This window comes from Falco rusticolus, chromosome 6 (genome assembly GCF_015220075.1).
Source record: "Falco rusticolus isolate bFalRus1 chromosome 6, bFalRus1.pri, whole genome shotgun sequence".
NCBI lineage: Eukaryota > Metazoa > Chordata > Aves > Falconiformes > Falconidae > Falco > Falco rusticolus.
The window spans coordinates 18,374,621-18,612,912 of record NC_051192.1 but is presented as its reverse complement, the minus strand read 5'-3'; the positions used below and the strand labels follow the sequence as shown (position 1 = coordinate 18,612,912).

At 48.9% G+C, this 238,292-nt stretch overlaps 3 protein-coding genes and 1 long non-coding RNA gene across 12 annotated transcripts in view; 2 read left to right on the top strand and 2 right to left on the bottom strand.

Annotated features, from left to right (window-relative positions):
- Positions 1–44,016: 44,016 nt before the first annotated feature.
- LOC119150198 lies at positions 44,017–50,374 on the bottom strand. Its single transcript, XR_005104961.1, has 4 exons — positions 50,230–50,374; positions 46,094–46,133; positions 45,523–45,562; positions 44,017–44,996 (listed from the first exon to the last, which is right to left on the bottom strand). It is a non-coding gene; the product is annotated as an uncharacterized LOC119150198 (long non-coding RNA).
- Positions 50,375–51,831: 1,457 nt separating this feature from the next.
- On the top strand, positions 51,832–231,461 carry NCOA1 (nuclear receptor coactivator 1). Of its 9 annotated transcripts, none has more exons than XM_037390793.1 (23): positions 51,832–52,126; positions 104,141–104,309; positions 169,927–170,033; positions 173,953–174,119; positions 195,578–195,672; positions 199,225–199,402; positions 201,176–201,355; positions 202,424–202,519; positions 203,380–203,520; positions 204,388–204,535; positions 205,253–206,597; positions 211,439–211,643; positions 214,487–214,672; positions 216,967–217,093; positions 221,498–221,666; positions 224,630–224,944; positions 225,109–225,210; positions 226,291–226,690; positions 227,525–227,699; positions 228,815–228,998; positions 229,861–229,950; positions 230,943–230,999; positions 231,090–231,279. In XM_037390793.1, the coding sequence occupies exons 3-22, from the start codon at positions 169,948–169,950 to the stop codon at positions 230,985–230,987; spliced, it is 4,434 nt and encodes a 1,477-aa protein (XP_037246690.1). In that variant the 5' UTR covers positions 51,832–52,126; positions 104,141–104,309; positions 169,927–169,947; the 3' UTR covers positions 230,988–230,999; positions 231,090–231,279. The 9 variants fall into 9 exon arrangements, with proteins under 9 accessions (XP_037246690.1, XP_037246686.1, XP_037246691.1 ...); XM_037390789.1 differs by lacking the exon at positions 230,943–230,999 and adding an exon at positions 118,593–118,761 and having other exon boundaries at positions 231,090–231,275; XM_037390794.1 differs by having other exon boundaries at positions 231,093–231,210.
- A 2,476-nt stretch (positions 231,462–233,937) lies between these two features.
- Positions 233,938–235,176, bottom strand: PTRHD1 (peptidyl-tRNA hydrolase domain containing 1). Its single transcript, XM_037391744.1, has 2 exons — positions 234,958–235,176; positions 233,938–234,296 (listed from the first exon to the last, which is right to left on the bottom strand). Exons 1-2 carry the CDS (start codon positions 235,174–235,176, stop codon positions 234,126–234,128), a joined length of 390 nt encoding a protein of 129 aa, XP_037247641.1. The 3' UTR covers positions 233,938–234,125.
- Positions 235,177–235,266: 90 nt separating this feature from the next.
- The window catches only part of CENPO (centromere protein O), a 7,467-nt gene continuing 4,441 nt past the window's right edge, over positions 235,267–238,292 (top strand). The window contains exons 1-4 of the mRNA XM_037390798.1: positions 235,267–235,355; positions 235,695–235,925; positions 237,427–237,596; positions 237,963–238,074. Coding sequence (XP_037246695.1) covers positions 235,895–235,925; positions 237,427–237,596; positions 237,963–238,074 — 313 coding nt within the window. The 5' untranslated portion in view covers positions 235,267–235,355; positions 235,695–235,894. The remainder of the gene's footprint in view (positions 235,356–235,694; positions 235,926–237,426; positions 237,597–237,962; positions 238,075–238,292) is intronic.

The window sequence follows — 238,292 nt, the reverse complement described above, 5'->3', positions numbered from 1 at the left end:
TCCCCATGACAAAAATTCCCACTCTTGCTGCTTGTCCCTTTACAGCATGTTATGGCAAAGCTGATGTACAAATGCTGCGGCCAACCTGGGCTTTAATTGGGACCCCCCCAAATACCAAACACCAATTCATGCCCCTCAGGATAAAAAACACTGATACCCTTTCCCTCTGTCAGAAGGGTCACTCACTACCAGCCTCCTTGGGCAATCCCCTTTCCAAGAGGCAAGGCGATTTGTTTTAATGTGCGTCAGCCAGTCTAGACAAACACTGAACCTATAGCCAGCTTAAAAAAATGTGTATTTTTACCACCTAATACACATGATACATCCAGGATTTTACTACGGTTGTCCAAGGTAAATTGTTGGAACAGGAAAGGGTTATCATCCACTCATATAAAAATGAAACCTGCCTTGTCTGTATGAAGACTCTAGTATTGCTCAACAACACGTATCTATGTATTTTGTCCAGTAAAAATAAGGTATCTTCTCCAAAGCACCAAAGTACCCAAACAGGAGCCAACATCTACTTCCAGCAACACTCCTAAATTTCCTCCCAGGCCCCTCAGATTTGGATTTCTAAGTCACCTCAATACCTGTTAAAATGAAAAGGGCGTTATTACACATGCAGATCAGGGCAGGTGCCTACTAAATCCCTCACCAGGCGATCTCACGCATGTTAGGAGGTAGCTTGCTGTGCAGAGACATGCTGCTGCAACACATGAGCAGAGGCCTTTCAAAGCAGCCAGGAGTGGGGTCCGGGAGGGCACTGCACACCTCACCAGCCCTGGCAGAGGCCTCCCTGGGCAGCTGGGCAGCCTAGTGATGCAGAGCCCCATGTGAGGCCTGCCACCCCTCCAGGCCTGGGTGGCAGCCAGGGGAGAAGACTGGCGCTGGTGATGAGCAGGACCCCCACAGCCAGCTGCTCTGGGGGGAGTCAGTGGGTCATGTCTGGGGCACCTCAGCCCTGTTCCTGAGAGGGAGGCAATGTCAGTCACCTTCCCCTGGCCTTATTAGCAGCCATGGCTGTCTCTCACACCCCACAACCACCCCTCATGGCCACTCCTCATCTCCCCACAGGCTGGCCCCTCACACTGCATGGCTGCTGCCCCTCATCTCCCCAGGGCCACCCTTCATTTCTCCTCACGGCTGCTACCCCTCACAGCCACCCCTTATCTCCATCTTCCCCCATAGCAGCCCCTTGCACCCCACGGCCATCATGCCTCACCCCTCACAGTCACCTTTCATCTCTCCACACATCTGCCCCTCATGTCCCCATAGCCACGGCTCATAGCCACCGCCCCTCAACCCTCTTTGCCACTCCTCACCTCCCCTCATAATCTCCCCACATAGTGGCTCCTTATACTGCATGGCAGTCATGCCTCAACCCTCATGGCTGCCCTTCATCTCTCCATATGGCCACCCCTCACATCCCATGGCCACCTGTCATTTCCCCTCATAACCTCCCCTCGTGGCTGCCCCTCACACCCCATGGCCACCCCTCATCTCCGCTCATGGCCACCTCTCATCTCTCCTTACAATCTCCCCTCATGGCTGCCCCTCCCACCTCATGGCCATCCCTCATCTCCCCTCATGGCCACCCCTCACACCCCATGGCCACCCTTCATGGCCACCCCTCATCTCTCCTTATGATCTCCCCTCATGGCTGCCCCTCACACCTCATGGCCACCCCTTACCTCCCCTCATGATCTCCCCTCATGGCTGCCACTCACACCCCATGTCCACCCCCCACCTCCCCCATGATCTCCCCTCATGCCACCTCTCATCTCTCCTTACGATCTTCCCTCATGGTTGCCCCCCACATCTCATGGCAACCCCTCGTCTCCCCCTATGGCCACCCCTCATATCCCCTTACAGTTGCCCCACACCCCATAGCCACCTGGCCACCTCTCATCTCCCCCATGACCACTCCTCACGGGCCGGCCCCTCACCCTTACGGCCGCCCCTCCCCCCCCCCCCCCGCCTGACGTCCCTGCCGCGTCCCCCGCCCTGGCGCTGGCGGGAACGGCGCGTGCCCTCCCCGCACCCCCGCCCGCCCTGACTACGTGCAGTTCCCCACGAGGCGGCCGCGCGCGCCCCCCGGCCAGGGAACAGCCCGCCCGGCACGTTCGCGCCCCCGTCCGCCAGCCGGGGGCGCGCCGCCAATCGGCGGACGGCAGGCGAGCCGGAAGGGTCCAATGACGCGAGGCGGCGCCGTGCGGCGGCCAATAGCGACGGGCGGCGAGGGAGGTCCCGCCCCCCCGCCCCCGCCCGGCTCCCCTAGCGGCGCTGTGGCCGAGCTGAGGCGCCAGCTCGGAGCGGCCGCGGCGGGCGGGCAGCGCTTCCCGCCTTCCCCCGGCCCTGGGGCCCCGGCCGCGGCCCCGCGGGGTGTGCCAGGAGCTGGCCCCTTTCCCGGCTGACGGGGGGGTTGTGGCCGGGCGCCGGCGAACCCTCCCTCCGCCGGTCAGCCAGGTCCACGCGTCAGCTGTGGGCCGGGCCTGGGCCGGGGCCGTGAGGCGTGGCGGAGGGCCCAGCCTCCGGGCCGGGGGGCGTCTCGGCCCTGCTCCCTCTACCGCCTTCCCTGCCCCGGCGGGGCGGCGTGAGCGCTCGCTGCGGGAGCGGGGGACTCTGCCTCGGCCCCCGGGCTGGCCGCAGCGCGGGCGCGTCCCTCGGAGCCGGACAGCCCGGCAAGCGGAGCGATGCAGGCGGCGGCTCAGCCGCATTGGCCTGCGGGGCCCGCGGGTAGCAGTATTTTATTGAAAGAGGGAAAAGTTCGGTTAAAGTTTAGGGAAAATGATACTGTGTTTTCACTTCGTTGGTTTCAGTGCAAGAAGCGAAGAGCAGCCGGTGCTTGTCTGCGTTGGACGTTAGCCCTGGCATATCTAGGCTGGATACCCAGGCCAGGCACACAGTATAGCCACAGTGTAGTGCACAGATGCTTCCCAAGACATTTCTTCTCCCCCATGTTTTTAGAAGTTGTTTCGAGCCCATTAAAAAAGATGCCATAAATGCATATGAGTGAATAATTGCATCGGTCAACTGTCTTTCCTAAATCTTGCAAAGTTCATAGTATCAGACTGGTTTGGGCTGGAAGGGACCCAAGACCTTCCAGTTCCCACCCCCCACCACAGGCAGGGACCCCTCCCCCCAGCCCAGGCTGCCCCCAGCCCCGTCCAGCCTGGCCTTGAACCCTGCCAGGGATGGGGCACCCACAGCTGCTCTGGGCAGCCTGTGCTTGTGCCCCACCACTCTCACAGTAAAGAATGTCTTCCTAATATCTAATTTAAATCTGCCCTCTTTCAGTTATAACACCATTCCCCCTTGTTGCATCACCACACTGCCCTTTAAAAAGTTCCTTGTGGCTTTCTTCCAAGCTTTTCTTCAAAATTCCTCCAAGCCCATGGAAAACTCTCACATTAGGATGTTATTTGACTTCTTCCCAGCTTTACTGATTGTTGTTGCACTAGCTCTACATTTGTTGTCAGAGTTTGGAGTTGGTGTAAGCTAAAAAGACTAAATCTGAGAAGAATAAGTACTAATAGTGCCTGTATATAGTCCAGATTTAGAGACTTGGTATAGGTGTAGTATACATAGAGTGGTTTAATAATACACTGAAAGCAGGATGCATGCACGATCCCCTGCTTTGATATTGCAGATACCCAGTCCTGAGCAGCTAATTCCTTTACATACCACTAAAATGCAACATGATCAATACTGGTGTGTAAGGTATGTCAATGCGTTGGTGTACCTGACCCCAAAACGAGAAGGTCCGTGGCTGGATTTGGAGTTGACACCCTGTGGCATTTCTGCTGAGGTTGTGAGCCAGTGTGGTGGCACCGATGATGATGACATGTGTTGTGGCCTTTGAAATCTTGCAATAAGATCATTTCATGTAGGCTAGAAAGCTTTTCTGTGGTTAATAGTCCATTTTTAATCTGAAAAGCATCCACCCATCATGTTTAATAGCACTAATGACCCTCTAATCCATTAATTTCTTTAGTCCCTTTTTGAACCCTTTTAATTCTCTTGTTCTCTGCAACATCCTGCCCCTGCAGCTTCATCAGGGGCCAATGTGTTACATGAAAAACTTCCTTGCTTTTTTTTGCCTGGGAATTTCTTTCGTGTCTCCTGCTTTTGTCATGGGTGTTTACTGCCTAATTATTCCTTCATTGTCCCTGCAGCATTTGTGACTCAGGAGCTCTATCATGTTCTCCCTCCCTGCCTCACCAGTCGTGTCCTTTGCAGACTTTTGGTCTTCCCTTATGCAGAAGCTGACTTCTCCCTCTGATTAACCATGTTCTCTGTAACTTCAGTAGTTTTACATATGCTTTTGGAAATGGTGTGGCTGGACCGGCATCAGTCATCAAAATGTGGTATTTTATACACCAGCCTAATGATGTTTACTATTTTGGTCTCTATTTCTTTTCTAACAGCTGCCAACAGTTGCTTTGACTACTGCTGAGCGTTAAGCTGATCTTCTCAGACAACTATCAACAATCACTCCTAAATTTCTTTATTCCTGACAGGTAATAGCTGATTTAGAGCCTGTGACTCTATACGTATGGTTAGCATAATTTTTCCAAGATGTGTTTCTTACTGACATTAAATCACATCTGCCGTTGTATCTCCTCATCGCATCGTGCTGTGAGATCTTTCCCTGGTTTCAGGGACGTCTGTTTGGGATAATATTGCCTGTAAACGTTGTCACCTCACTACTCACTCCCTGGTTAGGTTTTATAATGATGTGTTGAACAACAGATCGCCCGGTCCAGATCTGTGAGGGATTCCATCTTTTATCCTCTTGCCTTGGGGAATGGACATGAAACTGTTTTTTCCTCATACCATTGGTTTCTTTAATTTTTTAAACCAGTTATCTATAACAGAAGTTTCCTTTCCTGTCCCCTGAAGCCTCCATCTCTCAGAATTTGACAGGGAATCTTGGTGAATCTCCACAAACTCCCAAGTGAAAAATCCCAATTAAAAATATTTAGCAATGGTTTAGCCTGTTTTACGTAAGTAGAACTAAGATATGCTTGGTTCTAGGGTTTGGGGTTTTTTACTCTTTCTCTTTGTAGTGTTCCCAATATTGCTATGTATGTCATGTCTGCAACACACCTGATTTTTTAATTGTGCACCATTTTAAAATGGGGGAAAAAAACCACAATGGAAAAAAAAATGCCATACATAAACCCCCCATGTCCACAGGATGATCATTACTCACAGATTTAATTTAAATTAATACTAAACGTTAGTTTGAGTTCAACAACACTGAGCAGTTGAGTAAGTTTGGCTTAGTTTTACCCACCCACTGCTCTGCATGGCATTTAGCTTTGGCCTCTGTCCCTCGTCCTCAAGAGATTATTCATTTCTGTATACACAAGCTCAGGATAAACTGCTTAACTGACATTTTGAATCTATTAATACCATTCATTTTGTTTTGATAGGAGATGAATCAGAGCCAAGCCACTGATACCAAATTAACCAAATAAACTGGAGTTTTTTCACTAGATTTTCCTGCATGTCATTGCTGTTACAAAGGACTGACACGTACTGTGACCTAACCAACTCCAGACTGGGAAAATGCAGTCTCAATCTTAAAGTTGCTAATTCTTGCAGTCTTTGGAATGTGATGCTGTTAAAATTGTCAGCTCATGGGATCAAGACACTTGAGGAAGAAATGTGGGGAGGAGAAAATTAAGTAAATATTTATCGACCATGTAGTTGAAGAAAAGTATGAAAATTTCCTAAAAAGCATCCTCTGTGAGTTTGAACTGCCCTTCAGGTTTCCTGAGACACAGAAGCTCATCTTCTACACAGCTGCAATTGTTCTGACGTATGCAAGTCAACCGACCTGCCTTTGCTCATCACCCTCCTTCCCAAATTGAGGATTGACAGCCAAGACCAGCAGAAGAGTTACAAGCTCTTCCAGACTCAAGGCGCGGGCAGTCATTGAAGTTGCATCTTGTCAGGGCCATCTAGTTGGGAAATCAGACTTCTGCCCCCGTCTGGGGGCTGTTCCATCCTGTAGGACCTCAGAGCTTGTCAGCACGGTTAGGTTGGTCATTGGAAGAGAGGCCCCTCTTCTGTGGGACATAGTGTCCATCTAATATAGAGGCTACATCATCTAAGATGATTTCCTTCAACCCCTCGTTCTTGTGCCATGCCTGAACACCTGCTGTATTGGTGCACCTGTGGAGAATATTTCCCTAAAATCCTGGACTTAACAAAAGCCAGCTGGATTTGGGGGAGTTTCCCTTATTCTTCCCAATTTTGACCTCAATGGCAGCAATGGCACTGGTGAATTCACCAACGTTAAGGCCCTGAGGACCACTGACGAAGTCTGGCCACATCCCTGCTACTGAACTCTCTTAGCCCCAGGAGAGGAGTTGCTTTATCCCACCCGCCTCCTGGAGATCACCCACAGCCCATGCTAACCCTTCCCCATACCTGGGAGTCACCTGGAGGCGTGCAAGTTGACATACAGCAAAATTATGCCAAGGACCATGCTAACAGCGTGAGGGATTCCGTCGATTTGAAGTTAATCACGTCTCAACGGGACTCTTTGCTTACTTCACACACTGCAAGCAATTGATTACCTTCTTGAAGCAAGGCTTGCAAAACTACTTCTCGCGGGGCAGGAGGGCTTTTGTGGCAACTGCATAAAACCGTTCATCTCCTCCCCGGCAGTTTCTGACAAGGCGGGAACTGTGAGGGGAAGCCGTGACCGAGCATCATCTCATGCAAGCAGCCGACTGCTGGGACTCAGGGCACCTGCCTCACTCCTCTTTGTTTTGCAGAATGTAATTTCTTCCAACATGCAGGAAAAGCTTGAACTGGGCTGTCAGGAGGAGATGAAATTCTTGCATGCGGTGGTGAGCAGCAGGTCGGTGGGCTGGTGGGTGTGCCTCTGCGCAGCCTCTGGTTGGGAGCAGATTACGTGACCTTTCCAGGCTGATGCTCTCAACAAGCTGGAGGGGGAAAAGCCTCCTGGAGTTACAAGCAGCTACAAACCCTCATCTGATCCAGAGCTGCCACGGTAAACGTGTGGTCAGGGGCTGGTTTGGGGAGAAGGGAAGTAGGTATCCGTGAAGAATAATTTATGTGGTTATTGTTTTTAAGCAACATAAACCCAGCTTTTTTTATTTTATTTTATTTTATTTTTTTTTTCAGTGAGCCAGTTATTGCAATGTGCTTGTTCCAGCCACTGACATGAAAGCTGGTGGTCTGATCCTAATGGCCTTTTCATGCAATTTTGCCAGTTCTCCCATGCGGAAGCGTACTGGATGCTGAGCAGGACATTGGGAGGTGCTTGAAAAGATTATCCACAAAGCCGCGTACAGTGAAGTGAAACGTGACGTCAGGAAAGCTTTCTGCAACACAGTTACTCACAGCACCATGCACGAGCAGGGGGACCCAGGAAAGCTCCGTGGAGGCAGTGATGTTCCTCACGTCAGCATCCATGGAGGAAGCTCTGACCTACGCACATCCTGCAGCTTTCGGCTGCTGCTGCGTCGTTTCTAAGTTGCAAGGAAGACAGCAGCTGTGACTCCTGGTTATGCAATTCAGTCATTTGCAATTTTGCTTCCATCCAGATGCCCTCTGGGCTCTCTTCCACATTATAAACAAAACAGCCTGCAATATTTCATGCAGAAACCAGTGCCCTGGACACTCGCTCTGTGCTGCACTTCTGCTTTTTGTTTGTAGGGAATGCTTTTCAGCGGAGCTATCTCAGATGAAAAAAACTGCAAGCAGTAAGCACATTTGGAAAAGAAAGCGTGTGCTTTTTCTTTGGGTTTCCTTTCAAAATTAAAAAGAGAGTCTGGCTCCTTGTCCATATTTAGTGCAGTAAAGGGCTCCCTGGCTGTTTATGCTTCATGGCACGGCTGTGAGGAGTGTTCAATGGCAGCCTGGCTGCGCTTGGGATTTCCAATTGTAATACAAAAAAGGAAACAGGAAAGAACGATGTAAACACCGGGTAACGAAGCCCATGCTTGTGGTGGACTCCAAACAGTGCTGCTGGCGCCCCAGGCCTGCTCCTCCTCCCGCCCTGCTTTTTGGAGGGGGCCTGGAAGGAGGAGAGGCAGGCACTGGCAGAGGTTTGCAGAGCCCTTGGCCGGGTTGCATACCTCGCAATTGCCTCCACTGCCTCTTTCTTGCCTCCAGCTGTTGGCCCTCATCCCCTACTTGATGCAACAGGCTTTTACAGGGGGAAAAAAGGGGGGGAAGTTATCGTCTTTTGCATCATGCATCACAGTTAGCTGAAAAATCACTGTCAGGGTGCTTTTTTCAGGTACTGTGTGACTAAGGCCCATGGAAACACCCCACTCACACGTTAAAAATTTGCTTTTTCTAACATAAGTAGGAAGACATTTGGAAATGTGATGTGAGTGCTCTCTGATAGTCTGAAAAAACAGTGTTTGACAGGCACCAGATGGGTCACATAAAGGCAGAACACCCAAAGCCACCACCTGCTCTGGCAAGGGGGCTCTTTTCTTGCAGGTCACCAACAAAGCCCAACTGGCAAATGCTCATTTGGGGAGCAATTACCTTAAAGTCATCCAGGGACCTCTGGGCTCCCCCTTCTCTTTCCTTCCAGTTTTCGGTAACCATATAATTATTTTCTGATATGATATCATGGGAATGTTGGTTGATGAGAAGCTCAACATGACCCAGCACTGTGTGCTCACAGCCCAGACAGCCAGCTGTACCCTGGGCTATAGCCAGAGCAGCGCGGCCAGCAGGTCAGGGGAGGGGGCTCTGCCCCTCTGCTCCGCTCTGGTGAGACCCCCCTGCAGCGCTGCGTCCGGCTCTGGGGTCCCCAGCACAGGAGAGACACGGAGCTGCTGGAGCGGGGCCAGAGGAGGCCAGGGAGATGCTCAGGGGCTGGAGCAGCTCTGCTGTGGGGACAGGCTGGGAGAGCTGGGGTGGCTCAGCCTGGGGAGGAGAAGGCTGCGGGGAGACCTTAGAGCACCTGCCAGTGCCTAAAGGGGCCGGCAAGAAAGCTGGGGAGGGGCTTTGGGCAAGGGCAGGTGGCGATGGGACACGGGGGAATGGCTTTACATGAGAGAGGGGAGATGGAGATGAGAGATGAGGCAGAAATTCTTCCCTGTGAGGGCGGCGAGGCGCTGGCCCAGGCTGCCCAGAGCAGCTGTGGGTGCCCCATCCCTGGCAGTGCTCAAGGCCAGGCTGGACGGGGCTGGGGGCAGCCTGGGCTGGGGGCAGGGGTCCCTGCCTGTGGCAGGGGGTGGGAATAGATGACCTTTGAAGGTCCCTTTCCACCCAAACCATTCTGTGATTTTGATTCTGTGATTCTGTGACAATGGGATCGTGCCTCGTTATCCTTCATCCCCCAAGGGGCTGCGAATTGGCTGTGCCCACACCCTGTGTCGGTGTACCTGTGCCACTGCAGCACTTCCTTGTTCTCCAGATTACAACCAGACAACATATTTAGCATATTTTATTCCAAATCCACCGTGTTTGACCTGGGGAACTCTCCCAGGCAAACCTGGGCAAGGCTCCTTGCTCCCTCATGGCCAAGCGTGTAGCAGCCAGTGCTGGCTCGTCTCAACAAGCTGCTGATGGAGCTGGGAAGGGGAAAGGGACCAAAGTGGCTTGGGTCCCAGCTCCCAGCTCCCAGCTCCCAGCTCCTGCTCCAGCGGCTGCTGGGATGCCCATGGGGAAGTAGAGCCCACTCGTGCAGCGAAGAGCTCATTCCCAACCCTGCATTTCCAAATTTTCCAAATCCCCAACCCTGCATTTCCAAATTTTCCAAATCATGGGCTGCCGGGCAATGCTAAGCGCCCCAGCAGTGTTCCACTGGAGGAAGCTGTGCTTTTAGCCGCTCACTGCAGCTCCTGGCTTTGGTGGAAGTGTTGAAACTCAGCGATCGCCAGCTTTTTTGCAGTGCTTACAGCTCTTAAGAGTATTCAGAAAACACACAGATGCTAAACAGCTCACAGCCCCTCTCCTGCTCTTGCCAGGGAAGAGGTTTGCTCAGTGCTGGAGTTGCAGTGACTTCTCCAGGACCCAAGGGCTCCAGCCTCCCCTCCTCCTGAAGCCTGGAAGGGAAGAGAGGCTTGCTGCCTTCAGCTTTTTTTTTTTTTAAAAAAAAAAACCTCTGGCCTGTTTGCTTTCCCCCCACCCTCCCCTTGCCTTTGGCTTGCTTGTTTTTTAACTCTTTGCTTTCACTCCCAGCACAGCTCTTGCCTTGCAGTCCACATGGTTTCAGCAATCTCCAGGTCTGTACAAAGTACGCAGTCAAGTGCACCGGGTACATGGGCTCTGTTTTGCATCTGAGCTTCGTTGATTTTGGAAGCTGAGTGGATTCAAGCCAGTGAGACATGGAGCTCCTAGGACAAAAGGCAAGGCACTCACACTAAGGAGCCTGACTCTTCACCATGGGTCAGACCACTGGGCGCAAGCTGGAGCTTCTCAGCGGGCAGTGCAGCACGGCAGTCTGGGGGAAAATTGTCATGTTTGGAGAAGGCGATGAAGATGATGAGACGTGTGGAGGAGCTTCTCTACAAGAAAAAGCTGTTTCAGCTCTGCTCTAAAGGGGGAAACAGTGATCCACACAGACTGTGTCACTGGTGAGGAAGGAGACCAAGGAGGGGTGTGACAGAGGTCTTTAAGATGGCAAGTGGCTCAGAGTCAGTGAATTTTCCTTTATTAGATAATGAGTGAAACCAGTTTGCAACAAGTCCAAACCCATGCAGAGCTTTTCATCTCAGTCCCGCGCAGCACTGTGAGGCTGCCATAGGATGCTCCGGCTGCTAAGGGTTTGCATGGCTCCAGAAACTCATGGGACAGAGAGATAGAAGTCCACCAGGGGCTCTTAAATACAAAGACACATCGCTTCTGGCTCACAAAGTTACCAGCTTGCAGCTGCTGAAGGCTTCAAGACCCTCCATGGGGGATGTCAGCAAAGGCTTGTCCTGTCCTGGATCTCCTCTTTCCACAAGGTCCCAGGGCTGGGAGTGCCCAGCGATCTTCCATCTGAGCTAGGGAAAAGGGGTTGGAGGCCTCTGCCTGGACGCAGAGAGCATGGGCAGGATTCATCATGGGGTTTGCAGACAGCACATGAGATCTCGGTGCTATGCCCCGAGCAGGTTTTTAGGATCACAGACATTTCTTGTTGGGCTTGCCTGTGTCATTCTCAGCCTGCCCTTCCCCACAGTCCCAAGCTTCTCACCCAGCCAACCCTCCTTCTTTCACTCTGCTTCATTTAAAATAGAAAATAATTAACTGGCCTATCCTTTGAGTGGCACGTAGAGAAAATCCCTAACACCTGCTTTATGGGTTGTCTGTCACCCTGGCGTCTATTTGTTTTTCCAGTGAGCTGCTCTCCCTCAGCAGGATGCTGGTGTTTCAGGGTGGCCTCATGACCGCCCCAGGCCTTTCCTCCACCAGCCAGAGCCACCTCTCTCTGCAACCAGCCTGTCTACAGCAATGCATCTCTTGGCCACAGCATTTGTGAAATATTGTGGATATTTCGGAATCTGCCTGCCCTTTTTGCATCTGCAGCGTCTTCCCTCTGAGCCCAGGTGTGCCAGGGGGTCACCAACCCCCTGCAGCATCTCACCACCTTCTCTGACCTCCATCCTCTTGTTCCCATCTTGCAGCGCACGTCAAAAAACTCCAGCCGCTGAAGGTGGAATGGGAGGCAACTTCAACCTAGTCTGGGGATTTGGGGATACAGAAAGATGATAGAAAGGGGGGTAGGAGTTGATTGGTTTGAGCTCTTTCTGCTTGTTTTTCACTTAATTTGTGTATTACCCTTTTTTAATGAAAGATGGAGGGAAAAGGTTGGACTTCTTTTCCAGTAGAGAGGGAAAGTTCTGTATTACTTCTCAGCCCCGTTCAACTACAGACCAGGAACATCACCGCCCTGGAACATCACTGCCCCCTTCTCTGGGGCTACAAGGACAACTCCAACAGTGTCCAGAGAAGCAAAGACGCTTCTTTTAGATATATCAAATCTAACCCTTCTTCTGGCAGAACTGGATGAAAGGAATCGTCTTTCATAAAGATTTATCCTTCTAACTGACAGGCAAACTTGCAAATGCTCTAACCCCACTCCCTTATTCTTATGACATCCATCAAGATGTCATTAGTGTTAAATCTCCATCCCAGTGCAAATCAACTGATGGGTTAATATTTATTAAAGGACAGGGAACGCGCCAACACACGCCTCCTGAGATAGTCAGGGCAACCCACGCTCAAACCAAGAAAATCTTCGGTCTTTTCAAATCTTCATGCATCACCCTCCCAAAAATTTAGCGTTTTCCTTTATGCCGCTAAAATTACTTGCAGCAGCGCAGGTGCAAGGGGTTTGGAGTCAGACCAGACCCAAGGCTGGGGCAGCATCTCTTTGGCCCCCTGTTTTTTTATTGCAGCTTATTCAAATGGTGTTTTCCATCAGACCTCCTCTCCTTTAGGGGCATTTCAAGAAATTCCAGCCCCTACGCATTCCTTGTGGGACAGCGAACTGTTACTTCTCTCCTTCCTGGCATTGCTGGCACACAGCTGGGGACCTTCATCCTCACAGCAGAGGAGCAGGGTGGGTGCTGCAGGTGACAGCAAAGCTGTAAGAAGGGAAACCTGCTGGGGAAGGCACTATTTTTTCCTTTAATCTCAATTTTTAATGTTTCTATATAGGGTTGTGGAGGGTGTGGAGTGGTATGTGGCCAGACACCTGCCCTGCTGCCTGCCCACAGAGATGCTGCTCCAGCTCGGGTGGGATGCTACCAACAGCACCTATGGATAGGAAGGCAGAGGACTGTATAGGAAGGCAGGTGAGTGTGTGGGGAGGCAGGTGAGCATATAGAAAGGCAGTTGAGTGTATCGGAAGGCAGGTGGGTGTGTAGGAAGGCGGGTAAGTTATAGTGAGGCAGGTGAGTGTATAGGAAGGCAGGTGAGCATATAGGAAGGTAGATGAGCATATAGAAAGGTGGAAGAGTATACAGGAAGGCAGGTGAGTTGTATAGGTCAGGTGAACACCTAGGAAAGCAGATGAGCATATAGAAAGGCAGTTGAGCATATGAGTGTATAGGAAGGCAGATGAGTGCGGAAGAGGGCAGGTGAGTGTATAGCAAGGCAAATGAGCATATAGAAAAGCAGCTGAGCATATGGGAAGACAGGTGAGCGTGTAGGAAGGTGGATGAGTCTACAGTGAGGCAGGTGGGTGTACAGGAAGGCAGGTCAGCATATAGGTGCCGCCAGCCTGCCCACCCTGGGGTCAGTTGTCTGTAGCCCACGAGTGGCAGCACCTCCTTGTGTCGGTGACAGCCGGTCCTTACAAGGGGTGCTGGGTCTGTGCGGCAGGGCTGAGGCCCCGGTGAGGAGGAGCCTCTAACTGTCCATGGCTCCAAACTACCCCAGCCTTGCCTCACCGAGCCCCAGCCTCACCGAGCCCCAGCCTTGCCTCACCCAACGTGGTGGTGCCGGCACAGCTGTGCCGGGGCTGTGCAAAGATGACTCACCCTGCCGCTTGCAGCAGCACACTTCCAGCTAGCAACAAGTGAAAATAGAAATGTCCCCAGCTCCCGAGCCAGGAATAACGTTGCAGGCTAATTTTTTTTTTTTTGGGTGTTTTTTTTTCCCTTTAAAGTGAAATCCCCTCTTTTTTTACCATCTCTGACTCAGCCCCAATAAAGCCACCACATAGCAGCAAAGTCCCCTCCCTGGCATCTCCGCTGTGGCCCATGGCACGTCGGCCACCAAGATCGGTGCTGGTGGAGGCAGATGCAGGAGGGGAGAAGCAAAGCATGGCTAGGCAGGTATGGTGGCATTGTGCCTGGTGTGACGTCACTTGGTGTTTTGCTGGGATGCAGAGCTCAGAAGCAAAAAGGGAAAAAGCAAAAAGGGTTTATATAATGAGAGAAGGAGGGAGGAGAGGATGGATGATTGCTGGGATGGAGAGCTGGGAGGTGGTAGCAGTCAGACCCTCCTGCCTTGGTGGTAGGACAGGGATGATGGGTCTCCTTGGCTCTGCCCGCTTTGAGATGAGCATCTGCTGGTGGCTGCCATCAAATGGCAAAGGAGAGGTGACGGAAAGCAGGGAAGAGGGGGAGATTGGCCGTGCTAGTCCCCATGGAGCTGCCTGGGCTGGTGGGTGGTTGCAGCTGTAGCAGAGGTACAGGGGCATCCCAGGAGCAGCCACAACAGTATCATCTCAGTCACCCCACATAACCACTGCTCCCATTATATGCTGGCCTCCAGGCCTCCCTGGGGCCCTGCCAGCCTTTTGTGGGGGAGATAAGCCAAGTCCCACCATTCTATCAGGCCAGCCCATACCTAGGATCCAGCAAAATGTGGCCACTGTCCCCACTCCTGCCCAAGCCCTGGCCGTAGGATGCTCATCCCTGCAGCAGAAACCATCCAAACTGGCCCAGGGGTGAAGCAGGCCCATTAAAAATTATTAAAATAGCAATTCAGGAGTATTTACACAGCTCCCCAGCCATAAGCTTTTGCTCAGGGGAAGGAAGATCTGCTACAGGTGATTTTTCCTAGGGGATCTGAGCTGGATAGAATCACAGAATCATAGAGTCATAGAATCAACTAAGTTGGGAAAGGCTTTTAAGATCATCAAGTTCAACCATTAACCACCATGTCCACTACTAAATTGTGTCCCTAAGTGCCACATCTACACGTCTTCTAAATCCCTCCAGGGACGGTGCCTCCCCCCCTCCCTGGGCAGCCTGTCCCAGTGCTGGACACCCTTTCGGGGAAGAAATGTTTCCCAATCTCCAACCTAAACCTGCCCTGGTGCAGCCTGAGGCCGTTCCCCCTTGTCCTGTCGCTTGTGATCTGGGAGCAGAGACCGACCCCCCTGGCTGCAGCCCCCTCCCAGGCAGCTGTAGGGAGCGGTCGGGTCCCCCCGAGCCCCCTCCTCTCCAGGCTGACCCCCCAGCCCCCCCATCAGACTGGTGCCCCAGCCCCTGCCCCAGCCCCCTGCCCGGCTCTGGACACGCTCCGGCCCCCCAAGCTCTGTCTGGGAGTGAGGGGCCAGAACGGACCCCAGGGCTCGAGGGGCGGCCGCACCGGTGCCCAGCGCAGGGGGACGGTCCCTGCCCCGGCCCTGCTGGCCACGCCATCGCTGACACCAGCCAGGGTGCTGCTGGCCTTCTTGGCCACCATGGGCACACTGCTGGCTCATTCAGCTGGCTGTTTACCAACAGCCCCAAACACGGAAATAGGTTTTGGATATTTTTTTAGAGCTTCTTCAAAAACGAATAACTCATTTTATTTCTGTGTTTTTTCTTTGGCCAACCCCACATGGTGGTCACCCCACTGCCCGCTCCCTATGGGCCCTTCAGCAATGGGGACATCCCGGGGATATCCCAGGGACCTCCGTGCTGGATGCCAGGGGATAACCTGGGCCACCTACATTTAATTTTAGAATTGGGAAGGGAGTGGGCAGCTCTCCATGGCCAGGCCCGTGCCTGCCTGCACTCCTGTGTACGCTGGGAGCACCCTCCAACAAGCTCACACAGACTGGCTGGGCTTGTGGCAGCTTTAAGGCGTCTCCAGGGCATCTTATGTCACACTGAAGTTTCTGGCAGTGATGGTGATACTTCTTTTTGGAGTTTGGGGTGGCCAGCAGGCTGCTGGAGCTGCGGCAGCCAGGGCAGCTTGCACACCCGGGCGTACACAGGGCTGGGGCGTCCCTCGCCACCTGGCTTCTCCTGGGCGATGACCTCCTGCGTGGGGATGCTCGACTTGTCCCCAGCAGGCAGGGATGGGGAGTCCGCCAGGGCACTGCCGGCATCCCAATGCTTTTTCAGCACCCCAGGTTTGTAACGGATGCTTTCGTAGATGGGTCCCTCGGCATCCAGCATAGGGTCCGGCACAGGGTCCACGGTGGGTGTGGTGACACCCCTGGGCACAGCTGGCAGTTGCCCGTGCCACAGAAATTCAGGGGTCCTCAGAGCTGGTTCGGAGAGCATGTGGGAATGGGGGGTCCAGAGTGGCACATGTAGCCCGTGGCCCCCCGCAGCGGGGTTCCCTGGCACTAGAGGACAATCCACCTGCTGCCAGGTTCACCAGGAGAGGGGGTCCCTGCAGGGAGGAAGAAGAGGGGATGCTGAGCCAGGGAGGGTACCCCCAGCACCACCATTCTGGGGGGTATCCCCGGCTAACACAAGGGTAGAGTAGCACTCAGTAAATGGGATTAAATGGGTCCCACTCCCACTTCTGTCCCCTCTTCCCACTTTTAACAAGAAAGATACTAAAAAGCAAAGCAGAAGCGGGGCGAGCATCCCCGGGTTGCTGGTGGGGGGCTGTGCTCCCCCCCGTGGGGCCAGTGCAGCGTTAGGACCTGCCACCCGCCCTCCTGAGCGAGCGGCGGCTCATGCCTTCGGTCAAATATTTATTTAAGAAGGAGGCTCTGCTCCGTGTGCAGGATCTGTCAACACGGGGAGCTGGTAGAGCAGGGCACCCAGCCGGCTTGTTTGCTCCAAAGGCGACGGAGATTCTGGAAAAGCCGCGTAACTGGGTGTTTCTCCTCCTGCTTTAAATATGCAGGGATACGGTGGTCCCATGGGATTTGGGGCACAGGACCCTGGGCGCTCCCTGCAAGCTGTGGTGCGAGGTGGGTGCGTGCAGGGGGTGGCTGCAGTGTTGGGCCAGCACAGCCCCCTCACCATCCTCCCACTCCATCCTGGCAGAAAGTAGCCCCCACCTCATGAGCACCCCAGTGTTGGCTCCCCAATGTGAGGACCCCAGTGTGACCATCCCACTGTGAGCACCCCCAAAGCGAGCACCCCAGTGTGAGCTCCAAAAAATGTGGTCACCCCAGCATGAGCATCCCAACATGAGCACTCTGTTAGCACCCCAGTGTGAGCACCCCAACATGAGCACCCCAGCATGAGCATCCCAACATGAGCACCCCAGCATGAGAACTCTGTTAGCATCCCAGCATGGGCATCCCAACATGAGCACCCCAGCATAAGCACCCTGTTAGTACCCCAATATGAGGACCCCAATATGAGGAACACACATGAGCACCCCAGCATGAGAATTCTGTTAGCACCCCAGTATGAGGACCACAACCTGAGCACCCCAACATGAGCCTTCTGTTAGCATCCCAACATGGGAACCCCAACATGAGCACCCCAACATGAACACCCCAGCATAAGCACTCTGTTAGCACCCCAATGTGAGCACCCCAACATGAGCACTCTGTTAGTACTCCAGTGTGAGCACCCCAACATGAGCACTCTGTTAGCACCCCAATGTGGTCACCCCAGCATGAACAGCTCAGTGTAGGACCACAACATGAGCACCCCAATGTGAGCACCCCAACATGAGCACTCTTAGCACCCCAATATGAGGACCCCAATATGAGGACCACAACATGAGCACCCCAGCATGAGCACCCCAACATGAGCACTCTGTTAGCACCCCAATGTGGTCACCCCAGCATGAACAGCTCAGTGTAGGACCACAACATGAGCACCCCAATGTGAGCACCCCAACATGAGCACTCTTAGCACCCCAATATGAGGACCCCAATATGAGGACCACAACATGAGCACCCCAGCATGAGCACCCCAACATGAGAACTCTGTTAGCACCCCAATGTGAGCACCCCAGCATGAGGACCACAACCTGAGCACCCCAACATGAGCCTTCTGTTAGCATCCCAGCAAGAGCATGCCAGCATGAGCATCCCAAAGCCTGAGCACCCCAACATAGGCCCCCCAATGCAAGCGCACCCCAGCATGGGGACCCCAACATGAGCACCCAGGGTGAGCCCCCCATCAGCAAGAGCACCGTGGTGCACCCCAGCACCCTGCCTGCGCACCCCAAGGGGCCAAGGCTTCGCATTTGACGCATCCCTTCCCTGTCCCACTGCAGAAAAGCAGGAAAGGCCGAGGGGTTCCTTACCGAGGGGGGGGGACACACAGCCAGGGGAGCCCCCGAAATGGGGTATGGGTGGGCACAGGCTGGTGGGGCCACCCCATAAAATACTCGGGAGCTCCCCATTGCAGTGCGAGGAGGAGCGGGAGTTCCGCTTGAGCGTATCGAAGCTCAGCCACAGTGGCATGGCGAAAAGGGGAAATTAGCACAAGGGGAAATTAGCACGTGGGGTTTAATCACCCTCATTACCCAGCGGTGCTAAATTAAGTCCTCCCAGCGTCAATGGGAAGAGACACTTGTTACTGGCCATGTGGAAAAGGGAATGGGTGCAGGCTTGATCCGACAGGAATCATCACAGCATCATTTGCAGCATCACAGCACCTTTTTTTAAGCTTTCCCCACGCAATTCCCTTTCTGCCGGCCCGTATTTTAAAACAGCTGACAAGGTCCCACTGGGGAAACTGGGACTTGTGGCCAGTTTTACTGGGATATTCTGCTGTAACTGGGAATTTTAGGAGCTGCCTTTGGAGGCAGCAGCCAGCCCATGCAGCGTCCTGCAAGCCCCTTTGCCATGGACATGGGACATCCCCATCTTCTCCGTGCCAGGAACTGACAGTAGCTGCTGGCTGCTAACGAGCTTCATTAATTTCCCCCACTTTGGCCACCAGGATGGCGGCCAGGGGGCTCAGGGGTGCAGCCCCCCACGTCTGGCCGAGGGCCGGCTCAAAGTCCCGCCGAGCCCCTGAGCTCCCCCAAGTTCATCAGCCGGGCAAATGATTAACGGGGGTGGCGGAGCGAGGCTGAGCCCCGGGGACCTTCGGCCTGCGGCACCTGGCTGGGTGACACCAGGGTGGCCCTTCCGGGGGCACGGCCAGCACCCCGCTCGGGGTCTCCCCATCCCGCTGCGCCCCGTGCCTGCAGCGGCAGCCAGGCAGGGCCAGGGGTGCAGGGAGCACCCGCAGCGGCAGGGCCAGGGGTGGCAGAGGGGCAGGGCCACTGTCCCTGTGCCGTGACCAGTGCCGCTCCCCTGGCGCTGCAGCCCAGCCTCGCCAGCTTCACCTGCCACGAGGAACAAGTGGGTGCTCAGGTATTAGCCCCCTGGCCCTGACGCATCCTCCCCGGGTACACGGGTGTCCCCGTCTCCCTGACACCCCTGTACCCTCCCCAGCAATCGTGCAGCCCCCCTGGGCACTTGTGCATCCCCACCACCAGTCATGCCACCCCCCTGACACTTGTGCATCCCCATCTGGCACTCGTGCGTTCACCCAGCTTGTGCATTCCCTGTGGCACTTGTGCACCCCACCAGACTTGTGCATGCCCCCTGGGACCCTGCACCTCACCCCACAGCATTCATGCATCCCCCAATCCCACTTGTGCATCCCCCTGGGACCCATGCGCCTCACCCCCCAGCACTCATGCGTCCCCCACCCCCACTTGTGCATCCCCCTGGGCCCTCCCTCATGCGTCTCCTTCCAGCGCTTGTGCCTCCTCTCCTGGCACCTGTGCATTTACCCAGCCCTATTTACCCAGCACTTGTGCACCCCTCCAGGGCACTCGTGCACCCCCCTGGCACTTGTGTACCGCCCCCCCCCCCCCCAGTGCTTGTGCATCCAACCCCTCCTGGCATTTGTGCATGCCTCCTGGGACTCATGCATCGCCCCTTCCCCCAGCACTCATGCATCCCCCTACCCCTGCACTTGTGCATCCCTTCTTGGCTCTTGTGAATCCCCGCCCCCTGCACCTCTGTACCCCAGCATTCACACATTCATTCCCCTACCACTTCTGCATCTCCCCCCAGCACTCATGCACCCCACCCCCCGCCCCCAGGGCACTCGTGCATCCCCCTGGCACTTGTGCACCACCCCCACCCACCCCCTGGGCAGTCATGCAGCCCTCCCTGCACTTATGTGCACGCACACATGCCCCAGCACTTGTGCATCCCCCCCAGCACTCATGCATTCTCCCTCAGGCACTCGTGCATCCCTCCTGGGCACTCGTGTACCCCCCCAGTACTTCTGCATCCCCCCTCCCCCTACTTGTGCATTCTGCCTGACACTTGTATGTGCCTCCTGGGACTTGTGCATCCTCCCCCTCCCCCAACTTTTGCATCCTCTCCTGGCACTTGTATATTCCCCAAGCACTCATGCACCACCACCCACCTCACCCCTGGCACTCATGCATCCCCCCTTGGGCACTTGTGCAACCCCCTGGCACTTGTGCATCCCCCCCCGCCCCCCAGCACTTGTGCATCCCCCTGGGACCCATGCACCTCACCCCCCAGCACTCATGCATCCCCCACCCCCACTTGTGCATTCCCCCTGAGCCCTCATGTGCCCCCCCACCCCCAGCCGTTTTACACCCTCCCCAGCACTCGTGCACCTGCCTTGGGCACTCGTGCACCCCCGTGGCACTTGTGCATCCCCCTTAGGCACTCATGCATCCCCTCCCCTGCATTTTTGCATCATGCCCCAGCACTCGTGCATCCCTCCTGGACACTTGGGCGTCCCCCTCAGCACTTGTGTACCCCACCACAGCATTCACACATCCCCCCCAGGCACTCATGCACCCCCCTGGGCAGTTGTGCAACCCTCTGGCACTTGTGCACACTCCCCCAGCACCTGTGAATTCCCAACCCAGCAGTTGTGCTTCCCCCCCCAGCACTCATACATCCCCCACTGCACACCTGTGCAAACCCCTTGCACTTGTGCATCCCCCTTAGGCACTCATGCATCCCCCCCCCCCCCCCCCCCCCCGCCCCCAGCATTTTTGTATCGCCTCCCAGCACTCCTGCACCCCCCGGCACTTGTGCATTGTCACCCCAACACTCAAGCCCCCCCGGGTGCTCATGCACCCCCAGCCCTTCTGCCGGCAGCCGGGGGGTTCAGGGGGACCCAGGATTTGGGGGGGGGGGAGGCAGTCAGCGTGGAAATGGGGGGGGCGGCTGCCCTCTGCCGGCACCGACCGGCACTGACCGGTTCCAACCAGCCGCCACCAGCCCCGACTGACCCCAAGTGGCCCCACGGCAGGGAGGGGGCACCCGTGGGGTCACACCATGGCCAGGGCCACCCCTGTGCCCATCCCCCCCCCCCCATCCCCGGCCCTGGCCTTGATGCTCTTTTGGGGCCCAGTCAGCCCTCTGGGGTGAACTTGGGGAGGGGGGTTCCCCGTGCTGGTGCTGGAGGGCTGCCACAGCATGTGGGGACAGGGGATGTGTGGGGACAGGGGACCTATGGGATGAGGGGATGCATGGGACCAGGGGATGCTTGGGGCCAGGGGATCTGTGGGGACACTAGACACATGAGGCCAGGGGATGTGTGGGGCCAGGGGACACGTGGGGCCAGGGGATGCCTGGGACCAGGGGATGTGTGGGGCAAGGGGATGCCTTGGACCAGGGGATGCCTTGGACCAAGGGACATGTGGGGCCAGGGGATGCATGGGGCCTGGGGACGTGTGGGGACAGGGGATGCATTGGGCCAGAGGATGCATGGGGCCTGGGGACACGTGGGGCCAGGGACACTGGACATGTTGGGCTAGGGGACACGTGGGGCCAGGGGAAATGTAGGCACAGGGGACATGTGGGGAGAGGGGATGCTTTGGGTCAGGGGTTGCGTGGGGCCAGGGGATGCGTGGGGCCAGGGGACACATGGGACCAGGGGATGTGTGGGGCCAAGCCATGGTCCCCTCAGGCCCCTTCCCAGCACCCCACCCTTCAGCCGGGGTGGGCAGCCCTTAGTGGCCACCCAAGGACGCACTGGGAACCCCGGGGGACTCACCCCTCAGACGAGCCCAGCGTCGTCTCTCCTTTCCTGGGTGGGAAACCGCCGGGTCACCCTGCCAGAGAAGGGCGAGGTGCCCTGCCCCAGGGATGCTGGGCTCAGGGTGGGCTCAGGGGTGACAAGGGCCCCGCCCGTCCCTTCCTCTCGCTGCTTTTTCCTGTTCGTTCCCTGCCCTGTCCCCGTCCCCAGTGCTTGTCCCCTCTCCGCTTGGCCCTGCACAGCCTGGCTGCACCCAGAGCATCCGCCTGCATGGAGCTCCCCAGTCCCCATCCCACATGGGCATGGGTGCCACCCCTCCCCCTCTGTGTCATTCCCCCGGAGCCCACCACATCCCTGGCAAACCCTGGGGAACAAGGCAACCCCCCCTTCTTGCCCCCTCAAAGCCAAGGTACCTGTGGAAGAAGGGGCAGAAGAGGAGCAGAAGCAGCAGCGTGAGGCTGGTTGTGGCCAAGCCCCAGCTGACCGTGGTGCCTGGGGCCACTGAGCCCTCTGCCAGCGCCGAAGCCATCCCCCGCAGGGGGACAGAGCTGGGGGGGGAGACCAGCCCCAGGGCAGAGCGGTGGAGGGGGTTTGAGTTAATAACGGGGTGCACAGGGCCTGTTCGGGGGGGCTGGAGGGGCTCCCATTCTCCCGTTACTATCAGGAGCGATTTTTCCCGGGATCCCTCCCCACGGCTCCATCCCATGGGATGCCCAGCACCACCCCGCTGCGCTCCCTGCGGGGGGCAGAGCATCTGGGGCAATGGTGGGTGCAGGAAAGCTCCGTGAGCTGAACAAGCACATGGCGCAGGTACCCCGGCGGGGGGCTGCGTCCCACCCCACCCGCATCCCGGCCTCCTGCAGCCGAGGCTGCTCAGCCTCTGTGGTGGCGGGAGCCTGGCAACACCAGCTCAGGCATGGGGGGGTGATGCTGGGGTGTGTGGGGTGATTTTGGGGCATGGGAGGTGACACCAAGGTATGGGGGGTGACACCGAGGCATGGGGGGTGATACTGGGGCATGAGGGGTGGTGCTGGGGCATGGGGGGTGATGCTGGGGCATGGAGGTGTCACCAGGGCATAGAGGGGTGACAGTGGGGCATGGGCAGGGTGACGTTGGGGCATGGGGGGTGATGATGCTGGGGCATGGAGGGGTGACACTGAGGCATAGGGGGTGATGCTGGGGTATGAGGGGTGACACTGGGGCATTGGGGGTGATGTTAGGGCATGGAGGTGTCACCAGGACATGGGGAGGTGACAGTGGGACATGGGGGGGGGGGGTGATGCCAGGGTATGAGGGGTAACATCATGGCACGGGGGAGTGACGCTGGGGTATCAGGCGTGATGCTGGGGCATTGGGGGTGACGTTGGGGCATGGGGGTGTGATGCTGCGGTGTGGGGGGTGACACTGGGGCATTGGGGGTGACACTGGGGCATGGGGGTGATGCTGGGGCATGGGGGGGGGTGACAGTGTGGCGTAGGGGGGTGATGCTGGGGCATGGGGGGTGACGTTGGGGCATTGGGGGTGATGTTGGGGCATGTAGGGGAGACACCGGGGCATGGGAGGTTGATGCTGGGGAATGGGGAGTGACACTGGGGCACGGGGGGTGATGCTGGGGCATGGAGGGGTGACACCAGGGCATTGGCGGTGATGTTGGGGCATGGGAGGTTGACACCAGGGCATGGGAGGGTGACACCAGGGCATGGGGGGGTGACACCAGGGTATGGGGGGTGATGCTGTTGTGCGGGGCATCCCCATGGCACCCCTGCTGGGGTGCTCCCAAACCCGCACTGAGCACGGGGGAGCACCCCCTGGGGAAAACACGCTGCCAGCCCCCCCGAAGGCACCCAGCTCCCTCCAGTGCTGCCGCGGAGCCGGGGCAGGGGTCTGGCGAGGCCAAGTGCCACATGGGCTGGGCTGGCTGTGACAGCGCGCCCCACACAGCACCCAGCCCTCAGCACCCTGCCGGGCATAGGGACCCCTGCGGCAGCTGCGCAGCCAGGACCCCCAGGCCTGAAGGGTGACGGTGGGATTTATTCCTCAGGGATGCTCCAGCTGTCCTCCTCCAGCTGACCCAGCCTGGGGGCATGTGCTGTGTGCAGCCCCGGTGCCACCCCGCATGGCTGAGCCCCCCAGCCCGTGTCCGTGTCCCGCCCCCCTCCCCCCCCAGCTCTGCCTCGGTTTCCCCAGCTGCGCCCTGCGATGTGCCAGGGCAGACCCTGCTGGGGATGCTGCCCGCGCCCCGCCTTGCTCAGCACCCCAGCCCAGGCTGGGGACGGAGCCAGGGGGCACCCCATGGCCCAGCACCCCCCAGATTGCACCCCTGAGGCAGCCACTCACCCCGCGGTGGGGCCAGACCCCCTGGCCGGGCTGGGGTGGCCACCGCTGGCTCCTGTGGCCACTTGGCTTCGGATGGGAGCGGTGCCTGGGTGGCACCCTCTGCACCCCGGATTGCTGCTCCCACAGGACACCCACCACCCAACAGAGCACGTTTCCACAGGCATGTCAGGGGAAACCTGTACCCTGGGGGGGGGTCCCCCACCCCCAGCACCCCTGAAAGCTGCACCCTCTGGAGGGCCTCTGGGCCCCCAGGAGGGGTCCTGCACCCCCAAACCCAGCACCCCTGAGATGGGCACCCCCAGGATGGGTCCTGGTCCCCCCATTGGGGCTCCTGCACCCCACCCAGACTCAGCAGCCGAGATTTGCAACCCCTGGAGGGGTCCTGCACTCCCAAGAGGGGTCTTACACCCCAGACCCTGCAGCCTTGAAACCCACAGTTCCAGGAGGGGTCCTGCCCCCCCCAGACCCAGCACCTCAGAGACCTGCACCCCATGAAGGGCCCTGCACCCCCAGAGCCAGCCCCCTGAGACCCCTCTGGGGAGCAAAGTCCTGCCACAGAGAAGGCCCCCCCAGGACCAGCCCCCTCCCGCTCCCCCGAGCTGTCCCGGGCTCCTGCCTCCTGTCCAGCTGCTCCAGCCCCAGCGCCGGCCACCCCCTCCACCCTGGATCCTGGCCACTCTGGGTCATCCTCCATCCTGGATGCCATTCATCCTCAATCTCCAGCTGTGCTAGATCCCTGTCTGTCCTGGATCCCCATCCATCCTTGATCCCTCTTTGTCCTGGATCCCCCCTGTCCAGGATCCTTATCCGTCCTGGATCCTCTTGCCTTCTGTACCTCATCTGTCCTGGCTCCCTGTCTGTCCTGGATCCTTTTCCTCCTCAATCCCACTCCATCCTGGATGCCCTCCTGTCCAGGGCCCCTATCCAACCTGGATGCCCATCTGTCCGGATTCCTGCCTACCCTGGATCTCCATCTTTTCTGGATCCTCATCCATCCTTGGTCCCTGTCTGTTCTGGATTTGCATCTTTCCAGGATCTCCATCTGTCCTGGTTCCCTCTGCATTCTGGATCTGCCTCTGTCCAGGATCCCTCTCCATCCTGGATCCTCCACTGTCCTGAATCCCTCTCTGTCCTGGATCCCTCTCCATCATGGATCACCTGCCCTTCCACCAGGCCAGAAGAGGACCAGATTCCTGGTCCCTGTCCCTTCCCAGGGCTCCAGCATGACACCAGAGCTCACCTGCTTATTCCCCCTGTGTCAGCCGTGGGCCCAGCCCGGGAGGGGTGCGCAACTGCCCGGCACATCCCTGCCCACGGCCCAGGCCAGGATGGGACCCCGCAGGCTTCCCATCACCTGCTCTTGGCAGCAGCCACACTCCGTTGCAGTTGCTCACCGGGCACGTTGCTCCCCCCTCACCCACCCCCGCACCCCCTGGTGTGGGCAGGGGCACCCAAGAAGCCCCAGACCCCCCACAGTCCCCCCCACTTCCCCACCAGGCTGCTGCCCTCATGGCTCAGCGCCCCTGGCCAAGGGACATCGGTGGCTTCTGGAAAATGGGAAACATTTGCTCCGGTTGTGATGGGCACACGGGCAGAATCCTGGAGGAGGGGGGGGGAGCGGGGGGCAATAAGAGCATTTTTCAGTGGGTGTTTTGCTGTCCTGGTGCTGATGGGGCAGTGGGACAGCCCGGAGCATCCTGGCAGGGAGGAGAGGAGTGTGGGGCACAAAGTCCGGTGGGATTGGCATGGAAAGGCAGGAAGCTGCAGGAGTTTGTGCAGGGAAGGGGGGGTGGGGCGGGGAGGCGGGGGAAGAAGCAATTTAGGGGAATCTAAGAAAAGAAAGAAATTGTGGGCAATAATTTTGAGTATAAGTCCTTTGTCCTTCCCCTCATCCCTCTCTTCCCCCTTCCCCCTTCCCCCTTCCCCCTTCCCTTCCCTTCCCTTCCCTTCCCTTCCCTTCCCTTCCCTTCCCTTCCCTTCCCTTCCCTTCCCTTCCCTTCCCTTCCCTTCCCTTCCCTTCCCTTCCCTTCCCTTCCCTTCCCTCTCCTGATTAATCTTGTCTCTCTCCTCCCTCTGCCGGACTCCTCCAGGAGTTTTTCCCTGCCCCTGGAATTGCGCTGCCAGAGGAGGGGGCAGTTGGGGCGTGCTGATGCCTCCAGACGGAACAGGCTTATGGGGAAGAGGCTGAGGAGCAAAGAGGGGTGGGTGGCTGGGGCAAAGGGAAGGGGAAGGGAAGGGAAGGAGGAAGGGGAAGGGAAGGGGGAAGGGGGAAGGGAGAAAAGAATATTTCAGTTGGAAGGGACCTACAACAATCATCTGGTCCAACTACCAGTGGGTGGATGGGTGCTTTGCTGACACCCCCCCCTCAAATAATTAAATAATAATAAATAAATAAGAAACAACAATACATAACAATAAACAAACAAATGATGAAACTCTCCCCTTCCAGCCAACATTTGCAAGCCGACATATGCGCAAACCAGATGGGGTTGGCAACCCAAAGGGCAAGCGCCCGGAGACCAGTCTGAAAGCCAGTGGCAATTGGGAGGGCGACCACTGCCTCGCCCAGCCAAGGGAGAGGCACCGTTTTGGAGGAACAAAGCCTTTCCAGCTTTCCTTTTTACCTTTTTCCTTTCCTTTCCTTTCCTTTCCAGCTGTGGAGACGTGGGACTGCAGTGCCCCAGCCACACTGTGCGTCCCGGGAGGCAGGGATGGCACCCAGTGGGTCTGAGCCGGCCGAACCAGCACTTCATCATTGCTGGGATATTTTGGCTTATCCCACGCTCATCCAGAAAGGCATCGTGGCACCCATCAGGGCTTTCTGCAGAGGGCAGCACGACCTAGGAGATCGGATGCGTTTTTCCCTCCTGTTGCCGCTGAGAGATGGTGAAGATCCATCAAATCTGTATTTTTCAGTGAAACGCTCGATGTTGTTGGTGAACTTACCTCACCGCCAAAACGCTTTGGGACAAGGGCTTGCTGAAAGATCCTGGAGATTGGTAGAAGATCAAATTTTTGACAGTAAAAATTCAGAGGTTTTTTTCCTTTGTTATTTCCATGCTATAAATGTGCTGGAACCTGGCAGGCTTTGGGGAGCAACTGTAATCCCACGGAGCTTTGCCCTGTCCAGCCTCTGAGCTCCTGCTTTGGAAGACAGATCCATGCTCTGGAGCACCCATAGACCAAAAAACACAAGTTGTTTTTTTCTGTACAAATATTGATCTATCCCACATCACCGTCCATGAAGAGGCATTTCTGCTCCCATGGGGTCCAACCACACCATCACCAAAGAATGGTCCCGTGGGGTCCGACTGCACCGTCACCAAAGGACGGTCCAGTGGGGTCCAACTGCACCGTCACCAAAGGACGGTCCCGTGGGGTTCGACTGCACCATCACCAAAGAACGGTCCCATGGAAATTAAGGTTCGTTTGCACCAGGACAAAAGCAATGAGCCCTGGGACTGGCTACGAGGGGAGGATGCTCGGGCGTGAACATTGGCAGGATTTCAGGTGACTTGCACGGTGCTGGCTGGAGATTCGCCTCCTCTGCCAGCGTGAATTGATTCTTCGTCAGCTGAAGCCATGCGAGTGGAGCCCGATGCGAGGGTAAATAAAGGCGGGAGTGTTGCCTATCGATTAGATCTGTTTAAAGTTGAATTATAATTCCTACCTGAGCGATGTAGCTGTGGATGAGAAGGATAGGGGCAGCAGGCAGCAGCTGAGAGCTGGGCAGGAGCTGGCCTTTCCTGGGATGGCTCCTGTAAGGCATCTCAGGAGGTTCCCAGGTTTTACGGTGAATTAAACATAAAGCCGGTCTTTACTCCTCCAGGAGTGCGCTGAGCAGTTGCTGGGGGTATGAGCACAGCCCAGCTTATTCTCCACCCCCTCCACCTGCCCAAGTGCTATTACATTAATTTAAGTGATAAAGAAAGCAATTACATGAGATAGTTCAAGGGTACAAAAATGCTTACCAAAATACTGCACTTTGGAAACCCAAGCTGCAGAAAGTTGGGGCACTGGCTCTCCCTGCTCCTTTCCCCGGGACTTTGCACCCCACGGGGTCCCAGGAATGCTGCGAGGTCAGTTAGGATGTGGCTCATGGGATAAGCGCAGGTTTGGGACCTCGGTGGGGACCAGTCCCTGTGCCAGTAAGCCCTGGGCTCTGCTTGGATAGAAAATGGGATGGAGGGGGTGACCCAGTGGCTGGCACCAGCTCCAAGCTGGTGGTCCTTTTGCAAGTGTGTCGGGTGCAGGACAGGCTGTGTTGGCCCAAATTTTCCCATTTTTCTCGTACAAAATTCACCGTGCACCTCCCAGGGGTCCTGCAGCCTGACTGTGTACTACAGCATCCTCCAAAATTCCCATCACCCAGCCAAGAGGTTTCCTTGGGCTACAAATAACCCCTCAGGAGCATCTCCAGTTTGGCAAAGAAGCCAGAGGAGTCGCACCCTTGGCTTCGCATCCCGGGGGCACTGAGGTGCTGAGCACCCAGGGGCCAGGGCAAAACAGTGGCTGCCAAAGTTCGGGTGAGCCAGACCCGAGCTGGTGCCTTCCCAAAGCGGGAGCAACGGTGACATTTGACGGTCCTGGCCCGTTGCCTCTTGTAATTAAACCCTCTGTCTCCAGCAGTCATTTGTCGCCCTATTTTAAGCCAGCTGGAGCTGCTGTGCCATTCTGACGTGCTTCCTTCAAAATTTAATGACTTTTAAAATTTTCCAGCCGGCTGAGAAATGCAGCTCCGTGGCTTGCCTTCATCTCCTCCTTTCCATTTTCTTGTGACACCTCCAGGCTTTTGTGTATTGACCAAGTGATGGGCACCTGCAGCTGACACCGTCCCTGGGGAACTGGATTTTTGGAGGAGCCAGGGAGCAGAGGTTCTGGCAGCCCGGGGTGGCACTGCCCCCCGCAAAGTGGAGTTTATATCATTTTTATGCCTCATGATGCTGCCTGAGAGGAGCCTGGTGAAGACGAAGGGTTTCTGGCAAGCGAGCCAGAGCTGTCCCAGAGGGTTTTGAGGCAGGTGGCCACAGCGCTTGGCCAGGGTGACACGGCGGCACCCTTTCCCCACGGATTTCGCTACAATTTCCTACCTCCAAGGGATTCCAGAAGCTTTCTGGCTCACTCAGCTGAGCTGGGAGCGCGGGACCAGCTCCACAGGGATGTGCTGGAGGAAACCCCAATGTTCCTGGCACACTGCGGCTTGAAGCGCTCCCGCGCCGGTCACCGAGCGTAGGACGGGGGGGGCTGGGGGTGACATGCTCCCACCCCTCCCTCCTCGCCCCCCGAGACGGGCTGTCCCTTTTCACTAAACACTGTGTGTTACCAGGGGACTGGGGGGTTATAGCTCTTCTTTGGGCATTTCTGGATGTATTTCTGGCTTAATATAATATAATTAATATAATATAATAAAATTAATATAACATATTACAATACAATATAATATAATATAATTAATACAGTATAATACAATATAATTAATACAGTATAATTAATACAGTATAATATAGCATAATGTAATATAACATCACATCACATCACATAATATAATACATTACGACACAATATGATACTATATAATACAATACACTAGACTATAATCCAATCCATAATTATAAGAATAGAATAGAATACACACAATTATATAGTGTATATAATGATACAATGCACATATATATAATAATATATACCTATATATACTCTACCATATATAGAACAGTATATACTAGATCATACTATATATACTGCACAGCACATAATACGGTGTGCTATATATAGTACAGTATACTATCTATATGTAGTGTATATGCTATATATGTAAGTACATAGTATATACTGTAGTTTATATAATGTATGTATACTTTATGTGTGTATATACACACACTATATACACTATACACACATATAGTATAGCATATATATAGTATATGTAGTACATAATAAACAGGGTATATATCATATATACTGTATATATTTATATAATTATAATATAATATATGATATATGTATAATATATTACAATATATTATATTATATACTATTTATATCTACTATCCATGTAGATATAGTATAAATTCACCCACGGTAGATACGCTATGTGCTGTGGAGTACATAGCTCAGTATATATATGTATGTACATATTGATTATTATATGCATGTTTCCTTTGCCTTTACACAGACGTGCACATATGTACGGGCTGGCACATATGGATCATGGTGCCAGCGCAGGGCTCCTTCCCCTGCGGTGCCACAAGCCGCCCCGCTCCGGCTCGGAGGCGCGGGCAGGTTTGGGTCCCTCCGCCTGGAATGCCGAAGCTGGGAAGCGCCGCAGCACGGCCCGTCCCCTCCTGACCTCGGGGTGCCCCCCAGGTGGGCGCTGAGATACAGTGAGTTAAATCATGGAATAATGTAAAGTTGTTTAAACTGTACTTCGAGGGCCTGAACAGCCCCAGCGAGTTTCTGCTGCTCCTTCCCTGTCACTTGCTTTACCCCTTCTGCCCACGGAGCCTCCGCAGGATGGTGCCAAATGGCCACCAGGGATGGCAGCAGGGAAGCGGTGATGCCAGGGAAGTCCACCGGCTTTACCCAAGGTTTGCTCCTGACCCGCTCAACATCTAAGATCGCCACAAGGAGATACGTCAGGGCGCTGTGGGCTTGATGCACATCTCCACCTGTGCATGGCCAAGTGACTTCCACCAAGATCAGGCCACGGGAAAGGAGCAGGGCATGAAGACATCAGCGTCCAGCTGGTATCCACCATCCCATCAACTGCAGCAGCTGCCAGGAGCACATCCACCTCCCCCCTACCATCTTCCTGGTCAGGCTGTACATCACCGTGACGTTTCTGAGCTTTGGCCCAGGATATTTAAAAGACTGACGTAAAGCTACTGTGGTTGATGCTTCATTTATTTTGGGGAGCAAGCCACAGCTTTCTGCAGGACGCTGAAGCTCACTGCTGTAGCTATGACCATGGTTAGGTGTATTTTGGGGGCATTTAGGTGATGACCAGGCTCCAGCTGAGATGCTGAAGCTCAGTGCCAGAGTCAGTGGTTTTAGTGATTCATCTCACCAGCTTCCCAACCATCTCCTCTGGCTTTGGTAAGTCACCATAGTCACTGTCCAGAGGAGACCCTGTGCCTGCAGGCCCATCCTAGACCTCTCCACGACAGGGCACTGGTGCCAACCATGATGCCAGGTATCCTGCCGAGGGCTGCACTTTTGCACCTTTCCACAAATCCTGGGGTTTTGCAGCATTCTGCAGCTTCCTAGAGAAGACAGAAACCTCACTTTCTTCCAGCGAGGACAAGGGGAGGGAGGCAGCCAGCCAAAGGCGAGACAAGCTGAGGAACAGCATCCAGGCTAGAGTGGGAGACCAGCTGGAAATCATTATCCCCAGGATCCAAACGCAGCCGCAGCGTGCTGGTGAGCTCCATGTGTTGCACCACACCTCCCACACACGTTTAAGCAGCTCCCGGCACTGCAAAGGGCTTGCGGGAAGGGGGTTCGCTGTCTTCCACCCATGGGACTTGGGGGTCCCCAGGAAGGCATCAGCAGTGCTTGGTGTGCATGCACGGATGGACGTGGGTGCTGCAGAGCCAAAGCATTTCAAAACCAGGATCATGGAAGATGTGGTTGCACTATGGAGGTCCAGCTGCAGGTGTGCAGGGGCTCCTTGCTTCTCCTCTGGAGCCGTCATCTGCATCTCCCCCTTCCAGATGTGGGCCCTGGACCCTCCCATTTTGCTTTCCTCTGCCACACCCATCCCTGGTACATCTTTAAGCAGAAGGGATCCAGTACCTATCAACATCGCCAATCCCAAATTTCAGGCACAATGGGTAGGGAGACACGTTCCCAAGGTAAGCCCAGGTGTTGCGTTGAACCGTTTAGCCCCTTATGCAGCAGGAGAAGACGTGACCAAATGCTAGTCACAAGTGGAAGGACAGACTACTGAAAAAGATCATAAATAATTTTTTAAAAGTCTTTGAAAAAGACCAAGTATTAAAAATGCTGTACAACAGCCCAGTGTTTTTATATGAGGACTTCTCTAGTGGTGAAAAGTGGACAGCAAGATTGCACATCACTTGATGGCAGAATGGATTGAACCAGGTCAGAGATATCTCCAACATGTTTCGTGTCTGGTCTTGCTCCATGTAGGGAACCAGAACAAAACCCACTGGGCGTATCCCTACCTACAGAGAAACTGTCCTCTGGTTTTGAGGGTCATCAACCAGTCCCGGGGACCCCGGACCAAAGCCTTAGTTTATGATGGGAAGCCAGATTTGAGCTCAGTTTGAAGCAGCTCCTCCTGATCTGTCATTTTGACGGGTTTAGAGAAAATGTGATTAGTCCCTCGCCTTCAGCCAGGAACATACAAACATTGCAAACTTGAATACATTTATTGGTACGAGGATGCAAAGTTTTTCTTTGGGCAGCACGTGGAATTCATCAAAGGGCAAAAGATCCCAACTCTCCTCTCATTTCCACCGGCATAAATCACCTCTTACCTGGGAGGACCTTCTCCAAGGGCAGCACTGAGCCCAACCACCATAGCTGGTTTTCACAGCAGTTGCCTAAGTTTACGACTAACGGTCTCGTAGCAATATATGGAGTTCTAGAATCCTAGAATATCTTGAGCTGGAAGGGACCCATAGGGATCATCAAGTCCAGCTCCTCGCGCTCTCACAGGACTACCCAAAACTAAACCATATGACATTCTCCAGACACTCCTTGAGCTCTGACAGGGTTGGTGCCTTGACCATTTCCCTGCAAAGTCCGCGGCAATCACGTCTCCTCAAGGTCAGTTTACTCTTTGGGACCCAACACAAAATTAATATGGTGGCATTAATTGGTGTATGTGGGTATTTTTCTCTCTGTTGGTTTTTTGGGGTTTTTTTTTGGATCCCAAAGTGCAGAAATTGAATACGCAGCATGGTTAAACTGAGTTGGAGCTGGCAGAAAAAGGACTTAAAGTGAAAAAGAATGGTTGGAGATGGAAGAGGGTGCGTACGAGAGCCAAACAACAGCTCCAAAGGCAGATTTGACAAGAGAAGAGTGAATGAACGCATGAAACTCGAGCCTCCTAGTGAGACCAATAGCCCAGAACAATGCAGAATTGTTAAAGCAAAAAGAAAAAAAAAATACAACAAATAAGTTCAGAGCAGGCGGGTTTCTTGCCAAGAGCATTTTCATATGATTGAATATAATAAAATAAAGTGTTGGCAGAGCTCTGCCCAAAGATGATGGGATGGAGGAGAAGAAATGGCAGTGAGGGGGGTACGGCGATGAGGCTGGGGGAGCAAAATCGCTTCATGTTATTCCCCGAGTGATGCCTGGTGAAGCACCTGGGGGCCGCAGGATGCCGGCAGTGCTCTTCAAAGCCATCGGGACTGTGGGATTGATCTCAAGTGGAAAATATGCAGTGATGTATAGTATAACCAGCCACCGGCCAGCCAGCGGGATGAAGGGAATCTTTCTCACAAAAGAAAATTGAGTGTAACAGCGGGTCACAATGACTGCACTCACCCGCTGATTGCACGCAAGCTTCACTCCACTCGATCTGATCCCTGCTCACAGGAGGGGAATGAGGGACGCGGAGCTACTGCTGCAACAAGCTGAGTTTGGAGAGGGACGAGGCGTGTACGGCTCGATTAGGAACATCTGTCCCCCACTGCCTGCAGTGACGCCCAGGATCCCATCCCATCTCCAAAGCCTCCCGGAGAACATCGGAAGCCCAAAGATTTTCACCGTTTCAGTGTCACATCCCTATTTGCAACCAAAAAATAGGAAGAGGGAGGAGATTTTTGACTTGGCAGCAGAGGCCACAAAAGGCTGTTGTATCCCCAGTCTTTCATGCAGAATTTGTGGTGCAAAGTAGGAAAATGCAGGACTGACAGTGGCAGATGCCTGTGGCCCACTGATAACACAAACCAACCGCGACTTCCTGAAGGTGTACATTGGGGAAAGCTCCTCATCTTGTGCAGTGGCTTCTGGAGGTGAAATGGTGGGGAGTGAGCAGAGGGGCCAGGAGGAGAAGCAGCATCTCTGAGAGCATCCACTGCATTACAATCATAGACTCACAGAACAGTTTGGGTGGGAAGGGACCTTCAAAGGTCATCTAGTCCCACCCCCCACCACAGGCAGGGTCCCCTCCTCCTAGCCCAGGCTGCTCCCAGCCCCGTCCAGCCTGGCCTTGAGCCCTGCCAGGGATGGGGCACCCACAGCTGCTCTGGGCAGCCTGGGCCAGCGCCTCGCCGCCCTCACAGGGAAGAATTTCTGCCTCATCTCTCATCTCCATCTCCCCTCTCTCATGTAAAGCCATTCCCCCGTGTGCCATCGCCACCTGCCCTTGCCCAAAGCCCCTCCCCAGCTTTCTTGCCGGCCCCTTTAGGCACTGGCAGGTGCTCTAAGGTCTCCCCGCAGCCTTCTCCTCCCCAGGCTGAGCCACCCCAGCTCTCCCAGCCTGTCCCCACAGCAGAGCTGCTCCAGCCCCTGAGCATCTCCGTGGCCTGTCATGCCTGTTGGGACCCTTGAACACACCACGTTACAGCACAAAGGCATTAAAGGGTAGGGTTGCATGTGTTCAAGCGGGATGGGAGATGAGCAGCAGAGAAAACAGCACCTGGATGAGCACTGCGGGGTGGGACATGGCAGACACCACTGGTCAGCTCTTGGCTGACGGTAGGTGAAGCACAGGTTGACTTGCTTGAGTGCAAACACTCAGTTTACACCATGGAGTTGCACCCTCCCCATTGATTCCATCTGCTCAGGAGACAGTGCAGGTGTCAACACTGGGGTGGGTGCTCTTGATGGGTGCTGGTGAGACCTCCAGGGCAGTAGTCCCACCGCGGGGTAAGTTCAGCCTCTCCCAGCCCCTGAACAGCAGCTGCTAAATGAGATGAGCTGAAAAATAGCATCCTTCAGGCCAAGGAAATCAGAGCTGCGTAATAGTCTGCTTATCCCAGAGTCACCCTGTGCACTGTCTAGAGCGAGAGAAGAAGCCAACAGGAAACATAATTAAAGCAAAAAGAGAGGATTTAGATCAAAATTGCCAATTTGGCTCTGATTCCAAACTTTCCCAACTGGAGAAATACAAATCTGCAATTCTGATCTGTACCATTTATCAGGACGGCTTCTCCAAAGAGCGGGGCTCCCCGTCTCTGCCTCAGGTACCACCTTGACCAAAATAAAATGAGAGGTTATGGAAAGCACATCCCAGAGGTGCAGTGCCTGCCCTTCAAGCACACGAATTTCTCCAGACTCGTCGACAAGGTCATATTTTTAATTTTACTCAGAGTGATGCCTTGGATTGCTTTCAAGTCCTGGTCAATCAAAAGCATCTTGGGGCTGTGTGGGGTCAAGCACGTTCTCTAGCAAAAGAGAAAAGCTCCTCGAGCAATCCCAGAAATGCCAAGGGAGGGCACGTGGCAGAAAAGCTGGAGCAGGAGGCACAATGCAGCCGGTGAAGTTTGGGACTGACAGAATGACGGGGAATATTCAGTTCCAGAATGGAGAAAAAAAAAAGAAAGAAAAAAAACAAGAAAAAAAAAACCTGCAAAAACTTTACTAAAGATGATAATTGCTTTTATGAGAGCTGCCAAGGATCTGCTGGCAAGGGACTGAAAATGAGGCAGAATAAAAGAGGAAAGGGAACAGCACAGTGAAGAAATTAATAGTGGGAGTGATGCCTTTTCACATTTAATTCTCCTTTTAAATTTACTGTTAAAGGGGCTGTATTTCAGGGGAAGTCATTGATAGCTACACTTCCTAATTTGCTCTCCAAAGCAAGTTTCAAAACCACTCGACCTTGCCACATCCTTAGGAGAGAGGTAAATAAAATGATCCCCCTTTCAACACGAGGTGGGGAGAGCGAAGCCTCGGTCAGATCTGCAGGCTGAGGTAATCAGGGATCTTCAGGGATTTCACCAGTTTCCATCATCTGCCAATTTGCCCAGGAAAGTTTTGCCACCGCTCCCATGGCTCAGTGACAGGCGTGACAAAAAGCCAGGGGATGAATAAAAGAAATCTGAACTCCTGCTTCACGCTGTGAGTTGAACTCGCACTGATTTCAGTGGGAAATGGGGTCTCGTGCTTACACCAGTCATATGCTTGCAAGAAGCCCAGTCCAGCATCTTCTGTGAACTTGTCCCAGTCCTTCAGAGGGGTCTGCTGAGTAGGAAACGCTGGAGCCAGGAGCAAAAACTGCTGCATGGATGTGACCTGTGGGAAGGCAGGAGATCTGATTTCCCCTATTGCAGCAAGGTGCAAAAGGGGCTGGAGGTGATCTAGGCCCCCGGTGCAAACCGAGGGGAGGTCGGTGGCTTCTGCAGGAGTCAGGAAAACGGTGTACAGGCTCACTGGAGTGTGAAACCAATGTCTTTGGAACTCCCAAATAGGAGTTCCCAGAGTCTACAAGATCTCCTGAGCAGTGCCCTGGGCATGGCAGCAATCCCCTGTGCTCCCGGGTGGCTTTGCTTTTCTCGGGTCTGGCTCATGGGGGAAGGGGTTTGGCCCCATGGTCCAAAGCCCCTGGCTGCACCAGGAGAGCTACCACCACTGCCGCTCCCCACACTGGCACTGCAGAACCCACCTTTGCTGGGCAGCAGTGGATTAACAGGATTTTAACAGCAGAAGCCACAATATTATCCCCCCAAATGAGAAAACTCGATCTCTGACACAGTTCCATCTACATCGGCCTTCCCGAGTTCACTGGTGCCTGGTTTTTCACCAGCCCCGCCCGTAAAGCAGGTGCTCCAGCAAGTTTCTGTGATAGTTTCCTTGGGATAAAGTGTTTTCCCTCACATGTTTATGTTTCTAATTGCATAAACATAAAAACAAGCACAGTTTTTGTCATCCTGAATGTACTAGCACCCCCTAAACCACCAGCCAGGCTCCGGCAAGGGGGTTCATTAGCGGCACAAAGATTCATTCATAGCCAAGCCGATTTCCCTTTTAGAATAAAATTTCAGGATTTTCTTGTCATTCTCCCATAGGTCACATAACTCGGAATGCCACACGCCTGACGTCTTCAGCGATGACGACGGCTGCATCTTTCATCTGTTGTTTAACGGTGCCTGAGTCTGCTTATCTCGTCATTATACCCAGCACGATGGTATCTGAGGAGGCTGAAAGTAAAACTGCTCCATCCAAAAGGGAAAATCTGAAATCAGGAATTGTATAGACTGTTTCTAATCTGCAAGATGATCCTTTCCCATTCCACTAATGATTTTAAATAGATGAGTTTTCTGGCCCAAGCATTAGCCATTAATGAAACGGCCCCATTCATCTGCAAATGTGGCGATGCTGCGTTCAGCGTGGGGTTACTGGAGGGTGGTGCAAGCAGATTGTGCCGTTATCTTACATTTTGCTAATCCATGCCTAGATCCTAATATAAATAAGGGCATTTCTCCATTTGTTTTCTCCTCCTTAGGGCTCCAAGGGGTGGTTTAAGAGCTGGGGATAGCTCCTACAGAGTTCTGCTGACCCTGCTGGCTTCATTTTAACCATGAGATACATTTTTTAACCACAATATACACTTTTTAGCATGGTCCGTCGTGATATCAGAAGGAGGAATGGGTTTAAACTGGAAGAGGGGAGATGGAGATGAGAGATGAGGAAGAAATTCTTCCCTGTGAGGGCGGCGAGGCGCTGGCCCAGGCTGCCCAGAGCAGCTGTGGGTGCCCCATCCCTGGCAGGGCTCAAGGCCAGGCTGGACGGGGCTGGGGGCAGCCTGGGCTGGGGGGAGGGGTCCCTGCCCGTGGTGGGGGGTGGGACTGGGTGGTCTTGAAGGTCCCTTCCAACCAAACCATTCTGCGATTCTGCAATTCTGTGATTAGATGATGGGAAAAGGGCTGGCACAAGGCTGGGAGTCCTGCCTTGGCTCTCACCCTCCAACCTCCCCAGACTATTTTTACACCATCTAAAGAGCCAACACCCTCCAGTATCAGTGGAGAAGCCCTCCTGGGGTTGTGATGCCCATTCCCTGGCAGAGGCAACCTGAACCCTGAAGGTCTCCAAAGGGCAAATCCCTTGTCAGAGCTGCAAAACCCAAAGGCTTGGAGGTACCCGTGCTGCTGGTCTTAGTGAGACATCAAGGTGTCCGACTGGGGGAGGGTGAAGAACAGACTTGTGATTTGGAGTAAAATCTTGGAGATTTGGCTAATGTGGGCTGAATTATCAGCAGAAATCATGTCAATATGCAATTAGCTCAGCATCTCTACTTTTGAGCTTTGCACCAGTTTTTTCTCCACCAAGACAAAGCCCCTGTTTCCCTTGCCAGGGGACTTGGCACACCATGGGGTGCAGGCAGGGTGCTTCCTCGGGGGACTCCTCCTCCTCCACCCCCCTGTGGGTCACTGCATCCCCTCTCCCCTCCTCAGCACCCCTCCTCTCGCAGTGTGGCCACTGCCGGAGAGGGTGTGCAAGTGCCAGAGAGGGTGTGCAAGTGCACGTCTGCTCACTTGCTAACGCCTGAACTTCCTGCAGTTTTTACAGCAATGTATATATATATATATTTATGGCTAATCCGGGAAGATTTTCCCTGCTTTGTCTTCTCTGTAGTTACCTGCAGAGTGTCACCTCTCCTGTACATCAGTCCTGCAGAGAGGACCGGATGGAAATTGTCACATTTTTCCCCTCCTGCTTATGTTAAATCTGATGAGGCTGGCTATGAAATAAAGGGCTATCCATTGCCAGGCGGTGCCTGCATGTCACTTGCTCCCCCTCAGTCCCGGGGTGCAGTCTGGGGAGCACCCTGGGGGCTGCCAGCACCTGCCCTGCCTGTGGCTCAGCACCCAACACTGTCTCTGTGCGAGGCTGGGGTCCTCCTCCTTCTCAGCTTGCAGCTATGATTGATTACAGCCACTCTTTCATCTGAAGAAATCAGTGAAATTCATGGTTGCGTGGGCAAACTGCCTGCTGCAAAGTCCAGCTCTCCCCATGGAGCTGCAGAAACCGGAGCTTCATTTTGCACCTAAAGAATTGCATTTGTCATTACAGCTACCAAGAAAAGTAAGAAAAATAAGTAGGAAAGAAAGACTTTTTTTTACAGTGAGCACAATCAGTCACTGCAACAACCTCCCCAGGGTAGTTCTAGGTCCCCATTGCTGGAAGTTTTCAAGATGCGATTGGGACAGGGTGCTAGATAATCTCATCTAGGCTCCTTTTCGCTGGACCAGGTGATCTTTCCAGGTCCCTTCCAGCCCGGACTGTTCTATGTGCTATGGCCCTATGATCTCCTAGGCACAAATTTGTCTAAGCCAAGTTCTTGCCTCTTGTAATTGAGCCTCTAGCAGAGCTCCAGCTGAGCAGTCACAAACCGTACTCTTGGCAAGTCACGATTTACATCAATTCTATACTAATATGAGGTTTGCAGCAATTTAACTATATCAGCGTGGCTGCACTAATGCTAAAATCTTCAGCCCAGGCGAGATCTGCCCAGCAGTGCCGATGGCCTGAAACAGCGGCTTTGGAAAAACTTTGAATCATACCCGTTTAATTATGCAGCCCAACAGCTCTAAAACCGAGGACTCAAGTCAGTACTATTAGCTAATTTGGCAGGTAACACAGTATTAAATTCAGGAAAGGAGGGAAGATTAAGGAATTTCAGCAAAAGCAAGAAAGCCCCGTGAAAGCAGAGAAAGCGAAGAGCTGTGTTGGAAGGAGCACCCGAAGTGCCGTGTGTCTGCAGGGAAACAAAGCGGATTTGGGCATGAAAAGCTGAAAGTAGCTTTTATACACTAAGCCGCCTGCTGTCAAGATTTCTATCTCTCTTTTCACTTATCATCCATTGACTTGGATCTTGGGGATAATATTTTAGCTCCTGAACCAGTTCCCAGTGATTTTGTGTTTGACGAAGGTCCTACAGGCTTTGGTGGGAGAGAATCAGACCTTCCATGAGAAAACACTGTTGTTTTATGTTTTGCAAGGCACTGTGTCACCATACACCCACTAAACAAAGAAAATCAATCCAGAGGATCACCAAGAAAGGGAAAATTGAACGTCCTCTTCCTCTGACCTCCAGTTCCATCTTCAAGTTACCTGTATTTTTGGAAATATGGCTACAATCAGGTGGTAAAGACATTGGTGCAGTTTGCCTGTGTATGCTTACAGAGGAGGTTTGAGGCAAGCCAGGCTCTCTGCCTTCCTTGCTGGCTTGTTTCCACTCAGAATTCAGCAACTGGAGAACTATTATTGGATATTTCATACATAGCAGATGGCTCTGCATTTGCTGAATCCTAAATGAAAATCACTAAGCCAGCAAGAAAATAATATTCCATTTTTCACTGTCCTTGGACTTGCTGTGGTCTCTCTGGGAAGAAAGCAGAGCTTCCCCGGGGAGGCCAGCTGCACAATTCGAGAAGCACTGTGACTACGAGAACAAAAGGGATAGAAGAAATAGTAAGTATTTCTCCGACGTGAAATGTTAGATTAATTTGTCATCTGCATGGGCAGAGAGAGAGCTGCATGGCTGTAGCAGCAGTAGTTCTCTGATGTAGAAGATCAAGTACAAAGGTAAGAAATCAAACCTCTAAGGGAACAGGGAGGCAGAGTTAAAAAACCCAAGAAACCAACAAAAAAGAACCTGAGATGTACCAGGGAGAAATCCTGACACAGAGAAAAGTTTTTTTTTCCTGAGCTAAGCAGCCACATTTTGATGCCAGGATCTTAAAGCACTATACAAATACAAATTAAACCTTGTAATCTGGTACTTCAGTAAGTATTGTTATCCCCAGTTCTATCAGTGAGGAGATAGACACAGGCAAGTTCAGCAACTTTCTCACTCTTTCAAGTCACGTCTGCAATGTAGCTGTGTCCACAGCTCCCATCTCCAGCTCCCAGCTCTGTCCTTCCAACACAAAACCTGCCCGGCTTCCATGAGCAGATTCCTCAGCTCTTCACAGCACGAAAATACCACCACAAGGCTCTCCCAGGACAATCTCTGCCTCCTTTGCTGAGCAAATCATGAAGAACCTTTCCCCCTCCCTCCCGGCATATGCACATGTGTAAAGGGGTATGGCAAAGTCCTGGAGCCCCAAACCCTGTAATCTTAATTTAGGCGATATCCTCCGGCATAACTCTGTAGAACCAGAATTTCCCCAATTATCCCAAACTGTGTTAATCAAGATGGTTTCAGCAGTTGCGCAAAGCCTCGAGGCAAAGAAACATTCAATATACGGACATCTCCAACTGTACAGTGTTGGTTTTCAAATCTTTTATCTGTTATTTCATAGTCTATTTATAGACTCATTTAGGTTGGAAAAGACCTTTAAGATTATCAAGTCCAACTGTAATTAGTTTTTACTTTTTGGCCAATGTAAGACCAGTAGTGGAAGGCCATCAGTCTTTGCCTACAGTGTTTTCTCTGTCTTTTCAGCAAGGTAAACCCTGCGAAACTGGCTTGTACAGAGTAAAGTTATGCTTTCTAAGAAGCCAATCAACAATACCAGCATCCATAGCCCCTTGGCAGATCTTCCCAGCAGTGGGGTTAACCCAGCCAGCTTTTCAGAAGGAGAAAGAGGATGATGTGCCGCTTCCAAGAGCATCTCACCTCCTCCCAGTCTGCTGTTGGTAGCACTGCCTGATTTGTTTGCAAGGGCAGAGCCAAAGCCACTAATAAAACTTGCATTCAAAAAATTGAATAAAGAAGTGGAAAGTCTCCACATAAATAAGGAATCACTTTATGGTTCCTTTGGGCTTTCCATCTTTTTCTCTTCCTATTCTCCACTTTTTTCCTCATTTACTGTGTTTTCTTCAGACTTGTTTTCATCCCTCTGGTTCTTTTAAATGCTCTCCATGAGATGCAGCTCTTTTCTGACTGACCTTCAGTTCTTCTGAGTTCTCACTATTTCTTTTCTCTGCTCTCACTTCTGTCCCCTGTCCTGCCTCTACCAAAACAGTGCCCAAATGTCTCCCAATCCCGTCCGAACCCATCCTTACAACACCCCTATGAATGAGGAATTCTGTTGCCACCATTTTGCAGACTGAGGTGTGTGAATTCGAGGAACTAAGGCCGGGATTTATGTCCTCTGGTGATACCTGGTGGTGGGGTGGAAATTAAAGACCTGGCTGCACAGGGTTCCCCGGGAACCCATGGGAAGAGCCAAGACAGTTCCCAGATTGCCCAGGGGCTCTTGGTGTTGAAGGTGGATGGGGCAACTTGCTTGGGAAGCCTGGATGTCACAGTGAGTGCTAGAATGAGGTGGGATGGAGCTGCGCATGTGCAACGACCCCAGGTCACACAGAGTTTCTGCTTTTTAATGAAGGCGTGATCTCCGATTTCTCCTCGTGCTACTACTTCTCCTTATTCCCATGGTTCTTCCAATCTGACTTTATTTGTCCATCTTCCTCTCTGTTGTAGTCATTCCCCTTCAATACGGACATTGTGTGGTTTCTTCCTGCATCACTGAGGTCTCTTCTTTCCTCTTCCTGAGTTCACATTGCCTTGTCTTTCCCTTTCTCTCACCTGCCCGCCTGCATCACCGCACAGCACTGGCTCTCCCAAAGCCAGCAGGGAGGCAACAGCCAGGGAGCTGGTGTCCTGCATCAAAAAGCTGTTCGGAGACTAGAAACAAAAGTAAAAATAAATAGCTGGTTTTCATCTTGACTACAAGGCTAATGTTACTGCTGCTTAGGATTCTGCAGTGTGCCTAGTTTTTAATGCATTTATTAAAAGTCTGATTGGGAGAGGTGCAGTAATGATAGGATTTGCTGGCGAGGCTTGGTTTGGCCATGTCTAGAGAAAACACAGGTGTTTTTCGAAGGAATTGATGCAAATCAAATCAGCAGCAACATGGTGGCAGGTAACATCGGTGAGAACTGCAATGGAATATGCACTGGGAGGAAAACTACTCTTCAACTAGATCTTTCAAGAAAAGGACAAGCACACCATTGTAGACAGATCTGTGAAGAGCTCTGCTCAGTAAGCGATTTGATAGAAAGCAAGCAAGCAAATTCTTTGGTTACACAAAAGATAGTATGTAGAGGAATCGTATGTAGCATCTTTGTGGAAATTCACAGCTGCCTGTCTCTAATCCTGGCTCAAACAGGGTACTGCAGAACAGGAGAGGATTCAGAGCGGCTCACGGCAGTGAGCATGATCCTCCTAACAATATTAACTCATACGTCAGGGCAAACCGATGCTATTTCGTTACAAGACAAGGGGAACGAAAGCTGCCATTTAGGCCCAAATAGGACAATTGCGGGATGCTAACTGCAGTGCAGCTATGGCTGGGGGGGACCAACTCTCAAACTAACTTCACAGAAAGATTTCTTGTTGACTGTCAGTTTGCTAATGCTTTAGCTCCTCACTGCATTTGTTGCAACTCGGTAGTAAGTTGACTCAAGGGATCCCATACTAGACGGTCTTGACTGTACCAGAGGGTGAACACTGCATGTGTTTTACCTCTTGATCTACATTAGAGACATCACGCACAAATTTCACTCTGGGGTGGGGGCTCAGCTCTTTGATGTGACCCCTACCAAAGGGGACGCAGAGAAACAACATAAACAGAGCTCCCATCTCCTGTGTCATGTGTCCAAGAATCATTAACTACTAGCTGGTGCCACGGACAAGTAGTTATTCCTTCAGCAGGACCACAAGATCTTTCAGACTGTATTTAGTAAGACCTATTTAATTCCATTTTCACAGTGTATTTCTAAATCTGTCAGTACACCGTCACCAAACTATTGAGCTTTAATATTGACTAGCCATAGTGACTGGTAAATCATGTCAAATGTGTGCGCAGTTTGCCCAGACTTAATTTTTCTGGCAGTTGTTCTTTTTTTGTATGGGTAATACTTTAGCTCACGTCTCTTAATAATGTGGTCTCGTTTCATTCCCAGGATTGGAACTTATATCAACTTGGTTATCAGATTTTACATGATGTAAGTTTATGGTAGCGGGTATTTTTGTGGTAAGAGGTTGTTGCTGAGAGAGCCTACTAAGCTCTCAGTAGTCTCAACAGCAACCAGTTGCATCTGGGAACAAGCTGTAGCAATGCTAAAAATATTCTCTAGTTTTAGTCCTGTTTTTTGTAAAAAAACCCCCAAACACACACATTTCTGTTGGTTTTGGTCCATGTTTTATGATCCCAATATGACTTCATTAATTTTCATTTGATTTCTAAATTTGACATTCACTGTCATTGAACGTGATGCATGGTACCTCCAAATTTAGGCAGTTCTTCGTTAGTTTCTGTACTGAAGGAGTTAAAACCTTTCAGCTCATAAACCAGTACTACTTAGGTCTCCCACGATGTTGTATACCATTACACCCAACCCATTCGTGTGTACATGCTGTAAATACTTCCTTTATGGACTTTAGCTTTTGAAAAAAGCCCACAAAACATTTTTTGCCATGCAACAGTGGGGCACCCTGCTGCCTTGGTGCTATTGAGGGGAAGTCTTGTATTGTTAAACCTATGGGTTTCTTTTTCTCAGGAAGGATGCCCGATTTCAAAAGGAGAAAGCTGTGATCTAAACATGTCTCATTCCCGGTTTCAGTTACCATTGCATTCTGGGATTTTAAATTCAGTTTAACCTTAGGCTGCAGTATTCTCCATTCACATGTCTCAGGTCACTTAGATGTCCAAACTCCATTACAATTCGTTTACACTAATTTTCAACCAGTTGGAACAAGGATAACCTCTCCAAGTTGGGTTAATACCTTTTTTAACCCCCACATTTTACCTTCTGTGAAAATGTGTTTGCATCCTGAATGTGAAAAACTGTTGCATCCTGAAGCGTTAACAATGTCGGTGACCTGCTGCAACAACTTTCTGTCATCTTCAAAGCCGTGGAAGGGGTTACAAGTACCGATATGAGGAGGCACCTCCTGCACTGACAGAAACAGGGTTGCTCATGTTTGATGCCAGAATTGCTTTAAATTTTTCCCTGCCCTTGCTCTGCTCCAGTTCCTTTCTCGTTTCTGACTTCAGCCATAGCTGTTGACCAGCAAGGAAAGTTATTGAACACACACAAATGGTGAAAGAAAAGCAACCAAAGCAGAGAAAACCAACATTCAATATTCGGTGATTTTTCATTCTTCTGTGCTACCTGTGGAGGACAAAATGGAGACAATTTTGTTCATGATCTATAAATTTCCAGTTGTGACAAGGGTACCCATCTTCCCTTTGTACTTTGTTGATTTGAAATGATAAAGAACTCACCCTCTAACTACAAATACTGCTTCACGTTTATCCTGCATTTTGTACCGCTGCATTACCACCTTTACCTCTTTCTTCTCTCCTTGACTGCTTCTCCTGTTTTATTCTTGCATTTCTAATCACTTCTGGTGCATCTGTTATCCAGGTTAACGCACCTGCCTCTGCAGGGGTCTCTGGTACAACTAAGGACCTACATTTCGCAGAGGCCAGGAGCTTTGCAGACCCCAGGTAGGCTGAGGCATTTTTAAGGATAAGAAGATACCCAGGACCCCCGTAGCAAAGGCCAACAAGGTTTTTTGGAAAAAATGTTTTTTCTTCTACCTTGTGCTTCAAGCTGCAGCGCAGCTCCTAATGGTTAGGCAAGGGGAAAGATTTTGTGTTAAACCTCTACTGACAGGGACAGACACAACGCAAACCTGGTGATTGCTGTGGTGGGGTCAGCACCGGTGGTGGTACCTGTGGAAAGCCCAGATCCCCAGTTAGTGGGGAAGTTGTGGTAGCATCAGCTGCCTTCTCCTCTTCCTAGCGCATTGATGGGAAGGGAGGTGGAGATGAGGTGTAGGAGCAGGAATCTGGTGTTGTGCGCTGTCAGAAACAACGGAGTGAAGTAGATGGACTGACAGGTCTGTCTAACAGCAGCAGGTCTTCTGCACCTCACAGAACTACTCACGGGTTTAAAAGTAAGCACTTAAGTGCCTATTGGCTGCATGAGGGCTTTAGTGCTCTTCAAACTATTGAAGCAGATGATACTTCAAAGGCATTAAAAGTAGGTTAAGGAAAAGTATTTCACAGACGGACTAGATATCTGAATAAAACTGACAGTCTTTAAGTGCAGATGAGTAAATAGAGGGGGTTCTCAGTGGGATCATCTCTCTAGGGTTGGAGAATAGCTCTGCTTTATTCCCTATGCAGCACTCGTCTCTCCGGTGTGATTGCCAAAAAAGGACAAGTTATACCAACTCTGATGGGAGTTACCATTCCACTTACCAACAGACTGAAACAATCAATTCTTTTTTACATAGGCCACCTAAAAGGCAACAACAAAAAAATAGGGTCAGGAAAAAATGAGAAAATACTCCTTTCTTCTATATTCAGTATTATCGCATTAGCCAAGCACATTACCAGCAGGGGTGAATCGCAGATAGGGGCGAACACAGGCACTGATACCGACATGATCTGACCCAGCACAGCTGACCTGTGCAAGGGCTTGGTACTGGCTGAAAGGAGCTGTTTAACCCTTACCTCTTACCCCTTAATCATCTAGAACAACTCCTTTGCTTCTGATTTAACAAGTCCACTTTGAGGGGCTCTGAAGCATATTTAAATGCATTTAAAAATGTATTTTACTTCTGTGCTTAGATGACTAAAACTGAAAAAGTGTATTTCCCCACCCCCCTTTTTTTAGCATTTTGCTCAGATGAGATAAGGAAATGAGGTTACATGATCTCCCTTTAGAGTTTATAATCAGCCACACTATTTTAATAATCTACATTCAGTTCCGCTTTCTGTTTCTTAAATGCTAGGACAATGCAGCAGTGTTTTGGTTGCAGTCTCCACAGGAAGATATTTCAACAGCCAACAAACATGATCACCACAATTTTTAAAGTTGTTATTATTATTGCCTTTAAATGTCATGAAATATTTCTACCAACATGAAGTTTTGTAAACCTTTTTAGAAGTAATTTAATTTCGCACCTGAAGTGCTGTAATGTTGGGCATTAAAAATCAGCTTTTAAAAAACGCTCTGAATTAGCTTAAGCAACTTTTTCAACCCATAGGAGATCAGCAGATCCACATGATCTGCTCTAGGAATCCATCGGCAGTAAGTACCATGCATGGTAGTATATTTTGCAAAAACTGGTATCCCTTGTGGCAGTAAATATAAAGCTTGGCATCACCGATTTGAAAACAACAGGGGTTCTGGGTAAACATAAGTGTCATCCAAAATGTGTATACCTATGTGTAACAGGCAGTATTTCTTACCATTAGCACAATACCACAACCTCCTTTTTGCAACCAGCTGTGTCATTAACTCGTCCAGTGTTATAAGGAATGAAACATTTATCCTAGGAAAGACAGGCATTAATAACAGTAACAATAATAACTTAAGTACATAAATACAAACACATTATTAATCATTGACAGAAATCAGCCCACTAATAACGCTTCAAAGCTCTCGAGGAGAGGAACTGTAGGAAACTGAGATTTCCTCTGTATTTTAAATTTGGCCACTTGTCCTCTATCTGTATTAAACAAAAAACCCGATGGTTTAGGAAAAAAAGCTGTTGCTATTTTGTATGGCTGTCCCTCTTTTGACACCATCTGTGGTCAGATTAAATGCTGAGGTCTGAATCAACATCTCTGGGTTTAATCTCTTGTTGATACTTCTGCAGATTGAGAGGGGAAAAAAAAATATTACAGGGGGCTGGCCAGTTGTACAAGTCTGAGTTATACCAGTGCCATCTTAATGAATTTCTTCAGTCAAATGTAAATATGACCCTGGAACGTAGAAACATACATTTTTGTTCTCTGAGGTCTAATAAAAACACAAAAGCTTTCTGTGTGGTTCAACATGGCATCAGAACTGCTTTGTAACATACCCCCGGACCCTCTGCAGCTTCTGAAGCTGAACTTAAAGTATGCTGCGTTTCCTGCAGGACATTAAGTGTTTTCCTTTTAATTGTTTACAATTTGCTCTCTGCTCTGCCTGAGCTTGGAGCCGATACCATAAAAAGCCACTGACAAATCCGAAGTGTTTGCTCTGCAGCCAGGAAAGCAGAAGAAACGTGCGCAGGGGGCTTTTCTACTGACAGGCAATAACTCTGCCGTAAAAGACCCAGCGAAGTTACAAACCACATACTTTTACCCTTGCATCGAGCATAAAATAGGTCACGTTAGAAAGACGCTGTGGCTTTAAGTATTGCCCGGCCTGAGCCGGATTATCATTAGGTTACGTAACTGCTGATGAGCTGCTTTTCATTAAGGCTTCCCCGAGTGGTGCTGGGAGCAGGCGCTGCCTCCAACAACCATCCTGGGGAAGCATTTCCTCCCAGGCGTGCAGCCGCTCTCTTCCGAGCCCCGCAGTCTGCAGCGAGGCCAAGGTGCTCGCACAAACCGGTATGGGCTAAGTAGGTGTCTGAATGCGAAACAACTCGTTAACCTTAATGGGGTTGTGCATTAATTTCGGTCAAGGCGTGTTTGCAAAGTTGTAAATGTAAGAGGTTCGGAGGAGGTGTTCAACCTGCGTGTTAAACGCGTCCTGCTCTCAGCTTGGAATCTTTTTTTTTTTTTTTCTATAGTGAAATACACCCTCTGCTGCATAAAACCCCAAACCTCTGGTGGTCTTGAACACTAGTAAAAAGGCTGTCACACAGGAAACGATGGCACAACTTGGCAACAGCACAGCATGCCTGAGACTTGAGGAGGCAGAAGAAAATTAAAGCTGATCTCAGTCATATTTTCATTCGTGCTCAGAAGCCCCACATAGTGTCCAGGTAGTACCTTCAGGTGACGTAGTGCTTGTGTCCATTGCTCTGTCTCAAGATGAGGGGGAGGACAAGCGATGTTCATCCTCAGATCTTGATTCTTTCAGGTGCTGGCTTTTAGCTGTTGTAGCAGCTGATAGTGATGTTTCCCCCTCCAGAGGGACCTTCTTTCTCCAGTTCCCTGGCTGCTCACAGATAGACTGGCTCCATACAGGCAGACACATGCCACAATCCTAGCGACCTGCTAGTCCAGATGCCATCACCAAATGCCATTCTTGTACCCTTCTACCATTTGCTCCTCCCAGTGCTCCCACACCTGGCATTCCTATTCAATCCCCATTCAATCCCCTATTTAGATCAATCTTAATACTTCTCTCGCTTTTTTTAGAGGATAAACAAGTTGGTAGTAACAGAGGAACGCAGCCTGAAGCAGTCAAGCCTGTATTCAGCTTTAATTCATACTCATACTAAGTGGAGGCAATACTATAATCAAAGAAATTATTTCTTACTTATTTACAGTACTGAGTTTGGCCAAGAAGCTTTACAGAACTCCATACTATTAATTTTGCCTTCTTAGATTAACAACTGTACTGAGGCTACTTGTGGCTTGCAAGAAACCCTTACAATAGGCTGCTTCATAAAATGAAATAAAGCCTGAAAATGGCCTTTAGCCCAAGTAAGTTGTACGGGAAAATAGGCTACAAGTGACAGCATCAAGCAGAGGGCTTATGGCAGGGAACAGGACAACCATGATACCTCAGTGCTGTTTTGGTTGGCAATTCCATAGCTCGTTTGTTGCTTGACCTCTACTTAAACCTTTTAAACACTTCTTTGTATATATAAAATGAAGATAATCATATCCTCTTGTTTTACAAAGTGCTCAGGCTAAAAAGATCTAACAACAGTGAATTATCTGTCCCGTGAGGTACGTTGGAAAATAGAGCTGCCCCAGATAAAGTCTCACCCACCATGTTATCACTTACCTGGTGGGAGAGGCCTTTGTTTTGGATTTAATTCTGGGAAGTTTTGAAATAATTTAATTTTGCTGATGATTTCCTTTTTATTTCCTGTGTATTTCAATAAGACATTTAATCTTGTTCATAATATGTTTTGAAGTCTAATTCATTTAAACTGTCAAATCTTGACAGCTCTGTAATGTACTTAAAACTGGCATTGTTTATCTCTGCATTCCATTTAGACGTGAACTTGCAGACTAAACTAATAAAAATGGTTTATGCTTCTCAGTGCTAATATCACTGAAAACTTACAATGTCCCTGCTGCCTGAGATTAGCTCATATATTACTTTCTCGTGAGGAATTCACAGAGGGGAAATATTCTAACATCAAGCTCGGTACTAGTCGCGAAGGCTGAGCATTTTCTGCCTGAATGAAACCAAAGTGGGCATAGCCTGCAGAGGCAGTGGAGAGCTGGCAGCTCAGGAAGACTCAGGGACTTTTACACAGCTTCCTTCCCTAGCTGCTGTCATGAAGGGAACAGGACCAGAAGGTATCTATTAGCACTTCCACCTAGATGTGTTGCAACGAAGGGTCATGCAGCAGCATGCAGTGGCTGTTAATGTTGCCTCAGCCCCTACCAAGAATGCAATTAAAGGAGAATCAGAAGCATTCCTTCGTTACCTTGTGGACAGCGTGAGTTTTGCAGCAGAGGATTTGTTGCGGGTACATGATCTCAGGTTGCTGCTGTCCACCTCTTGTTTCTCCACCGCTTCCTGGCTCGTTTGGATGCTTTTGCTCACATGCACAGGCCTGAAATTCTCCTAAAAACCAGTTTACTAACTATTTGTCTAGTTCAAGATAGGCAAGACATGCAGCATTTTCTATACAAACGCACCTACAATTAGCCAGGTTGGGATGAGTATTACTGATTCCCAAAATGACAGAAAACAACTAATAAGCCTGCAATCGCAATTCCCTGGTCTTTTACCTGCCAAAGGGTTAACTCTGGCTTATCCTACCCATTCCCTCCACAGGTGCTCCAGAGATAAGGAGGCAGTTATGAAATGCAGCTTGCACAGGCTTTTTCTGGGAAGCAGAGGACCTCAGAGGGTAACCGCATGGACCCCTAAGCAAGGTGCAGGCTTCCGAGGAGGACAAAAATCCAGATTGGATGACAGCATGGGTGACCACACTGGATGGTTTTGCCATTTTTTGTGTGTTTGACTGGGCCTTTTAAGGACAACTTGTTTTGTTGTAGCACAGGCATTCTCAAGGCCCTGAGGAATAAAGAGCCCCCGTGGAGGAAAACAAGCCACCTGAAGCTCTGGTTTATTTTAACTGTTCAACCCATTGAGCTGTTTTGCCTCATGACACACGAGGTGTTTGGGGATTTCACAGTTCCACAGAGAGGACGAATATCGTAACCAGACACAACCTGAATGTGATAAAATAGTTGACGGAGCAATTATGACAGTTCCACGCACGGCAGCTTTGCGTGGAAGTAACCAAAAAATGACAGCAAGGAGACTGCACAGCAGGTCGAGATCTGCATGGGATCGTCTCTCACCCCATCCTGCTTACTGAACTTCGTTTTGGTCTTCCCAGCTGTTCCCAAAGCACATGGCTGCCCTTTTGATGCCCAGATGGAGAACAACGCTCCCGCAAGATGAAGGCCTCTAAGTCGTCTTTGAAGCCTCGCCAGGGAAGGCGAGTGGGAAACAAAACCTGACAGGTACCTCGAGCACAGGCAGCCTCCCCCCCCCCAGGGCAGCAGCTCCTGGGGGCTCCGGGAGCCCTGCCGCAGCCTCTTCACCCCGGGGCACTGGTTGCCGGGGCCTGCCCCGACGGCCGCGCCTGGCCCGCGGGGTGCCCGGGGAGGTTCGAGGCGTGGGGAGGGCAGGCCCGAGGCCGCCGTGGGGCCGGGGTGATGGCGCCGGGGCCCCCCCGGGGCTCCCCCCCGGGGTACGGCGCTGTCCCAGCCCCCCAGGCCGCGGCGGGCAGGCCCCGGCCGCCCCTTCTGCCTCCAAGATGGCGCCCGCCGGCCCCTGCCCGCGGGCCGGCGGCGGAGGGGCCGCGGCGGAGGGGCCACGGCCTCCCCTGCGCCTCTGCCCCGCGCTGCCGCCGCTCGGGCCGGGCCTCGGCGAGAGGCCGCCGGTGGGGGGTGGGGTGGGGGAGGGAAGATGGCGGCCGGCGGCGGCTGAGGGAGGAGGAGGGACCCGGGCCGGGCCGCGGCGGCCTCCTCCGACACCGCCCCCCTCGTCCTCCGTGCCCAGCTCCGCCCCGTCCCGCCGGGAGGGAGAGCGGCGAGCGAGCCGGAGCCCCGCAGCCGTGCCGCGCCGCCCAGGCAAGGGGCCCCGGGTGCCCGGGAGCCGCGCAGCGGGAACCGGGGCCCCCAGCAGCGCCCGCCGCCGCCACCGCTCCGGTCACCAGGATCGCGGCGGGGGCTGCTGCGAGCCGGCAGCACCCCCGGGGCCGCCCCCGCCGCCTGGCCGGGGGAGTCGCTGTCGCGTTGCCCGTTGAGCTGCGCGGCCTCAGCCCCGGCGGGGGGAGGCGGCTGTCACCCAGGCAGCGGCGGCAGGTGAGTGGCGCCCGGCCGCGCCGCAGCTGGCGGCGGGGCGGGCGGGCGGGCGGGCGCGGGGGGGAGGCCGGCCGGGGGCGCCCCGCTCCCCGCCGCGCAGGGCGGGGGTGTGTCTGGCGGGGCCGGCACGCCGCCCCCGGCCCCCGCCGCCCGCCGCAGCCCCCCGGCCTGCGGGGAGGCGCAGCTGTCACGGCGGGGGCGGAGGGGGACGGGGGCCGGGCCGGCCCCCCGCCCCGGGCTGCCATGGCGGCGGGCGGAGCGCGGAGGGGCGCCGCGGCCTCCCCCTCGCCCCTCGCCCGCCCTCCTTCCCTCACGGGGGGCTGAGGAGGGCCGCCCCGGGAGACCCTGCGCGGCGGAGCCCCTCCCGCCTCGGGGCGGCTGAATCCCAGTCCGCCCTCCCTCGGTACCCCCCACCCCTTCTTCTTATTAACCTAAAGTTGATTAAAAAAGTGAGAGAGCAGTTTCCCTCCTCGCCCCCCGCCCCAGCCCCTTCCCGGCTGGAAGATGGCTGAGGGGAGGCAGCGGCGCCGCGGCCGGGCCTGCGGGGGCCCGCGCACCCCCCGGGCCGGGAGGACGCTGCGTTCGGTGGCGTTTTAGGTGACAGCTCTTTGTCTGCCGGTGGCATCGCGCCTGTGTGTGCGTGTGTCCCCCGCCCCGCCGTGGGCGCCGGTGTGCCCCCCGAAGCAGCCCCCCCAAGCCCGGCGGGGCGGTCCCGGCTGTCAGCGCAGGCGGTGAAGTTCAGCGCCGAGGCAACGGCGGGAGCCGGTGGCCGCCGTGAGGTACCGGGGCTGGGGGGCTGCGGGGGCAGCGGGCCCGCCGGGGGTGCCTGGGCTTCCAGGCTGGGGCGGGGTGGGGTGCGGGCTCTGCGGGGGGCTGGTGTCCAGGCTGGCCGCTCCTAGCCGCGGGCTTGTCCTGAATTTGCTTGTTTCTCTCTGGGAGACATGGAGCAGCAGCAGGCTGCCAGTGATCCCGAGTACCTGGTGCCGATGCGAGCGGTAGCCCCGGTTTGTGCAGCTGGGGGGGGGGCTCCCGCCGCTGGAACATGACATTTCCTGGGAGAAAAATCTCTTGCAAAAAGGCTGTTTCCTTCCGATGTGGGTTGCTAGACGCTAGACACGCTCAAGCCCTCCAGTTTCCTAGGTGCGTTTTGACCTTTCGGTGGCTGAGAACTGGGTCGCGCGTTGGGTGATGATCTCCTGATTATTATTATTATTAATTTTTGCACCCAAAAGACTCTGTTTGCAAAGGTGAAAAGGTGTGGAGTGCCGTCTGGGGCTGCTGCCGGCTTCCACTGGAAGCTCGATCAGCATACGGTAGCTATCAATTTTACTACCCCAGTATGGCATAGCAAAAAAAAAAAAAAAAAAAAAAGAGTGACACAGCAAAGTATATTAAAACTGGAAATTTGGACTCGTGTGGGTGGTGCTTGTGTGTTCTTCACCCTGTCTCGTGGCTTGTAGTCTTCGTGTTGCAGGTTTAGACTGAGGGGAAAAAAAGAAAAAGACCGGGTTTATGTGGGCTGGCAGGATATACATACATATGTGTGTGTGCATAAAATTTGCATGTGTGTGTATATAGATATATATATGAAAATATATATATAAGGAATAATATTCCTGGTGAGTTCAAGTAGCAAGAGATGGTAAATCTATATGAACAAAAAAGATGCTTCGTTTACTTTTCTTGAAATGCGCTGTCCCGCTGCAGTTTAGAGGTTGCGATCTTCTGCCTGCAGAATCTTTCAGCAAAGATGTGTGGGTTCTGAACTCTTTATGCTGTGTCCATCAGCTTTCTAATACAAGAGAAAGTAAAAAATGCACCTCAAACACAGAAATTCACATGATATGTGTGCATCTGTAGCTGTATACCTAGGCCTCTGGCAGAGCAGCAGGGAGAGAAACCGGGAGAAGATGGATGCAAAGCCACAGATTTGCAGAGAGGCTTGGGAAGCAGCGTAGTATCCGCAGCTTTGCAGAGCTGTTTTGTGAAAATGATTAAAGTTCAAGTTGCCACTTAAGGGGACAAACAGCTCTTGATGGTAGATAATAAACAGTAGTAACTTTGGCAATACTGCACCTGGCTCAAAGCCGATGGGCATGATGAAATGTTAAATCTCAACTTATTTGCTCAAGATGGGTATCTGTTGTTTGAAACATGTTGCCAAACAATATGGCAGCGCAAATCCTTGCTTCCAAAACAAATAGGTTTCCTGAGAGGAGAGCGGGGGGTTTGGCTCTTCAGAAGGCAGGCCTTGCTTTCTTATTCACTGCGGGCTGACTTTGATTTTTAGCGTGCATGTTTTCCCGGAGCCTTGCCCTCTGATAATGCTACGACACATGCTCACAACTGCATGACTAATTCATACAATTAGTCATACACTTCCACTGTAGGTTTATTGGAGCAGTATCACTGTCATCCTCACGTTGTAAAAGTCTGCGTTGGGGAACATGTGCCCTCTGTTGACTTGGGTCTCTTGGCATGGTTGTTGGGGGGGCAGTTACAAATATTTGAAGCCTTCAGGATTATTAGGCTTAATTATATAAGCGTATTTTCAAGGAACAGAGCTGCTGGAGATCAGCACCTTGTTGCCTGCTAATCTGAGGGGGGTAATTTGCATGAGACTTTGCAGGAGTTGTCAGAAATGAAGGTGTGTGTACTACTACTAAAAATACCACGTCTCCTGCATAAATAGTTTGCCAGTTGAAAAACAGTGTATTTTGTATAAGGAAACTATTTATATGACGAGTTATTCTTGTTTTGCTTGGTTGACTGTGTTTCTTTGAAGCGTGGTTCTTATCTCCCTGATCAAAGAAGAGGAATAAAAAAAAAGTTCTTAAAGTTAGATTCTGCCTTTAAAGACAGAGTTTTAAGCAGGAAGGGCTTGGACAAACAGGTAAATATTTTAACCAGGTATTCCTGAAAGGCCAACACGGTGTGTAATACCCTGCAGCATGTGGCCACCGCCCCTGCATAGGAGCTTTAATTGTTGGCAGATAGAAAGAAGCAATTTTTATTGGCGGTTCTATGTTATTTGTATTATTGCAGCATCCAGGAACCCCAGGCATAGACCGGCTTTGCAGTGGGGTAGGAGTGATGCGAAAATGAAGCAAAAGTGGACTCTGCTTCCAAAAACTTCCAACATAAACCTAAAGAGGTAGAGAAGCAGAGTTGTGATGGGGTAGTGGCTGGATGGTGGTGGGCAGCAGGAGAGTTGATAGTTACAGCGTATTAGCAGCCTAAATATGGAGATTTTTTTGTTTGGTTCGTTGGTTTTTAATACCGTTACAGCGAGCCAGTGCTTTATGGTCTTTTGGGAGGTAACTGCCTGCTGTCATGCTGCTGATGCTGGGCTGAGCCCTCTGCCAGCCTCCCCGCTGTCAGGGCTGATCCAGCCCATTGGAGCCATGGTGGGCGAGGGAGGATTCGCAGGAGTAGCACTGCTGATTGGTCTGAGAACAGCCAGGAGCTTCACCCTCTTCCCCTGGTGCAGCAGGATCTGGAATAGGATGTTTGCCTGTAGCTGCAATATTGAAAATTATGGCTTGCTTGTAAACAGCTTCAACACTTCACATACCTAGCCCGGCACATGTGAGTCGGGGCAATGCAGAACAGGTTTTTACCACTACGGCAGCATCTCCATGTAAAGTTGACCAGTTGAAATGTTGTGGCTTTGCTGTGGGACAGATTTTAAAGCACTTGGAGGTCTGGTCTAGGTGTAAGGGAGGTATCGGCACCATGCTCTTTACCTGGGCTCCTGTCACTTAGGAAGGAAGAAACCGCTGAACTTGTTTGGAGGTTCTTTAAGCCCGAACTAATTTACCTGTCTGGCAATGTAGGTTAGAAACTAGGCTTCGCTTGGCTTTGGGCTAGTGCCAGTACACTCTGCAGGGAAAATGCAGGCTAAATAGCTTCTGCGCTGATAATCCTGCAATACTGTTCCTACTGTTTCCCCTGAAAAGATGGGTAGGTTCTTGTGTGGTTGACCCAGTTGACTGGGAAGCGACTCCGCGAGTCTTGGCACGAGGAGCAGCAGGACATTTCCCTTAGATGTCCTTGGGTGAGTGGGGAAAAAGCGAGGATGGGGTTTTGTGTGCAGACCTTGCGGCGAGAATCCTCACCCGAGTGCTCGGGTGCGAGGGAGAGGGTTGTGTGGCCTAAACTACATAGATTTGTTAACCAACTTAGGTAAATCTGCACATAGATATTCTGAAATCTGTTTAAACCTGCTTACTGATTTATTAAGTTCTGTAAGCTGAGGCAAGCTATCCTGGCCGTCGTGTTTAAACCAGCGTATGTCTGTGCAGAGATTTGCCCTGATTTAGTGAAGTTGATGCAAGTTGGTGAGTTGCAGGAAGGTGATCAAGGAAAGGAAAATAGCACAGTGAATATATAAGTCAATAGTTTGATGGCTTGCCTTGGTTAGCGAACTCTACAGTAGCCATATTTTGCTCTAAGGATCCACAAATTGTCAGCTTCTTAAAGCTCTTAGATGTGTTTGCATTTTTCTGCAGAGGGAAAGGATCCTTAAGCATTAGATTCTGTTTTAAACAGCCAAGGATGATCCCACAATTTCTGTTTTTAGCTATTTATGTTTATTTTGTGTTTATTTTTAATTATCTACCATGGAATATGCTATGAAACAAGATCAAAACAGTATTTCTTCAGCTTAATTTCCCCCCCCCCCCCCCTTTTTTTAACGTGACATCTGAAATCTCAAGGGTCTCATTTTTCTGGATTTTCAGAGTGTGAAGACTTCAAAAATAAGGCAATATGCCAGGCAAGGCAAGAAGTAGGCTTGTTTCTTGTATTCATATGCTGAAATTATGAATGGGGAACTGTTTAAAACCCAAACAAATCAGTAGCTTTCCCACATATGTGGAATTCAGATCCTGATTGTGAATGGGGGGATAAGTTTAGATCATAACACTACTGTGGGATCAAATGATGTTAAATGATATCACACATATCGGAATGGTTAGGTGTTAATAAAGTTATACACCTAATGTTAGTGTTTTCTCTTGTATGCAGCATATACTGTCTTTGGAAAGAATGGCCTCGGGAGGGGAGAGAGACTCCAACCACAGGCATGGTGATCCCCTGTCCAGAAGGTTTCAGATTAGTATTTGCTGTTTCAATAATTAAAAGAAAAAAATAATAATAAAAGGAGATATTCTAATCATTCAGTAAAACTGCACTGAGAGTTTAACAATGAAAACAAAATCTTTTTCTTTTTTATTTTTCCTTTTCTGTTAACATTGTATAATTCCCGGATTGAAGAAATAGGAAAGAAAAGCCCTGAACTTCTCAGACCATTAAATCATATTCATATGTAAATTGTACAAGAAATCTTGCAGCTTACACTGCTTAACTTCTATTTCTTCTTAGGTCTTGTGAATAGGGTGCTTGCTACCTATCCTCCCTCTCTTCTCCTCTCCCCCAGAGCCTGTATTTTGCTCTTTATCTGAGGCTTTCTATCCAGTTTCACCAACATACTTCAGGGATCTGGAGTAAGTTGGGAGATGAACTATTTAGTGGAAGTGCTAGTTAGCCTCTGTCTTTGAAGTTTTTGTTTGGGGTCTTTTTGTTTGTTTGTTTTTTACAGAAGTTTGGCTAACCTGAAAAGGATTTTGGTACTTGCTTGTGACCAGTTATTTTAAATCATACTGGAAAATCTGTGCACAAAAATAAACAATTAGCTAGACTTAAACCTGTTGTAGACAGTTTTACGCTAGATGAGTTCTGGGTCTTCCCGCTAGTTCTGTAAACAGCTGGCATTTGTGCTACCCATTTTCTTTTTTTTCCTGAGCACAGATTTCCAAGCAGAGTTTTAGCAGGGAAGCTTGGCAGGATGAGTTCACCAGACTTTCTTCCATGCTCCAGTTGCAAATGGTGCTCAGCTGAAAGGTGAATTCCTGATGAGTATTTTTTAATGATAGGAGATGCTGCGTTAGGATTGAAGGAATGGTAACTGGCCCTTCTGGAAACATTAGTAGTGGAAACATTTATAGCAGAACCCAACAGATTATGCTGTGTTCTTATATAACGTGTAAGTTCAAACTTAATAACAAAATATTGCATGCACAGTATCGTTAAGGATATGAAACTTCAGTGTTTACAATGTGCTTATATCTCAACTTACTGTAAAGTTGAGCACAACGTCCCTATGTGTATTGAAATGTAATTAGTGTGAAGCCTAATTTGCTATTGTATGAATAGTTAGAATTTCTTGGAATGGAACTGATGTGTAAAATACCTCCGTTCATGTCTCCAAATGTCATTTTAAGAATGTTGGTTTATGGAATAAGTGAGAGCTGCTGGTGAAGGATCAGGTAAAACACCACATTATGCGGGCCTCTGACTCACAGGATAGGAATAAGGACTGAAATCAGCTCTGCTTTTGGCAGCATGTAGCTCTATGCTTTCTTTTAAATTAAGGTGATGAAAATCCAGTGGTTTAGAATATGCTTTGTATTTCTACTGTTTGCAAGCTTTCTTGGTACTCTTTCAACTGTATCCTATTGTCCAAGCAAATATTTTTCTCTAGAGTTTGTTTTTAAGTGCTCTTTGTGAAAAAACTTTGATGTGAATTTTCCCTCGATGTCTGAAATTGCATTCCCAGATGCATATTTTAGTGTAATCAGATTGTCTTCAGTGTGGAGTAGCCACTGATGGCACAGTGGAAGTTGTGAGATCCCAGCACCTCTGACAGCTAGATTAATAGTTATGTCCTTAACCTTTAAAACAGTTTACTCACTCTTGACAGAGTTGGCATGAAGTTCTGTGTTGTTGAAGATGCAATAGTGATAATCCCTTTGAAGGTCCAAAATAAATGAAAGAAAAAAAGCTTTAATGAATTCAAAAATGCCATTGAAAATAGCATTTAGCCTGATTTTACGCTTTTGTTGTTGGAAACGGAATCAATATTGTATATACAAAGCTTGCTGTATGGAAAATATCTATCTGGTAAATACACTTAATCTATTTTTCAAGTGCAGTGAAAATGGAAAAATAAAGTACCTAAATTCTATGAATTAAGTCTGTTTCCATGTGACATAATGTGATCATTTAATATAGTTTTCTGATACTGTGGTGGATGAAATATATTTCAGTACAGCATATCAAAAAAAGTACAATTTGATATTGCCAATTAGAACCAAAACCTGGGAAGTTCCATTAAATCTAAAAGCTATTTAATTTGTAAGCTGAACATTCAAAAGTTAGGAAAAACAGATGCAACTGTAATTATAATTTTGTAGCCGGATGATATTTTTCCATAGATTCTCTGACTTATTCATTGTATGGGTTGGACTAACAAAGTGGAACGGATTAAGGTTGCACAGATGATCATAAATCTGTTACTCTATAATTTTTAGTGCTTGATTTTTGCAACCTAATTTTCTTCTAATGTTTTTAGGTGATAAGCTGCTTTCTGAAATTCGTTTTTGATATGAATGGAGCATCGCACATGTATTGGCTACTTTTTGTAATGCTCCTGCGAGACAAAGAAATATTATTCCGATTTTTGCGCTCATTTTTTCAGGTGAATAAAACTGAATCACAGCAATTGGATAATTTGCCCGAGTAACAGGGTGTTAGTGAAAGGTAAAAGGCACTTGACAGGTTATTCTCAAGTACCTGGTGCACTCGACTGCTCTAGTTGTATATGTGGATTTATTAAATTGGGTGCAACTTTCCTTGAATTTGCCAGCAAACCTCAAGAGGCTTGGCTCCAGCAGTCTCTGCGTCATTGACAAGTAGCTCTGATGACAGGCATCTGATGGCTTTTGTTCCTTAGAGCAGAGGTTCCCAAACTGTGGCATGCATACACCCCCTGTGGTATGCAGACCACTTCAAAATGAGGTATTTTGTGATGGGAAGGCAATTAAACTCCTGGTGCTGAACATGAATAAGTTATTGTGGGACCCTTGGTGTAGGTGGGTCCCTGTGGTGGCACTCGGGAGCTGTCAGCACCTGCAAAGAGCCGTAAAATTGGGGTTTGCAGGTGTGCTTGCGCTTCTGATCGAGGTTGTGGAGAAACAAGGACGGAGATGGTGGATGAGGATAGGCAGCGAGTCCCGCTTTGGGAAGCTAGGGTGAGCGCGGAAGCTGGGGGGTGAAGGTTTTGCCATGCAGCATTAGGGTGGTGGTGCAGTGACATAGGTTGCTCGAGCCAGGTCAGCGGGGCTGGGGTGTGTAGGAAGAGAATAAGCATCATTTCTGTGTCCTGGTTTGTGGAGAACGCAGTGTACTTTTTAGGTGGGGTGGGGACAGCACCAAGGTTTTCATTTCAGGGTGCAGAAAGGTTGGTGACCCAGTCCTGCTGGGGAGAAATGTCATCCAGTGGAAGGGCAGGAAGGGACAGTTTGGTTTGGGAGGTTGAGCGTGTGCGTACACCACTAAAAAAGCAGGAATGTCGCTGCTGATGGCCTCTGACAGAACTGTAGCCTTCGTTCCCAAACTTAGAACAGCCCTGCTTGTCACTGTGGTTGTTGACTTGCTTATAGGTGTGCGTGCGTGGTGCTACGTGCAAGGAGAGCTGGATTCCTGAATTCCTGCTCTTGCCACAGAATGTATGATTACAGAGATACCGCGGACTTCTTGAAAACAGTATTAAATAACTTCTGAAGGCTTTTTAAGGAGGTATTTTAAAAACAAGAAGCACGCTTTTACTCTCAGATTTCCTCCTGGATGCTGGAAAATACCTACATTTGGTAATTCATACATTTCATGTGCAACTGGCAAGCTGGCAATAAACTCTTTGGGGTTTGTAAAAACAGTTTAGACAAATCTAGTTAAACAAGATTTAAGTTTCATTGCAGAGGTTTAATGTGCAAGGAGAAAACTCACAGAACAGCTATTAACAATTTAAAAAAAAGCAACAAAACCCCCAAAGAATACCAGCCTGGAAGTATTTTCCTCCCTCTGTGCTGCCCATTAGTTTGCTGATGGGGGAAAGTTTGATACTAAACCTACCAGAGGTTGCTGCAGTTGGATGTTTGGCAGAGTAATGCTGTCAGGGCTATTGTACCACTCCATCTACCCCGCAGTCATGTCTCGCTGCAAATTTATGCACCTTTGAGAGCTCCTGCTTGTTGAAACAAAGCCCCTCACTGTCCAGAGACTGCTGGGGACTTTTTATGTGTAAGCACCATCTCTGGGGACTAGGAAAGTATTCCCGTTTCATGGATGGGCACAGGCTTGTCCAGCTTGCTGTGGGGAAATTTAGAGATCCAGTATTTGACTCTTGTATCTGCATTTACTCTTGGAACAGTTGGTCTACAGTGTTTAGATTTTGGTTTAAATTGTCTAAATCCAATACAGCAATATAATTTTAATTTGTTTACTAAGAGAGTTCTTCAGATAGGCCTCCTGAAGTGCGAGGAATAAGAAACAACTGCTACTTGAAGACAGAAGAGCTGAGTTTGTTTCAAGCTGTTTGAAAGCCTTCAGTTCAGAGATAAGTGCATCTTTTACATCCCGATCAGCAAGTTGTAGTAAGATTTAAAGCACTAAATGAGTTCTGTCCTAACCCACAGAATGATGCATGTGGCTCAGCGCAGAGCTATTGTTCGCATTAGCCCTTGCTGGTAAAATAATTTAGGAAACTGATATGCCACAAACTGGATTTAATCAGCAAGTAGTTTCCACCTTCAGAAGATGACTTAAGTAGGTATAAGGCATTTCTGAATGACCACAAAGGTTTCTGCAAACGGAGGATAGTGCTTGTGTTCCTAGTAGTGAAAAAAGGCTATCTGGAACTTCAAACACGTGAACAGGCTGTAGGATTAAGTGTCCTCTGTTATGATGAGTGGAAGTTATGTCTTCCAAGTGCTGGAAATTTCTAAAAGGCTGTTCTGTTTCTCCATCAATAGAAGATGATGAAAGAGTACAAGCGTGGATGGGTCATGGTAGAGAGTACGAAGGTGGAGAGCAGAATTTCCTGTTAAGCAGTGAAAAGGAGGTGGTCTTTGCAAAAATGCTAATAGGGTCCTTGTAGATAGATCCGGCCATGGCAGGATGGTCATTCACTGGTGGGGTGGAGCGGAAGTATAGGATCATTTTGACTCAAAAATTGAATTTTGCTTCAGGTGGTGGCAGAGGTTCCTCTCCTAATCCAGCAGCTGCATTCAGCTGGTCCTTGAAATTCTTAAAACGTCATCTTGAAAGCAGCGTGTGGTAGAGATGGAGTAAAACAGTATTGCACCAGTGGGAAGACAGTGTGATGCTTTGCAAGGGGATTAGATCGCTTGTGTAGAAAGGTCAAGCATCAGTGGCTGGAAATTTATGTTGTCAAGTCTCCTTGTCTGAGCCTTGAGCTCTTTCCATCCCCCTTTTCACAGCAGATTGTCAAAATTGGAGATGGTCTTTCTCCTCTTTCGCAGTTGATTGTGTTTCCAGAAATGTGTGGGTTTGGTTGGCATTTTTTTTTTCTCCTTTCCTTGAGTATCGAAATCAAACTTTGTTTATTCCAGGTTCATCTCCTGCTTTGCTGTATAGGGATACCACATAGTTGGTTCAAGGACCGTGGAAATGTTAAGAACAGTTTTATCTCAGCAAGCTCTTTGAACACATCACAGGGTTTGTGTACCTGTACCTGGCCATTTTGAACCTCATCTTCATCAAAAAAAAAAAAAGAAATAAAAGCCCTTATCTTTTTTTCTCTGAAATGACCTATGAGAGTTCTCATGTGGGAGAAAATCAGTATGCATGTACTCAGAGACATAGCTGGCTGATGCACAGGCACAGATTTGCTAAAGAAGCACAGAACTTGGAAACACAGAAGCTAGTTGGATTGAAATCGCTCGATATTGCCGTCTATAGAATAATTTATGTGGGTTTTGTCAGGTTTTTGGTGGTTTTATTTTTTTTGCTCACTGGTGGGTAGGGCTCTTGGGCCTCAGTTTTAGTACCTATTTCAGCCATTTATGCTGTGAAATGGTAAAAGAATTATCAAAACGCTATCTGTTAAGTCAGTATGGAGGGGTCTGAAAGAACTGGTGATTGCTTGCTTTTAGACTGAGGATGTGCTGCTGTGTGCTGAAGACCGTTTTATGTTTCATTGGTTTGAGATGGCCTGAAACCTGATTTTTTTGGCTTAAGTAATTTGCTTGTCGTCCTTCTTGATTTTACTGATCAAAAATTAACCACTATGTCACTTCCCTGTATCAAGGATTAATTAGCTGACGGCAGAGCACTTTGAACGTAACTGCAAAACATTACTAATGTATTTAAACCAAAGTCCTCACTTCTTAAAGGAAGAAGAGCTGAACTTGGCTCCCCCTTCTCCCCTGCTTAAGAGGTTTTGTCCTACCTGTGCTTCCCGAGAGTTATCCTCATCCTGCTGTGGGTGAAAACTGGGATGAATTACTTCTTAGGAAGACTGCATCCTTCTGAAGGTTTTTTGGCGTACCAAATAACGATTTCCCTAAAAATCTAGTGCTTGTTAAGAGAGGAGAAGGGAGTCTATATAAAATACTGTCTTCACACTCGCTTTGGAATCACAACTGCTCCCGCTGGGCTTCTGAGATAGACTTGAAAAGGCATCTTGGCTTGCATTATAGGTTCACCCAAATAAATGTTTAGTAAGTAATAGCAGTAATTAGTATTTATAATGAGGTAGTAACAGGCAACTTGAATTAGCCCAAGCTCCCATTGTGCCTGAAACTAAACAAACAAATAAGCTACTTAGGGAGGGACTGCCATGATTCAAGTATATTTGTCATTTCTTGCCTTACCTCTGAAATGTCTTGTAACGTGGTATTTAGTTCCCTTCTTTTAGTCATGTAAGCATAATATTTAATAATATATGTGGTCGGCATTTTGCTTACCTTGATTCCTGTGGGGCTGATACACCCAAGCTGTGTTCAAGTTCTCTATTCGACTGCCTTTAAATTCAAATAATCCTCGTTGAAAGTAGTTGCGTACTTACAAGATGTCACGTAAGAACTTACATGGACTGTAGCCTCTTTATTGCTGGCATGCTTGTGATTAAGGATTTTCAGACTAAAAGTTTATCAGCAGTTTTCATAGCCATGAATTGTTGAGATAAATATTTGGGTAACGATTTAGTGTATCTTTATGGTAAAAAAAAAAATCAGAAAAGATAGCTAAACCCCCTCCTTATTTCTCAACTGTAGTATTTTTTTACCCTCTCTTTTTCAGTTCTAGCTGCACTTTACTTTGTTGGACTACAGATCTTCCACAGCTACAACAGTTTACCAGAAATTTTGAGGAAATAATACTAAAATATTTAGACTTTTGTTATGAAAATCGCTTTGGGTGAGCTGTCTGTGTTCCACAACAGACCCTTAGTGAAGTCAACCATGAGCTGGGCAAATATAGCTGTCACTGTATCCACATAATTGTAAAATACAGCATTTGTATTTGTGTTTTAATGGGAATTTGTTCAGTTGCTACTAGCCGGTTCTTTAATATGTGCTGCATAAGTAGTGGGAAGTATTTAATAGCCAACTGGAGCATTATTAACTATTTTTTGTGTAAGCCTAATTTATTGAAGCTGGTGATATCTGTTAAACAACATTCACTTGCAGCCTGTCCCAGATGAGTAATTTATGTTCTTGGCATAGAGGTCTAAATATTTAAGAATGTACATAAAAGCTGTTGCCTAAATAGTGTTACTACCTTTTCAGTGCAGAAAAGCCGGAATTTTTGGCTCCACTCTGGCACTGCTTTGGTGCCTGTAAATACTGTTGTGCAACTCTATATTGTTTTTGTTGCATCAGGGCGCTTATCCTGGAGCAAAGGATGGATTTTGCTTGAGCAAAATTGGTCAGTGGCTCAATGTTTTTTTCCAGCCCTCATCGTTCGTTGTGTGGTCTGACACTCGAGTTGTTGCTCTGAATATGAAATTCTATGAATCGCTCCATTGTTTTTTCTGTAGTCCTTGCAGCTAGGGTAGTTGGGCTTCACCATCGCTAAATTAATTTGAATTTATCTTTAGTATTTCTCGTGAGATATGAGAGTACTACTGTTGCTGTTCAATAGATTAAAGGCTCCAGGAGTTCAAGAGCAGCTCCAGAAATTGAGCTGTAGATGCTTTTTTGGTTGTTAGCTTGACAGGCTCTCTGGGGCTGTTAGGTATTTGGTGTGGGGGTTTCCCCCCTCTAAGAACACTCCTTCAACCAGAAAGGAAGAAAAATCCAAATCAACTGCAGAGGCAGAAGTTTCAGCCATCAAATCTGAGAATATTTTTCTGAAAAAGCTGAATTATGGAAGAGTGATGAGGTGGTGTTAGAATGGAAATGCTTCACCCATGTAAATAGGAGTGTTGCCTAAAAATTGAGAAAAGTCAGGTTGTCTATGCAAGCGAAGACTAGGAATTAACCATTTCATACATTATTTGGGAGTAATTATCATGTATTTTCACGGTGTAAGTAGCACAGTTCACTCTTACCACAGAATTACCCTCAGATTCTTAGGGAAGAGTGGGGTTTTTTTCTGATTTGGCTTAACTGGACTCGCTCAGGGTCTTAGTGGATGTTTTTGGCAGAGCTGAAAACAGATCCAAGATTTTTCTGATGTGTAACCCTGTGTTTTAACCTCAAAAGGATCCTTTCTAGTCAGCACAGATACTGGACCTTTTAATCTAAAATTAAACCTGTGCAGCAAGTCGTCACAGAGTAGCAAAATGTCCTTACTTTTTTTTGTAATACTTCCCCCCAGAAAATGGATACTTACATATTGAAAAATCTCTGCTGCTTATTGAGGTGTGTATATTTCATAATGATACTATGAAAAATGCAACGCTGTAATTCTTGAGTTGTCCTCTCTGCTTTTATTGTGGCAGTACCTAAAGAAGAAACACCTTTTCTAATATAAGCCCCCAATGTTTATTTTCCTTGACGTACTGGCATGATCTCTGGCGTTGATGGAGAGCTCTAGTTTCTAATGAAACCATTAAGATGCTGTCGGTAATTAGCATCTTTTAAAAATCTGGTTTTGCGTTTGAATATCGCTTTATCAACAGGTGTACTGAGAGAGGAGGCTGCTGGGTGTGCTTTGACAACTGGGGTGGAGAGGAAGGAGTTTTCCTGAAGTGCAGCTTGAGTAAAGTTGGTCAGCTGAGCAATTCTTCAAGGAGGGTGGACTGACGGGCTCACTGGTGGTAGGGCACGTGAAGTAGTTGTTAATGGTTCCACCTTGCCCGTGGCAGACACTTTATGACTTAGAAATATTAGTTATGGGTGATCTAACTGTACCAGGGAACAAGACGGTGTTCTATTGCTCTGTCTTGTTTCAGACTGCAGACTTATTTTTAAATCTGTGACATTTGTGAAATATTCTTTCCAATTAGGCTGTATAACCAGTCTCCTCATGTAGCTTGCAACTGCATTTCAACTTAAATTCACTAACGGTGATGATGCTGGTGCTAGGGTACAGTGAGACCTAAGCGTCAAGATTGGTAGCATGGGCTTGTTGGTTTGTTTTCTTTTCTTTTTCTTTTTTTTTCTTTCTTTAATAGAATGACTGCATCTTAATGTGGGAGTCTGTAAGTGAAGTCTCACTGCAAGGCTTTATAGTACAATAGTTGTGGCGCTAGACCTTAATAGTCCCCTTATCTTTGGGACTTACTCCAAGCACTGTCCATGGGACTGTGGCATTGAGGAAATGAGCTTTGCTGGATGTGATAGCGCTGTTGTAACGCTGCTATGGCACCTTTTCCCTCCTGCCAGGCAAGTCCCGTGTCATGAGCGAAGCATCGTTTCTCTCTTGGTATTTGAAAGCAATTCCCGAAGGAATGGCTGTTACACGTATTGCAGTTACACGAGTGGGTATATTGCTACTGTATAGTTTGTTAATACTGGTGTAAATGTCTTCATAAACCCCTTGTGTAATCCTCTTAGTCAAGCAAAAAATATGTAGGGCTTTGCTTTATTGTTTATGAAGATTTTTATCCTGGGCAAGGTTGTATTTGCTTCCAACAGATGCACGTGGTATCCATCTGTTTTCTTATGTTTTGGCAATATTTGTTTAGGGTATTATACCCTATCAGGATCTCTGGAATTGACTGTAATTTCTGCTTGGAATGGTTTAAATGACGTTTCTGCTCCAAGTGTAGTGGATATCAATGTGCTGTGTAAAACCAGCGAATATTTATTTTTTTTGCAAATTGCAACTAAAAGAATGACGTAAATAATTGATTTTCTTGTATTTGATATTCTGCTGAGAACATGACCCTGATGTTTTGAGTGGGGGGGAAGAGTTGCTTTGAACTCCCAGCGCAGGCTGGGGAGAGCTCGGTTGTGCTGCCGGCTGATGAGTCATGCTGGTGAGCCGAGCTGGTCGTTTCTGGCACGGAGCTCTTGAGCGTTTCATGCCTTGCCTCACACTGCCCGTTTGCTTCAAGCAAAATGGTGAATTGCACGCAGCTGAAAGCACAGAGTAATAGAAAAGCTTCCCAGTGGAATTAAAAAAAAGATGCCGTTGCTGGCTCCTATGTAGTTCCCCCCTTTTGATGCTGAAACCATAACTTGAATTTGTAGGGGTTTCTGCAATAAAAATTGCAGCTGTTGTGTCTGATGTACAGGTTTCTGTAAGAAATGAGCCTTCTTTTTCTCATTTAACTTGGTGTTTGGGAGAAAGTCCCTTGGGATGCCTTTCTTTGGCACAACCTGGCAACACTACTGCTCTCAACTTCCTTGTGAAATGGTGAAGAATCTACTTTAAAAATTGGAGTAGCAAAATCCCAGAGAATGAACGGAACTGTATTTCTTGGGAAGCCTAGAACCATTTTGTTATACCTTTGTACTATAGATTGTGTTTTCAGATGGCAATAGTTTCTGTCTATTTCCCCGTGACCCAGTTTATGAATTTCCAGGATAATATCTTTTACTGATTTTGTTCTGACTCCTTGTCTTTCAAGGACATTTCAAAGACAAAAACCAATGGCTGCGATAGCCTTATCCACAGAAAAAAACCTTATTGGTGAGAGTTGCTGAAGCCAAAATGTGCATTAGGCAGGATTACGGATACAATGCACTTTCACAACTGGAAACTCAAGTGGTGGGGCTGAGCCGTAACGCCCTGTGGCATGCTCCATGAAATCGGTGTGTTTTACACCTGGGGTTTCTAAAAGGCATCACATGTATCAGCCTGCCAGACTTGTGCCTCTGCAATAGCTTATTAGAAGGCAGACTTCTAATATGCCTCATCTGTCAATGGGAGGTTGGGGTGGCTGATGTGTATGGTAGCTTTTAGAGATATTTTTAAAAGCTTTTAGAGCTTTAGTTAGCAACATCATCTGGAAGGATAAAATTTTGTGTGTAGTTACATAGCATCCTTTTTGCTTACAGTTTGTTAATGTCCACACTCTGCAGACTTCAGTAGAAAATGAGAAGGCAAAGGATGACTTGCTAGAAAAAAAAGGGAGGAAAAACCTGAAGATTTTCTCAAAAATAGCTCTTCACACCCTTTCTTCATAAAAGTTTCGTGAAATTAATGGAGCTTCAGAAGCAGATAAATTTAAAAATAATAACTAGTGCACTGGAATCTTATATGAAAGTACACCAGATTTCTCAATCTGCCAAGTGCATGTGCGATCCCAGGAGAATAAAAGTGCCTCGCACACTGACTTTGTCAGAGGAAAGGGGATCATGCTATGGGGTTTGCAACACCAGGAAGAGATACCTTCCAGCTCCGTTGCTTCCATTTTATGTCAGCTAGCTTAGCATCTGAGGGTCACAGCTGACATCTCAGCCGAGCCCGGCAGCACGCAGCAAGTGACTCCCTGCCTGCTAGGCTGAAACGCTGTTTTCCTTGTTAATACCCTACTTTGACCGATAGTGGCTTCTTCCTCTGGCTTGCTTGGGAGGCTCCTTGGGCAGCCAGGTGGAGCGTGCTGCTCTGCGGCTTCGGGGTTTGGTGTGGCAGAGGGAGAGAGGGCTCCTGCTGGTGACCTACTGGAGACAATATAGTTAGCGCATCCCTTCTGTGACTCTTAATAGGGTAATTAGATCCAAATGTGTGTTGTAGTGCAGCAGAACATCACCATCCAATAAAGAGCAGCTCAGCAGAGAGCATTTGCCTGTGCCAGGTTTTGTTTTCTTCGGTAATCTGTCCAAAAGGAAAAAAAGAAAAAGTCGTTCATTTGAAGGCCATGTGTATACCTTTGCTGCTGGGGCTCTATCTATCCGTGAAGTGTGCTGCGTGTTGATATGGTTTACACCGACACATCCTTCACCCTGAGTAAAGCAAGCCCTGCTCGCAGGACCAGCCTCTTCGCTGCGGTGAGCCACGTACGCTACCTGGCGCGACGTTGTCAAAGGCCCCAGGCTGAACCACGGTATCCGTACAGCCTCTTTGTTCCAAAGATCGCGGTTTGCACGCGTGCGCAGACGTGCTCGCGTGGTGTCACCGAACATTTCATTTTGCAGATGACTAAATGGAGTCACAAGCTTTCAGCAGCACGGCCAAGGACTTGCAGCTGCCTGATTTCAGAACCGGGGCTGGATTGCAGGTGGCCTGACTCAACAGTATTTTGCTTTTACTACGCGATTGACCTTTTTCCCTAAAGGAAGGGTGGTATAATGCATAACCTGGGTAAATGCTGCAAACATTTACTAGGTGCTCAGCGTTAACCTAAATCGTTCTCATTTTCTCCCTTGCTTTTAAGAAAATTAATTCACTCGCTAAGATGACAGTCTAAATGACTGCTTTTCAGTGCATGAAGAAATGGGTTGACTCTTTTATCAAAGCGTAATTAAAATGAGTTTCAAGCTTTCTCTCTGCTTATTTTTGAACACTTAAATGTTAATTGATGAGCAGTTTATTAAACAAAAACATATAGGAGGTATATATTTACAAAGGGATGCGATAAAGACCCTAAATTTAGGCAATTTCCCTCTTCTGAAAGTAAGACAAACTTGTTACCTCAAACAGATGTTTACATGGTTTAATGTCAGCCTTGGACGGGGCTGGGGGGGGGGGGGGCAGGGGTAAAGTAACTTATTTCAAGGCAGTGTCTTAAGTATACTGGAAAACATAACAAACAGGAAACCACAGCTCATAACATGAATTTGTGAGGAGCTGGGGGCTGTCAGAGCCTCGGTAGCTTAACCAGTTATTTCCAGAAACCAGTAACACATAATTTTGAGAAGCTTGCTGTAGTCGCCTTCCACTACCTTTGGAAAAATTAACGATATTTATAAAGTGTTTAGTATCCTTCTTCTCCAGTGATGCCAGTTGTGTCGTGTTTACTAGCTGGAGTTGGGCAGAGCAGCTTCACCTTCTCCATCCATCGCCTGCCTCCGGAGAGGAGCCGTTCTTTGTACCTGTCCTCGTGGGCTCAGGTGAAGAGACGCCCTCCAGCAGGGAAGGCAGACCTCAGCGGTGTCTTTTCCTAAGCTGTTTCAGTCCGTAGTAGAGAAATTGTTGTTGACATGGTGAATAGCTCATAGCCTGTGTAATTGCTTTAAGGACAAGTGCTGTACGCATCGTTGGAGAGAAGCCCTTGTCAGGAGAAGGCTTAGGCTTGTGCTAGTGAGGAAAAAGCGAGTGGGAAGTACTTTTGTGCAAGAAAGTGACGGCTGTTCCCTCTGTGATGACCCTCTTCACTTCGTCCCGGGGAAAAGCCATGGTAATCTTCAGTGGCAGTGTCCACTTGGCAGCCTGTGGATTCTGGATGTTGGGCTAAAAGGGTTATAGCTGTAAGCAGAGCTCCCGTGCTGGTCGTGGAAACCTGCTTTACACCTTGGTGGCTGCTGGGCAGGTCTGGGCAGTTAGTGGTGCTCATCCCTGCGAGAGCTGTCCTGCGTGACTACAGGCTGACGTGGGCATTCAAGTATCCTAAGTCTTAGCTTGCTTTCTTAATTTCCCTGTTTTCTCTTGATTTTTGTTTTGCTTTTGACTTTCTTTGCTCATAAGATTATTAATGTTTTTCAGTCTAAGAATTTTCTGCAGGAGGTTCTGAATCCATGATGCTTTTGGTTGCTCTGCTGTAGCAAGAGTAGAGGGTGCTCCTGGCAGTGTATTTTTGCACATGCTACGTATATTATGGGGTTAGAATGAAACATCGTATCAAAGGATCATCTGAGTGGATTTTTGGGGGTAAATTACAACTGAAACTGATTGAGGTTCTTTTCCTGCCACTGCTTTTCTTCTGTACCTTCATCACAGCTTGAGAGGTCTTGTCTTAATTTAAGCTACTTTGGAAGTTTAGGTTTGTTAAAATGTTGGCTGAAAACCAGTACGTCCAACAGGAATATACTGGGTAGCCATGCCAGCAAAGGCTGTTGCCCTTGCCATAGACCACTTTACTGCAGAAAATCGTAACAGGAGATGTTAGGTGATTTTGTGGCTGTAGAGGAGACCAGAATTCAGGCGCCTTGTACTATAGAAATGTACAAGTCTGAAACCACAGCATGCAGATTTTGCAACTGGTGCGTCAGGAATGCTTGTTATCTATACCCTGTCTCCAGCCAGATGCAAATTCTATTTATTTAAACTGATTTAGATAAAAAGACCATTGCAGTACATCTGCAGGCTTGGTGTTCCAGTTTCCCGTAGACTTGTATCTAGATTTGGTCTTGAACATAATCTTCAGCGCAGGAGCACAATGTACTGATACCGGACTGCTCGGAAACTTTTGCAAGCAAGGTTAAACCATTTAAGAAAAACTTTTAGAAAAGTTCAGAAGTATTTTTACTTTGAAAAGGATAGCTGTCGCTTTAAGTGGATGTATATTTAGGTTATACTCAATCTTTATTGCACATAAGTATGAAAGTGCTGTCTGTAATGTGATCCAGCAGGCCTTTGAATGCTTTGCTAAGCTTCTTGGCGCACCTCAGCTGCAGCAGAAACCTGTTAAATTAATAGTCTCGGTGGCTAATACTATTTGCAGTATATTCTCTCTGGTTTGAAATGCTCTTCGAGGATCTTTGCTCTGCTCTTCCAACTTTTCAACGTGTAGTGTCACGGTGAAGAAATTCCACGTGTCCTCATGGGCTGCCTTTGCTGCGGTCTACTTTCCTGGGCATGGGTGCAGGTTGGGTACATTTCTTTTGATCTGAGCCTGTTCTTTTTCTAAATAAAGTTTCATAGGCATTACTGAATTTTTAGAAATCATTTTTGTGCCCTGAGAGGTAAATTAGTAGACCACAGTGGCCTCTGTAATTAGGACCATTAGCAAGAGAAGTAAACAAGTACACAAATATTTTAACGTCGGTCCTCATTTATTCTGTGATTTGGCTGCATTCTTTTGGTATTAATAATGTTAAAAAAAAATTATAAACCTTCTCGAGTGTGTGTGTGTGTGGTGGGCACTCAGAGTTCCTTTGACGTGCCCCTGGGCAGGCAATGTTTCAAAAAAGCCTCTCGCCTTTAAAAGCCCCTGCTGAAGGGAGCACCTCGCCATCCTGGTTGTAGAAACAGTGAGTGAGCAAGAAGAAAAACGATAAAATCCATTAGAGGAATAGAAGGAGCAGTGTCTGTGGAGGGGAGGATGCTGCTTTGGTATTTCAAACCTTTCTTTCTGTGGAGGGGAAGTGAGGGACAGTGAAAAGAAAAGAGGGAGGAGGAAAACTGGATAAAGATATTAGAGAAGAGGAAGATGAGGACAGGCTGGAATGGAAGGCAGAAGGTTAAAACATAGATGTAAGTAGTTACGCATGCTAATGCTAATTAAGTTATTTAATTCTTCTAGAAGAATCTCTTGCTGTTCCTTTTCAGGTGAGAAGGGAGGCTTTGGTAGAACGGTGCAAATTTTGCCCATGCTTGGATGCGTTAGGCAGCTAAATAGGACAGGTTTCTTTTGTGTTTGATTGTGTTGCTAAGTCAGCATTGCATTAATTGCTCAGTTTAGAAAGAATATGGTAATAATACAAATGTCTGTCAGAATACCAGGGTACTTGGGGAAAGTTTCTAGGCTGCTGGAGTCCCATGCAGGTGGGAGGTAAAAGTGTCAATCTTCATGTAGTCTGCTGTCATGCAAGTCTTCTCCAGCTCTGGAAATGGGAGAAGGGACTGACACAACGTGCTGTAGCAGGCGATAACTTTGCACATTTTTGCCTCTAAAAATTTTAATCCCTGAGAAACCACCGATTTATTGGAAAATGGTGATTCTTGCCAGTGGTAGTGAGCTACTGTCTACTCATGTTTAATAATGGACATTGAGTCTTTGGATTTAGCAGCTCTATGCAAATATTTATCTTCCATTTTGATTTGTTTGAGGAATGAGAACATGGGAGGATGTCGGTGACCTTGACGATTCACCTGATAAGCCAGTCATCCTCGTTGGTGTCTGGGTGGGAAGAATCTTCTTGCTTGTGTGATAGTTTGGATGTGTCTGTAGTTAATGACAAGCCTCATTCAGACTTCTTCTTGGGTAGGAGGCATTATTCTCAAAGGCTGGAATTTCTGATGACCTATCTCTGATGTTGATGTAGGAATGGCATTTACCCAAGGCTTTCTCCATTTTTTGAATATTTTAGCAAGCATGTTTCCCCTGGAGGTTGTGTATGTTTTTTCTGCAGCCTGCTGTAGCCTTGCTTATAGAATTAGGGAATGTGAGAAGTCCACCTGTTTTAATTACCTTTCTGCCTTTCTGCGAGGTTTTGTTAGGACTATGTAAAAGACTAAGTAGTTGTGTAGTAAGTTACAGTGAATTAGATCCAAGTAAAAGCCTTACTTCATTCTAGGAGGATCAGAGTCTATTCTATGCTGCCTTTAGCAAATTGTAGACCTCTCCAGTTTGTCTTGTTCTTGGTAGCGTCAAATCATTTGCTCATTTTCTAGTAGTTTCAACCCTTGTTCATATACTTGATTTTTTTAAGGCCTTACTAGTGTTTGAAAATATACTTTAATATAGTTTCAGCACAGCAACTGCTTTGAGAATTCTGACAACCTTCCTTTTCCTGCTTTCAGGCTTGTTTTGTACTATTTTATGTAATCTTTTATTTGAGTGTTTCAGTTAATAGTGGTGGTAAAAGTCCTCTTGGATAAAGTGCATCTGTTTTAAGCAAAATAACCTGTGTTGAGGAAGAAATATGGAACTTGAGGAGTGGTAGAAAGAATGCAATTCTGACAGCATTGTTTTTCATTTTGTAATAGTTTCTTCTGACTTCACTAGAGACTACAGCAGTGATGTCAGCCAGGATACAGTTTATGTTCTGTCTGTCACCCGAGTGATAGATTGCACTGAGTCTTGCCAGAATCATAAATTGCCTGGGAGATTGTAGTAAGTTGTTGGTGGAATTCTACAGAGTAGGAGCCAAGACTTGAGAACTTCAGGAGAAGCCTCTTGAAGAGCAATCTAAGGATGAAAATTTTCCTGTCTCCTTTAAAAGTTATGTAAAGTCCCGTCCTTGGACATCAGAAGGATGAAACTACTTATTCACACTGTAATAATTAATTCATCATCAGCGCTTCCAGTTGTCATGCTTTCAAAATGTTGTCTCAACAGGTTGCATAATAAAATGATTTTGACCATTGTGACTATAATAAAGCCATAAAACTATTTAGAAGAAGCTCTAGAAGGGAGATCACAAAAAGGCGAAGCAGATGTGATGCCAGCAGCGAATGGGATTTGCTTTGATTTATTTATTTTTAATTGGTGTAAAAAAGTGTAAAGACACTGCAAAACAAATGTTTGATTTATACAGAGGGAGCTATGCTGCATCTGAGAACAGCTCAGAGCCCAGAACATGCCCTCACTATCGATGGCATCTTTTTTGGATTTAGTTAACAAGGTGTTATAGCCAGGAGTATTTTTTTCAGCATAAGGTATTTCATAATTGTCAAATCTGTAAGAGCCAACGTAAGCAGGTAGTAAATTGCAATGTGGAGCAGACAACACAAATTGCCCATGAAGAGGTGGATCAGCATGAAGAGGACTGTAAGTGGTCGAACTTTGTGGGGAATGAGAGCATCAGCATGGTAAAGAGATGAGATTTGAGCTATGCAGAGGTAGGAGTACAGGAGATGATCTCAGATGGTAAAAATATACCCATTGGATTTAGTGAAATGATGACTGTTTGTGCTGATGGAGGGTGTATCCTGAGGAACTGCTCCAGGTAGAAATGTGCACGGAGGAAACGTGTAGCTCACTGGGGAAAGCTGAAAGAGGTAGAAGAGACCTGATAAATAAAAGGTGCAGGGAAATGCTTATGGATCAGGAAGGAGCTGAACTTAGTAGACACTGTTAACGATTCGATTCTATTTGGCGAGCAGATAATTTAAAAGCTGAGGATGATGAAGACCTTTCATCATGATAAGATTGACGTCGAGGACAGACAGTCCGTCCCTTAGCCTGTGTGTTTGGAAGCTTGAGATTTCCACTCCCCAAAGAGGAGATGCAACAGCAAGTGTTTTCCAGGTTTTTATTGGATCTTAGGATCTGTTTTGGTAGGAGGTGCCATGAATTTTCCTTGCAAGCAAGAGAACTTAAGAAATGCATTTGTCAAAACTTGTGCTTTAAAGCCAAGTAAATCCTGTTGTCTCAAGTAGTGTTTTTAAAAAAGCAAGCCTGGCATTAAACCATAGGAGGTGTGAGCTGTAAAGAAAGTAATGCAGCGGGAAAACAAGACAAGGAAAACTAAGAATGTTAAAAGCAATTATCAGGTTTTGGGTAGTAAGGAATTTAAAAATAATTTTGGATGGTTTGGGCTATTTGTCTGCAAGATTTTGTGGATTTGAAAGAAAACAAATCAGCTTGCATGGAGTAACCTTCAAAAGTCTTTAATTCTAAATTTGCAGCATAGAAAGTAAGTGTTTCCAAAGAAAGGATTTCATTAATATGGTAGCGGGGGCTTTGTTGCCTCATTCAGCAAAGCACTTGAGAATGGACTATGGGACCCATCTGCTTTTGGGGTGTGCAAGACGAATTTGTAGAAATTTCCTCCTCTGACATACATCTGCTTCCTGTGAATTATATTTTTCTGCTGTATAAAGGGTCTATTAAAAAAAAAAGCTGTGAAGAAGGGGAAATGCCAAATCAAAGATATAATTCAAAAAAAGCTGCAGCTTTAGTGTCCATAACTGAGCAACCATCATGAAAAGTCCTGTTGATCCCTTTCATTAGCTTAACACCTCTGACTTGAAGCATGCAAAAAACCCTCTTCTTTTTTTGCTGCAAAAAAAATTTAGAACCATCCTATCTCCAGCCAATATATGTGTCCCAAAAAGGAAATTGGGATTTAATTTTGCACAGTCGACTTCCTGCAATGTGGCTGAACTTCTGCAGCTCTAGCCCGCTGCGTAACCCAGATCTTTTCAGCTTGTTTGTGCTGACCAGACAAAAGACAGCTCGGTTGCCTTCTTGCTTCCAGAATAGAGATGAGATGCACTGAAAAATTAGCGGCTAGCCAAGATTTTGAAAAAAATGACGGCTAGGAAGCCAGTAAAGGGAATAAATTCAGATGTTATGAATTCTTTTAATTACTACTACATTGAAATCTCTCTGTAACATTTCCTTTGACTGATTCAGCACTCCCTAAAAACTGATCTGGCTTTCAGCTAAAGGCTAAAAACTGTCTGCTGTGTTCAGACCTGAAGGATTCTGGAGTAGGAAAAAATCTCTAGAAAGTGAAATGGCTGTTTGGTGGTTTGCTGATATGACCAGCAAGCTGGGGGTTATGTAGCCCAGCCGTCTTGCAAGTCCCAAGAAGCACTAAGGCTGCTCACATCAGTGGGTGCCAGAGCTGATCCTGGATTTGTTGTCTTGGTTGTCCTGTGTGCTGCTGGGCACTAGACATGTAAATAGGGCATGCTTCAATGACAGGAGCACCTCACTATCGATATGATCAAGTGGCTTTACAAAAGCAGTTAAATTTTCAAGCTTTCCTACTCAAATCCTAAACAACTGTCAGATCTGTGCAGAGAGTACAGTATTTAGGACTGCTACTTGGACATTTTTTTTTTTTTTTTGCTTAAAAGTTCCTTAACAATATTGGCCGTGCACCCCCACAGCAATCTAAAGGCTGCCAAAGGTTTTTTTAAGGCCATGCTGGTTGCTAATCAAATATTGAAGACTTCTAATATAGCACTACTTCTGGTATATTGGAAGAAGGGGAGGGTTAATCCCAAACTGTTGCCTATCCCTTTCAAAATAAACTGAAATAAAGTTTGACTAAGAATACTGCATACAAGAAATGAATATTCCAACAGAAAGGTACCCTGTAAATAGGTAGCAAGATCATTTTGTGAAATAAATACCAGTCTTATGCCATTTTTTGAAAAAAAAGAACACCTAAATTGAGGAAAAGAGGGTTAAAAAGAGGCAGGGCAGGTTTGCAGAAGGTCATGTAACCTTACCAAACTTGTTTAACCTCTGTGAGAAAATAAGAAAACCATGGTAAAAGTCTGGAAATAATTGGCTTTACTCTTCAGAAGGCTTCAGATTGTAACCTAAGTTGTTCTTACATTGGTGTGATATGCTCAACTGGTTTAAAAAAACCCCTTTTCTAAGGGATCTGGATGACTGATAATAAGCAGCGAGTGGGGAAACCATTACCAGTGCTGCATTCACTACAAAAGGAGGAATTAAGAGATGTTTTAAGAGCCTGAAATGTGAAGTTGTAAGCAGAAGAAAGTTGCCACAACACCTCCCTTGATAAAAGACTTTAAATGAGGCTGAACGCAGGAGTGTGTAGAAAGGAGACAAAACGGCGTGGTGGCAAAGGTTGTGTAACTAGTGTCAGGGAATACCAGTGCTGGAGCTCCCAGCCCCCAGGTTAGTGCGAGCCCCAAGGCTGTGTGGGGAGTAAAATGATGCTGTTCCAGCATAAGAGTGAGGATAAGAAAAGGGGAGAAAAAAAAAATTAAATGAAAATATCGTGGTGAACTATGATGAGTAACAGCTCAGCATCCAGCATTTCTGCTCTCTAAATCTTGCAGAATTTCTGCTCCCCTGCTTCCACAATCTTGCTTGGTTTGCAGGACGGATCCCTCTTGGTGTTTAAAAGGTTCAGGATTGCTGAGCCCAGCTGGCTGGGGTGGAGTAGCAGAGCTCTGGAAGAGCAGGTACGGGTTGATGATGTGTAGTGTCTGAGCATGGACACAGCAGAGCTGCACCCCTGGGGTGCTGCAGCTTCCACCCAGCTCCCTGCCTTGCGCTGTGCTGGCTTAAAAGAAAACAAGCTTTTCTGTACATCTTTTTGACACTGCTTCAGCACATTCCTCTAGCCTGAGTGGTAGCATCTTTCCATGATGTCAGGCTTTCTCTGACCTCGTTGGAGGATGAGCATTTTCCTTCCTGGAGAGCTTTTGTTCCAGAATAGGAAGCTTGTGTTGCTAGGGAGTTGGCATTTGCATGGGGCTTGAACAGCCATGGTTTTCTGAGCTTGTGAAAATTTTACTCTGCAAAACCTACTCTTGTGCTTGAGGGATGAACCTGAGTGCTGACTGGCGTTTTACAAGACCCTTGATGAGTAGAAATGAACCTTTTGTCTTTTCCAGGAGACTGACTCTCCATTGATAGCAGCTCCATCTCCGCCTGATGTCTATACACGCACGCAAATGCCTGTGTTGAGTCAGAATGATGGAAATAATGGAGCCAGAAAATCCCCTCCTTCCAAACCGGGAAAAAGACTGTTTCTTGGGCTTTTGCAGCTTCTATTAATAGGGGTCTGGCTGCTCTGCTCCAAAGCAGGAATCGATTAGGAATGCCCGTGACTTCTGGAGCTGTGTCTTGAGGGATACCAGCCTTGTGAATTGGTTTGTAGCCTGGTCGCCTGGACCCATCAGAGGAGGAAGGTTGAACATGTGTTTGTGGTTCTTTCCAGTAATTATAACCCAGGGGAGCGTGAGGAGGGAGGAATGCTTCTGGAGACACGTGGAGCCTCGGCATCGCCTGCCACAGGGATGGTGCTATGGTCCACGCCTCATTTGAAAAAAAAAAAAAAAAAGTATAAATGACCTAGTTTATGAAGTGTATGGTCTCACCGCAGCTCTCTGGGGCTCTCTTGGTTCTCTATTCCTTGCCTGGACTGGGCTAGGAATCCATTAGGAAGAACATAACATAGGGTATAACCACCCAAAATCAACGCTTGACAGGTACGTGCTCCTCACCCTATGAATTTACAGGCTCATCCCATGACCGAAGGAGATGAAGAGGGTTGAGGTGAGGATTGGAAGAGGCACACTTTCTGTTTGGCTAGCTGCGTGCCTGGCCTCCCGCGCTGCTCGCCTTGTCTCAGCCCCTTTGGTTTCTTCTGATGGAGACCAGGAGACACCGAGTCTGGCACGCCTGGGGATTTTGGGGGTGGTGGGAGAGGGTTGGGTTGTGCCGGAGATGCTGCAAGGAACCTTAGCATCACTGTGAACTCTTCTGCTTTTGAACACGCTGAATCTCGCTCCTTTATTCCTTTAGCCCTGTTTCTCTACCAGCTTATACCAAAAATAGATGGTGCTGGGAATGTTGGAGCTGTGCACGTTTATCCTCTCCAAATCACCATATATGCCCTTATGAAGCTGACATTTACTTTTAGAATTTATTCTACTTTTCCTCATGCCAGTGACAAACCCTTAATTGTTTGGTGAGCTTGTGTTTTTAATTGTCTGTATGGGTGAGCAGCGTGTGGTAGAGCCTTGAAAGTATTGTTTCAAAACAGTGATCCCTTTGGGAAATGTCTGTTTTTCTCTGTTCTGCAATGGATCTTTCTCTTGCAAAGGCTTAGTTTACATAATATCTGAGTGCTAATGTAGAGGCCTTTTGTAAATACGCTAAGATGCTTACTAAGCTGGTTGCCTGCTTGTCTACATAACAAAGCCGAGAGTTATGTAGTGGGTGTAGAGAAAGGGTGTGACATGTACTTTAACCTATTAGGCTCGCTAAATCTGGGGAAAAGGGCTTTTGCTTTATTAATTGGGATGGTTATCTGCGTGCTGGGTTTGTCTCCATGTACAAAACACGGGGTGTTTTGCCGGAGCATGGGTCGTATTAGAGCAAGGGCTTCGTTTCCAAATAAATACAGGTCTAATGGTCTTTTTGGCTTCCAGAAAAGCTAGTGCCGAAGTCTTCAAGGGTTTGGGGTTTTTTTTTACATTGCACTGTGCCCGTTTGCGTTTTGCCACAGTATTTGATTTTTAAGACTGCTTTCTCAATGTTTTTTTCTTTTTTTAATTATTTTGAAACCTCAAATGAAAATCAGAGAAACTGAAAAATGCTGAAAACTTTATGGCGTATCCTTATAGAGACTAATGATGTGCGGCACTTGGTGAGCAAATTGTACAGGGAAAGGGACAACTAGAAAACTCGCATTTTGCTAATACTGACTCCAGATCTCATGGTCAGTTTTTACCTTTAGCTTCTGACTCATAGTACAAGGCTTTTTTTGCAGCATAATTTGTTGTAAATGACAACCTTTCAAATGTGACTGCTGACTTTCCTGTAAGTTATTTTTCAACTGTTTCTTGTGTTTTACCTGTATGAGTAATCTCATAGAGGCAAAGCTTGGGTAGAAGTAATTTATTGCTGAAGATTATGGGAAATTAAATCAAGGCTAACTGCAGAGATGAGGCTTCAGAAATTAAAATCTCCAGTTGCTGAGTCAATTAGGATGTCAGGGGGTAATTGCTGGAGGTCCTGGCATTTTGAAGAAAGAGCCAGTTTGTTTTGCTGGATGATAGCGGGCTAAAAAGCACTTGCTGACCAGATACAGTTGCTTGCTGTGCAGGATTTCTATGTAAGAACCATCGTCATGTGTTCACTTGGGTTTTTAAAGCATGGGCTGTCTCGTTTTACCTGCTAAACCACTTTCTTCTCCCTGTGGCCTTGGGGCTACACTTGGTATTTTTAAAATGGATTTGTTCAATGATTTTCAAGAAGAAATATGTATTGCGGTGTCCTGTACCCTAGTGCAGTTCTGCTGGTGTCTTTCCCTATAAATATCCTTGTTCTTTTAAGGGGTGTATAAGTAATAAGCTCACTTCTGGTTTACGTTAACACATGAGATCTCTTTTTAGGAGAACATAATTTTAAATATTTTATTTACTAGTAACACAAACCTTACAGGCATTCTGTAAGAAGAAACAAAACTACCAGTTAAAGTAAGTAAAACAACAAAAAAGAATAAGACATAAATGTGTTTAATGTACCCAGTACCATAATGAAATATCCTAATTGCAGAGGCTTTGTGCCAAAGCACAAGTTATATTGACATTTAGCTGCCAGGTGACTTTACAAGGCAGGCAGTTAAGAAAAAATAAAAATTACTTGCAAGCTGAGCAGATTTGACCTAAGTAGTTTCAAACATAAGGTTGCATATTAAATTTCTTTTTCCCTATATACTGGAAAGGGACTCTTAAGGATTTTTCTCAAGGAAACGTGGGGATCTTCTTTCCTATTGTTGCACTGAGGACTTGGCACAACGAGCATTCGTTGGTATTAACCACATAAAATGCTCCTGCCATGGAGAGGAAAGGATCTGTTACTACACATACAATGAGGCCAGAAATCATCTCTCGGCCGAAGTGGTTCCCATCAATCAGACGAGGAGGGAAAATGCGTACTAGCGTGCTGGGAGCTGCAGATGTGTTTGGGCTTCAGGATATCGTGGCGTTGTGGCGTACAATGGGAAAGTGTGGCTTCTAAAGGGAAGAATGAGAGCTGATTGTGTGACTTCGTAGCTGTGATAGCCTTCTGCTGCTGTGGTTTGTGCCGAAGCCCCACAGCTGCTGGCACAGCACTGCAGTTTTGCATGCGGCTTGCTCAGCCAAGATTTTTTTTTTTTTCTTCTCCTCTTTAAGTGAAATAATTTGAAACAGTATTTCATGCCCTTGAATATTTGTTCTGTCAGAAATGAGCTTATTTTTTATTAAGCTGTTTGATCTATTATGTATTAGAAAAACATACAATATTGCTCTGCAGAACTGGTCTGCTGTTGTACAAGCTTTTTCCTACTCCTAGTGTCATTCCTTTTCCATATGCTGATAAAGTGGCAAGTGTAACTTCTACTGTAGTTAAATTGGACCAAGATTTTTTTTATTTGCATGCTTTAGCTGTAATAATAAGATGGTATATGAGAAGTAGATGGGCATAGTGTTTTTGTTTTTGAATAGGCTTGGTGGTTATGTCCTTTGATTTTGTGGAATTGCTTTGCTGTGGGTTTCATTTTTCTTTTCTTTGTTCAACGGCTTGTTTTTTGGAGGGACCAGTACATGTTGTGATCCACTGTCCGAGAGGCTCTCCTGTGGCGTGCGGCACCAGCGGTGAGGCTGGTCCACGGAGACTTAACCTGAACCTTCCATTCATTTGAGGCAAGGTCAATATTTTGGATTTTAGCACTGTCCCTGATCTGGGAGTATCACCCTGATGTCTAGTTTTGAGGCAGGACCTCCCTATAAAAGGACTTGTTGAGTTTTCAGTGGCATAAAACGAGCAGCAGTGGGGATGAGGCTGTGACAGGTGAATGTACGTGATGCATCAGGATCAAAATATTCGATGGCTGGTTGTGAATGTGAGGGTGCTGTCCTGCAAAAATAGAAACTATGGGCAGGACAGCAGATTGTAACGGTGCGACTGGGAGAGCAGACATGGGTTTGTTAGCCCTTGGAGTTACATTACTTCCTCTGTGTGCGTTTTCTTTGTTTTAAGTGAAAAGTGTTGTTGATATTTTTCAGCATCTGTTTGGAGGGGTTGAAGCATTTTGAGGAGGAAGGATGGAAATACTGAATTAAGGTTGAGAGTTCTGGACTGTTTCTCCCTGCCCATTTAAAAGGCAATTGTTTGAGTGTATGATGTTGAGAGTTTAATATATAAGAATGACTGGAGGAAGTCCTGAGGAAAGGATGACCTCAAAAATTTAGGATGTGTGTGGAAGATTTCAGGGCGTATTCTTGTAGTTGGGAACCATATAATTTCTGACTTCACCCCTGAACTCCCGTGCTGCTTGTGACAGTGAGGATCTCGGCACAGGGGCTTCTGGTAGCAGCAGTCTCGGTTTCTCCCTTGCTGTAATTGGCAATAGCAACCTCAGAATGCTTCTCTTGCTTCACTGCAAGTAGTTGGCCATAGAATACAACTACACAGAATTAAATCAAAGGAGAATTTCAAGAATAATCTTTGTACAATGTTCCTGCTGCATACCCTGTTGTCTTGCCTTTTCAGTTTTTACAGTTTCATTATATCTGCATTATTACACATCCCTCTTAAACAGACCGGCTAGGTTGATTTCATATTCTTTCAGAGATACAAAGTCTTTGAACAAGCCTAGAATTGCTCATGATGTCAGGTTGCATTTTCATTATACTTAGTATACTTCCCCCCCTCCCCCCCCGCAAGAGAAAAAGGCAGAAAAGGGTAAAGAGGATATATTCTTGGCTGTTGAAGCATTCAGCAATCTGGAGTTATTTATATGTTTGGAATGCAGAAGAATGCCATCATAAAATATTAATACTGCTTTATAAAATTAAAAAAAACACCCCCTCTTCTTGCAGTGGCTGTAAAGCCCTGCTGCAGCATCCGCGGTGCTCGGGCAGCTCTGGTTCATTGGGAGCTGCTCTAGGCCAGAATCGTTTCTGCTCAGGTCTTTCTGCTTAGCACTAAACAAATATTTGTCCTAGCATTTATCTTTGTGTTAGAAAATTCACAGTGGTTCTGTATCATTGGTAATAGTGCTTTTAAGTAGATTATGTTATTAGTGTTTACATAGCGTATTTGTCCTAGAGAACTGGTTCTAGCTCGGCTAGCTTTCGGAGCAGCGTGCTGCTTGGCTTCTTGTCCTTCTGACTTTAAAGGCTCCAGCACGAGTGCCAAGCTTGTCATGGAAACGGGCGCTTGCTTAAGGTATGGGGCTTGCTGTTTTATTTGGAGGAGGAGGAGGAGGAGGAGGAAGAGAGGCTGAATAGGCTGTGAGCCCTTTCCTTCCAAGAAATGGTAACAAGTAAGCTTTGTTGATTTTCTTTACCCGCTTTTTCAAAGGAGAAGGCGGCACTTTCAGTAAGAAATCATGAAGGGACAGAGAATTTTCAGCATCTCCTGTGGATTTTTAAGGAGAGGACCTGTTAGGAGTGGAGATCCCAGGCATTTAGGAGTCCAGAATTCCCAGGTTCTGAATAAATGATGTAATTCCTTGCTTTGTGCCAGAACTATTAGAAGCGTAACATTTTTCAAAAATGTCATTTCCTTATAGTAATCTATACGTTTGCATCTAGTCCTTCTTTTCCCTTACCCAGCTTTCAGATGGAGTTGTTCCTCAGCTCTTCAATAGATCTGTTTAGGGACTAATCAGGGAAATGGAAGCACTTGTCAGGTAGGGAAGGGTCAAGGTCAGGCCGAGTTCCTCCATTGGAACCCTTATTTTATGTTTAGAAGATTCATAACCTGTTTCTTGTGCTCAGAAGCTAGGACAACAGGGATTCATACCTGCGCTTGTTTGAACAGAGAAAAAAAATCACAAGTTCTAGAACAAATAATGTGTTGCAAACAGCTTGGGATTCCCTTTTCTAGGGGTCAGTTTAGATGTTCTCGCAGGTTCGGAAGACTTAAGATTAGAAAGCTGGAGGCCACTGTTTGCAAGGTCATGACATTTAGTCATCCACTTACTTTTGTGGCCGTCCTGCAGCTGGAACCACAGCATGAGAATAGCTGAGAGGTCAGCCAGATCTCCTTGAAGGAACATCCTTAATATATTTGGGGTATATTTTTATATAATTTATATATTTATATATTAATAATATATCAATTCTAAGTTTTTAGCATGTTTTGCTTCATCTCTTGCACAGAATTAAGATGACACATGCAGATGCTTTATGTGAACGGGGAGGGAGATGCCTGTTTCACCAGCTTTGTGGGATAGTAGCACCTTTTGGGAAAAAATAAAAATGTTGAGCAGGGCAACAGCCTCCAGCAGCACTTCTTGTGCTTAGAAGTCAGCTCCTGGTGTTTGCTGCCTGGGCTGTGAGCTAACCAGGGCTGTGGAGGTCTTGGCCCGAGGCTTGCTCAGAACGCTGTGGTCTTGCATTTAGCATAGAGAAGAGCCAACCTTGCTAAATGAATTAAGCCAAACAATTAAGGGCAAGAAGCTGAATGAATGGTCACTGAAAATTGCACGCTAAATGGAAAATTAATTGGCTGAATTAAAGTTATCTGAGCCCTGAGCACCCCACAGCTAAGGAGAATGCAGTACACCAAGAGGAACTGAAGAATCACAGAATCATAGGACCACAGAATGGTTTGGGTGGGAAGGGACCTTAAAGACCACCCAGTCCCATCCCCTGCCATGGGCAGGGACCCCTCCCCCCAGCCCAGGCTGCCCCCAGCCCCATCCAGCCTGGCCTTGAGCCCTGCCAGGGATGGGGCACCCACAGCTGCTCTGGGCAGCCTGGGCCAGCGCCTCGCCGCCCTCCCAGGGAAGAATTTCTTCCTCATCTCTCATCTCCATCTCCCCTCTTCCAGTTCAAAAGCATTCCTGCTTGTCCTATGGCTACAAAGGGCATGGTGAGGCACAGCTTTCATCTTGGGTAGGTTCTTTGCTTGTCAAGCAGGGCAAGGTTGAGACGATCATCGCTGCATGATCCTGGGCAGGCGGTGGGTGCTCCCACATGTTCCTCACTCTCCAGTGGTGACACAGAAACATGTCCGTGGGCTTAGCTTCAGATCTGCTGGTCCAGCAAAATGGTCAGGTCAGGTCTTAACTCTTCATCTCACCCTGCCTGCAGAATCCCCAAGTGCTGCTGGAAACATACTTTACTCTGGTGGGGGGTCAGCACTTTCCAGTAAACTATAAATGTTATTACCCAAATTGAGTCCCAAATTACCCCTCTCTGTGGAGCAGGTTCGTAAACTGGGAAGCATTAGTGGGGTTGCTTCAGTGGTTCCAGTCTATACACAAATATTAGCATTACAAAATCTCAGGCCTGTGTTTAAGAGAGCATTTGTTAAGACGTTGTTTCTTATTGATGTCAGTTTGTTTTTATCCATGAAATTAAACAAATTCTTAGTTCTTGACCTCTGCTCCCGTAAGAGAGGTTTCTATCTTTGCTTAATCTTAGCTTAATTCTCACATAATTAATGGAATATCCATTTGAGCCTGGGGCAAATGTTCTTTATTTCATCCGTTGACTAAAGTTCTTGGCCACAGTCACCTCCGTCAGGAGAGTTGACAAGTTACAGGCATTTGTATTGGGTCCACCATTTGCAGGTTTTGCATTACTACCAGGTCATGTGTCCTTTATCCCATACATCCCTTATCCCATATGTACTTCTCTTATCCCGGTTTGCCTGATGCAGCTGCATAGTTTTTGGGAAATCGAATTTGTGTATATCCCTTTCCAAATCCCAAGCACATAAAGGCGAAGCCAGATTATGTTTTTTAAATGTTAAAAGTTTAGCCTTCTAATTTGGCAAACTGGAAAAGATAACATCATCTCCCAATCTCTTCTTTCCTGTGGTGGGAATAAAGAGAAGAAACTGCTGTTTCTCAAATCACATCCATAGGGACTAAAATCAGCACAGAAGAGATTTGTGAGCCGTTTCCCATCTCTTTTCCTTAGAGGATAAAGTCCTGCTCTTGCAGGGCCAAGAGAGCTTTAAATGTCTCGGACATTTGCCAGATGGACAAGATCTCAATCCTAATTTTTAGTAAATAGTATTTATTTGACAGAACTTAGCTTCTGGATTTTGATGTAGTTTGCCTGGCCCACCCTCCAGTTGCTTTTCAATTTGGATTCTTACTGATGATCTCCATGTAGCTCCACTCTTATGGGAGAAAATATGTCTGGTCCGTTACAGTGGGGTTTCTCTGGGATGAATTTTGCTTACTTCCCCAGCTTTGCCTTTCCACTTGGATAGCTTTCCAGAGATGGCACAGTCAGCTTGGAGATCACATTCCTATATAGAAACAAATAAAAAATATTTTCCTTTAATTTGCTCATTTTAGGAAATGAGTACATTTTATATATAGCCAAATCCTCTTAGAGAATACTTTTTTCTTCCTGTGAGCAGACATTTGTAAGCATATTAATGCTTATCAACATTTGATCAGCTTCTTTTTGTATTAAAAAATATGCTTTTTTATATTTGTATAAAAAAATACTTTTTAATACAAGAGCACTCTCAAGGCATATTAAGTCTTAATTTCTGTCTGCCAGGGCAGTCTTTGATCTCTGGTTCATTCTCCATTTTTTTTACCCTTTATATTGTGCATCCGTAAGGTCTGTGAAATAAAACTTAAGAGGGGAGTGACGAGTGCTTGGAGAACAAGACCTGATTAGGACCATGAAGATCTCTCCTAGGTGCCAGGACTTCATCACCAAGTTTGTGGAGGACTTTTTTGCTAATTTCTGTGCATTTTGGGATCTTCTGATGCGAGCTGAAGGGAACAGAAAGGCCAACTGCTGCTGCTAAGCCATACGGTGATGTTGGTTACTTTGCAAAGTGCAAAGACCACCCTAAAATATAAAAACACCCATCAGGTGGTGGCCTCGGAGACTTGTTTGTTTAAGGGAGTGAGACTTTTTAACAGGTAGACCTAGTGAAAATTTCAGAAGATGAGGGTGTGTATTGAGGGGAGAGAGGTGGATAACTGAGGGATGGAAAAGGGAGCAACGTGCAATGTATTTTTTCCAGTGCTTTGCATCTTTTTATATGTCTGAATCCTGGACTAACTTGCTGATAGTGGCCTGAAACCTTCTAGGAGAACCAAATTAAGCCAAAAAATCCTTTTGCTGGAGGTGCTGCTAATACAAGCTCGCTACCTGTGGGCTTGTACCTTCAGCAGCAAAGCTTTGCTGCCCGTGTGGATATTGTGCGTGGACCCACCCCGAGTGCTCGGCAAAGTGCTGAATGTCTCCAGGTGCTCGGAAGTCAAGTGCCTCCCTGAGAGACCTGTCTTTGTTCGGGCTTAATAAAAGCATCACGTTTTCAAATGATGTGCTGAATCACTGGGGAATTCTTCGCTTTCGGTCTGGCTTAACCGAGTAGGAAAAGCACGTATGCAAGATAATTTTATAGAGTTTGCTCTAAAAAGCAGTTTTGAAATGGTGTTTTTCAAAGGTTTTTTTTGTTTTGTTTTGGTTTTGGTTTTTTTGTTGGTTTTTTTTTCCCCCCAAAAGCTTCCATGGTGTTCTGCTAAACAAGCTCTTCTGGAGAGAGTTTTCTAAAGCAGGGGAGGAAACACAGTTCTTTAGACTTGTCTTCAGAAATGTAAACAGCCACGGCACTACGGCAGCACTCTGGAACATCGCCTCTGGAAGCAAGAGCGAGCTGGGCTGGCACAAGCAGCTACTTGTACAAGAACAGGAGGTAATTACCACGGAGCGAGTTCACTTCAGACTTCAAACACTGGGGAGTTAATTTGCTCTAACGTGATTGAAAACACAAAACGTTTGTAGATGGGCTGCTCCCGAGATGAAGAATTTCAGCAACTTGTTAACGTGCTTAAAAGCCATTTCTTTTAAAACACAGTGTCCCTGTGCAGGTGCAGATTTGCACAGATAATATTTGGATTGTCTTACCCATCAATAATGCTGAGGCTGGCTTTGAGAAGCTGAACAAAAACCCACCTGGAGGTAGCATGAGGACGCTCATTCAGCACCTTGTGGTGCCAATGGTCTGGATCTTCTTGGTGGTTTAGGTTCTGCTACCTGGCCCACCCTAAGCAGCACTTGGGAACCTCTAAAGAAAGGAAAAAAAGGGGGAATAAATCCCTTTAACAAATAATCTCAGGCTGTTTCACTGCTCGGTGTTTTCTCTGGCCAGATATTTTTAGATTCCTGTATGGTTTGTATCTCACTTTTGTTTAAGATTGATCTGAAAAAAAATCATCCTTTTTGAAGTGTATTTTACATACATTATTGCTTTGCAGCGTCTTGTCTTTGGGAATAAAATGGTTCCTTTTAATATGCATATACTACTGTTCAGTGGAGTATTTTTAAAAATCACTATTATATCTGTACCTCCTTCTCAAAGCCTACTGAGGTAAGAGAAATTACATTTTACAATGTCCAAATAAAAAGAAAGACACTTTGTAAAACTTCGTGGAAAGCTGTTTTAACTTAAGGGAATGGTTCAGGAGTTGAAACCCTCGACTCTACCAGGTCCTGGCAATCTGTTGAAGTTTCGCTTGAGCGAGTTGTAACACCGTGTAAAGAAACCATTTAGTGACAGGTATCTTCATATCATACCCTTGGATTCTGTGGCACAAGTCACAGAGCTGATGTCTTTATCATAATATCCCAGATCTGCAATTTTCCTACTGCTCCTCCAGAAATTAAATTGTCTTTACTGTTTCTTGGCGACATGCCTGGCAATGGCAGAGCTCAAATAGCAGATCTGAAGGGAGGATGGGGATGAATGGACTGGCTGATCCAGCAGAAAGTCATGCGTTCCCAACCAGATCTCCTCCCAGGGCTTGAGCATCACTCCCCAGCGACAGCTGTGGGGCACATCTGGCTGCCCCTGCGCTGTGGGCTTGTTACAGTGCCACATGAAGCTGATGGAAATCTGATGTGAAAAACTACCTCATCATTTTTGTTGCAGGAGGCAAAGGGCAGCCTGGCTTTGACCAGCACTGGGGGCAATGTTGGTCTGGTGAGCCAAATCCACGCTGCCAGCACGCCTGGCATCCAACCTCCTGCCAGGTGGGATGCCTTAGAAAATTGCTTTCCTTTCATTTTTAAGAAACGATTCTCTTGAAACTGGGGATAAGGATGCCTGGGCAGTTTGAGGAAGATAAGTAGGACTGCAAATAACAGGGGTGTGTAACTCATTTTCTGTATCTTAATTCCATTATAACACACCCGTAGTCCCAGTCAGATGGTACTGAGACCTTTTAAATGAATTATTTGTCTGCTCTGCCTTACATTTGTGGGGATATTTTAATGCCCAAGAAAGAAAGGACAGCGTGCGGGTATTTGAGGGGCAGTAGAATGGAGGCTGTTAAGATTTGGGTCATCTGGGTGTGTGATGCAAAGCAAGGCTGGCTGTTGGACAGAAATAAAATACTTTATGTAAATCTCGTTGTCATTTTGTCATATTCAGGCAGTGTAGGTCATGAAAGACAGGACCCATTTTGCTGAACTGAATGTCTTTTTCTGAGGGACCAGTTGGCTTTCCAGCTGGGATCTTCTGTCATGTGTTGGCATCCTGTGTGAAATAGTACTTATCTTTTTAGGTGTATCATTTAAAATAAATCTGAAGAGATGCTTATAATAGTCTTATTTCTCACAATTTTCAGGTGAAGAAAATGCTGGGGTAGGTAGGTTGTGTGTTTGGTGCTCAGCCAGCCAGGTGGCTGAGCTGGGTGTAGACTGTGATGTTCACATAGATCTGCAGCTCCTAGACTTGCTGCCATCGATTATTGTAGGTGACCTCCCTGAAGTAACATCCTACAGCCTCGAATATTTCATTAAAAGTACAAATCAAATTCTGTCCAGATAGAGTTTTTCTGTAAGTGATGCTGAGCAGAAAAAGCTCTAATTTTAGATAATCTTACAGATTTTATTGTTTGGACAGGAAACACCACCACTTTAGCTTGAACTCCTTTAGTCACAACAAGAATCATTAATATAATTGTTTAAACACAGTTGTGTAGGTGTTAGTCACGGTTATCAATGTGAGTATGGCCCCTAACTTCTCTTCTAACACCTGGAAAAATTTGGTGCAACAGCTGTTTCATCTGGTAGAATGATAAAATACTTTCTTGTAACCTTCATTTCACAGTAGGACTTTTCTAGCTGTCAAGATTAGCTTGACATTTATACAAACATATATCTTCTTATCATACCTCTCTCTAATGCGGTTCCTGTAAACTGTACAAGTATAAAATTAAGTTTTGGTTAAGGCTTAATACATAATGTATATGATCAGAAAAACAGTGGCTAATGGTATGAAATACTTTGAGGCAAGAATGGAAAAAAATATCTCTTAAATGCTTATAAATGGCTTTGGAAAAGTAAGTACTTAGTCCCACCTAATCCATGGTAACTTGCATGAAGGTAACCATGGAAATTTTATATATAAAACTCATCTCCAAAGAGCTCATTTTAACACCGTCTCTTGCTGCAGTCCAGTGCTTAACAGTGCTGTACTGGCACGTGTTGAGGCTTCGGTGCTACGTCTTCCAATTTTCTGTGTTGGGGAAGAAAAACCACCAAGAAAACAAACTCCCAAATGCTCCTTCAGCCCACACTTGGGTTTATGTGATAGTCCAGCAAATTTGGCTGCTGATAAATGAGAATCTTCCCACTGAAATGAAACACAGATGCCGTTCTTCGTACCCGTTTGCATTTTGGGAATGTGACCAGAATCCGTGCTGCTCAGCCGCTTGCCTGCATCACCCTGGGAGGTGGCTGCAGACGCAACGCAAGACCCTGTAGACCTATAATGACTGAAATGATTTTTAAAGCTCAACTACTGAAAGTCAGGAATGCTGAGATTAGCAGGGTGATGCTGAAGGTGTTAAGTCCAGATTGACCTAAATTATTATGTTGACTTAAATGACTCGTGTTTATGTTATTTATATGATTTATTTTTGCTAAAGAAAAGATCTATTTCCTCTGGCGGCAGAACCAGAAGCTAACCTTTTGATTAACCATCTGTTTGGATTCATGTAATTTCCTTTTCCAGATCTGTGACACTTTCAAAAATGCTTGTGCAGGAGACGCAGATGCTTTACAAGGTGCAGTAGGCAAAGCCTGTAGCACTAACAAAAGGCAACTGCACCGATAATTCCCATTTTACACCTGTAGAAACTGAAGCAGGGGGAGGTTTTCCAGATTTTCCTCCTCCTTTCTGCTTTATGCACGCGTTCGCCCTCTCACTGTTTTGCTGCTGCTGTTAGTGATAACCGCCTGGTGGCTTGGCTGAGGATGGGGTGCCTTTCCCAGCGCACACATGGCAGGAAGGGGAGCACACGGGCAACAAACTGCCTTGTAGAGCTCAGGGTGAGGTTGAAATGGGGAGGTCGTGCTAATTAATGGGTTAGGAGGTGGTTTTGGTACTGTGTATAGTGAAGGGATGGGTGGATTTTTGCTGGATTTGCAATGTTCTCTCCTTTCTGGTTGTGTTTCTATACAGCAAATTGCAGCTGGAGTGCTCTTGTGTTAGAGTGTAAACATCACTGGAGCAATCTGGGGATTCATTATGGTGGCTGCTTTAGCTGAGATCCACGTTTTCCTATACGTTCCCTTTCTAGTTACCTGAATGAAGTATAATTGGAGATGATCATAATTTGTGGGCTGAATGGAGGAATTACTGGGCGAAATTCAGGACCTGTGGACTACTGGAGACCTCAGGGTGCTCCTTCTCCACCCTGGTGTCTTCTGCCCAAACGTGCCTTGGTTCTCACTATGGTGATCCCCTCTGCTTTGGGACATGGGTCTGCAGCGAAGAAGACCCCGGCAGCCAAGGCCTGGTGATCCTGCGGTGTAGGTATGGCATCTGCCAGGAGGGTCCAGCGCTGTGGGATGGGGCAGAGGAGCATCCATCTGGGATGGACAGAGCTCAGCCTCACTGTCCTCATATTTTGGGCGCTGTGTACATGCCCACCTGAAGTGTCTACAGCCCCTGCTTTCTTTCAGGTGGCTTTACCCACAAGATGTGCTGCTCTGCGGTAGAGCAAAGCGATTTGGAGGGCGGCGTGTTGTACAGGTTTTGAACGGATATTGGAGGTGACACTTCTGAATCCTTCGCTTTGCTGCTAGCTTGTTTGTCAGAAAAGGGTATTTCAAATTCTCCCCTCAAATGGAGACACTGAGGAGTTAGTTCAGGAGATCTGATCGTCGCTGAAGTTTCTACAGTGGAGTGCATCTTTGTACCACCTCCAGTGTAGCTGTTTCTCATTTCCAGCCCCTTTTGGTTAACGATTCAAAGGAATATTGTCTTAAGAAATTGCCAAATGCACTGTGGTTACCAAGTTGCTATTGGAAAAGGAGGAGGAAATTCCCCACTATTGCAAACCAATAAACAGATCGGAGTTGGGAGTAGGAATGTGAAAACAATGTATTTCAGCTGGCTAATGAAGAGAGATGTTGAATCTCAGCAACTGTTTAGATAACTGTCCTTTGATTTGTTTACCATCTGCTCTTAATTCCGAAAAGGAAAGGCAGTGGTTTGGGACTGGTTTGAGGAGCTTCACAGAAAATGGCTTGTTTGCATTGCCACTAGCCACAGGTGGAAATTCTCAGCCAAATCCTCAGTTGCTGGAGCTGGTTCCCCTGGAAGGATCAGAGCAGCAGGGAGCTTGGTCTCTGGATGATGGATGGGAGAAACAGGAACGTTAACGGGTTGGTTTGCCTGTGGGATCTGAAGTTTTGCAAGAGATAAGTTTTGCAGAAAATACATCTCGATGGATTGACTTTAAGCAGTTTATAAACAGTTCCCCCCCTTGTTTTTTTAAATGTTATATTCAGCTTGCGTGGCTGCACTCATCTGCTTCTGAAAAGTGTTTTTCCGTCCCTGCCCATGCCCTCTTTGGATGGCCAATCGCACAGAAAACAAGCGTGATGCTGTATTTTTGAGGTGGCTCTGGAGCATTGGTAGGACATGATAGATGCAAGAGCAGAAGGGTGGGAGGACATATATTAGCACTGACACTTTGCAAGTCTGCATGTGCAGCTGGAATCCCTTTTCTCTAAAATTACTGGAAAATAGGCTTAGAGGAGTGTAGCTGGGTAGTAGGCGACTTCAGGAGCTATTTGAGGCTGCAGTGGAGAAAGGGAAAAGCTGCGGTTAACCCTTATCTGTTCGAGTTGCCTTGCAAAATGATGGTGATTGAATCTGGTCTGGCAGCAGGTGCTAGGAGCTGAGAAGATAAAGCAGTTGTCCTTGCTGTCTCAGTCCTGAACTGCTCGTGTGGCCATCACAGTTGTTTGCAGGAGTGGCAGGGGTGGGATGTCCACCTTCAGCATCCCCTTACTCACCTTCTGCAGTGTTGTCAGTAAAAATAATACATGAAGGTGGGGGGGGGGGGGGCTGTCGATTTTCAGCTTCCATTGGGAATCAAGTCAGACAAAGCATTCAAACAGCTGAAGTTATAAATATATATAAGATCATGGCATTTTGGATTTTTTTTAATATAAGCATAAATACATGACAAAGAGCTGTAAAGCTTTTAAGTTCACTACAGCTCTTCTGTATAAACACAGGCCCTCTACTCCCAGTAATCCTTTATTTCTAAAGCATTGGTTAAGCATTCAGGCTGATAAGCATGTCGTCTTAAAAGCTTCGACTATATATTCCCAGCTGCCTCTAATGGTCCTCAGCTGTGGTGGTACCTGTGCATTGCCAGCTGCAGTGGCAGCTTGCATGTCCGATGCTTTTGGGTGTGAAATTTCCCTCCCCCCACACTTCCCTTTCCCCCCTCAGGTGGAACAAGAAGAGACATAAGCCATTTCCCATCCTTGGTCCTGACATTGATGAAACCTTCCAGAAATGTTCTTACCACTTTAAGTAATCTGTTTTTTGATGTCAGTTATTTTTTTTGGAGTACCATACTGAAATAATGAAAATAGATAAACATGCATTTAAACCATTTGAACAGCATTGTATTTTAGTGTGCAGTAGCAGAGCAGTGATGAAAGTTTAGAGGTTTTTTTCACTCATTAGTCCTCAAAATTATCTTTTTAATACTGAATTTTCTTCCTGTAGCTATAGCTACATATTCTTATATTATGCATATATAGATTTATGCTATTCCATAATAAATGGAGTTATAACTCCAGTATAATTGTTTTCTTAGTATTAATATGCTTTGTGTTATTTAATTGTCAGCCAGGGATTACAGTAAACACAGTTCTTCTGTGTTCATATCCAGTCTTGTTTAGCTGAGCTATCTGCGTTGAATGAAAATCTCACGTACAATTATGTGAGTAACGAGGGCAGCAAGAGGAGAGCAGTTGTCAAATCTTGAAGTGGCAGTTGTTGCAGGAAGTTGTCTTCATTTCTTTATTACCCTTCATAGTCCCAATATAGTTAATCCTTAAGACATGACACTTAAGCATCAGAGAACATCCTAAAATTATTTCGTTGGCTTTACTTTTAAAGAAACCTATTGAGTCAGCTTCTCAGAAACTTCTGAATTGCTTCTGGATATAGCGAGCTTTGCCACAGTTTGGATTCAGTAAAGATGATGAGATACAAATCTGAAATCACAGGGCTGAGGACACCAATTTGTATTAGAGATGTGTACCCATGCTGGTGCAGAGTGCTTTGCATCTTGAGTTTACACTTATTCCCAAGCTTGACTCAGCATAACCAGGCCCTCATGAAACAATATTTAAGTTCTGATGTCATTGAAATTCCAGATTCACTGAAATAAAGAGAATTAGGATTTTGCAATGTCTAATGCCTCCCCCTGTCATTGTTTTGTCACCAGGATAATAAAACATCTTTGGTTAAAAATGTAAGACAAGGGTAATTAAGAGCTGGAAGTCCAGACATACGAATTAATAGCAAAGTTGTTGCTGTTGGACTCTAGTACACCTTCTCTGTGTTAATATATTAAGGAAAATTTTTTAACTCTGTAATTTTTTATACAATATCCTTTATATATTTTATTTATGATATCCCTCTTCATTCATTTTTTTAAAATTACTTCTTGTTGCAGAAGAAAAAAAGGCAAGAACATCTGTCCCAGGCTGCTGGTACTTGTTGTTAAGCACACTTTAATGATGGATAGTAAGAAAGTAAACAGTTTAAAGTACTGTACCATATACTTGTAATCCAGTGCACAGCTGTTCAAGTGATCGTGAAGGGTTGAGGCCACCACAGTGTCTGTGCATCGTTTGGTGCATCAGCGTATTTGTGCTTCACTTCAGGTTTACTTGGACAGCAGCCTGTTTCACGATGGTGCCCATACAAACCCATTTGTCATCATCTAACCATGGTCATTGGCTTTGAGTAGAGAGAAAGAAAGGTAGGAAAGAATTAAAAGTCAGTCTCATGTTCTTAAGATCAACATTGTTCTTTGCAGGAGATCTCAAATTAAGGATTTATTTGTAAATTGTGGTAGGAGCTGGTTTTGTTGGAACAGGGGACGACCTGTGACAGCCTAAATTCCACTTTCAAAGATGCATCTTCTTTCCAGCCTGAGGAATTAGCATTTGCGTAGCTCTTCAAACCAGTTACTCTTCTGCACAACGTCATCTCTTCTGGATTACTCAGAGATAACTTCAAGTATAGTCCTTTGGAAACATCCTGCAATTTCAGTCTTTCCAAGGACCTGACATCAAGCAAGCAAATGGTTATGACTTTTTGGCATCAGTCAGATAAAATAGTTTGCAAGTGACAGTAGACACTTTCTAAGTTAACTGTGAAGCTTTGGAAGAAAAGGAACCTGAGCACCACAGGAGTACTGAGCTGTGTAAATGATTATTTATATGTCATTTGGCTTGAAACCAAATTTGCCCTAATGAGAGAAACTGAATATTCTGAGAATGTGGATGCCGTTCCAGAAATTAGGGTGTTTGTAGAGTTCACATTCAGCCAGTGAGGGAGGAATAAAGTTGGATCTAATCTATATCAGGAAGTTATTAAAAACTAATACAAAGTGTGCAGTTAATGCCATTAGTGACTTGAGGTTTTGGACCTAAATCTAATGATTCCTTTGGCTAGGAGCAAGCTATAGGTTAATTTGGCAAAATGTAGTGAGTGGGCACCTGGGGTGCTGGGTTGTGTGTAGATAGAAAAACACTTAGAGTTGGGTTTGGGATTTTTGTTTCTCCACTTCAAGCACAGTTCTGCTTTCAGGGTGCAGAACAGGAGTACAGCTTGTGTGTGCTGCAGCAGGGGTGGCTGAAGCACCCTTGGAAAGTGTCATCTGCTAAAGAGCTTTCAGGTTTATTCTCTTTGCAGGATCCTGCAGCAGGCCTGGTGTTCCTCAGAGCTGGTGATAGTCAAGTTGGGGCAAGGGAGGAATTCTGACTTGTGTGCTTCCCACTGCCTGAAGGCTCCTGGAGTGGTCCAGCTGGGGACCTGTGCCAGAAAAGTGCTGTTACGGCTTCACAGCACTTGTGAAATCTTGAGCTGGTTCAAAATGACAACAATTTGCAGAAATTCCAAGATTGGGAATCTGGGCTTCATGCTGCGATGAGGCAGGTGAACGAAGAAGAACCAGCTATGGTGTAGGAGACCTGGGGCAGGTTGAGCATTCATGGACGTATGAGATTGTTGTGGGTTGCTGCTGAAAGAAGTTTTTTTTTGCTACTTGCTGTTATGTGCATAAATACAGCTTCTCCTTTCTGTTCACTCTTCTCTTCCTTTGTGCCACGTGGAGATAGTTGGGATTTAGGCACCCAACAGCCCTCCATCTCGGCTTGTCCTCCTTACTTGTCTTCCAGTGGGTCAAAACCCAAATTATGTGGCCATGAAACTCAGCTTGACCTCTTCAATCCTTCGGATATCCCCAAGGATGACTGATGGATAGTCTGTCAAGACAGGGAGAGTTGAACAGTGGTCCATAAAATGCTGTTGCTGCTGCTTTGCCCCAGCCTTGGAGCTACTTCTGCCTCTGCTCTCCCCGGATGGCCCCAGCAGCACTGGCTATGAAGCTCAATGTGTAAGCCCAAGTGTTTCCACCTGGAGCTGCCCTAGCCTCAGGTTAGGAAAGGTTTGGCAGGGCTTCTAGCTTGGGCTCTGTGATGTGCCCCTCCTGTCCTACAGGAGTATCTTGGGCTTCGGGAACCGGCAGGTTGATTCAGTGCTCTTGGTCTGTACCAGCAGGAGCAATCTGCAGATGTGACTTTAGCATTAGTGTTGTCTGTTACTGATTGCAAAATGAAAAACCCGATCCATTTCTCCTTCAGATTTTGTAAAAAATGTATTTTATGCTTTCTGCTTTTCAGTTAAAGCCCTGCAGTTTCATCTAGGACGAGTGAGATCCCTCTGAAACCTGGCACACGTTCAAAACCTTGGAAGTACAGAAAGCTGTTCATTAAACTTCCTCCTGGGTAGATAAGACAAGTCGCTTTACTGGAACAAAGTTTACTTTTTTTTTTTTTTTTTAAAAAAAGTCTTAGTTGTGTAAAATTATTCTTTCCAAATACAAGGATTGTTTTTCTGACCTTCTAATTTGCAACAGTTAACTGGCAAACAGATTGAGCTCTCTTGCAAAACGGCTTTTCTCTCTGTGTCTCCCGCAACACTTACTTGGTACTGGGTGTAAGTCAGGCAGCAGTACAGGAAAAAGTAGATAAGAAGGAAAAACAAGCTTTCCAGATGCCATAAGACGTATGTAGGTTCTTAAGCAAAATCAAATTTAAAGGGAACCTGAAAGAGTTACTTTCATGGGGGGGAGTGGAACGTAGTGAGAAGTAGTGTTGCCTGAAACTGCTGCCTGAACGTCCTTACTCTAGGGAGATTAAATATCCCTTTCAAAAATGCAGCATTTACACTGGGCCAACAGTCTTGGAGTTTGGAGGGGTCGCAAAAAAGTATTCGGTGCTGCATGTTACTTGTAAGCAGGCAGAGAAGAAAGATTCTTGCAGGACATTCCCTGCAACCTGCTGTAACGAGGTTGTTCATTTTTATTATTGCTTTGCAGTGTGCCCATTGAATATATAGCAAGTATATATTGTATATATATAGCAAGTATATATATAGCAAGCAATGAGAAACAAGTAAATTATGGATTTTGTCAACATACAATAAACATGAAATCCCTCCAAACTTCTTTCCACTTGCTTTTTATTATAATTTATTAGCTTTGATTACGGAGGCTACGTGGAACAAGCTGTTGCAGTGGAAAGGCAGGAGAGGATGCTCTGGTCACAGCATGAGCCACAGCTGGACAAACCTGGAGCCGGGTTGTCTCCATGTTACAGGTCTGGAGCCCACTCATCAAGTGCAGAGGGCTCTGCTGTTTCTCATCCTGCCTCCACGGACCCTTGTTCATGCATTTTAATATTCAGCCGTTACGGATAAAATATTGATAGCCTCAAGTAAAATGTAACAGGGGAGGTAATGAAAGATGTATGTTTCACTAAATGGTGGCTGCTTCCGAGGGGCCGTGGTGGCTTGGGACATCTTGCAGGGCTGTGTGAGAACTCACGTGCAAAGCGTTTATGCCCTGTGGGTCCGTGGGTGAAGATGCAGTAGAAAGCACATGACTTCGAGGGACTGGAAAATGTGCTAGTAAGCTAAAGGTGAAAGGTTTTGGGTGAGGTCTAGCCCAGATGAAGGATGACAGGAGGCTGTTTCTTCTGGTCACTGGAATGTCTGAAACGGTTTAGTGGATAGATTTGCTCAAAAATGTATTGGCAGTTGATCTTGAGCCTAACCACCATGCTGGGTCTTAGCTTCCTTATACTCTCAGCTGATGAGTAGAATTTCAAAGCAGACGTACGGCTCGAAAGGCTGATGGCTTCAGCAACACACCAGGCTGTCTTGTGTGTGTTTGAACACATTTTCCATGGGATAAAGAGAACTTTTGATATGCTGAATCCGCTATAGCTACTGCAGGATAGTTTAGGTGGAAAGGGTGTCAGCAGGTCATCAGGTCTGGACCTTGCTCAAAGCAGCTTCAGAGGATGTGCTTAACAAGATTGTGGATAACTCATTCCTTGCCCTCAGCTTCAACTGTTTAAAACCAGGGTCCAATCCATCGACTTGTATGGGATATTTCTTCTTTGTGCTTGGCTGGGTTGCAGGGAACAACCCAACTTTGATGCTTTGTTGGAGAGGAAAACCACGGATACACCTCAAGCAAATCACTTCAGACCATTCACTGAAAATTGTCAATAGTTTGAGCAAGAAATGCTGAATACAGGATTTGGGAAGAGCAAAGGACACCAGTCAGTGCAAGCTTTATTGAGAGGGCTTGGAGTTTTTAATGTTGGGAATTTCTAAGTGCATATTCCTAGTAGTTAAAAGGCTTTCTGATGAAAGGGGGAAATATCCTGGGCTGTTGATATATGTAATCTATGGGTACTTACTTCTTTTATCTGTCCTTCAGATCTCTTTATATCTTCAACTGAAAGCTTGTGCATAATAGCGCTTGTAAAGTGTCTTTTATTAGTGCCTCAAGGTATTGTATTTTGGAAAGAAAAGCCAAGATCCAGGTCCTTTAGCTCCTTACTGTGATTTATAGACTCTGAGTAGAGGTCTGCAGACAGGCTGTGTAGCAATGGCCTGGGAAAGCTTAGCAAAGGCTTCCTATGGTTAAGGACAAGGAAGCGTGTGGGACATGGGAGAGCTTGGAGGATGGAGCAATTCTGCCAGGGAACAACCTCTGGAAGATCTTTGGTACTCTAAATGAGGCACATGTTTCTGTCTGTCTCTCAAACCCAACTTCTTCTGCTAGTGTGGGCTCAAGTCATCTGACGACCCTGGGATGGCATCACCCCACTACTTGAGCAAGTGTGTTGCAGTCAGGGAGTAACTCGGGGGCTGCCTGCAGGTTTTACCATCTCTGGAAAAGGAGAGGTTGTTAATAGTATCTGGTGTGGTCACCTGCAGGAGAGGCTGTAGGATCTCCCTCAGTTCGGTTGTGTTGGAAGTAGTGGGTTGAGCTCCCATGTTCAGGAGTTTTTCACGCACATGGACATCGCAGCACTGTTGCCAAAGGAGGCTGCACTGTGGAGTCACGTGCGGTTGGTGGTCCACCATCACTCAGATCTTCTCCGAAGTACAGTTTCCTCTGCTCTTAAGTGAGAATGTAAGAATAGCACTGATGGATCTGCACCCTGTTTCTAAAAGTGGTGCCTCCAGAAGGATGTCAGAACTGGGCAGACCCTGTATGACACTCTTCCACCTCTCCAGCCTCTGATCTTTCAACATCTCCAGGACTTTCCTAGCCAGAGATGACATTCATCTTACTAGTAACCGTCACGGGTGTCTGCTCTATGACACAGCCAGTCTTTCCTTGAGCTCACGCAGATGTTTGATGTGCACAACATCCTGTGGCAAGGAGCTAAACTGCTTTGCTGGCTTGTGTGTGAAAAAAACCACTGTCTCTTGTTTGCTTTTTTAGACTTGCCACCTGCTACTTCCATTTCTTGCCCCCTTGTTCTTGCACTGAGCAGGCTGCTGCTGCCTTCACAAGCTGCTGGTGTGTCCCTTCTCTGGTACATCCCGTCTGGATTGGGAAGGGTCTCTGTGCCCAGACGCACGTTTGTGTTTGGTGATAACACTGTGCAAGGTCTTTGCTTGTAGTCATGTTGGTAAAAGACCTGTTATCTCATGTCCTCGGCTCTCTGTAGCTTTCAGAGTCGGTGTGAGTCTGAGTTGCAGTGGCTGTTGCTCATGGCTTGCAGGAGGATGAGTAATGTAGGGCGCAAGAACCGCTCCTTCTGGGATTTCAGTACGAGCACATGATTAATGATGGTCTAGTTATATTTTATGACATCGCTTGCCCAATTATTAATCTGTTCAATATAATCCACATTATGTAATGTAATTCCAGTTACTTGAGAAATCATACTTCACAAAGTTAAATGATTTACCAAGCTCTAAGTATGTTGTATCAGAGTTATTACAGTTTGCAGCCAATCTTGTAGTCTTAATAAAAACACATACAATTGATTTAAGACCTGCGCGTCGATAGACATCAGCTATTTACTTTCTGTAACTCCTAACTAGATTTTATACCAGCATTTTCCTTCTTTTCCTGGGATGGATAGCTTGTTAGCTGGACTGATAGCTTGTTATTAGCCTGGTCATCCTGCTCAGACATTTAAAATATTGACACGACAGCACGTCCATCAGTGCTGTCAAACCTCCCAAGTTTTTAACACTTGCAGGAAGCTACGATAAAAGGTCCAGACCTTTTCTTGTCCAGCTCTTTTAAAAGCCCCGGGATGCAGTTGAAGATCTCCTGACTTAAAAACGGCCAGCTCTGTTAGCTGTTGTTTCACATCTGCCTGCATTGCTGTTTGGAATAGAAAATGTTTCCTGTGGCATGACTATACCATCTGGTTTCTTTCTTAATTAATGATCAGAAATATTTGTTGCATTCTTCTGCCGTTCCTATAATATTGCTGGTGGTTGCTCTGTTTCTGGGCAGTAGCGATCCTCCGCCATTGTTGGAATTTGCTGTTCCTAGGTAATTTTTATAACCTGATATACTCAAACCTGTGAGTATTGTGGTTCCTCTCATTGCATTTCGCTTCTCTTGCTGCTTCGTATCACTTCATTTCTGATGTGTTCTCATATGCAAACAGTTTACTTTTTCATCTGTTAGATGTATTTTTTATTCTGATCGTTGCTTTCCGTATTACGAGCACCAGATTGAGAGGAGATACTATTTTTTTTTAAAACAGGAACATCTTCCCATTTTAGTTTTGGGAGCTTAAACCCCCCAGACACACACCCTGGGAATCTGGAAACGTGTTCTTAAACTTTCCATTATTATGTTCTTCTGTTTTTAACATTCCTTCCTTCATGTCATTTGATCTGTTTATTGTAGGGGTGAAAGCAGCTGGGACATACACGTTATTTAGAAATTCAGGGACCATTTCATACGGGTAAAATGCAAGTTTCAGACTGGGAGCCTGGGTGATAGAGCAGTTTGTGCATATTTCATGTACATTTATGTGCACGTGTATAAAAATGGATGCTAAATGAGGCAGGCATCCCACTTCCCATCGGGATGTGCTCTAGCCATACCTCTCTGTTTGGATGTGGATCCATAAGCTTCAGGAGTTGTTCTCTACCAGTGCCTGGGAGGTGATGCTGCCATCTGAATTTTCCTCCCTCCTTTTGCTTACTTGATTTTTCGTGAATGAATTACGAGTGACTTATAAGAGTCCTGTGTTGTTAATGACAGGTGCATTAGTAAGACAGCATTCTAACGACTGTGTCCGTGTAAGTAATTTCTTGTGTAATAGCAGGAGCAGCAGTGGGGACAGGCAGGTTCTGAACTAATAGCGGTACTCCCCTCATTTAACTTCAGATGCTCGGATTTAGAGGTATAAATTTAATCCAATAATCCTGGTAACCCTGTGAGAGAGAGAGAGAGAGAGAAAGAAAATAGACACATCCTGGCAGTAGTTTAACATGACCTCCTAACGGGGTGGCTCCTTGGGGACCAAACATGATCCGCTGGAGCAGCAGCCAGTCTTTGGGGACGGCTGGAATGCTGGGGACCTGCAGGCATCTCCATCCAGCATCTCCAAGGGGAGATTTGTGGGTCTGTTTATTGGCTGCAGAGGGACCCTGGAATTACCAGCTTTGGTTTCCAACCAGCTATTAGGTGTCTAAAGTTGATTAAGATGAATTGCATCCTGTAGCTACTACAGATAAAGGTTCAAAAGCAATATTGGGACTTCTGTCTCAGAGCATTTGCTGGGGAAGGTAGTGAGCTTGGCTATAGAAACAGCAGCTTGTGGAGTGGCTTGGAAGAAGGGTTATGAAGCTCATCTCAGTGTTTTCATGATTGTTCCTTTTTAAATTACTTACTTTTTCATTAGAATTCAGGCAGTGCATCACAATATGATGAACCCAATTTTATGAACTTCATTTTTTCAACCAAGCAAGGTATTTGCAAGCCACAGATTAGTTGATGTGCTAGCATTTGGCTCGAGAGGAACAAGGTTCAGACAGGTATGATTTACAGGAGAAGGGGATAGCTGAAGAAAATGGACATACTGCAGTGTCTTTTTTATGGTGTATGTGCTTTGGGAGAGAAATGGTTGTGCTCATCTCAGGTTCAGAGGCTACCTGGCTTATCGAAGGTGATACAGAAAGTCTGTGGAAGAGGAGGAACTGGAGAAATCCCCTTGATCTGCTTCTAGCTTAACGCTTAGTAACAACAGCTATTTGCTGTCCGTGCCTTTGTGAGGCAGGGAAGGATCTCATTATTTATTTATTAGGCAAAGAGGGAGGGGAGGATGTAAGGAAAAAAAAAAGTATTTGTTGGAGTATTAATCTTTCATTTACTTTATTTCCCCAAGTAGCTTAAAGCTTGAGGAACCTCGACGAGTTCTTTTCCAGTGAAGTAAAAATGATATCTTGCAATTGATAGTATTAAGAAGTTCAGCAAGCTATTAATGATGCTAGTGTGAATTAATAGTTGACCTCAACTTTGCTGTCTTTCTACTTAAAACACTGAAAATTGCATCGTGTGAATAATAACTCAGAAAGATAAATGAAAGATAATGCAAACAAACGTGTCTTTTCCTCCGCAGGACTCAGTAATTGATGCTGGTCCCCTATCAGAAGAGTTCATGTGAAGACTGCCCATGGAAGGTCGATGCCTGTGTTTGCTGAGGCTCTAGGATTCTGTTGTTTTGCCATTTAATTAACTGAAGAGTCCAGTTTTTCCCATGAACCATCTTTCACCTCAGGAAGATAGAGGTAAGCGTGCAGGTCTCTGTTGCTTCTTTCCTCTGGTGGAAAATGCTTAAACCTGTCATGGAGGTGGTTTTTGCTGAGCACCTCTTCATGTGGAATTAATTATTGAGACTGCTGAAAGCAAAAGCCCCTGTTTTTCTCTGTCCTTGGCATTCTTTGGGTTGTTTTCTGTATATGAGATGTGCAGTCAGCCTGCATTGTATTCGTAGCTATGAGAGTTGTTTTAAAAGCTCATAAAGATGAAATTACTGCCTGAATCAACTGTGCTTTCTCAATATGTTTTGCAAAATTGAATAGCTGTTTGCTGCAGTGGCAGAATGGTATGCAAAGGATTTGTGCTAAAGAATAATACGAGGTTTTGGTGAGTCAGTATTATGCTGTAGGCTGGCTTGTGGTGTTGATCAGGTGAATTGAGTTCATAACCAGAGCATTTTAAAAATCACAAACCTGGGAAATCAAAATATTTTATGGCAAGGGCTACTACAACTTCCAGAGCTAGAAGTGTGTACTCAGCATCCTTGAAGTTCTCACTAGCAGATGCACGTAACAACTTGAACACTTCTGTGGCTTGCCCACAGCCGGCAGTGTCTTAAAGGAAAGTTGTAATGGAGTGGTAACTTGGAAAGGCGGTAGAATATATTTAGAAATGAACAGAATACTAAAACAAGTAGTAGTTGGTGTTGGCTGCAGCTACTGTGTGGCTGTGGGATTTGCAGTCTCTCCACCAAAACTGAGAGTGCTTACTGCTGTGGACAAGGAGTAGGTAGGAGAGGGGAGGACCTGTATCCCTGCTAAGTTCCCTGGAAAACCAGCTTCTAGCTGCCATACTGTAAGGCAGAACTTACATATACAGCTGCTTTTGTCTGATGAAATTTTACATTGCTTGTATCACAATTCCCTGTCAGAGCATAGCTGGTGTCACAAGAAACTTCTGCAGTGGAGCTGGTTTTGACTGGAGTGCTGTGGAAAATGGGGTATTTCCTTCTGGACTGAGTGTGGCTTGGCCCCGTGCTCCTCTTCGGTGCACTGTAAATACATCACCAGTATCTTACTGGGACCAGTATCCCTCTAAGGCTGCTTTGGCCACTTGGTTTCTGTCCTTGAGTTGCCTGCTTCCCTGAACGGTGGTGGGATGATCACTGCAGCCAGTGCTGTGGTGGCTTGGAGACATTGGTGCACCTGTTCTAGATGTCCTCCCCTGGTCGGTTTGGTGGCCAGAGGGTGGATAATTGGGTGCCCAAGATGGTGGTAGATGGGGAGCCACACCCGGTTTCTGTGATCCTTCTGGCTTTTCTAGTGTTTGCCCAGTGTTTTTAGGCAAGGCTCTTTGCTTTTTGCCTTGGTGTCTTCCATTTGCACAAAGGGTGGTGGTAATTAGGCATAGTTGTAAAATTTGGAAACCTTACTGCTTCTGTATTGCTGTGTGTGGTCCCAGCTGTTAGCTCGGAGTCACCCAGGCGGAGAGGACCTGGGGTGCTGCCCATGAGTGGTAAGGAACCAGCAGAGTCCTAGTCCAGCGCTGGAAGTGCTGCTTAGAGTTAATTATTAAACTGTGCTTTGCCTGATAAATACAGTTGGAATCAGGATTTTTCACCACAAAAAGATCACCTTTCCTTCTGGCTGTAACAGCTACTTTTTGACTGGAAGCAGGTAAGCTGTATCACACACACACACAAAAAAACTTAGCTCCTGTGACTCTTCAGATGTATTTATTTTTCTCACTGCTATCTGAACCAGATTCAGCTTTTGAAGAGGTGACCTCCCAGGCTGGTGGTGGCTTCTCCTTGCTGCTGACCTCCTGCTTTCCAGGCACCGATTAATATCTGCCCAGACCGGGAGCTTAGAGACTGAGGGTCTTGGGCTGGAGTGTGCCGCAGGCTGGGCTGTATGCAGCTTTTCTTCTTTTATTTTCTCCCCCACCCCTCGCCAAAGCAGTCAGTATGAATCACGCATCCAGCAGTGGCTGGGCTTTACCTGAGACTTCTCTTTACATCAGGAAGCTTGACAGATGCAGCCCAGGCAAGCAAAGGGTTATATTCTTAACGATGAAATTGGATATCGTTGTGGGGAGGAAGAGTGAGTTCTAGTTTAATTTTAAGGGTGAGGTGCCTCCTCGGCTGCTCTGGATTTCCCCTAATTTAGGGGACTGACAGCCCCTGCAGTTGTGTGGGGGGAGCCGGGGGGGACGACCCTGCCTTCATCCCACCTGGCACCTCCCAGCCTTTCCTGATGTTTCTCCCCCCCTCTCCCCGGTCTTACTTAATTTCATTCTTTCCCCTAGCAAATGGACTTTTTGGCTTGGCATGAAATTCGGTTGCCTGTGATTGAGTTCCCATCCCCTTTATCCTGCGATGGGGCTTTGAGATGAAAAAATGTAAATGCAATCGCTGAGATGCTGCCTCTCCCACCCTAGCCCTAGGTCTTTGCTGAGCCAAAACTCCCTCTTTATTCCTTAGTGATCATATTCCTTCCACTTTAAATAGATTTCCTGCTGTTAACAGCATTTTCAAGTGTTGCAACACTTCATAAATGGTATCTTGTGAGAGGTATTTACTGTAGGTAAGTTTCCTTGAAGTTGTAACCTCTGCCTTGCCGTTCCCTTCTCCTGGGGGCTGCTGGTGGGGTAGGAAGGACACAAATGATGGGCTTGGCAGTCACCATACCTCTAAATCAGTTGTTCCTCTACCTCTTTTGTTAGTTTTATAGAGAGGGATGTTGTTTCAGCCACGTGTTTGCAGTAGAGCCCTGCTGATCAAGGCAAAGGTGCACACAGCACTTTTGGGGACTTGGGAAGAAGAAATCCCAGACTTCTCTCTCCACATATGAATTAAAGCCTTGCTTTTAAAAAGTAAAGAGCACAAAACCCCCAGGAACTCCCGCCATGCCCACTGGAAAAGGCTCCCTAGGCTGCCTGGTGGAGAATAGGCAGGACAGCTGCCATGGACTGCGTGCAGGGAGAGGTCTGAAGCTTCTGCCTCTTTGCAGAGGATGCTCACCAGCAATATTGCATCTTCAGGTTGGGCTTCTGGTACTTCTACTGGCCAGCCTGCAGCCACAGAAATGATCAGTTTCTCTCTTTAGGTTCCCAAATACAAGTGCTGAAGGGGTTGAGCCTTTTTTGGGTTTTCAGAGTTGTTTTTTTGTTTTTTAAAAGAAAAGCTAGAATGAGCACATGGAGGCCCCCAACATGTTTCTTTTCATATTTGTCATGAAGATGTTATAGCCGGCTGTCACTAGCAAAAAAGTTTATATTAAAAGCATTCACCCTGTGAAATTAAGGAAGAAGTGTTTTGATAGGGGAGCTGGTTGTATTTTCACATCTGAGAAGGTTTTCTGTTCCCTTTCTCTAAAAATGCCATGAGATGCTCTTGTTTTCATATGTAAATCCTATAGCTGGACGGTCAGTTTGGGTACTTTGTTTCTACAGAAAGTATTAGAGACACACACTTCTTCCATTAAGTGGAACTTCTGGTGCTTAGTTCCTTCAGAAAATAAAAATATCTAAGCAAGCATTTGGTCATCTTCCATTAAGCATTGCTTGCCCAGGAGCTTTGATTAAATCTATTTCGACTACTTTGGCCAGATTGCAGTTTTGCTTGTCTTTTGGAACAAACCACTTCATCCGTTTCCCTTACTACTCCTAGAAGTTTTAAGCAAATGCACCTTTTTTGTAGCTTTTCACATTTCTACACAAATCCAGCCTAATTCTTTGACCTTGACCAGATACCAGCTGCAGAAACCCTGCCAAGGTCTGAGATGTCATTGTCCCTCCACTGTCAGTCACCATCAGTGGTTTCCATGAGTTCATCCAGCAATCCCGTTCTTGTGAGCACTCCTCATCTGCAGCGCTGCCAAGTCCTCCAGGCTGGGCTGAGCCCTCTCCAGCAGCTGTTCAACCCAAGCTTCTTGTGCTGAAGCGAGTGAGAAATGTTCACGTGAACTTTTCAGCTGTGAGCATAGGATCCTCTTTACAGACAGTCTGGGAATGAGAACATCTTCATCTGCCGTAGACACTTCTGCAGTGATCAGTTTATCATCACCTTTAGTGTACAGCATTAGTGCAGGTTGTAACCCCTTCCTCCACAACTGTGGTGGTTCCTTGAACAGCAGAAACCTAATTCATCATTGTCTCCAGTCCCACCATGCAGATAGCTGTTGCTGTGCTGAGGAGACGAGGTGGAAACGTGTTTGTGTCTTGGCTGAGCAGGATTGTAATCAGCATCCAACGGGACAGTGAATGATGCTGGATATGTTAATGGCTTTTTAATCTGCTGGGTTCTCTGCTGCCCTCAAGGAATTTCGACTTCCTGGGCCACAAAGATCAAATATCATTTAATTGAAAACCGCACTCAAGTGAGTCCTTCAGTATTCAGGACTTAATGATTTAGTGTTCTTTGCCTAATGTAGTATTTGTTGTACAAGCCCTTCCTGTGGATGGAAGGTTATAAATCAGTACCTATTTACTTTCTTCCATTGTTTTAGCTATTTTGGTACCTCTTTGTCAGTTTGTGTTAGCTACTGCTCTGACCTTCTCAAGGGCACCTTCCAGTTGGCTGTCAGCTCTCCAGAGGTGAGATACCAGTGCTTGCTGATTCTCCTTGCAAGACAGGGCTGTGGTTGCTGCCTCAGTAAGCCAAAGAAGTATGAGCAATTTTGCCTTTTTTATTCCTAGAAGTTGATGCAGAGGTTGGCAGGATCAGAGTCATGGAATCACAGAATGGTTTAGGTCAGAAGGGACCTTTAAAATCATCTAGTTCAACCCTCCTGCCATGGACAAGAACACTTCTCACTAGATCAGGTCTCTCAGAGCCCTGTCCAACCTGACCTTGAACACTGCCAGTGATGTGTGGGTCATTCGCAGCTTCTCTGGGTGACCTGTTCCAGTGCCTCACCACTCTCAGCATAAACAATTTTTTCCTTGTATCTGGTCTGAATTTTTCTGAAACCTCTTTCAGTTTAAAACCATTCCGCCTTGTCCTGTTGCTACAGGCCATGGTAAAGTCTCTTTCTGTCTTTCTTATAAGCTCCCCTTCTTATAAAGAAGGCTGCTCTAAGGTCTCCCCAGAGCCTTCTCCTCCCCAGGCTGAGCCACCCCAGTTCTCCCAGCCTGTCCCCACAGCAGAGCTGCTCCAGCCCCTGAGCATCTCCCTGGCCTCCTCTGGCCCCACTCCAGCAGCTCGGTGTCTCTCCTGTGCTGGGGACCCCAGAGCCGGACGCAGCGCTGCAGGGGGGTCTCACCAGAGTGGAGCAGAGGGGCAGAGCCCCCTCCCCTGACCTGCTGGCCGTGCTGCTCTGGCTGCAGCCCAGGGTACAGCTGGCTGGCTGGGCTGTGAGTGCATGTTGCTTGGTCATGTCAACCTGTATCCCCAAGTCCTTCTTTGCAGGGCTGCTTTCCACCCATCCACCCACCCGTCCGTCCATCCATCCACCCGTCTGTCCACCCATCCACCCACCCACCCACCCACCCATCGAACCACCCACCCACCCATCCATCCATCCACCCACCCATCCATCCATCCACCCACCCACCCGCCCATCCATCCATCCACCCACCCACCCACCCACCCACCCACCCATCCATCCACCCATCCATCCATCCATCCATCCCCCAGTCTGCACTGATAGTGGGGATTGCCGCAACCCAGATGCAGGACCTTGCACTTGGCCTTGTGGAACTTAATGGGATTCCCATGGCCACTTGAGCCCATCAAGGTCCCCCTGGATGGCATCCCATCCCTCCAGCAAATCAACTGCACTGCTGAGCTTGGTGTCATCTGCAAACTCGCTGAGGGTGCCCTCAATCCCACCATCATGAAGATGTGGTATGGTACCAGTCCCCATATAGACACCTGAGGGACACCACTTGTGGCTGATTGCTGTTTGGACATTAAGCCCTTTCTATGAAGTACAGTTCCATTTACTCAGCGTGGAAGCATTTAAGGAAAAAATTATCATAAAATAATAAAAAAGTGGGTGAGCATTTGTCTCGCTGGGCAGTGGCACATCTTCATGGGCATCCCCCCCCCCCCCCCAGCTGTGTTTGTGGGGTGATCGCTGGCCATTCTGGAGGGGTTTCCTCCTCCTCCCATCAGGTTCTATCTTGTGTCTGAAGCCCCTGAGATGGGGTGAAGCCAGCAGAGGGTAGAGTTGGGGGTGGGGAGTGAGGTCAGCCCTGCAGGAGGCAGGTCCTGCTCCTGGGTGCTCACAGACATCGCTCCCCCTCGTTGCCTTGGGCAGACTTGCTCTTCACAGCACCTTCTGGGGAAGATGCAGCACAGCATGATATCTGAAAAGGAGGTCCTTTTATCTTCGAAAAATAACAAATAATCCTGCTTAGAACTGCCTTTTTGTTTGTTTCCCTCCTTTTGCTCTTGTCTTTTAAAGAGGAAAATTCTAGTCAGGTTAAACCCTTGGTAAGGACTATTGGTGGTTTTAGTTAGAGAAGTCTTTTTTTATCTTCGTTATCACTAAAAACATTTTTTTAGAGCTGATGGGAGCTGTGTAACCACTTGTCAATAACTCAGGAGAGTGGTAAGATCTGTTTCTGGTAAACTTTCAAGAGATAAACACAAAACTCCCAAGCTACTGCTTGGCTCACAAAAAGTGAGAAGAATTTGCTGGTGTTTTTTTTTACTTCTGTGCTGAGTTGTTGGTGAATACTTTTCACCGGCACCAGGGAGGTTTTACTAAGTACATGGATCTGCTTGCTCCTCAGAAAGAAAACTATTGGATACCTAGTTCCTGCCATTTGAAGGTGAAGGTATGCATGTTAAAACACATGTGCACACACCTGCTGCCATCAGGAAGGGACTGAAATTTAAAGTATTTCCTGGTAATTTTTCCCGAATTCTGATTTAAGTTATTATTTACTGTTGAGTCAGTCTTGTGAGCTGGAGACAGCAGCAGCGTCTACAACAGTACTTACCAAGAACCAGAAGTACTGGTAAAGAATTTTCATTATGGACAAGTTTTAGGAGCACAACGCTCATGAAATCCTGAAGATTTGGAATGTGAATCTTAATTTCGCTCATCCTTGATCAGCATTCCTCTATGGCATCCTGTCCTCATTTTCCCTGGCATGCCAGCATCTGAAAGCACCTCAAATGATGCTTAAAACTTCAGAGTATATTGCTGGTAGGAATTATTAACTTGGGGTGAAATTCAGCATCTGCAGAGAAATTGTCTGCATCATCTGATGCCCCGCTGGAATAGGATGGAGAGGCTGCAGGGAGGCGCTGTCTGGGTCTGTGGCTTTAGGGTAGCTAATACACAGGGAACTCCTGTCTCTCTGAGGTGAAAAGGTTAGTGATGTTTTTGCAGAAAATCAGTTTTTTTCCCATCTATTTGTAACACTTGCTTTCCTCCTTGAATTTACTTACCTCTTGGAGTTGCGAGTCAGGAGAGCACTAGCTGTTGCAAAGAGGATGAGGCAGTAGGAATATCTAGCAAAAAAATATGGAGTACCTATAGCAAACTCCTCATAGGTGCTTTTTTCTTTTATTTTTGTGAAGACCTTAGACTCCCCTTGCAGATTTCTGAGAAGCCTCATGAGGTTAATAAAGCCTTAGCTTTAATGTGCTTTCGCTCCCCACCTCTGCTTCTTCTACCTTGTTATCCTGAAGTTTCTTTATACAATGAAAGGCATACATTTGTTTAATGGAGCTGTCACAAATCCCAGCTACAGATGAACTGCAGAATGTGTATTAAAATATATTTGGCGAAGTTAAAATGAAATTCAAAATCAAAGGAAAATTGCCCTGTTGCTTGTTACAGTTCATATCAAAATGTCACCTGGGAGAAAGCATATTCCTTTTAGAAGCGTGAATGGGTTGTTAAGAAGGGACCAATTTTATCTGTAGGGAAATTCTCTACTGTCTTAAGCCCAAGTGTGAAGAAGGAAAGGCAAACTAATTAGCAAATTTTAATAACAAAGTAACGGAATATCAGATGGATGTTATGTCTTTTAGCATTGGATTTGTACAGCTGAGCAGTTTCTGCGTATCTCAATGTGTAGCAAATGAAGGGAAAATCTTTTATTAAGATATTGGAATAAAATTCTGATTTAAGCAGTCTTAAATTTACGGCAGCCATAATAGTAAATAGCCCAGAGATGGAAAGCAGGTGAAACTGCATACTTGAAGTTGAAGGTTTAATGAAAAAAACCCTTCAACAAATATTCCGAAAGAAACACAGTGAAAATCTAAACGGGCAATTCAAACCCCAGAATTGCACAAATGAAAGAACAATGAAGGAAATGAGTGTTCTTCTGCAAGGAAAGGTCATTCCACATCTTGACAAACATTAAAACAGAACCCAGAGGTGTTACCGACAGATTATTATAGAAGAGTTGTAAACTGGGAATTCTGCTCAATGGAGCTGGAACAAGGGCAGTTCAGGTGGATACAAGGGAAAACTTCACCGCAAGGACAGACCCCGTAACTGACCCAGAGCATGTTGGACCAGAGACCTCCCCAGGCTGAACCTCAATTTTCCTGCGATTTTACAAACTATTTAGCATTTAAATACATGGTGTTTGTAAAGCAGACCTGCAGCTCTTTGCAGTTGACAGACAAAGCAAATAGGAATTTGATAAAATTTATAGGAAATACAGTCCAGGTCTGTGAATGACTTGTCAAGGCATGGAGAAGGCCCTTAGGGAGCAGGGCAAGATATTACTGGTGGTCATGTAAGTGGTCAGCAGTTGAGTTTAATGACGTTAATTTCTAGTAGAAGTTCCTTCCTCTTTGCTGCACTGTAGACGAGCGTGCAGCTTCAGTCTGCATTTCTCACTGGCAGCCAATTTTAAGCAATTTGGAAATTTGAGGACGTTTAAAGTTGGTTGTGTCGCAGCTTCTGGCTTGTGCAGCGCCAAGTGAAGCTCTGCTCACGCATCTGCAGTGTAAAATGCTCGTTAGGATTTTCATACGTCTTTGTAACTTCGGAGCATTAATATTTCTCCCAGCTTTGATCCCTGCAGAAGAGAGGGAAGCGAAGCCGCTGAATGTTGCTGACTCTCATCTCGCTTGAACGGGAGACTCCTTCAAATTTCATGTATTTGTTGTCTCCCTGCGTTCTGCAGTCTCATCTTTAATCCCTCTCTCCTGTGTCTTTAATTCGTGAAAGTAAGTAATTAGAGACCCAAGCACATGTCACAGTGATGATATACAGATACAGCTGCAGCATTTTTTCCTTAAATATAATAGTATAAAGTCACAAATGAGCTCCCTTTGCTCTCTATTTCTCTGGACTCCGTCTATCTTTAGATGGAAAATACAGCTGCACAGCAGCCTCCTGACTGATGTAAAAATGGGGAGGAAGCTTTTCCACTTTGTGCAAGCATATTATTTATGAATATACCATGAAGAATGGTATTGTTGCACAACACAATGGTAATCCCATCACATCCTTAGTTCTCCAGCAGATGAAAATACTTCATTACAATTTTGCTTGTTGTTTCCTTAGAGGGTCTGCAGTTAAACTCTAGACCTTTTCCACCCTGCCATTATTAATGTGAGTGCTGATAGCGAAGTATTTCATCAGTCATCTGCTGTACACTGGGTCTTGGTTTGGGATGCTGCAGTAGTCTTTGAAAATGATGGAGTAATAATGAATGAATGACAGGGTAGAAGCAATCTCGCAACAATTTTGTGTGTTAAATATGAAGGACAGATAAATTTTACAGCTGTTAGCAATGACTGGAGCATTTTCAGACAAGTAGGTAAGTCATTAAAAAAAATAAAATCACTCTGTATACCACTTACCCATCTATTGTCAACACTGTGACTGTACATGGGGTAAATAATTCCAGTAAGTATTGAAATCTTATTAAAATTTTTAATTAACTCATCAGCAGACTAATAAATATTTCATGACAGATAACTAGATATCTGCTCTACTGTGTAAGGATGGCATTCTCCTCAACAGGAGACCTGGTGAAAGCCATTTGTCTTGCTCGTGAGTCTTGCAGGTGGTTGCAGTGAACTTCCCTCGCCAGTGTGGTGGGGCGTCCACCCCTGATGTGTTCTCATTTGAAAGTTGTGGGTTTAAAGAGAAGAATAAAAATCAGAAGTGTACATAACAGCCTAATTCTCTGTTGTTTCTAGGAGTGATTCTAATTCAGTAAAGGAAAGGACTGATTGCCTTGACAGAAGGATAAGAGGAGTGAGACTTGTCAAATTACTGGTTTTCTATTTGATACTTGGTTTTGCTGGTGCATTGTTTCTCAAAAATAGTTTGGTATTTCCCTCCTTCTGTCTGTAATCATAGAACCACAGAATGGTTTGGGTGGGAAGGGACCTTAAAGACCACCCAGTCCCACCCCCCACCACAGGCAGGGACCCCTGCCCCCAGCCCAGGCTGCCCCCAGCCCCGTCCAGCCTGGCCTTGAGCCCTGCCAGGGATGGGGCACCCACAGCTGCTCTGGGCAGCCTGGGCCAGCGCCTCGCCGCCCTCACAGGGAAGAATTTCTTCCTCATCTCTCATCTCCATCTCCCCTCTCTCATGTAAAGCCATTCCCCCGTGTGCCATCGCCACCTGCCCTTGCCCAAAGCCCCTCCCCAGCTTTCTTGCCGGCCCCTTTAGGCACTGGCAGGTGCTCTAAGGTCTCCCCGCAGCCTTCTCCTCCCCAGGCTGAGCCACCCCAGCTCTCCCAGCCTGTCCCCACAGCAGAGCTGCTCCAGCCCCTGAGCATCTCCCTGGCCTCCTCTGGCCCCGCTCCAGCAGCTCCGTGTCTCTCCTGTGCTGGGGACCCCAGAGCGGGACGCAGCGCTGCAGGGGGGTCTCACCAGAGCGGAGCAGAGGGGCAGAGCCCCCTCACTGACCTGCTGGCTGCGCTGCTCTGGCTGCAGCCCAAGGAACGGCTGCCTGGCTGGGCTGAGTGCACAGTGCCGGGTCATATTAAGAATCTCATCCACCAGCACCTCCCAAGTCTTTCTCCTGAGGGCTGCTCTCAGCCCGTTCCCTGCCCAGCCTGTATTGACACTGGGTGTTACCCTGATGGCAGTGCAGGACCTTGCCCTTGGCCTTGTTGAGTTTCATGAGGTTCACATGAGGTATATGACTTCATAGAACACATTTGATGCCTGGAAGAGATCTTTCTGCAGGTGCACACCCTCACTGCCATGCTCTCCATCAGAACGTGGATGTCACCTTCTAGGCTGACTGCCTAGGGTTGCTTTGCTCTTCGTTGTTGTTTCCTTCCCTGATGCCTTCAACACCATCCTCTAGAGCAAGGAGGGGAACAACCTCTATTTCTCATGAAAAGAGCCCCCAAGGTCAAACATTTTTAATATTAATACAATTCTGTGATTCAGCTGTGATTACCCAGGTGTCACATAGCTACCATCTCCCAAAGGCAGTGTCTCCAGCCCCAGCCTTCCCTGCGCTGCAGCAGCTAGCAAGTGCCGTGCCACAGCTGAGTCTTTTCATCGCTTTGTTTTCACAGGCTTTAATTATGGAGGGGAAAATAAAACTGTTACTTATATCATAGTGCGATGGCATGGGTATAAAATAAGCTGTATCCTTGCACCACTGTGAACTTCACACTGAAGTGCTGGAGCTGTCTTATTTGCCTGTATTGTTTGTGCAGCTGCAGGAATTGCACACACATCTGTTTTGCGGTCCTGAAATGTAGCCCCATGCACATTTACGGATCATTGTGAACTGGCATTTTTTTTCCTCTTTCTTAATAGTTTAATAAATACCAGTTACTTTTTTTTTTCTTTACTTTGAGTTTCATCTTCCCTTTTCAAACAAAATGCTGCTGGCAGCTTCAGCATGTTTCTGCAGAAATGTTTTTGCAATGCTGACTTTACAGTTGTACGGAGGATGTGTTTGTTACATGCACAAGTTTTGTTACATAAAATGGTCTTCAGTTTTTTCCAGTTTGTGCTGGGAGATACTTTATCTTCTACCAGACCCTCCCCTGCCCCCGCTCCCTGCCTCTTTATTTCCCAGCTGATGTTTTCTTTAAAAGATTGGGTCATCCGCTTGTCTTTCTTGCACTTTTGGGAGCTGTTGAATTCATTAGCGATGATTCCTGATTCATTGGACAAAGCAAGAAGTTATTTCTCTGGAGTATTTTTGCTGTGAAGAATTTTGGGGGAGAATTCAGCAGAAGAGACACTGGGTTACTTATAGCTTGCAGCCCTTTGTCACCTCGGTGGGATCCTGCGTCTTTCAAAGGATGTCCTATTTTTCAGAAACGTTATGTGGAGCAGCCCAGCCATTTTGCAGTATTTTCTCAGGCACTTGCCTATTTTTGTATTGTAGAAACAGTTTTAAGGAGTGCTGAGTAGCATCGGAAAAGGATTTTAATGTGGTTGCTTCTCTGCGGTGCTTTGTGAAATGGCTTGAGCATCTCTTACCCTCCATTTTAACAGACCAGATACTTGTAGATCTCTTCCGCTATTAATAACTGTGATTTAATAGCATTGGGTTGGACTTATTTCTGCAGTACTTTCCTCCCGAAACTCTCCAAGGGCTGTGCATTTTAATTAGTTTAGCCTCACGTTCCCTCCATGAGGGAGCTGGACTCTTCTGACCCCCTCCTGGTTTTCCCCTTTCCTCTGTGCATTTGCCTACATGCGCTTGTGCTCCTGCTTTTTACAACAGATGTTCATTTTTCCTTGATTGAGGGACTACACCCCTTTCTGTGGTATGAGATTGCCCTTTTTCCCCATTGAAATATACTTGATCACCACTGATATGTTTTTTTTAACACACCCACTATATTTAGGTCAGGAGAGGTACGCAGCACATAATTTTCCCACAGTTCCTTGAAGTAAGGATGCGGTTTGTGGTGCTGCCCTGTCCCATTTCTTCATTCTTAGGACTTAATTATTAATCTCTCCATTTATTTATTATTTTTTTAATGCCTTACCTCTTATTCTACTGTTTATTTTATTAACGCTTACTGGTTTTTTTGCAAACCTAAGGTTTAGCAGCCAGGGAGGTAGGTTGCAGGTTGCAACCCCAAGCGTTTACAGAAGGTGTGGGTCCAATCCTGCTGCCTGGCACTTGGCAAGGCGGGTGCAAAATGCTGTTAGTTCAGCCTTAGCTAAGCTTAGCTTTAGCTTGGTGGAGGGGACGCTCTGCCCTTCAGCCTGTGGCATTTTTATGACGTCAGTCCTTTCCACACCTGTGAAACAAAGCAGCTTGTGGTGTTTCCATGTAACTTGGAGGTGATGTGGAAGAAAGGTGGTACAAAATCAAACCCTATCGTATTTTTCTCTGCAAATGAATGTATTTTGGGAGAGTGTTTCCCAGGAGATGCTCCTGAACTTTTGTAAGCTTCCTATTGCAAATGCCTTTGTGGCAGGGCTCCTGCTCCTGAGCTCTCCACAGCCTGCTTCAAGGAGAAAGCCTAAAGGAGAATGTAAGGAGAAATTACATAATGAAGAAGCAGATGAGTCTTGCTGTGGTAAAACAAAACAAAAAAACCCAACGAACCCCCCCCCCCCCCCCCAAAACCCCCAGATAAATCATGTGTTGGCTAAATGTATTGCTAAAAGACTGCCCCGGCACCCTTACTGGGCTGCTTTCCTTCCCCAGGGAGTGGGATGCAGATGTAAAATGGTGTAAGCTTTTCCTTCAAAACCAGAAAGTGGTATTTAGATGTGTATGAGGTTATGGATCAGGGTTTGGAGCTGACTTTAGGGGCAGGTCTCTAAAGAAAATAAACACCCCTCCCTAGACCTGTAAAATCCTTATGTTCCTCAAAGGCATTGCTTGGTAAATCTGTCCAGAAGGAAATGCGGTGCACTGGATGAATCAAGAAGGGGATAAACAGTCAAGAAAATGTTAGCCATTTCTGTTTGTGTGAAGAGAACAGTCTTTGGAAAAAGCTGATTGTGAAGCAGGAGGCCGTTTGCCTCTATCATCGAAGCTACATTAAATTCAGGTTTTTAATTAGGTTTCAAATGGTCAGTGTCCCTTCTAAGCTCATCTGCTGCACCGTAAGCACAGTTGGGTTGCAGCACTTCCATGTGAAGTAAATGGCCAACTTAGCCTGGGCAGCCTGGACCAGCAGAGCATCCTGCTGGGTACCAGGAGTGCTCCGTGCCTGGCATCTGTCAGCAGTGGTGCCGTGCGAATGGCATCTCTTCATATAACCTCATAAAACTTGTTTCTTATAGCCACGCTTGAAAGTTCAGTAATTCAAAAAGATCGAAAATTAAAGCAATTGTTATTGAGCAATCTTGCTTTTTTTGTTGCGTTGCTTTGTTTTTACAAAGGAGGAAGTGTCTTTATTAAGAAGTCATGTGAGGCCCTTCTTTCCATTTTTAGGATCCCCCGCCTCATCAGCCTGGTGAGTTATGCTGCACCCAACAAGTAAACTTGGCGAGTGCACCGTGCATTTACCCCAAGTAACATCCAGCCGGTGCCACTGGAACGACAGCACTGGAGAGCCTGGCGAAAGGAGGAGCCCATCCTTACCCGTGCTGCACTTGCTGATGTAATATTTGCTCTGCGTACATGTGTTTCTATGTATAGTAGTAAAATAGTGTCGATAGTGGCAGGTCTTCCTACAGACAGTGGGTTAATAACCCGAGATGGTCATGCCTTGGATTTGCACTTCACTCTGAAGCTCCAGAACGCATTGCAAATGGTGGGAAAGACTTTTCTCTTTGTGGGGGTAGAAAGGGCCATGTTTTAGGGCCACGGAAATGATGAGAGGGCTGGAGCACCTCTCATGTGGGGACGGGCTGGGAGAGCTGGGATGGCTCAGCCTGGAGAGCAGAAGACTCTCTGGAGACCTTGTTTGCAGCCTCTTGGTACTTAAAGCGGCTTGTAAGAGAGATGGGGAGCGACACTGTAGTAGCAATAGGACAAGGGGGAATAGTTTTAAACTAAAAGAGGGGAAATTCAGATATAAGGAAGAAATTGTTTATACTGAGGGTGGTGAAACACTGGTACAGGTCACCCAGAGAGGTGGGAGATGCTCCATCCCTGGAAACTTTCAAGGTCGGGTTGGATGGGGCTCTGAGCAACCTGATCTAGTTGAAGAAGTTCTTGTCCATGGCAGGAGGGTTGGACTACATGGCCTCTAAAGGTCCCTTCCCACCCAAACCATTCTGCGATTCTGTGATTCTAAGGGTAAAATTGAGGCTGGAGTCTTGGCTTCTCATATGGGTGCCTAAGTGAGGATGCTTTCAAGTTGTTTCCGAAGGTGCAAGGTATGAATAGCTTCCCATGTAGCCCTTGGGAGGCTGGGAAGCTGAATGTCTTCATGTCTTGGGCTCAGGAGATGCAGGTGGTACTTGAAAATTACTCAATTGGGCATGTAACCCCAGCCTGCTCCTCCTCAGGGCAGCATCTGATAGAGCTGCCAAACGAGAGCAGTGCTGCTTCTTGCTGAAGTTCCTTCTTGGTCACAAGAAACAGTAATTAGTACTACATTAAGCTGCTAAGTTTTTCCTTCCTGCTGTGATTCATTTCCATTCTTTGAGCATTTGTATGATGCTTGAGTGTATGTCGGCAATTCTTGTTCCTGGCAGGCTGGCATTTAAAAGCAGGATATTGCTGTGTGCAGTCATACGGGGAGTCAGATGTTATCTAGAGATTAGATTGCAGTAATGTAGGGTCAGAAATTTGCTTTACTGCTGACAATATTGATCTTGAGCAAGGAACCTAAATTCTCTTCCTGTGTTTTCTGCTCTGGAAGTCCGTATTTTGTTGGAATAGCAGAGGTGTATTTGAATCAGAGAATGGGATTTCTGCTTCATTCATATTTTCCCAGGCCAGTGTGTTGGTGTGTGAGAATAGGCTGCTTTCCACCACAATCAGACTTTTTTTTCTTCTCCCATATTCCCTCTCTGGTCTCTCCACCCCAATTTTAAGTTGTCCTCTTGTTTCATGGTGAATGGGCATGAGCTAGAAGATGGCTTGCTTGGAGTTTTGCGTTACCAGGGTCTTTTTTCAGTCTGCAGAGCATGTTCAATAGCCCCATCAACTTACTTTGAGGTGTGCCCTTTGAGGTTGTGTCTTAGCACCTATTCCGGGTTCTAGGAAGCCGAATTCTCCCTGCCACCCCCAGCACAGGCAGAGCAATCCCCAGATTTCTCAGGAGAAGGATTTATCTTCCAGTTCCCTTCTGGAATCTGCAAAGGTTGGGTTGTTAGGAAGAGTCATCTTCACAGGGATGTCACCAGCACTCTTGGATTTAAGATTTCCATACTGAACAGCTCGGAAAGGAGGAGTTAGTTGTCTTCTCTGCTCGGGGAATTTCTGGGGAAGGAGTGAAGCTCCTTACCCCAAAAAAACCCCACTGGTCTGCAGTAATTTTTGACTTGCTTTGTTTTCTTTTGCTGTTGGAGAAGTAAAGGCATGGGTTGAGGTTTGCCAGCTTATCTGCCGTTAACCTGAAGACCATATTCTGCTTTTAAAATGCAGGTTGTTGATTAGGAGAGTATAATTGCTGTTCTTCCCTGCATTTCTCAGCGGCTGTTGGCAAGCTAGTCCCCTTTTAAAATTATTTTTTTAAATTTATTTTTTAAATATTTTTAAAATTTTTAAAATTAGTTTATTGCTACACCTTGCATTTTCATAGATTTGATGACCTTATCAGAGTGTTTTAGGAGTGTTCACCTTCACAGCACATCTATCTGGTAGATAGTACTTTAAGAAAGAGTACCAAAAAATAATTTTACAAAGGGACTAGCTTCCCAACAGCTGCTGAGAATGCAGGGAAGAACCCAAATTATACTGTCCTAATCAACAACCTGCATTATAAAAGCAGAGTATGGTCTTGAGGTTAATGGCAGATAAGCTGGCAGCATCAGTTGTGTGGCCAGCATATCTGCAATGCTGAGCCTTTTTTGTCGCTTAAACTGTGATCCAGGATATTTTCCATGGCCACGGGAATGCCAGGGGATTTTTGGTGTTTAGCAAAGGAACTTCACTAAATTCGCTGTAGTCTTTGCCTACTTGTGGAGCAGGAACATTTGGCACAGAAAACGGGTGAAATTCTGCTTATTTTTTTCTATTGCCAAGGTGCTGTTGAGCCTCTCGGGAAGAATTGTCATCTGCTGGGAGAGCAGGAGAAACCTGCTGATGCCCAGAAGAGTTTAGTTTGTGGCAGTGGAGGGAAACTGCTGTAGTTAATGGAACCTACCTTTGTTTCCACCCAATGATCTATGGCATTTTCCATCAACGAATGCTCTTTGTGCACTTTTTCTGAATGAATTTGACCTTTTCTTATCAAGTGGACTTTTTATCAGTTACTGTGGCCGAGTAGGAGCAAGTTTTCCTCCATGGAAGACATGCAGGGATTTCCAGAAGTGCTGAGTGTCAGTGCCAGAAGTAGGTTGTGAAACCCCTGTGGGCTTCAGCTGGGGCTTTGACATTTAACTCTGGAAACTGCTATGTTGGATTTTGGTGGCTGCACCTGATGGTGGTTGCCATCTCCTCCCACCGCTCATTGGAGGCAGAGGGTCCCGGTGGGAATGCAGCTGGGATGGGATGGGACGTTGGCTAGTGAGCTGCACAAGTTGTCTGTCATGTTAGGACAAGAGGAAACAACCTCAGGTTGCACTAGGGGAGGTTTAGGTTGGAGACTGGGAAACATTTCTTCACAAAAAGGGTGTCCAGCACTGGGACAGGCTGCCCAGGGAGGGGGGGAAGGCACCGTCCCTGGGGGTGTTTAAAAGACATGTAGATGTGGCACTTGGGGCCATGGGTTAGTGGTGGGCTTGGCAGTGCTGGGTTAACGGTTGGACTTGATGATCTTGAAGATCTTTTCCAACCTAAATGAGTCTGTGATTCTAGTTTTTCTTTGCAGCAAGACCTTTTTGAAAGTTATGGACCATATTTAGTTGACAACATGGAAGGGGAATTTTTTGCATATTCCAACACCTAAGGCAAAATATTTTTTTTTTAAATAGCGGCTTCTATAAAATGCTGCATATTTTACAATGTGAGTTGTAAATGGAGTATATGCAGCTCTCCTCTTGCCATTGTCTTTGAGTTGTCTTCTTCCCGGCATGCGGCAGAGGAGGCACATGGCCTGTGGAGGTTGAGTGAAACTCACCCTGGGCAAAATCTTCTCCTCTTTTGGCACAAGAAGGCGGCGCAAAATCAGATGTATTTTTGTCATGTCAGAGTACACTATTTTTACTCTAATTGTTTTACTGGGTGTGCTTTTTGAAGAAGTAGCACAAAGAGGGTCGTCTTGCTGTTTGTGTTTTGAAGGCAACACGGTGCTCCTGCAACCTCTAAGCTTTGTTCGGCTTTGAGGAATGGTGAACTTGTCCTGGGATTTCACAAGGCTTTGCTCTCTGGCACATCTGAAATGTCTTCGAGATTTAGCCCATCCCTCTTCAACTCAATTAAGTCAGCCTTTTAGCCTGAACACCCACTAGCTAATTATTCAAACATCAAAGGTGTTGGGTTGGCTTAGTTCATGGGAGTGGTGCCTTCTGCTTGTTCGTGTTGGATGGGGCTCTGCTCCATGAGGAACGCGTTTGGCAGTGCTCCGGCAGGAGCACGTCTCCACGTGGGTCCAGACCTGGTCCTGGCAGGAAGATCTTCTCCTCCTTGTAGTGTCCAGGAGAGCCGCAGTCGAGCACTTGAACACGGTGTCCAAGTCATGGTGGAGAGTTCTTCAAAAACTATTCAGTAGTATAATCCCAGTGCCAAGGTGAAATCCAGAGAATGGGAATTAAAAATGATCATGATCCTAAATTGCAGCTCCATCCCTGGCTTAAATAGATGGGCAGGACCAAAGGAGGCTTCATATTGTAAAGGTTACCCAGGCCCTTGAGTTAGAGGGTATTTTCCACCATCAAATGAAACGAAAACATCATTTTTAGTAAGTGATGGAAAAATGGCATTCCTGAAATTCCCATCAGATGGGGATTTTTTCCCTTTTTCTGTCCCTTTTTTCTTTCCCCTTTTTTATCCTTCTTTTTTCTTTTTCTTTCTTATTTTTCTTTTTTCTTCCACTCTTCCCCCCCTGCCCCCTTCCTCTCCCTTATTTTTTTTTTCCCTTTTTCCTTTCCTTTTCCTTCCTTTTTCCCCCTTTTACAGGACATCTTACAAGGACAGGCACTCTGATCTGCTCCACTACAGTTTTCAAATGCTCTTCCACTCACCTGCCGGTGCCTCGATGACTGACACAGCTGAGAGACCCTCACCCAGCGGATGGATGCCCAGCGAGTTTGATCCGCTCTCTCCTTGCCTTGCTCTGCTTTCCCTTTGCCTCTCCCTGCTGCTGGGTTGAGTCGACGAGTTAACGGCCATGTGGATAAGCGCGCTGCATTTTCTAGTGGCAGTTATTAGATCAGCAGATGCTCCGGGGAGTACTTATTAGAGAATGTCATGTTAGCGGTCCCAAGGTGTAATTACACTTTGCAGATTTGTCTTGCTTTAGCCGTGTTGATAACACGGTTGGATTAAGGAGAAGAGGAGGGCGAGGAGGGCTCTGTACAGCTCTTCGGCTGTGATTGAGGAATAAAACTTGATCAAATAACTACGTTTTTGTACAGATCTGTGCACGCTTTCCTCCTGATAGGTTTGGTGTAGGGTGTTCCTCCTTAACTGATACCAATATTTCTGATTTTTACTATGCTGCTAATTTTTCTTAATCAATCAAAATGTGTCTGTTGGTGGTGAATGTAGAAATTGTTGTGTGGACGGTGGACTTCATCGGGCAATCTCAAGAAATACTTAAAGCTATTGCTTTGGATAGGCTGGCTTTGGAAAAAAAACCCAAAACCTGGCTTGCGCTGTTGGGATTTTAATGTATGATATATAATAATAATAAAAAACCAACCCCAAACAGAGAAGAGTGGGAACCTTGCAAAATCTATATTTAGAGAGAAACCAGGGTTTTAGAAAAAGACCATTTATTGTTTGAAAACTCGGGCCCCTCTGAGAACTGTCTAGCAGTGTGTCCGTGAGGGGTTTAATTTCTGTGTAAGAACAAATACTCAATATGTATTTTATAGTATTTTGACAGATATTAGGGTAAATCACCATGAAAGTTAATAATTATCCTTTATTTCTATAATTTTTAATTTATTATGTAGCAGGACCACTGGTAGCTCCAAGGTAGGAATGCTTTTCTGGTACCTCTTAGATGTGCTTAGGTGCTTATCAAAGCTCAGAAGTAACAGTTACTAATTGGGATAGGACCATGGTTAAGATAAAATCAGGTGTAGCCTCTACTGCTGTATTTCCCCCTGACAAATGGCGTAGGAGCATACTAGAAATCAGCATCTGCTTTCTGCCATCTCCGTCCATCCGTCCATCCATCCATCCATCCGTCCGTCCGTCCATCCATCCATCCATCCATCCGTCCATCCGTGTTCACATGTGAGCTCTCAATCTCATTGGGTTTAGGTATGCTTCAAAAAGATTTATGTCATGGTGTCATGTTAGGTGCTGAAATCCACTGGTGTCTTCAAAAAATAAATTAGTAAATGTGCTTTACAATCTGTAAGGAAACTTTTCATTTTGCAGCATCAGCCCCACTGGGCTCATCTCCCACCATCAAACTCCCCTGTATTGGCCTCAATAATAGTAAACCTCTCCAATAAAAATAAAACCAAGAAGTGTACCTGGTGGGATATAATAATTTGTCATGACAATGAGGACCAGGAGGTGGCATTGGCATGCCTGGCCTGTGGGTTTTGCCCTTGGTGCTGATGCCATGTGTTGAATTCACATGCTTTGGATGTGCCAGATGTTTCAGTTGGTCAACTCCAAGCGTGGGCTGGTCAGCAGTGGGCAAGACCACGATCCTTCCAAAGGAGGGACCACCGTTCTGTGGTCTGACATTCCAATGGAATCTAAATGAATCCACCATGCTCTATTTGATGCTCCAATATATTATGTTTGCAGGAGAGGAATAGAGCCAGAGTCACTGTAGGTGATTCAAGCCCTACAACAAACACATAATAGAACCAAACCCACCATCCTTTAGGAAAAACACCCATTTTTCCCTTTATTCCCCCAAATCCTGAGCAGACCCAATAAATAAAGTACTTCTGTTTAGAAAAGGATAGAATATTTTCAGTTGGAAGGGACCTACAAGGATCATCTCACTGCAAACCCATAAAATGGGAACAGCTGCTCTGTGCAGAGGATGCTCAGTGTACCTCAGGTTAAGCGAGACCTCCTCTGCGCTCCCAAAAATAAAATAATTCTATGTCAGAAGGCTTTAGAAAGGTAATGGAAGCCATGGCGGAAAAGATGAGAAATAGGGAGGTAGAACAAAGCAAAATTGGGAGTCCAATCTACAAAAAGACTCAGCTAGGGATCTTTTTCTGGCGTTTCTGCCCCAAAATAAGAGGGGTGGCCTCAAGGGCTTGGTTTCTTTTATTCCCTTCTTTTTTCACTATTTAAAAAAAATATTTTTAAATAAGAGGCTTATGTTTATGGAGCCTCTCTGTGCACACATTGGATATATTGTGTATAACACTTCATGATTGTATGTAACGATGAAACAATGAATTATATACATGAGTTCATATAATTTTGATAGATGAGTCCATATGTTATGTGCATGAGTTTATGTATTTACATATGAGTTATATACATAAGTTTATATATTTCTATATTATTGTATATAACTCATTGTTACTTACAGTTATGAAGTGTTTGGGATGTGAGGTCCCCCCACTAACACCCAGCCTACAGAGATCGCTGCACTTCCCACACTAAACATAGCTGGAGCAATCTAAAGCTACTCAGAGGGATCTTCTCTACAACTTCCTTTACATAAAGGAAGATGCCACCTTCCCAGGATCCTTGCCTGGTGTGGTTTTGAATCTCTTCTGAAAAATGAACTCCATTATTAATTGTAAATCCCTCGCTCCAATGGGTGGTAACGTATTAGGCATTTACTCTATTGTGCCACAGCATCACTAGTTACCTAGCATTTAGGGATATCGACTACAGTGTGAAAATATTTAATTTTTTATGTAATTATCCGCTGTAATTTTAGTTTTTGCCTGAATAAACTGTTTAATTAGGACACGAGCTTGTAATATTTCAGGATGTACCGAATAACGCTGTAATTGATTATCTGCCTTGCTGGTGGAGCAGCCCTGAAGTTGCTCTGTACAGACACATCGCTGCATTTCACCAACCGTTGGCTAACACCAGCTGCGGGCTGCCGAGGTTCTTCGGCACAAAGCAAGTAGCGTTTTACAATTTAAAAAAATTAAAAAAACAGAGCAGGGCTGCGAACAGCCCTGTAGTCGACTGGGTGGACTTGCTGCTGCGCATGTCAGTGCAGGCAAGGCTGGCCTGCGAGGGACCTGCATGCTTGTGATGGGGTTTTGATTACGGAAGGGGGTTGCTTAATGAAGCCATACATCCAAGTGATGCAAGGGGTTGCGCTCAGCTGGGCTTCTGCAAGTTCTCTGGACTATTTTTAGTGCCACCATCAGCTGGAGAGGGAAGGAGGCTCAGTGGCACAGGGGGAAGGGTGAGGGCCTTTGAGCACGTGGAGGTTCACCAGCAGCGTAACGGTGGTGTGGAGCACCCAGCTGACATGCAACAAGTCCTGCAACTCCTTCTTCGTCTCACCTGCACTGTGCCAGTGAGGCCGGCGAAGCCCCACGCTCACGCGGGTTCTCCTCTACTCACATAGCACCAACACGCTCTTCTTGCTTGCTTGCAAGTTTCCAGAAAGCTGAGTTTACATTTTGCTGTTGTTTTGGTTTTTTGGGTTTTTTTTCCCCTTTGCTTATCAAGTGCATTTCTGACAACTTGCCCATCCTGGGGAAAATTCAGAATTGCAGGTGGGAGAAACTTTGCTGTCACACAGATGCTCCTGCACCTCCTATTTCTCCAGGCTGTGACGACCTTAGAGGGCATTCCTTGCCTTGGAGATGAGTAGGAATAAAACTGAACTTCTTCTAAGAGTTGGCCAATGCTCGTTTTTGCTGGCTCTGGATTAATTGCTGCAGAATTAAATAAGCTGTATTAGCTTCTTCCATCTGCCTCCATTCCTAGGTGGAGAGAAACACCTCCCACAGTGTCCTCCTACGACAGCAGCCAGAAAGGCAACTGGCCTGGGGTTAGCCATGGGGCTTACACCAACCCTTGATCTTCCTAAGCTGATGTTACCTGTATCTTTACATTTTTAGGGTCTGAATGTGGCCCGTGTCAGCACATCAGCAGTGTTGGAAGCCTGTCAGTCAAACCTGCCACCCCAGGGGGCAGCCTGATGGTCAGGGGCTGGTGGTGCCAGCAGCTGCACTGTCTTGGGCTGCTGTGCCGGTCGGTGCACTGCAACTGCTGCAAAACTTTATGTCTTCATAATTATTTAGCAGTATCTTCTTTCAAATCTCAGCAGGATGTGCTGCAGGAAAGTGTCATTTCTGTGGTGACGATCGTGACAGGTCCACTAACCAAGAACAGGCTCCGGCGTTTTTCAGTGGCGGGCTCATGGCTGAGGCTCAGCTTGCTCAAGCATAACAACTCCAAAGCTAGGTTGGTAATGCTGAAAATATCCAAAGGCCACAAAATTTGCATAGAAGCTCACAGACTCTTACATAAGCAAAAGAGATAAGTATACACAGGTATGTTTGCTTGAACTTGTACCTTCCTTCTTAGAAGGAGTGTTGCTGCATGTTTAATTCCCGGGTGATGAATGCCATTCCTGAAGAATTAAAGCCTCTCACCCTTCCTCACCCAAGTGTCCCCTCTGAATCAAGTGTGACCATCTCTTCACCACCTCTCCCTCTTGCGCACCCTTCTGCATCAAACAGAGATCCTGACCCTGCACAGAACTCTGCCCCCTCAGCTGTTCTTTTTGGGACTTGGCGTAGGCTCAGGGGTCTGCCTGTGACAGCCGGCTTGGAGCTGAGGGTCATTCTGTGTGGTCTGTAAGGTCAGCGGTCCACATCTTAGCAGCTGTTTGAAATCCAGCAGTAAAGTATCCAGAATATGCTGTCTTTCCAACAGGGCGTTAATCAGGAAGATGGGAGTCGTGTCTCTGAAGGTGCACATCTGCTGTTAGTCGTGATGCCTCTTGTTGGTGGAGACACTAGAATAATTTCAGTTGGAAGGGACCTACAATGATCGTCTAGTCCAAATGTGACTTGAGGTGAGCGGTTTAAGCTCACAAGAGCAATGTCCTGTTTCAGATGTCCACCTATCCAAGCACGTGGACATCTGAAAGCCATTCCCTGGAGGGGCTTATTGCTCTCCAGGGTGGGTACAGGGAGCCTGGGGTGAGGGGCTGCTGTGGAGATGCCTCAACTGAGTGCAGATGAGCCCCAGCTAGAGTGCTTGCAGGGAGCCCTTGATGGTTATGCAGTGCTTGGTTCTTCTGGTGGTTGCCACCTTGCTGCAGCCCTACGCCTGCCAAATCTTTGCTGCAGGGGTTATATGATGTGCTCTGTGGGTTGGAAACAGAAACTGTGAGCAAACTGATGGAAACGACCTTATCCACCTTTCTCATCTATCTAAGTTCTATCTATGCTGTCATAAAGGTGCACAGGTAAGGAAGGAGGGAGCTTCAGTTCTTGGTCTAAATGCTGTTTCTTGCAGCCAAAAAATACTACCTTGCTTGTAAACTGGAGTATTGATTTGGAAGTGCTCTGCAGAAAAAATGGGGTAGAATCAGGGTCTTAAGATTTTTTTTCCATTAATGTGTTAGTTGTAGGGACTGGGTGAAATTCTGCTGTAGTCACTGTGAATTTGGGGTACCCCTTTACCACCTTTTCATGCTGCACATTCTCTTGCTCTTGGAAGAGACCCTGGGATTGAGTTTAATCTCTGTAAACTCAGATCTAACTCCTGCTCAGGCTGTCCATAGCCCTGGAGTTTTCTGGGGCACCTGATGCAATAAAATCGATTCCAGATAGACCTACAGAAGGACTCCACAGAAATCTTGGGAGAAGTTTTGCTTGCAGACATCTGCTGGAGCAGAAGGAGCACTTAAATAATGGCATACTTCTCCTAATTACAGGGCAAAAAGTCAAGAGGTGAGACAGTAAACCCCCCATTTCTTGCTATTATTCATTAGCTTTTACGTCTTCCTTCCTCTCTCAGCTCAGTCTCTCCCTCTGGGTGTTGCAGCAGATAGCATCTGGCGATAACCAGCCGTGGGTTTCACTGTGCCTCCACTCTGCCCTGCTCATCCATCTGACTCCGGAATCCCTTTGCCCTCGGTAAGCGTGGTCCAGGGGCGCTTTGTCGTCCCACGGCACCCTGACACCCAACACACAAATTTCACAGCCCGCTCATTGCATGCTAGAAAGGCACCGAGGCTTCTCATCCGGGTCTGGCTCAGCAAAACAAATGCTACACGGTGATTTTACAGCCCAAAATTTGGAGAGCGTGCTTTTTTCTACGCAAAGCTTAGTGCTCTGTCTAGGGATTCACCCTGTACTGGGAAAGAAGTTGGGAAGGGAAGGAGCAGAAATGGGAAGGTTCCTGCCCCAGCCCTCCGTGCACAGCTCTGATGTGGTCCTTGGAGAATATTGAGAAAAATTGAAGAATTAGATGGGAATGGAGGTTTCTTTATTTGTTTGTCTTAAACGGATGCTGTTTGGGCAAAACCAGTTTGTTTGAAGGAGCGGGTTTTGCTTGGAACTGTTTTCTAGGCGTGGACATGTGTGGTATAAGCTGCGTTGCATGGAGCTGGCCAGCGACTACGGGTCGGTGCGCTGTTTGTCGAATAGACGGTCTGGTTTACCTCATGTGCCTTGTGCCTGCTGCTGGGACGTGTGCAGTGACATCATGACATGTCATCATGATGTCATCACCATCCAGGCCTGCAAGCTCTCCAGCAGCGATGTGCATACAGGTGAGGATGCCTCGGCTTGCCGATGGCTTCTGGCGGCTGATGCACCTTGCTGGGGCGAGACACTGGCACTGGGGCGCTGAGCCCATGGGTCTGCTCTGCATCTCAAAGCTTTCTCCTTATTTCCTTGAAACATGGGGGAAGAAGTAACATCTCTTAACCTGTGCTGGCATGAGCCGTGGTGTTGAAATAATGATGTGGAGGGGAAATTGTTGCCTGGGTTTGTAAATCTTATTCAGGGAGTGGCAGCATTTGCAGCAAAATATCTCTTCTGCTGGCATGGATTGCATCTTCATTGCAGCCTGGGCTGGTTCAGCGTTCAGCCATGCTGAGAGGAGCCCTTTAATAACTATGATCACTTTTGATATTAATTTTTGTAGGTACAAGCTTGACTGTAATGAAAATCGGGAACTGCTTCTCTTGTTTGCAGGAAGTGGGATGGAGGGGTGCTGGATTGGCAAGTCACAGTACCTGCTTTTCCAGATATTAAATGAAAATATATCTTGTGCCAGCTTATGAATGAATATTGGAGTCCCCCAAGTCTTCACTTGCTTCCTTAAAAGTTAGTCTGTGCTGGAAACTTTATTGAGGCAGGATGTGAGTACTAAAATCTATTGACATAGACTTGTTTGCAGGATCCATCTTCAGCTAAAAGCAGCCTCAATCTTATTAACTTGTAATACAAATGTGTGTGTGTATATATATATATATATATATATATATATATATGTGAAGTACTATGATGTGGCTGGAAGCAAACCCTGGTTGAGCTAATTTTAAGCAGTTATGAGCTTCGTCTAGTCCCTTTGGTAGGATTTCTCCCTGTCCTGGGCATGGGAGGAATTGTGTTGATCTGGAAACCAAAGCTATGCATTTTGTGAGTGCCATAGAAATTAATATACACTCGTAATATTTGGTTAAGATGTAAAGTTTTTACAGTACAGCGACTCCTTGGGAGCCATTAAAAATATTTTGAAAAAAGTCTTCATCCTTTTTTTTCATAGGACAGTAAGCACTTTGAAATGGAAAAGCTCTAAAAAATACTTTTGAGTTTGAGCATGGCTTTGCTTCTCAGCTCGCTTTTGGTTTCAGTTTCAGAGCCTTCTGAGAAACGTGGTATTTTTGTCTTTCAGCACTACAGTTAGAAAACGGTTTTGCTTTGCTTTGTGGGGTCGGTCGTGCTGCGTTCCTGCTCCTGTCGGGTTAATGAAGTTTCTGGAGATGTGCTAAATGCAGTTTGTGTGTAGCTGGTATAACTACGCTGAGCAAGGAAATGGGGTGTGCAGTGGGGGGAGCATGCAGATGGCACCGGTCAGCAGGGAGCCAGAGTTCATCCGTGTCCAGCACCATCCAGTGCTGCCAGGAACCTGCAAGAAACCAGCAGTGGAAATGATGGAATAGCTTCTCTCCAGAGAAAATGCCTTTCTAATCCCTGGTAATTAGTAGCTGATACATCCCTGAAGCAGGAGGGTTTGCTCTTCTTCCAAGTTGCTGGGATGAGGTAGGCGCAGGTTTGCTCTGCACCTGTGGTGCTGGAAGGTGGGTGTTCCCAGCTGATCCTTGGCCATCAATAGCTTTGTCCCAGGTGCTCTTTAGTTCCAGCTTTGACCCCTCAGACCAGAACCTAGATCTCAGTCGGGCCCCCAAAACTGCTGGGGCTATGCTTTTAGAAGTCCATGCCCATGCCTCTGTTTCCACATTTTTTGTGGTAGCATTTTGGGGGGGCATTTGGTACTTCACATGAACAAAAAACCCCAGTGAAGGGCCCTTTCCTTTGTCACTGCAGTCCATCTTCCTTATTCTCATCACCCAAAGCAGTTCTCCCTCGTGGTCGCTTGTTCCCAGTCTTTGCTTAGGAATCTGAGCCTTGTGTGACTCAGTATATTTTTATTTTACCTCTTGCAGATTTTGTGATTGTAACCATCTCCTCTGCAACACAAAACCCAGTTTGGGGAAAGTGGCTTTCAATTTGTGGTTGTTTTGGCTGTGTGATTACAAAGGGCATTTCTAGGGAGAGTTCTTCATGATCTGGGAAGCACATGCTGGCGGAGAAACGCTGTCAAGGTCGTGGGGCTGAGAACAGCTCTGCTCCTATGTGACCATCCTGATAGCCGGTCCTTTCCTACGCAGGTCTGAAAACACAGCCTAAACCTTTCTTCTCCAAGCTCTGGAGACTCCCTGGAGCAGGGCACACGTTGCAGCCGCATGTGCTGGCCGCAGGGACCACCTTGCCTGCACCCCTCACTCAACATGCTGCTGCTTTGCCAGCAGACTTGGCCCCTGAGCAATCTTGCTCAACCTGGGGAAAATGTTGCAGGACCTGCTCTGCAAGTGGAGGCGGTTGAGCAGAGAGAATATCAATTTCTGGAGAGCGTTAAGTTTAAGAGAGATGAAGTTTAATGCCCAGAGCATTGCACAGACCCCCCAAGAGGTGCTTGTCCAAGGGCTTCTCTCCATCGTTGCCGGAAAGGTTTCTGTGGTGCATGCTGCAGGAGATTGCAGAGGCAGAGGTTTTCTCCCGCCTCTCACCTAGTTGTATTGTTCCAATATGTGGTTTAAACACGATTCCCTGTGTTCGTGGGCAGCGTGGGGCAAGCGAAGGGCATGAGGACCACGTTCTGGCAGGACTGATGTGCAAGAAGAGGGGGGAGATACCTCCACCATGGGGATTATCATTCCTCTGCTTCAGTGGCTGTTAAAGCATCATCCCCTCTCTACCTGGACTTTAATCTATCCATACCAAAATTGATTAATCCTGCAGTTTAGTGAATAAAAGATGTGTTTTCTCCCTGCATTCCCCAGGACTTTTGCTGGGGATGCTGAGCTGTGGTGTCAGTGATGCCGGGACTCCATGCCTTGCCCCGAGTTCCCTGGGGTACCACTCTCACTAGTGTGCTGCCTTTTTTGCTGTCTTTCATTTGGAAAAGATGTTCATCTCTTCCCACACACAGTCTCAGGCTTTTTTTGGTGAGACCCCTGTCTGGAACGAACTGTGGTTTCCACAGAAGTTGTGTGTGGTCACATCACCTGCCTTTATTTTGTATTACATCAGCTGGAAAGTGCTGCGTTGCATAGTCTGTAAATCAGTCACCCATTTACACCCACGCGTTTCCTGAGATGGAGACCTGCTGCACGCTCATTGACTTGGGGAGCCCGGGGCAGGGCTAGAAAACAAGAGCTGGCCCGTCTTCTTCTGGGGAGCAGCATCAGTGTTACGATTTTCCCTGCATGAGCAAGATGTCCTACTTCTTAGCATTGGTGTGAGTTGTAAAATCATAGTTGTCATTGTGGGTTGGGCTTTTTAACTTTCTAATTTCGGTTTATCAACGTGATCATACAATCACAGAATAATTTGGGTTGGAAGGGACCTTTGAAGATCATCTAGATCCAACCCCCTGGGACCAGGCTGCTCCCAGCCCTGTCCAGCCTGGCCTTGAGCCCTGCCAGGGATGGGGCACCCACAGCTGCTCTGGGCAGCCTGGGCCAGCGCCTCGCTGCTCCTGGGACGTGGCTGTGCCGCTGATGCACTGCCTGGTCTAAGTCCGGAGGTTGCTGTGACTGCTTAGATGGAAACTAAATGGTAAGCAGGAGAGAGGAGTGTGGCTTTCATCTTCTCAGCTGCCTGGTCACCAGAAGGGTTCGTAGACCCGGCGTGAAGTGGGTGAGGGAGAACCAGAGGGCTTGCTTGCAGAGATCAGCTTTCCTGCGAGGTTTGGGCTGGCACAGCTTTGTTCTCCTTAGGACTTTTGGCAAGACACTGATATCTCTGGCTGGAGCCCCTGCTTATAAAATTGAGATGGTCATTATTTAATTTATTTTTTTTTCCTTTCACTTAGTCTAATCTGTTCAGGGTTTGACATCTGGGGCAGGGACAATCTAATTCTGTGTATTTGTGTGGTGCCAATCATAATAATGCTCCGCTCTCAGGTCCTCTGGGTCCTGTTGTAATACACGGCTCGAGTAGATTTGGAGCAGAGGTCTCGCTGATCTGCTATCCCCCCTCGGATGGCAGTGGCTTAAGGAAGATGCAAAAGATTCCTGGGGTGGGCAGCTACAGTTTATCCTGCCCTGGGGAAGGCTTCCTTCTAATCTCTGATGGCGGAGGCGTGCATTGATGCTCCGAAGATGAAAGATGAAGATTCCAGCTTTTCTGGTCCAAGAGGCTTCATCACTGACTTTAATGGGAAGGCTCTGCGAGAAAACCAAGCAGAGGTTGATTCTGAGGGATTACACTGAACCCAAAGCATCTCCTGGGCGTAACAGGGTAGCTGCTGGACTACAGATAGCAGCTGTTTAGGGGGAACAAGTGGTCTTTCATCTTCGCACGGCTGCGTGTTGGGAAGAGGAGGCAGGCTGTCGTTTTCCCACTTAGTGTGCAGCTTTTTTAAACCCTAGCAATCTGAGAATTCATTTTTTGTTCGTTTGCTTGGAAACAATTATAAATAGAGCAGCAGCGAGCTGTTTTGCTGCTGGGTGTTAGGAGGTCATGCCAGTGCCCCATCTCCTGAGCAACCTACCAGCCAGATCCTGCCTCCAAAAGGGGCAGAGGCTCAGGATCCTGCTGCGGTTTGGAAGTTGGTGGGAGCCTGTTTCAGAGCAAAGGCTTTGCTGAGCAGCACGATTTCTGTAAAAAAGAAGAGGTTCCCGGTTCCTGCTGTGTCCATCGTTCAGCGAGAGCCACTTGTCCCTGCTGCTTTTTTTTTTTTGTCTGCCCTCATTTTGTCTTTGCCTGGTGGAGGCTCAACCCTCAGTCCAATGCAGAAATGGTCAGGGCTGCTTTTTTTTTTTTTTTTTTTTTTGTGCATGCACAGATGAAAAGATTAAGCTTGTGTGCATTTGAATCTTTAGAATATAATGAGGTTGGGATCCCTAAGGGTTAAAGGATTTCAAAATTTCCTGTGAGTTTTGTCCCTTTTTGCATGTGCCGCCTTCAGCAGTCTCAGGGTAGGCTCTTCTGTAATGCAGCTATCAAATTGCTTTGCTAGTAGTACATAATTTTGCTCTAACTGCTGCTGATGGCAGCGTGGAGGTGATGATGGGCACATGTATCTTCCTTTTCAAATAATTCATAATGGACCGGGCTGGGTTCTTTGCATCCTTACGATGATGGGTGGGTGTGGGCTGGCCCTGGTGTCCCTGCACCTGCAGAAAGGGGTGCTTCCGCCGGGTTGCACCGCTGAAAGTTTTTTGCGTGATGCTTGGCTCCAGGAGTACGAGGTGTGCAGTGGGAACTGAGACCACCGTCTTCCTTGGTGTAGACCAGCTGGTATTTGTCCTGTATCCCCCTGTTGAAGCCACTGTACATGCAGTGAGTTTCTGAGCGCGTTGGTGGTCAGACTGGGATTATTTTTGCTGTGATACTGGTTTCCATGTGTTGCTGCAGGGTGATGGTGGCACCACAGAAACGCCTGGTGTTCCCAGCTGAGAATGTGGAGGGTAAGGTCAGCATTAACAGGCTACGTTATTTCCCCGCTGTGGTTAGTTCGAAATGCATTTCCCCGGCTTCTCAGGCTTGAGAGGGAGGGGGATTGGACGTGAGCCACATGAGAAGCCCACCTCTGACAACCTGTGGCTGGTGATTCCTGGTGCTGAGCCTTAACCCCAAACTCACCTTTTCCCCAAGTTTTCCTGGTACAAGAGCTGTTGAACAAGAAGAAAGTGGCATTGCATTAGAACAATGTTGTCATCATCAGAGCTTTAATTCAAAAACATAATGAGGCTTTTTGATGTTTGTCCCCATTTGGGAATAGGTAGGATGCTCTGGATGATCCCAGCTCAGCAGACCTGATTTTGTTGACAGGCGCTGCAGGTACTGGGGCTGCTGTGTGCACTGCAGACGCAGCTGGCTCGCAATTAAGGTTGGTTACCTAACCCATTACAATTAGGTAAGAATAACAAAGGCAAGACATTTTTAAAAGCAAGGCTGAACCCAGGGTGTCTCTTGATTGTTTTCTCTTGTCATGTAATTGAACCCGTAGGACCTCTCTGCTCCATGGGAGGTCAGCTGTTTTCATAACCGGTTTATAATTATTCCTGTTGTGGAACCTCGTACGAGGTATTAAAGCTACAGTAAGAGGAGCGATGAGGTACCAGTCCCTCCCCTGGCCAGGGGAGGGTCTGCACATAGCGCTTGGCTCCCAACCGTGGTGTTTGTGAAGCATTTTGGAGCTTGAAAGTACCCCAGAGTACAAAGAACTACATCCTTCTGGCTTTAGAAGAGCAAGGGGTGACAGTGTTTTGTTGGTTCAGAAGGGATCACACAGCAGGACCACCAGCTTCGGGGCCAATGCCATTAGTACTGCGGTGTACCCCTCAGGGGTGGTCTTTGCTGATACTGGGCTGCAGGTTAATCATACGATGTCTTAAGTGGCTCCTTTCCTTTGGGGGCATGTCCTCAGGCACAGATACCCACATACCATGTCTGCTTCCGAGGCAGCCCTGAGTGAAACAAGCAGCTTGTAGCTCTTCCTGAAGATGGACCATGCACAGACCATTTGAGGATGCCTCTGCCCTATGTGCAGACTCCACCCACCGTGGTGGAAGGGCCAGAGACCTCCCCAAATGCCCCCACAGCAGCAAGACCAGAGCAGCTACCCAAATCCTCCTGTTCTGAAGCCTGCCTGGTTACACAGAAGGGGAGAGAGCCAGTGCGGTGCAGATGTGGATACTCGGGGAGATGAGGATGCTCCAGGTTCTGCCTGGCTCTGGGTGCGATGCTGGGCATTTGGGTTTGGGGACAAACGGGGGGAGCTCTGTGTGTCCGCTACCCTGATTATATATGCTCAACAAGGCAGGGAATTGTCACTGATACATAGGTAAACATAAAATAATAATAATTTTGTAAATCTATATATATATATTTACGTATTTATATATATAAATACATATATGCATCATGTCACAAGTCTTGCTACTGACTCAATAAATATCTCCATAAATTTTCAGGAAGAAGAGATAAGAAGGTGTCCCCATTCCTATCTGAGTGCCCACCTCTGTCCTGTGTGGCACACATTGAGCTCTTCTTCATAGAGACGAAGCTCATCAAAGCATCAGGGCCTTGTCAGTCTGTGCAGGTGTTGTTTTAAACACCTTCCCCTGTTTCATCTTCCCAGATGACTAACCCCTGCTTTAGCAAAATAAGAGGGGGAGGTTTTATGACGACTGTGGTTTTGCAGTTGTACTCTGATATGTATAATTTTGGCTTTATGCTCGGATTCCTTGGTTGCCACTCCAAATTCACATGGTCTGCTGTGTACTTAACCCCTTTGGGGCATGGGTGTTCTAGGGATTTAGGGGCTTTTTCCCTAAGTTTGCACTTCTTGAAACCGCTGAATATCAAGCTTGCACCACTGCAGAGTTTGTGACACACACCATCCATTGGGAAGAACATCTCTTGTTTTTGTTGCTTAGCAATTTCAAGCTGAGTTTGTTTCAACAGCAAAATTCACCCCTCTCTTACTCAAAGCTCATGGAGGTTTTGCATGGTTAGATGTGTTTTCTAGCCAAGAACGTGTGTTTGGTTGTCCTGTGGTATGTGGCGGAGGAGATGAAATGTGGTCAGATGTGTCCACACCTGACTTGGGGATGGTTCTTGAGAGAGAAATGCAAGCTCTTACGCTTGGACATCCTGGCTGAAGCCCAGCCTGAAACCTGGAAGAGAATGAGGCTTCATTTCGGGGTGTCCCTTGGTGGGTAGAAGCTGGGTTACAAAACCAGCTGCCTGGGCTCTCTGAGTGTTGGCTATCCATTTTTTGATTTATCCTTTCAGAGCAGAACCTTAAAACGGCAGGGTGGACGTACACAGAGGAGTTTGCAGCTGCACATTCTAGGTGGGTAGAAAGCAAATGGTGATATATAGTGCTGATAATCACGTTTAACATTCAGAAATAAGTGATTTCTTTGCTGGCCCTGCTCCTGCCAGTTACCTAGTAACTTTGATTTCAAGTTTATTTGTTGGCAGTGTCCTGTAATGTTGGATCACCACACATACGTGGATGAGATGTCCACCTACTTCTCAGCAGAAGGCTCAGAAATTTTGGGTTGATACTTAGAGAACTGATGATGAACCCCACACCTGGTCCTGAGCCATGTATTCTGCCACTTGCCTGCCTACCCCAAAAGCCCCAGCCCCCAAGGTCTAGCCATGCCTTTGCATGCTTTTGTATCATCCCCAGCCAGTTTGTGCTGGTCACCAGGATGGCAGCTGGGTGAAGAGGGATGAGGTGTAGGTTTTGCTATAGCTTGTAGGGGCAGTTGTCACCTTTTTGCTCCCAGTTGTAATGGTGACAGGTATGATGGTGTGGCAGCATCTGGGTGGTTGTCAGTGTGGTCACTCTGTCAGAAATGGGGAGATCATAGAACCACAGAACAGTTTGAGTGAGAAGAGACCTTAAAGGCCATCCAGTCCCACCCCCTGCCACGGGCAGGGACCCCTTCCACCAGCCCAGGCTGCCCCCAGCCCCGTCCAGCCTGGCCTTGAGCACTGCCAGGGATGGGGCACCCACAGCTTTCTCTTCTCCAGGCTGAACAACCCCAACTTTCTCAGCCTTTCTCCACAGCAGAGGCCTTTCATCCCTCTGATCATTTCTGTGGCCACCTCTGGACCTGCTCTAGGAGGTCCATGGTCTATGTCCTCCTCGTACCATGGTTTAGATACATTTCACTGTCAGAGCTTCAGCTGCTGTGAATTTGCAAGAGCCACATGCGTGAGTAGACACCTCCGTAAATCTTGGAGCTGCTGATGCCGAGCAGGGATGGAGCAACCTCGAAGCATCTCTGAGAAGGGTTGGACTGAGTTGTGTTCTGCCACCAATTCTTTCCTCAATAAATCCAGTTGTCGGGCTGGGACTTCGGGCTTTTAAACACCACGCTGGTGTGTCGGAGTTTGCAGTGTGGAGGCTGGGAAAAGCATCTTGCTCACCACTGTAGCTGGCATGCCTGGAAGAATGTGACACGCTTAATTAAGTTCAATTTTTATTTAAAGTTTGCTCTTCTGGACTGGAGTAAATAGAAACATTAAGTGCTGACAGTTGCTTAAACTAGACATTTACCATGAATTTAATTTTCTAGATGCAGAGATCATAACCTCGTGACTTTTCCAGTTTCTTACAGCTTTTTTAAGTGATGGAAGAAGCTGGGCTGGAAAGTGCTGAATTTGCTGGCTTTGGCAGACACGCTGGCTTGAACGTGCAGCATGTTTTTGTTGCTTTTTAAACAAAACAAAGCTATTTTGTTCTTGCTTTCCCATTCAGCCATTTACCTCGGATGCTCCTCGGTTGCTGTTTGCTACCTGAAGAGGGTAGGAAACCTCACTGGAGCTTGGCTGTCAAAGGATGTTAACACAACAGTGGGGATTTAATCACCTCGGCAAGGTGCTGAGCCTCACGTGTTCGTGCTGTATTTGTTCGGCTCAGCTCCAGTGGTGGTCCATGGGCGTAAGCCGGTGGGCCAAAGAGATGCTGCTGTCAAGGAAAAGAAGCACATCCCTCTTTTGGGAGAAGCTGCAGGTTCCCGGAGGAGTTCTTGGCTGCTTGAGCATCAAGATAAATCTTGTGATGAACTATTTGTCTCAATAAGTAATTAGTAGATGATGAAGATCAGTGCTGATGGAGTAAGATCCTTGTAGCTGGTCACTATAGGATGATTTGGGGGGGTTGTGTGTAAAGCATAAGGCGCAGAATGGTGGAGGTATCTGGTGTTCTGATCTGCTCTGCTCCTGTTGCCGAGTCAGCTCTTGCAGTCAATAGAGACTTCTGCAAGCTTTTCCAAGAACCCTGCTAGAGGGTCCTTTACGGGGATGTAAGGGAAGCTGGGAGTGGATTTGATCAGTTGTAAAACCTGAAGAACGTTTTCCATTTCTTCATTTATCATTAAAATAATTTTCATCCCTGAAGTTCTCCTGGAGTGTCATCTGCTCACTGCAAGGCAGTCATGTCTTGGGTAAACTAACCCCCCTTTTCCCTCCCTAACCTGGAATGACATCCATCAAGATGCTGGCTTTTAAAGGTCAATCTCAAGTGCTCATCTTACCTACGTTACAGATGGGCACTCCTGGTATGCTGCAAGGGCTCGTCTTACTCCGGATGCCTGCATACCACTTCTCCATCCCTTAGGACTCATTTAAATCAGGAAACGTGGAGTGGTGGAAGTGGAGAATTCAGATGTGTTGGTGTTTCCTAAGTCTGTTGCCTGCTGTGGCCTGCAGCCACACAAGGTCAGGCTCAAGGTCTTGTGAAGGGATTCTGAAATCACGCGGTCACAGAATCATGGAGTCATGGAATGGTATGGGTTGGAAGGGACCTTGGAAGATCAACCTCCTTTGAAGTCGAACCTCCCTGCAATGAGCAGGGACATCTTCCACTAGATCAGGTTACTCAAAACCCCGTCCAACCTGACCTTGAAGACTTCTGATAATGGGGCATCCACAGCTTCTCTGTCTTGCCCGTTACCATCAAACCTCAGATCTGTTATGATGCCTGGAAATGCTGAGCAGCTGGTCTGCCATGTCCCACCCCTGTGAGATTTGAGCTTCTTCATCAGGTCCTTGTAGCCAACCGTTGGTTTAAACTTCAATTTCAGAAGATCTTTTGGAAGATACCCTGGGTGCCGTTGCTGTTGGTGTAAGATGGAAAGCCAAGAGCTTCAGCTGATTTGGGACTGCACGCGTCACCTCTTCTTTCAAAGACAAACATGAAAGTAAACATAAAGCGGTATCTTGGCTCAGAGTGCCCTGGCTACTCACCATGCAGGGATATCTGACAGAGGAACAGCTTTCACTTCTTTAATTCCTTTTCTGAAAACCTTGGTACCCGAGTTGGAGCTTTAATAGCACAGTGGTGCCTTGTGGTAGGCTGGCAGTGATTTCGGTAATGCCAGTAGGTTTCGAAGGTGGAAGATCTGGGGAAGAAAAGTCATTGACGTTAAAATTTATTCTGAGCTGTGTTTGCCCAAGATGAACCATTTGGAGCCTTTTAGCTCAAAACCCCATCCTTGATGGAGGAGAAAACTTACAAAGAACCAGTATTTTTATAACCACATCAATGCAGAGTTGAGACTGAGATGATAGAATCAGAACCACAGAATGGTTTGGGCGAGAAGGGACCTTAAAGACCACCCAGTCCCACCCCCCGCCACGGGCAGGGACCCCTCCCCCCAGCCCAGGCTGCCCCCAGCCCCGTCCAGCCTGGCCTTGAGCACTGTCAGGGATGGGGCACCCACAGCTGCTCTGGGCAGCCTGGGCCAGCGCCTCGCCGCCCTCCCAGGGAAGAATTTCTTCCTCATCTCTCATCTACATCTCCCCTCTTTCAATTTAAAACTATTCCCCCGTATCCTATCGCTACATGCCCATGTAAAAGATGCTTAGTGGTGTGACCTGATGGTATCCTTGAATTGCCATGATTTTATTTTATTTTACTTTATTATATTTTATTTTATTCCATTTTATTTTATTCTATTCCATTCTATTCCATTTTATTAATTTTATTTTATTCCATTTTATCTTATATAGAAAGGTTCTCAGTTTCTGGTGTTCTATTAGCAAGTACCTTGAGGGGGGAAAACCCCCCGAGCTAGCAAGGCAGATCAAGCCGTAGGTGGTGGTTCCTTTGGGTGGGAATGGCTGAAGGTCGGGTGGAATTCCCAGCTGGCGGGTGGGTGGGCGGCGGGGGCGCGCGGCCGGGGCTGGGTGATGGATGAGCGCTGCGTGAGGCTGGGGCTCGGCGCTGCTGGTGGGGAACCGGCTCCCCTCCGCTCGCTTGTTTTCTGCAGCCTTCATAATTAATCACTGTGCCCAGGAGAACAGGCAAGAAAATGAAACTTGGGCTCCTGGCAGGAGCTCCGTAGCTTCTGCAGAGTCTTTGTATTCCAAATTCTTTGTCTTATTTAACTCTGCGTTTGGGAAAGCTGGATTGATTGACTTTATTTCCCTTGTTACGGTGACATTGCATTTGCTTCTGCCCATCCAACTCTTTCAAACCTCCTTGAAGGTGAAGAGATGGAGTGAAAAATCCACCAAAGGCAGAACTGGGGTGTTACACCGTGGTTACCGTCAATGTTCTTGTGGAAGGCAGATGTAGCCAGGACAAAGACATCTATTAATCATTCATTTAACACAGCAGCTGGAATCAAATTCATTGCTGGAGCTGGGCCATTCCAGCAAGGGTAATTTTTTACTGCTGAAGTCGTAAAAAATTGAACAGCTGAAGGGGTGGAATGCGTTGGTAAACTCTTGAAACTTCCCATATTTCTCAATTATTTTATTTTTAATTTATATTATGCACTTCCTCATTCCTCCAAGGCTGCAAAAAGCAGAGAAGCTGGGAGGATCCCCTGCAAGAAACCACTGTGCTTTGAAATAATGCAGTCTGAAACCTGGCTTTGGAGCAGGTTTAGTCTTTAGCCTAATTTGGTCCATGGTTGTAGATGAAATACGGTCTTCATTTGGGTGCTGGGGCTTTGGTAGAATTACACCCTAATTACAGCACCTTTTCCTTCTTCACCCTTGTGCCGTGTTGGTACAGCTGGACTGTGTAAGGTCTCTGCAGACAATGATTGAGACCGTATGTATTATACTGTTGATCATGGCTTTAGCATGTGATTTTTTAAAATTATTTTTGATTTTTCATGCACCTCAGTGCTACTGTTCCACATCCCCTAACATTCTCTCCTGCATTTTGTCATCTCTGCTTACCTGTTCCACATCTGTGGTCCTGCAGGCTCTACCATACAAATAACAGCATCCTCCCTGGAGAAAAAAATCATAAAATCATAGGACGGTTTGGGTTGGAAGGGATCTTTAAAGGTCGACTTTGTCCAGCCTCCCTACAATGAGCAGGGAAAGTGCTACATGGACATTATTTTTTAATTAAGTTACCCTGTAGCTGTATCTCTACAGGCTTTTAGTTCTCCAGGACTTCCTTCCATGTCTACCTCCAGCTCTTTTTCTACCCTTTTTCCTCTTTTTAATTTTTTTTTAATTATTATTATTGTTATTATTTAAAGTACTTGGGTTTTTTTTATTCCTTGATACAACACCCCTGCAGTGGCTGCAAGTATTTTCTCCTTTGCTGACTTCTTGTGGAGCATCATTTCTGTATCTCTCCATCATACCAACAACCATTATTTCAAGTTTCTTGTTGAAGTTTCCCCTCTCCGTGGCTTTTTGAGCACTTTCTCCGCTGTTCTTTGATGTCTGTCACTGTGCTGTGCAAATCCCATGGTGGAAATGGTTTTGATGAAAAGAATTTGAGAACTGATGTTCCTCTGAGCAGGGTAGCAGAGGAGAGACCTTCCTCAGGGTCCCTGAAATCAGATGTTCAGACGCCACACTGATGGCGAAACCAAAAATATTTGGATCTGGATCAAAAGGGCCATTCTACAGCCCAGGTATCTTAAGGTTCCTGTTTACTTTTTTTTATGCTATTAAAAAAAACCCTAACATCCAGACCTTAATGATGTCTGTGATGTGACTCTTGAAATGAGGATATGGCCAGTCCCCATGCTCCTGCCTGGGCATCAGGGGCGGTTGGGACCAACTAGCCCCACAACGGAGACAGGACCCTTTGCTGGAAAGCAAAAGGATGACAATAATTGGGATTTCCACCCCCACCCCCCCCAGCCCCATACAAAAGCCAAGCTTGTCCAAAATTTTAGCAGAATATACTGTCCATGGTGTATATCATTGCTGAGGGTACCAGTGTTGGGGTCCTCATCGCTGCCAGGATAATGTGCAGCCTGATGCTGGTTTTATCCCGTAGTCGTCAGTCTGTAAGTCCAAGCTGACACTCACCCTTTCCCAAGCTGGAAAATAAAAAAGCTGCTGCTTTTAAGTGCAAAAATGCCCCTTTTTATGGAGCAGCTACAGGCTTGGTCACCAGCCTGGAGCTGCAAGAGGACTGATAGGATTCAGGGAAAGGAATTTTTCTTGCACCTTGGTTTTTCCTGTTGTGAAATGAAAATTTTTCTATGATATGGAAGAGGGCTGTTAGGCTAAGCTCAATATTTGTGGCACACTCAGCTGCGATATGGTGCATTACAGGGACACACAGATGAAAAACCTGCGTTGTGTCAGAATTAAAAAAAAAAAAAGCAAAATTGCTTGTGATTTCAAGAGCAGTTCTTTTATTTCTGTTTAGTGTGAGACTCCTTAGGATGTCCTTAGGATGGGACTGGTTCTGTTTCCCATGCCAGCAAGCTGCAAGCGGCGCTGCTCTTGCTGCCGTGCCGTCGGAGCCGCCTGGCAGGTGGCAACGGCAGCGCACGTTGGGTTTCGTTAGAGCCAGCCGTGCGGGAGCCGAGTGGGAGAAGCTGGCGGCCAGTCCCTTCGGCTGTGATGGCAGCGGCACCGTGTGCCAGCGGGCGCTGAAGGGCTTGCCGATCCCGAGGGAGCACATGGGGGAAGCGTGCGGGAGCGTGCGGGAGCCGTCGAGCTTCATGTCAGCATGTTCGTCATCGGGGGGCTGCGCAGCCGGAGCCCAGAGCGGCAGAGCTGGGAAGCTGTCGGGTAAGGGATGAGGGCTCCTTCCCCCCTAAGGCACCCCTGAGTTGGGGGGGAGGGGTGGGGGGGTTGGGGGGGGGGGGTGGGAGCCAGCGGTGGGGTGTTCACCCGGCTGGGTCCCCTGCTGCGACCTGGCTGGGATGCGCAGGGGGGGAAAAACCTTTGCTGTCACTTTCTTCAGCATTTATACACCAGCGCAAAGAAAAGCTGGCGTCCGGGTAATGAATGATATTTGCATTTTCCGAGGCTGCCTTCCCTCGGGCGTTCTACTTTGGTTTTCTTTTATGGATTGAACTTTGCTGAGGCTGGTTTGGGCGCTGCACCCTTGCGTGCAGCGTTTCCAGCATTGCATACAGCTGCGCGCTTGAAGGAGAACGTGCTAAGTAGAAAATGACGTATTTCAGCAGTGACCTTGAAAATCGATGTGTAAATGTTGAAGCTGGGTAGAGCTGGCATGAATCCTCATGGCCACTTGCGGAAGTAAAGACTTTAGGTGTTTCTTTTTTTTTTTTTTTTTTAAAAAAAAAGTGTTCCTTGCAAAAAAAAATGTGGATTGCTTAATGTTCGTTAATCATTGATGAAAGAAGTAAAAGCAGCAGATGAAGTTAATGATTTCACATGTATGTGGGTTCCCTTTAGCAAAGTGTTGCACAATTTGAAGGAGCCCTTCGCCTTTGAATTTTGCGTAGGCTTGCTGTGTCAGTGGGCTCTTGCACGAGGTTTTATGCTTGAATTTCTCCTGCCCTTAACTCACTCCTTGGGTCCGGGACTGTCCCTGCCTGCATGGCAGCAGCACCCGCTGCCCCAGAGCTGCTGGATTATGCAAAGTGAATAAAAATACAGTTGTTGCCTTGAGCCTGCTTCGTGGGGGAAGGTGGCATAGGGCTTTCCACCATAAATCCGACAGCAACAGTGCCTTCGCTTTGGAGGTGCATCCCTGTAACAGGCTGGAGTGATGGAGAATATTGTTTAGGATTTTATGTAAACCTTTAAAACGCTGCATAAATTGTAGCCGGAGGCAGTGCTACACCTCTCTTGAGTGGCACGAGCAAATTCCCGTTTCCAAACCTGGCTCTGTCTTTTTTTCCCCCAGTTTTTTTGTCGCTGATGACATCAGCACAGTGCTAAATAGCACAAGAATAAGGTCCAAGCGCCGGGTATCATAATGCTGCTCCTGAGTCTTACATCTCTGTCTGCATTCTCAGAGTTCTTTTGTTCACCCCTTCTAAATTTTTTGTCTTACTGATGTCGGTCTTCCATCAAAAAGGGGCACCGTGGCACTAGAAGAACCTCTTTTTCATTAGAAATTTAGGATCCAGACCGGTAAGGCAGAGCAGCAGAAGGTACTGTGTGTCTTGAAGATGGGGCAAATTGTTTTAAAACATGACGTGGGGAGATGATGTTTTTGCAAGAGGGTTGAGAAGAGCTGGGACCTGAAATCTCAGACTCACATCTGTCATGAGTTTGTTGTTTCTCTGTGATATTTGCTGTTTTGTATTTTGTGCTGGGCTTCTCTTAACCCATCCTCTAGCAGTTTTATGTGCATGTTGATGATGGTGCTGACCAGAGTGAAATCTTACTTGAATAGTGTGTTGTGGGAAATAATTCTTCAGCATTGCATCAGCAGTGAACCAAGTTGCCGTGCAAGACCTTAAAACAGCGGAAGGTGATTTTGGTTTGAAATAAATCCAGTCCAAAACAGATTTCGTAGATCCATGCTCACATTCTCACATCCATGGAGTCATAGGACCAAGAAACGTTTTTGGACAGAGGCTGCTTGTGTTCAGGAGGTCAGCACAGGATTCCTGGAGATGCGTGGAGATGGCAGCTCCTCTGCTTCTTACACCTCCTGGCTTCTTCTGAGGGTTTGCGTGTGCCTCTTCATGCCTTGGAGGAGCTGACACCACCCTGTCCCATCCCAGGATTTACCTGCTGGTTTTTGTCTTGCAACCTGGATCTCCTGACAGGTTGCAGGCAGATGAATGCTGAGATCTTGATGACCTCTTAACCTGGGTGCCATCAACATCTGCCATTTTTTAGCCCTTCTTCTGCTCTTTCTTACTTCTAGCACTTCCACACCCATCGTCTCCATTCATCCAGTCAGACCAGTTTGAATATTCATGGTTCCCCACAGTTCCCTGGTCCTTACCCAGCTCTGATAAGAGATGGAAGGACTTGACTCTCTTTGCTGTTGTTGTTGGTTCCAGCTGGAAACCCAGAGGAAGGAAGTCATTGTTTTGTCCCACCTGAGAGGACAAAACCAGATCAGCTCTGGTATTTGGAGAGGTCATCCTGGACTTGGGTGGCTGAAGCAGGCAGATGGTTTAGTTCATCGGCATGTGCTTGGCTTGGTGGCCAAGAGGACACAGGATGTGCATTGACGCCAGCTGAGGGGGAGTGTCCATTGTGGCTTGGGCTTGCCATGACATTACCAACCAGACCAGCAATGGTGATGCTGCTCCAGCACCACCAGCTCACCACTCCCAAGAGAAATACAGGGCATCCATGTGTGCTGGCTCCCAGCGCTCTGGGTTTTCTGTGCTTGCTAGTGGTGGTGAGATGTTGTGGGTGACTTTAGATACCCCGTCAGCATAGGAGAGAGGTGGTGGAGGACAAAACGCCTTCCTGCAGCTGGGCAGAGCTCCAGCTGGGCAGCTTTTGGGCAAAGAGTGTCAGGAATCAAAAACGTGGAGCCCACTCCTTGGTAGGTACCAGCACATGTAGGGTGTTGGTGGCTTGGTGTCTGCTGGTTGTCCTGGGATATCTTCCTGGGGCTGTTCAGGTGGCTGTGACAAGCAGTGTTGAACTAATTCCATGAAAAGCAGCCTGTTAGCAGGATGAGAAATGTTGTCAAAAGTGATGGTTTCCACCATACCCCATTTTGGAGCTCTGATTGAATGCTTAAAATGAAAACGAAAAAAAAAAACAAATCGACTTTTGCATCATGGTTGTGCCCAGAACGACAGCAGGAAAGCAGAGCTGGGAGTTGAGCACTTCCTAATAACTTGCCACACTTTCAAAAATTTTCACACTTTGTACTGTGGGCATGTTCATTGCTTAATTAGTTTGACTTTCATTATTCTTCCTGGCAAAAGCCATCAGAATCCAAAGGTCGTTCAAAGGGCACAAAGTGATGCAATTATATTTGCTCCTTTTTTACCTTTCCTAGCAGGTTTGTGTCTCTGACATCAGACTCAGGGGAATGTGATGCTGAAACATCTTCATGTACCTTGTTTTTGCTAACTGTTGTTTTAAACACGTTTTAGCCTGGTTTGTCATGGAAGTGTTGGTTCCGATGCCGAACGCAGTGACTTTACAATTTTTTTTAAGCAGCTAATTGTCACCACCTCTTTTACTGCTACCGTGGTGTAAACAGCACCCTGTGTAAGTTTAAAGAAAAAAATACATGATTTCTAATGACGCCACTCCTTGCAATGAGCCCTGGCTGTGTACAAGGCTCAGCCCCTTCCCAAAATGCTGCTCCATCACCCTGGGCCTTAGTTAGCGAGTGGTGCTGAGTTCCCCCCAGTCTCCTTGGACAGACCCATTCAGCTCAAGGCACTGAGAAGCTCCAGCCCCATTTCTCCCTTTTTCCATCATCAGAAAATGAAGATCTCTGTAGCCAGCAGGGCTGCAGAGGAGCGTTTGGTTGAAAACCTTAATTATCAAGACTGCTTTTAATTAAATGCATAGCTTCAAATGTGAAAGTAAAATATGTGTGATTCAAGGTATGGGATATGGTGTTATCTGCGGGATCTGAGGATTGGAAGTGGGGTGTGCAGCGCTGTGCCAGGTGGGTCCTGGCTGCAGCCGAGGTCCCTGCTGGGGGAGATGCTGCAGGGTCCCACGGTGGCCCTTTGCTTTGCAGGGCTCTGAGTGTTCCCGCCCTCCTCTGGTCTTCACGGAGGAACCCGCTCTGCACCAGCCTTTTTGCCAGCCAAGAATCAGGTATTCAGGGTAGGCTTAAAAAGCTTTCCTTCGAAAAGGCTTGGCGACACCAGGACACGCGGATGGGCGGGTGGGAGAGCTCACCACGTTTATCCTCAGCTCAGTTTCTCCTGGTGGTGGTTTCCAGCCAGGGTGAGATCCAGCTCCGGACTGGGGCAGAACTGCATCTACATGGAGAATTTCCTCTTTTCAAACATGATCAGTGCGATGGGCAGTGTCTTCTTCTGCGTGCCTTGCCTGAGGCTCCCGAGTTACCCAGGTGGCTGTCAGTGGCCCTTCCCGTGCTGATTCTATCTGTGCTGCTCTCCAGGCTTCCCTGGGGTTCGCACACAAATGGGAAGGATGTGATGTGTGTGTGCATGTCTGAAATTAATAGGAATTATCTGCTGTGGAGTGCTGTTCATGTGCTTGGATCTGTAGTCAGAGGTTCTGGAGGACTGGGAAGGGCACCTGGGCACCAGTTTGCGGCTGGTTGGCCGCGTCTGCTGCCATCATACAGCCCAAAGTGATACGTGGGTGTAGCAGCAGCACAGCACTCATGACTGGTAGATTTTTGTCTTTGCACAGTGTGATTTCCAGTACCATTTCCACCTGTAGCATCTCCACCCATGGCTGTCACCCTCCCATTAATCGATATTTGCCCATGTTGTGGCAAAGCAAATGCCCATCCACCTGCTTGGGTAGCTCCTGAAGCAGTTCCCCGTGGGCTGAGTTCTGTAGGGGCTGGTGTTTGTGGGACATTTCCCAAAGGGCAGTAAGATTTGTGGTTGAGTTTTCTCCTTCTCTCATTACCAATTTACTTTTTAAGACCTGGAAAGTATTTTTTAAAAGTATTAGGTGCTGCACTGGCAAAAGCTGCGGCTCTGGAGGATGATGTGTGAACAGGGTGGGTATCTAAGGGCACGTCGTGACTTCAGAACATGGGCAGAAAGGATGTCCAAAGAGGACAAGGGACATCAAGCAGGTGTAGGGTGCAGGCGTGCTATTTTGCTGCTCTTTGAGCCATTCTGAGCCATGCTGCCTGCTTGCTGGCCTCGTAAATCTTGCATGGAGCAGCTGGCTGGGAGAAAAGGGATGCTGACTGCGATGGTATGAAGGCTGGAAGCTACGAGGTGTTTGGGCAGCGCTGGAAGAGCGAGAGTACCATCCTGCTTGGCAGCAGCGTTAAATAAGCGAGCAGTGGGTGATGCAGCCTGGTGCTGGGGGGGAGCTTAGGTGGGTAAAATGCTAGGTGGCTTCCAAAAAAAAAAGAGCCCAACAGTTTCTGGGCACAACAGGCTGTAATGTGAAATAAGGGTAACCTCTGCAAAGCTGCTGAAGTTAATTCTGTCTTTCTTCCCCCCCTCCCCGTTCCCTACTGCCTTATTTACGCCTTAATTATATCACATCTAACTGGCTCTGTAAATACCTCAGGGCAGGGATCCTCGTGTTTTGGAGGCGTCTGTTGCAGCTGTGAGCGATGGTAATAAGGGATTAATAATGATGCAACAAGCTACAACTTTGCCTCCGTTGCGCATTACTGTTGCTGGGTGGGTTGGGGTTTTTTTCTGCTTTTCCTCCATATGGTTAGTCTAAAATATCAGCTGAGAAGAGAGAGAGGTGTTTTGAAATCTAAGCCCTACACCAACGAAGATAACTGAAGATGGGGGGAAAAAAATAATCTGCATTTTTGAAGTTGCGTTCCCTGCAGTTTGCCCAATTCCCCTCTAAGAGGCATCTCTCCAACCTTGCATTTCACCCCTCCTTGTTCTTCTTGTCCACCCCGTGCCTTCTCACCCTGCTTCACCTTGGCAAGTCATTGTTGTGTGTTGGAATAGCTGTGACCTCTGCAACTCAGAGGGGGAGAAGAAGAAAATCTAAAGGAGGACTGTAAAGAGCCAGGTAAGCCTCTGCCACCAGCTGGAGAGTGCAAGGATGCAAAAGTCCTGGTCTTTGCTCAGGTTTAGACCACAGAGTTTAATTTCTGAGCCTGACTTGAATATTGGTTGGTGTCTGAGAGTCAGGTTCTGGCTTGCTGTGTAGCCTCAAAACTTACATCTCACAGCCCCGGGGTGCTTTTGCTGTACAGTGTGTTTTCCAGCAGTGGCTGCCATATCCTCCCTGTAGAACCTCATGTAACGGGTCCCTAGTCTTGCTCAGGACCTCCAGGTATTGCTATAAAGCAAATAAATATTAAGGAAACCAACCCATCTCCTAAAGTATTACCTGTCATTTGTTACTTTTCCATAGCTTTCTAGAAACCCCTTTATTCTTGTACTCCGCCTGCTCCTGGATGCATGAGTATCTGTAACAAGCAGGAGCAAGCGGCTGTGCTTCAGAGCCTTGCTTGGGCACCAGCAGCGGCTCCTGGCTCCCCTCGCTCCACAGCAGCGGGAGGGGAACACAGCTCGGGTTTGAAGGCAATGAAACTCTAGTTCTCCTGATTCAGTGCTGGCTGCGGTGACCCGTGGCGCGATGCTGGCAGAGAAGGATGGGGGTGGGGGGGCTGGTCCTGCCCCCCAGCTGGGAAGTGACAGGGGGAGGCAGGTCGGGATGTTGTGGAGGTGTTGCAGGGCATCGGTAGTCATTGCCCAGGGTGGTGAAGTGGTTGATTTTTGAAGCAAAGTACTCTGCAGTCATGCTGGTGAAAGTCAAAATAAACCTTTTGTTACCCACTTCGTTCTTCTTCCCAAAGTGAGACCCTGTTCTAATTAGTCTAAATAATTCCTGTACTGTCCTGCCATCCTTTTTTGGTAGCTCCTCGATGATCTTGCTCTTCCAAGTCAAGACCCATCAACCCAGGTCGTCTTGGTTTGAAAGTCCCCCTACTTTGCACCCACCATATGGATGACATATAGGGACTGCACAGCCAGCGGGATGTCACATGGAATCCAGACCTGTTGAGCACAAGCAACTTGTCCTTTTCGCTGGGGTTTGGTCAAACTATGCCCACTTTGTTGTTTTAATGTTTTCCTTATAAATCCCTTTAATCGCTTTGTCATTCACGCTGCTCTTTTAGGACCAATTGTGGCTATCTGTCTGCTGAGAAGGTGATCTCAGCTGTACATAATCCTCTGTTTGCTTAGCTAATTATGCATAGATAGTTAGCAATGCTGTCTAAAACTCTAAATCCTTCATTCTCCATGCTCTGTTGACTGTGTCCAAATATCCATGAGTGCTGCTATGTCATTGCTGTGTTTTGCAAAAGTTCCCATCCAATATCTCGCTTGGTATTTGGAAAAAAAAAACCCAACGTAACACCACCCCAACCCAGTAAACGGCAGTCGGAGCCATGCCTCTCTGCAGCTGAGGTTATTCCCCCCTGTGGCTATTGATTAAAGTTGTTTGGTTGAGTTTTGTTTTGTTTCTTGCACGTATTTTTCCAATCCCTGGGATGCTTCATAATCCAGTTTTGTTCACAGCAATGGTTATATCTCTTCCGAATCTTGTATTATATGCAAATTTCAGTAGCTGTCTGATCCCTAATTAAGTTAATAAATAGCGAAAGGCTTAGCAGATACGCTGTGAGCACCACCAGCTACCTTTCCCCCACGCCGCTGAGTGATTAAGGAGGTCCCCAGTGATGCTCTGCAAACCTTCTCCAGATGGTGGAAGAAGAGCTCGTGTTGGGACTGCTGTCTTTGTATCTGATTGAGAGCAAGATTTGGCCCGGCACATTGGTTTTTTTTAATATGTTTTGAAAACCCCACCCCACTGCAGGTGCTCAGGAAACATCAAGGACGCAGCTGCATTTCTGCAGAGGAAGGTCAGCAGCAGGTGACAACAATCGTTACCCCTTTTGGCAGCACAGTCCTACAGGATGTACTTCAGAGACTGGAGGCTTTCCTTCATCCTTGTGAGGAGAAGGATAGTGCACCTCATCCCACCTTCTACAAGCCAGTGAGGAGGTGGTCTCTGCCCTGGCTCGGGTACCAGCTGTGATTCAGAAGCTGGTTGAGATCCTCAGGTCTGGAATGGGCTTGCGTGGCCGCTCTGGGTGTGCATCGCCTAAACTTGGGTAGACAAAATGGACAGAGCTGAGGATGTTTCTTTAAGACCAGTAATCCAATTATTGAGGAATTTCTCTCTGTAGATCTTCAGTGGGTTTTGGAAGGTTTGGCTTCATTTGGACGAGGCTGTTAATGCTTTATTTTTAAGCTGTGTTTTTCTCGCTGGGCGATTTTATTTTTTACTATCTCCCTATACAGCCTTTCAAAAGATTTACTTTTGGCAGAAAAGAAACCCAATTCAGTGGGGTTTTTTCGTTCTATCTTACTAATGGCTTTTCTTCTCTATTTAAAAAGCTGCAGCACAGCACTTAACTCATCTTGCCGATATAGTTTGTTATGTGAGGTAGGACATTAATTGCAAAGGTGAAGCACTCACTTGCTTTGATGGACTGTTTGCTTTGATCAGGGGGAAATTAATGGTCAGTCCTAATGTCCTGGTGAGGAAACCCTTCTGTTTCCTCAGAAACATCCCTGTGAGTGTTGGCAGGACTTTTTGAAATAGCAAAATAGAGGTTTGCATCTTCTCAAATCTTTGAAATGTGCTGGGCCAAAAATGCCTTTCAGAGCAGCAATTGGTAGCATGTTCAAATAGTTGGGACTTGCCGATCAGAGGAGATTTGGGATGTGTGCTAGAGCTGGGCTGAAAACCCAAGCTCTGGGCTTGTAAGCAGCACAGTGGTCCCCAGAGGACAGTGGGGTGGGTGCTTTGCACGGCTGGTGTGCCCATGCAGCGTCCCACACTGAGGAGTGGGCTGTAAAAGTAAAGGAACCATTTTTAATAAGAGAAACAGTGGTGTTCAGGTTTCCAGGTTGCAGTGTGTGCAAGTGCCTTCATGGGCACTTGGAGCTGCTGAGGGATTTGGAAGGAAAATCCGTGGAGTGGCAGGTATACCTAATAACACAGGGGAATTATCAGATCCACCTAATGAATCATAGAATCACAAGATGGTTTGGGTGGGAAGGGACCTTTAAAGGCCATCTTGTCCAACCTCCTGCCATCTGCCACGGGCAGGGCCATCTTCAACTAGACCAGGTTGCTCAAAGCCCCATCCAGCCTGGCCTTGAATGTTTCCAGGGATGGGGCATCTCCCACCTCTCTGGGCAGCCTGTGCCAGCGCCTCGCCGGCCTCAGCGTAAGCTATTTCTTCCTTACGTCTAGTCTGAATCTCCCCTCTTTCAGTTTAAATGCGTTATCCCTTGCTCTGTCGCTACAGTGGCTGGGGTCTGCGTATTTGAGCTGGTTCCCGGGTGCAGTGCACTGTCCCCCCCGCAGAACAGTGAGCTGCAGCCCTGTTGTCTTGGTTTAACCCCAGCCAGCAACTCAGCCCCCCCAGCCCCTCGCTCACTCCCCCCGGTGGGATGGGGGAGAGAATGGGAAGGGTAGAAGTGAGAAAACTCGTGGGTTGAGCTAAAGACAGTTGAAGAAATAAAGCAAAACCTGTGCATGCAAGCAAAGCCAAGCAGAGCCAGGGATTCATTCACCGCTCCCCGTGGCCGGCGGGTGCTCAGCCGTGCCGGGACAGCCGGGCTCCAGCGCGCCTAGCCAGGGACTTGAGAAGACAAAGGCCATCGCTCCGAGCGTCTGCCCCTTCTTTCTTCCCCTGGCTTTATATATGGAGTGCGATGCCGTATGGTCTGGAATATCCCTGAGGTCAGCTGGGGTCAGCTGTCTCGGCTGTGTCCCCTCCCAGATCCTTGGGCCCCCCAGGCTGCTCGCTGTGAGGAGCAGCAAAAGCCTTGGTGCTGTAAGCCCTGCTCGGCAGTAACTGAACCACCCCCATGTTCTCAGCACTGTTTGCAGCACAACTCCAAACCTGTCCTAGCTACCACGGAGAAAAGAAACTCCACCCCAGCCAAAGCCAGCCCGCCTGTGCAGCATCGCCGAAGGCTTTTTGCAGCAAGGCAGGAATCCCACCACCCTGCTGGGGATGAGGCTGGAGAGGAGAGCTGCTGCCTGGCTGCCCTAACCCTTGGTGCAGTACGTCTGGTTTTCATGGAATCGTGGAATTGTTTAGGTTGGAAAAGACTTTTGAGATCATCAAGTCCAACAGCTAACCTATCTGTCGGCTTTTGCCAAGGGCATGCATGGGCTTGCTGTGGTGCGTGGGCTTCCTGCAGTTGCTGGGGATGTGGCAGCTGTGACTGTCCCCCCAGAGGGACCTTCGCTGCTGCCGTGGGGCTGGCAACAGCCGCAGCCCTGGGTCTGCACGCGTCCTCCATTGCTTGGTGTCTGTCTGGGCTGACATCTGTGCCCTAGCGTGCTCTTGGGCTGTACGGCTGTTGAAGAGCCAGCGGTGGAAGAAAAAGGGCTCGGCTGGCCACCAGAATGCTAGTGGGCTGCAATAAATGTCTTTAAATGTTTGCATGGTGGAGGGGTCTCCATGGAGAAAAACGTGGATGTGTGGATGGGGTCACCGTCGTCCCTGCTCACTGTTCACGAAGAGGGTGAATGGTGACATGTTCGGTGGTGGCTGCTGTGCCTGGGCTCCTGCTCACCGCACCATCAGGGGTTAATGGTGGCTGCAGGTGGGGCAGGAGTCCCATCACAGCCACCTGCCCTTGCCCGAATGCTTTGCGTGGTGCTGTGTGTCTCTGGCAAATGTTAATTTTTGCCCTTACCCGACGCAGGATCTAGTTGTTGCTCCAAAAAATTAACCTGAACGTGATTTACCATCAGGTTTTGCTTAGTCCATAACTGGAGAAGGGAAGTAGAGTTAAACCAGTCCCTTTCTGGTGTCCCAGTGGGAGTGGCGTCCTGCTCCCAGTGCTCCAGAGGGATCCTCTCGGTTGGAGGGTACAAGGAGCTCTGGTTGACACCTCTGTCGGTGGTCTACACCCAGTCCAGGGGGTTTTGCACCTCCACCCCATCCTTGGTCCTCTCTGTCAGGTTCCTGGGTTTCTAGTAACAGACGGGACTCAATGGGTGGTTTTGGGGTGGAGAATTGAGCCCAGAACCCTTTGGGGTACACTTCAGCCATGGGTAGCAGGTAAGGACTTTCAGGAAGCAGATGGTTACTGTAAATCCAGGTTGATGCATGCAAGGTGTCGTCTAACCGTAAGATTTTTTACCGTAAGATTTTCTACAGCTTTGTCTTCAGCAGTCAGGCTGTTTATTTATTTATTTTTAATTCTATGGTTAGAAAAAATGTGCATTTTTTTTATCCTTTAACCAAATCCTGGTGATGGCCAATACTTTCCCATGGGTGGTTAAACCAAGATAATAGCTACACCAGGTTGATAACCCTGCCTCATCTGTTAATCCTCAGTTAGAGATCAGGCAGTCTAACTAGGATTTTATAATGAGAGGGTGATTAAGGGGTTAAAAAATACACTCTTTTATAGTTTTATTTTTGGTGTGCTCGTTGAATCTTGGTTAGCTCTTCGAGCTGTCGCCTTCCAGACTTCTTCCACAGCAGCCAGCCGGCAGCTTGCATCTTCAGAAGTGGAGCTGTCAGTCAGAAATTTAGCATCAAGTCTAATAAAATTGATAAATTTATTCACAGGGAAACCACGGCAGTCTTTTGAAACGAGCTTTTTAATGCACTTTATAGTGCTTTGTTTTGGTAAGCGACAAGTTCTCTCCAGCAGATAAAACATCGGTTTGGAGACGAGGGTTACCTGGAAAGGTTTTCCCTGGTCCTTGCTTTTCCTGAGAGCTCGGAGGTGTTGGGGTTCCTGCAGCTCAGGGTGTTTGTTAGCATGTTGTGCGCAAACCTGAAGGGCCTCCTGAGGTTTTTCAGCCTGATGTTGGACCTGCCTCCGTCCCTGGGTGGGATGATAGTAGACAGCACCAGAAGACAGTAGACTGTCTTCAGGAAGCCTGTCCTGTTGGCGAGGGTATTGCAGCTCCTCTTTGGGAAGGTTCCTGCCGCTTCTCAGTGTGATTCATGTTCTTGACGTTAAATGTCTTGATTTGGCTCTTCCTTGCCCTAGCAAGAGCCCATGGCTGTTGAGCTCAGGAGGGCCGTATGGAGGTGACAGCAGCGAGAGCTTCGCCAGACCATCGCTCTTCTCTGAGGTGTGCTGTTGGTGGACGGTGACAATGCCCCATCCCTGGCAGTGCTCAAGGCCAGGTTGGATGGGGCTTGGAGCAATGTGGAAGGTGTCCCTGCCCATGGCAGGGGGTTAGACTAGGTGATCTTTAAAGGTCCTTTCCATCCCAAACCTTTCTGGGATTGTACACCAAAATGACATCCGACTAAGGTGAATGGATGTCAGCTTTTCTCAGGATGATGTCTTGCTCTGGCTTATTTGACCTTGCTGCCCTGCCTTTTTCTTTCCCAGTGAAGACTATTATTGAGGGTTTGTTCTGCCATCTCTCCTTTTCTACCCACTGAAGTCTTTTCACATTTTCCCAGCTCCCATTTGTGATCCTCAACATTTTGGCTTTCCTCTTGCAGACGAATTGAAGCTGGAGAGACTGAGGGAATAAAATAAACCTACGGAGCGGTGTGACCACTAGAAGTCCTATGGAGGGCTTAGGAGAAGCAGACCAGAGGTGACCAGTGGAAACCAGAAGTCTCGGGGGTAGCGGGAGAAGTGGAGGGCCACCTGTCCTGCTGCTTGCCGTGACTTTGGTTGGCTAGTGCCTGAAGCATCTGCAGATACTGCTGGTGGTGACCATGCAGGAGAGAGCAGAAGCAGTCCAAAGCGTTTGGTTAAGCAGGACAGATGTGAGTAAACAAAATAAAGCAAGAAAGCAAAAGAAAAAGGGGAAGAACTGAAACTGGCCAGAACTTCTGCTGATGCAGTAACCCACTTTTAGATATCTTCAAAGCATGGCTAGAAGGTTAGTCATTAGATCTGAGGTCTCAGCTGTCCCACCAGTTCAGCTTCTTGGCATTTTTCGTCTTGTCAGTGGATGTATTTTATATTGAGTCAGCCTGTGGTGTCTCCCTTTCTGTCTGATCCACCAGGACCCTCGAGTTTGCCCAGGCTCCTCACTCAGACACAAAGGTACAGCTTAATCCAGGAGCTTCCTTCCACCGGGGTTCCTCTACTGTTTGGAAACGTCAGCGGTTTTTGCTGGGCTTATGACTGAAGTTTACCCAAAATAAAGACAGATGTGATGGGCATCAGTTGCTGGATTTTAAGGAGCAATTTTAGTTTGCCGCACAGCAGCATAAATTATGATTAAATACACTTTGTTCTTGGAACGTGGGGAGTAGTGTGGCTGGGAGCTGTCAGGGCTGTCGTTTCACACTGTACCTTCCCCAAAATGTGTAATTTGGATGCACACCTGGAAGATGGAGTTGCTGGGTGTTCACCACTGGCTTTCACCAAGCTGCTGGAGGATTTGCTCTGTGGCTGCAGTCCAGCACTCGGGTTTTGTTCTTTAATCCATACATTTGAGGTATGCGAGGTATTATGCAGATACAGAAACATGTAATAATAAAATTAGAGGTGTGTGTGTGTGTATAGAGATAAATAAGTCCTGCACATTTTGGAGAGCAGGGACCTGTAGCCCAGCATCCCCCTTACAAGCAGGTCGCTGCCTGCAACCAAACACAACGTGGTTACACAGAGTACGGACCCTGACACCACTCCTGAAAAGGGCTTTTTTCCCCACTCCATCCTTCTCCCTGCCTTCTGGTCAAAAGCATTGGGCTGGCTTTGCTGGGGAAAGCTGTGGGCTTCCCGCTAGCCGAATGCCATCTCAGCTGTTGGGGTTCCTGTGCCGTGGTCCAACGTAGGATGCGCCGGTGCCTTTGCTGCTTGTGAGTTACAGGGATTTTTATGAAGCCACATGTGCTTGTGCTGCAGTTTTAATTTGTGCTACATGAGAACCTGATGTATTTGTACATTCTGCCAAATACTTTCATCTCCCCATAGAGAAAATTGTGTAATTGCAACGTGTAATTCACGAGCGCAATATGAAACTAAGTGTGTAATGTTCTGTGACTGCGAGGGAATTAGCCTTATTTTTCCCTTTCAGAAGCTGTATAAATTAACCCACTTTTCCTATCAGTTACAGGGAGAAAAGGTTATGCTTCTTGCCGTTCTGTTGTGTATCTTATCTCTGCTGTAAACATTGCCAAGTGATGCTCGTTGGCATTGAGACACGAGCAGCTCCGCGAGGAAGACTGTTAAATGATGGCAACTAAATTGTGTATCCATGTCTGGGTTCACCTTAGTTTGCGTTTGCAGCCTGTCCCTGTTAATAGAGCAAAGCAATTGCAAAAAAAAACCCCAAAAATTACTTTTGCATTGAAAGAGCAGGCTTCCTGCTTGCAATGTAGAGGCAAGCATCCTTTCCCGGAGGTGGAACAGGCAAGGGCTGACCCTCATTGCCAGAGCCCACCACGAGCCCTTGCTCCTGTGTATTTTTAAGTAGACCATTACCGCTTTTACCATCCACCAGCTAAATTCCCCTCCCTCTCACTGGTTGTAGTGTACTTGGTGGCCCTAAAAGGAGGTGGGCAATGAGAAAAATTATGATTTATTATTAAAATTAGACACACTGAACCTTGACTTGCATTTTCAGTGGGTTTCTTGCATCATTGCTGTTTCTCCCTGACACCGTACATTCATTTATCTCACCTTGCTACCAGCCTTGCTGCCTCCAAAAATATTAACTGTGCTTGATGCAGCCTTGGGGGGAATTTGGTGGGGCTGTCGGTTCCAAACTGAAAAACAATGAAAGAAGTCCAGGCAGGATGGCATTGAAGTCCAGATCTTAAAGAGACACTTAAACCTCATTGCGTCCACCACTGTAGAGACCATTGCAACCAGCCCATGGCCTGGCTGATGGTTCTTGTTTGATGAACGTTTGGTTTTCACCTCCTGGGGATGGCTCCGTGGTTGAACGCCTTTCTTCTGGCTTTTGGATATGCAGAAATACAGGGATGCAAATGCTTGCAGAGTACGTGCTGACATTTGTGAGCAGCCCTATAATAAGGCAGTTGGCATGCTTTGGGAAAACAGCTGGTGTAAGAAGAAATTTGAATTTCTATTGGGCTTTTAATGAGAATAAAAAACAAAGCAGTTTTAATACTTGGAGGTCTTTACATGGGCTTAAAATACCTGATCAGGGTAATTTTCAAGAGAAAATGATGTGGCAGCGGCCTTTTAAATGGAGTTTTCCCATGGGGATAGAGGTGGTGGTGGTGCTAGTGGAGTAACTCAGGTGACACGGAGATATGACCAATACAGGTTGAGAACAGTGGTGGGTTCCCACCTTACCTAGCACAGAGGTGTCTGTCTCTTAAATGTCTTTCGTTGACTCATTGTGCTGCTGAAATGAATTCAGGCTTGGTTTTGTCTAGGATCTCGGGAAGAGGGTTGAAACGAAGGGGGGGAAGAGCTATGGCTGAGAGTAGGTGGGCACCTGTATTCACCCAAGTCTTGGAAAGATGTTGGGCTCCTCATCCAGAGGAACCTCAGCAGCACCATTTCATCCCCTGCTTGCTCGTTGCTCAGTCCGCTGGGCCCCAGGACTGTGGTGAGGCTCAGGGTTTCTCCATTCTGAGCATGTGAAGATGGAGCTGAGTTCAGATAGTGAGAACGCTGGGGAGTCACACCAAGGGTGTCCTGCCTGGGGATGTGGATAGTCCCAAGGCAGTGGCACAGTCCTACCCCAGCTCCTGCCAGCCGGTGGGGATTGCGGCCGTGGCTCAGGCAGGGACAGCGTCGGGAGAAAGGGATGAAAACGCACAGATGCGTTTTACCGGGGGTGCTGTTCAGAGCAAGCAACGCGAGCAGAAACTCGATGGCACTGAAATTTAGGTCGCTGTTAGAAACCTTTCTTTGGGCTGTCATTTCAGATGGCAGCATCTGGTGAGGCACTTGTGCTTGTTTCTAGTTGCTGGGTTTGTTTAAGTTGGGTACTTCAATGTCATCACTCATCGCTACCGCCGCTGCTCATCTCTTGAGTCAAGAATTATCTCCTGAGTGGCCACCTTCTTGGGGAGGGCTTAGGAGGACCTACAGGGTACCATGTTCTAGCAGCAAGATCTTGAGCTGATGCTCAAAGTTGCTAATAATTAATCAGCAGCATTTCAGTGCTCCAGAAATTAATTTGGAGAGATGAGGGGCAAGATGGCACCTTCTGAGGGCTTTGTTGGAGCTGGTGGGCTCTGTTCCCCTCACCCCGAGGGCAACAGCATCGAGGACGGTGGCACAAAGCAAGTCATCCTTTTTCTTTTTCCTGTATTTTTGGTACTGGAGTAGGAGAAAAACTTTAGTTTCCATGGTTTTGTCTTTACCCACGATTCATTTTGATTTGGTTTGGTGTCCCATCGTTCTTCCAAACAACCCCGGAACAGCTCAGAAGGTGAATACTAGAGAGTTGGAACAGGTAGCAGAAGCCTTGGGTGATCGTTTACTCCTGAAAACCCTCCATGGTGCAGGATGATTCTTCCTGAGCTTATTTGCTTTATTTTGGGGGTAGGTGGGGTGGTTTTTTGGGGCTTCCTACTTTCTAGCTGTCATCCCTGTGTTTGGAGCAGTGTCACAAGTGCCATGCAGTAGCACAGAGGTGTCTGGACACAAGTGGGATGCCAAGGGCTTAGAAAATCACATGCTGTGACAGTCCCGGCCCCTCTGAGCACTCGATCTAATTAAGACAGACAACAGATGGCTACGACAAACAGATGTGGGTGAGCACCAGGTAACAAGGAGATGATTGCAATTAGTGTAATAAGCAGCACATCAGTTATCTCCTGTCTGTTGTATTTTAGCTGAGGTGAGTTTTAAAGAGAGCTCAGGAAAATAACAGTGTGGCATTGTGGATTTTCAGAGGTCTCCTTAGGCATCAAATATTGATTGCCCACAGCTGGATTATTCATTTTCATCATGCTAAGGCAAAACCTTTTCCCATATTTTCCCATTCATTTGTAAAACAAATTGGCTGCTGGAATTATCCCCAGGCTAAAGGGGAATGACTGCTGTGGGTCTTTGAGTTGCAAATATGATAGAGATGACGGGCGTATTAAAATTCACACCTTCTCTTTGGACCATCGCCTCTCTAAGGATGATCCTTAGTCTGCAGGACATTGATTTGTATATCTCTTTCCCTTCTTTTTTGTGTTTTCTAGGGATCATGTAGAGAGCAAGCACTTGCAGAGCCGGCATGTGGCTGGCCTGTGCTTTCATCCCTAAGGAATTCACTGGGATGCGTGTATTTTTGTTACTGTATGCAAAATTCCCTTTGGCTGAATAGGTTCAATTTTATGGGTTGTACGGCCCATGTTACCTTTCCAAAACAAAAGATTTCTTGTGGACAGAAAGTGATGGAGAAGCCTGGATTTGGAGAGCAAAGCTCATCGTCTTCATTGTGCAGCATGGAGTAGTTTTTGGTGCTCAGAATTAAATAACAAGAATTGTGGGGCCCTGGAAAGTGGGATTTAGTGTCTGTGTCTGCCCCGTTAGTATGAGGTTCATTCCTTCCCATGGCTGCTCTGCAGAGGACATGGATCTGTAGGACCTGTGGGTGAAGGGCTTGGTTCCCAGTGCTGGCTGGCCCCCTGTGGCCACCCATGGGTGGTTGTGAAGCCAAGGGCTACTCTTCTGCCCCATGGGCACATCAGCTGGTTGATGTTTCCTACCTCATCTTCTGCAAAACCTTCTGCAGTGGTGAATGCAGGGTGGGTTTGGTGCCAGGAATTCACTGTTCCTCTGGGATGCGTTGGGTTTCTCTCTTAGGGGCAGGGAGCAAACAGGGTCTACAAGGTGGGAAGAGGCCTTCAGCTCTACCCCCAGCTCCTTGTTCAGTCTGGAAGAGGAAAGAGCTTCTGGGAGGTTTGGTGCCATGTCGTGGACCGCTGCTGGCTGGGGTGATGCGTGGCCGGGGTGCTCGCTGCATGCCGGGGCTTTGCACTGCAGGGTGCCCTTCCCAAGAGGGTTCAGAGCAGTTTGTAAATAGTAAATCAATTAATTCCCAGGGTTTGCCAGCACTCGGGGAGCTGCTTGTTTGACAGTTAGGAGTTTTCCATCCTCGTGTAAAAAAGAAGGAAAAAGTGTATTGATGGACTCTGACCCAGTAAACAGCTCATAAAAAATTAAACTAAACTCTGACTTGTTGTTCCCTACATCATATTTCCAAACTCCAGCGCCTGTGTGTGCCCCCTGGCCGGGGGCGCCGGTGCTATGCTCACTGGGCTGCAGCCACCATCCCTGCCATGGGAGCGGCTGGACCCTCAAGATGTTGGTTTGTGCCTCTTCTTCCCTCTGCGACCTGTGACGAGTCCCCCGGCCCCCTGCCACAGCCCCCAGGGGGATGGGAATCGTGAGGCAGAGAAGTGAAATTCATCTTCGGAAACATTCTTAGCTGTTAAAATGTCAAATCTTTCGTAAAGTTAATCTCTTGTGGGTCAGTCGAGTTTTTGATCAGTGGCTTTTAACCTGCATTGCATCAGCGACGTTTAAACTTATTTCCCTCGTGGCGTAGCAGGAGTAGGGTATGGAATGGGGGTCACCTGCCCAAGGCCACCTGACCTGCCATGGTCCTTTCTCCTCGGTGCCAGTGGCAGTGGAAAGCCTCTCCGGCAGGGTGTAGGCATCTCACACGTCCTTCCCGTCCCCTGCCCCGCAGGACTGGCAGGTGGGTGCAGATGCGGGGAATTGAGATGGCAGGCTTTCGCTTGACCGCATCCCCAAGCTGACAGCTTTTATTAGCCTGCTGCCTCTGCAGAGCCGGTGATAATTAAGATTTCTGCACATCCCGCTTATCTCCTAGGAAGGAAAGCAAACGTTGGCCCTCCGGGCTGGATGGACACAGGGGCATCAGAGCGTGCTGCCCTCTCCCTGAATTCACCCTCCTTCCAACAGCACGGGCTCTGCTTAAAGAGGGGATGCAAGATCAGGCAGGGTGGATCTCCCCGCTGCCTTCACCTCGAGTTTTCCCCCAAGGCCAGTGAAAGTAAATCTTTATTCATCAGCTCCCTCCTCTTACAGCCCAAACGACTGAGGAGATGCGGGCTCAAGGTAGGGTTGCTGCAAGCCCTCCTGGGGACCTTGAGCTTGTCCCATCCAACCTTGACTTGAGCATCGTTGTTGCCGTAATGATGGAAGCGTCGCTTGATGTTGAGAGGAGATGTTCAGGCCAGGACGAGTGGTGGGAACCAAGAGAAGCCCGGTTGTCCACGCTTCCCAGACTTGCAATGTGTGTCGGATAGGATGTCCCAGAGCCAGAGGGTCCATCTGGCAGCATCTCCCCGAGGGGCAGGCAGAAGAAGATGAAGGGCTCGCAGGCTGGGTGAGAGGCAGGAGGAAACAAAGCAGGGAAACTGGGGTAAGGTACCAAGAAAAGAGGATTTAGTTGGAAGGCAGTCGTGTCTGCAGGCTGGAGCGATGGCATATGGATACATGGATTTCTGCCCCCACCCTCCCCCCTCCCCCAAGGAGTGTTTCACAAAACAGATGTAACATTTGTTTTTGACAACTTCAGCAGCCAAAACCCCAACATTTAATCAGGACTTTGCATCTCTCTCCTTTTTTTTGTTGTTGGGGATGAGGTCAGAAGAAGTTCTTTTGAAAAAAACCCACCCCGAAGCTACCACACGCGGTAGGTTAGCGAGTGACTCGCTCTCTCACTCATTGCCTCTTCTCTATCCACATTATGGCTTCAGCGTTTCTTCTGTAATCTGCAGAAGTTTAAAAAAAAATTTAAAAATCAAGGTTTATTGTGACGCCAGCGATGAAAGGAGCAGCTGATGATGAACTTGAGAGGGGAACAATATAGACGTGTCCTTGCGACACTCCAAGTATGCTCTTAATTACCTCTAATTGAGACTGCTTACGCACAGATGGGTTATATTTTGATGATAAATAGCTGTAATATAAGGGACTTTTCCAACATTGTTGTTTTCTTAAAAACAGCCGACTAATTGTGTTTCCCTCCGATAGATGTTAGTGTTATTTTGTAAGTGTTTTTTGGGGTCAAATTCATCCAAAACGTGGGAAATACATTTTGGAAATAGGCAGTTTGTTAGAATTGAGTATTGGGTGGCCAGCTCTGTCTTCCACGCTGTCAGTTCAAATCACTCGGGCTATTTGTGTCTGCTAGAGGTAGTGATGGCTGTCTCTGGGAAGCTTTTGGAAATCGTTGGCATTATTAGGAGAACAGAAGCATTAAGCCACAATAATTCACATCCTTTTTCTTTTTTGTTGTTTTTGTTGATGTGGAAGTGGTATTTGTGTCATGATCCCCAAGGTTGCGGTGGAATATGTATGTTGGCTGGTGCTTCATCCTCCACGTCAAGGCTCTGGTCTCTGCTAGGATATTTGTAAGCATCCCAAAAAGCAGCGTCGTCTTCATTCTCCAGGTGGACACTCCAGTATGGCACGTTGTGGGACCAATGGAAAAGGAGAGAGTGTGGAGTTGGATATCAGAAGTAGTTTCATCTGCCTGGCCATGGATAGGGCACTTCAGCTCCTGTACTTTGTACACATTTCCCCTCTCCTTTTTTTCTTGGTCTTGTAATTAGTCTCTTTGAGACTAATTCATCTCTGGTGAGCAGATGCAGTGGTGCACCAGAGTGCTGGTAACAGGACGAGTCAGGGATTGGTGCTGTATCCAGATCTGTGGATTGGGGGAGCAACAACAATGTGGATATGGAGAATCACCTCTGCAAAGCTCCAAACCTTTGGCCTGGCCAGTGGCTTGTGTTCAGCCTTGGTTTAGTTGGAGCTGGGAAGCTGCAGTCGGTGTTACGGGTGCTTGCTTTGCTGCTAAACACGGTGCACATCACAGCTTTGCTCATTGATGCCACTGCTGCAGGACCAGGGACTTGTTCACCAGGTGTGTGCAAGACCAGGCATGAAACTGCTGGTTGCAATTATCCATCATTGTGGAAAAAAATACCGCTCTACGTTTGGGGTTTGCACCGTGACACAGAGTTTCTTCAGAGCAGGAGGTTCAGGGCATCTTTGGGGTGAGATTTCATCCACATGCATCGGGAGGAGGGCAAGAGGCCAACGCTCTTTGTGTTGATGCAGCACTTAGGTCTTGCTCCTGTCATGGCTGAAGGGCTCCCAAGGAGCCCTGGTGAGCAAGTAGCACCAGTGGGGACACCAGGAGCAATTTCTACTGGACTTTAACCGAGATTTTTGGTGACTTGTGACAGCAGAGGCGTATTTGGTTTAGCAGAGGTCTGCATCAGAGAACCCCTGTATTAAGCCTGGAAACTGCTTTCCCCCCACCCCACCCCGAGCCCCAGCTGAAATAATTAGCTTGTTTTCATTAAAAAAACCTGGCTGGATGGCCAGGCCCAACGAGTGGTGGGGAATGGAGTCACCTCCCACTGGTGGCCGGTCACACGGGGTGCTCCCCAGGGATCCGTGCTGGGGCCGGTGCTCTTTAACATCAGTGATCTGGACAAGGGGATCGAGCGCAGCCTGTGGGTGATGCCAGGCTGGGGGGAGCGTCGCTCTGCTGGAGGGTCAGCGGGGGGGGTCTGGGCAGGCTGGATCGATGAGCCGAGGCCAATTGCGCGAGGGTCACCCCGGGCGGTGCCGGCCCCGCGCTGGGGTCACACCAGCCCCAGGCAGCTGCGGGCCGGGGCCGGGGGCTGGGAACTGCCCGGCGGGAAAGGGCCGGGGGGGCTGGGCGGCAGCGGCTGGGCATGAGCCGGCAGCGAGCCCAGGTGGCCGAGGCCAGCGGCACCCTGGCTGGTGTCAGCGATGGCGTGGCCAGCAGGGCCGGGGCAGGGACCGTCCCCCTGCGCTGGGCACCGGTGCGGCCGCCCCTCGAGCCCTGGGGTCCGTTCTGGCCCCTCACTCCCAGACAGAGCTTGGGGGGCCGGAGCGTGTCCAGAGCCGGGCAGGGGGCTGGGGCAGGGGCTGGGGCACCAGTCTGATGGGGGGGCTGGGGGGTCAGCCTGGAGAGGAGGGGGCTCGGGGGGGACCCGATCGCTCCCTACAGCTGCCTGGGAGGGGGCTGCAGCCAGGGGGGTCGGTCTCTGCTCCCAGGTCACAAGCGACAGGACAAGGGGGAACGGCCTCAGGCTGCACCAGGGCAGGTTTAGGTTGGAGACTGGGAAACATTTCTTCCCCGAAAGGGTGTCCAGCACTGGGACAGGCTGCCCAGGGAGGGGGGGAGGCACCGTCCCTGGAGGGAGTTAAAGGAGTTATAGACATGGTGCTCAGGGCCATGGTTAGTGGTGGGCTTGGCAGTGCTGAGTTAATGGTTGGGCTTGATAAACTTAATGGTCTTTCCAACCTAAACCATTCTATGATTCCATGATTGCCATCCTGCTGTCCTTCATCTGCCTCTGTTTTCCTAAGCCAGCAGAATATTAACGTTTTTACAAGAAGCCCGTGTTTAGAAATCAGGTTTCCCGTGAAAGAGCCACAGCGCAGGCAGCGGTGGCCAGGGCTGCCTTCCACTGATGGCCATGGCCTTGCCCTCTGAGGGGATAGCAACCCCTGCTCCCGCGCTGACCCAACAGGGCTTTCAAACTGACTCACCCCCGTTATTTTTAGACCAAATGACATTTTTTGGCTTGTCAGCTGTGGCACGTTTTGCCATCAAGTAAACTACTTGTACAACAAAAAGGAGCATTGAGTGTGTTACATGAAGGGCTTAACTCAAGGCTGGGATTTCAGCTGAGGCTGTGATGTTGTCCTTAATTCACCTCTCTAGGGCATATGGTCACTCCTGCCAAGCTGCGGTCCCGCAGTGGAGCATCCCGGTGGGATGGCTGAGTACCTGCCTTGTCCCCACTCAGTTTTTTTCTTTTAATTCAGCTGCTGATAGGAAAGATCAGGACCTATAAGCGATGCCACTTCCAGAGACTCAGTGTTTTGGTGAGAGCAAGTTAAACCTTCAAGAACAAGGTTTAAACCCCAGGAAGCTTGTCTGAAATCTCAGCAAGCCCTTCTCACCCAGAGCAGATGATGCAGCACTTTTAGTCTTCCAATCTCTAAATTTTTCAAACGTTTGCTTTTTTTCCCTCTTCCTTGTATTTGCTTTGGCATCGTTCCTTCTTGCAAACGTGCCAAAAACACGGGGGATGAACTCAGATCCCTGGTCATGGCTAGCTTGCTGGCATCTCTTCAGGGTTTCTTATTTCAGTGGACAAGCTCTCGTGCCTGCGGCATTGATCACCTGTGCTAATATTGCTAAAATGATTTCAGGAAATGCACTTGACTTAGCACCGGTGACGCAAGTGTTAGCAGAAATGCCCATGTGCTGCCGAAAGACAGGTTCTTTCCCCGCAGCACCGTGTGAAGTGCAGATATTTCATCTGTCTTGGAGTAGAGGTTTTCAATGCTGAGCGTAGAGGTGGGTCACTGACGGGGTGGTGAGACAAAATGTGTAACAGCTCCTGGACACTCAGTCATAGGAGATAATGAAGCTGCTAATGGTGGTTTTCATAGAACCACAGAATGGTTTAGGTGGGAAGGGACCTTAAAGACCATCCAGTCCCACCCCCCGCCACAGGCAGGGACCCCTCCCCCCAGCCCAGGCTGCCCCCAGCCCCGTCCAGCCTGGCCTTGAGCACTGCCAGGGATGGGGCACCCACAACTGCTCTGGGCAGCCTGGGCCAGCGCCTCGCCGCCCTCACAGGGAAGAATTTCTTCCTCATCTCTCATCTCCATCTCCCCTCTCTCATGTAAAGCCATTCCCCCGTGTCCCGTCGCCACCTGCCCTTGCCCAAAGCCCCTCCCCAGCTTTCTTGCCGGCCCCTTTAGGCACTGGCAGGTGCTCTAAGGTCTCCCCGCAGCCTTCTCCTCCCCAGGCTGAGCCACCCCAGCTCTCCCAGCCTGTCCCCACAGCAGAGCTGCTCCAGCCCCTGAGCATCTCCCTGGCCTCCTCTGGCCCCGCTCCAGCAGCTCCGTGTCTCTCCTGTGCTGGGGACCCCAGAGCCGGACGCAGCGCTGCAGGGGGGTCTCACCAGAGCGGAGCAGAGGGGCAGAGCCCCCTCACTGACCTGCTGGCCGCGCTGCTCTGGCTGCAGCCCAAGGAACGGCTGCCTGGCTGGGTTCTAACGTGAACATTGGGGTCTTCAAGCAGCCAGACAGTGGAGGAGATGGTCACAGCTGTGTCCATTCCTCTGCACAGCTCTGGGGTCAGCAGGGGCCTGTCTGCGGATGTGGTGTGGGACTCAGGAGGACATTCAAAAGCTGGTGGGACTTTAATCATCACCTGTCTGAGCATGGAATCAGCCAGCGCCGATCATTTCTGATGAGTGGCAGTCTTGTACCGGGCTGGGTAGCAAGTGGGAGATGCTAGACCACTGAAGGCATCCCACCATGCTTTTGTACAAGCTGAGCAGAACATGGGGGGAATCTGGGCTGTGGGAACTATGGACATGTCTTTTAGGGTTTGTTTTATCACATTCTGTCAGCAATTTAATGCTTGTTAAAATTCCAGCTTTTAGAAAGTTATGGAAGAAGTGATGGGAATTAAGTTTAAGGACTTAGTCCTTCTATCCTCTAAGCTATAAACATTTTGTCCAGGGTTCCGTGACTTTATTTCTCAGGGGTTGTATCTTCTCATCATCATTAACACTTCTAAAAATTAAATGAAGAATTTGGAAGGTGGCATTATTCAATGTTGAATTATTGTGGTTACTGGAAAAATCACTGAATGACTCTAGCAAAGCAAGGAAAGCAATGTGACTTCTGGACCTTCTTTTGTTGCTTAGACCTCTTGTTTGGCATGGCATGGCCGAGTTTACCCAACAGCTGTTGAAATTACACCCTTAAAATAATGGTGAACTGTCTGTGTGTTGGAGAGAGCTGGAACCCTGGAGGAGCCCAGTGTTGGGACTGGCCAGGGACTGACCGTGGTGGGAGGCTCTTTGCCAGGAGAAGGCTGGGGCTGGGAGGACCATGCATGGGAGGCAGCCTCAGTGGGAAATGGGGAAGGGGTTCGTGGGAGGGTGTCACATCCCGTTAAGAGATGAGTCAGTTTGCAGCTCTAATTAAAGCCCAGGCCATGTGCTGAGGGGAAAGGAGGTGGTGGGGGTGCAAGAGCGCAGACACAATGCGAGGGGTGGAGTGTCCTTTGCCAGCCATGAGTCAGAGGAACTGGGGGGAGATGGCAGAGGAGATGGGCTGAAGGAGAAGGCTTGCAGGAGAAGGAAACAAAACAAAAGCCATCAAACACACATAAACAAAGCATTGAAACAGGCTGTGTTTAGACAGTTGTTAAAACGCTGTAATGGCCAGGAAGCAAAAATCTGTGGGGGTACAGGGAAGAGCTCATCTGTGATGTGGAGGGTGGTGGTGCTGGTGGTGAGGGCTCGCCTGGCCAAATGGTGACCGGGGGACACCAAAAGGAGGGTAACGTGATCACCTGTTGTCTTCCATTCACACCGTTTCCTTCCCAAACGAGGCATCAATTCAGTGAGGAAGACTTGCGCTGGGTTAGTTACCCCTTCAGAGGTCACTTGGCCGATGTTTTCTGCCTCTGCCGTGGAGGAGCCGCTCCTCCTGCTGCTGCGAAAACCTTGTCCTTACCCTGTCTGTCTTTGGTTCCAGGTGCAAAGTAGGTCAACCAACATGAGTGGCCTTGGGGACAGCTCAACGGACCCTGCCAACCCCGACTCTCGGAAGAGGAAAGGCTCGCCCTGCGATACAGCCCAGAGGTATGTGCGCCGCTCCCAATCCGTCCCCTGCCACGGCTACTTTGCCATTCCCACTGCGTCGCTCCGTCCCGTCTGCTCGAGCAGATGGAGCCGGGTTTCAGCCACTCGGAAACGTTCACACTTCCCACCAGAACTTCGCTTTGCTTTTAGCGGTGGCTGCGGTGGAAGATGGAGCATGATGGAAATGCGGCTCCCCATCTGCTCTGCTTGTTGTTAGGTGGCAAATGATGATTAGAGGCTCGTTATCAAAGTTAATGTATTGATTTTATGAACTGAGAGCACTCAGAGCATCAGGAATGCTTTCTCGGGGTAAATTTGGGGCAGATACTTCTGCGAGGTCTACATCTCAAGCCTTCTGCCTCTTCACAGCATATTCCCAAGAAATCCGTGGGTTTGTAATATTTGGGAACTCCAGTGGAGACCCTCTTACTCCACAATACAATTACAAAACAGAAAATATTTCTGTCTGAACTACCTTCATTTCTGTGTACTGATGCAGGCTGCTTCAAAGCTCAGCTCACTGCAGAAAGCACCTTTAGCGGATGACGGAGGCTTCCCATCCCAGCTACCATGCTGCCCGATGGAGGCTGGAAAGTCCTGGATAAGAGGCAGTTGTGATCTTTCACAGGCTTTTCCAGGTTCCCTGTGAATCCTGTGCATGTTTTTTTCCGTCGTGGTGTAGTCTGTTGGTAAGGGTGAATGTACAGAGCTGAGGCTGACTCCGTGTCTCTGCTGCCTGGGATGCTGTTTTGGTTGTCATCGCAGAATAGTGACGTGCTGAGCAAAGCCCAGGTGTATTTTTTTATCCCTTGCAGCTGATACAGGATATTCTAGACAATAAATGTAAAGGCTGCGGCGTTCCGGTAGAAAGACATTAAGTGGTTGGTTGAGGATTTCTGTTTATTGCAGGTTTTGGTTGCAACATCTCCCTTCTGTAGAGTTCACACACACCTTACAAAGGCTCTGTGGGTCACGGCTTGGCTGCGCCTTTAAGTTGCAGAAGACATTTTGATGGCACTTCTAGCTGTCTTATTCCTACCAAATACTTCTGTGATCATGTGAAATATTTCCACTTTCTGACTGAGTCATTTGAGTCAGAACTCTGCAGCCCTGGCTGCTGTCCCCAGGCTGGTCTTGGAGCCAGTCCTCACCCCTGATGCAAGTGTGGGATGAAGCCGTTGGTCTTTGAGTCCCCATTGCAGAGCCATGGGTAGCAAGGTAGGCTTGGACACCTCTTCTTGAAGGAGCTGCTCTCCAGGTGGATGAGCACACACACCTGGCTTTGCTTCATCTGGTCTGCTTTTGGAAAGCAGAGCTCTTGTGGTTTGTTCCCTAACCCTATAGCCCCCCAAGAAAGCCTTCTGCTGCCAACACCAAGGGTCTTTCAAAATATGTAGGACGAGGAACAAACTGATTGTAGAGCAGCAGAAACTTCTGGATGAAGGATTCTCCTGCATTCTCCAAGCACAATGAGTTTTTTCATCCACAAAGCACCTACAAATGTTTTTAGAAGGGTTGACTGAAATACTTGGTTGGGTTGGCCATCCAACCCCAAACCTGGAGCTGAAGCACATTACCAAAATCCAAAGAAGTCCTCACCAGCGCTGCATCTTCCTTCTTTCAGACCAGCTCCCAGCTCCCAGCCGTGGCCGGGAGGGACCTCGTCCTCCAGCCTGGGCTGGCCAGAGTCCTCCGTAATGTACTCCAGAGCAAAGTGAACTTCAAAACTCCTTTGTTAAAACCTGGAAGGTTGAACTATTATTTTTGATGATACTTGGGAGTCATAAAGAACAGCCCACTGCTGTAATATTCTCATGATGCTTTTATGTAAGGAAAATTGGCCAATTCTCCCTCCTACAATTTGAAAGTTGCCACAGCAACAGCGACATTAAAGGTTCTCATGAAATGAGCTCACCCACAACAGAGGGATTTTTTTTTTTTCTCTCTCACCTCTGCTATTGCTTTTTGGGTTGCAGGGAGAGCTAGGAATTAATTTGACCTTAACTGAAATACTTGCTCAGCTCCTTTGAGAAGTATGTGCCTGCCCGTGGCTGGGGAGCGTGCCAGCGCTGGCGTCACAGGCACCTGTGCAAGAAGAGGCTGAGCTCCATGGCTGGACCCAGCACTTCTGGAGCAGACAGACATCCAACCGACCTCTGGGAAGCTGGTTTTGCTGCCTGAGACCCCTCAGCACCTGTTGGCAGCTGCCTGCCGGGGAAGTGGGGGCTCCTGGGCCCACCCGAAGCCATTGCAGGGCAGTTTCCAGATCACACCGTGTGTGTCCCATGGCAGGTTCTGATGGACTTCATGGGACTGGTGTGTCCTCCATGCCCGCAGCTAGCCTTGCCTTAATTTTTTCCTTTCTTTTGGGATTCTGCTGCTCTGCTGAGCTAAAGGAGGGCAAGTCCTGCCTGTCGATCCTCTGGGCAGTCACGACTCCTGGAGAGATGCGGGTGGGAGGAGAAGCAAGGTGATAGAGGGTGCACTTGGGAGGTTCATCACGGAGTCTCGTCCCTGCAGGCGTCAGGTCTTTTCATCTGAGAGCAAGTTTAAGCAGCAGAAAAATGCTCAAGGGACCATGCCAACCTGTCAGACCTGGATATTGAGGTAATAAAGTGGAATTAGGAAAAAATACAGAAACATCTGTGCAGCCTACCTGAGGAGTTCCTGAGAGGGGAGGGCTGGGGGTGTCACATCCCCTTTTGAACAGACAGGGTTTCTAAAGGGTCTCTGCCGAGTTACCAAGGTATATTCATGCTCTGGTTGGCTTGCACTCTCAGCAGATAAAATAAACCTCTTCTTGAGGCCTTCAGCTGTTAGTAGAGCTTGTTTCACCACGTAGCACAACACATCAGCATCTGCGGTGGGACATGAATCTCTGGACAAGCCAGACTTTGGGATTCAGCTTTTGTAACCGGTGTTTTCTCAGCCCCTCCATGAGCAGTGGGGCCTCTTGGAGGCCAGGAACATCTCACCATGCCTGCAGGCATCTCACCAGCTTCTTGGTGTCTAGTAAATGTTAGGGATTTTCAGGCAGTGCTTCTAAGCTAGAGTGCTGGGTGTCCTGTGGAGTTTGCAACAAAAAAATTAGGTGGCTTATTGAAACCCAGCCTGATAAAAGGCATCACAAGTGGTGTAGACACGTGCTGGGCTTTTTGAGGTGTCCTCATTTCATCCTGTGGTTGATATCGAGGAAGATATTTAGGGAAGGTGTGTCTCCATGGGTCTCTCTTGTGTGCATGGTTCATTTTGGTGGTTTTGATGCTTGTTACATCTTTGGTAAAGGACTGTTACAGCGTGGCTTCAATGATGGCCATGTCATAGCACGTAAATGTTATATTCTCAACTCCCAGAATTTACAAATAGTTGATGGGAGAGCGTTGGGCTTCTGCAGCGGCCATGAGCTAAAAGAAAAGCTGATCTTGCTGGGACAGAAAGGTTGGTGTCATGAATATTTCTTATTTTGCTCTTTTCGCTGTTGATTCCGATTTTCACTTTGGTGAGCTCGGGTGGATTTTGTTAGCTTTTATATATGAATATAGGATTAAACTTGGTGACAGCTGGAATAGTGGCTGTAGAAAAACGTGAGGGTGTATACAACTATTTTTTATTATTTTTGATACAACTCAGTTACAAATATTTTTGAGAGGAAGACAGAATATTAGAGGTCTGTTTTTGCTGGGGGTGTCTGGCTAGCCCTGTGTATCTTCCTTGGCATTAATTTTGATTATATATGCATAAAAAAATACAAAGACCTGAATGAACTCCCCAGTGTTTAGAAGATATTTGGATTATAGCATGGTCATCGCTCCAGACAGTATTTGGGTTTTTGGGTTCTTGTTCAATGCCCAGGTCTGATTAGACTGAGCAGTGGGAAAAAGTCATGAATGTGACTTAATTTTTTCCCCTTCTCTAACAGCAATGAAAAGCGACGACGGGAACAGGAGAACAAATACTTAGAGGAGCTGGCGGAGCTGTTATCTGCAAACATCGGGGACATCGACACCCTGAGTGTCAAACCCGACAAATGCAAGATCCTAAAAAAGACGGTTGATCAGATCCAGCAGATGAAGAGGTTGGAGCAAGGTAAGCCTTCTTCCTTGGCTTGTCGGAAACCTTCAGCGTAAGAATGTTCTCCTGGTACCCTTCATAGCAAATAATCATGACTAAACTTACGAAAAGTCATGACATAATCTTTCCATTTGCAACAGTTTTCCTTCTCCCGCTTTTAAGGAAACATTCGTATGGAAGGGTATGCTTCACCTCCATCACTTGGCTTGTTTGAGATGCCACCTTTGTTTCTGGTGCAAGGTGGCACTTTGTGTTTATGATTCATCCTGAAATTATTCCTTACATTAAAATAATGGGAAGTACTTGTTAAGCTTTCAGGGTAAGGCCCGTTGAGAGCTTATCAGTGATACTGGTCTTAGCTATGTGCAGAAAGCCCGTTTTATGGCTGAGTAAGGTGAAGGACTGATAGCGCTGCCACATGCTGTGCAAGACTTGGTGAATAACCATGTACACTTGTGAGATCATGCCAACCAAACAGAGCAGAAGGGGCATTAATCTGCCTCCCGCCGGTGAATACGGCGCTGTAACCGGTGAACAGAGGAGAGATGCTTGAGAAGCCGTATAAAAGTTAAAATTCACCCTGAGTGTCAGCTCATGGAGACTGAAATGAGGAAGTTCAAAGGGCTCAAGCGATACACGGGAGAAGGAATGAGGTATATTAAGGAGGGCGTAGGACTTGTTCAGGTCCTTGCAACCCCAGCATCCCCTCCTGGAGCTGCTGCAGGTGGGCTTCAGCTTGCTCTGCGTCGTGCCTGCCAAGGTATGCTCATCTTGTGCACTCAAAATACTTTCGTTTTTTGTGCAAACACTTTGTCCTTTGTGCATAAGGTGAATCCCACTCAGTATTAAAGCTGAGACATGTCATCCGTCAAGTGTCGCCTTTGCCAAAGCTCTTGCCACATGCTCCGAGTGGAGCGCTGTTCCTGATAACAAATGTGATTTTTTTTTTCCCCAAGCCTGTGGCTGGGATTTGGGTACACAAGTACAGGCACTCCACAGAATTATGGAATGGTTTGGGTGAGAAGGAACCTTAAAGACCATCCAGTTCCCACTGCCCCGCCCTGGGCAGGGACCCCTCCCCCCAGCCCAGGCTGCCCCCAGCCCCGTCCAGCCTGGCTTTGAGCACTGCCAGGGATGGGGCACCCACAGCTGCTCTGGGCAGCCTGGGCCAGCGCCTCGCCGCCCTTAGCATAAGCAATTTCTTCCTTACATCTAGTCTGAATCTCCCCTCTTTCAATTTAAAGCCATTCCCCTTGTCCTGTCACAAGCCAGGCACTGCAGTATGTCCTTCCAACTTGCTATTACTTTAAGGACTGAATTTTGGGGCAAGCATGGTGGCAAAGCATTCGGCTCACGTTGCCCAGGCTGCCTGGGCTTTCTGATGAACCAGGACGACTGCTTTTAAATTTCATTCACGTTGTGCCCGGGTTCTGGAAGGAGTTTGGTAGCGGGTGAGTACGCCCAGGTTGCTGCTTGCTGCCACTTCACTGTTCATTAGTTTTCTTGACATTGCACAGCAGGGCTGAACATTAACTAGGACAAGCACTACTTAAAAATATTACGCCTTGAGCTTTGCTCTGTGTTGCTGCCTTATCTAGTGCAGCGCCAAATTACTAAATAAAAGAAACTTCACCTGTATTTGTTCTTAGCAGTTTACTGTGAGAGCATTTCACGTGAGGAGGGAGGACAAATACAGCAAAAAGTCATAATGTTTGTGGCCACAGACAATTTTCTGTCCTTGTAGTTACGTGAAGTGTTAGATGTTGTGTTTCCTGCCCGTGTCCTTCCTCCTCTCTGTTATTCAGCCATAAAGCTGATTAATATTTGCTAAATGCTGAGGATGTGGTTTTGTTGCTGAAGTATTGTGAACGGCAACATGCCCTGCAGTGCATGGCTGTGCTCCTTCTAATGCTCCATTAGGAAACACACCTGGAGACATGATTTCGTGAACAGAGGGGAGCCAAGGAGTTGGGGCTTTGCAGTGAGGTGTTACAGCAGGCTCAGGACATCCCAACAAATCACAGAATTATAGAGATCCCAGAAAATGATGCTGTTCAGCCCAATAATAAGCAAAGCCCATAAGTGCAGGAGAAAATGATGCTAAACCTCATAGTGGAGCAGATTTCAATGAAAAAAAAAAAAAAGCCAACGTCCTGTTATTAATTTAATTAATAACGTGCCAGGCGCAGAGCCAGGGAGCTTGGGAAGGGGCAGGTGGCAGTACTGGGGGAGCAGGGGCATCCCAGGAGCATCCTCCCTGCTGCCAACCCTGTCGGGTTTGGAGGTCATATCCTGCCAGCTCTGTCCCCTCCCTGCAGCTCTGCCACGGGTTGTCCTGGGTTTTAACCCACAAAGGGGCGTTGGAGCCGGCAGAAGCTTGCAGATGGATCGCGCACAGGGGCTGAGCCCTCCCTCCCAGCCTCCTGCCTGCTGGGCTGCTATTTAAAGTATGAAGCAAATGCTTTTAGAAAAGATTCCTAGGGCTGAACACCTTCCAATGTTAGCGATGTACAGTTGGCAGAACAAGCGGTTTGCGGCTGTGGCAGCAACCTGAAATTCATCTGCCAAGGCAGCAATAAATGCAGCAGAGGAAGAGGCCAGACAGTTAATTTTTCAGCCTTTGTCCGTCCCACAAAAGTTTTTTTGGGATTTTTTTGAGTCGGGTGCTTTTAGCGTTGGAGCCCTTGGCTGTGCCTGTGCACGGGTGCTCACTGGGGAAGGAGAAGAGGCCGCCAGCATCTCAGGGGCGGTGTAGAGGTCAGCAAGAAGATCTCCCTGAGCATCCTGCCTGGGTTCCATGGGGCAGTGGTCCATCTGTATGGACCTCCCTCCCCTTTGCCTTCAGGTTAGTGTCATGCCCAGCACATGGATGCCAGAGGTCCTCTCCTGGGGTGGCTCCTCTGTTGCAGAGCCATGCTGTGAGACGGAGCTGATGTCCGTCCCACAGGCAGAGGTGAACTTGCCCAAGGTTGTAATTCAGAGTAGTGCTGCCTGTGATCAAAACCTGACAGATGTAGGCAAGCTGGATAGCTTTGCTGCTGAACATTCGTTGCTCTTTGGCTTGTAGGGTGAGCAGAGGTGGTATAAAGAAGCCAGCAGGGCAGCACGGTGGAGCTGTGACGAAGTCAAGAGGATGCAGGACAGGGAGGAGGCTCAGTTGCCCTGGGAAAGCGGCTGGCACGTGGTTGCAAACATAAAAATGAAACATCTCAGTCATACAGGAGGGTAGAAAAATGAGCAGAGATATCGGAAAAGCTGCGCTGGTGCACAGACCACCGCTTGTTTTGTTCATTTTCTGTAAAACGGTGTAATACTTGATGCCTGCCCTGCAAGTGCTGTGGAGGTTGGGGTCAGCCCAGCCCCGAGGAGAGGCAGATCCTCAGCATCCAACACCCCTGCGACACCAGGCTCTGTGGTTTCTTTTTTTCCCCTGGATGAATTTTTTAATTCAACACCTGAGTTTTGGGAGGGTGATAGCCTTTGGTTTATGGAAGGGGTGACGAGCTGTGTGCAGAGATCTGACAGAGATGGGAGCTGCTCTGGGGGTCTTCTCATCTCCTTTGTAGTGCTCCCAACCTTGGCAGCGTCCTTTTTAAGATGAAGCCACCAAGTCTTTTCCCAAAAGCCCTCCCCATTGATACACTGCTTCATTTCCTTCCAGAGCAGGAGTATAAATGCAGCACCTTAATAGAATAAATCAAAGAGTATTGAGCTTTTCATTATGCAACCTACAAACTCAAACAGCTGCAGAGAGTTGCCCTTGAAACACCTCCTAAGGCATCACAAGTGACTCCACCACTGCCGGTGTCCAAGGGACCTCCTTCCCCCCGTCCTTCCTGCATTTGCTCATCGCCGCTCACCGGCGGTCGCTCCCGCTGTGCTGCCGTATGTTCGGCTTCTGCGGGAATTGGTGCGCAGAGCTGGCAGCTACCTGGTCCAGGAGCAGCCGTGGCACAGCTCCCGGACACATGGGGTGATGCTCGTGAGTTTCTGGTCCTGCGAGGTCCAAAAGCCCCGGCAGATTTACCCTGTAGTTACCAAAATAAAGGATTTATTTCTGTGTTTGCCTGGATTCGTACAACTTCGCTTGCCTCGTGAAGGACCCCGAGTTGCCGCTTGCCTTTGCGGTGCCAGGCTTCTTGTGGTGATGGAGAGTTGTTTGACCTCATGTATGACACCTTCAGCCCCAGTGAAGCCTGGCTTTTCGGTGGTGGAGCGTCTGAATTTATTCTTATAGATGTATAGGGAAAAAAAGAAATCCAGTCTTTATTAATGCAGGTTTATTCTGTAATAATGCTACAGAATGGTGACCTGATTTCAGGATGTTTCAAAAGGGCACTAGGCAAAAAGCTAACTTTCTTTCCCAAATGTTACTGGGTTAACCTGCAAAGATGACCCTCAGGTTTTTACGTTGAGTTACTTTGTGCAAGGAGGGAGAGAATACTATTTCTTGAGCCTTTATGTTAATAATATTCAGGGGTTTTAGGGATAAAGAGCATTTCTGTCTCTTCTTGGACTACACAAAAAATCCGTAACTTTTCTTCTACTGCATGGAGGTGTCCTCTTTTGGGTCCAGCAAAACCACGCAGCAGTTTTGTCCTCCTGACATCTTTTTTTTTTTTTTTTTTCCTGAAGGGTGGCCATAATAAGATGCCCTCCTTAAGGCACGTTTGTGCTCTTTTGTTGCTGGGACACATCAGCCCAAAAAGAAGAGGACCCTTAATTTAAGACCACCCCCATTTAGAAGTTAACCTACTTGGGGAAGTAATTTTCATTTTGGGTAAATGCAGTAGGTTAATTAAGTGAAGTATATGAAATAATTATTGATTTTGGCTGCTCTGTTGCATACAACCAGTGGGCTGTCTGTGGCTTTCCTTTAATTAAGTTTCCCTGCTGTCTTGTCATATGCTTACATTTGGCCCTGGATTGATTTTGTGATATACGTGTCCAGCTTCTAGCACAGAGAGGTCCGGGGTCCTCGGCGGGATGTATGGAAGCCTCTTCAAAACAAATGCTGAGTTGCTTCTTGGGTTGGAAATACCAACACATGGTGAGCTTTAAAAAGAGAACAAAACAACTTTGGCTTTGTATGTAGTGGTCGTCAGAAAATGGTGAAGTGATGGCCTGGGAAGAGACTTCTCCCCCAGCCTGCGACGGCAGCGTGAGGGTTTGGGAGGAGGAGAGGAGGAGACCTTGTCCTCAGGCGCTGAGTTGAGAGCCCCTTCTTGTCCCAGCAGCTGAGTGATGTGGTACATTATTAAAGATCATAAAATTACTCCCATAAAACCACAAAGCGAGTAATTGCGTGCAATGTGTGGAAGCGAGTCGCAGAGCCGAGGCCCCTTGGCGAGCTTTACCCCGAAGCAGATGAAGCCGGCGCAGAGGAATTAGAGGCTCTCAGCTGGTTTCTTCTGCCTTGGTCCGGGCTCCCACATCACCCTCAGTCCGCAGGGTTTGTGTCCGCAGCCCCGGGGGACAGAGTTCTTCGTGGACTTCCGTTAACTTTGAGAAAATACCTAGCCCAAGTCCACGTTACCGAGTCTGCAACGGAACTTGACATCTCCAGTGCAGGAGTAGAAGGAGCCTTTGGGACCTCCTCCCTCACTTGGCTTTGTTTTACCAGGATAATGTAGTTAAAGTCTAGGCATTTTTTTTTTCTGTTTTGGATCCTCCTAAATTGTCTGCATATCCTTCTTTCGCCAACTCCAATTTGAACACATCTTTCTTGACATGCGTTGAATCACAGGCAGCATTTCCAGTTGCTGATTAAACTTCGCAGGTCCTTGAAGCTGCTGCCTCCGTGCCACCAAGGGAGAGTACCTTCTGCATAACATTGTTTATGCTTGCATTATTGCTTGCATTTTATATTTTTGAATACTCTTTCATTTCAGCTCTTCCCTCTCCCCATATTGTAATCCATTAGCCTCTGGGAGAAAGTCTAACATAATTTTCCTGGGCACTGGCAATCTCGCTGTCCAGCTGGAACCATCTGATTTCCATAAAGCTGATTTCTATTTCTGATAGTGGTGGTGTTTGACAAAGGGGCTCGAAGCAGGGTCAGCTCTGGGATCATCCCAGGTTACTGAGGGCTTTACCCCATTGGGCTTCCAAGGATGGAGAAGCACAAGTGCTCTGGGCAGCCTGCTCCAATGCTTGGCTAGCCTCACGGTGAAGATCCTCCTCCTATCCCACCTGAACTTCTCTTGCACCTATTGCTTCTCATCTTCTCACCATGCATTGCTGTGAAGAGCCTGGCTCCATCACCTCCATAACTTCTTGTAGGCATGGGCAGGCTGCTGTCAGGTGCCCCGGAGCCATCTCTTCTCCAGGCTGAGCAAACCCCTTCCTTGGCCTCTGGTCTCAGAATCTGTGCTCCAGCCCTGACCATCTTGGTGACCTCTACTGAACTCACTCCAGTTTGTCTTACACTACAGTCCCAAAACTGGATGCAGTATGTGGTGGTCACCTAGATGTGGTGCCCAGCCCGGCCAGGCAGATGGAGCAGGTTGACAGGAGCCAGTGGCCACTAGCAAGTTACTGTCGGGAGAACCAAGGGGGAGAGAGGTGCCAGGGACGATGGACCCTGGGGATGTTCTGCTGCATTCCCACATCACATCTGAGCTCCTTCCTTGGTGGCCTGGAGAGCTGCCCAAGGTGGGTGTTGCTGCCAGGAGGGCAGGGTGACAGCAGGCTGTCACTGCTGCCTTTCTGCCTTGCGTAGAGAAACTGAAGTAAACTTAATGAAAGAAACTTAAACTATTATTCATTAAACTATTACATTGAATTCAGAGAATTCAAGTGTAACTTTTGGTAGCTTCTGTGTACCAAGTCAGCATGGAGGTCCTTCAGTGGACCCAAAAGAGGACACTTTCATGCACTGGAAGAACAAGTTGTAGACTTTTTGCGTACTCAAGAGAAGAGATGGAAACCCTGGTACTTGAAAAATCATTCCAGTGGAGGCGTGAGCCTGAGCTTAAAGCGTCCCAACTTTCAAGGCCAGCCACGTATTATACATAGAAGTTTGGGGCTAACATGTGAGGTTTGACTGAAGAACAAAAGCAAGCAGCAGAATGGCATCTGAGGAGCAACGCAAGTGGAAATGTCTCCTGGAAGTGGAGTAAATGAAAACCGCTTTAAGGGGTTTACATTAATTAAAAGGGGGGTTGAAATTAATTAATTAAAACCACATTAAGGTTTGTGTCGAATCTAAAATTAGATTGGAATCTCTTCAGGCTACAACTGTCAGCCTGGTGCTGTAGCCTCCTCTTTAAATGTATTGACTTGATCGGAGTTCTCCCGATTTTGTTTGCTTCAAGCGAGGTCAGGGAAGGGGAGCTTCCCGTTTGCTCGACTCCAGGCTCCTCTGTTCCTCCGCCTCCATCCCTGAGGCAAGAAGGACCTTCTCAGCCAACAGCACTGCCGCTGGGTGTGTGCAGGTGCTGGAGAGGAAAGTTTTTACTTATCCCAGGTCCAGTGGTTGGATTAACCCTGATGGAGCTGCTCTGCTGCTGGAGGGAGGGATGCACGCCACTTTCATCCGTCTTGGCGGCCGATTTTTCACCATATGTTAGAGGGCTACAGAGAAAGAAAACCAACCAAACCCCGGAGGGCAGATTAGGCATCAGCAGGGAGGGGGAATTCCTGCTTGGCTTCCCCAGGTGCCCACTGAAAGCTCTGAAGTGTGAGGCTCATCCAAGGTAAACAGAGTACAAACAGATCCAGCCCCTTTAACTCTTTAACTTCATCCTTCCAGGAGTCCTTCTGAAATCCTGAAGAGGATGAAACCACCTGCTCGTTTGCAGTGGGAATGAGTTTCGGATCGTTTCTGTGCCAGCACTGCCCTTTAATTTGGTTTATTCTTCCTTCTGTTTGGCAATTACCACCCTTCCCTCAGGTATTTTTATGCAGTTGTTGCTCTTGTTCTTTACCTTCTCTTGACTTGTCCAACAAACCAAGCTCTCTGAGGATCCTGGTGTCAGATGGTTATGCCTTTCCTTTAATCAACCCAACAGCTCTTTTCTGTACTTCTTCCAAATGAACTTCATTTTTCTTGAGTGAGTTGACCCAGACCGTCATGATTTTTCTGACTGGGTCTTAGCGGTAGCATTAGGTTGTTGCTGGTACTACCCCTGCTATGCTGGGGGTAACGGTGCTTCCTCTTGTCACCTCCATTAAGCCATCCCCAACTTTTAGCCAAAACTCATGTTCTTGCTTGATGAGTGACCTTCAAGTAGTGGGAAGTGGGAGAAATGAGCAGCATTTAGCAGAGCAGTTGGGTAGTTTCTCTAACATATGTTCCTCTTTCACGTGAATGGGTCAACCCACCCTCGAGCTGGTGTGTATTTTCTCCCTGCATGGCTGCCTTACCTCAGGTGCCAGAGGAATACCGTCGGTGACTCCTCCTCATCCTGATAAAACACTTTTATTCTCAAACTGAGTTTCGTGGAGCTTCTTGGGAGTCTCTGTTAGATCTCCGTGCTATCAACATCTTCACGGGTGTGGAAAGACATACAAAATTGTTGCTAGACCAATACAGGATGGGCATAGAGGACTGCTGGATGGACGGGATCCTGGGAAATGATACTTCTCAAGAAGATCTGGAGATCTGGGAAATGAAGGCAGTCAGTGTGAACCTGGGATGTGAGGAAAAGCAAGGTGGGCTTCTCTTGGGTGATGTTACATGTGCATGGAATTGGTGGGACAAAACTGGAGCTCAGGCATGGTATCCACGCTGGAAGAAGCTTGCAAAATCCAGAGAAGGCAGAGAGGAGAGCCACAGAAATGAGCCAGGGGCTGGAGAAAATGTCTTGCAGCTTGGAGGGTTGAAGAGTTCTGTTGAGTGTATCGAGGGGGGTGGGAAAGAGTGGGGACATGGTGATGACACTATAAACACTAACAAGAACGGAAAATGCTGGCTACTAAAGAGGTTTTTAAATCCAGCATAACAGAGAATGACTCAAAGCTGAAGCCAGACAAAAACAAATTAGGACTGGGGCCCAGAGTTACAACTGGGAGGGTGATTGCTCTGGGAAGCAGCTGCCAAGGGAAGCGGTGGGTTGCATCAGGTTTTAGCCGAACACAAGTTCAGGGCTTGGTGGTGGTTGAAGTGGGTGAACTTTGAGGGCTCTGCAATATTCAAGAGGTCAGACTGTCCAATCTAGTGATATCTCCTGGCCTTCGTCTCTAAAAATCTGAATATCTATATTTTTACAAATGCCTCGAGAGCTGGATCCTTGTCTGCAGCAGCAGCTTCTGCCAGCGTAAAGCTGGAGCGAGAGTCCTCGCTTTGATTCCCGAGCATCCACGTGGGTCCCCTTCCCTATACTCTGTCCTGCACCCTTCCCAGGATTAAAACCTCCCTGTTATCAGAGTAATTAATTGCACCTTGTGCACAAGGGGTGAAGAGTTTGTTGGAGCGGGTTTGGGGAATTTCACACCTTCCCCTTCTCTGCAGTTTGGTTTCAATGTGAAATGTTAAATGATTGCATCCCTGCCCACACTCCCTGCAGACATTTGTGAAGTCTGTCTCTCCGTATCCTCTGGAATCTGTTTTATATCAGGGATTGATTTCAGATACAAACTCCCCCAGGTCAGTACTATAAAAATCTCTGCCTGTGCAGCAACACCAGGGAGCATCCTCTGTATATGTTTATTTTATGGAGCCGTACCACCTACAAAGCATGTCAATAAAATTCTCATCCCTGCTCTGACAGTTTTAATCTAGCTGGCAGCTTAAATATAGACCAAGGGGAAGGGGAGGCTGCTAAGAATTGCACAGACCTCTCCAAACGATGCCTTTATTTTAACAAGTGAACATTTGGTTATTACATCCTTAAGCTTTTAAACATCTCACACTGTCAAGAACTAATAAATCCTTTAGCACCTCGCCGTAAGAAGAGGATCTGATAGGATGTGAAAGGCATGTGGATCATGCAGAGAGTCATAAACCACCTGTAGAAATCACTCCCTCTTGCCTTCTGCTCTGCTGGATTAGCTTTTGCCCCCCTCTTTTTTAATTTTTATTTTTCGTTCTTGATTCAGTCTCATTGTTAAGAGAGGCAGGAAAGGAGGAGGAAAAAAATCTTTCTTTAAAGCCCTTTTCCTGGCCCTCTTGACCCTTCACAGGGATGGACAAAACCTATTTGAAGTTTCTTATTCCCTCGGGATGTCACCCCAGCAGGGTCTTGCTGCCTCTGAGTTTGTCCCCGCTCTGCTCTGGACCCCCGTTCCTTTGGTTGGTGATCAGAAGGAGGGTCACCCACCCGTGAGCTGGCACCCCTTTGGGCGCAGGAGCAGGACGATGGACAGGGGTCCATCTCACCTCTCTTCTAGCAGCCGCGATGGAGGCATCTCATCTGAGCTAGACATCAAGTGTCCCGTGCAAACTTGCAGCCAGCCATGCAAGTCCTTCCCTTTTCATTTCAGATTTTCCCCTGAACAAACTTCTATAGACTTTAATGCTCCTAATACTCCTGCAAGCAGAGGAAATAAAGGGAGATTTGTTCTAGGAGATAATAGCTTTTATTATGGTGGGAGGTATGGTTGGGCAAAGCAAACAAACTTGCTGGGACATGAGAGATGCAGGACCAGGCTTGCTCCCTCTGGGGCCACGGTATTCCCCAGTGCCCAGCTGCCGAACTCCTCATCTGGCTTCTGCTTCCCCCGAGCGCTGTGATTTCATCAGAGGGTGTTTGCTGGCACGTAAAGCCTCACCAGAGCCTTGGGTAGAGAGCCAACACCATTTGGGTAGTTTAAAATTATATTTCTCACTATTCCTTCTGCCCTTGCTATTTAGGAAGTCCGCCTTCTAAGACAGTTTCTCATGTATTAATTAAACCATCAGTCTCAGCTAACTACCTTTTAGGTCATTACGTCTGTATTAATGATGAGCGGGGTTGTCAAATGCTGGAGTGGTGGATTAGGTTCCCCAGGCTGATGTTTGCCCCAGGTTTGGTGCAGCTGCTGCACTGAGACAGTGAATTATGTGCGTGCACAGTTTCTTACGGGAGCAGGGAATAGTTTGGACCATCCCAAATTTATGAAATAATGGATACAGTCCAGCAGAAAGTCCAGCAGAAACCCATCGTGTGAGTCTCTGTGGTATTTCTGAGGTGGACATGAAGGATGGACTTTCAGCCTTGTTCCTTACTCTCCCAGGCACTCGCCTGCTTCAGGACAGGGAGCATCTGGGTGCTGTGCCTTCATGCACCCGCTGGCAGCATCCAGCATCTGGGGCTGCACCCACAGCCCTGCAGGTGCTGATTGCACTGGAGGAGTTAAAGTTCATTTTGGAGGTGATGAGGAAGCAACCTTCACCTGCGTGGCTTAGTCCATCTTCTCCAGATACGGGGAATCCATAACAGGAGGCTCCATCTTCTCTGGTGTCTTCCTGTGCCACGTGGCTCCTTCTTCTCTGGGTGGCTTCCCATACCGCATGGCTCTGTCTTCTTAGCTTCCCATACCATGCGGCTCCATCATCTCTAGGTAGCTTCCTACACCATGTGGCTCTCTTTTCTGAGTGGCTTCCCATACCATGCAGCTCCCATTTTCTCTGAGTAGCTTCCCATACTGCTGTGGCTCTGTCTTCTCTGGGTGGCTTCCCATACCTTACGACTCCATCTTCTCCAGGTGGATTCCCGTAGCATGTGGCTCTGTCTTCTCTGGGTGGCTTTGCATACCATGCAACTCCATCTTCTCTGGGTGGCTTCCCATACCACATGGCTCTGTCTTCTCTTGGTGGCTTCCCGTACCATGCAACTCCATCTTCTCTGTGTGGCTTCCCATACCACATGGCTCTGTCTTCTCTGGGTGGATTCCCATTACACATGGCTTTTATCTTCTCTGGGTGGCTTTGCATACCATGCGACTCCATCTTCTCTGGGTGGCTTTGCATAAGGTGCAGCTCTGTCTTTTCTGGGTGGTTTCCCATCTCAGGAGGCTCCATCTTCTCTAGGTAGCTTCCCATACCACGTGGCTTGCTGACCCCCCAGGGGCATCTCGTGGCCTGTGCTTGCACCCCCAGACCACCCTCACACGCCCACGTTACAGCCACCCCTCAGCTCATTTACCCTGCACCACAGAGTCTGCCTTCACCTCCGACAAATCCCTTTGATGTCGCAGCAAAAGCAAGTCGCTTCTCTCAGTAGCCGCAGATTGACAGCTCTCCCTTTGCAGCCGAGGAGAGACAGATGGGAGGCACGAGAAAGTGGGGTTTGGAGGAGTGGTGCTGGGGGGGGGGCTGCTCTGTGCATGGCAAGCGTCAGCTCCCCCCTCGCTGCGCTCGAGCTTTGCATTGTCTGCACGCTTTGGCAGGCATCTCCTCGCTGGTGCAGTTCACATATTTGACATGCCTGTGCAACTTGAGCATAAAGCTGGTTTAACGGTTGGCACGAGTGAATTTTTAATAGTAGCTTCTCCTGGACTTCAGCATGCAGCATACGAGGGCTTCAAGATGCTACGTCTTGAGGAAAGACAGTCTCATTCTTTACAAAATTAATTAAGTTGGATCATTAAAATGGTGTTGCGATGTATTTTATGCCTGCAGGAGGAGAAGGAAGGCTATGCCAGGGCTGAATTAAAGTCGGGGCGGGGGGGGGGGGCGGGGCAGGGGGAGCTACATGTAGCCCTTTCTCATCTCTGCAGATTTGGCTGTGCAGAGTTGACACAGTTTTTGAACGAATTAAATTCTTCAGATTTGAGATAAAAGTGGGTTTTTTTCTCCCTTTATTCCTTCCCCCAGCAAGATGGAGATGTTCTACCTGCTTGATCTCTGTGTCTACTATAAAAAAGTCTCAGCTCCTTATGCCTGTTCTCTCCTGTCAGCATTCAGCGCTCATTAATTTTGCATTCACTCAGCACCGTATAATTTTTCCTGACATTGTTCAGACAACCAGCCTTTTTTACTTAAGACATCTCAACACCATTAATGTTTAACTCTAAAAGGTGTGAAGACAGAAAGAAATACCATTTTCCTTCTGTTTTAGCAGCAGCACGCTTTGCTCTGTGCTCTTCGCCATTGCACAAGGATTTGATCAGAAGCAGAAAAGTAGAGTTTCCTGTACAAACTTTGCCAAAGAAAGTGATGTTTGCTGATTGGAGCAGGGACCGGTGTCTTCAACCTTAATCTGTACTCCTGGTGCTGTTGTACACAGAAGGTGCACGATGCCTTTTCGCCTTGGGGCAGGACAGATGTGCTCTTGCAGGTCCATCTGGAGTCCTTCAAGAGAGAACCACCAGGTGATGAACCACCGCGGTGTGTGAAAGCAGCATCAGTTGAAGCTAACCCTGGTGGCTTTTGCCTTGCGAGCAGTCACGTGACATGTAACAGCATCTCAGCTCAGATGTCGATGAACTTCTTCACCCACTCCAGCAAGAGCTGTGGAAGCGTGGGTCATTGTGGATCACATTTCTTCTGCTGGAAAAAGGGAGTGTTAATGGGGAGTAGCATCTTAGGCTCATTAAAGGGGAGCATGTATCTTGTCCATCCTCCCCGAGGTCTTCACTTGGAAGGAGTGTGACTTCCCAGTGCTGCTGTGGGTTGGTAAGGGTGGCCGCTTGGGCTGTAGGTAGTGTGGCAAATAGCTGTGAGAGCATTAGGTGGAGCCATCATCATTCCCAGTACGGCAGCAGTGCTTGACTTCTTCTTTTGACTGCTTTTCCAGCCAGGCTACAAAGGAAGAAGCTCAGGTGAGACATGGGAGAGCAGCAGGACATCCCCACTGTCCTGCCCTCTACCAGTATGTCTCCACTGTTGGCTCTACTGATGCAACTGAAGTGGCTACCAGCATCAATCCTCAGTCTTCACCATCCACACAGGCACTGGAGCCAGTTTTACACACCCTGAGGGCTTCGTTCCCTCTCTTGGCTGTGCGCCTGGTGAGATGTGTCCTCCTGACATGTGCCTTTGTGTGCACATTGATGGAAGAGTAGGAGCTGAAGATGTGTCTAAGAACCACTTGGGGCTGTGTTGGTGAGAACATTCTCCAGGATAGCACAGAAATCCTCGGGGCTGAAGCGAGCGCTGTGTTGCCAGCTCTGGAGGTGCAAGGGTTATTTTTTTGAGGGCCAACAGTGGAATTCAGTGATGAAATCAGGAGTTCAGCTCTCACTGGGAAAAAAGAGAAAAAGAGAGAGAGCAAAACCTGGGTACCGCTGGTTGTGGAGGGCTAGGGGATAAAACCCCCCACCTCCAAATGGGACTTTATCTTAGAATAAGAATTTTAAATGGATCAGGTGAATCTCCTTTAAAAATGCCTTTTTCTCTGCTGTGGCTGTAAGGGGAGCGTGAAGCGGATAGGTCAGGTGGAAACATCTGCATCCTCTACTCCTTGAGGTGGACCTCACCCCAGCGTCCTGGCACCCCTGCCTGGTGTTAGGGCACACAGTTGGGGAGCACCCTGGGGCTTGTCACCAACAGACAATCACGATGGGGGGTGTAAAGCAGGCAAGCACAGGGCTCTGAAGGAGCCGGGCTGATTTCTGAAAGCCAAGATCTGCTCTTCTATTTCTCACGCTGGTATTTTCAAGCTCTGAATCTCACAGATTGTATTTTTCCACAGTTTTTTTAACTTCATAGATAGATAATTTCCTTCCTCCTACTAGAATAAAAAGTTACACAACCCAAGAGCTGCTGATTTCCATACAGTGTTTTAGAGGAATCTGGTATTTGTGGAAGTGAAGAAGGAAGGACTCTGGGCTGGCTTTTCTGCATCTGCCTCCATGTGAATATGCTGACGTTGAACAGGGAGGCGCTGGGCACATCTCAGCTTCCACAGCTTGAATTTTGGTTTAGAGTACCTCCAAAGAAGCCATCATTGCCGTGGTCCAAGCATGTGCCCTGTAGGCTGCGTAGGATGGTCTTCCTTGGAAATTGGCTTCATCCCCACATTGAGGCAGGATCTTGCTCTACTTGTTGATCCCTGGGGATGGGGAGGAGAGTGCTCGTGCTTGCTGAGGCTCGAGAGGAGGGTGGGGGAGCTGAAGACCTGGGTTCTCCCTGTATGGCTGGGCTACCACCACTAGCAGCAGGAGAGGAAGGAAAATGGGGGGAGCAGCCAGTGATGCTCGGAGCCTTTCCCCCAACATGTCCCTCACCAGACAGGTAGTGCCAGATATGTCTTCCTCCTTCAGCACTGTTTAAAAACACAAAAGTGTTCCCATTTCTGTGGTCTAGATCCCGCTACCTGCTGCCTTCCTGTATCAGGACCATTGTCTTTTTCTCCTCTTGTGGCTTTTCTGAACCGTTTTTTTCCTGCCCTGCTGAAAGGTGCGCTCGGTGCACACCTTCTGCCAAGGAGTTTATTTTTATGGCAGTTTTCTTTCCTGTTGGGTTTACTGGTCTGATGAACCTCATAGCAGGCACTAATTAATGGCACAGCTTTCTGTCACGCTTTCAATCCATGGGTGCACCGAGTCTGTTCCATCTGATTTTAATTAACTAAAAATCAAAGCTCCTCATTTGGGAAATTACACTGAGAAAAAAATGTGGGGTTTTTTGCCTTGCTCATCTTTTGAAAAGCAGATATAGCAAATCCTGGCTGGGATCTGAGGGGTTCAGCTGGCATGGCCCTTAGGGAGGCTGCGGAGATGTGCCATATGGGAGAGGAATGGGGAGCCGTTGTGCCTGGTGCTCCATCAGGTTTTCCAGGTATCACATCAGCGTCTCCATCTTGCCATGCTCTGTCATCCTTGGTACCCAGCAGCATACCCAACACGCTCTGGGAAAGGCTGCAGGTCCTTCTCGGTTGCACTTTTTGCCTTGGAGCTGTTGAATTGTTAATAGAAAAGTTAAAACCCAAAGACTTTTTGGGCTTCTATCGTAAGAAATTAAAAACTAGCATTGCCCATAGAAATCTTGGGTTGAAAATGAGCCCTTGGAGAGCACAGGGCATCATTTGGGTCCTAGCCATCATGCCCACAACCATGGAGGCTTCTCCATGCGGGTTTCCTTGGGGAGCAGCAGTGAGCTTCTCGCATCTCAAGGCAAAATGCAATATATTATTACAAAGTAGTATTTCTTAGGAATATTACAAAATAATATTACAAAGTATATTACAACTTGCACTGGGCAAATAGAAACAATTGTTCTGATTTTCTATGTTTATGGGGCTTCTCAACAAAATCCTGTTTCAAATTTTTTATGTCCTGGTTTAAAAGACCCACATGCAGTATATTATTTTTCAGATATTCCTTTCCCCTTTCTGGGGCGGAAAAAATAAAAAAAGCATTTCAGCTCCAAAATTATAAATGAAGAGCAGAATCAGACAGCTTGGATTATTTTAATTTAAAAGTGCAGATTTAAGGGATGGAGGGACAGGAGTGTTTCCCGAGAGCTATGGATGGAGCGCCATGCAGTGGAACCTGCGGGGCTAGGGCTGACTTCCCAAGACACTGCAGGTGGACATCAGTGCTAGACATCTTCCCCCCTCCACCTCCACCCCCTTTATCCCCATTTTCCTTCCTCTCCTGCCATCTGCTCTGTAGCAGCTCTGGGAGGTGTCCCCTAAGCCCCCTTTCCCTGGGGTTGCTGTGCCCTATGCCAGCAAAAATGGTGGTAGAGAAAGAGCAGAAGTCCTGCCAAAGGGATGGAGGCAGCTGGAGAAATAAAAATTAATAATATAAAGAGGGAAAAGAGGCAAAGAAAGGGGAAAACGTCAGGACCCTACCCTGAGTGGGCAGCGGGGTGGTGGCATCTGCTTGCCAAAGCTATGTCCTGCACCTTTGCTCCATGAGATGTGGTTTTGAGGCAGAGGTCTTAGCCAGTTTTTTAGGAGAAGGTATATATTGCACTGCCTCTTTTGGGGGAGCAGAAATAACACCCCAAATGAGCTGTTGGCCTTTCCTCCGTGTGCTCTTGGCTTTGGGATTTTATTAACAAAACATAAAAGGGACTTTCTGAATCGACATCTTCTAAAATCAGGGGGGAAGACACTCCAAACAGGTCAGCTGCCCATCTGCACGCTTCAGCTTGCTGACACCCCCCCCGCCTGGGCTGCACCCCACCGTTTCAGCAGCTTGCCACCCTGCCATCAGCCCTTGCCTTGCCAGGGGTGTTGCTTTTTGCTTTGCTCACCTCCCACCCCTTTCTTTTCCCCTCCAGCATTGCTCCGTGCCTGCCTTCCACCGTGCCGAGCCCAGGAGGAGCTGCCTGGTGGAGCAGCCTGGCCGGCAGCCCTGGGCGCAGCTGGGTACCACGGGGCTGGGGGACCGGGAGAGTAGCTCTCGGTGATGCAAAATCTGTCCCCATTGCCTTGTGCTGCTGGCCATCGCTTCCAGCATCAGGGCATCCAAGGTATTGTTCCTTTTCCAGTCCTGGCGTGCTTTAGCAGTGTCTTCCATCCCTCACCAGCCTTGTGCCTTCCCCATCCCTTCTTCTAATCCTGCAGAGAATCAGCAGCTTCTAGGCAGGAGGCTCATGTGGCTGCAAAATAGCAGGGCTGAGCTGGAAATGTCACCTCTGCCCGTGCCAAGGTTGGCTGCGCAGGGCTGGCATGGGACAGGATTGCTTTCAAAGCGACCGCGGTGTTCCCAGGCATCGCAGTGGGCATCAGGTCCTGCGCCCACTGTGGTATCGATGGTGTTGGGTAACCTGGTTATAACACATTTATCTCACGCTTCACGTCCACTGACCTGATATTTTTGGAGCCCCTGTGGCTCCTGTAGACTCCAGAGGCACCCAGGCATCTCCCTGGATGTCAGAAAATCGGGGCATGATTTGATGAATGTCTTTAAAATAGCTTCTCTCGGTGCTGCAAGAAAAAAAACCCGCTGCTTTAATCACGTTTGCAGCAATTAGGTTCCAATCAGGGCCGTCGGTGTGCCGGGCTTTTATTGTGCGATGGGGATTTACGATGCCCAAGGCTGCCAAAGCCCCCGCAGCCAGATCCCGACAGCCTCAAACAGCAGCAGTGCTGGGGCTCATGTTGCTCCCGTTGGTTTATTTTCATGTGGATCTGTCTGTCCAGCTTTATAATGAGGTTATGAGCACAGGGAACCGGGAATTTGCTCTGTGTTTGGTTGTGTTGAGTGCAGGGGATGCCTGGCCTGTGACCGATACTCCCTGAGAGCATCAGCCGAGTTGCCGGCACAGCAGAGCCACCACTGCAATTCACGCCATGGAAAAAATAAAATAAAATATTGAGATTAATGGGTTAAGGTGCAAACCGGCAGTTTGTCAGTAATGTATTCCTCGCATGCTCAGGATGGGAACGCTAAAGAGCTGCATTTAAGCACATTAGCTGAAGTGCTGAGCCAGGGTACACTGACACTTTGAAGGAGTTTTACATCACTGGGATGTGCCACCCCAGGGAAGGTGAGCAGAAGCTTGAAGGGATCCATCTGCTCCCAGATCCCAGTGCTGCAAAGGTGGGAAAGAGAAGGACTCGCCCATGAGGGAGATGGTGGCGGCGCATCGTTCTGCTGGTTAATCCTGCTGAATAAATCGACTTGGAGCTGGCAGATGAAACTATTTCACTAAAGCAGGAGGAGGATCCCACAGCCCAATTAAAAGATTAGAGCTGAAAGCCAGCGCATTGCCTCTTAAGTGCATCAATTTATTAAGAGCAGGGGAAAAAAAGCTGTTTCTCATGCTGTGGTACCCCCCCGCTCCTGCGGGTTTGGGTGCATGGGAAGCTTTTCCATCCCTGGAATGAATTTGGATGGCTTCCTTGGGAGGGTGCTGCTCCTTCGTGATTTAACCGTGCAGCGGTACTGGGTGGGAGGCAGGCATTGCTGCTCAGGGGTGGTTCGGGTGGGGGTGAACTCCAGGTTCTGCTTGGAATGGGAAACCGAGGCCCCTGGGGATGAGGTGACCTGCCCAGGGAGGTCCATAGCGGGATGCAGAGCTCAGGTATTTTAGGGTTGAAGTCAGACCGTTGCTTGAGCATCCAAAACCTGCGTGTGCATGTTCAACGTGGAACGCATGTTGCCTGTTGTTTTCGGGGCTGTGCCGGCAGAGGTGAAGGCGTGACCTTTTTCAGTTATTTATTTCCTAAAGAGAAAAGAGCTGCTGGGGTGAGAGGGAGAGCAGAGGCAGAGACTACCTGATAAATCGGTGGGCAAAGCTGGCAGCCACCTCTGCAAGAGCAAGTGTTGTGCAAATGCTTTTCCACACTTGCTTCTCCTGAGAGCTGCTTTAGGAGTGACCCACAGGATGTGAAAGACGAAGTCAGGAAAGAGATCAGGGAAGAGAAACACCCGAAGTGAGCTTGAAGACTGCTAAAGTCCTGGGAGGACGCAGGGGTGAAGAGTTTCAAGTGACACATTTGTACGTTTGGCAAATGTGATTTGATGCTGAATAATAAAGCTCGCGGCCGACGTACTGCAAAACAGCAAGTGCGGTTTAGCTTCCACTGAGAGACAAGCCAGGTGAGCGGCTCCCGTGGCGCTGGGATGATCAGAAACGAAGACCAGTGTCAAGAGAGATGAGCAGTAAACCCCCAGCGGCCCTAGAAACCTCTTGGCCTGCAGCTTTGGCATGCACACCACTGCGCTCGATGGATATTTATCCAGAGAAAACATCCCTTGCCCTCTGGGAATGGACTGACGGGCTGGGCAGAGCTCTTTCATCAGCCTGGTGTGTTGATGACATTTGATTGATAAACGTGTATTTCTTGATGCCCATGAGGGTTTCCAGGGCCAGCACAAGGCACTGTGGGTTGAGGAGCCTTTTCCCTTGCCTGGCTGTGCAATAAAGTTCACACCTCGCTGCCGTCCCTCTTAAAACCAGTTCTAGCAATTTTCTCCCTGCAGCTCCCAGCACCCCACAGGTGTTTAGTCCTTGGGATTTTTCTGAACATCCCTTTAATTTACCAGCAAACCCTGGGCTGTTACTCCTGCCATGTGGGGAAGCACAGCCTGCGAGGATGGGGCTGCATCCCCCTGGACCGTGCTTGTCCGTGAGTCACTGGCTGCACCCTGGCCCCAGCATCTTGCTTTACACTAACAATTAGTTATACAGAAGGAGCACAGCTTAATTTCCAGCTGCTAGGCTGAATTTGTGGTTCTGGTAACTAGGAAAACCTTTAAAATGGTGTAAACTTAATAAAGGACCAAGCTTCAAGTAATTTTTCAGCTAGTCACAAAGAGTCTTTTTCCTTTTTAATCAAAACCACCCGTGTGAGCCTGGACCAAGGATGCTTCAGGTCTCCTGTGCTGTTTGACATCCTGCACAGGCAATAATCTCCTTTGCCAGTGCCGAAGGGGCACCAGTGTGCCGTCAGTAATGCCCTGCCCCTCGGGCTGTTCCTGGGAGCTTGTGTTTTCACATTTCAGAGCAAAACATCATTGAGACAAAAAGCATCTGCAGTCAGAGGTGTCCCTGCTTTTCCCTTGCTAAGTGATGCCTGATCAATGAAGCAGGTTTCCCCTTCATCAAGGTTTAGCTCCCGCTTGCCTCTTTCTGGCCTTATTTCGCCCAAACCATGTGATTAAACAGTAATTAATCTCCTCTTTGCAAATAGATCTGTAGCCCCAGATGTGCCTGGCTGGGGCTTGCACTGCCAGCTTCCCAAGTCACCCCCAGCAATCGGGTTAATCTCCACTGTATCCTGCAGTGTTCGGGATGCTACTCTCCCCATCCTTCCCAGATCGCATCCAGGGAGTCTGAGGGACTCTCTCAGCTTTCCCAGGGGAAAACAGTCATGGATATGGAGGAGCAAAAGAAAACAGCCCTGAAACACCAGCAGCGTCGTGGCTCACTTGCTGGTGATCGCTGGCTTTATCACATCCCACTTGCCACCCGCCTTTTGCTGCTGGATTTATCTGAATTCTTCGGAGTAGCTGCGCGACGTGGCTAGCACCTTTTGGGGGAGTGCAAGATAAATAACAGGGCCTTCTCTCTGGGTTTTTTGGGTGGTTTTTTTCACAAAGGGATTATTCAGCAATACAGTGTGAGTGAGAGCTTCTGGCAGGGCTGGGGCTGGATTCCTCCAGCAGCATCACCTGCTCCACGTTGGATGCTCTTCTCCCATCTCTGGCCCTGCTGGCTCCCAGCTGACCGGCATCTGGGATGCTCCCTGCACATCAGTGGTAGGAGCTGCTTTTTTTTTCTCCAGCAGGTTTCCTTTGGCACAGTCCGTTCTCCATGAGTTCTTCCCAGCAGTTATTTCTTAAAAATGTTGGAAAAGTTCCAGATTGAATACTGTAGCTTGCACTAAACTGGATATACCATTTCCTTTTCAAAATGCTGATTTTGGATGCCTCTTTCTACAGGCTTCTGCTTAAGATGGGGGTTTTCTTCCTGCTAGCAGTAGGTTATCATCTAATTAGTGCCTTTATTTTATAATAATAAATAATTAGAAATCACATTATATCTTTATGAATATTCTTTCATTAAATGAAAATGCTGGAGTCTTATGGTGCGCATCCTGCCTTGCCTGTATGACAAGCAGTTAATATTTTGTTTATTATTGGTAATAATTTAGTAGTAAAACGATGGTTCTTTTGGCTGTAACGTCCCTTCTCTTTTGCTGCAGAGAAAGCAGCTGATGATGAAGTGCAGAAGTCTGACATCTCATCCAGCAGCCAAGGAGTGATTGAGAAGGAGTCTCTGGGACCTCTTCTTCTGGAGGTAGGTGCTAAAATGTTGCTGATGCTGCCAGGCTCCCACTACTGCCCAAAGCAAAGCAGCGCACCAAGAAAGTGAAATACAGAGGAGGAAGGCAACGGGGACGTAATTGGGATGCTCTAGGCCCAACTGCATCCCTGGCCTAAGTTGTGGGTAAACTGATCTTAGTCCTTCACTTCAGCAAATGGTTTGGAAAGTGAGTCTTAGCCAAGCTTGATGGAGCTTGGATTGGTCAAGTTGAAGCTGTTCTGGATACCTTCTTCATATTGGCATGAAAATAATGAGTTGCTTCTAACTGGGGATTAAATGAGCCCTCGGCCTCATTTGGAGGTCAGTTAGGTAGCGTGGGGGATGGATTTCAGCAGATCTGAGTCCTCCTGTCCTCTGAAAAACAGGGAGGATGAGGAGAGCGCTTTTCGGTTGGTATCAGTAACTCAGAAATAATCACCTTTCAGGAAAAAGGTCAGGCTTGGACCTGACGGGATCACCTTGTGTGGAGAGGGTTATTATGTGGGGTTATCATATTTTATCACAGATAAATTTGAAATCCAAAATCAGTCAGCTGGTAATTTCATGGTGTGGTCAGGCTTGGGGCTGGGGGAGCTCCTCCCTGGAGGTGGCCAGCACCATCCCACAGCCACCTTCTTGCCTTGAAACTGCCTGATAAAATTACACGTTCAAAGACCAAAAGGAAGCAACATCATCATCTGATTCATTTAATTAACTGTAAGAGCATAATTGCTGACATGACACAGTCCAACGATTTACTCTCTGGTTTCTGTTGGGAGCCCAGTAGCCGGGAGGTGAAATGTGGCATCATTTTTGAGACTGAAAGGCAACCTGAGTTTCAGGATTCCTGGGGAGAGAGACTCTCCCTGGCAATGTTTTTGGCCTCTTCTGCATCTCCAAAAGATGCTTGGAGGCCGCAGGGAGCTCTCCCGTGCTGCCATCCATGCTTTTCAAGACCTGTTTAATCCCTCTCCATACCACAGTGGTCTCCCCTGAGCCCTGGGGTGAGGGTGTCAAAATAAGTAAATGTCTGCAAGAGGTGACTCTGCAGATGGAGGAGTTAATGCAGAAGGGATGGGAAGGGGGTCAGCATCAAAGGAAGGGTCTGACTTGTGGAAAGGATGGAAAGCATGTGGGTGGAGTTAATGGGGAGTTGGTAGCTTGGCTACAGAGGTGCTCAGTCTGACAGATCCAGTCTGACAGATCTTTCTTAAAAATGCAGAAAGGGCTTAGAAATTAGTCTGCGAAAGGCACGTGCATTTTGAGGGGTGCGTTGGGTGCTAGGAACAGGCTTGAGAATATGAAGGGATGCAGGAGAAGGTGGCAGATCCTCAACAAAACCCCAGTATTTGGGTTCTACTGGGAGAAGGCATCCTATGAGAGCAGTGGCAGAACCAACAAAACCATAAGAGAGAGAGCAGCGTCCGTACCTCCACAGTAAATCCATGTATTTCACAGTGCAGTCTTGGGAACATGCCTTTACATCGCTGAAATGCTGAAAGTGGGGCCAGGTGGCTCAACAGAGCATCGTTCAGCCAGGGTCGTGTCCATAACCACACATAGGAATATGTGGCTCCCTGTGGCCACAAGCCGGCACCTGGGGTGATGGGGAGCAGATTGCCTTGGGGTGAAGCCGGGATGACAGCACATCAGTAATAGAAGTAGCCCTGGAAAACCTGGGGTCATCATAAAGAAAAGGAAATTTAATTAAATCAGATCACTTCTGACCTAATATTATCCCAAATGCTTGGGTTGGGTATCGATGCATCCTTTCTGCGGGAAGGAACGCAGAGGGGCATTAATGCTCAGTCAATGCTGCTTTATAAACAGCCTATCCTGTATTACTTGATTTAAAATCCATGTTTAGATTTTGTTTAGCACCTGTACAGGCTGAGGAATGATTTCCTCATTGGCCTTCTCCCACAGCAGCATGTGAAGCCTGCACACTCAAGATGCTGACCCTGACCCATGCCCATGCTACAGGACAACCGTGTCTGCACTTTGAGGACACCAAGCCCTTACCGCCCTTAGTTTGTTTTCCGTGCAGATTGACCCCAAGGTGCAGTTAGTGGCTTCGCTGGTATCCAAGCAGTCTGCAGCCTCTCATGCCTAAAAACATTCCCCAGATGACTTCCAGCTTCTTCTAGGTGCCCTGGGCTCAGGCAGGATTTTCAAACCCAGAACAGTGGAGATAAAAAAGGCTATTAAAAAGCATCTTCATTTTTAGGAAGGTTTTCTGCCTCTTGACCTGTTGTTTGGGCTTGACTTCCATAAGCAATTGCGCTGATAAAGTATTTCAATATTGAAACCATGGACAGATGCCCAGCATTGCTGCTGGAGGAATGGGGGCTACAGAGGAGGGGTGCAAGCTGGGTCCCCACCGGCTGCTGCCTCGGAGCTCCCCTGCCCCTTCCCTGCTCCCCCGGCCCCCCAAAACCAGCATCACCTGCGGAGAAGGGTCCAGGTGGGGTTTACCATCCAGCCTGGGTCTTTTTTTTGGGTGCCCAAAGTGCAAAGGCTGGTTGTCTTGGCAACAGCTGGGAACAAGGAAAATTGCAGTCTATCTGCCAGAACCATTTTGACAAAAGATTTCTTTCTTCCTTATTTTTTTTTCTTTTTTAAATGCTTCCTGTTTCTTGCACTTAATGTTGCTTTGCAGTAAAACCTGATTTTTAGAAACGGCATTAAATAAAGCCTGGATGCTCTCCATCAGAGGAACTCTCTGCTGGCATGAACAAGTGGGAGGATGGAGAGGAGAGAGCAGTGCCGCGGGTACCAATTTTTGGGCATCCTGAGTTTCTCTTGTCCCTACACCACCTCCCACTCTGGGATATGGCCAGATCTAGTTGCAGGATTACGGTCCACCAGAACTTGCTGTGGATGAGTAGAATAACTAGGAATTAGAGTCCAGGAAAACCAGATCCTTCCTGGATGAAGCATTTTAGGTGATGCATGCTTGGAAGACATAAATCAAGGAGCAGCCTTCTCAAGGGCTCCTCACACAAGCCCTGGGCTCTGCAGCTCTCAGCTTATTTCACAGCACCAGAAAGCATTACCTCTCCAGTACCACGGCAGTGAATTAAAAACCTTGATGGTGTCCTCGTTAAAATAAGCAGATCTCCCCGCCTTGTATGATTGGGTTTGGGCCGTGCTTGTCCTCCTCCATTTGACTGCGGGGCTGAATTTGCCACGTGCGTGCTAAATGAATGAAGAAAACTGTTATTTGCATGCTGCAAAGGCTCTGTCATTCTTGGGCTGTAATTAAGCAAATCAGGCTTGCCAAATTAGAGCCTTTCTGACTGCTTTGGCCCTTGAAAGAGGGTTGTTTCTCCTCCACTGGCACCATCCTTAGTGGCAGGGATGTCCTTAGCAGAGGAGGCTGCAGGTGTTTAAGCAAATGTGCTGCTATTTGATCACTGCTGTAATAAAAAGTGGGGGTGAAGCCAAGCTGTGAGAGGCAGAGGAAGATGGCCCACGGTCAAGGAGCATCCTGACCTGCTCTGGGACCCACTGCCCACACACTGCCCAGGTTTATTCCCCTTGTAGGCGTTGGATGGCTTCTTCTTCGTTGTGAACCGCGAAGGGAGGATCGTCTTCGTCTCTGAGAACGTGACCAGCTACCTGGGTTATAACCAGGAGGAGCTCATGAACACCAGTGTCTACAGCATCCTGCACGTGGGGGATCACGCCGAGTTCGTCAAGAACTTGTTGCCAAAGTCTCTAGGTAAGAGAACCCTCGAGGTGGGTTTTTTTTATCAGCAGGTGCTTGGAAAGCGCTGTTGAAAACACTGTTGCGTCTTCAGTGAAGCTGGCCTTATATTATTTTTTATGTATATTACTTACATATGTTACTATTTTTTATATTGTTTACTGTGAAATTTGGAGATATACCAAAGCCAGATAAAAATCCGTAAACCTTTGCCTAGTGAAATACATCCTACAAGTGAGATACCCATATTAGATTTTTTAATAAATAGCTGGTGAATGACAATATTCAAGTCATCTCCCCTTTGGCTTTCTCTGCCGAGAAGACTTTTGCCTTCAGCTTTGGTTCGTGGGTGTGAAGAACTGACTCGTCTGCCCAAAACAAGGAGCACATATAGGAGCGTTAGGGGAACGAAGAGGAAGATTTTGAGGTGTTGATTTGGGGGGACTGAGCCTGTTGGCTTATCCCAGTTCATTTCAGGTGTCCTCCCAGCTGGAGGGGGGTTGTCCCCAGCTGGTTTCAGAGCCTGTCAGTATTCTGCCCAGTATGTAGCGTGGGGATATGCTGCACCTGGGGGTGTGAGAAAGGGTCACGGTGCAAACAGTGAGCTCGCGATGGTCTCCTACACCAGGAGAACGAACAGTTGTGAGGGTGGGAGGAAGCATCGCATGGTGAAGGCACTTGCAGGGTGTTGGAAGCGAGCAAAGCAGAAGGTTTTATTTGTTGACTGGAGGCGAGCATTCTCCGGGTGGCTGACGTGGGTGAGACATCACTGATCCCTCATCCACTCACACCTTTGAAGAAAAAGGAAGATGAGCCTTTTCCAAGTAGTTTGACTTAAAAATAGGGAGGGTTTTTTGAAATTCACACTTGTCTTCCTTCTGGGTAAATACAAGGATGTCTTAAACCACCTAAATCTATGGGCACTCATCAGGTTGAGCCTGTAGATGTTCAGGCATTGTCTTTTCCCTGTGGCTGCCCAGTGTACGGCTGGGTATTTTGTCTTTCCTTGGATGTTACAAGCCCCTCAGCTTTTCCTGTAGGTCAGGTTGCATGAAAGCTTCATAACCTGCTGGTGGCAAAACTGTTTGGATTGCATACGGATGTCCACAAAGATGTAGATAGAGGCTTAGAAAAATCAGCCAACTGGTGCCCAGAGGTTTTTGGGAAAAAGCTGGGTTACGTAAAAAAATGAAAGGGGAAGGCTTTTGCTGCTGCAGTACCAGAAGATCTCACTGCTGACTTACCCCAGAAATGAGGAGGAAACAAAGAACAAACTAATTTCTATGGAGATGCTCAGCTGGACTTGCTGGAAAAGTCTTGGGATCGTTGCTTCAGAGTGATATCAAGTCCAACAGCAAGAAGCAGGAGTCTTCCCAGGCTCTGGAAGTGACTCAGAGCCCCCCTGCCTCAGTTCTTCTCCTGCTTATAAGATGGAGATGGTAGCACCTACCAGCGATGTAAGGAGCAGTTCATAAACGTCACTGCGATGACTGTCATGACGATGCACTGGTTTCCTTTGTAGGTGCTCTTAGGGCCCAGCTGGGAGCGTGGAGCTGGGCACGGGGTCTTCAGCAGGTCCGAAGGAGCCCCAGGGGCTGGCGGGGGCCGCTCTGCCCCTGGCTCTGCTCTTGGCTCGCCCCTGACCTGGGCAGCGAGCTGCTTTCTTCCTCCATGCTGTTGCTTTTCCTTCTGTTCCCTTATCCGAGGGGTCCTCCGGAAGGTGGGGGCGACGTGTGTGTGGCGCAGCTCCTGACATCCCCTCTTCCTTCTCCTTTTTCCATCCCCCAGTAAACGGAGTTCCTTGGCCTCAAGAAGCAACCAGGCGCAACAGCCATACCTTCAGCTGCAGGATGCTGATCCGGCCGCCTGACGAACCAGGTGCTGAGAACCAGGAGGCTCGTCAGCGCTACGAGGTGATGCAGTGCTTCACTGTCTCCCAGCCCAAGTCCTTCAAGGAGGAAGGAGAAGGTAGGGGAGAGCATCCTCTGCTTCCAACCCTGTGTTTGGGGTGGGGAGGGCAGGGCAGGGCAGGCAAGAGGAGTGTGGTAGGGATGGCAGTGCAGGCAGGAGGACCAGGGTGGGGACAGCAGTGCCGGCAGGAGGAGGACAAGGATGGGGACGGCAGCGCCGGCAGGAGGAGGACAAGGATGGGGGACAGCAGTGCCAGCAGGAGGGGACCAGCATCATCCTGCAGGGCTGCCTGGTGGGGCTGGTTACTCCTGGCCTGGCACAGATGATCCCTGGCCCAGGGGAGACACTGGGGGCGATGCCTGGAGTTCACTGCTGGCTTCTCACCCTCTCCGAGCCGATGCCCTCCAGCCATCCTGGCTTCTCTGGCCCTCCAGAGCTGCCTCTGGGGCTGCTTACAGTCAGTATTCCTTAGGGAAGGAGCACTGTTTTATTACCCACCAAAGCTCACTGGCTGCAGGACCCTTCCAGCGAGTGACACGGGTGTGTGACGCCCCACCTTGCGCCTTCACCGCTGACGACCGCAGCGCTGCCTGCGTGTCCGTGGGCTGAATCAGCTGCCTGCAGGCGGATCGCGGGGACTCAGGGCAGGCGGGGTTCCCTTGGCACCGCAGGGGCTGTTGCTTTCCTGCAAGCGCCCTAACTCTCCTTTCAGTGTCCCAGCTATTATTTTCCAGTGCATTAGCTGGATTAATCCGTTGCGGTTTACACAGGAGATCATGACTGGAAGGAATAAATTACGGTATTTTATGACCAGATACTTTGCCTGAAGCCGACAGTTGCTGGCTTTTAGTGCTGAATTTTATTGTATGATACTGCCAGATCCAAGGAGCCTTTACAATTAATTTCTCCAAGCGCTGGAAACCTCTTTTCCAGCAAATTTTATAGTTTAGACAGAGCCTGTTTGCTTTGAAGGGCTGGAGGATTGCTCAAGGTAAACACTTCCAGGACAGGACGTGGCAATCAAGCCCAGCAGTGGTAATTTTAATTGAAATTCAATATTGCAAGTGGTGGTTGTAACACTGATTTTCATGTTGTCGGTTCCTTCTCCTTTTCCCACTTGGGCAGATTTCCAGTCATGTCTAATATGCATTGCAAGGCGATTACCTCGACCAGCAGCCGTCACCCCTTCCGAATCCTTCGTGACCAAGCAAGACACCACAGGTAACATCCCAACGATGCCAGGGCGTCCTGGCTCCGGAGGAGCTGTTGTCCCTTGGGGGAAGAGGCCAGCGGGGCGGTATGGGACCCCATAGCAGGAGCAGCAGCCTGTCCTTTTCAAACTGCATGCTGACTGCTAGGACCAATGTGGGTGACGCCTCGGGTGGGGGCACCTCAGCTGAGTTTACATCTCACCTGAGCCAATACACCAGACCCGTGCCCCGCACACAGCTCCTCTCCGCTCCCTTGGATTCAGGGACCGTTGAGCTGATTGATGCGAGTGAAACAATCATCACCTTTCATACTAGGGTTTGTTCTCAGCCAAATATTGCTTTCTAGTCATTCTGGTGACCTTCTTTCTGGTAGTTCATCATAATCCTGGACTTCCCTGCAGCCTGAAAATCCTTTATGAATGTTTTCTCTGCTCCCTGCCCATAGCTGTAAGACAGTCAGCAAAGCTGCCTGGTGTTTCGTATCGAGGGAGAAGGCAGGCAGCAGGTCCTGCGTGGTGTAGACTCCCTGGGTGTGGGCAGGGTTGCTGGCAGGGTGTCCTGCCGGGTGAGGCCATGTCCAGCCTGGCTACCCCAGCTCCGGAGGGCAAGGATCCTATTGCATGGAAATGCGTTTTGTTTGGTTTCGTGGCTGCTTCAGCTGGCCAAAGTGTATGTAGAGATGGATACATGTTCCAGAGCAAACTCCTTGAACTTCCACCTCCTTTTGGAGGATGTCCTTGTGTGCTTCTGCCACTGCTGCCTGACGCCAAACAGGACACGGCTTCATTTTCCACCTTGATGGACCTGTTTGTGCTGAGGGACTTCTCATGCTGTGCTTGAGTAACGTGGCTTCTCTCTCTCTCTGCCCAGGTAAAATCATCTCCATTGACACCAGTTCCCTGAGAGCTGCTGGCAGGACGGGCTGGGAGGATTTGGTGCGGAAATGCATCTACGCTTTCTTCCAGCCGCAGGGCAGAGAGCCATCTTATGCCAAGCAGCTCTTTCAAGAAGGTAATGGACTCCTCTTCCCAGCTGGTGCAGTCTCCTGCTGAGCAGCGGGAGTTGCAAAGAGAAGCTGAGACATGGTCCTCCTTGCTGGATAGGTGCTTTTCAGAAAAACAAATGCTGCAACAATAATCACAATGTGCCAAAGAGAGAGAGGAGAGGGCTGAGTAACACTGGAGGAGCTCCTCCAGCCATGACATTCCCTCTCACCTTTCAAGAAATACAGAATTGAGGCAAATAGGAGCTAAATAGGATTATCTTAATTTTTTTCCTGTGCTATCTGCAAACACCATCCTCAGTGTCTGAGCAGAAGCAGCGGAAGCTCATTCATGAGCATCTTTGCTCTGTCGGCTCTTTTGTGAGCATCTTTGCTGTGTTGGCGAGGATGCTTACAACAGGGATGTGGGGAAGGCGGGAATGTAGGAGCAGGAGGTCGCTCAGCCTCTGGAGGGCTGTGATTCTGCCAGGGTTGCAGCAGCAGCGTCCTGCTGCACCTTCCCAGGCTGGCTGGGCTTCATCAGCTTGTATGTTGTATGCTGGTGCTTGAGTGATTGCCCCTTCGGAAGCTGTGAGCCCTCAGGGATGGCACCAAATGGATTTAGATTTGCCCATTGCAGGACATGGGTTCGGAGCTGGAGAAGCAGCTGGGAGGATTTCTGTGCCACCCACGGTTACGTGTACCCCTCTTATTTTCTGGGTCTATGGGGTTAGCCAACATGCAGCGTGTGGTTTTGTTTGCTGGGAAGGTGGTTGTCCCAGGCAGGTTCTCCTTCTCTTCAGCTCCCTCCATCCTCCCGCTGGTGCTTATAAGGTGGCGCAGGTTCTGACTTGTGTTTCAAAGGGGGCTGATGTGTTTCTGGTTGTCTCCTTCAGTGATGACACGTGGCACGGCCTTCAGCCCCTCGTACCGATTCACCCTGAGCGACGGGACGGTGCTTAGTGCCCACACCAAGTGTAAGCTCTGCTACCCCTCCAGCCCAGAGATGCAGCCCTTCATCATGGGCATCCACGTCATCGACAGGTATGTCCCCATCCCGCCGCTACCGAGCTGTGCCAGCGCCTGCGAGGGCAATCCAGGAATCAAAGTGCCCGTTCCCTGCGGTGGAAAGAGGATCCACTGGTGTTTTGTGGTGCTGGTTCGGAGATGTGATCCCCGTGGAGAATCTGAGGCTGAAAACCAGCATGATGGCAGCTCTGTTGCTCTTGATTATTCTTGTTTCGCAAAGTGATGGCCCGGGGAGTTCAGGTGGAGGTTTATAGACGTGCTTCACGTTTCTGCCTTGCCCTGGAGAACTTAAAATACTTGGGGAGGGAGAGGCTCTGACAGACTGGCAGGACAGGGAGAGGTGAGGCTGTGGACCTGGGCCATTCTGGGGAAACATGAGGGGGTTGGGGCGGTGAGGAATGCTGTTGGAGCCTGGTCCTCCTCCAGCCGTGTAGGAACATAAGACCCAGAGAAGGTGATGCCTTTGGGGTTTAGCCAGTAAGCGGCTGCAATCCTGAGCAGCGTCACATTTCTGGGGAGTTGCTGAAGCTGCGGCGCTCTATCTGTGCTACTAAAACAGATCCAGAAGCACTGGTGGAGCAAGGAAGGCTGAGACCACCAGAGCTTGCGAGCTGCTGCTCTCCAGGCTTCCGAGCTCTGGAGCATGTATGGGGGGGCAGGAGCTGCCTGGGTGACACTAAAGATTTAGGCAAAGCCTCTGGTGACTTTTCCTTTCCTTTTCATCTCCCACAGGGATCATGGCATGCTCTCACCCCAGGAGAACACTAACTCCGCAATGTCCCTTCCCCGGGTCAGCCCCTCACTGAACCCCAGCATCTCCCCAGGGCAAGGCATGGCCCTGCCGCCCTCCATCCCTCCCTCCAACGGCAGCATGTTGGCCACCAACGTGAACCAGCAGCCAGGCGCCGGCCTCCACAACAGCAACTCCAGCACCAGCCAAACCAGCTTTGGATGTTCACCTGGAAACCAGATAGGAGCCAATGTTGCCTTAAGCCAGGGACAAGCTGGTCCCCAGAACAGTAACCACACTTTGAACCTCAGTAGCTCCCCCATGAATAGTCCGGGGATCACCCCACCACAGTTCATGTCTCCAAGGCATCGGGTCAGCCCAGGGCTGGTGCCCAGACCCAGGGTGCCCAGCAATCCCTTCTCACCCACCATGCCCACCATGCACTCCCCCGTGGGCATGGCCAACAGTGGCAGTGGGGGCGGCTGTGGCACCGGTGGCACCAGACCCTTTCCCAGCGCCCCCATAAACTCTATGCAGGGGCTGACCGAAGGGCCCAGCACACCGGTGGGCTACTCCACGCCACCCCCCGTGCTGAGACAGCTCAGCTCCCAGAGCTCGCCCGGCCGCCTCGCCATGCAGCCCATGAAAGCAGAGTCGAAGGACAACAAAGAGATCGCCTCCATCCTGAGCGAGATGATCCAGTCGGATGGCGGTTCGGGGGATGGAAAACCGCTGGACTCGGGCATGCTGCACGCCAGCGACAGGCTCTCAGAGGGGGACAGCAAGTGCTCCCAAGCCACCAGCCACAAGCTGGTCCAGCTCCTGGCCACCACAGCGGAGCAGCAGCTTCGGCACGCTGATGCGGACACAAGCTGCAAAGATTCATTAGCCTGCGCGGGCACCGCCGGCACCTTGGCCTCCGGCAACCCTCCCAGCAGCACCTGCCCTTCCTCCCATAGCTCACTGACCGAGCGGCACAAGATCTTGCATAGACTCCTTCAGGAGGGCAGCCCTTCCGATATCACCACCCTGGCCATGGAGCACGAGAAGAAGGAGACGGCGCCGAACCCTGCCACCACCCCCACGGCTCAGAGCCAGCTGCCGGGCACCCCGGACATCAAACTGGAGCCGGACGCGCTGAAGAAAAAAGATGTCAAGGATCACCAGCTCCTGCGCTATCTGCTGGACAAAGACGAGAAGGAGCTTGCTGCAGCCCCGGCGCTGAGCCTGGATGATGTGAAGGTGAAGGTGGAGAAGACGGAGCAGATGGAGCCTTGTAACACAGCCCCGGTGCCGCTCGCCAAACCTCCTGCAGCGGAGGAGGTCAAGCTGGAGACGCAGGGCCAGGTGAGTTGACCCATGTGCATCCACAAAGGTGGGATGCTCTTGACAAGTTGTGTGCTGGGGGCACTTAGCCCAAACCTGCTGGCGTGCTCCCTCCACAGCAAGCCAGTGGAGCTGGGACAAGTGTGGAGAGAACTGCTGCAACCTTCTGTGCCTTCTTCTCCACCTTCTCCAGCACTGATGCCACCTTCCGCAGTGCTGGTGCCACCTCCTCCACTGCTGGTGCCACCTTCCGCAGTGCTGGTGCCACCTCCTCCACTGCTGGTGCCACCTTCTGCAGTGCTGGTGCCACCTCCTCCACTGCTGGTGTCGCCATCTCCAGCCCTGGTGCTGTCCGCTTTTGTCCAGGTGCTTCGTGTTCTGTCTGCTCAGATCTTCAAGGCAATGGTAGGAAGGAAAGAGAGAAACTTTTAGCGAGGTGTGTAAAAATGAGGAAGAAATGCAGGACGTCGCTGCAGCTGGTGGGCTTGAGTGAGGAGAAGGCTATGGTGCATGTTGCCACGCAAAAAGAGTCTTAATTCTCACATCTCTGGGCGCATTCAGGGCTCGTGTCCCAGGGAATTTGCAATCCATCGCCCTCTTGTTGGCTGAGATTAGCAATTATACAGGCCTTTTAGTTATCCCAAAAGTATTATTAAATTGAATAATCCAGCGACAGATCTCTGCAATAGAGATTTGGGTGTATAAATATTCATTACACGCAGCTATGAATAGAAGAGATTTCTTATTTTTGAAAGCCAGGGGAGATGGTAACATGGATAGGACTGCTTAATCCTTTTTAAGCAAAGAGAAGAGAGCGGCTGACATGAAGAGCGGGGCTGATGGCAGCTTACCGGCTGCGGCAAGTAAGGCGCCTGCCTTTCGGAGATACGGGGTGAATAACGGCGCTCAGAGGGCCGGGAATGGCAAATGCACAATAAGTCTCTTAATAAGGTTAAGGGCTCAGTTGTCTTGGGAGTCGCGGTGGGTTATCCTATAGGCAAGTGGGAATCAAACTCCTTATCTCTCTCGGTAATGTACTTTCCTGGTGTCATCTGCTTGCTGGATGGTGCATCTCCCCCCCCACCTCCCGTCTGAGATCCCATCGAGGTTAACGAGCCTCTGGATGAGGAAGACCCAGGGCAAGGCGTGCTCGTTGCGGGAGGCACGTGGGCGATGGCAGGTTGGGTGGTGAGCCTGGTACCCACCAGTACCCACCGGTGAGCCGGGTCCCCACCGCAGCACTCCTGCAGGAGGCACAGCACCCTCCCAGGAGCTGCACGGGCTCTCCCAGCCTGCTTTCATGGAGCTGGCAGCACGTTCAGGACGGGCACTTGTAGCCGAAACGCGGTCAAACGCGGGGGCACAGGAAGAGCTTTGCTCACCTGGTCTCCCAGACGTCTGCATGCAGGAGCCACTCACCAGCCGGGGATGCAGGCGGGCTCGTTGCTGACCGTCAGTGATGGTTCCAGGTACTCTATCCTTCGGAGGGGGCGGAAAGCCCTATTAATTAAATAAGGCTGTGCTAGCTAATGGTGCTCTACTCGCAAACAGGCGCGCAGAGCTTGGATGGCTTCAGCCTGGATTGTTTATATGCCTCTCTCCTGTGCTCTTGGAAGCTGCTGAGCATTTTTTAGGCTCCTTCGTGGCTTTTCAGTTCCAAGTATCCCTCCCCGGGCAGCTGGGGAGCGTTAGGATTATACATTGGACCGTACTGAGTGCTTCCAAAGAGTTAATAAAAGAGGCTGGAGAGAGTTTTCGGAGTCTTAAAATGCATTTTCTGAGGAGTGAACAGCCCTTCACTGCTCAGCAGCTAAGGACGGGAGTTTCATTTCCACGCGTTTTCTGTTACAGACTGCTTTGGTGCGGCATGGGGAGGAGGAGCTGCCATTTCAAATAAAATCTAGCACTTGCTAGATTTTTGGTTTCATGTGTGATTATTTTAAGAATCAAAATGTCAATTAGGAGCAATATGAGTTGTGGGGCAGGCTCTGCAGCTTGCCTTCAGCCTTGAAGGAATTATTTCCTTTGCAGATTTATGCTATGGAAGCACCTTGGGTTTGCTCAGAGCTCCTGTTCATGGGGTAAGAACAAAAAATATTTGGGTAAGTCTTGGGAAAGAGCAAACAGGAATTACAAGAGTTAAAAAAAAAATGGAAGAAAAAGATTAAGCAAGGTTTTGGAAGGGCTTTTCACCCTTGTGCTTCAAGGCATGAGCTGAACCTCAGTTAGGTGAAAAGGAAACGTTTCTTCAGGTCAGATTGTCTTATATCCTGCATGAGGATGCCCTCGAGCATGATGCTGGGGAGCAGGCAGCACTCTCTGAGCCTGGAAGTGCTCCACCATGAGTGGACGGTGGAGTCCAAAGAGAAGTCATGGATGCCCCATGACTGCAAATCTTCAAGGTTAGGTTGGACGGGGCTTTGAGCCACCTGATCTAGTGAAATATGTCGCTTGTTTACTGGGTGGGTGCACCTGGGAGCAGCTCAGTCCTCCTTGCCGAGCTGATTCCATGCGTGAGGCATCCTGTGAGCTGGCTGGGCCAGGGTCAAAGGGCAGAAGTGGGATGCTGTCCCTTGGTTTGCCTTTTGGTTGGCTCTGGGTTTGGCACCTGCCGGGAGCTGCAGGTTGGGGGAAGAAGCAGTCGTTCAGAAGTATTCAGCCACCCTGAGCCACCGTCCCTTGTGCCATGGGTTTTCTCACACATTTGTGGACAGAGGCAGGTCGTGGAGGTCTGAGCCTTCTCCAAGCAAGACTGGATGGCCTGAGCTGCTCCAGCCCTCCGGCACCGTGTGTTTTCTAGACAAGGAGGAGAAATAAAACACTCAAAGTGGGCACAGATTCCAGGTGCAAGTTCAGGTGCTCCAGAAAACAATTGACAAGCACCTTGCTCCCACCACGTGTCCTTCATTCCCACCTCTCCATCCTCCAACCTCTTCACATACCCAACAGGCAACGCAAGAATTTTACAGCGCCCATTTTATCCCTGCTTAACATCCATGTTGGATGCCCACAGCTGCTCCTGTGCCCTTCTTCTCCTTCTGCCTCCAGAATGACCTGCCTGTAGGAGGAGATGGAGTTCTGCTATATCGTGGATGTCTCCCACTTGCTTCACTTCTCTTTGCTTTGCAAACTTGAGCTTTAAAGAAGTTCTGCTTGGTCGAGAAATTACATTATCTGGAAGAGTTGAGATGTGCAAATGTCTGCTGCAGGAGCTGAATTTGCTGTGTTTAATTCTCTCTGTGAGCCTGGCTTTAGGAGGATATTCTACTTCTCAGGTTTCTGGGGTTAGGATTTGATGGGAAGGATACAGGGGAAATGAAAAAGAGTGGTTAGTCCATTGTAAATTCTAATATTGGTGGCTGCTGGTGGCAGTGCACTTTTCATCATCAGCATTGTCTAAACATCATTTAATTCACCAGATGCCACTGTAAAGGAAAAACAAGTATGTGCCCTGTCGTGTATATTTAAAATACCAACTCATCTACCCAGGTGCTACCATGAGGCTGTAGGAAAGGGGAAAAAAGAGCCATGAAGGTCAAGAGGGAGATTCTGCCATGGCGACGGGTCTCTCAGGTGCTGGACTGGGCTTGGGGTTTCAATGAAGCCACCACTGGTGGAGGGTCCATCCCAAGGTGGAGCTTCCCGCAGGGTTTTGTCCTTGTGATACACCAACCTGTGCATCATGGAGGTGAAACTGGAAGCAGGTGCAGCGGCAACTGGGATTGTCACCTGTTGGAGGATTTTGTCTGGGCTACGAAATATTTCCAGCTAGGATTTAGGGAGAAACTTCCTATGACTTCTTCTGGCAATGGACAAAGCTGTCATCTTGGTGAGAGGTCTTTAACACCACTGTGCCAGCCGGGGAGGTGCAGAGGCACCCCAGGGGTGCCCAAAGCCAGCAGCCTCCCAGCTATTTATCACAGGCAGGGGCTGTTGGCTGCAGCCTCGCATCTCAGCTTGATGGCAGAGCCTCTTGTCAAAGCCAGGATCCCAGTTCCTGCCAGGTTTCTCCCATCTTCTCCAGACCGCAGCATCATTCCCTCCATCAAATGCAAAGATTTTCCCTAGGGCTATCAAGTTGTCTGTTAATTACGCCATGTTAATGGCCAGGCTTTCCCTAGCGCCGAGGGGCGGCACTTCTGGAAGCAGTGTGCGTCCTTAGATTTTAAAGCATTTAGCTTCCCTTGAGATATTTTTCTTTTTAGCCAAAGCTCATTTATCTCAGCCCCTTTAATCCCAACCTGCTGCTTTACAGTGCCGCTATTACAGCCACTGGTGCAAGTCCCTTTTCCAGTAACTTTCCCATTTATTTGAGTCCCCGGGCTAAACATATATTCTTCTACTCTTAGCCGTGATGAAGGCAGGAAAACCTGAATGATATTTTACTGCCCCATTGAGGGTAATTACATGCCCAAGGCCCACATTGGTTTTGGACGCTTGTTCCAAAAAGTCACTTCTGTTTCTTAGAAAAGACCATTTTTTATTATTATAATTTCAGCATAAGCATATGTATATTAAGAAAGCAAATTATCTCCTGTTTTAAATAGCTGGAGGTTATATATACCGTTAATAATTATGCTAATTGCGGCATGCGAGCATCTCAAAGCTGCCACCAAGGACTGCGCTCCAGGGTGGGGACCCATGTGTGGCGGGGTCCTTGTCCCCGCAAGGTCTGCATCTAGCCAGGCAGAGGGGTGTGGGGCTCGTTCTCTATCCGTGCAGGATGCTTGGTGTTTCAGCAAGCAAAGGGATAGGGGGAGCAGTGCTGGAGGGCTGTGTGCGTATGAAAACAGCGCTTGGGCTCACTGATGCTGGTTTTGGGCTGAATCACCCACCTGTGGGTTTTTTCTCTCCTTCCTTAGTTTGCTGCTGAACTGGAGCAGCTGGACCAGCTCCTGCCCTCGCTGGAGAAGGCGGCTCAGCTGCCCGGCTTGTGTGGACCAGAGAGAAGTGAGAGCGGTGTGGCCAGCGTTGCTGTCAAACCAGAGATGCTGGCAGCTCCCCTGCAGCCCAGCGCCACTGCCAGAGCCCCCACGGGACTCAACCGTACGTGTCCATCCACTCACCGTACGTGTCCAGCATTCACCCCTCAACCCGGGTCCCTGCCAGGGCGTGGGAGGGGATGGCCTCCTCCATCACCAGCTCTGCTACAGGTGGATGGGGTACCACCGTCCTGGATCTAGCCGCGGTGATGCTCTGGGGGACCTGGGCTTTGCTGTCTGGTGCAAGGCTGGTGGCAGTGAGCCCCGTGGTCCCCCTGCAAACAGCTGTGATGTAAGTGAGGGACACAGTCCCTCCAAGATGTGTGCCTGGTCGCAAGGGAGCAGGCAGGCTCGACCAGAGGTGTTTGAGGTGTCAGAGCATCGCCATCACTTCCAGACAGGGGTTTGAGACATAATACACTCAGATGCAGCATCAGGACCTTTTTCTAGGCACCAAACAAAAGAAAGATCTGATTTTTCTCCAAAGTGAATGCTTAGAAAAAGATAATAATAGGATTTCTTTCCTCAAGGAGCCTGCAGACAAATTGTAAATTGAGGGTATTTTGTAGCAAAAGCATGTATGGACCTGATGGTCAGAGGCTTCCCCAGGCTGGGTGGTAGCAGAGGCACCCACACCTGCCATAGGGAAAGCAAGCTTTTACAAATTGCAGCATAAACTTACTCAAATAAGTGCACCCAGTGGCTGCTGCCATCACTGCGCTCAGTCAGAGCCCATGCCACTCGCTTGCCATGATGGACATCCCTGTGCCAGCCCCAAGCTGCTTGTCCCCTTTGGTACCGCAGCATCCCTGGGGTGCTGTGCCAGACCTGGTCCCAGCCCCATGGGGTTTTTCCCACCCCGCACTTGGATTTTGCATGTATATAATTATCTGTTACATCCCACGTATCACTGCTGCTGCAAATTGCACTGAGTCTTGAATGCTGAAGTGCAGCTTCTAGAGCAGAAGGGAGTAAGAGTGAGCAGCCCAGTATAAACCAGTTAGCTGCTGGTCCACATCCTACACAGGGAGTGATAATCATCCTGTTACTTATTCAGCAAATGGAGATGAGGATGTTTTGGGTTCCGGCCCAGCAAGAAGCCCATGAGGTGGCTCTGGCAGGCAGGGCTGGGATATTTTTGGAGGGCTCAGGCTGCAGAAGCAAAGCCTTTAAAAGGGTAGGAGCATCACAGCAGAAGGAGAAGCAATGTGGTGGTGTGAGCGTGGCCCGAACAGTGCCGTGAAGTGGGGTGAAGCCCACGTGGGAGGCTGCATTGGTGCTGGGCTGTCAGGGGGGACCGTCTGAGGGCAGCGGAGCATTGCACCACTGAGAACAGCTTGCAGGTCTCTAACCCCCCCAAAACCCCTCTGCCAGCCGTGAGCAGGCTCTGGAGCAAAGTACTGTGGGCTGAAATGTCTCCCTGCCTGCGATAAATCAGCAGGGAAGAGCTTGTGGTCTCATAAATGGGAGTATCAGCTAACAGAAGATGCGCGGGGTAGGGGATAAGGGAATGATGCTGGAAGGGTGGTGAGTGATGGATGTGTTGAGGCTGGAGGCTGTGCCTCCCCTCGGTCAGGGGGATGTCTGGGAAGTGAAAAGGAGCTGGTGGCCCCGTAGCTGTAGCCATAGGCCGTTTCACCCATCACCTCCATGCTGAATCCATCATTAAGCTTATCGTTCAAGCCTAATAGTTCCTTGCCAAGGACCCACTTGTCCCAGGCTTATACTTTGAGTAGCAGGGACACTTGTAACGCTCTGGCATAATTAAGAGCGGGACACACTGCCTTCGGAGGAAAGGGAATCCTGCAGCCAAGTTAGAGTTAGAAGGTGAGCGCATTTGCCACCGGCTCTGCAGGGCAAGTGCTTGAAATGCCAACTGCTGCCCTCCTGGGTTACAGCATCTAAAATAGCAGTTACCGCCGAGGAGACCCACCATGAGCCTTGCTGAAGGCGCTGACATCGGGTTTAACTCGTGCAGGGTGGCAGTGGTGCACCCCTTGGCAGGTCCCCGGGGACTTAAGAGGTGCTGCTGGCTGGGAGAGGGGTTGCCAACAGCCACAGCTGGTGGCCACCGGCTTGCAAGTCTGCCTCTTCCATTCGTATTTCAGGTCAATGTGAGCATTTGAGACGTGCTCCCTGATGGCAAACTGCAGCTGAACGTGCAGAAGCTTACCTAAATGAAAATCAAGAATAGTGCAAGGCCTAATGACATCATTTTAATTGGTTTAAAGCCAGCAGGTGACAGATGAGAACCGAACAGGCAGGAAGCCAGCACGGGGAGCATCGGTGCTGAGGCTTCCCTCTAGCTGCCAGGTGTACGGGGGGCACAGCTCCTGCACCAGCATCATCCCTGGGGGGAGCAGAGCCTGGTTGATGTGGCTACAGCGAGCGAGAGAGATGCACTTTGGCTTCTGTAATTCACTGTGGTCTTGGTGCCCTCCTTTTAGCAGCATTCAAACCCTGTCTGTATATTAGATGGTTGCAACCCCCATCCCCCCTGCCTTTCTTACATCCAGCTGATTATTTATAATTTTTATGCCCAGCTGGTTATTTTAAGCTCCAGCTACTAGGTTTTGGGTGCCAGCCTGGCTCCTAGATCCTCATACCTTCACACACCATGACACCGCGTGCAGGAGCTACGGTGCTTCCCAGGAGCTGCTGGCCCAGGGTGGCTCCCCCAGGGTGGCTGCGGGTGACCAAGCCACACATGGGACCGAGCCTTCAGGTTTAGGCAAGGTGACATCCCACCACGACCCCCTTCTCACCCTCCAAACTTAGCAATACCAGCTCCCTCCCGGGCAGGGCAAGGATTTTGCGGAGTGCCGGTGATCTTGCAGTGAGCCTTGGGAAGAGAGCTGATGTGCTTTTTTTCTTTCTTTTTTTTTTTCCTTTCTTTCTTTTTTTCCCCGTGATTTGATGACTCTCTAGCGATGAGCAGCGGGCAGGGCGTGCAGGCTGGTCGCACCCCATTTGAGTTCTGTGACCCCCTGGAGCCAGCCCAGCTGAGGCCAGTCCCGTGCCCTGCGAGCAACGGCAGCAGCCCGCACACCCGTGGGCCAGCCCAGCAGGGCAGGGGCACGGTGACCGCACCAAACCCCTTCCCAGCCGACACAGGTACGTACAGCTGCAGGCTATCCTCTGCTCTCCACCTTCTCCAGGTTACGCTAAGGCTTTCCAGGGAGTCCCATTGGAGAAGAGGCATTGCAGGTGGAGCTGGAGAGGTGCTGTTCGCCAGCAGCTTTCACAAGCTGTGCTTATTCTTTTCTGTCTTTTCCCGTCAGTATAGTTTCAGGTAAAAGAAAGACCTTTCTGTCCATCTCGGTTCCTGGGGAGGCAGGTGGAGGAAGCTGCATCCCCTCACCCGGGGGGTGATGGTGGCTCAGCTTCCCCTGGCACTGGGTGAAGTTTAATTTCCATGAGATCCGGAGCATGGATGGTGTGTTGGGAGAGGAGTGGCAGAAGCAACAGTCTCACCTCTGTGCTGCTGAAATCACTGGCAGCGAAACACCACAGACCTCGTCGTGAGCCGTTTCGGCAGCCTGGGCTCTGGGGGGTTGTGGATGCTGCTTCTCTGCCCTCTTCTGCTTCCCTCGATGCTTCCCTCGATGTGCCAGGCAATGCTGAACATGATCTGGAGGAGGGACCTTGCTTGCCATCATGCACTGTGCAGCGGCTTGACAGCAGGTGCAGAAAGCAAATAACTCAGATCTCACCTCCTCATGATGGTAGCGTGGGACTAGAAGAGCTGCTGGATTCACCTGCTGTCCCCTCTGATGGTGGCCAGGCTCCAGAAGAGCATCATCCCTGCCTCTCACATGCTGTCCACGTCGGAACACAGCTCTGCCCTTGCTGGCGGGGTGGGACCACCGTGCTCCCCACCAGCCCATGGATGTGGGAGGCATGCGGCCAGTTCCCATTGTAACTCTGGGTAGCCCTGCGCACGGCTGGTCCCTCTGGATCACGTGAAGGTCTTGGTTTGGGCAGCTTCTCTTGAGGAGGAGAGCATCGCATGATAGCTTTCATCCTCCCCCGCATCCCCTCCGGGAGGCGAGGCAGAAATCAGCCCCGCACCACACGTCGTCACAGCAGCTGTAGCTCTGTCATATTGGTATATACTGCCCTGGTACCCGTGGTCTGGCTGCCTCGATGGGGGTCACCCACACCCCAGTAAATAATGCTGTGCTTCGGAGCATCTGCAGTCTGCCACATCAATGAGCCTGGGGACCGTTCTTGAGCAAGTCAAGGAAGTATTGGGGACGGGCTGTACCGTGACTGTGCCATGAGCCGCCCCGGCTGGCACTACCAGGATCTGCCTGTTGCCAAGCAGCCTTGAGGCTTTTTTTAAGAAATTTTGAGAAATAGAGGAGCGCTTGGCAGGAGCCGCCGCACCAGTGCATGCACTGGGATACTGAGCATCCCTCAGCTGGACCTTCCTCCCCTCCCTCCCCGTCAGGCTCTTATTTCCTTTTGTTTTTTGAAAAAAAAACCCTACGGTCTGGGTGGCACGTGAAGCTGGTGGCTCCTTGTGACAATAGCAAAGACACCGTGCACTGGGTAACCACAGCTATTTGCAAGCGAGTAATATATTTTGTTGGGAAAATGATCAGCACAGCTGAGTTTGTTAAGAGAGACTTTCATCTTTAGCATCCACCTTCATCAGCACTTGCCTTAGAAACCCCGGGGTTTTGACATGGGAGCCACCCCTGATAGCACCTCCTGATGTGGCAGAGATGCCACCCCAGCCAGAAATGCACTTACCCCTCCAGTTTCCATCTGCCTGGATCTCCACGGGCTGGGTCAGCTGCGATGCTGTTTGATCTTCAGTCCCAATTCCTGTTTCAAATGGGATGACGTAAAGTCTCCAGCCTCATAAATCTCTCTGTCCTGGGCTTGGGCTCCAAGTTCTGCTACAACTAAATTTAATTGTGTTGGCTTTTTTCCCTGTGCAAATTAACTTTTCTCCAAAACAGAGGCAGAAGTTGCTAATGGGTGTGGACTATTTTTTAAGCTAAAATCTTTGGTAGTAACAATTTGCCTTCAAGAAGAAACCCTCTTAACTTGACTAAATTATGAAACTCTTGGTAGAAATGTGCTGAAAAGGGAAACTTTTTAATAGCATTTGCACATAGCGAGTACACAGGGTCATGTACATCTGCTGTGTGTGCAGTATCTGCCTAGATTTTCACCCAGAACTTGATGCTTATGATTACTGGTTAGGAAACCAAACCTGGTATCTGGAACGTTAGGTTGAAAAGAGCTAGAACTGGTGAATCCTTAGCATCGCTTTTAGGGATGTTTTTGGACACCGTTGGCATCCTGTTGCTCTGAGCTTGCCCGTTCCCCATGGGAGCACCCGAGTCATGTCCACACACTAACCTTTCCTCCCCACATCCTGCTTTTCCCCCCAGGAATGCCTGAGCTGGAGATGGGGGTGCCGGATCACCAGTTTGGACAGCCAGGAATGGGGGAGCAGATCCCCTGGACGGATAACAGCATGGCAGCCATGAATCGCGGCGCGCTGAATAAACCCGAAGAGTAAGTACCACAGGGCTGGCGGCTTCCCAGCCTCTCCCAGGAGAACATTGGGACGTTCTGGCAATAGTTGCCTGGCTCAAGGAGATGTGTGCTTGCTTCCTTGCCTGCCTGGAAAGACGACAGGTGCTGGGACGAGCGCAGCTGCCCATTGCCGTAAGGCGGTGGTGGTTGCTGCTGGTACCAAAGAAGTGCTGGGACCTGGGTTGTGTAGGTTGCTACGATGCAAGAGGTGACATCTGTTATCTCTCTAGGGACAAGCGTGTGGGTAGGATAAGGAAAGGTGTGTTGAGGGGTAGGTGTCCAGGCTATGTCTGGACCTGAATAACGCGGTGTATCCGTAGCTGAAGCTGCATCATCTGAATAATGCCCTGTATCCGTAGGATGCTGCAAGTCCCCACTGGTCCCTTGCCAGTGCCAATATTTGGGTCGGTGTTCTCTAGCATCCCTTCTCGCCAGGGGCAGTGGTAGGATCTGGAGATCCACGGCACAGTTTTGTGTTTCCATGTGATTGCAGCTCTTTGCAGTCCCCCATACGCTTGGCTTCAGCTCAGATTGTTAGAGCTCCTCCGAGGCCAAATAACCCCCTCCAGTCCTCTCACCATCTTGTATGGGCCGAGGCCCCATGGAGCAGCCAAGGGGTCATCACCTGCCCAAAGTACAACGTCATTCCTTGGTTACAAACACGTTGGAGGAGACTGTAGGTCAGGTATTTTGGAACGGGAGGTCAGAAGGGTGGCAAGCCCTGCTGATGGAGCTCAGCAGTCAGTGCCCTGCCAGGCAAAGGGCACCCCAAAGTCTTTGCTGAGGCAGCGGCGCTGGCAGCAGTGCTCATGGATTTGATGCGGATGGGAGGTGAATCCTCCCCCTGGCCCAGGGAGGCTTCAGGTACCCGGTTTAAGAGCCAGCACTGATGAGCTGCGCATGGATCCTCTTGCCAAAGCCCAGCCCAGCTTTGCAGAGAGGCAGAATTTCCTCTGCTCATTAAGGTCTTCAGTAGATGAGCACAACCTCTCTTTTCCAGTCGTGAAGAAGACACACATAAGAATTGTATTTGAGCAAGACAGTAGCCAAACATCTTTTTCTCAGGACTGTATTTGGATTAATTTCTCAAAGCTTTCTTGCAAGGAGAGAGTTGCCTGAGTGGTCTCCAACTGCTGCAACTGGATCTTGGACTTCTGCGGGAAATACTTTGCCTCTTGTTGCTTGAAAGAGCTGGGAGATAAAACAAATCCCCGTTTAACTGAGCATTTACATCAGCCTGAGCCCTTGCCATAAGGAAGTAACTTCCCTTTTAAGCCTTGCTGGTGTCATTATTTTGCTGGAATAAGATCCGTGGGGCACACCTGGCAAAGGGCAGAGCTGCTGGAAAAAGCAATCTGTGTTTTAAGCTATGACTGTTCCTTAAAATACTGCTTATGGGGTAAAAATGACCTTACCTTACTCAGCAGCCCTGTGCTCCAAGCACTGAGTCAGTCTGGCTGGCTGGAGACATTCTTGTCTCCCCAGCCAGCACAGCTGGGAGGGAGGGAGCTGTATTTTCTTCTGGCTCACCCTTTGCAGCAGGATTGTGGAGTGAGGACCCAGGCTGCCATGGAAGGCTTCGGACCTGTGCAGGTATCAAGGAGGGAAGTGTTTGGCAGCAGCATCCGTGTGAGTCGTCGGGGGAGAAAAATACCTCAGGTGGTTTTCAGGGCAGAGCCCTGCGCCAGGAGACGAGGGCAGATCGGTGGAGCAGTGACATTTGGCCGAAGCTTGGTGAGATGCGGAGGTAACGAGTCTCACGTGTCCCTGCCTTTGGAGAGTGATGGTTTCAACCAGACTTTAAAATTGCAACCTGGTTAGGGTTTTACAAGGTAGTATTTGATTTTCTCAGCATTGAGCGAGGGAGAAGTCAAAGGAAAAGCAGGCTGCGTGCTGGGACTTCTCATGGCTCCTTTGGCTCTCTACAGCAAGACTGGGCTTCCCACATGGTGGAGCCACCAGTAGAGCCAACACATGGACCAGAGCGATGAGATGACAGCAGGATGAGAGGTAGAGGGATGTTCATCCTGGTGAGCCTCTGTTCTTCCTGAATTAGGGTCTCTGGGCACGGGGGGTCCTGCCAGAGGTGGTCGGCAGAGGCCATGCTGGAAGAGGCTGGTTCCCAGCTCAGCTCTCTCTCGTGCCTTCAGTAACTGTAGGTCTGATGGAGCAGGTGTCATCATGGGTGAGACCTGCCTTGGTAGCACCTTGCTGGAATCGAAACATTTCCATCTAGCAGCACAGTGATCAGCTGCAAAACTCTGCTTCCTCTGCAGCTGAGAGAAGAGATTCTGCTGGTGAAAAGCCTCTGGAATTTAGTCCTCAAGACCTGCAGATGTGCTCCAGCTGGGGAGGACACACTTGTCCTGGGAGATGCCCATGGTCCCAGCAGCTGCCTGTCCACCTGATGGAGACTGCGATCGGAGCAAGGAGACAGAATCTTTGGACTGCAGATATTACCAGACCAAGAAATAATTTTAGCAAAGACCAAACGAGCAGAGCTTTTGCTTTGGGCGTTGTAAAGGCTTCCCAGCTGAGAGGTTCACTGGAGGTGGGCTGAGGTCCTGGCCTTGTTTAAGGAGCTGGTGCTGCCCAGATCTCCCAGCGCCGGGTGTCCTGGGAAACAGGAGCTTCCTTTTTAAATTCTCCTGTGCCCCAAATCCTCCTGTGCCTTTGCCTTTTAATAAAGTGGGACAACTACATCTCCTCTCTCATGTCCCCAAGCATAAGTGTTCTTGTTTCTTCTGCAGAAGAGGGACACCTTGGGCCAGGTCCAAGGCTCCTCAAAGCAAGTCCAAGTCGCTGTTCTCACACGCGTTCCTCTAATCCCCCAAGGTCAAACATGCCACCCAGGGCCCAATTCAGTTGCCTCAGCGCTGGCACCCAGTGCCATCTGAGATGCCTGAGGTTTCTAGGACATCTGTGCAGGGCCAGAGACCTGCAGCCTTTTGGAGCAGTGCTTGAAGGCCATGGCAGGGAGATGCTTTACAGGACCTCAAGCAGCCTTTGACACTGTCTCTGTGAGCAGCTGAATTTCTCCTCCACACCGCGTGCAGAATCGGAGTTTTCACCTTTAAAAAGGCCTGAAAGGTTGTGGTGGATAGAAAACCTTTGCAAGGCAAAACCAGTGTGGCAGGGACATGATGCATGGGGTCCAGGATCTCCTCTGCCCCACCATTGTCTGTCCAGAGACTCATCTGAACCCCACCATGGCATGGTGCTGGAGGAGAGGAGAGGGGAGGGCTTTGCAGGCTGGATTGGGCTGCAAAGCAGGACACACTGGAAGCTTATTCACTACGTAGAGCTGGTTTTATCCCCACAATCTCTTAATAAACCAACTTTTGCCATCCATGCAGAGGTCCAGCATGGGCTGAAAGGATGGTGGCAACCTGAATTTCTCCTCTAGCTGCCAGTTAAGGTGGAGAAGAAGCCTGTCCTCTCTTTCTCCTGCAAGAACGATGTCTGTGCAGCAAACTTTGTCCTTTGACCTTGGCACTGAAAAACTGAGTTTGAGAAAAGCAGCAAGTAGCAGGGACCTCGGCTACAGAGTGAAACCAGCCCTGCCTTTCACCTCTGTCTCCCCACTTCCCTCTCTGCTCCTGCTCTGCAATTTAAGAAATCCCAGCGCCGAGTATTTCTTTTCCCTGGATTAGGCTGCGTGTGTTGGCTGCAGCGGTCTCGGTCAGATTGGCTTCAGTTCCTTACTGTACATCTGGTCCTCATCTGGAGCTAAAAGGATAAACATGTCTGCTGCTTGGGAACTGCTGGCATGTTCGAGCCCTCGCCTTTGTGCCTCTCTGGGAGCGTGATGTGCCATGGCTCTCTTCATCGTGTCAGACCCTGCAAATCCGATTGACTCCAATTAGTCACGTCATTGGAATGTCTCTCATTACATATTAATCTTATTCCCAAAGAATATTGAGCAAGCTTTGCAGAAATCTTATTTTTGCAGCTCAAAGATTCCCCTTTGCCTTCAGCTGCATCGCTTCCAGCTGCTCCAGCTCCATCCAAGCCTCCCCACTTTTGTGCCGGCAGAAGTTTTGCTCTGCCTCCCGCTGTCCTGCCCAAAACGCCCGCAGGAGCAAAGCCTGCAAAAGCACCAAAGTTCCCTTCCCAAACCTCTCCGAACCGCTGTCCGGGCTGTGTTTCCTGGTGAGGTTCATCCTTAAAAACAGGTTTGGGCACAGGGTTTGAGCTTGAGTGGGCTCAGCCGGGGTCAGAGCTGGGGGACGAGGCTGAGTCCCATGGGATTGGCATGATGCAGCAGGGTGGGAGTGAGTCCCGGTGGCTGCAGGGGCCGTGTCGCTCAAGCATCTTCCCTGCTCAGCCTCCTCCCTGCTTCATAATCCTTAATGCGCCTCCTCTTTTGACTTCTCTCTGCAGCCAGTGCATCACCTCCCAGCTGGATGAGCTCCTGTGTCCTCCCACCACGCCGGAGGGTCGGAATGACGAGAAAGCCCTGCTCGAGCAGCTCGTCTCCTTCCTCAGCGGCAAAGACGAGACGGAGCTGGCCGAGCTGGATCGAGCTCTGGGGATTGACAAACTGGTCCAGGTAAAGAGAGAACCACTCATGGGACCTGTCGGAGGTCATATAGGGGGCCAGATGCTGAGGCTTGATGTGAGCATGGAGGAGGATTTCCAACATCTGGTAATGGGAGGCCAGATGTGAGTGGGAACACACGAGCGCATCAGATTCAGAGACGATACTTAACACCACGCGGTTCTCTCCCCCCGCCAAAAAAGCTGGAAAACAGCCCCGTGAAATACAATATCTCATTTCTCCACTTTTCAAATGCGATCCCCCATGAGAACCGGCAGCCTGGCAAAGAGGCGGCTGAGTGGTTTCAGCCCCGGGCAGCTCGTGTAACGGGGAGAGCTGGCAGGCTGTCCCGCTTCCCCACCTTACCAGGGGGATTAGGGCACAGAGGAGCCTTCCAGCTGGAATCCCACAGCCTGGGATTCCTGAGCCTGGGTTGTGCTGCCTAATAATATATCTAATGGCCTCGCTGGTATGAAACCGTGCAGCCCTTACTATCAAGATTGGCTTACAGTGCAGCTGCCCTTCTGTCTCGGGTTGAACCGCAGGGAGAGAAAAATAATTAAAAAAAGAGGCTTGCTTTTAGTGGTGCTGTCTTACTCGGATAGCGCTGGGGCCCTGGTTTCCGCAGCTGAGCTCCGGTGAAGACTCCCTGTTTGCAGATATCCGTGGGGGCAGACGCCTCTGAAGGGTTCAGGGTTTCATAAATAACAGGGCAAGGCAGGGGGAGAAAGCTGGCTGCAGGGGAGCTAGCAAGGGACGTGGAAAATGAGATGGATCGCTTGGGATTTGTTTTCAAGTGGTTTCTTTTTCCGTGCCTCAGAGCACTCACACATACGCGTTTTTCCAAAGCAAGGGACCAAATCAAAAGCCTGTTAATAAATGGGATGTCCTAAGGAAGAAGCTTCTCAGAGCAAATCCATCGGGCCGCTCTGGGCCTGATCCTGCATTGTTTAAGCCCAGAGGTGGCACATCTCCTTCTGCAGCCCCACCACTGCTAGGGGGGAGTTATCTTTTCATAAGCATTTTGGGGGACCTGTCAGTGAATTGATGCCCAAGTCAGGTATTTGCCGCATGCCTTTTCTCAAGGCTGTGCCTCCCAAATCACCGCCTGCCTGGGTTTTTTTTGAAAGTTATGTGTAATTCAGCCTCTTTGATATATAGGATCAGAGATGCTTTTGCCAAAGATGCAGCTGCAACAGCTCAGTGTTTTCACAAGGGTTTTGCAGACTCAGCTGGCACAGCTCCCCAGCAACCCTTTCCTGCACCGGACAGGCTCCAGCAGCATCAGAGCGCTGGATTAGAGATGTCCTTCGGTGGCAGCCGATGCTGCCAAGCATCCCCACGTTGGTCCGGTACTTCCCTGGCCAAAGAGCACCTGGCTCGGGGAGATTATCTCATGTTTAGACCCCAAACCAGCTTTGCTCCCATCCAGGGAATGTTTCGTTATTGGCAATCTTGGGCTTTTTCCACGGCTTCGGCTGAACCTCAGAAATATTTCAAATAGTTCCATGAAATATTTGCTTGAAATACATCTTTAGAGAAACAACACGTCAACATAAAGGCATCTTTGGGAAGTAAACGTGTTGATAGTTCCCCTCCAGGATGTGTTCTTGGCAGGTAGGGGTTTGGATCCCCTGAATTCACCAAACCCACCATCTTCTCCGTGCTACCACAGACCAGTGGGATGGAGTGCTGGAGATACCTGCACCCAGTTTAATCAGGAGGCAGCTGGAAACTGAGTAGTTTGGGGAGAGAAAGAGTAAAAGAGCCTCATTTCAGCAGGTCTGTGGTTTCTGGCCATTGCACACAGCTGGTTTATGTCCTGGTATCCAGTCCTTGAACCATATACGCTCCATCTTAATTTATCTGAGCGATTTATTTTTCACCACTACCATCTTAATTGATCCTAAGCAATATATTTTTCACCACCACCATTCCCATACCCTCTTCCCTGCCTTCAAGCCTCAGTCCTTTCATTGGCACCATCTAACCAAATCCCAAAGGCAGTGGGATTTGGGGGGCGGTTTTGTGTGTGGTTTCACTTAGCGCAGCTTTCTTTCAATCCGCGGGACTTGGATTAAGGATTCTGCCTCCAAGGTGTTACTTCTGGTGGGGTTCATAGCTCAAACACCTATTTCTGTGCCTGAGCCAAGCTAGAGCAGTGCACAACATCTTCTTATGATTTGCTGGTGTGGAAATCGTCCCCTGGCTGTAATATGGCTCATTTGTTCCGGAGTGGCTGTACAGTGGACCAAAAGGTTCTGTCTCCCGTGGGTTCCTAGCAAGGGGTGTCTGAGCAGTACTGGAGTATAGCCATGCTTCCCTGTGAGCTCTCCCAGTCCTGGGGGTCCGTGGCTCCCACCCTTGCATATGGCCTGTGTCGTATTGTGACACAGGTGCTCTTGGGGCAGATGGAGACCCAAAAGACTGTTCACTTGGCCTCCAGCCAAGCCTCCAAGGCTGCACAGAAATAGCAAAGGGGAGACAGCAGAAACTATTTCCCATGGTTGGGTCAGTCCTCTGAGCTTAGGGTCTGTCCAGTCAGGCACGCTGCTGTTCGGAGCCCAGATGAGCAGCTCGGTGCTAGCAGACCCTGTTGAGGCAGAGGGAGGCAGAGGAAGGCAGCATGGCCTACTGCTAACCTGCAAACCCCCCAGCAGCCCAGGGAGAAGAGCCCTGATCCCTTCCGAAAAGCCTGGCCTTTTTGCTCCCAAGCAAGCCAGAAGAAATCATTCCCATCCTTTTAGGTTGGCTAAGCCCTGGGGAGCGGGTGTTTAATGGCCTCCAGGACGCAGCGCTTGTGCTCGCACAGGCTGGAGCCTGGCCCAGGGGGTGACAGTTACAGGCAGCAGCATCCTACCAAGCGAGCTGCCCCATGCCCGCCATGTCCTCCGTCCTCTGCGAGCTCCCCCGGGAGAGATCGGGTGCCGGTGGGGCTCCGGAGTGATATTTTCCTCCCCCTTTGCCTTCACCAGGGCGGCGGGTTGGAAGCCCTGACAGAGCGGTTCCAGCCCCAACAAGCCACCCCACCGCTCATGATGGAGCAGAAACCCGGCATGTACCCCCAGCCTTACTCCTCCGCCTCTCCCACCACCAACCTCCCCGGCGCCTTCCCCGGCATGGTCAGGCAGAAGCCGTCCTTCGGACCCATGCCGGTGCAGGTCCCGCCGCCCCGCAGCGCCTTCCCCACCACCATGGCCATGCAACCCCGGCAGACGCTCAACAGACCCCCGACGGCCCCCAACCAGCTGCGACTTCAGCTGCAGCAGCGGCTGCAGGGCCAGCAGCAGGTAATTCTTCCTCCTCTGCATTCCAGGGCCGCGGGCAGGGGGTTGGAGGGACCCTCAGTACCGCCTGCAGCCCAGACATCCCCATTGGAAGGGATCGGATGGGTGGGAAGCTCCTGAACTGGAATTTTGAAGGTCTCCCTGTTGTTTTTTTTTCTCCCCTCCAGCTGATCCATCAAAACCGGCAGGCGATCCTCAACCAGTTTGCAGCCAATTCCCCGGTGGGCATCAACATGCGGGCGGGGATGCAGCAGCAGATCACGCCGCAGGTAAGGAGGATGCGGCACGGTCCTCCAGCTGGGAAGAGTTGAGGATTAATACCCATGCCCTCCCCGTTAGCACAGCCTGGCTCGCTCCTCTCTGTCATTTATGAGAAATTCTCCCTCGTGCAGAGAGGGGGCTGCAAGACAAGCTGCTGTGGGTTTTTCTTTTTGCTTCACCCTTATTCCAGCTCCTCCACCTGCTTAAGGTATAAATACTTCATTATTACTTAGAGAAGGATGTGCTGACGCATTTAATTGAGAAGGATCTTTAAGAAATAAATGTTGTCCTTTAAATACAAGAATCTAGTGAAGCTTCTTAATGATCCTGCAAGTCCCCAGGCCCTAAAGTTCTTGTTTGGCTTCTAATAAAGTGGATGAAACATCTGCTGGATATGAGGAGAAGGTAGAAAGGTCTGGTGACTTTATTCCACTTCTCGGAGAAGCCTTTGCCTATTTGGGAAGTAGCGTGACATCCCTACCGTGCCGTGGGGAGCGTTGGCGGTAGGGATGGGGACCAAACGGTGCCCACCAGAGCGCCGATTTCAGCCGCTGATGGCTTTGTCAGGCTTTTTGAAGTGATTAATTCCAACACATCTGGCTCGGCCATATCGGGAATGGGCCTGTGGTGATGGAAGAGCTCATGGGATGGGTTGGGTTTTTTTAATATCTTGCAACCAAAAGACGCAAAGTCAGGAATCCTGGGCTCTGGCATGTGGGAGCATCCTGGTGAGGGCATGAGAAGTGGGTTCCGTGAGGGAGAGGGGTGGTTGGTGGCAGCCAGGTGACCAAGAGCCTGTTTTCCCAGCTTGGGGGATGTTCCAGCTCCTGGAAGTTTGCCATTTGGCACGTGCAGAGGCAGATCTTTAGTATCTCCAACCTGCTTTGCCCTGCAGTGGTGCAAATGGGCCGATTTACAGCCTTCTGGGGGTTTTCCAGCTTGCCTTGCAAACGGAGGACGGGCACCCCGAGCCGGGGAAGGGGAGCACCCAGGGCTCTTGCACCAGGGAGGGGAGGGTCAGGTCTGAGCTGTTTGCCAGAACCAGAGGGTCATGGTAATAACTGGGACATCCCGCTCCTTCCCCGCAGCCTCCCCTCAATGCCCAGATGCTGGCCCAGCGCCAGCGCGAGCTCTACAGCCAGCAGCACCGGCAGCGGCAGCTCATGCAGCAGCGAGCCATCCTGATGAGGCAGCAAAGCTTTGGAAACAACCTCCCTCCCTCTGCCGGGCTCCCAGTGCAGATCGGAGCCGCTCGCTTGCCCCAGGCACCCCCACAGCAGTTCCCTTACCCCCCAAACTACGGTACGACCCCAGGAAACCCTCCCACCTCCACCAGCCCCTTCTCACCGTTGGCATCCAACCCTGAGGCCGCGCTGGCTAACCGCAGCAGCATGGTGAACAGGGGGATGATGGGCGGCGTCGGAGGGCAGTTCGGCACTGGGATGACCCCGCAGATGCAACAGAACATCTTTCAGTATTCGGGATCAGGTACTTGGAGCAGTTGGTTGCACTGGAAAGCTATCTGGCGGTGGGGAGGGGAGGTGGAGGGTAGAGCTGAGACCCCCGAGGATGCTGCAGCCCAGCCCTGCTCACCCATCACCCTGGGCTTCATCCCCAGCCACCTCACCCAGCCTGCATACTGGTCTGGTCTCTGGTCTCCACCTCCCAAAGAGAGCTTTTCTGGTTGAAACTCAAAAACCCCCCAAATCTATCCTTTGGGAAAATAATTCCACAACTCTTCCCTTGAAAATCAAACTGCAAGGCAGTCCTCTAAATTGCGCTTCCTTAAATATATATATGTGCTCTGAAAGAGGCCAAAGCCTTGCTTAGATGGCTGAAATGAGCTGCAGGCACCTTACCCCTCTTGTGTAGGCCAAGCAGGTATGAGATGGGTGAGCCGGTGCAGAGTTGTGTGCCGACAAGCACCAGCTTGAAGGTCTTCACATTCAAGCCTCAGTGCAGGGTCTCAGCAAGGTGGATGTCACCGATGAGTAGAGAAAACTGCTCGGTGGCTGCAATAGCCCCGCAGGAATATTCTTTGGCATCATCCCATCATTACTCTGGCTATTTTCCAGCCAGGTGTGACGCTAAAGAGGAACACCTGCTGATGGAAACCACTTGAGGGGGGGTTTCCCGGCTCCTTCATCCCTGAAATATTTGCATTTGAGCGATACAGCTGCTCAAAATGAAAACCAGAGACCTCGAGACCGAAGGTCACAGCTGATGTTTCTGGTTCGATGCCAGCAGCTGCAAGGGAGGAGGAGGGAACTGGGGCTGCTGTCAGAGGTCTGGGCACTGCTGACACTGTCTGTTCTTCTCCAGGCATGGGTCAGCAAAGCGAACCCGCCTTTGCTCCGTCGCTCAGTCCCAGCAGCCCCTTGATGTCACCCCAGCTCCCGCCTTCGCAAAGCCCCATGCTGCAGCCAGCTCCGCCGACACCGGGCTACCAGTCGCCTGACATGAAGACCTGGCAGCAGGGAGCCATGGGGAACAGCAAGTAAGATCATGGTGGGGATAACCTGGAGCACATGGGTGACAGTCACGCAGAGAAGGTGGCAAGGTGACACCTACCATGGTCCTCTGGCAGGGGCAGTGGTGTCCAAGCGACACCTGGCTGAGGACACGTGCTGAGCTCAGGCCATAGTCTCCTACCGTGATGTTCTCCAGATGTCACCACCGACTCATGTCCTCATCTTTGCCTCAGCTCAGAGGTGGCCAGAACCCCCCAGTGTTTAAATGAATGGTCACGTGTGTTGAGGAAGACGTGAAGCAGGTCGTTGGCTTTTAATTAAACAAGTGGCTTAATTACACCTTGTGGAAGTGGCCTTGGGAAACATAACAATAAATTGAGTCCAGACCAGCAGTCCCAGGTCACTGCACGACCCTCGTATGACATGTCCAGCTCTGACTTACGGAGGCAAATGGGAAGAGTTGGCAGACTCGTTGCCTTTTTTGCATGAGTCAGGTTTGAGCTTCAGATCTCCAGAAATGGGGGAAAATACCCCAAAAGCTCACCTGGGCGATGCCTTGCTTTGTGTCTTGGGTCTGTCAGGGTAGCTCAGCTAACTGTCCTGGTCAAGCAGCAGAGAGCAGGAGGTACTGGGCTGGGTGAGATGAGATGGGAGCTCTGTTGGAAATGGGATGCTTCACCTTGCCTTGCAATGGAGAGCGAGCTGTCCTCCTGCCTGGAGCAGAAGTGGGGATGGCCAGACGCTGAGGAGGGCAGTGGAAGGAGCACGAAGGGGTGTCACATAGACCAGGACTTTGCATCTGACCGACCCTTAATCCAGCCCCAAGCACTGTCACGATACCTCTCTTGGCACTGGTGTCACCCCAAGGAGCCTCCTGCTGCAGCAGGAGTGGAGGGTGGATGTCCTCACAGCGGCCACCTCCCTTCCTCCCAGCCTCCATGCTGGTTAACCTTGCTGCAGGCAGCACCTCTCACACCTCCCTGTCCCTCCTGCTGTCCCCAGGGCCTGGCAGGGCTCCCGTCCGCTCTGCTGGCTCTCTGCCGTGGGTGGTCTTGGTCTTCACCAAGGGGCTCAGCCCACACCTCGGGGTGCCTGCCACCATCACTTACGCACGGGTAATGGGTTTTTTTCTCTCTCTCAGTGTATTCAGCCAAGCGGGGCAGAGCCAGCCGGCGCCTGCTCAGCAGGGCATGTACAACAACATGAGCATCACCGTCTCCATGGCGGGAGGAAACACCAACGTCCAGAACATGAACCCCATGGCCGGACAGATGCAGATGAACTCACTGCAGATGCCCGGGATGAACTCCATGTGCTCGGAGCAGGTCAGTCCCACACCGTCCCTGCTCCCGGGACGGTCAGCCAGCGCCCAGGGGCTCTGCGGTCACGTCTCTGGCCCTGGGATACTGGTGTCCCAAGGGGGAAGTGGCAAAGGTGTGGCTGCCTCCGTTGGCTTTGCCACTGTGCCGGGGTGTCCAGTGGGGTCCTTGGGTGCACCAAGCATCTCCAGCACCTGCAGCCCCCGTGGTGGGCTGGTGGTGGGGCCGTTTGTAGCCATGCATCCCCGGGGAGCTGGGAAAACTTGGGATGGGGAATGGGAACAGATGGATAACAGGACCTTTCCCCAGTCTCAGCCCTTTGATGAGATCCTCCCTAGACCAGACTGAGATGCCTCCAACTTTTTTAGCTGCTGGCGTTTTTCTCAGTGCCATTAAGCTCCTGGCTTGTTGGTTTTGCATGGGACATTGCAGGCTGGGGCTTGCAGCCTCCCTGGAGAGAAGCGGTGGGGCTTGGCGAGGAGGGGGGCTGTCCCTCCCGTGAGCTAGGCACCGTGCATGGGCTGAGCTGGTGGCTTTTTCCCCTGCTCACCCAGCTCAGCAGCTAGGTGGCATTTCATGCTCCCTGGGTGGTGAGATGCCCCCGGAGCAGGCAGCAGCCCCAGGCAAAGGTGCAGGAGACGGAGAGAAAGGTGTAACAGGTCCCAGCTGGTCACTGGCATCCCCCTCCCTGATGCCCCAAAACCCTGCAGCTCACAGTGCGGGGAGGATTCTGGCAGTGCAGTCCCCTGGCGCTGCTCCATCCGTGAGCATCCTCACCCCAAGCGCTCCCCAAAACTCAGCCTGAGGGCAGTGAGTGCCCCTCCAGCGTCCAGGAGCCCTGGCTGAGCCTGGATCTTGCTTTTGACAGGTAAATGACCCGGCGCTGAGACCCACGGGCCTTTACTGCAACCAGCTTTCCTCCACTGACCTTTTGAAAACAGAAGCAGATGGGGCGCAGGTCAGTAAGAAACTGCTAAGCGCATCTCAGGTACCCCAAGGAGTTTGACGGGCTCCCCCCGATAAAGGCTGAACGGCCCCAGGCGTACTGGCTCGGCAGGCTTGGTGTCCACTGGTGCCGGCCCCGGTTAGCAGGGTTGGGTTGAAGCCACCGTGGTCCCACCAGCGCTGGGTGACAGCCAGCCCTCGGGACGCCGGCACCGCTCGCAAACCCTCTTCGCATCAAAGCTCGTGCCACTGCCGTGAGCATTTTCAGCCTCCTTGCTGGCATGGAAGAGCGGTGATGCCACAGCTGAGCTGGAAAAATAAAGAAGTGTTGGTGTTAAACGCCCGTCGCCCTGGCTCTGGGCTGACAGCGAGCGGGGAGGGTTTCTTTCCTAGGCTCGGCCGTCACCAGAGCGGCCAATGACCCCTGCGCCACCGGGGTGCAGCCAGGGCACCACATTAAAGCGCGGCGGAGCGAGGAAATTTGGATGGGGGAGGCTTCCTCCCTGCAGGCAGCGCTGCCGGACGCTGCCTGTCCCTCTGAGCAGCACTGAGCACCACCAAAGCGTGCCCAGCCACTCACCGGCACAGATGCCTCCAGCTCCCAGGGACTATCTGGTTCATCCCCATCTCTTCCAAAATCCGCCGGCATCGCGGTGTCGCCTCCCCCTTCCCCATAGCGCAGCCTTGGTTTCACAGAGCCCGTAGGGACGCACCGGCAGCACAGCCAAGACACACCTAAGCTCTTAATTTTGATCAAACAGCCACGCTGGACCTCGCCCACCACCAATGCCACCCCGTGCTGCGGCATGACCACCGACGCGGCCACCATGCCGCGGCTCCCCTTCTCCCAGGGGATGCCAGGCTGGGCTTTTATTTTTTGGGGGTGTGGTTGGTGTTTTTGGTTTTTTTCCCCCTGAAAAATCCATTTTTTCTCCCTTTTTTTCGGATGAGCAACGTTACGAACCTCGCAGAGCCGAATGAGTTGCAGCGGTTTTCTTTTTATAGGACAAGAAGACAGAAGAGTTCTTCTCTGGGGTGGCTCCAGACTAGAGGAAGTCTCTAGTGAGTTTCCACTTCACGTAGTACCCAGCTCCGCCGCCGCCGGCCCCTGCCCCGGCCCCGCTAAATCCCCTCTTCTCTTTTGTGTCCCAGCAGGTACAACAGGTTCAGGTCTTTGCCGACGTACAGTGTACAGTGAATCTGGTAGGAGATCCCTACCTCAACCCGCCGGCTCCCTTGGGCACCCCGAAAAACGCCGCCGGGCCACCACCACCGCCGGGCCAGCAGAAGAGCCTTCTTCAGCAGCTACTGACTGAATAATCGCTTTTCGAGGAATGTGAAATTTAAATAAGAAGACGTACAGAGATATATAAATATATATATTATATATTTTTCTGAGATTTTTGATATCTCAACCCGCAGCCATTCTTCAGCTCGTAGTGTTTGGAGCAAAAGGGGGGGGTGTGTTTTACTGGGGGGGAGGGGGGGGGTGTTCCTTTTTTCCCTTTTTTCCCCCCTTCTTGTTTCCTTTCTCCTTTTTTCCCCTTTTTTCTTTTTTTCTCCTTCCCCCCTTTTTTCTTTTTTTTCCCTCCTTCCCCCCCCCTTTTTTTTCTTTTTTTTTTTTTTTTTTTAAAAAAGGCATTGGATGTCAGCAAAGCGACGAGGCGGGACAGTTGGTTTCTCAAGCCAAAATTACAGATGATTCTTATTTTTGTAATCATTTTGCTGGCTTCTTAATCTGGAGGAAGGTTTCTCGGGGAGGCAGGGAGGGGGAGAAGGCAGCTGGAGGACTGCGGCGGCGGCAGGAGGAGGAGGAGAAAGAGCAATCTCAGTTTCAGCTGGATCTGTCACTGATCACGTCTCGGCGCGGGGCACAGAAGGGGATCGGCGCTGGACTTCTGCGGGAAAAGCCGGTTTTTTATTCACGCTTAAAAAAAAAAAAAACAACCAACCCTTCTCTCCCCTCCGCCCCAGCCCGCTTGTGCGTACAATCAGCTTTTTCTAGCAATTGTGAGTTTGTCGGTTTTAAAGAAAAAAAAGAGAAAAAAAGAAAAAAAAAAAAAAAAGAGTATTTTGACCCACCATTTTTTCCATGTTTTATGCTGGTTTCAGGCCTCCGAGCAGAATGGGGAGGGGGGCTACAATGTGTATATTACAACAGGAGGAGGAAAAAAAAAAAAAGACAAAAAAAGACAAAACAAGAACAGTTTGGGGAAAAAACTGCAATAATTTTTAGGGGGAAGGATGGGGGGAGGGGTCTGTCAATTATTGTAGATAAAATTTTCTGATTAAATATTAAATAAAATTAAGCAGTCAGTTCTTTCTGCTTTGATTGTGTTTAACAGCTGAGGTAGCTTAAACTATTTAAAATAATAATAATAAAATAATAATAATAATTGAATTCTCTGTTGGGAGATAGCTTATTTTTTTTCCCCTCAAGCCTGTCACTGTAAATAGCTCTGAGCTCTGTATAAATTTGTTTTCTTCTCTTTTAGTTGGGGGTCGCTTTTAATATTCACTGCTGACTTTTACTGGGGGGTGGCTACAGGGGAATTTTTTCCCTCTAAAAATTGCGCTGGTGTGTGGAAAAATGTGTAGCTTTGTTGATTGACATTTGCAAGAGTTAAAGATGACAAAAAAAAAAAAAAAGACAAACTAAAAAAAAAAAAAAAAAAAAGAACCAGAGTTGCCAGCTAACGTTTCGTTGTTTCTGTGCCGACGGGGATGCCAGAGCGGTGCTGGGGCTGTTTGCCGGGGCAGGAGGCGTAGGCAGCCAGGGGTCACCCCATCCTCACACCCGGAACCCTGCTGTCACCACGGTTCATCATGCTGGGGAGCTGGAAATGAGCCGGTGTGCCCTGCTTGGTGGCAAAAACATTGTCTTAAAGCCCAGAGCACTGAAGAGAAAATAGATCTGTAGTGCGTGGTTATGAGTCACCGAATTTACCGCTGGAGCACGGCGCAGATGGTGGGCACCAGACCCCATGCCGCAGCTCTGCTCCGCGCAGTGACACCGGTTTTTTTTTATTAAACCAGGTGTCTGACAAGGTGTGAAAACGGCTCTGGGGCAGTTTTCTGATCTCCCCAGATCCCGTTCCACTCTGTAGCAGGGGCTTCGTGCGGTCTCAGTGCTCGGTTTTGTGGGCGAGTGCTCCCCAGCACCGTGAGGGGGCCTGCTGGTGCGTGTAACGCCAGGGTGGAAACGCCACTTGGGTTGTCTCCGGCGGAGCACAGCAAGAAGGCACACGGCTCCTGCCTCCAGCCCTGGATTCAAGGCCATGAGGAACTGCTCTGTGCTCTGGAAACTGGGAAACTACCCGGGGGGCTGGGGGTGACAAGACCATTAACAGCATGACCACAGCGCCATTAACAGCATGACCAGGATGGGGAGACGTGGGGCGCGCACACTCCTAGCTGGCAATGCGCTTTTTTAAAAACTTTTTTTTTTTAACCGAGTGGCTCATTTCAAATATTTTTACTGTAAAGGAGGCAGAAGGCTGCAGGCCGAGGGCTGCAGCGAGTCCCCGCTCACCGGGCAACGCTGCCATCTGCCGTTCGTGCGGCTCCCGCTGGGTTTCATCGCGCAGCTCGGTGCGAATAAGATCACGGACAAACCGGCCTCGCAGGTGCAGGAGGAAAAAGCGATCCGGCGTGGCTCCGCAGCCAGGGCGCAAGAGGCAGAGGTGGGAGAGGCGCCGGAGCGCAGCCATGCCGGCAGCGGAACCAGCGCCGAATTCACAGGGCGAACCAGAGCCAGCCAGACGGCCGTGCCTGCAGCCAGGCCGCGCTTGTGGAGCTCGGGCACAGGGGCAGCAGCCATTGGGATGGACAGACAGACGGATGGGAAGCTCAAAGGGCTGCTCAAGGGAAAACTCACCCCTAAAAAGCAGCAGAGACATTTTCAAATGTGGCAGAATCTAAAAGTTTGCCTGTGCTGGTAGGGGAAGATGTGCAAGCAAGCACGCTGACTGCACGCAGAAATCAGTTAAGATAACACTGGCACAGTCCGCACAGAATAACATTTAATCCTCCCCACCGAAGAGCCATTTCACACCGTATAACTACTATCATCACACAAGACGACTACCTGCTGCTGGGCACTAGCACAGCACTGCCGAGACGCAGCAGCTCTCCTCCCAGCGTCAAGCTCAGCTCTGGCCCAGGAGAGCTGCCGGTGCCTATTCCTGGTCACTTTAGCAATTTGAATTTCTTCAGGTGCTGCTGTACTTGGTCCTTTGGGTAGGGCCGGAGCGCCAGGCAGGTGGCCACGTTCTCAGGCTGCTCGGTCCACACTTCGTGGTCTATGTCGTGCTGCTTCAGGGTCTCTGCCAGCGCCGTCAGGGCAGCCTCATCTGGAGCCTGGGGAAAGACAGTCTGCTGTGAGAGCTGGGGTGGGAAGCGGTGCCGGATACTTGCAAGAACTGTGGGGATGAGACAAAGAAAGACAGCTCACCCTGGGGACAGTGGCCAGGACACGGAGGCAGCCAGCTGCCTGCACAGGTGTAAGGATGGGCAACCCCAAAAGGCATTTTGTTCCTGCAGGCCCTGGGTGCACCGCCAGCCTCTGCAGGCACTTGGGGTAGCAGCTAGGGGCTGTGAGCCAGCACAGGTGTAAACCTTCAAAAGTGCGCTTTTTTTTTTTTTTTTCCCCCTCTGGAAAGCTGGCCTGGCTCGGCGTGCTAAGGCAAACAGCCCTGCCCAGCCCCACGTCTACACAAGGGGCTGCCCCCATCACCGTCCTGAACTTCCCCTCACGAAGCCGCTGCTGCGGTCACGGGGGCTCACCGGGAGTAACGGCGGCCGCGGGACGGTGAGGCGGGAGGACCGGCCGGCCCCGGGGGAGGACGGGTCCCGGCCAGCCTCCCACCCCCTGCCAGGCCCGGCCGGCGCCGGGGGTGCCTCCACAGAGCCAACACCGCCCCCACCGCCCATCACAACCCCGCCCCAACATGGCCGCCACCCGCCCCGCCGAGGCGAACGCTCCCGGCCTGCCCCGCGGCTCCCGGCCTGCCCCGCGCACCTCCAGCACCACCGTGCGCATGGCGTCGCCCAACTCCAGGTAGGCGCGGGTGTCGGGGTGCTGCCGGTGCGCATGCGCGGCGGCCAGGGCGGCGTGGCAGCCCTGCGCTACTACCGCGCCCAGCGGCCACGACCGCGGCGGCCGGCCTAGGTCCCCGCGCAGCACCACGTATTGCACCAGCGCCGCCGCCGCCGCCGCTGCTGCTCCAGGCGCCGCCATGCCGCCGTACGGCGCCGCACAGCCTGCCGGGAGGCGCGGCCGCGCGGTGCCTGGCGGGAGCGGGGCGGAGGCAGTGTCGCCGCCATTTTGTTGTACGGCAAACGGAGGGAAATGGCGTCAGGGAGGTGACGTCCTTCCGGCGGCGCTCAGGCGCGCAGTTTGAGCCGCGGTTGTCTGAGGTGGGTGCGGGAGCTGTTGGGGACCCGGGCCCGCGGGGTCTGCCCGATCCCCTGCAGTCGCCCCGGCGCGGCCCCCTCAGCCCCCTTGGTGCGGAGCCCCGGCTGCCTGGCGCCTCGCTTGTCCCCGTCCCCCTCGGCCGGGGCCGCGGCCGCGGCCTAACCCACCCCTCCGTGCGGGGGTTCCTCCCTGTCCCCTTGGCTGTGGCGGCTCCCCGGGGCGCCCTGCTGGCGGGGGGAGCTGAATCCTGTCCGTTCCTGCGCTCCCGGGGGGGTTCCTTGTGGGGCCGGCGTGAAACTGTGGCTTGTAGGAAAATGGCGAGTTATAACGTGTCTTTTCAGCCATCGGCCCGTGGGATTGTCCCCGCGTGGGGCCGGCCCGGGTGCCAGACCTGCCCTTGGTGCTTCTCTGAGTCCCGTTGTGGCGGCAGGAGGAAGATCCCTGAGGAAAAGCTCTTGCTACCTCCACATCACTGCTTGCCCAGGGACGCAGCCTGGCCGAGGAACCTGCTGCCTCGCTTACAGGAGAGCGGCGAGGGAAGATGGAGGGGGGGAAAGCTTGTGCACCAAGCGGTGAGTTACCTGGGGCGCAGGGTGCGGGACATCCAAGTGCCAAGTGTGGCCTTCCTGTCGGAGCGAGCCCTGAAGTACCTGGGGCCAGAGGCGACCCCCTGGTTGCTTCAGTTGCTGAGTTGTATCTTGAGTAGCTCTCAGCTGATATAGGGTATGGGGGCTTTGTTTCCCTGATCTGTGGACTGGGTTAAAGGTGGAATGGGGAATTGCAGATCTCCTGGGATCAGGGACATCAGGACTGGAGTATTTGCTAGCTTATTCTGCTTTTCAGGAGCTTAGCTAGCTGCTATGGGACACCCCAGTGTTTAGGTTCTTGCTGGCCCTCAGCCTCACGTTTAAAATTCCCAAAAGCCTCTTTCCTGGATCTTTGCCTGTCTTCTGCCCCTTTGCAAAGTTATTGCAAGTGTTTTTGTTATGTATCTGCACTGGACCTACTTTGTTTCTGTTGCTGCAGTGCAGACCACCAATAATCACAGCTTGGATTTTTGAGCGTGTGTGGTGGTTTGACGCTGGCTGAATGCCAGGTGCCCACCAAAACGACTCTATCACTCCCCTCCTCAACCAGATAGGGGAGAGAAAATATAACGAAAAGCTTTTGTAGATCAAGATGAGGACAGGGAGATCACTCAGCAATTACTGTCATGGGAAAAACAGGTTGAACTTAGGGAAAATTAGTTTATTACCATTCAAATCAGAAAAAAAAACACCTTCCCCACCCCTCCTTCTTCCAGGGCTTAATTCTTGATTTCTCTCCCTCTTCCCCCCGAGCAGGCAGGGGACAGGGAATAGGGGTTACAGTCAGTTCATCACACACTGTCTCTGCCACTACTTCCTCTTCACACTCTTCCCCGGCTCCAAGTGTGGGGTCCCTCCCACAGGAGACAGTTCTCCGTGAACTTCTCCAAGGTGAGTAGGCTGCAGTTCTTGATACACTGCTCCAGCATGGGTCCCCCACGGGGTCCCAAGTCCTGGCAGCAAAACAAACCTGTTTCAGTGTGGGCTCTTTTCTCCATGGGTCCACAAGTCCTGCCAGCAAACCTGCTCCGGTGTGGGCTTCCCACAGGGTCACAGCCTCCTTCAGGCATCCCCCTGCTTTGGCTTGGGGTCCTTCCCGGGCTGCAGGTGGAGATCTGCTCCACTGTGGGCCTCCATGAGCTGAGGGGAATCTGTGCTCTGGCACCTGGAGCGCCTCCTCCCCTCCCTCTGCACTGACCTGGGTGTCTGCAGAGCTGTTCCTCTCACATAGTCTCACTGCTCTCTTCTTGGTGCAGGTATTTTCTTTTTTTTTTTTTCCTTCTTAATATGTTATCCCAGAGGCACTGCCACTATCGCTGGTGGACTTGGCCAGCAGTGGGTCCATCTTGGAGCTGGCCGGCATTGGTTCCACTGGACATGGGGGAAGCTTCTAGCAGCTGTTCACAGAAGCCACCTCTGTAGCCACTTTCCCTACCAAAACCTGGCCACGCACACCCATCACAGCATGTCATGCTTTTCCTCGCAGGAGTGTTTGCTCACCTGGAAATGCTGGAGGTGCAGTCTCATGAGGCAGCTGTGAAGCAGGAGGAAATGGAGCAGCAAGAAGAGAAGCTGGCCAGGCTGAAAGCAACAGTTCAGGAGCTGAGACTCCGGAGGGATGAGCTGCAGGCTAAGGTGGATCTGCAGCAAAAGGGGGTGAGAAAAAGGCTTACTGCAGAGATTTGGCAGAGGGCTCTGGTGTGCTGCTGCTCTCAGAGGGTGGATTTACTGAGGTTATTCATATAGAGCCAACTGTTATTTTTTTTATTTTCCCCAGGGCATACAGTCCTGGTGTCCCCTCTTTTCAGTACCATATAGTCTAGAACTGCTGGATCTGCTTGGCTGGAAGTTGTGTGGCCATTTCTGAGCTATTTTGTCAAGTTTTTCTCCCCTTTTCTGCTTGAAATGCCATCTCGCTTTTCTCAGAGCCAGGTTATTATTTCTCTGTATCCTGACTGTGTTCCCTGCAGGTGACACACTTGTGTCAGCGATTTTTGACCTCTTCTCTTCTGGCTTTTGTAGCAACTTGGGAAAGAAGGAGTCACGCTGCCTCCGGCACAGCCCAGTGCTCAGGCTGTTTTGGAGTGGAAGATAAAAAGCCTTAAGGCCATGCTGCGGCTCTTTTACCTCACAGGTAATGTCTCAAAATTTTGTGTTCTGCCAATGGCTGCATTTCTGGGGTGCTAAATTCCGGTAAATGAACCTGATGTGAAGTGTAACTTCCGTGTTAACACTGCTGCTGTTGTGCTTGAAGCCATTGAAATGCTGGAAGAGCCGTAACTTTGTAATTCCCTGCCTTTTGCAGGAGGCCTCTGGGATGTTGCAGGAACTCTTATTTACTTTATTTAGACT

Bases quoted from the DNA above. Each gene is read 5' to 3' on its own strand.
- NCOA1 (XM_037390786.1), top strand. From the start codon at position 169,948: ATGAGTGGCCTTGGGGACAGCTCAACGGACCCTGCCAACCCCGACTCT. The intron at 174,120-195,577 runs GTAAGCCTTCTT...CTTTTGCTGCAG, and splicing joins GATGAAGAGGTTGGAGCAAG to AGAAAGCAGCTGATGATGAA. The intron at 206,598-211,438 runs GTGAGTTGACCC...CTCCTTCCTTAG, and splicing joins AGCTGGAGACGCAGGGCCAG to TTTGCTGCTGAACTGGAGCA.
- PTRHD1 (XM_037391744.1), bottom strand. From the start codon at position 235,176: ATGGCGGCGCCTGGAGCAGCAGCGGCGGCGGCGGCGGCGCTGGTGCAA. The intron at 234,297-234,957 runs GTGCGCGGGGCA...GTCTTTCCCCAG, and splicing joins TGCGCACGGTGGTGCTGGAG to GCTCCAGATGAGGCTGCCCT.